General features: G+C 43.9%; 2 protein-coding genes across 4 annotated transcripts; both read right to left on the reverse strand.

Annotated features, from left to right (window-relative positions):
* Positions 1 to 34,966: 34,966 nt before the first annotated feature.
* On the reverse strand, positions 34,967 to 37,785 carry LOC115251830 (uncharacterized). Its single transcript, XM_029845497.1, has 2 exons — positions 37,484 to 37,785; positions 34,967 to 37,271 (listed from the first exon to the last, which is right to left on the reverse strand). Exon 2 carries the CDS (start codon positions 37,085 to 37,087, stop codon positions 34,967 to 34,969), a length of 2,121 nt encoding a protein of 706 aa, XP_029701357.1. The 5' UTR covers positions 37,088 to 37,271; positions 37,484 to 37,785.
* An 18,532-nt stretch (positions 37,786 to 56,317) lies between these two features.
* On the reverse strand, positions 56,318 to 208,671 carry csmd2 (CUB and Sushi multiple domains 2). 3 transcript variants are annotated; one of them, XR_003890235.1, is made up of 73 exons: positions 207,463 to 208,671; positions 196,262 to 196,478; positions 181,549 to 181,661; positions 164,901 to 165,095; positions 161,996 to 162,203; positions 141,534 to 141,646; positions 140,524 to 140,601; positions 138,408 to 138,495; positions 137,910 to 138,034; positions 135,099 to 135,220; positions 133,014 to 133,117; positions 131,299 to 131,411; positions 127,773 to 127,955; positions 126,237 to 126,427; positions 125,953 to 126,088; positions 123,611 to 123,805; positions 122,038 to 122,176; positions 121,105 to 121,292; positions 120,438 to 120,626; positions 119,921 to 120,037; positions 119,403 to 119,618; positions 119,072 to 119,260; positions 118,150 to 118,319; positions 117,874 to 118,030; positions 117,540 to 117,731; positions 115,040 to 115,166; positions 106,517 to 106,719; positions 105,773 to 105,964; positions 104,912 to 105,050; positions 104,649 to 104,836; positions 101,880 to 102,074; positions 101,148 to 101,264; positions 99,016 to 99,129; positions 96,254 to 96,349; positions 95,670 to 95,873; positions 95,441 to 95,565; positions 93,372 to 93,468; positions 92,438 to 92,542; positions 92,167 to 92,285; positions 91,080 to 91,149; positions 90,082 to 90,198; positions 89,729 to 89,938; positions 88,977 to 89,165; positions 87,193 to 87,370; positions 85,702 to 85,847; positions 85,453 to 85,533; positions 84,798 to 84,911; positions 81,164 to 81,352; positions 80,378 to 80,524; positions 78,440 to 78,628; positions 77,365 to 77,550; positions 77,059 to 77,253; positions 76,797 to 76,970; positions 76,540 to 76,713; positions 76,092 to 76,265; positions 73,717 to 73,905; positions 73,442 to 73,615; positions 72,558 to 72,740; positions 70,709 to 70,885; positions 68,709 to 68,888; positions 68,442 to 68,615; positions 68,176 to 68,349; positions 67,522 to 67,595; positions 67,070 to 67,181; positions 66,604 to 66,783; positions 65,541 to 65,606; positions 64,651 to 64,812; positions 63,999 to 64,111; positions 63,321 to 63,408; positions 61,362 to 61,494; positions 60,615 to 60,791; positions 60,369 to 60,425; positions 56,318 to 60,249 (listed from the first exon to the last, which is right to left on the reverse strand). XR_003890235.1 is itself a non-coding variant. In XM_029845027.1 (72 exons), exons 1-71 carry the CDS (start codon positions 207,623 to 207,625, stop codon positions 60,632 to 60,634), a joined length of 10,794 nt encoding a protein of 3,597 aa, XP_029700887.1. In that variant the 5' UTR covers positions 207,626 to 208,670; the 3' UTR covers positions 56,318 to 60,249; positions 60,615 to 60,631. The 3 variants fall into 3 exon arrangements, 2 of the variants coding, with proteins under 2 accessions (XP_029700887.1, XP_029700888.1); XM_029845027.1 differs by lacking the exon at positions 60,369 to 60,425 and having other exon boundaries at positions 207,463 to 208,670; XM_029845028.1 differs by lacking the exons at positions 60,369 to 60,425; positions 207,463 to 208,671 and adding an exon at positions 205,759 to 206,169.
* Positions 208,672 to 288,358: the final 79,687 nt, after the last annotated feature.

A 288,358-nucleotide genomic window follows, 5' to 3' on the forward strand; every position in this document is an offset into this window, starting at 1 on the left:
ATTAAAGCCGCATGCTCAGCCAATTAAAATAAGCAATTGCTTGAAGAAATACTGTGAAAACCTACATATGCCACTCAGAGCTCTCTAAACTGTTTCGTTTCCTGCACTCCTCCGCGTTCCCCAAATTTAATTTAGGTGCAGTAAGTGAGGTTAATGCAGGAATATCATTACCAGAGGTTCTTGCAGAGCAGCGATTTCCCAGGTGATGCTACAGTTGATCTATGGGCCACAAAGTTAAACAATGGTAAGAAAGTAATATGTGTTAGGACTGAGAATGTGTATTGACGTGAGGAAATGAAAAAAAAACGAAAAACAAACTAATAACAAAACAAACTAGTCACCCTCCGATTTTGGGGCCTCATGTAATACAGATCCCTGTATGAGCTGAGTCATACCTGAAGGAATCTTTAACTTTGACTCCCTCCCAAAGCGCCAAAACTTTAAAAGTACCAGGGGATGTCAGCATTGGTGCAATGTTTATTGAAAGAGGAATGGTGACCTTGGTAAGGTGTCGACACTTTTTCATCTATTGGTTTTTCTTCCTGTGCTGGTATTGCCTCAGGGGTAGGGGGAGATTTGACGCGTGTTCTGGGACAGTTATTTTCCCTAGACCGTCAACTAAAAAAAGCTTTAAAGGAAACAAAAATTAGTACAATAAACAAAAATGGACCAAAATATCCTCACATAAAGTCTTTGTGTTTGAAGCATTAAATTTAGATTTCATTGTAACATTCTGTGTCCCAATGTGTCTCCAACTTAGGTAGTAATGCTGCGGTTCTGCAGCATGGTACGGAATGGTTAAGTTAAGCACGGTACGCATTCCTCTGTTAGTTTATAGTTAGAAACTTCACCAAAATAACCACATTACATAGAAGAGTTTGCTCATCACACGTGGTGCAAGAAACAGTGTGATTCAATGATCAATCAGTCAATCTTTATTTATATACCATCTGTTGCAACCAAAATTATCAGTGTGCGCTTAACAGAATCCCAGGACTTGAACCCAAACAAGCAACAAGAAACCTTGAGCAGGACCAGACTCATATAGGGGGACCCTCCTGCTGATGGCCGGCTGGCCAGAGAAGAGGGCAGGACAGGTAGAAGAGAGCATAGGAATAGATCATACAAGTACATCAATTACAACGAGCTGTGTTGTACTTGTGAGCTGGGGATTTTCTAGAGGCATCACACAAAATCATTCAAACCTGTCACCTGTCTAACATTTTTCAGGATGCCTTCTTTTTAATTGGAATTAGCAGCAGGCTACCCAAGTGTTCTCGAATGCAACACTACTATCGGCACTAGATTTCAGTGGAAACTCCAGACACACAAAAGGTGTATCCTTCAAATCTATATAGTATATTGACTCTAACTGTACTGCCTTCTACTTATGACCTATCATGTCAAGTGCATTCAACTACGGAGCTGAAACAGTTCAGAATACAACACTCTAGATGTGATTTTTTTTATCACATTGCCCCAAGCTCACATACTCTGATCAGTTTGAGAGCTCTGCATATAAAAAAAAAATTAACCCAACAAGAAAAATATATCGATACAATATAGCCCTAAGCCTTCAACTGTAACAAGATGTTATAAAATCTGAAATAATCAATACCTTCATCAGTGTGTTTATACTGCGAGATAAGTTTTCGGTCGTTGGACAGCTGATCGGCTGCTCCGATTGTCCTGATGGATGCTCTGAACTTATCTCCTGACGTGGAGTTATACTGTCATCAGCAAACATCAATTATGACCGCGAGTGACTGGAGCTTCAAAATATGTGGGTCAAGGCGGGATATATATATATATGTCCTCCTTAGGGGGGCTTGAAAAATGACCGGTGAGAGGTAGAGGGAGACAAACTAAGCAAACTCAAGGAAGAATATATCCAGCAAGCTAAAGGATAACAGTGTTAGTCAGAGGAAGACATTATGAGACAGGAGTGTTGAAAGATATTTTTCTGCACTGTATTGATGGTCTCATCTCTCGGCATATCACACCTGACCCGCCTTGCTCAGACTTCTAGGGGAAATTGTTATCTCCAAGCACAGAGGTCCGCGGACTTACAGGGGCCAAGGAAAGGATTGCTGTCCGATGTGTTTGTGTGTGCTTCGTGGACGTGTTTGAAAGAGCAAAGTGCGATGCCGTGATAAAGGCATTAGCGAGTCGATAACAGTAGAGGAGCTGGAATAAGGTGAAATGCAATGTCAAGAAAGCCCAGAGATGAACCAATGGGGTTTTCTTTAGGGGGTGAGCTTTCTTTTTATCTCCAATATATCTTTCCTGCCTTCCATTTCCTGGCACCTGCCAAAGCAAATGAATGAAATGCAAAAGACACAGAACAAATAGACAAAGGATTAAATTCCCATTTAAATCTTGGCTCCTTCCATTTTTATTTGCATTGCAGAGATCCTTGGCTATCGTGGCAAACAGTAGAAGTTGTGCATGAGTTGTTGGGGGTGCCCTGGCTGCCCAAAAAACACACGTACTGCTGTGAGATTAAATCTCCGTTGCACTGGTTGGATCCCACAGAGACAAGTCATGTCACGGAGGCAGCTGTGTGTACATTTGCACACAGACTTCACACATAAATACACACAGCAGGTGCACACACAGACTGGCTGCAGGACCAGGCAAATGCATATAAACTACTTATAAACATGGAGACACACATTGCTTCCACGGCAAGCACAATTCACCAGGAAATGGGATGTATGAGCCACAACGTTCTGCTAGTTCGTCTCAGAACAAGCAAATGTGTGTTTGTGCGTAAATGCCGTAGGGCAGGATGTTCTGTGAGGGTGCTCACAATTGTGAAGATGATGGTGTTCAACACACATGTGATTTAGGTGCCCTGGAGCTCCACATCCAGATAAACACAGAGGACAGATTGCACAGCACACCAAGAAACAAAATAATAAGTGTCATTTCCTGGACAGATTGGTCACTAAATGTGCAAGTAAAAAGATTTATTCTCCTAATGACCTTTGGAGGTAAATCTTTGCTATCTAGTTTTAATTTTTTTTATTGCTTTCTAATTTCAAGAAGTGCTTCCTGTCACCCCCATCCAACAAAATTAAAAGATCAATTAAATAAGGATGATGAATAAACTTGAAAAATGTAACTTTGTTTAAAGGAGGGAATGTACCGACCACCCTAATGACCTTCGACCCCCCCCAAATCAATGTTCTCTCTAATTTTTCATGTGTCTGAGCAGACACACGAGCTCCCTGAGCACACTGAGGACCACTGTGAGCAACATCAAATGGGTACGCTGAGGCCACACACCAGTATCACGCTTGTTCAAAACCTTGGATCATAGCAAGTTACGTGGCTTATTAAAAGAATCCAATGACAGCAGCACATAAAATGAAAAAGGCAAAAATCTTGTTGTTCATGAGATTTGTACTGTTATATGTGAGAGTCCTGCTTTAACCATAGGAAGAGTCCTAGGAAGAGTTTCACCGCTTGTTCTTCTATTTGCACACACTCCGACAGCCATTCCATCTTAAAAGAACCGCATTTCTTTTTTACTTTGGCTTGATGAGTGGATGTGGCTCTGCCCGTTCATTTCGCCATGATAAGGGATTAGCATTTGCGTCTCTTAACTCCGCTGTACTGTTGTTAGCTAGCTAACCTGAACCGCGAGTAAAATTAGGGCACATACGCAAACACTGTCAATGCTGTGATTGGCTGCGTAGTGTAAGTGAACTGTATCGGATTATTGGCTGGACACCTGTCGCTCATTGAGTTACGTTGCGAAATGGTACAGAAAACAATATTACTGGTCTAATTAACTAGAGGGAACATTGCCCCAGATCAAACAATTAAAGCCTTTGGCGAGCAATAGTCAAAGAGGTGGACAAAATGAGCTTGAAGGCATGTCCTTTGTGTTGCTACAAAGCCCAAAATGTCCCACAAATGCACCAGAATGTACCTCTACTCATTTTAGCTTAAAGAAGTAGTTCAGCAACAAACTATGCCACCTTGGCTGAGGCTTAGAAAATTCCATTTGTGAGAATTCAAGGCTGACTGCAATGTTTTTTCAGTCAAAAAGACTTTTCTTTTATCAGTCCCTTTACAGTTTAACAATAGTTTTGCAATAGTTTTACAAAAAAAAAAAAAACACACCTCAAAATATATGAACAGGATGTTTTCAGTGTTATACAAGATAAGGTCAGACTGACTCACCCAAAGAACACGGTTGGCCATCAACTTCCTCTGCTCATGTTCTCCTCATCATGCCCAAACAAACTCTTCAAAAGAACCTGGCTGAGAACCTTTCATCATAGCTTTGATCCAGCGTGTTTCTACATGCTCAGTTCACATTCCTCACTTGACAGTTTTATGCTAGCTAACATGTTTTCCAAGCACCAGTAAGCTAGACTATCAATAATTGTGGTAATTAGTACATGAATTCCTAATTCAGCATTAAACATCCTGTATGTATCAACAAGGTCTCAAGGGATACCCTGAAACACAGCGCTATATGTGTAATATAATTCATTCTTTGTCTACATAATCAGGGATACAAATATTATATGAATCCATTTCTGCCTTGCTGATTAGCAGACATGTTTGAACAATGTAAGCACCTTTAGCTGTATAAAAAAAATGCTGGCATAAAAACAAGAAAAGTACTTATATTTCAGTTAAATATGTCCCAATTTGAACCTTGCAAAGCTTGAACAAGAATTTTGGTAGAATGGCAATCAGAAAACAGCACTTTAATTCCAGTTTTATTGAAATACAGCTTCGCTCTCAGCTATTTCATCACCACGGGTTACTGACTGAGAATCTAATATCTAAAAAATGAACATCCAGCACAAAACCTTTTGCCTTTGTTCCCAAAGCTCAGTCACTTGTTATCCTCTTGCTTCAGACGACTGCTAGAAACATCTTGATATACGCAGACGTACAGCGCAAGCATGGAAGGGAGACAGAAATTCTGCGAAAAGCCTGTTAACACTTAAGTCTTCTGGGCAGGGGTATGGCCCATCGCTTTGTCTTGTGGTCCCTGCAGGGAGATAACCAGGCGTAGGTCTAAACACCCCCAGACAGACCCTTATCCCTCTGGCTTAATGTCCTTGCGGCTAAAGGTAATGTAGAGAGATGGATGGCCCCAACCTGTCCCTCCTCACCGGGGTCCCTGGCTGTGAGATTGCATGTCTGATACTGTCCTCCATCTCCCCATCTGTGACAAGCAAACTCCAACCCCTCCGCCTCGCACCAGACCCCTCAGATCGATGCTGTGCACCAATAGGCCGTCCGTCAAATCTGCGGGAAAAGCTATCCTCCATCTGACGGGTCCAACATATGAAGTGGAGATACCACACGCATTTATACATACATACATGAGAGACTGATCATGCTATCTGGTTCTGAAGAATTTTGCTATTTTTTTTTTCTGAATGCGCCCTCTTTTGTCCTGGATTTACCTATTTTGTTTTTGCTGTTTCAGTACGGGTGGCCTTGACTCGTCACGTGCATGGGTGCTTCCAGAGTTCAGCAGTGACCGTTCCATTCATTCCGGCGTCATCAACCCCACACTCCATCCCTCCATCAGCCCTCTTACTTCTCTCCATTGACGGGCCCTACCATCTCTCTTCCACAGAGAATGAGTCGCCCGCAAATTATTCAACATAATGAGAGCCCTGCTGCCGCCCGGAACTCATCCCTCTGTGCTCCATGAGGTATGACAACAACTGCTCCAGACGGTGATGGTGGAACGGGAGGCAGGCCATCAGTGTGAGATGGAAAAAGAGGTAAATCTGTCTTCAACAGATCGGACAAGTGCTTTGATTTCACCACAAAAGCCTGGTGCCAGTTACCTTGACAACACACAGTTCATATTCTAGGAGGGTTTAATAGGCATATACTACTCTCACACAATGTGTGAAAGTTGTAGAGCTTGTTAAGCAAAGTTAGCAATCCAGTGAAAGAACCATCGTAGAAAAGAACCAGGCACAGATAAATGGAGGCTAATTTAGCACCTTTACAGCCTCGGCTGTCTTTTAATGGATCCTGGAATGACCAAGATGTAGCACAGTGGAGTTAAGGAGGAACGATGGGGGCATCAGTCAGGGCCCAGCTTCTGAATCTGTGCTGGCTAATGAGGTGCACGCTGGCACATCAGTGTTGAGCATGTAACTTTCAGCTTAGCATTAAGTTTCGGGTTTGCACACCTGGAATGAGTTGAAGATCAATAGTTGAAAATCTGCTGCGGGTTGCATGGGAATGTGCAAGGAACAAAAAACAATGAAAGGATTTTACATTGACTGCGGGGACATTCACACCGAAATTTATGATTACAAGTAATATTATTGCTATGATGCGCATTAATGATGCCTTGCTTAAAAAAACAAGCTGTGGTTATGGTTGTCACGTCAACAGGGGATGGCACACAGAGGCAAAACTAGTGCACTGGTGGAAACGCAGGGTCTTGCGTGAGCAATAAAAACATTATTTAGTGTAAATCTTCAACAGCATGGGAGCAATAAACATCACAAACACAATCAGCGGGTGCTTTAAAGATGCCTACGCATCTGTTCTTTTCTTTGGGAGGAAGAAAAAATGAGGAAAAATCATGAGGGAGTGCAGGGGGCATATTGTATAGCTCCCACTTTATTATAGATACAGTACTCTGTATGTAGGGTTTCTGCTGTGAGAGGCCCGTGGTGCCTATGGTGACATAAAGTTCTGCTTTCTGCAGTATTCAGTCCATATTGCAATAGCAAGGGTGTGACAACTGGACTTTATTTTTACTCATTTTTACATTTTAATGACATAAAAGGGATGCCGGTAGTATTGACTGCCTTGCTATTCTATTGAGTTATTGTTCGAGATACACTGAGATAACGTTTTTTCAATGTCGCTGTCAACTTTAAAATAGCAGAATGGTGTCTGGAAGTTATCTAATTGGTTGAGATAACATTATGAAAGTATACCAGACCTAAGTTCATTTAACAGTTTTCCTTAAAGCCGTAGCATTTTGAAATGTATAAAGATAATTAGCTAAAAGAGCATTAAGTGTTTACTAGAGCACATCAACAATATGGCGAAGCATTAAGAGCTCTCTAATCAGCATTAAGAGCTCTCTAATCAGCATTAAGAGCTCTCTAATCAAGGCTGCAATTTCTAATATATATAGTCTCCTGTAAAGTTAAGTCTGATAAAATCAGCAGGAAACAAATGCACATTCAATAAAAGACAACCAGGTACAGAACAAGTGGGTTAACATATTAGCAAAGCCATTTTGGTGCTCGTAAAACTGCACGAACCACGTAGGTTGCAGCAACGTGGCTCCGCCAGGTCATGTACTGTTGCACCGGTGTCAAGTCAGCTGAGACAGATGAGAGAAGCCATGGCCATCTGTGCACCCTCCCATTTCCTCCCCTTGGCCACGCAAGACACATCTACCATCTATTTTCTGTCCTCTCGCAGTCTTCTCCCAATCTGGCCGCCCTCCATCTGCAACACGCGCAGCAGTTGACTTCACAATCGCTCCGCTTGTTCTGCAAATCAGTCCGTGTGTTCCTTACCTGCTGACTGCGTAGGCTCTCGCTCAATCTGTGTTAAGCTAAACATCTGGACAGGCACCAGCTGGGCCGCCTAAATCTTCGGGGTGTCACTGATATAATTTGGCACTTCAGTGCTGTCTGCTGAAATCTGTTTTCCATTTAGTTGCACCAAATCAGTGCCCACATTAATCTAATCCTCTTTAATTTTGTTTTTTGCTACTTTTCTTGAAGCTAACACAGCTTTAGGGAGACCAACTGTATCTAATGTGCCTTAAGGCCGGTATGGAGAAAGCATCGAACTGTACTTTAGATAGAGCAAACACATCTGTCCAGGTTTGGGTGTGGGATTACAACAGTGGGGACGTTCATGTCCAACATCTAAGGAACAATCCCCATCTCCAACTTGAGCCATTTCAAAGAACCTTCCTTTCGTGTTAACTCGCCTGCTAATTTTTTTTTGGATACACTGACACACACCTGACTTTTCATCTCACATCAGATGAATTAAGGAGAGCGCACAGCAGTGCTTTGCACTAAACAGCGCGGGGGCATCCTCCGTTATTTGCTCGGGCGTTCTCATGTTTACGTATCAGAGCAACGTGAAGGTCGGATCTCTGTCCAAGTGAAGTTCCTTTTCTAAAGGACCCAATTATTGCCGGGGACTGTCAGCGGGCTTGTGACATGCAGAACACGTGCTGTGAAGTTGACATGAAAGAAATGCGGTGTGACATCAGCTTCGCCTGCTCGCAATTATAAGGAGACAGAGCTATGGAACATATGCTACAACACCTCTTGCTGTTTCTATGTGGATGTTTCAACCAAGATAAAGACACCAAAACATTTCCTTTGAAGTACAGATCAGCAGGCCAACGTCTAAGGGGGACTTTTGATCACATGTATTTATGTTCCAAAAGTTGTGTGTTTGCCGAGTCCCTTCTCAGAAAATAGCGTCTCATAGGAAGCAGTTGATGCTAATAGGTCATGTCAGAGTTTTTCTCTCCGCTTAATATGTTCAGATTTATATACTTCCCCTTTTAAACACTGTTTGATTCACCCACTGATGTGGTCAGTGATTACACAACAGATAACATTTAACAAGCTGACCTCCTCCCACACACGTGCGAATCGCTGATCTTCAAGGTTACAGCTCAGCCATTTGTTGCGTGTTAGATAATTGACTCTTAGATGAGGGATAACCAAGATTTATGGAGGAGGGGGATGCATATTCGTCCTTATCTGGCTGGTGATTGATAACACGATAGAGCCAAAGTGACGGCCCGTTTATCTGATTGCACGTCATGCAAAGAAGGCGATCCGAGTCCACGCGATCAGTCACATGCTTTGTCCGGAGCGGCTGTGATGAGAAACTGCGGCCGTCCTCTCACCCTCCCTGGATTTTCTTGGATTAAATAAAGCTCCTGAACGCGAGTTATAAGCAGAGTCGGTGAAGGCGCGGCCGACTAAATCACATTCCCGTCTGAACTCACGGTAGATTTACGATGTGGATGATGAATAAAGTCCTGCGGAGCTGCGGCATCCTGTGCACGGCAGCAACATTTGCTACACATTTGACCTTTTCACCTGTTTGTTTTATTTTCTGTTCATTCCAGCAGCTTACTGGCATTTTAGATGCTTAAAGGTGCATTTTTCATCGTGCCAAAAGAACAGTGCTAGCATTAGCACCGCTTGCTTTGGTGCTGCTTCATTCCTCACTGCAAATTATTAAACATCTCACTCCGAGAAGCACCATATGCAATCTGAGGAAGTAGTAAATGATGATGAAAGCACCTTAAATCCCTTGACCTTTTGGATGCAGCTTCTTAATGGTTCCGATACTCTGTGCAACATCACGACTGCTACAACCTCGGTTATCACCCTCTATCCCGAGGGTTATCCTTTTCAAACCACCACCACATGAGGTGCTGCCATGTTACAGCTTTATGCTGAAACAATAAAATAGTGTCTAGAAAGAGTGAAAAAGTCTGAAAACTTTTTTTTTTTTTTACTGCACCGTTGATCCATAATTGGACAGAATCTTCTTCACACTATATTCTCATTGTGAGCTCGCTGATCATGACTCGCCAACAAGCACCTCTCCTCACCAATTAAAATCCTTAGAATACTTTAGCAGGCACATATGCTCTACCTAGTGGGGTTGAGGTAGATTGGGTGTGATGAGAGTACACACAGCAGGGAGTACAAAGCCCAAAGACTATAGGTGGGAGTGAGAGGAGTGGAATGAAAGTGGTCGGAGTGTGTTAATTAGATCTATACAAATAGAAGCAACGTGGCTTCCTGTTCCCCAACATGTCCAAACCATTTTTCTGCTTTTGGGTTTTTGGCTCAAACCAGTTTATTCTAATGGCTCTCATCCAGTTCATCTGAGCTCGAGTGTGTCATGTGTTATGAGCGCGGCCCATAATGCACAGCAGGAAAAAAGAGGAGACGGCGTGAGTACTTTGGCTCACGGTCGACGCTGATGAAACGAAGCAGAAAGTGAGCTTAGTCTTGTTTGGTTTCCATCAGCACTAAAACAAGCAACTTAATCAGTGCCAGCACACCACCTCATCGTGTGTGTGTGTGTGTGTTGCAATGTATTGCAAATGCACAGCAATACAGAAAATTCCAGCCTCCTCCTTTGAGAGCTTAACATGACTAAAATTTCGGTGATCATTGCAAAGTAAAGGTAATTCTATTACCAATCCCCATACTGTATTGTCGTACATTGTTTATGACTCCTTTCTCGTCACGAAGGTGCTAAAATTCTCTGAAACAGTTTATTAAAAACAGTGTTGCAAACCTCTGTTTTTACACACTGAGCTGGGCTTTGTTTTTGAAGATGTTTCTTGATTTGCTGCCACTGGTTCCATGGGCATTCCTGTACAACTGCCTGTGACCAATCGGGCTTTTGCAGTTAGAGCCCATTTCATCTCTTACATAACCTCAGTTTGGTGACACGAACAGTTTTCCTAAATTATAAATGTAGCTTCAGGGTCAGAAATGATGCATGGGAGAGGGAGAAATGATTTTAATGTGTTCCGAAATTGGTGGTTTAGTTGAATTTTCCATCACAAATCATTATTCCTATTTTTGAATGGATTTTGAATTTGTTCTCAAACTTTTCTATATTCATATTGCCTGTTTATTACTGTGCTATTTAGTTAAAGAGGTTGTGTTCTGCACCAGGTATGTGGGCGAAATCTACCAACAAGATCAAGTCTAATGTTGAGGAAAAATCCATTATTCATTTAATTTCAAACTGCAAAGTTTGAAGAGAAATTAAGCAAACTGTTTGTGAATTATTCGAGTTCTTTCAGGACGGGTTTGTGCGTTTGTGTATTGTACGACTGTATGCAGCAGTTTGGATCAGAAAGTTCTAAAGTGCTGATGGTGATAAATGAGCGGTGGGCTGGCCCAATCAACACACTATTCAAAACTGTATTTGAAGATCTTGCCAGGGTTTGTCAGTTTATTTCTCTTTTAGGCTTTAATATTTTTTTTAAAAAACATAACCCGAAACTGGCCTTTATTGTGGCAGAATCACAATATAAAAAGGGGTTAAACTTCTTCTTTTTTTTTTCCTTCATGAATGATGCTCGACATCTTTTGAGTCAAATACATTTTTGCTTCGCCTAACCTCGGGTATCTTTTGTGTATTGAAAGCATTTTTAACCTTGGCCTTTTTGTATTGTTGACGCGGTTTCATAAGGGTAGGAAAGTTAGCATCTCCATTGTTTGCTCTACAGCTTACAGGAGAGAATACTTTTTGAAAGCTACATACGGGGACTAATGGAGACAGTGAAAGCACCGCCATTAACTTCACATTTAACCATGAAATGAAATCCCGACAGGAGGCGGGAGTTTATGGCTGGTCTGGAAACTGGCGCTCTGCTGCTTCCCTTTTCCTGACAACAACATTGGCCTATGCTAAAACTCACATTTTTGGAAAGAAATTCTGCTGCGAGACCCCAGTGCTGGATGCCGTCCAGGGGGAAGCTGATCAGATGCTTTTTTAACATGTTTCCTGTGGAGTGCCTATTAGTTTAACCTCAGAATTAGATGGGGAGCAGGTGAGTGCCTTGCAGTTTAAGTGTTCTCCTCAGGTCTGTTGCTGTTTCCCCTGAGGTGGAGACAAGACTTGTTTGAATTAAACTTCACCAGTTTAGGCATCTATAAGTGGGATTCTTGGGGAGAACAAGTTACTCTGACTCAAAAATCAAACCAAAAATGGTCTTGGTAACACAGCCGTTTTAAAATTCAATAGCGCTCTGGAAGCCCTAGTGGAAGATTCCTAAAAGTGTCTTTAAATTTTCAGGTGTTTTCCTGCCGCACCCCTAATTAGGGTCAGAAAAACAGACGTGCCTACGTGGAGACTGACATAATAAGAGAGCTCTGGCAAAGGGCAAATGTGGGTATGAGGTCAGTTGCAGCGGATGGTCATCATTTCATTCGGAGCACACGCGGAGCCACCTTTATCTCCTCGCAGCAACCCAAAAGTGAATCCCAAATCACCCCCCTTCCAAAATAAGCAGATCCCCTTTCATTAATGTAGTGTGAGAGATCAGTTCGTTTGGGAGCATGAAAGGTGCCAACAGCCATCACAAAATACAGGCTTGCTGCAATTCCACACTAACAGTGTTCTGATTGGAATTCTTGCTGCTCGTGGTTTAGTTCTGTTCGTTTGCCAGCATAGATTAACTAAGCAGAGCAGTTGGTGGGTGGCAATGGCTGCTTTGATTAACCTGGATCTGACAGTGATTAAAATATCAAAAAGAGAGGTCTCGGGGCCTGTGGGGGTATTTCTAGACCTTCTGGGCCATTGTTTTGGAGAGCACAGACTTGCGCGGTTTTTGCAATGCAAATGTTCTCTTTGCATTTACGAAAAGCACAGTCCTCCAGCTACCTCTCCTCCTCGTCACTCTTCATTGTACTTCCTGACTTCCACATCCTTCCTGTCAACCTCCAAGCCTGTCCTGGAGCACTTCGCCGCGCCAGGCTTCCTCTGTGCTTTTCACACCATCCTGCACGGTAAACAAAATCAAACATTTATGAGTTTCTTTCTATGCAAGGTATCAGATGGACCCCTGCCCGCGGCTGCACCAGGGGTATAATTCCCGCTCCTTATCCTGTCCGAACTCTTGGTGCTGCTCTAAAAATGATCCTGTCTCGTAAACTCTGCAGGAGTTGGGAAGTCAACAGGTCACCGTGGGAAGCACATCTCACATCTCAGACATTTCTTGGACTAAAAAGTTGAACCTCTTAATTCGCCGATGATTTCAACTTTCACTTTCAAATTCATGAGTCATCCCTCATCAACACAGTTCTGACTGCAAAGTCCGTCCAATGTTCTGCTCGTAATAAATCCAGGTCATCTTAATTAAATATGTGGCAAGTTCTGCATGAAATCACACCATACCTATGTCAGTGGTTCACTGGTAGGGGTAATAATAATGTCCAGACATGGTGGGTGAGGAGCAGTCATGATTGCTCTAACGACTGCAATACCTGGAAGCTTAATCACTTGAGCCTGTAATTATACAATGTTCACAATTAGATTTTAGAGGAGTAAATACATGTCTTCATGATTTCCTCAATGTAAAAGCCCACTACTGCATTTCCGATAGGCTTTGGATTGAAGTTTGTACGAAGATTGTACAAATTGAAGATTGAATGATTGATCGAATGATTGAATGACTGAAGATTGTACGTTTGTAAGAAGGTGGAATCAAGGGAGAAATTCTTTTTTTTTTCTTTTTTGAGGAATTCGCCACACTGGTGCTTTCAAATGTCAATTTCCACCAGGTGGGGTCTAATACAAGTGAATAAAGGGAATTTTGTGGTGATTAATCCCAACTAAATTCCTGATTAAATAGTCCGTCAGCTTTACATATTTGTGGACTTCAGTGTTGGTCACAAGCAGAAGTTACCTACCTTTTTTTTTAGGTTTTTTTTTTAATCACTTGTGGCCATATTAGTGGAAAGATTTGTGGATGATAACACCTGCCTCTGTCCACCTCTGGTCCAAACAAGCCCCAATAATTCAGAGACATCTGTTGCATTAAAGACGATCTTGAAGCTTCCCCGAGTCCGATAAGAGTTGGCAGGGAAATAGGCTTAGTTATAAATCACGATGCTTCTCTGTCTGGGAACCTTGTCTGCTCTGTCCCCGTAGATACCTCCAGACAGTTTTACTTTGTGACTTAATTAAACTGTTGTAACTCATATTGTACAATGGGATTTAATTTGTGCTGCACTTATGAACGTTCCCAGCGGATATCGGATATCCCTATCGATTCAAGTCGTCCTCATAACAAATGCTTCCCTGATCATTTTCTTAACCTGTAGGTTATAACAGATGTGCTTTCTTTTCTTACTCAGCCACACTGGGACAAGACTGTCCCGACTGGAGACATTTGCATTAGTGGAAAGGGTCCCGCCATTGGATTCATGATGCAGTGTCAGCTGAGGACGTTAAGGAGTCAAGCATCGTCCACCGTGCTACAGATCATTTGTGAAGCAGAACCTTCCATTTTTTTAATTTGTCAAATATGGCAACAGTTTCCTTTATAGTACACCTTGTCACACTCTGATATATATATACGATGCACATTATAGCCTTCGTTGAATGTCTACGTTAGTGACTCAAGGTTTGTGCTTTATATTCCAGTCTTTGGACATTTGCTTTCATTTCCTCTTTCACTAAAACGCATGGGGATTTCTGTCCTGGAAAGAAACTTCACATTTCAGCACACAAGAAAATTCCTCTGCTGCCAATGGTTAATTTTGGAACTGCAGTAAACAAAGAGCTGTTTTGATCGGGGTGGACGGTAATAATTAGCATTCCGCGTACGTTGCCGCGCGCCACCACCGTCATATATTTCAAATTCCGCGTCGGACACACTTTGTCCATTTCTTTTTGCAGATGGTGATTAAATCTTTAATTGTCAAGGGGAGGAGGGACCGCCAAGCAGGGAGTGCAGAAACTGGCAAACAGATTTTTAATTATGGCCCTCCTAAATTAAGACACCCAGATTCAGACCCATATCTCCGGCTGATCACTCCATCCTGCTCGCCACACTTCAGCGCCCCACTGCTCTGATTATATTACTCATTCGGAGAGATCATCTGTCATTTCAAATCACGGTGCAACCCGGCCGCACGCCATAACAACCCACAGATGACAGAGGGACAGGGGAGATAATTAGTGGAGGGAGCTGGAAGTTGCCAAGAAAGGCGGGGAAAAAGTGAACCGTTCAAAAAGAGCAAGTTCAGAGAAAACCTGCTCCTTTCAGCAATGATAAAAATGTAAAAGCAGAAATTGGTCAGTAGATTGTTGATCCTTCACGTGATGCTTCTTATCAGAATACAGTTTTAACCTGGTTTAAATTTTTTTCACAGAGAGCAGGGAGGATGACCCCCCCTCAAAAAAAAAAAGGACGGCAAAATGTTATTTTAAATGAGTGGACAGAGGACAGCCTGCCCGAGACCTGGGGTCATCAGTGTGGTCACGAGGCAGGCCATAATGGGCCATGAGAGGCTGTTCTGCTCTGGCGCCAGGCCGCTCGACCTGTGGATCCCACCAACCTCATCAGCAGACGAATCAGACCATTATGCCCTTGATGGAGGGGTTATGGCTGGAGGGGACCCAAAATGGTCAGAAAATGCTGATGGGAAAAGTGGGCGCACTCATGTTGCCATGTCTGTAGAAAACTAGTTTTTGTTTCAAAAAGGCTTTTACCCACATAGTTGATAGGTTCCAACGTATAGGTGCAAAGTTTCCCAGCTCATTTTGTTTGTTGCCAAAAATACGCCTGTCGGTACGAACCTCATTGCAAATGAAGTTAATAAAGCTGTCAGAAGCTTTTACATCTCAGCAGTTGCAGCTGCCCCAGACGACACGAGCGTCCCGCCGTTTTGCATTTCACCTCACGTTGAGGCTAAATCCCCGGCCCAGTGAGTTCCGACTTGAAGGCTCTGAAGGTTCTGTCCCACCTCCTTTAAAATGACATGACAGCTGCTGGGACTGTGAAAAATATTGATATGCCAAACTTCCTGATTGTTAATGTGTCACCGTCCCCGAAAACAGAATCCTAAACTAGACAAAGTAAATAATTTAAATCAATGGAATACTAAGTGAATTAGAGTGTTCAATCATGAGTAGGATGTGCACCTAAAAATTCCTGTAATTCATAATTTTTCTGTAAAATAGCAGCACCACTGGCATATTCTGCTGTTGCTGCACCTGGATTTTTGACTTTATTACTTTTTTCTTTCATTACTGTATCTTATACAGCAAAGGTAAAGGTCAAGAGCATCTGTATGCATCAGGCAAAGCAAAAAGATCAGACAGGATGAACGAAAAAATGGCAAATCATAGGATGACAGAAACATGCTCATGAAAACGCATTAATCACAGTAAATGTCAACCTAGCACCCCCCCCCCCCCCCACACCACCACCACCACACACACACACACACACACACACACATTTGGGTGTTTTTCTTCCCAAATCAGATAGATGAAGTTGTATGTTTTGGAAAATGTCTCAAATAGTAGCCAGGAGACTAAATTTGCATGTGGGATCTAAAAGATCAGGGAATCTGAAGGAATGGTTTTGCTTTGGCAACCTGTAGATGTTTATTACTTTAATATTCCATCCATAAGATGTGTTTTCAGCTCATGTACATATCCCAGGGTTAACTATGGTTAGGTTTTTATGTTCATACAAAATCAAATTAAAGCCCTTTTTAAAGCTTTCCACATCTAAGAAAGATGTGGCTTTTGAAGACCCGGCAAACATCTAGTCTCGGTGTCCCTTGAAGTCATCTCTTGTCCACTGGTCCAAGCCTTTGATGGCCAAGCATGCAGCCAGCAGACTTCGCAAACACTCATTAATCTTCCAGTGACTGTCCTGGTGGGAGTTGGGGAATTGTAGCCTGTAATGTCTCCCTCCACATGGCTCATTCCTTCTGGCAGCAGTGGTCCAGTGAAGCAAAGACGAGGACATCTCAATGGAGGGGCCGTGTGGGCAGCCGGAGCTCGCGGCAGCTGTGGGTTTGGGGTGGGGGTTAGAACATGTGTGAGCTAAGCACATCTGATGGCCTCCCTGAAGCCAAAATAGCAGATTTTTAAATTGAATTACCACAATTCCATAAACTGCCGCCTTTGATTTTACATACAAGTTAAAAAAAATCCATCATGTGTGCTGCTTAGTATTCTGTCGCAGTGATGGATTTGTACATCATCAGCGCCGACAGAGCCCAAACTGTCTGTTTTCAGATCAGCCCCTGCAAACACTGGTTCAGTGAGGGAAGTTAATGTTCAACTCTGAAGATCACAAATCAACCCACACAGACATTTTTATAATTGCTAAAGAGGATAACAACCATATTATGTGACATCCCTCAAGAACTTTGCGAGGGAACTGACATCTAAGAAAAGCATTTGGATTCACAAGACCATTTATTGTACGGCGCATACATACAGGTATATCACAACATTCATGGTCACTTGCCCTTCATTATACACCCACCGTCTTGAAAATTGAAACTTGGAAAATTCTTGTTGAGAAAGCCATTAAGGGAGCGAGGTTGCTTGTCACCCTGTATTTGATCAATGCTTGGATTTGAAAGCCTCTTTTAAAATGTCACATCTACTTAACATCCCATTATTCCCCAGATAAACTCCAGGCCTTTAAAGGTTTTCATGCCTTCTAATGTGAGGGACATTCTCTCGCCCTCTTTTCTGCTTGGGAAATGTCACCTGAAAGGTAATTTGTGCATCCAGGGCTTTGTGTCGTTCTTAATGTCCCTGCTGCGTGAAGTGTATACTTTTGCCTTAAGGTTCAGGTCTCTGAAAATTGCATTTCAAATTATGGACAATTCAGTTAAAGAATTTCCTGTGTAATAGAAAAGATCATGAACCTTTAGTTATCGTTTAAAAAGCAGTAAAAAAAAAGTCATGTAATCTTTCTGTTACCCAGCAGAACACTAGGGGGCCCACATGCATTGTGGTCCATTTTTGATGAGGCTTTTAGTTGGAAGAGGTGTTTTTAGAAATCTCCCACTCACAGAGATGACTGTCCGATGTATTATTGATTACATTTTACTGTGCCAAAATGTGCTTTTTTTAAGCCGCGTATCTACTGAGAGGCTGGAACATTTTAGCTCTGTCACGTCTCACCGTGCAAAAGTGCAAATTGGAGACAGTGCTCCCACCATCAAGGGAAGGGTTGTTTCAAACTATAAAGAAAATTTGAGGATGCATGACCCTGTTTCCCTCTCTCTGGATGTGTAGGACTGCGTTCTTTTTTTTGTGCGCGATCAGATTTTTGAGTCAGTCCTTCAGGGTTCCTGTATGCGTGTCAGGCTCCGCAATTTGAACAGCTGGTCTACCCTGTAGGGATCATTAGCAGTGAAGCTCATCCTTTGGTCACACACTAGTGTCTGTCCCCACCTCTCAGCCCAACCTTGGGGCCCACTGGGCTCCCCTAGCACACCTGGCTTTGGTCCTTCTGTTTGACTTCAAGGCTTCTCTTTGCTGGCTGCTCCCACAGAAACACAACCAGATAAATCAAAAGGAGGCAAGAGCGGGTGAATAAGCAAGGTGGAAACACAATGAGAGGAACTTAATAGGAATGTATGGAAGTGCATTAGCGACATCCCAGCCCTGGTAGCGGTCTTCGCTCCAGGTGCAAGCCTCTCCTCATGCACCTCGAGGGAAAAAAACAAGCGCTTCTTCTCAATTTCCTTCTCTGTACCAATTCCCATGTCATTTCCTTAAATCCCTCACCGTCCCCTTCCAGCCAGCCCAACAGTTTGACTGCCTGCCTGCCTGCCTGCCTTCCCTCAAGACCCCCTATGGAGCCATGCCAGAGGGAAGAGTCAGTAATATGAAAGCCTCCTCTTTTCCCTAATCTCTGTGTGGCAGAAAGGTTGAAGCTGGCTTTGCTTCAGATGCAGACCTCTGCTCGCTTGTCTCTGCCCAGGGAAGAAAATAAATACATTAAAATCTCTGTGCATGCAGGCCGTGTGCCAACGCACTCTCCACTCCGGACCCAAAATGACCCAACACTTTTGGCCTCCGTGGCTTGGCTCTGACCCTAGTTAGCTTTCTGGAAACTTACTGAGATCTGAATTTAAATTGTCTGGCATCACTACAGCTTTTGGGAGAGAGGCATTAAGCACCGGTGTGAAAGTTTGGTTTGCAGCAACCGTCCAGAAAAACTTTTCCCTTGATTATTCAAGCACCTCATCATAAAATGGGAACCTCAAATTTAGAGAGTACTTTTTGTCATTGTTGTTATATAGAGGATGCCAAACGGCCATCAACGCCCATATACAATGAAAAAAAGACAGTTACAGCTCTGCTGTTCTACTCTGAACATGAAGATAGTATAATTTTACATTTATTAATATTACAAGTGGCATTTTAGACATTTTGGATAATTAACTAGAGCTCTGGACTATTTTTCATCACATATTCTGGGTTCATTCAGGATGGTTGAGGATCCTTTCCCACGAGGACCTGGGCTGTCCCTCACTGCATCTGAAAAGAGATGGTGCAGTCTTGGAATGAAGTGTCTTTATGGATTTTTGCGCCAAATAAAGTGAGTCATTCTCCCAGAATGGCCGTGACCCCAACACAATTAACCCGATCATTTGTCACTTTCAAGGGCATCCACTGGGAGTTTGGGGAAATTGGCCAACTCGTCATCATCCTTCACTCCTGGATCGGTAATGGACGAGAAGAGAAATGATAGATGTCTCTTCCTCCCTTCCTCCCTTTATTCTACATCCGCGAATCTGTCACCTCTCAACTAATTATTTACTTTGAGAGGTTTATTCATCAAAGAAATTTGAGGATAGTCAAGTTATGCCAGGTTTTACGTTAAAACCACTGATATAAGCACTCCTTCACCCGCCTGTTAATCACTGCAGTCAGCGTTGCATTCAGGAGTACTGCAATGTGGGGCCTTCGGCGCTAAATGAAAGAACATGCTATTGATTTCCTATGAGGGCAGGGTGCTAGGCCCAGCACGCAGGCACACACAGAAGATCGGGTGTTAATGAATATCAATGTTAATTTAATGAAGAAAAGGAAAGAGACAAGAATCTTGGGAATCTGAAAAGGGGCGGGCATTCAGTACACAGCTAAATAATATTAACCAGAGATACTAATATATATATATATATATATATATATATATATATATATATATTAGTATCTATATATATATATGATTTAAGTGTATATTATTAGCCCGAAGCTTTCCTGAGAAAGGGTTATTTTTCCTACATGACAGAGCTTTTGCTCCACGGACATTCTTGTCTGGGTTTGTCCTTCTCCAGTGGAGCGATTATCAGGGTATGAGGGTGAGTCTTGACGTCTGAGCACGCGCCAGGTCAACCCAGGCTGTTCCCCACTTGCTCCAAACCAATGGTAATTCTCTTCTCCTTTACACCATCGATCTTCTGCCTCCCAGCCCAAACAACCAGGTCTTTGTGGAGCTGTTAAACTGCTCGACGCGTAAACTTTCTGCCCTTTTCTCAGTATCCTGATTCCCAAATCCCCACCTTCTGGGTTATTGTGTTCCGAGTCTGTATACACTGACTTCATGTAGTTTCCTTTAGTTTGCTTTGTTAATGTGCTTTATTTACAGGTTGAGATTGCCCCGGAAATTAGACATACACCAACATCTAACATTTAACAATTTTTTTGCAAATGCAACTGGGAATAAACCGTGATTAGACGGCATGAAATGTACTCAGCATTGGTTATGCTCCAATAAGCAATATAAATACATGCAACAAGTCTGAAATAATCTGGCTGAAATATGTGCATGTTTGGACCCTTGCTTCTGCCTTCACTGACATGCCATGTCCTTACTGTCCACTTCTATTCCTGCCTTGATCCCTTTAGCAGTTTAACCAATGCTGCTCTAAACACAGAGTCTCAGTGTTCAGCATGCTGCAGATTTGGCTGTAAAATAACCACTATAACATATAAGTAATATTTATTCCACTTCGGCCTGGGAGTCAGCCAACCAGGAGCTACCCAGCCATTCCATTTCAACTTGGCTAATTAAACCCAGACCTGCCGTCACAACAGGGCAGTCAAACCCAAACATCTCGGTGCTCAGTGGTGTCTTCCAGCTCCTGCTGGGGGACAGCCATACACCCTGAGGTCAGAGGACGCCTCATCTAACTTGTTCTGCTTTGCTCCCGGGGTCTCGGTCTTCAGTGCGGCGTCCAAGGCAGCACCAAAGAGAATGAGCAGGGAGTTGAACATACAGTAGCGCCTCATTTGCTAGCTTACAGATCAGAAGCACACCGGCTTAGTGATGAGCAGAAATGTGCCGATGTCATTGGCGTTGAAGCCCAGACTGAAGAATAAACCAGACATCTGCAGTTACGTAGCTCATATGGAAAAACATTCGGAATACTCTACCCTTGCTAGTTAAAACATGCTGGTGCAAAAATAGATAAATACAAAACCACTATGCTCAACAGGCTGAAAGCCTCTGGAGGGTAAAACCAGTAAGTAAAGATCTGATTCAAAGGAGAGAAAAAGGAGTCAGAAATGCACTTGTGAACCAAGATATTTTTCATTTGGCAGGGGGAAAAAAGGTCATCTTTTAAATGGCTTCAAATTTCAATACTGACTCAAGTCTTGGATTCTAAAAATGCATCATATCAACCTGCTCCTAAAAGAATGGATATTTGCAACTCAGTGGCTGTGCTTTGAAACATTTTGAAAGTCAGTCTTTTAAGATATTACCAAACATCTAATAACAGGCAGAGACTAATTAAGTTGATTAATCTTCTAAAATCTTGCAGGAAAGAGAAAGATCCACCCAGACAGTGCAAGAGATAAGAGTCCAGGCCTCGCCACGCTGATTATAGGATGAGGCTAGCAAGAGAATGTGTTATTTTTTAAAAGCTCTGCAGGATTGTTGGTTTCGGGAGAATGGAGCCAGAAACACCGACGCTGCTTACATTCTGTTTTCGGATGTGATGGATAAGATTTGAATCAGCGAAAGAAGATCTTTTCAAAGGACACATCTTTTGCACTTTTTGCGGCCTTTGTTGGAATTCAGGTGTAGCAACAATATTTCTTGTTTACTTGTTTGTTGTGAAGGGGCCAGCAGACACAATGAGCAAGTCATTATTCAACATTTAATCAGAGTAATAATTAGTGTTGAAAAGCTTCTCTTGAGGGCCTCATTTTGATTGACGCTCTGGAGAATGTAAGCTAGGTCGTCACGACTGCCCATATCTAATTGTTATGATATTCGTCCCCTCCCTTGAGAGTTCTCATCTCTGATTGGTTCTTGATCTCAATCAGTGGGTCTCTGGTTCTGCACTGACCTGCTGATGTCTCATGAATGAGTGTTTTTAGTTAAGAACAGTATTTATGATAAATTCCAGTTTTGGAGCATGATGTTATTGCCATGCTGTCCTGGTGTAACTAGGCTATGACAACTTCTTTTTGACAGTGTGGCTAATTGGGTTCTTTTAGCTTTTCTTGAACATCGTGTAGGGGTCAGATTAATTCTCCACAGATGAGGCTCCATTAACACGGAGGGTTCCTCAAGGACTCATCTTGGCATTGTTGTTTTTCCCCTTTTCCTGGGAATGTGAGGAATGCAGTCTTCATTTTCAGAAAACATGGTCTCTCTTCATTTCTTTGCAGATGATTTAAAGATCCATCTTAGACTAATATTCCACTGTAAGAGTTCTGTGCAACTGTTGTAAGCCTGTTTCAGTGATTTGATGCCAACCAGACTATCTAAAGCAAAATGATTAAAAAGAAAATGGTCCAGGTGTTTGGATACAATGAATATCTTAACAATGCTGACAGCATTCCAGGTTCATTGCCTGCACAAAAAATGTCTATTGTAAAGATTTTGAGTGTCATTTCTGATCATCCTTTAAAATCTGACAGATAACAAAAGTTGCTTTGGATTTATTCCCCGATAATTGGGTGCTGGATTTTATTGGCTGCCCCTTTGCATCTTTTGCTTTGCATTAATGTTTACATTGCATGCAGAGCCTGGAGGTTAGCAGGTCATTTACTGTAAGATGTACCAATAATTTAGCTGGATAGAAATAATGACCCAGCCCGGGGCTAACCTGACACTGCATGATCGACAGGGCCACTTTAGAATTTTAAATTACCTCGTGGACCCCTCTCACCGACTAAATAACTAATTTACTCTTTTCGTGCAAACCTAAAAATACCTTCGAGGTCACCCAGCTGTGACCTGGTTGAAACCTGCACAGGTCATATTCAGGGTGATGATTTCAGCTCTGGTGTTGCCGTCTCCATGCAGCTTAGGTTTCACTTTCGTCCCAGAGATCATGAGATCTGTTTTTCCACAGAAGGTCACAGTCCCTGAGGTAAGCAGCCTTAGAGTTGCTTACATGTAGTTCGGTGGAGAGAAAAGTTTGAAGGCTTGTTTGAGTAGTGATGTTTTCTCTCTCTCTCGGTGTACCCTCATATTCGTTGGTTTCTTTTCATCCTCTTTTTCCTTCATATTTAAAAAAAGTGGAGAATTTAAAAGGTATTAAAAAACCCTCTTAAATTTTTAGGAAGCAATTTAGTCAAAGAACTTTATAAACACAATATTGTTTTCAGTAAAATGTTGAATGTGAAGGCTGGATAGGACTGCTGCAGTCACAGAATTCCACTAACTTCTAAAATTCTAGGATCAACGGAAATATGTAAGCGCAGTTTCTTGCTCCAACACGCCTTCAAATCATTTTGGCTCCATCCTGATTCAGATCCACCATCAACCGGTTCCCTCATGCCTGCTTCAGTTACCCCATTATTTTACTTCCCATTTCTACCTAATTTTTTGGGGTATTTATCCAGATTCTTGTCCACTTCCCAATCCACTCAGAGCATTTCTCATCTTAGCAGGACCAGTGACGTAAAAAGAGTTAATGTTGAACCACTCAGCCAGGCGGCTGGACCATCCACCTATCAGAGTGATTAAGTGGAGGACATTCATAGCTGATCTGTTAATTCATCATAATGGTACCTTATGGGACACTGACGTTGAATTAATCACATTTTTGGGCAACTTCCTATCAGCTTTATGAAATCTCTAACTGGTGCACATTAGACATCATTCTTCTGGTGAAAAACGCTGCACTGGAGACTCGTTGCATTAACATAGTTATCCAATCCCATCGTCAGAAGTGAGAAGGAAGGGAGGCAGATCATTGGTAGGAGACAAGCTATGATAACACCTAATTAGCCAAAATGTTTAAAAGCGCTAACAGAAAACTCGGAATCCATTCATACATTCTTTGCATAAAGATGCGTTTGCATTGCAGTAAAGCAACATCTTGTTTGAAAGACTTCATTAAGGGCTCGTTGGCCGTCTTGTTTGCTGCCCCTGTTGTCTAATTTGTCATGTAACGACAGGGTTTTGGAGCCGTTCGAGGATAAATCCTCTTGGCCCAGCTCGCCACGGTGAGGCAGTGGAATCTAGGGCTTGAAAAATGGACACTCAACACTGGTTATTATGATGAATGGGGATTTTACACCGGTAACGCTGCCAGGTTTGGAAGGAAAACAACAATTCCCCTCCCAAAAGTGCTACCAGTGGCAAATTGGAATTGGATGACTGCAGGACACGCAGACATTCATTGTATTGGCGTTTCCTGTATTCTAACACTTGCTTGAAGTTCTTTGAAAAGAGATCAGTCTCCACTTTAATAAAATACTTTCTGAGAGATCGTGCGAGCTACCTACTGGCACTGGTAGCCCCCATGCTAAGACTTCCCTTATACATCTCTGGGTGAGGTAGAAGGGCAAACGCAGCTAGAGTTAGAATCCCTCAGGCTAAGCTATACACGGTAACAATCAGAGCGGGGACGCTGAACCTATTCACCCCAGACTGACGTTGACACTATGTGACTCAAATGCCTGTCTAAAGCTGGACATTTACATAAACAGGGTGATCCATTTTAAATAGTAGGAAACCAATTTTTATAAACGGGGCACACTTTGATTGTGTGGTGGTCAGAGTAGCCCAGTAAGTATTTAAACCCGAACGCACTCAAAGCATATAGTTTGTTGATTCTGACTAAAATATAAGGCTTGAACTGATTCCCCCTGCATCTTTATAAGGCAACAACAGTAATCCAATTAAATAGCACTGCTCAACTCAAAAGTGCAGGTAAACACACCAAAGTGATTTACATTCAGGCCCTATCTCTTCCCCTGATAGTGGTTTAGCCTTAAATATGCTGATATACCATGGGCCTCCATGTCATTTGTTCAGGTTTTCAGACACTGACGGCTGTAAATTGCAGGCATGTTCGACCCTTCTGCATTTTTACTGCACTGCAGGAGGATACAGCATGGGTCCCGATGATGTGTGACAGGCTGTGACAAAGCAGGACCCGAAACGCCTGGGATGAGAAGAGGCTGCAGGATGCCTTCTGCTGCACACATTGACGGAACCAGATAAATGAAAGCAGCAACCATATTACTGGGAGACAAATGCATGAAAGAAGCAGTATATAAAAAAAAGAACAAACAATCAAAAGAACTTGATGCTGCAACGAAAAATGGGTACCGGATCAATGGGGGCATCACGTACGAGAGAAGTAGACAGCGAGCTAAATAAAGAGGGAGTTGTAGAGGTGAGGGAGGTAGTAAAGAGGATAGAGCAATTTAATCATAACCATCTCGGCTGGATAACAGGAGCAAAGCACCAGATTAAAAATAGCAAGAGAAAGAGAGAGACTAATGGAACTCATTTCGGGGGGCTCTTTAACCCATTTCACAGAGAATTCAGGGTATCAATTAAAAGTGCTTTTAGCCCAGGCCTTTGCGTTAATCACCCCACTGATGGGATTATTCAGACATGCTGCCTTAAATCTAATATATGAAATAAGGTGCAACAACTTGTTGGGCCATCTGTAATGCAACAAGATGGAAAGAGCTTAAATTATAGACCAAAATAAGGGCAATAGCATGCACTCAAATGCAACCAGCCAAAGCTAATGGGAGGCCAGCAGAGCCCTGAGACTCAACCATAAAAAAGAATCAGATTTGATTGTGATTCTGCACCTGCTACATTAATTATAGTAATCTATATTACAGGAGATTTTTTTTCCATTTCTCTTAATATTTTCCATAAACTTTGTACAAACACTGTCCAAAAATGTGAAAACACTTTGACCAGAATGTTAATGTGTTGCAGATGTTTGCCGTTATACCAGCGTCATATATTTTTGGGTTTACTGCTAATGAGTGCTTTAATTTCCTAAGAAGCTTACAGATGAGCGAGAGGGTCATTTAAAACGTCCGGCAAATTAATAGGGCAAATCATAAAATCACACAGGATGACAAATACGTGGATTTCCTTTTTAACTAATTATATTTCAGCTTGCATTGAATTGCTGCCAAAAAATGACCAAAACTGCAATAAAAACCTGGTGTCCCTCCCACTCGGTGTCAGCACAGTTAACATGGCGACCACCAGAACTGGGCTGACTAGTCTTGATATTCCAGCAGGTTAAGGTTCAAATGCTATTTTTAAGATTGATTCAATTCCTTTTCAATAAAAAGAAATAAACTCAAAAAGACCAAAAAATAAAAATAAAACCGATTGACGATGCATGTCCACGACGTTTCAAATATCCTTTGACTCATCTCGTATTAAATGGTGGTCTGACCTCCCTGTGAGTGAAAGTTGGTTTCTATTTGTGCACTTACATTACCAGTCTATTTTCAGTGAGTGATGTAACACTAATTCTTTCACATATCGCAAGGATTTGCTCAATGTTCTCGACCTATATGCCTTGCTTATTTTGAGAAGACAGCAGCCCTGGAAAGAATCTCAGGTTTTCACCCGCAAGCCTGAGAATTTCCAGGTGATCGATACTTCAGCTCTATGTAGAACTAGAATCTGCTTGTGTTGAAAGAAAAATAAATAAATAAAAACTTAATATAGCTCAATGTCAGGCTCCACCGCTCAGAGTTTAACAACTTTGGGCAGTTTGTAAAGTAAACATTGAACTTGTCATTTTTAACAAATAATGGCTAAAATTCAAAACCATTCTAAGGTGCAATGTCACACCATGCACAACGTAATATGACTGTAATACATTGATATTTTCTTTTTTTTCCCCTTTCAATGGTGATTTTGAACTAATGAGCCGAAACCTTAACAATTATAACTAAAATAAAAGCAGAAATTAATCATAAAAGATAACAATACTCAGAAGTCTCTTCAACTATTGAATTCCATGGAGTTGAAACCTTGAAAGGTCATCTTAGGTCATACTGATAGTTTCTTAGCATGTTCCTTTCATCACCTTTGACCCCCCCCCCCCCTCCTGTCACTCAAACCCGCTCCAGTTTTGGGTCATATACTGTCTCACTGGTACTCAGACAGAACAACTGTGGCTGCTGTTTTCCACACTGCCCCCACACAATTCCACATTTTTGGATGAGTGCTGCATGACCCAAAGATGGCTCAACAGATGGATTATGCCCGCGCTGTGTGCACCGTGCCGCCAGCCACAGGGTGCGAGTGTTTGATGGAGCGCTCCAAAACTGTTGTAGAGCAAAGTTCCACATCGAGGCCAAGATGATGTCCTAGCGTGAAAAAAATCAAATCAAATGACACTTTTAACCTCTGCTGAATGTTTCGCTTCTTAGAAAGCTGAATATCGACTGGTTTGCTAACGGTACAGCTGGTTTGTTTGCACGTCTGGCTGCGGGGGTGTGAGTCATAAAAGTAGGGGCCTGTATGGAGCAGCTAAAGTTTAATCGCTTGTGGTGGCCGTCAAAGTCAATATGCTGGTCAATGGTCCGTGCGTACTGCAGGTTCATTTCCCCATAATTACTTTACACGTTGCCTGGCCGACGCGCAAGTCTGTCATCATTAAAACAATAAAAAAAGGGATGGGCAAGGAGGAGTGGATGAACAAATGGACAAGTAATGATTGGATCAATACTGCAGGTGCAAATAGGAGAGGTAGCTGCTCGCTGCAGGAACATTTTCCAAAGGTTCCTCATTTCTTCAAATTGGCCAGTCGAGTTGAATTTAACAGTTAAATATGGAGACAAAATGTAAAACTAAATGATTCAAATGCTGCAGATTTTAGATTTCCTGTTTAAACAGAGATTTTAATTTCGCACCGACTGCCAACACGAATCTGCCAGCAACCGAGGAACCACATGTACCAATGTGTTTTCCAAAAAAATCAGCCCATGGTCTTTGTGCAAACCCCCAAAACTCTTTCCATCAATAATCAAGATATTAGATCAAATGGACCTGCCACATCTGTCTCAATAAATCCAGCTCGTATTTTTGATCAAAAGACTTATATGTGAATAAGGTCAACAGACAGGGACGAAGATGTCCCAAAAAGCCTGGTTTCGCTCATTCCCCAAACCTGCTGGGCTGCTATTTAGTTTGTAATAATACACAGTGTCTGTGTCTGTGTGTGTGTGTGTGTGTGTGTTCTTGTATTTGACACATATTGAGTATTGAAAAACTCATTCTTGGGGCAAAGTGAGGACATTTGTGGGAAGTGAGGACATTTTGACCCGTCCTCACACTCAATCAATCAACCAACCAACCAGTCTTTATTTATTTATATAGCGTCTGTCACAATCAAAATTGTTTCTTGGCGCTTTCCAGAATCCCAGGGCCTGACCCCAAACAAGCAACAGAAGCAAGGAAAAACTCCCCTTTAACAGGAAGAAACCTTGAGCAGGACCAGGCTCATGTATGGTGACAGGGGAATTAGGGGAATTATGAACGCAAAGATACAATAAATAAAACAAAAGATGACACCCAGTCAATCAGTCATCTCCACCACCTCTTGGAGTTGGTTAACTATTACGTTTCCCGGTCGGCTGCGCTCGCTCTGCCTCATCCATCTGATTCTCAAACCCCTCCTCGTGGTCTAAACCAAAGAGAAAATGTGGAGTTGCCTTATCCAGTGGACTGAATCTGAGAGGCAGACACCAATCCTCAGGACGGCCTTTTATTCAGTAAATTAAACTAATAAATGATCTTATAACTCAGCAAGCACATCTGTTGTTAATGATATGAGATGATGGCCGAAGTAATTGTATTTAAAAGCACCAGAAGCATTTATTGTGAGAGCTTTTATGATGTGTCGGCAGGTTAACGGCCATCTGAGAGCCCGCCGAGTCTCTGTTACTTTCCATCGTTCTGTATAAATGAAAACAGCCTTTCCTTCACTGACCACTGAATAAATGTTCATGTGCAGTAAAGCTATTCTCCCCCATCATAACCAACGGGACAGGGGTAATTGAACCCTCGCACTCCGTGTTTCAATCGTCCATTTATGCATTGGATGTAGCGGCGGAAATATAATAAGAAACCATAATAGAATTTTATGAAAACACATCACAGGGAAAGACGCTGGCACATGTGTGGTAAACCCTCTGATTTGCCTCCTCAACACGTCCCTTTCCAGTAGCTCAGCACTGGCTCAATAGGAGAAAAAAAATCCTTATGAATATTTAACAAACAACTCATGTAATGCAAATCTTAGTCCCCAAGTCCATTAATCTGCAGGTACTCCGACAGATCCTGGGATTCAGGCTTGGATGGCCAGTGATATAGCTTTGAAACAAAATGTAAAAGATCCTCCTCCTGTAAAAGCTCTGGAGGTCATTTGAAATGTTGTACTGGTAAATACCAAATAAGTGAGGCCCTCAGGAGCCACTTATTCTGGTATCTTTTGTAGAACCCACTCCAAAAATATAAGGAAGGACACATACCAGGAGGAAGAGCTCAAACACCCAAATACATTGTTTACAATGAGGGCCAGACAAAATAGATTAACCAAAACATCTAAAAAAATAAATAAAGACGTTTTTTGTAGAGTTTGGGTTTTCTAGACAAATCAATCCATGTGATAAAGGCATCCAAGACTAAAAAGGAGTACCGTATACAACTCTTCATGGTGCAGATGAAGATACACACAGGAGTTTGTGGCTCATTTTAAAGCTCCATTATGATAAAAACATCCACAAATGCCGAATTTATGCTGCTGACCCCTTCCCTTCCCTTGGATGTGGATTTATAATTGCCGGGCAGGTTTGAGTGGAACACAAAGGACACACATATTTCCGATGCCAGCCCTGAGCTTTGAAATTGCCAGTGGGCCAAACGGTGGGCCCGGGTCTTTCCAAGCCTTTGACCCACCAATCTCGCCCTGTGCCAGCTTCAGCTCTCTGGGCCAAAAATGTTCGATAGCGAGCAGCCCCTCCGCCCCAGGGAGGGTTTTTGTACGAGGTTCAACTGGCTCAACGGAACAGTCTTTCAAAGGTCTGGGCAAAGGTCAGCATATGTGGCAAGCAGCCTGAGCCGACTCACTCCATCTAATGCTTGTCTTTAAAAAAAAGTGTGGCAGAGCTGAGAGATGGGTGAAAGTGTCTATATCTCAGTTATGGAGTTTCAAATGTGTTTAAAACAACAACTTTATTGCCTGAAATCACCTTTTCTGCAGTTACAATGAATTTAGCTGTTCTATTCCTTGAATACTGAATACGTTTACAGGAGTTTTAATTCATTATTAAACAAGATTCATCTGCTCCTTAGGCTCCATAGTGATCCACAGTGGCAATATACTCCAAGTGCAAATACCTTCGCTTTGAGCACACATAATATAGGTTTAGATATAAACGTTGGGATTACTACCACCTCTCCACTCAGCTGCAGGGAGAAGGTCATCTGAGAAGACCCGGGGGCAAAAACCTTCCTGAAAATGTCCGGTACAAGACTCCTTTCACACCCGTAGAAGCTCGCCGGAAAGAAGCTTTTCCCAAGAAGATCAATGTGCATGCCTTCACATCCTGCAACCAGGGCCAAAACGAAACAGTGGTAGGTTTCTGTGTCTGCCTGATGAATGCTCATTGTACTGCCCTCGCGACGCGTTCTCTCTCTCTCGGGCGAGGCTAGGCAGTCAGCTAACAGTATGGAGTTTGAAAGAACCACAACAAGGCTCAACTGTGTTGTTTCTTCCTTTTATCCATTATTTTTTGTAAAACTGAAACAATACAAAAAATAGAACAGCATAAAAAACTCACGTACACCAAACACACTCAGACGATCTATATATAACTCACGACACAGCTCCACGTGCTAATATGTTAGCTAGCATCACTCGCTAATTACCACGGACTAACAACGCAAAGAATAATTAAACTAACGCTACAGAATCTACAGTACAGCTACAACTTCTGTATAGAACAGACTTACAGACAAATGGTCTCCAAGGCTGGAACGCTTTCTAGCTCAGCAGCTGGAACTACGATGCTTCGCTACCGTTGTCCGTCATCAAAACCGCGGTGTTTTGGGTGAGTGCCGTCAAAGCGCCTGAAGGTGCAATGTCAACTCCGCCCAGTAGATGGCAAAACCACGCTCCCATTTACACAGGTGCGCTGCTCCGCTACCGCGCCCCAAACTCAACATTTATTTATTTATTTTTTACTATATTGGACATCTTTATGTTTTTAACAGACTTGACCATCAAATTTTAACCTATACAATGCTGTGGTCAGTACACTCCCCGCTTGATATAATAACATTATATCACTACAAACACAAAATATGAATTTCTACCAAATATAACACCACACTTAAATCTCTGAAAGAAGAACTACAATCTCTGTGATTGGTCTCAAGAACACTTTGGCCTTCCCTTCTTTCACAACTCGTACCTCCACCTTCCTGACCTTACTGTCTCTGCTTGGTAACGCTTTCACAACCAGTCCAACAGGCCATTCATTCCTGTGCGCCTGGCTGTCTTTCAGTAGGACCACATCTCCTTCCTTCACATTTGGCTTTACATTAGTCCATTTTCTGCTGCACTGCAGCGTTGAAAGATACTCTCCTTTCCACCGCTTCCAGAAGGTGTCAGCCAGACACTGGACTTGTTTCCATTGTTTCCTGTACAACGAAGCTGAACAAAAGTCTCCAGAGGGAGCGGAGACAGTACTCATTTTCTGGGTCAGAAGCATCGCCGGAGTAAGAACTGCAGGCATCTCTGGGTCGGTTGATATGGGCACAAGGGGTCTTGCATTGATTATTGCCATCACCTCTGCCATGAATGTAGACAGGATTTCATGCGTCAAGCGAATTGGACTTTTTTGGAGCAAGATAGCATCTAGAATGCGCCTGGCAACTCCAATCAACCTTTCCCAGGCGTCACCCATGTGAGAAGCATGCGCAGGGTTGAAGGCCCAGGAGCATCCTTTTTCTTGGAGAAACCTATTGACTGCCGAATCGTTTGTTGCCATGTCCAATTCTCGGCAAGCGCCCACAAAATTGGTTCCTCTGTCAGATCGCAGAAGTTTTGCTGGGCCTCGAATTGAGAAAAACCTTCTCAATGCATTAATAAAACTGTCTGCTGACATGGCTTCAATAAGTTCGATGTGGACTGCTCTGGTTGCCATGCATGTAAAAAGCACTGCCCAGCGCTTGCTATCTGCACTTCCTCCTCTTGTGCGTCGCGTTGACACAGCCCAAGGGCCGAAGATGTCAAGACCGACAGTAGTGAATGGAGGTTCAGGACTGAGTCTATCAGGCGGCAGGTCTGCCATTTTCTGTTCTTCTAACCTGCCTCGTAGCTTGCGACACATGACACACTTGTAAATGATTGAAGACACCAAGCGCTTGCTGCCCATCATCCAGTAGCCGGCAGCTCGTAGTGCTCCTTCGGTGATGTGTCGCCCTTGGTGAGCTACTTGTTCGTGAAAGTGCCTTACTAACAATGTTGAAACGTGGTGGTTGTGAGGCATAATCAAAGGGTGCTTCTCCTCTTTTGACAAATCAGCTGAAGATAGCCGACCTCCAATGCGAAGCAGACCATCTTCATCTATGATTGGATTGAGCCTTTCCAGTGTACTGCGTCCAGGCATTTTGTGTCCTTTTCCCAGACATTTCAATTCCTCCTTAAAGGCTTCCTGTTGGACAGACCGAATAATCACAGTCTTGGATTGTGCGAGTTCGTGCAAGCTCACCTCCTCTTTGAAGCATCTCCAACCTTTCTTCCCTGCATTTACTGATCTTCTGTAAGACGTTCCAATGTGAATGAGTCTGGCTATCGTTTTGTTGAGGCCTGTCCAACTTGAACATCTCTCAAAACGATGTGAGCCCAACTGACCATTGGAAGTTTTGGTAACAAAGGTCTTGACCTCAGGACGAATTTCTTCATCAGCTTCAGGATCAACCAGTGAGAAGGAGCTTGATTCCATTGTTTCTCTTGTTTTGTCGTGATACAGGAAGGCTGGACCAGAGAACCAAATACTTCTTTGGAGTTGGGTTGAAGGTATGGTTCTGGTTGCCACATCAGCTGGATTGAGCTCTGTGGGTACATAGTGCCACTGATCGGGGTGAGTGGACCTTCTGATTCGGATGACCCTGTTTGAAACATACATGTAAAATCTTCTTGTGGAGTTACAGATGTAACCAAGCACGATTTTGCTATCGGTGAAAAACTTCACAACATCCACTTCTACATCAATCTCGTCTCTGATCAACTCATATAGCTCCACAGCCAAAACTGCAGCACAAAGCTCTAGACGGGGAATTGTGTGGGCAGGGCGTGGGGCCAACTTTGACTTTCCCATAACAAAACCCACGTTATGTTGTCCTTCAGTGTCAGTTATTCTCAGATAGGCTACGGCGCCAATCGCCTTGGTGGAGGCGTCTGAGAAGATGCAAAGTTCTTTTCTTTGGTTGGAAGACAAAGAGGTTGAGATGTAGCACCTCGGTATCTGTAGGTCTTCGAGTGCCTTCAAAGAGTCTTTCCATAAATTCCATTCTGATTCCTTCTTTGGGGAGAGAGGAGCATCCCACTCGGTCTGATCAGATGACAACTCACGGACTAGTGCTTTTCCCTGCATTGTTATGGGAGCTACGAAGCCCAAGGGGTCGTACAAACTGTTGACCGTTGATAACACTCCCCTGCGGGTAAATGGTTTCTCTTCTTGAGACACAAGGTAAGTGAAGCAGTCTGCTTCCAAATTCCAAGAGAGCCCTAGACTCCTTTGCAGTGGGAGAGGATCCACTCCAAGTTCCAGATCCTTCAGATCCTTGGCGAGATCTTCTGGAGAAAAGGCTTCCATTACCTCTTTCTTATTTGACGCCACTTTGTGCAGTCGCAGATTGGATTCTGCCAACATTTCTTTGGTTCGGGTCAAAAGATTTACAGCTTCTTTGCAAGTAGGAACTGAGGTGAGACCGTCGTCGACATAAAACTGCCTCTCAACAAACTGTCTTGCGTCCGAACCATGTTCCTCTTCACCTGTTTCGGCGGCTCTTCTCATGCAGTAGATGGCGACAGCAGGTGAAGGGCTGTTCCCGAACACGTGGACTTTCATTCGGAACTCAACTACCTTTTTATTGACGTCGTTATCTTCATACCAGAGGTACCTTAAATAGTCTCTGTGCTCTTCTTGGACGATAAAACAATAAAACATTTGCTGGACGTCGGCTGTCAGGGCTACCGGGTTTTTCCGGAACCGCATTAGAACTCCGAGCAAAGAGTTGTTCAAGTCCGGTCCCTTCAACAGCACGTCATTAAGGGATATTCCTTCGTATTCAGCGCTTGAATCGAAAACCACCCTTATCTGGTCTGGTTTTTGGGGATGGTAAACACCAAATGTTGGCAGGTACCAGCATTCTGTACCTTTGCCGATAGGTGGGGCTGGTTCCGCTTGATCGTTTTCAATCATCTGCTGCATGAACTTGATATAATGCTCTTTCATTTTCGGTTTTTTCTCAAGCATTTTTCTGAGAGATTGGAGACGTTTCAAGGCTTGTTCCCTGTTGTTAGGCAACTGTCTTCTGGGCAAACGAAAGGGTAAAGGTGCCACCCAGCTGTTTCCTTCATCCTGTTTGACTTCTGCATCCATAATTGCAAGAAAGGTTTTGTCGTCAATTGATAACGCTGGTTTGTCATCCTCCTTGGACCTTTCAAAGATTGAGTATCCTAGGTTGTCCTTGAGCTGGCTTGGTTTAGCGCTTTCTTCTCTTACTGTAAGACTATTACACTGTGACATGCAAGCATAGCTGTCCTTTACAAACATGGTGTTTGGACAAGGTGGGAGAAACGATGAGCGACCGCTGTGTAACATGTTTGTTTTGTACACATTGATTTCTGACGACTTATGTGCCTGCCCTAAACAAACTTCCCCCACAATCACCCACCCCAAGTCAAGCCGCTGTGCGTAAGGTGCATCATGAGGCCCATTGATTTGCTCACGAATCTTATGGACTCTCACCATATCTCTTCCAATGAGCAGAAGAATTGGAGCGTCGTCGTCAACGGGTTGGATCTTGTCAGCAACTGGCTTTAAGTGGGGGTGATGTAGTGCAATCTCTGGGGAGGGAATCTCCGCTCTATCATCAGGCACCATGTCACATTCAATTAATGGTGGAAGGGGAAGGTGCAACTTCCCGTTTAGACTCTAGGATAAAATTGGTACCTCTCCTCCCAGAAGTGTCTATTTTTCCTGAACACGTTCTCAACGTGTACGGAGTGGAGTTGGTTTGGATGTTAAAGAGGTCGAAGAAGTCACTTTTGGCGAGAGACTTATTGCTCTGTTCGTCCAGCACCGCATACATCTTCACTGCTTTCTCTTTTTCTCCGGCAGGATACACTTTCACTAAAAGTATTTTGGCACATGAGCGGGAACCTTCAACATTTCCACATACTTCTGTGCACTTGGAGGTGACAGAAGGAGATGAGCCTCCAGTTTGCTCTTCGGCATCGTTGCCAGCTGCATGGTTCTGTAGTCTTGATGGAGGAGGACCTGGATGTAACGCTGAAATGTGTTTATCACTGCCACATTCAAAGCATTTGACATCTATTTTGCAGTCTCTTGCCATGTGTTGTACAGACCCGCAACATCTGAAACAAATGCGATTTTCCCTGAGATACACTTTGCGTTCTTCTAATGGTTTTTCCCTGAAGAGTTTACATTTTCTCAATGGATGGGGCTTTTTGTGTATGGGGCACTGGCGATCTGGCTCTTCTGGTTTATTTATGAAGAGATTGCCTCGTGTGTCTGGTGGTTCCGCAGGAACGTCAGTTTTGTGCACTTTCACAAAAGGTTTGCTGTAGTGTCTTTCCAGTTTGTCTGTCTTCATAGGCGGTGAACTGTTGGTAGTAGATATGGTGAAACTTGGGTCATTTTTTATCTTTGCTTGTTGCCTGACGAAGTTGGAGAAAACAAAAAAGGGAGGAAAAGCAACTCTGTGATCCTCCTTGTATTTGCTTCCAAAACCTGTCCATTTTTCTTGCAGGTTGTATGGCAGTTTCTCCACAATTTGCTTTATTCCACGTGCTGTATCTAAATACAGAAGACCCGGAAGTGCACCATCTTCTTTTGCACACTCAAGTTCGAGGAGAATGTCACCTAACTCTCTTAACCTGACAGTGTCTCTGTTGTGCAGTTTTGGAAACTGTTCAATCTTTCTTAGAAGAGCATCCTCTATGACTTCTGGCGTCCCATAACATTCCTCAAGACGTTGCCAGACCATGTTGACTCCTGCTCCGGGATTGAAGACGTGGACTGCACGAATTCGTTTAGCTTGTTCTGACGATCCAGGTCCAAGCCATTTTGTCATCAGGTCAAGCTCTTCTCTGGCTGTAAGATCTAAGTCTTTTGTTGCACTTATAAATGAGGCTTTCCATGACCAATAATTTTCAGGTTTGTCGTCGAATTTCAGGAGGCCAGAACTCACCATTTCTTTGCGGATGAGATATCTTGCAAGGTCTTGTGCGCCTTGGGGTTCGGGGACATATCCTCTTTCTGGGAAGCTTGTGCGTGATGGATATGGATGAGGCGTTGTCTCATGAGCCTCAGCTTGTGCTGTTGGTTCTCCTTTAACCTCTTTGTAAGCTGTCTGTGTGGTATTCTTTGCGTCTGGAGAGGCTGGTCTGGTGTCTGATATTACCATTCTGCTGATTTTCTTCTCCAGTAGCTCCCTGGTCTCCCGTTCTGCTGGCTGTTCAGAAAAGAGAAGCTGGGACTGTTGGTGAACATAGTCGCTGGTGCGCTTAGCTATGTCCATGGGCTCATCCCCGATCTGGCTCAGCTCCCCGCTTTCGACTTCCTCATAGGCGGTGGCTTCTGCTTCAGCTGCAGCAGCAGCCTTTTGGCACTGGAGAAGATGGAGGCTGGCATCATAGTCAGCCTTTTGCTTTAACATACTTGCTTCCATATCTGCCTTCTGTTTCATCACACTTGCTTCCTTTTCAGCATAGACAAGTTGGGCTTTGGCTGCCTTTGCCTTCGCATAAGCCTTTGCTGCTGCTGATGAAGCTGATGATCGTTGCGAGCTTCTGGTGGATTTAGATATTTGGGATCTGGCATCCATTGTTTTCGAAGGGTCTTCCTTCGTAGCCTCTTGTTCCACAACCTCCCACATAGGAGGCTCCTGGCTTGTGTTTTCTGTAGCACGTGCTGGTGGTTCTTCATTTGTTTTATCTTGAAGTAGAGGGAACTCTTTCAAGTAATACTTTCCTGATCGTAGACTCATGTTTGCTGAGCTGACCCTTTTCTTCAGCCCGCTGTGTTCTTGTCTTTTTACTGTACTGCCCTCGCGACGCGTTCTCTCTCTCTCGGGCGAGGCTAGGCAGTCAGCTAACAGTATGGAGTTTGAAAGAACCACAACAAGGCTCAACTGTGTTGTTTCTTCCTTTTATCCATTATTTTTTGTAAAACTGAAACAATACAGAAAATAGAACAGCATAAAAAACTCACGTACACCAAACACACTCAGACGATCTATATATAACTCACGACACAGCTCCACGTGCTAATATGTTAGCTAGCATCACTCGCTAATTACCACGGACTAACAACGCAAAGAATAATTAAACTAACGCTACAGAATCTACAGTACAGCTACAACTTCTGTATAGAACAGACTTACAGACAAATGGTCTCCAAGGCTGGAACGCTTTCTAGCTCAGCAGCTGGAACTACGATGCTTCGCTACCGTTGTCCGTCATCAAAACCGCGGTGTTTTGGGTGAGTGCCGTCAAAGCGCCTGAAGGTGCAATGTCAACTCCGCCCAGTAGATGGCAAAACCACGCTCCCATTTACACAGGTGCGCTGCTCCGCTACCGCGCCCCAAACTCAACATTTATTTATTTATTTTTTACTATATTGGACATCTTTATGTTTTTAACAGACTTGACCATCAAATTTTAACCTATACAATGCTGTGGTCAGTACACTCATAGTGAACATAGTGGCATTGGCCAACCCAATAGATGAGGAGATGTACCAGGATTATGGGAACAACATGTTTCTTCTGCCTCCTTTTAATGGATTGCTTGCTGCATTAGAGCAGCTGTTGGACACTCCTGCATCTGCATCAGTGAAGCTCGTCTTGAAGACATTCATAAACATGCTGTACATGCTGAACAGCGGATGAAGTCAACCAACGCAAAAGCAGAAAAAAAAGAGGATCAGGAACATACTGTCCAGCTTTCAGACCTGGACTGCTCATCAAGATCACTATGATGTTCATGTTCAGAGAAAGAGGGAGGGGATGGGGGGAAGGATGCTCAAAACAGAGGAAGAAACAGGGGTGACGGCTCCAACAGCAGACGGAGACGTCAGCTGCTTCATCTGTGGAGCACTTGGTCATTGGGCCAGAGACTGTCCTCACAACGACGACAATGAATCTTCTTACAGAGGACACCAACCTCAGAGGGGAAAAGGACACCATGACCAATGCCCAAGGAGTGCAGCTTCAAACAGGAGGCACCAGTCGGCAGTGAATGGGGGGCAGTCGGCAGGGGTGGAGACCCAGCCTGCAATTTCTACTGTGGGAAGTGGCACGCACAGACACACACCAGGCCAAAACAGCAACAGACTCACCACCCATTACACCATGCACTGCAATTTCTACCTCATCTCAGCCCACATATTCTATGTATTTACTGTACATAGGTCTTACACATAGGTCTTACACATAGGTCTTACACATAAGACCTCACATAAGAAAATGCCTACATTACAGATGGATGTAGATGGGAAGCCATGATAATCACCTCTGCGAGCAACCTTGGACATCACATCTCCGCAGAGGGAAAAACCATCTCAAAAACCATTCAGTGTATTGAACCAACCACTTCGATGTGCTCTTCTGTAGAGTATTTATTCCAACTTGCTCACAGATTGAGGGACCTTTTCGTAACAACACACAGTGCCCAGGATCCATTTCTTTCAGTTCTTTACAGTGGAACCCTGAGGCTGAAGCAGCTCTTTCACAGATGAAGTCTTTGCTACAATCCTCTCCCACTCTTACCTGATCCTACAAAACCAAGCTGTCGATGAGCTTCAAGGTTGTATGACTTTCGTTCTTCTCCAGTCTCACAGAGATAAACTGTGCTCACCCTCCTACTTCTCTGCTTAACTCGAACCAGTAGCAGCGGTTTCTTCCGCGATGCCTGAGCGCTGTTGCTGCCCCTGAAAAAGCCCTGACTGCATCAAGGGACATTGTCGGCTATGCACTTCTAACCCTTTTGGTGCCCCGCGCTGTGACCCTCATTCTTCAAGAGCAGAAAACTGTTCATTTTTGCAACTGCAGCAGGAGTCATGCAGTATCACACATGTCTTGACGTGCCAAATGTCACCGCACTGCAGTGTTCCTAACCCTGCCTCTGCCTGATGATGGCGTTGTGTCTGCTTTGCAGCACTTGACCAGGTCTGCACACCTAGACCAGAGCACAGAGACACACCTCTTTACAACCCTGATATGAGGCTCTGCCTCCCGTGACTCTGACTCCGAGTTGGGCTTTCTGTCATTTCTGATTACGCTATTTTAAATTCTGAACCTCTCCCGTTTCATTACTCAGCACACACAGCAGATATGCTGTAAATTAGCAGCTAAAGAAACAGCTAACATCTACACTGTTATCCACTACGCCTTTGGAGTCGTACATGACTTTGGTGCTTTATGGTGATGTCATAATTATTAAAATCTCATGGCAAACCTGTTTTGACTCACAATGTCATTGCTGCTCTTCCTGGCACTATTCTTCTTTCAGCCTCCATTGTGGATCTGAAATGTTCTGCTCACTTGATCACCTCATCCTGATTCCAGGGGAAATGCTTCTGCTGATGCCATGGCTAAAAACAGTGCTACACGCCCTGCTCAACCTTTATGTCTCACGTACAGTCACATCCATGACACCTCTCCCACCTCTTCTCACTGACACGCAGTGTTTTACCACTCTGAAAAATGATTATCACATTTGTCTAGTGTCACTTGCCATCATTCTACATCTACATGGATCGGCCCAAATGAAAAACCCTGGCTTGTCCATCATTTTTCCCCTCACTTTGCCATATTAACACATGTGTCACAAGGAGGGATGCTGAAAGAAATAAATGAGAATTGGTTTATTACAGGGTTCACTTCTGTCGCTCAAAAATGTTGTGAAGCATGTCTCATTTGCATTTCTAACAACCCAGGTAAAACCTGCAAAGTGGGAGCATTAGCCACTCATCCACCCCTGGACAGGCTGTTTGAACACATCATGATGGATTTCATTGAGTTAACTCCTTCTGAAGGAAAAAAAAAACTGTCTAGTGATAGTAGACTTGTGGTCCAAGTGGGTAGAAGCTGATGTATATGAAAATGAGGAAAGAATACGAAATAACCTTAGTCCTTAAGAAATTCTCTTTGCAGCTCCCCCTAACATGGAATGTCAGGCTCCAAGGCACCTCCTCCCATACTCAATTTTGTGTGAAGACTGAATTCTATCTTACTGTTCTGATCTCTCCTCATTTATCTGTTATAAGGGCCCAGGTGAAGGCTGCATTACCCAACCCTGCCAGTAGGCCACTACATGATCTGAAGCCAGGTGATGTCTTGGTGAAGGTCTTCATGAGACGGCACTGGCAGTCCAGACGCTGGCAACGTCCCTTCTGTGTCCTGCTAACCACCCACACAGTAGTAAAGGTCGCTGTGCGAGCTACTTGAATTCACTCATCGCAGTGCAAGAAGGTTGCATCAACTTCTTAGCCGCTGGACCCAGCACCTAAATCAACCAGCGTCGACATCAACCACCAGAAACATGTTTTCTACATGCCGATTACCACATGTCACGCTGGCAGAAAGACATTGCACATAGTATCAATGCTGTCATTCTTATTGTTTTTGATGCAAGATTCCACAGTTGCCTCAGCAACAGAAGGATCACATGAAATCAACCACCAGGACCACAATCACAATCTTTGGTACAGAGCTGTTCATACACTCCCCAAACTGTGTAGAAATGATAGTGTGTGTGTACTATTTTTCCCAATTCAGCTTCAGTGAGGTTAAATTTGTGTTTGCAACTTTCATTCAAGAGTGCACTGATAAAGCCATCGCTGTACGTTATTTTCCTTGGATAGGACCAATGTTTCTTTTATGCATAACTCCACAAACGACTTCCCTGCCACAAACACCTCCATGACCAAAGTAGTCATGGCTCATCGCTACTCTGACCTTTTGCCTTTAGCTCCCTTGTGCATCCAGCAGAACCACACAGACGCTAGTGTCTTTCTCGGCCACTCCCAAAATTGTAATGCAGCACTACAGGCTTCTCATCCATTTAGCATCACACATGCTAATTACATCCAGATGAAAAGCGCTTTTGTCATTCCATTTGTGAAGTTGCACACTCCCTTTATGATTCAGATAACTGCCAATGTAGTAAATGGTCTTCATTATTGGAATGTGGCAGTCTTCATCCCCAGTCTTGGTGGTGATAGTTGTCCCACTATGGTTTGGGTTTGAGGAATGCAAAGTTACTTATATCTGCCAAAATGTTGGTCTGGTACTTGTTATTTAGCCTACTCGTTGCCCGCCATTAGCACCTAGGCCAACCCCTTTAATGGTCCTTGTTTTCCTGCTTGCTATAAAAGAGCCGCTCGTATTTCACAGTGGCAAGGCATTTTTGGCATTCTTGTCCCCATGACTGGAAGTGGAGAACATTTGTTGCAATGTTCTGACAACTGCCTCTGAATGGTACCATTGTTTAGACAGTGAGAAATGCCTTAAGGTGACATGCGAAACAGGGATAAACGCTCCAAGATCGCTGCACACGCACTCAGACTACAGGACATTCTGTTTGACCAGTGTCCAATAAAATACGAATATTCATGTTTCTCTTATTCGAATCATCTTTCTTTTTACTCGCACCGGGCAAAGTGGAAAAATTCCACAACAACCACCTCTCATGGTGCATGTCACAAAGCCAGCAGACAGAGGATTGAGGCCCAAACACAGCAGGAACATTTGTGGAATGTTTATTTGAAATTTGGTAAGTTACCAAACCAAAGTGAGATGCTGCTTGAAATGAAGAAGAGACCAAAGGATGGAAACAATCCATTTAGCTACTCCACCAGTCAGAATACATCTAGATTAAAAAATTACTGGGATTATAGTGAATTTAAATTGATCTAAGAGCCAGAATCTCATCAAACGCAGTGGCTGAAGCTGAAGGTGAGAAACCTCCTGGAAGACCAATGACCTTCAAAGTAAAACAGGAAACCCAAACCTTCAGAGCATACATAAAGAAACAAAATGTAATCAGCAAATTAAAAACCCAACAAATCTCAACTAAAATACAGGGAATACACCTAACTTCAAAATGGCAAGAACCAGAAGAAAGCAATCATGAAATACTAAAAAATCCTGTCAAAAACTAAAAATATATCTGCAATACTACTGAGGAGAATGACAAAATACATCAATGGATCCAAATAAGACATTACTGTGAATGTCTGACACCCTTATGTGGTACAGTCATATTGTGTTTACCCCTGCATATCGAAATGACATTTCAGACAACGCGTTGCAGTTTCCTGCCTCCGTCGTACCTCTCAGGCCTCTGTTGTGATGGCAGAGATTAAACGACACCTCTCTCAGATTTCATTATGACTGCCCCATATTCTCACTTCTGGAATCGGGATTAGAGCCAAAGAGAGGAAAAAAGTGAACATTTGCAATGAGCTCCAACTGTTCTTAAAGCAAGCACAAAAAAGATTAATCTATTTGAAGTATTTGAAGTCATTAGCATGATGATTTAATTATTTATGAAAGCCTGGGCATAACTTAGAGTGAGAAAGGCTTTCAAGATATTGAAATGAAATGCAAATGTTTTTTTTTTTCCCTTCCTCTGCCTCTATGCAAGGGCACATCTGAAAATAGATTATGAGTCAGCTCCTTCCCTCTCCGTAACGGAAAGAGAATTCAAGCTTTGTGTACATCCTCTGTCCTGTATTTGTCTCTTCAAATTCACGTTCTCCACCCTCTTGTCCGCATGTCTGTCAGCATTTTCTTTCTAAAATTATTATTACTATTTCATCTGGCCGCAGTGTACATGTAGCTACTGATGCCGTACAGCCAGGACGAATCAAACACGACAAACAAAGCTGACCTCAGCGTATCGCGTCAACGCCGGACGCACCGCGTACGTTCAAATGCAACAGGAAGGGACGTCGTCTTGATTCCAGCTGCCTCCGTCAGCCTCTCATCACAGGGACAGATACCCCACTCATGCACATCCGCAACAGCGTTTTATTGCCCGGGTGATGCTGAAGTTGTCACTCAGGCCGTGAAAACACGCTGAAGTCTTGTTTTCCTGCCTTTTCACCGTGGGATACGAGGTGCAATCCCCCGTGTGCTTCTCCCTCGGCTCAGACATTTGGAAAGACATGAGAGGAACACAGCAGATCGCACCGCCTGCAGGGCAGAAGACAGAGACTCCGGTAGTCTGCAAATCACCTGGGCGCAACCTTTGACCCTGCGTTACCATGACCTAACCACCATTAAGACAAACCGGATCATTTAATATATTTTACTTCTGCCTTCATTTGATTGGCCAGTGGGTTTTGTCTCTACTAAGGCTGATCTCAAGGTCGCTGCAAATGTTCTGTGTAAATTCCCTCTCACTAAGCCTCACACGGGAGCTGGCTCTGTACCCGTGGACATCAAAACGGCGTTGTTTGCAGTTGTCAGCTGCCGCTAGCCTAAACACATGATGAGGACTGCCAGATGAAAAGAAAATAAATAAATAAATAAAACAACACCTTCTACTTTCCAGTGGAGCACATGCAGCCAAGTGTAAGTGGAAAGTGGAATCCATAAAGTGGAAAACAACTGTGGAGCACATGCTGAGAGCTTGTTAGCAATCTAGCCTTGAGTGTGTTCAAGAGTTTAAAATATTAAACATCTGTAATGTTTGCACAGATATAAGGAATCCAGCTGTCTGACCACTGTCAGTTTAAGACAACGGCGGTTAGTTCCTGAACCGAGGCGCAGATAGACGGCATCAACACGCGACAAAGCAAATATTTTTCCTGCACGGTCCATAAAGACTGAGTCAGCTCCAAAGACATCCTCAAATTAAGCATGAGGATACAAAAGGAACACTTGATTATAAGAGGGAACAAAAGGTCAGGCCATTCATCACCCGTGTGCCCGGTCATTACAGCAGCACCAGTGGAAACTGTGACAAATGAACCCTTCGGCTTTAATAAACTTGGCATTCTGGAAGTCTGAACACACACTCAGGCACGACTCGGAGTCAACAAGACGCATACATTCCGTGTCGAGACGGAACACTCACAGCCTCTTAGCCAAGACTCATTAAGAAGGAACTACAGTATATAGAGGACGGGTTATGGTCTGAATGAGAAAGGAAGGGGACTGGGGTGAAGAAGGACACGGGTCCTTGGTGTTTAGGAAACTTTGAGGTGCAGATGGACATTTCTTTTATTCTGCTCATCGGGAAACTGCCGTTAATGCAGGGACAGAGGTCCTCCGGGGACATGGCATTGTCCCTTTTGTGCCATTCTTCTCAGAGGCTGAGCCCTGAACACGAGAGCAAGCCCTCCAGTGGCAGCAATTACCACAGCACTCAGCTAAAATGATAAAGGAGCAAATGTCACCATGCCACAGCCTGCAAGCACCCTCTTTGCACCTCTACACACACACATAATTCACCCCCCACATCAAAACAGCAAGGAGACAGCCCAACGGAAACGGTGGAGGCTGCGGTGAAAACTTAAGAACAGACGGGAGAGGCTGGAGCAAAGGACCTGCCAGAAAGCAGGCGACCGTGTCGGAGGCAGCGGGGTCGTATGCCGGACGCTAATTACACTGACAAATGATGTTGGCAGCTCGTCCATCTAGCGGCGATATACAGCCTCCGTGACCCAAACTATCACCATTTGTGAAGGACAAACAGGCGGTATGTAGAGGGAAGGGAGGAAAGCTCTCTCCCTCACTCCAAAGCAAAAGTGATTTGATGCTTGTTGACATTAGCCGCCTGTATTGTCACCGTTTCATGGCAGCCACGTAGCTAATTGAATCTGCACCGCCACCCTGTACTGAATCCTCTTTACGGCTGGCAGGGCCACATTCATTATGTCTTCTGTGTAACGAAACACTTCAAGGTTGACACATGACTCAGAAAAGCAACAACAGTGACAGGAAACACATTATCCCAGCTTCATTGACGCTGTGGCTCCTAGCATAATATATATTTATATATCACCAGTAGTAGTACGTGTATATTAGCTGTGTGTGCTGGATGAGGAGGGAGAGGGTTAAAGGATGGAGGAAAAGTTGCTAACCCTATAAAAGATGAGACAGGAGAAAAGTTGAGGTTTTACCCCTGTGCGTGTTCAAATCAGAAGTGATAGAATATGATGTAAAAAATATTTGCGAGAGCGCACGTGGGCGGTAGCCCAAGAGCTGGGTGACCCGTGATTGATTCTCCCCCTGTTTCCCACGTTCGCATCATCAAAGGGAGACACGGTGATCTTGAATACAATTACGAAGGCTGAGCCCGGGCGGCGCCGTAATCAAACAGGCCCAGGGAGAAGAAATGAGGACGTCAACTCCGGCTGCTGCATCTGCACTTTCATCTATCGCCCTTTTTCCGTCCTGTCAGTTTTCCGACAACGTGAGGGATGTGTTTGCAAAACGGGCTGGATGACAGGCCTAACTTATCAAGCCTGAGTCACCAGCAACTTCTTTCCATGCATTATGGTGCAGCATGGAGGCAAATGTTGCGTCTCGGGCTCCGGTTTGTTAACTTTAAGTGTGTCTTTATGTAACTGCGTGTAATGTTGGAATAACTATTGCGAGAAATGAGCACGCGCGTTGCTTCTGACACAATGACAACAGTTGGACTTCTGGGCTGTTTTGAACTTTGAGAAAGAAGTGGAGACGGTGAGGCAACAGCCCTTTTAAGCAACCAAGAGTAGAAATAAAAGGAAAACCGTCTCAGATAAACATCTTAGTGCACCCGTGGTAGAAGCACAAAGCAACCACAAAGACGTATCCAATCAGTCAAAGAGAAAATGAACAAAAAAAACCCCCAAATAGCCAAAAACAGTCAAAAGGAAATTAGCTCAAATTGCTCCAAGAGAGTTAATGTCAATCAGTCAGAGTGTAGCTCGTTACCAGTTCGGGAGACGGAGCTAATCCCGCGAACCGTTTCTCCTCTGGGAGGAAACATTCTATAAAGTTGACATTACTGTGGATCCATTGAGCCGCCAGCGAGGTGAAAGGAACACATCAAACCAGGTGACTGATGCGGAGATGAGGTCCTTATCTTTGCTGCTTGAAGATGAGCATTTTTAACATTTGAAATCAATGAATGTTCATCCGCAACTGCTGCTGATCTCCGGAGTTGAAAGCAGAAGTTCCAGCTGTCATAAGAGGAAGTCATATTTAGTCCTTATTTAGTGACAAATACTCTTTTCATGTACAACAAAATGGTCCCTGACTTCGACGCTATTTTATTAGTTGCATCTCTTTGAGGGGGAGTTTGCGATTCACCGTCACTTTCGAGCTCCTCTCTTCCTCCGCCATCTTCTTCTCATCTTTGCTTCTCTACAGCCAACAGACAAGTTCAGCCAGGGAAGGCCTGTTGCCAGGCAACAGCCCAGAGTATATGATTAAAACTTTGATTTCCAATCTATCACCTGAGAGACTGATGTGGCTCATCTCCTCTGATGCTCCTCGGAGCAGCTGTGGTGGACCCGAGCACAGCGGCTTCACACATGCTAAATTAATATTTACCGTGAAATGAGACATTTGGTTCACACGAAGGCGGCCGCCTCGTCTTCAAATAGCTCTTGCAACGCCTCCAGAATCCTCCAGAATTGCACCTACCTCAGTTTATTTTTTTTTGCCCTCTTGCATGTTTTCCACATATTGTGCCAATTTGCTGTGGCACCGGATAAAACCAGCATCGTCGGAGCGCGGCTGGGATAAAAGGATCTGAGATGAAGGAATTCATCTCCGATTTGTTAAAAGACAATGGCTACACTTGCTGAGGTCTTACAAGCAAGTTTCATCATTTTCGAGTGCTGACATGCACTTATGTACTGAGTGATCATGTAAAACAGGAAGAACCTGTGTGTGTGTGTGTGTGTGTGTGTGTGTGTGTGTGTGTGTGTGTGCGTTTCTTCTCATGTCTCCAGACGATGAGCAGTCTTGAAGCATCTCCTCATAGTTTGCTCCTCAGCAGAATAGCAATGCCTAGGTGTCATGTGAGTTATGTGCGTGTTCTTACACTTGCTGCAGTACCAAAATCCACATTCTGCAAAGTGAGGTCATCTTTCGGACGCAAGGACATCTTGCTTGCATTCACAACTTCAGAGGAGTGTTTGAGGGTTCAGGCATGGTGTTAAGGTTGAGGTGAGGGTAAAGGTTTGGGTGAAAGGGTTAGTTGAGATGGTTAAGGTTAGGGTAAGGAGCTAGGTTACGCATTATGTCTATGAAAGTCTTTGCAGAGATAGAAGTATAAGGGTGTGTGTGTGTGGTGAGCATGCTAGCAATCCAAGGTGCTTCTAACTGCTCCCCTCTGGCATCCGTGGGTCACACCAATAGGCAGAAGATCTAATCTACAAGCCAGAGATGATAAGGTGGTGCCACTTTGCAAAAGGGGGGGGGTTGAGACCCGATTGAGACGAGATGTCGAGCAAAGAGGGAGGAAAGGGAGATAAAAGCGAGGATGGGGGCAAAAGTGACAGATGCTTGGCTCCAGGAGAGGAAGTCAAATTTAGAGGTCTGGGATTGGAGAAAGGATGGAGGTGGAGGGGGCCCAGCGACGCATTCACCTAAGGAGACAGGATAAAAAAGGAATGTGGAGGAGAGGAGATGTGCAATGTGTCTGCTAAAAACAAGGATCTGTCAGGGTGGCGGCTGAACCACAGGGAATAGAATATTTCATGGATTCGTGAGGAAGGAGGTTTGCACAAATCTATCTATTCACCCAGCATCTTGTAAAATATCAAATTTAAAGACTCATTTGAGGCTATTTGCCCACCCAGCTTTAGCTCTGTAGCTAGCATGGCAGAAGTGATCAGAACTTTCTCATCAAGTATTGCGTTTTTGCAATGCAAAAAACTTGTAAACTCCAAAATCGGACCCCCTCCAGCCCTCCAAGAGGAGCGTGAGCAGTTTTTGTGGGGATTCAAGCACAAATACTGAAACTAAATTTAGCCCCACAGACGAGGACAGAGGAAAAATTCCCACATGTTCACAGGAGACACGGTTACATGAACAACATGTGTAAAACATGCTTCTGTATTCTTTGATCTGTTTATTCTTGTTAGCATAATTTGCTGCTTCATTCATGATTTCTGTACCGATTTGTACAGAAAAAAACAAGGCTCTGTTTCCGTATTCGGAACATTTTCTATTTAGGCAGCAATGTGTGAGGTCGTGAAGCCACATGTGTAGTACCACCCATGGCCACTTGGGTGGAATCAATATTCAAAATGAACATGAACTATTTTCTTCAAAACTGTGTCTCCTTTGAAACTCTCCTCTGTGCTTCGATGACAACTGGCTCCTCTAGAAATGGACAGGCTGTGCCTGTGACTGCCTTTGGGGTGCAGGCTTCAACTTAGAAACAGAGGAACCTCAGGGTGGGTTGAAGCCAACCTGCCAGCGAGCAAGTTAGTTTTGCAGTGTATGTTGCCGGGGTAACTGACTCAGAGTTACAATGATCTGACTTTGTGAAATCAAAAACAGTTTCCCTTTTAAAAAATAAAAAAAAATAAAAAACCTGTTTCCCTTGTTCCAGGCTTACTCGGGGTTTTCTTTAAACTTGCTTTCTAAAAGGGGCCCCAGGCTAGCATGGGGATAACAAATACAAAACATGAAGCTAAAACAATAAACGCAGGAACAGTTCGGTCAAATATTCGCCGAGAGCTGAAGCAGGTGAGAGTGCGGAATTTACGCCAGGTGACTTCAGGCCACAGTAGAAAAGTAGGAAAACGTGTAATCGAATTTGACAATCAGATGATGAGAAAGTCCGGGGGCAGTGCAATAGACGAGCAGGGAATGACACTATGTGTTGGAGGATTAGGGCACGTAGCTGTCGGGAAGGACGGTGACATAACCACACTGAGCGAAACCCAGAGCCGATTCAAATCCGAAAACTCAACAAGTAAAAAGCTGTCTGAGTGATTATCCAAGCTAGACTCGTGAGACGGGCTGCTGAGGTCAAAGAGGGCCGAGGGTTGTTTACACCCTATAAGGCAAATGTCTCAGCTGGATGGAAACTGGACTAAAGGGATTATGCTAACCATTTGAACCACAATTAACCTCTGCATTCTTATGATGATTTTTTTTCTCTTCTCAGCCCTCAGAAATAGTTTAAGAGCTCATATGTAGTGCAGATGACAAAAGTGTCAGAAATGTCACATTTTTGTCAAAATGTTCTTTTCCCTCCATGCAGATGATCAAAGGATTCATTAAACCCTCCAAGCGAGTATTTGGTTTTATCGTTGTTAACTAATAAAACAGCCACACGGACATTGGTCACTGAATGCATCGCAGGTAATAAACACATAAAACGTCCCACAAACTTGGAGTCGGTGTATCACAGTAAAACATCAGTAAATCTTTGCAAGATTAGCCACGGCGCTAATGTTCAGGCATTGAGATGTGATTTAAATCTGCATGAAAATGTCATCCTTGTTCGGATGGACCCACTGGCCATTATCTTTAACTTAAAAAACAAGGTTGTGTCACAAATCTGCCTTCTTCCCTAAAGGTTCCTCGGATGCTCTTCAGGAGTTCTAAAATATCCTCATCTGAGGACCGATGGCCTTCAGGAGGACAATAACACACCACTGGGAATAATTTACTAGGGCAATTGTACTGTAATGTTTACAAGTCTAATTACTTTTCTCAGTTCTTTGGGTCTACTTGTTGAATTTTAATATATTTTTAAAAATTGATTCTCTAATGAGAAACAGACCACCAGAGACACACAAGGGTACATACAGTACGCTTGCCTTTGCGAGTGCTCTTTCATGGCAGGCAAAAAGTAATAGTACTACAAGACATCTTTTTCTTACTTTTCTTTTTGTGTCAAGTTGCTACTAGAAAGATAAATGCAAATGATGAGGAACTCTTGTCTAGTGTCTGATCAGGTCTCCCACTACTATGCTAGCAGCCACTGCGAGCCAGAATCCCATTTTCTGTAGCTCCCGAAGGTCTCTGTAAAGGCTGCAAAATGTGCCAGCATTTTGTTCTAAAAGAAAGAATAAACGTTTCAAATTTGCAAAAGGTTATCTGCACATCTACACGGAGGTTTTCTTACTCGGTACAGGCTCGGCTGGTTCTGCCAATGTGTCATGTAATCAGCGTAGAAAGTCCCATCCCTGAGTGGCCCCTGGACTGGACTCCATCCATCATCCACATTTAATCATCACTGCCAGAACTGAAAAGCGAGAGGGGCATTTAATCACAGTTTAAAGGCAGCGGGGAAATCACACGCTGAGCCCAACGCAAACACGGTCATCTGTCGCTCTTTCCAAGCAACGGCGCAACAGAAGATCGGCTGTTCGGGTCGAAGGCCAGAGAAAAGCAGAAAGCCCAAAGGGACCTAAACGTCACACGGTTTGGCCAATGAGGACTGTATTAAAAGCAATCTATCCAAAGAAAACTAGCAAAAGAGACAGCAGGTCTCTTGTACAGTAGTGGAAGGTAAAAGCTTTATTGTCACATTTTTGTCCAAAACTGGTGCTTTTCTTTCTCTTTTTTATTGTTCCCCTGCTGCCCTTCTATCCTTACAATAACTTCAAATAAGCTTTAGCTACAGGGATTTCTGCCAAAACACCTTGGTTCAGCTGAATTTAATTAGAGACATCTTAAATATCCCCTAATCTCCATAAATAAGTGAATGTTTTATGGATTCCTTGTGCATAATTTATCCCCCCAACTCTGATGAGGAGGGTTGGAGGGCGGAGCAGGAGAGGAATTCTCATTAACCATTAGAAATGGGCTCTTCTGGTAAGTCGTTGACCCTACACAAAGCTGATTACTTACCCTGGTGGCCACTTCGCTTTCTTCCTGCGGCGTTTCCAGCGAAGATCTCGTGAGCTGAACAAGTGCAGAAATGATCAGGTCATGCGAAACAGTGGAAGGTTGTTTTAGGTGTCACGTGCTGTCGATTTCTTTTAACCTTTATTCTAACAGGGAGGGTCCACCTAGAACAGGCTTTTTTCAACAACACCCTGCAATGGAACACAGTTCAAATCGGACGTACATTCCACACGCTGCTGAAATACAGCAGCAGAAGGAGGCGAATTTGCACCTTCCCCCTTTTTATGACATATACTTTTTTAAATACAGACACTTGATTCGAAGTGCAACCATGTAAATTTTAAATTCTAATGGAGGGACGGCTCTAAGCAGACACCAGTGCCGTAGATAATGCCTTCATCCTCATAGTTATTGTGTCTTTCACTGACAGTTTTTCGATTTGGCACCGTAGAATTGATGTTTCTGGATTTTTTTCTCTCATGATTTGACAGTTATGTAAGGCTTTAATGAAGACCCATACAACAGGTCCCATTTGGAGAATGATCCAGCTTAAATTTGAGGTAGTGGACAAAAAATGTGGGCTTCTGCTCAGGTTCCCCTTCCTTCCGGTGTTTGGCCAACTGCACTATAACTCCTAATAATTGATGATTGATAGTCCATGCATGCATGAGCCTCACTAAACTAGGCTTCAACGTGCATGAGAAAACCATTTTGTCAACACAATCACGCTAGATGGAACAGACATGCTATCGCCAGGGAATGTTCATATTTGAACCACAGCTGCGTCTAAGAAATTGCTATCTTTGTCCGACAACAGCGGTCATATTTGACATCATCGGATTCCCACCTGTGCATGCAGGTTTGCACGACTCTGAAATTGCACGCATTTTCCTTACTGACAGCATCTGCCAGTACTATAGGATGTATTGTATATATAGATCTATAGGATGAGTGTAGAGCTGGCATTGGCTCCAGATGCATGTCACAGATAATCAGAGCTGCATTAGCAAACTCAAAAGGGAGTCCACTGAAAACACATAAAATATCCCAAAAATGCTTTTAAAATCATCCACTTGAGATCATTCCTATTAATGCCAGGCAGCGGTGTTGCTATGGCAACATGCCTTTGGAGCCCATCTTGTTTGCAGAGCTGTTTTTCAATCCAGCAGTGAACTGTGGCGTCAAGGTTTGAAGTGGCGCCTCCCTGTTGAGAGCTTATTACCTGACGGAATGAACAAGCTCTCGCTGTGCCAGAAAAATGTCTCGGGGAGCAAAGGTTGCTGGGTAGAGTCAGGATACAACAGCTATCAACCTCTTCAAAAATCATTTTTTGTAATGGGCAATCCCCGGTTAGGAAGTTATTGCATGTTGTGCAATACTGCAGAAAGCAAGTGGTAGAAAATTGAAAAGCTTTAGATGTGTGTTGCTCATCGGATTATGATAAAGTCCAGTGTGCTACCTCTTTAGCGAGAACAAGCTAAAGCGTCATCAGAGTGGGCATTTGTGCAGCTCGGAAGGTGTTAGCTTACAGTTCAGAGTGAATCTGTGCATTCATCTGAGGTTTCCATCCTAAAAACATGCCTGCCTTCCTCCCACAGGCTGCTTCCTACAAAACAGGGGACAATCAAACCTTCTGATCATTGGAGACACCACCAGATTGACATTGTATACTGTTCTCATACACAGCTGCAACCACCACATTCCTTAAAGAATTAGCTTCAAACTCAGAACTAACTGTTCCCGTCACAGTTTATATGGAATAAATGAGTACCTCAAGCATTGGAAAACAACTCACTCAACTGCCTCATCAGTTGGACTCATTTATTCCTCATTAACTATCCTAATAATTACACAAACGGGTAATGTGCCAATTTGCAGTCACACATGAGGGGGGACCACATGTTTCTAGAAGCAAGTTGGCAAAAGAATGTGTAAAAACAAATTAAATTTACAGTTGTTTTTTTTTGCATCTGTGCATTTACATCCAATAAACCTCAGTTATTATTCTTATTCTTTTTTATAACAATAAAAGGAATAATAATGTCCAACTGTACAACAGATCCATGACAGCTCCCTTTTATTTATTATTCCGTTGTTATGTAGCACCGCTGATGGTAATTGGAGATTCTCTGCCCGTTGTTGTTGCGCGGCTCTGAATTTTCGCTCCTTTATTATTCGGTATACAGTAATGAGAAGTTCCTTCCTCTTCATTCTGTGACTCAAGGAGAATATCAGTCCTTTTTTGCCTTCTTTTTTTATGAAGTCACAGTGGTATTTCAAATAAAGGCCAGCTCGGGTCGTAAGTGCCATTATTTGCCAGCAGATGTTTGAGGCTTCAGCTGGCTAATAATGCAGAGCAGCGAGATAACAATGCATTTGGATCCAAATGGAGAAGTTGATTGAGATAATTGAATTTTGGAAGATTATCAAATTAAAATTCACTGGACCGCACGTTTGTAATCTTATCAGCTCGTGGCAACTATTGGAATCACAGCATCAACGGCCTGGTCTGGAAAAACACTTGAAATAATTACTCGTCATTAAGGCAAGCCTTCCTGGGGTAAAGTGGGAGAGGAAGATAGCTTCCTGTTGACAAATTCATCCAATAGTGGGAATATACTTCCTGTCTTCTGTCAATACCTTCATTATGAGGACAATATCTTTAGTGGCAGGTGGCCATGGTGTAAGCTTAGGCCTCGGTCTTTATATGGGGGGGGGTATTTATTGTTAATGCGAACTTAAAATCCTCTGCTTGACACAGGAGCAAAAACAATGCGGGCCAAGCAGGAAATTAAATGGCTTGGATGCCCTCTGAGACCTCGCCATCAGAAAACACAGGAAATGTAATAAGAATGGATATGGCCACAAATACAGACAGCAATATTTTCGTATTGTTTCTCCAATCCATCGTTGTGCTTGCTCAACAAACCTGTCTCAAAATCTGAGTAAATATTTGACAGTAAAGTAAGATAGGAACTTGCCAAATTCCAACTGATGTCTGAAATGAAATACGAGTTGTTGCTTGCACAATATGTACACAATATATGCTTTGTGCATAAATAGCCTTTTTATTGGCTCCACTGCAGGACTGTTGAAGGAGCGTGGACTGAATGACCAAAAACCAAAGTGTTAAGTTTGAATCCCACACCCTCCTTGGCAACACCTTTAACCAGCAAGCCATAGCAGACCGTACTTCCAAGCCCCCCCCCCCCCCCCCCCCCATTCTATATCATAGGCTTAAACATTTGGTTTGCTGGTCAATGTAAACATTTGCTAGTCAATGATTAGCCTAAATAGTGATGTCCTACATTAACCCAGGCCAAAAGAATGATGAAAACATGATTAGTAGGATGACCTTCAACTAGATCCTCCTGCACGAGATAAGTAGTTCCCCGACCTTATCGACTGGAGACACCTCATCCCACCACAAGTGTCTGCTCTCTGACTGGCAACTCTAACTTCTGTTGAAAAAGAAAACCTTGATACAATTCAGCTCTTTGAGGTGGTTGTATCGGCAGGATATAATCCATCTCTATCCATCCCTTCATTAGCTTTTGTGCCAGTACCACGTTGTATTTTGATGACACCTGGGTAATTAGGGAGAGTTGTCAACTCAGGCAAGGCGGCAGAGTGTACGGCTGTCAGTGTACTCAGCGTTCCGGTAAAACCGACAAAGCTAATTGCCATCTTGTGTCTCAAATCGGCAAAAGAACTCAGGAGATCTTTGATAGACATTTGTAAGCTCAAATTTCAGAATTGGTCTTAATGAGATTGAAAGGCCTGAGGGAGATGTTTGGCTGCCCTTGCGAGGGACAGGCAGTCACTTAAATTTAGTCATGGAGAACCTGTACGATCACATGACATGTGATTTGTGCAAATATGCAAATGTCATCTAGCCTATCTAGAGAATTCAGTGTTTAGCAGCGACCATTTTCTGCTTCACGAGGAGGAACTCCCAGTTTGTTCCTCCATCATTTCTTTGAGAGTGAAAGAAAAATATTTTTTTCTCATATCACCAGCAGATAAAGAAGTGGGGCAGTGGTTTAAGTTAATAGTGCTGAGAATTTACCAGAGATAAACATTTTGTTTTTTCAAGTCACTCTCCAAGACCCTGGGGCCCTTGACAAGGTTTGATTAATCGTCGCAGGAAACCTGGTCAAGAACAGGAGTGACTAATGATCCGTGTATGCCTCTTGATTTAATCAATCAAAAAAATCGCTCTATCCTTGGGTGAAATACATCCAGAAACTAAAACAGGCATGATTACTCGCACAGAACCGCAGGAGTGGCTGCACAAACACTGTATTTTTGGTGTAGCAGTTTGATAGATGGCAGGAAAAACACAGCAGCAGCACCAGAAAACAACCTGTAAATGTGGGAAAATGAATTCAAATATTGCACAAAAGAATGATGACTACCATTTGGGGTAGTTGCAAATCCTCTAAGCCTCCGTTTCTGCACGTAGAGCGGGGATCTCCTCAGCACACTATTAGCACTTCCTTTTGCCATTAACAACTTTGACGCAGTGAAAATGAGAAATAAATGCAATTTTTCAGGCACGCATTAAGTGCGACTGTCAGTCTAAAACATGTTCGGTGATGAAGCGCGCCCTAGCCTGTGCAGTTTTATGAGCACGATGATGAGATCAGTACTGATTTGTTACAACAGCGAGATTTGGGACTTTTAAAATCCCATTTTCTGCCTCCTGCTGTGTCTCTAACATTCACATCTTAAACAGTTCATCTGGCTTTCAAATATAAAAAAAAGATGTATCTTTTGTAGTCATGATGATTCATAGAGCATCCCCAGCTCAAACAATGGTGATTTACCAACGTGCCAAAACATCAAGCCTACCACTCTTAAAGGAAACCTCCATCTTTTACGACCACCCAACCTCATCTGCCTCATGAGTAAAAGATGACCTGAAAAAAAATCCAGAATATTTTCATATAATTGTACAACATAATTCCAGAAAATGAACATTCTGATGCAATTCAGTTGTGTTCTGGGCTTCATTCGATAGCTTCGTCGACCTGCAGTATTGGTTCACCGAATCGGAACCAAGTCTCCTTCCGACCTCGGACAAAACTGCTTATGTCATTCTCCCAGAATGCATTGAGGAGAGAAAACCCACCTGAATGGCTCTATAGTTAACGATTGCATTTAAACAATTGGGACCTTTTTAAAAAAAAAAAGTTTAAACGCTTTATATATTAGTGTGACAGATGAATAGATGTGTTTTTAATCCCTAAAACCAAAAAATATTCAAATCCAACTGGCTCTTGTTTTTGTGCCAATATGGGTTAGCATGTCCCACAAGAGGTCAAGTGACTCTCAAACTGAAGCAGAACTCTTCAAGCCACAAATAAACAGCAAAGAAAACAATAAGTAGGTTTTATATTTTATTCCAAAACCTTCAAAATAAGTTTCAAGTTCAAGAAAGTAGAATAAGCTTAGACACAATGCAAAGCATCATATACAGACGGATAAAATACATTTTAGATATTGCAGACAAGCCATGGTGGGTCTTACATATGTACATTATGTATGTAAATTTGTATGTACAATCTTTTTTACATATACAAAAGGCTGTTTCTATTTTTCTTTGTATATATTTATATATTTATGTATAGAGATTTTTCATATACTCCCAACTAGCATTTGTACTACAATAATGAAAAAGAAAAACATTTACATATATGTCAATCCATTTTTCTTTTTATAATACAAATGTATTTTCATAAAAATATATCTCTGTACAAAAAGGGTTTTTTTGTTGTTTTTTTTTAAATTTATGAACACTTTTATCATAGACTCTTTCCCACCACAGTTACACAACAAGCTGCTCAAGTCCAGTTTTTTTTTTTTTTTTTTTTTTTCCTAACGCGGGACCCTTTGGGCGCACAGCAAGACACTGGATCTTGTTTTGTTGAGGCGTTCAAGGGTCACACTGATGCTGATCAGGCGCTATGATATGAGTTTGAGTCCCATTTAGCGGCGGAGAGTTCTACAGGGCTCCTGTGAAAAATATATATAAAACAAACAAACAAACAAACAAAAAACCAACAGGGACATTTCACTTGTAGCCGTGACACTCAGAATAAAAAGTCTGCGGTCATAAAAGCAGCTCTCTCTTCATATTTTGCTGTAGTGGTCTCTTGATAAGTTGGACATTCTGTTTTGTTTCCGAGGGATGAAACACTGTGGCGGCACAATTTCATTATTGCACACAAACGGAGGAGCGTTTTTAAGTTTACAGCCATTAAAACACAGAAGGTTTAAATTCAGATGCACCCAGTGAATTGAAATACATTCTTTTTTTTCCTTTCTTTTTTATATAACTGTTATAACTGCGATGCTCAGTTTCAGGATCGCTCTTGAAACCTCGGCCAGAAATGTTGAAATGAAGGCAGTTTTTAATGGAATAAGTGAAATGTGAGGAGGAGGATGGAGCGCAGATGGATTGCCTGGCTGTTTTATTAAAGCCTGTGCTTAAAAATGAGAGCTCTTGTCACAGAAAAGAATCCCGACGCTTCCGTTCGAGTCTGCGCGTGTCAGAAGTCAAAGATCGCGACTGTGGGTGTGCTTCACTACGGAAGTGATGGTGACCAGGAGGACGACTGTGCCTGGCTGATAACAAAAATGAAGCAAGGATGAGCAGAGTTTCTGTCTTTAAGTGAGCTAAAAGTAGCAGGAAGTGCTGGGCTGCTCGCAGGAAAGACTCGTTTCAAACTGATATGACACATTGACATCCAGAACTCGGAGATCTTTCTTAGGACTGAACTTTCTGGGAAAAGTTTCTGGGTTTCAAGATGTACAGGAAAAAAAAGTGAGAAACTTGAAAAACTAAGTTCAACTATTCACCTTGGTAATATTTCTAAAATTTGACTGAATTTTGGGACTCTTTGGTTACAAAACAGGGTACCGTCTCATCCCAACAGCTGTACTGCTGATGTTGGTTTATATTAGAGACAAATCATACTCTATATGTACAAGTGCATGTTTTAAAGTAAAATGCAATTCACTAGTGATGGCAATCTGCGGCTTGGAACAGCTTATTTGTAGGGAAAAGGGGGCGTTCTCAAAGTACTGCTGTAAAAACAGAACAAAGACAAGTAAGGGAGCGGACGTGTCGCCTGTTGAAGGCTAAAAACAACATGGAGCCAAACACTGGACAACCTCTGACCCGCAGAAGAGCTCAAAGAGTGACACTGTCATGCCTCCTCTTGACCCCACAAAACACCATATCAAGTCATAAAAGGACCTGATGGATCCTTCGGGGTGGTTCTAGTTTTCAAGAAGCAGATCCAGACGGACCTGAATCTGCAGCAAATGTATGGTTGTGGGTCGTTAATCTAACATGAAAGTTTAATTTTCTATTTGACATGATTAAACCAGCTTCGCCCAAACTTAGTAAAGAAGAAAATGAATCACTGCATCTGCTTCAGATTGTACCAAGGCACTATAATGAATGTAAAGTGCATATAGAGAACTGGCGGAAGTTAAAATAAGATGGAAATGGACCCTTAAAGATATTTTTGAATTCCCAATCCTCCTTAATGGAAACAATCAGGCAACGACTGTCCTGAGGGAGCTGAGTGTCTTATCTTGCTAACCGATCACTTTGGCTTATCTTCACTCTTTACCAGTCTAGCGAGTTGCACAGTGGACGTTAATCGCTCTCACGGGGAGAAAGAACACGGAGAGGAGAACTTCAAAGTGACCTTAACAGAAACTCACTGGAAAGCGCGCGGAGCTGTCGACCGCCGAGCTATCTGCGATTTCAGAGGGAAAATAAATGAAATGCACGCGGCCACACAAACCAATGAGAACTGAGTACCGGTGTCCTGGAGATAATGTGAGAGCGACGGCTTCCCTCTCCCTGCGAGATCTCCTGGGTAATTCAATCCTTTCCTTTCCCATCAATTCAAGACCTGCGCAGACAAGGAGCAATATTCCATCTGTAGGGTTAAGCTAAGTGTGAGCTTTAAAAGTAATAACACTGTAAAACAATTACCAACCTCAAGTAAATCTGACTGAAGGAACAATACAGTGATTGGTTTCAAAAGGCCTCGACCTATGAGAGGAACGTTGTACTGTAGGTAGATTTTAAAGGGTTTAACAGCATGTACAGAAGTTGGCAATAAAAGCCATTTCCAAATACAGTTAATGTATCCATGCCAGCAAAGCTGGAAATTGGAGACCAAATTAAAGAATTATACACTTTAGGGAGGCTTTTCTGGAGATAACGGTTCTGCGCGTGTGCGGTCCGTATACCTCGTCGTTCTCGTTCTCTGCTGGAATTTCCCTTCGATGCTTCCTCCAAATATCATATATTCGGCCCTCAACTGTCATCGAAGACGCTGATCCCTTTCGAATGGGTAGCGTTAACCGATCGCACCTGAACGCAGTCAGTGACGACGAAATGAGAAGCCGACTGTTCAAGCCGCAGATTGTGGAAAAGGATGAAATGAAATAAATGCAGTGAATTATTTAGCAAAATCGTCTATCGTGTGGTTGGTGGAGTCTTTGGGAAATTGGGCCATAGATATTTTGGGTGGACTGCAGATGCAGCTGGCACACAGTCACGCTCGCTCTCTGACTCTATATTTACACAAAAGTTCTCCCTCGGTAAGTGCTTCTTTTTTTCTTTTTCTTCAGCAGCAAAAGCTACCTTTTAACCCCTGCTATGGACACAGCTGACTCAGCAAGTGTGATTTCATCCCTGCTTCATGAAAAAAAAAAAAGGACGCAGAAGAATCTGGATCTACGACACGGCCTTCAAAACAAAGTGAATACTCCAGGCCTACAGCCAGAGCTGTGGGGCCTCAAGTGGAACCCATCCACAGCTTCTGCACCAGACAGTTTAGGGAGAAGGAAGAAAACACAGCTCCAGATGCCTCACAGAAAAGAAGAGAAGAATGCCGGGCGTGGGGGGTACCAGGAAGGTGGAACAAAATGGTTCAGGACTGTCTGTGACTCACGCTGGTCAGTTCACATCCGCATGCGTCTGTGTTGGCTACAGCGAAATCTCCTCTGGGCTGAGGCAGAGGGTGGCGAGAAGGGTCTCCCCAGCTCCTGTGAGAAACCACGTAAAGCTACAAAATGCGTTCCCGGTGGTGGCGTCCGTCGCGACCGTCCCCACGCGGCTCATTTCTGAACTCCTGCGGGCATGGGCGGTTTTGACGGGAGGTGGTTCTTAAATGTGTCTGACTGATGAAATTCTTCGTCTCGCCCTCCACTGGAGCCACTCTCTATTGGCCGGCAGGGGAGGATTGTGGAGAGCCGCTCCTCTCCTCGCTGGATCCAGGATGAACAGATGGATGGAGGGACTGAAAGGGGGACAACAGGAGGAAACAGAAAAGCAGGCGAACCGATGATTAAAGCCGAATAACAGCAAAGGAAAATAAGCAACAATCAAATTGCGGCAGATAAAAGGTAAGAAATTCACCAGCAGAGAGATGAGAAAAAGCAGTCGGATAATCTTCTCATCAACATCAACACCTTTCTTTAAATGAAGTATAAACAAACCAAATGGAATCTATTCATATAAATGATAAAGATCAACGCGAACAGCAGAATAATATTTTATCACAAACACATAATTGGTCAAGGAGGATGCGAGGGGTTTTTTTTCTTTCAAAAATGGATGCTTGGAATTTAAAATCTTAAATTGTGACTTTTTCGAAAGGTTTACCTCTGGACGAAATGACGCTATACAGCCGTGCACACTGTGCTGACTGTGAACTCTGTCTCGCTGGCCATGATGTCAGTCGGCTGGATGTTGCGGTCGTACATGGGGTTCTCGAACGTAGCGCGCCCATTAGTGTTCTCGTGGCCCACGTAACCATTGAAGGGGACTTTGGGTCTTCTTCTGGAAAAACATTAAATCACTACAGTCAGGCCGGCACACTAGAATACACAATGTTTTCTATTGTTGGGGTGGAGATGAGGAGAATTACTGAATATGGAAATGAAAAATTCAACCCTTAAACAAAAAAGCAAGGACCTACACCTGACACGAGGATATTCAGATCTCTCGAACCATTAGAAGCATCATTAGCAGCCAAACAGGGGTTTTCTAGCTTAAAGCTTTAAATCCAATCCAATCAGTCAGTCAATATTTCACGGGAGCATCGTTATTAACTGGGAGAAGTCAAGGTACAAACTGGAGTCGTTCGCTGTAGCCGACTGTGGGTGAGTGCAAATGAGTTTTCTGTGCAGGAAGACAAGTGTTACCTTTTATATTACAGATGATGATCTCATTTTGAGGTCATCGTGTCACACCTCAGCTGACTTAGGACATTCATATCGACTTAATGTAATGCAAATTTATCTTTCAAGAGCAATCACTGCAGATTCTCATCAGAAACCCGGAAATTTGCTTTGCAATGGGAGGAGAAAGCGACTGGCACTGTGGGGGGAGCAGGGTGTTGATCTTCACCTGTGTTTATAGAGGTACAGAGCAAAGCCTGCGATGATCATGGCTATAAAAGGCACTAGGATAGCTGCAGCCACCGAACTGCTGTTGGATGCAAAGTTGTAGCCTTGGTTGTCTCTGAAAGGATCCAAACTCTCTGTGGGTAAAAGACAAAAGTGGTCCCGCATAAGCAACACAAACAACAAGAGAGCTAAAATCAACTGTTCACAAACTACTCATTCATTGACTGAGATAAACAGATGAAAGGATCTCTTCTGAGGCTGAAGGGGACAGCATGATCTCAGTTTCATGCTCCACATCCAAATACTTTTTTCTGTGTAAAAAAAGTAGTTTAACATGGAGCTCAATGCACAGTTAGATTGTCTATTCGGGTTTCAGGTCTCAAACATCCACCATCCATTTTGTAAGAAGCCTCATGTAGTCTAAGGCTGAAACCCAATTCTCCTTTTCACCCCTCCCACTTTGTCAACCCCTGGTCCCTCAAAACGGAGGAAATGAATGAAAACTTTTCCCTATGAAAGGGGACGACCGCCACGCCATCAAATGTTGTCTCTAGAACCGCTCAGTCTAAGTCCCAGTCAACATAGCGTTGTCAACAGAGATAGTTGCCGTGGTTCTGGTTATAGTTTAAGGCTGGAAAAACATGTGTTGTCACTGCAAAAATCAATATTGGTGCTTTATTCATTCTGCTTTTTTTCTTCTTTTTGTGTCTGTGCTTTGCTATATCGTGGAGAATTGATCAACTCCTCCATTTTATTTAAACTCTTTGTGCAAAGCGGTAAGATAAGAATTACAGACAGGAATTGGGATTGGCCATAAATCTCTGCGAAGCAAAGAAGATAACAGATATTTTGATGTTCTAGCCTAGGGGGCGTCAAAGTTCATTATCCCAAAAATGCGTCTTAATTAGTGCCATCAGAGTCTGACACAATTGAGTTGTATTGGATCGTCTCCGGAGTTCATGAGGGGGTGTGTCAGGGAATGCAAAGATGGAAGTCCACCTGTTTGCACACAAACTGCCCCAAAAAACCCTTCCAACAATGGATGGATGGATGGCAAGCAAAAGGGAATTTAATTAGAAGCTTGCCGATCACGCCCCTACTATGCAATGATGGTGTGTGCCGACGCCCCCGTGCTGCTGTCCCTCCATCTCCGAGTTGAGCAAGAGTTGGGAGAGGAGATTTGGAACGTGCCCCCACCTGCTACCCATTTTGTTCTCATTTCATAAAGAGCTGTCCTTTCATCGTGCTTCATCTGTGTCCTTCACACACCATTCAGCCATTATAACTTATTTTAGAGCAGCTGCAAACCTTCGCAATTCATTTTTATCACATATTTAGAGGGTATCAATAATTTGCCAACCAGGTCTGGCATTGTGATCTCTGGAACTCAGAATAGATGGGGACTTTCATCAGGGTCTTTTTTGCTGGACATTGATCCTGATTGGGGCTCTTTGAGAGCACAACCTGGTGCAATGGTTAATTGATTACCAGGGTTAGCCTTAAGGCACCATCGATGAAAAAAAGAACAAAAAGTTGAGCGGGAAAGAAAAGAATCCCTGCTGCAACCGCTTCAGTATCGCAGGAAGCTGATATTAGGTCTTGTCTTTGTAGGTCACAGCCGCCCAATAGGGCGACTGCATCACCACCTGACTTGCCACCATCCAGGACAATCTAGGATTCCTGTCTTCTACTGTTGGGTGGATGAATGTTTCTTGCTTACTGTGTTCATGAACTGCCTCCATCTCTTCATTAACCGGTCAAGGTTGCATCCAGCGACTTAAATAAAAATGTCCTGGATTATTATGACTGTGCAGAGACGCCAAAAAGGCAGCCCACACTTCAATGATACATGGAGCCTTTGTCTGATAGAGATTTCAAATATATATAAAAATAACACTTCTTTCTCAGGGGGCCCGCTTGCTCACAGTCTTTTAACTGACTAAGTGGCCAGCGCACTCACCAAGTCTCTGGAGACCGAATTGGCCAAAGCCTTTCCCTCTGACAAATCCCTGGTACACAAAGGAGTTGGATGAAGAGATGTAGGACACCTAGGGAGAAAGAAATGGAAGAGAGACACTTTATGTGTCATATCTGGGGTTTACAAAAGAGCGTATCATCAAAGTGTCAGCAGCCGGTGCAGGGAGAAAATGAAATATCATGTCATAGGAGCTGAGAGGCGCTCTTATGGCTGACATTTAATATGATGCTTTTCCGCTCAGCAGCACAAACACAATGCCACTCACACCGGTGCCACATGAGGAATATTTCACCTTCCGCGACGAGCGGCTACACAACCACTCGCGAGGCCAAACATGCTCGCGGAACCATGCACGAGATATACTGTGTTGTTTTTTTTTTTTTCATTATGTGGAAAGTGCATGTGCATAAGAGGTGCCCGGGGTTGGGGAATATGAGTAGGGAGGAGGATTGGGGGGGTAGGGGGGTATGGCTGTCAAGCACTGATTAACCGGCAATGATTTAACTGACATTTTAATTAAAGAGAAAACTCTTGGTGGGCCTTCCATCTCCCCAGAGTGACAAGGTTAGCGTGTGCTGGTGCATATTTCACAAGTCAAGAGTTGAGCGTCCGCAGCGTGATGCGGGGTTTCTCCAGCCCGACCCGGGTCCTTGCACTTACATGTCCATCCAGGGCCCAGTTGTCTATTTTGAACTTGTTGACAAACATCTCCACAGGGCCTCTGATCTGGTGGACCTGCAGCAGCAGCTGGGCCTCCTCCCTCTTGTATGTGCCTGAGGACAAGCAAAAGTTCTCTCGATATTTTGGAATAGCACTCAGAACAAATTTGCACAGTAATGGCATCTGTGGTTCAAGGGTACGAGCAAACCTTGTGATTTAATTCTAATACCTTCTACCCTGTGATGTCAAATATGTAAAAATAATCTAACCTCTAAGTAAATACAATGAGGAGCTTCAGACTGTTCCTTTATTGGTTTTATCGTGGATAATATACTGCATCTGGCACTGTTGGGCCCCGCAAATTGGTTAACATATCAGCATTTTTCAACTGAAACAGCCTACAAAGAAGAAAGCTCACAACTTTATGTAAAATATGTAACAAAATGGGTGTAAAATTGAGTATCTGCTAAATTGCACTGGACAAACCTCTTCAGGGTATTTCAAGCACGATTTTATTATTCCACAGCAATGCAACGTAAATTCTGACACAACGATAACAATCAATAGGCACCGTGGACAGTGTGGTCATTTATAGCAGTAGTATATTTACTACACTGTAAAGAGGGGGGCTGTCTATATTCAGTGTACCAACCGGCCAGTTTGAGCTCCACTCCGCTGTGGTCGATGAGGGTGCCGTTAACACGGTTGCTGAAGGGCTCAAAGGCAGTGATGTTGAGCATAGCTGGCTGTTTCTTCCCCAGATACTCATAGGACCCCCTCCAGAGAGAGTTCTTCTCGAACACGCCGGCTGGGACTGAAAAAGGAAAGCGAGACGAAAGAGGCAATTGAAGGCACGCCTTTGTTGACGACAAAGAGCTCCCGCCAGGTGGATTCACTGGGCCGAGCAGAGGCGACAATCAGGGAAATCAGATAACAGGGTTTTGGGCGAGCTGTTGAGAATTAAAGATGAGGGGATTTATTCTGTGATAAATGTGTTCATTTGGATTCAAAGCAGAGGACACCTGGCTGGTATAAACGATCAGAGCCCCTTTTTTAGTCGGGCACAGCCCCAGTTTTTGTTGGGGTGTTTAAGCCCAGGTTTGTTGGTTCAACAGCATCACAAGTCCTCCACCACGGTTGTGCTTTATCAATTAATTAATCATTTTAGGGTGTGTCTGAGGTTTAGCACACAGTAAGCAGATCACCAGATAATGATCCCCCCCTCCCACGATTAAAGAGCAGGCGCATCGAGTCCTTGGAGTCAGTGGAAATCCACTGTACTGGAGCTACATTAGCCCGGTAAAAGTTAAGGTGACTTCTCACAAAGGGGTCAACGGTATAATGTCCTATCAAGGAATCATGATGCCACTGTGGCCAACTGGCATCGCAGTCTTGTGTGTTAAATCTCCTAATGTTGGCAGAGAAAACTAAAAACCAAACTAAATCTTTAATCTCACTTGATGCGAGGAGGACGAAAGGGCCTTTTAATCTCTCTGAATTCATAAAATACTTTGAGACAATAGGATAAAAGTGTCTTCTCACCTGGTAATTTGGAGGGTGGCTCCTGCACCGTCCCCACTGGACTTTTACCACTCGGCCGATTATCAGCTGGAGGTGAAAAAATAGAGGCTGTGTCAGAGTTATTATATCTAACCTGATCTCATCCTTCAAGAAGTGCAAATAAGAGCCAGGATTCTCTGGTAATGCGCAGCTGGAAGGTAACTGCCGTGGGCGGATGTCATTACCAGCTCTTCCTGCTCAGCACCATGACTAATAACCCCCGTGGTGGCCAGGTTAAAGGCTGCGTGTGACAGGACTTGACTCACGCTTCCAAAGAACAGCCTCTGTCAGACAATCTTTCTCTGTTTCAGGGGAAACACTTTAATAATGGTTTACTGCACGTGCGGGGCGTTCAGGAGCTTTACGCCCTGCTGCAAACAAACAGCCATACTGAAGGTGCTTTATTAGCTCAAACTTGAATACACAAACGGCACAGGCACACACACATACACACACACTTATTAGCTGCCAGTGTTGAGCTGGCCTTCCATCACTGCACCCACCGGGGTTGTTAGAATTCTGTTTGTGCTAAGGCTAGTTGTCTTTCTGCTCCTGATAGAGCAGCCTTAACAACCTTCAATACATCAGTGACGGCTTAGCATGGAATACATCACTTGGAATGCCCCTTTCTCTGAAGTCTTTGTATTTAACTCATTAGAATTCATCTGTCCTGGATAATTATGGGCCAATGACCATTATTTCCCTACATGTATATTAGACCAGCACTTGAGGGAGGTGTCTTAATTGCACACCACTTGTCTGCGAGGCCCCGTTTATAAGAGGTTCTTCTGCTCACATAATCGATGGAATTCAGCGGTCTAAGCAAGGTTTTCACACCTTGTTATGGTTGTAAAGTCTTTCTGCGCATGATGGCGAAACCACCCTGCCCGGGCATGTGTGCTTAAATAATAATTATCACCATTACTTTAATCCCTCATTTACACACTTGAGTCATCAAATCCACATGAGTCATGCTGGACTAATTGTAAAGGCAGGAACCAATTTGACATGTTCCCATTTGGGTGGAATGCAACCAGGGTGGTACCTGCACACAGAGGGGGCTTCCCCGTCCAGCTTCCATCAGACCGGCAGGTCCTGTGCTCTGATCCTCCAGCCAAATAGAAGCCAGGCTGACACGTATAGATGAGCGTGTAGCCAAGGGAAGGCAGTTCAATGGCTCGCACATCAGACTGGGCTGGTAGCTCTGGCTGGCTGCAGTGGTGGGCTGGAGGAAGAAAGCAAGAGGGAGGGGGAGGGGGGCAGATTAAAGAGAGCACGGTAAAAAGCCAGAGAGGGGAGTTGCTGATATGTAGAGGGATCAGAAAAAGTGCCGGATAAGAAGGAGGAAAATCACAGTGGAGGAGCAAAAGTTTTAATAAAAAAAAATAAAAAAACATAGGTGGGTGTAAGGGATCAAACAGGACTGTATGTCAACGCTGATGCCAAACCTTTTGCCGAAGGGTATGTTTGAAAAACACGCTGCCGCGATACAAAAGTGACTGTTGACTTACCAATGCACTCGGGCTGGAAACCACTCCAGGTGAGATTTGGCATACATGTGCGTGAAATGGAACCCTGCAGTAAGTAGCCCTTTCTGCAGCTGAAGAACACGGTGCTGCTGACCTGTTGCAGGACATGCGTAAATAGGTGAGGACATATGTGCTTGGAAATAAACGTAGTTTACATATTATGAATAAATCAAATAAATATTAATTTTAGGTTGGCTATCGTGGTGTAACAAAAAAAGGAATGGTAAATGCAATCAAAAGATGCTTTAATGCAACAGGTTGGGAACTTATGTGCATTTTTTAGATATTTAAAAGAAGCAAGAAATGAAAGCCACATTGCATTGTGCACACATGAATAGCGTACTTTAAGGCTCAAATCCAATTTGGCACAAAGCTCAAGGCATTGTGTGCAATTTTGAGCGGAATTCATTTAATATGTTGCCACGCGTTCATACCTGGTAGCCTTGAGTGTTGTTTTGATTTCCGAAGAGAGGAGTGCCAGGGTCTCCACAGGAGGTGTGAGTTGGATCTGCAAGAATGGAAAGCTGTTCTCTAAAAGTGACGTGTTGAAGTTGTAGCCTAATTATACAGATTCTTTGTGGAGCACTACTAATACACAAAGGTCTGGTATAATATAGTGACTCTAGGCACGCAGGGCTGGGAGCAATCACTTTAGCATGGAGCTCTGGTTTACATTTAATGTTTAATGTGACCGATGTAACATGAGCTAAAATAAGCATTCTGTCTCTAAAAATTTTTTTACTGACATTATCACATTCAGGATCCGTTATTATCCAGCTGACATTTTGAGCCTGTGTAAAATACAGCCCATCCCTCATCTTTACAACTAGATCCATAAAAGAGGATCTCACAATTCACGCGTTACATCCATATTGTTTTATGACTTTTTGCGAGAGGGCGTTGTGTCTGTTTGTGGGCTGGGTCATATACTTCTGACAAATGTTGCCGAGGTCGACTGGTTATCGGTTATCATGAAATCTGCACAAGGTGATTTTGAAGTCTGACTAGCACTTAATTACATTTCAACAGTTGGCATCATTGTCTACAGACATGATATAACCAAAGTGGAGGAAACCAAAATCTTATACCTATACAAGATGGTTGTGTGCCACTCCAGGTGCCATCATATTGGCAATACCTCCTGGTGGAGCCCACAAGGATGTAAGGAGGGTAGCAGAAGAAGGAGACAGAGGAAAGGTAGGTGAATCCCCTGTCTTCTCTTCTTCCCTGGGCTGGTATTCCAGGATCTCCGCAAAATACGGCTGCGTAGATGAAGAAAAAAAGGGGAAAACGAGGTGACCTACCTGCTGTTTATACATAATTTAAATGGGCATTCCAGCATGACGCAACTCACGGAAGCACTGGGGTTTCTCTCCGCTCCAGTTACCGCTGCCCTGGCATGTCAACACGGTGGGCAGGGAGAGCTGGTAACCTTGGTTGCAGGAGTAGCTAATGCTTGAGCCCCAGGTGAACTCTGTGCCCACAACCTGTCCGTTGGGGATGTTAGGTGGTGGGCCGCACACGATCGCTGTGAGCAGAAAAAAGAGATGTCTTTTTTTCCACCCCCACTTCTTTAATCTGTAGTGAATATCTCGGTGCACATCGTCCTACGGTGCTTTACCTTTACAGAGAGGCTTGGTGCCGTTCCAGGTGCGGTCCTTGGTGCAGATGAGGGTGGAGGCGCGGTCGGCGTCCATCATGAATCCAGGAGAACAATGAAAGGTGGCGGTGTGGTTGTAGGTGAAGTCGTTTCCTACCCTCAGCCCGTTGGCTGGCACTCCAGGGTCGCCACAGTTGATTACTGCACAAACAAAAGAGAATGAATCACGTTGCCGCCACGGCAAACAGGCTTTCCAGTTATCACATCTACCGCCAAACGCCCACAGAATTTGTTCTTGAAACTTTGTTTTTTTGCCTTAAGTGCTGAAAACGAACCGCGGATTTTAAAATAGGGCCCAATTTGTTTTACATTTGTTCCTAGTCAATAAAAGGAGGGAATCAATATCACATACTTAGGACAAGATTAAAGTAAGTGAAGAAAGTAAAGCAGCACCGCAGATGGAGTCTCAGACTTAATGAACTGTTATATTGCATGTGCTTAAACTTGGCTGTTCACCTCACAAACAAAACCCAACAAACTAAGAAGCGACTTCATTAATAGACCATTCCAGTGATGAGCACGATCGCTCAAAAACAACCAAGTTTGGATTATGTGTTCATCCTAAAGGGATGCATGAAAGAAGGACTTTCTATGGAGCATCTGTTCTTGCGTGGCAACTCTCGAAACTTTGGAATTTTCAGGGTCCGGGCAGGGGACAATCGAACGATTCATCTTGTAAAGTACTCGGCTCAAGCTTCATTTTCCTCCATGATTGTGCCTTTACAACTGGAGGAGAGTGTGTGATCAACTATCAGCAGCATGAAATCTGGACTTCAGCAGCAAATATCTGAGGAAGAAAAGTCAGGGAAGAAGAGCAACTCAGGCTGCCTTGGGATGCAAAGCCATTACTGAATGCCTACCAACCTTCGAGCGGAATTCCCAGTGGGGTGAGGAAAGGGAGCCTCTGTGCCCCCCATGACAGAGCAGGCCACAACAATTCCTGACCAGAGTCACTACTTCTGTCTACAAAGAAGGTTCTTAAAAGGCCGGCTGTACAGACAAATAAATGCTTCTTTTGCATAGCTTTATGCTCAGTCTCACCACTAAATACGTGGATGATTTGACACAGTTCATAACACCACATCAAATCCCTATATGGGAGTAACTCTAAGTTTCAGTAAACTTAAGCAAAAGACTAACGACCTAGTGCTTTCAAGAAAATCCATTTTCAATGTTCCATTTTTCTCAGTACCACAAAGCTCCTTCAAGTGTTCCTTTCCTTGTGTTCCATCAAACTGCACCCACATCCCACCCCCCTGTCCTGTGGATCACTGAGGTCTAAGAGCCAGAATGGTACTGCTGAGAGTTTATCCTCTCCATTCAGAATGGACCGGTTCTTTTGGTGACCTCTATTTGCCAGGGTCTCTTTACTATTGCAGCACATGAATGTCTATTTTAGTCATGATGGACCGTACTTCTTATCATCCTGTTTGGCTATCATGTCATATATTCCCACATTAATATTCAGACAATTACACTTTTGTGTTTGCCATTTTCTCTCTATAGGCCATCACAATAATTAGCTATTTTCTGTGAAAGTCAGACATGCCCTTTCTGATTTATGCTGGGTATTGTGTAAATTCATCAAGGGGTCTCTCAATTGCAGACGCTGACATTTTTGCCCACCTCATCCAGAGTCTTAGTCACCTCCCACATAATTGTTGAGGGTTTTTTTTTTTTCTACCAATGAAATGATTTTGTGATTACCCACTTGAGCGGTCTGCCAAATGCCAATTCAACACCTGGAATGAACTCCAGACCTTTATCTGCTCCATTTCTCCAGGTAACGAGGGGACCTGGCCGGAAAACAGGCTCATTCCAAATACTTTTCAGCCCCTGACAACGGGGGTAAAATAGCCTGCTGGTTATACTGGTTACAGCATGGTGGGTCCATCTCTGGAGCAGGAAACCTGTCATTGATACCCATCTCCGACCAGATTCATGTCAGAAATGTTAATTACCGGAGCACTCTGGCACATTGCCAGTCCAGGTCCCGTTGACTGTACAGTGTCGCGTCAGCAAGCCAGTAGAATAGTAGCCCTCTCTGCAAGTGTAGGTAATGGTTCTGGAAAATGTCAACCCATCATGGATCAGGATCTGGGCATTTCGTGGAGTTCCGGGGTTTCCACAAGAGATCACTAGAAAAAGGGAGAAAAATTACTCACTTATGTGGACTTTAAATTACTTACGGTTCTGCAAATGAAGGGTTTTTTTGCATTAAAAGTCTTTCCCCCCACTCCCTGCCAATGGTTCATACACCAGCCAACTACCACCCATCGTCACCATCCTCTGTGGCCCACTTCGTAAATACCTCTGATTGACAGATTCTTTTATGGTTAAAAAAAAAAAAAGAAGCCCCACAGTGTCCGTTCCGCCAACAGCAGCAGTTCTGTTTTTTACAGTCTCCAGCTCACCCCAGGCCTTCAGAGTCCTGTGGGCTTCATCTCCCCCCATAACAACCAGATGTGGCCTGGCCCCTTGAAGTCCATGCCAAGAGAGAGCAGGTGGGCAACCTCAGCTAGTGGGCAAAGCTGCACACGAGCGAAGGAACGAGATGAAATGAGACAAGTGAGGGAGGGAGGGGGCCGCACGGTGAGGCTGCTGTGTGGACGTTGTTAAGAATACGAGCAGTAACAACCTGAGCGGCACTGCTGAGCTCCTGAAAATAGCTAAATCTAAACTGGGAAGAGATGAGAGGACTACTGTACTTTTTCGTACAGGAGGACAAAAATCGGATAGCAAGAAAAAAAACCCAAATAAATATTGTTGACTCGACTGCAAGAGCAAGATTATGGATACATTTTGTCCATACTTCTGTTGGACAAAAAAAAACATACCCCCTCACAGGCAGATCACATATAAAACCCATTTTAGTTATAGAATTGATAAGCAAAGTCCTGATTTAACATTGAGTTGAATGCTGATTGCTCTGCCTTCCTAATAATAAAGATATTTATTAGGTACAGGTGTGACCCTTCCAAGGAGCCTCTTTCTTCATGTCACAACAAATGCCGTGTTGCATGAAGAGCTCTTTGAAGACCAAGGGGGGCCGCTCAAGTATGAGGGCATCTGTGAATCCAGCAGGTGTGCCTACAAGTAATAAATATTTCTGCTATTAACATCGAGCACAGATGATATAATCCAATTCAAGCCACCACATTATAACACATTTGAGAATAACATAATAATAATTTTTTAAAAAAATCAGTCTTTCACTGCTTTGGTGAGAATAAAATCCACGAACGGGATGCATCTGTAGCAGGACTAATTAAAACAAAAACTTTACGACCCACATTATTTCATGTTACAGCATTATATAAAGACCGTGTTCATCCAATCAAAAAGGTCCATCAACCATTTACTGGCCAGCTTCAGGTTGCAGCGCTGATTTAATTTGATGAGCACGCGTGATAATGTCCACTGACCAACTCCAGCCTCTCGTAAGGAATCCCAGGCCAGATGGGATATAGAATCTTCAGTGGAGTCTGGGTCTGCTCCAGGGGTTCCAGCTGGTGGAAATAGTTGTGGAAGGCACGTGATTCTTTAAGGTCTTTCGAGGAAAGAGAGCAGCTGCTCTGCTTCCAGTTCTTCTTCGGGACCTCTCACACCTTCAGGCTACTGCAGCTCTCACAGCCCACAGGTGAGGGCTGGACCTAGATTGATTCCTCGAAATCTTCTTTCTACCTCTCCTGCTACCCTCGACACATGAACGTCGTCACTACCGTAAATCCAAGTTCACATTTGTGGAGTCCCACAGCATCTCTGAAATTCACCGTGTTCACTTAACTGCAATATTGACACATTTCTCACCATGACATTCGGGTTGCGTGCCGAGCCAGGTCCCATTAGCCAGGCAGCTTCTCTCTGGTGAGCCCTTCAATGTGTAGCCCGGCTCACAGCTAAAATAGACGATGCTGCCAACTGAAAACTCCTCTCCAAGGCGGATGCCATGCACAGGAATGCCCGGATCTCCGCACAGCCCAGCGGAATCACCTGTGCAAGACATAGAACACATGATCATTGATGCTAACATTAGCATCAGACAGCAATCCCTGTAGGTACAGTTGATTGTGATGAACTGTAACAATAAACTGTCAGCGTCCTATTTTGTATGTTTCATCCTCTCTGTTTCTGTAACCCTTTGCATCAGTTTCTGTGAGCGCAATTGTATTTCTGTTTATTGATATTTGCTCTACACAGCACCCACCCTACAGGGGTGGTACAGGTGGGGAGGGGGTTCCCTGTGCGTCTCGGCATTGCCAAATGAATATCTACTGTGGGAGAGAACCTACGGGAGTTGGCACAATCGAGTGCTCCATCAGCCGGCTGAGGTGTGGGCGTCCTTGTTCCTGTTCTGCTTACTTTGGACACATTTAGCTCTTCAGCTGCATTTTTGGTCCATTTATTTTTCTCATTACCTGCACTGCCACCCAAACAATTTACTTATTTTCGTGACATTACGAGGGCATCTCTGTGCATCTGGATGCTGATGCTACATCTAATGGATGAAATAATACAACAAAGAGGACAGAAGTTGGTCCCACACCAGCCCGGCACTTCAAATATTAATGTATTCGCACAGCAAATGTGTTGTGCTCATCTTCATGATTTAAAAAAAATGAGCTCAGAGGCAACAGGGTTGTTTTCAGATTATCCCTCTCAGCCCACATACAGTCGATCTGGGTTCTCCGTACCAGAACAGTGCGGCGGTGAGCCGCTCCACTGGCCATCCAGCTGGCACATTCGTGTTGTGTTGCCAATGATGGCGCGCTGGCTGATGCAGCTGTAGCGGATGACCGATCCGACCGTCCGACGGTCGCCTGAGATCTGGGCGTAGGGGGGCACGCTGGGCCGGTCGCAGAGCACCACTGTCCAGGCCCATGACAAAATAAAATGGGAGTTATCGAAAATTGTGATGCAGGTGTTTGAATTGCGAAATGAAAAGACAGCGCTTAGAACCGAGACTTACACAGGCACTTGGGCAGGGAGCGATCCCAGGTACCGTCCCCCTGACAGGAGATGGAGCTGGTGCCCAGCAGGTAGTAGCCAGGGTTGCAGCGATATGACACAGTCGTCTGGAAGCTGTAGCGGTGAGGCCCGCTGGACAGGACCTGCCTGACGCTGTTCTCGATGTGCCCTGGCTCCGTGCAGTTCACAACTGAAGAAGAGGAGGCAGAGTGAAGACAATGTGTGAGCATTACAGGACTCTATCAGCGGATTTCATCCTCTTCCCTACTGCCACATGGTCCCGACACATTTCACAGGTTCACAGATTAAATGTGACCATTTTATACAAGGGAGGTTTTGTTTTCTAGGGATTTGACTCTGTCTCCCCCTTCATCTTCTGCTTCACCAATCCAACATCCATCCATCTATCCAGCAGCTCCCAAATGAAGCGGGAGGCAGGCTCTGGAAATAAACATTTGCTTCATTAGAGCCCGTCTCCGGCCGGCCGCCATGGTGCCGGGATGGTGATGGATAGCGAGCTTACAGGAGAAGAGGCACCGTGTCAGTTTAGCACCAGATGGAGGGAGTTAGGGAAGAGGGGAATGAGAGATGATGGAGGGACGGCAAAGGGAGCAGCGTCTGAATTTAGCAGGCAGAGGACCTGAATGTGTGGAATTTATTAAAATTCCAGGCAGAATATGAGGCCACAAGCACAAATTAGAATCTTACGTTCCTCTACAAAGTCAGGCAATGGGAAGGAACAGTTGTTGGGTAGCTTATGACATGAACCACAATAGAAATGGCTCCCGTGGTGCCAAAACTCTAATGGTGCCAAAAAACAATGTGCTGATTTTCGACAGCCAGGTTAGGAGGCATTTGCCATCGACAAAATGAACCCATTGTATGCTAATGAGCCTAAAAACCTTGCTCATTTTCCATACTTTACACACTGTCAAGCACAGCTAAAGCTACCCCCCCCACACACACACACACGCACACACCTGTTCTAATGTATTCTAATGGAGTGCTGACCTGTGGTGCCGTTGTTTACAACTTAATACGTGTCAAGCAGAAGAGCTGCAACAACACAAGACCTCCAGAGCTTCAATTTTTGGGAAACAAAACAAATAAATACGCCTCAAAATCATCACCAACCTACAGAAGCGGCAATGCTGTCAACATGTTTTTAATATGGAAATCTTGACCTTCATCTATACTCTCTCCCGCCCCATCATCGCTCTCCCGCTCTCCTACTTATCTGCCGAAGGAAAGCTGATTCCAACTAATCCTAGCAAAGGCTAAGGTGAGAGAATGGGAGGGGATCTCACAGCAGCAGTCTCGTACGTTCCGGTTTTGAGGGTGGAAGAACATGACACGCAGCAGAGCACACCTTGCAAAACACATCCAGAGTGTTGTAATTAATACGATAAATCTGATTGACAAAAAGACCTCTAAGCTTCTTACATTTCAAAAGCAACGGTGAGGATAATATGCAGCCCAAAACTGACACCGACAACAATCCACACGTGGTGTGCAAAGTCCACCCCTCCAAAAACAAAGCCAATGCTGATATGATGTCACTGCTAGTGTGAAAACGATTGAAGGCATGCCACAGTCATACGTGTTTTTCCTAACAACTCAAGACGCGTTCCTATGAGCCTTTCCAACCTCCTCATCCCTCCACGGGCGTCTGGAAAAGCGAAAACCTTTCCCTCCTCATTTAAAACAAACTCGCGAGTCAATCCATCACCGGCTCTGTCACAGCGTTGTCACATTCGGGGCTCGACCTTGTAAATGCCCTTTTTGTGCCTGTCACAGAGCCCTCAGTTAGTGGGACTTAGGAGACAGATGCGGGTGCCAAGATACATTGCATGTCACTGAAGAAGTGGCAAATTAAAAGTCCGCAGATCACTCATCGAAACAAAAGCAGGGCGCTTCTTATTCTGAGCAAAATAAAACAGGTCTCCAAGGGCCGCCATCTTTCATACAATCTCAAAGACCCAGTAATTGTTTTTGGCCGTCTCTGCACTTTTATTTACCAAGTGTATGTTCCTGACACTCAAGCGAGCCCGAGGGCAGAAGAGGCGGAAAGGCTAAGTGAAAATATCTTTAAAAGTAAATATCCCCCAGAACCTCCGTGGGCCTTGTGATTGAGAAAGTTAATGAAATAATCGACGCTGTTTCTTCAGCCACTTAATTTTCTTTCCTCCCGGTGCTTTTTCTGGTTTCATAGGAAGACAACATTAAACAGGGGAACTACATTAAATGGAATTCCTGGAAATAGAAATGTTTCAAGCCCAAAAATGAGCTCACATTTAATCAACAGCCTGTGTCTAAGAAAGAAAGAAAGAAAAAAGGAAAGAAAAAAAAAGCTAAAACTTTATTGCCAGCACTCACTTCGACACTTTGGGAGGGCGTTGCTCCACTGTCCGTTAGCCTGGCAGATGGACTTCGCGGCCTCATGCAGAACATACCCGGTATTGCAGACAAAACGTACAATGTCGTTTAAGTTGAACTGGGTTCCTTGGGTCATTCCAAAGATGGGGTTTCCTGGATGACCACATGTAATTGCTGGGAAAGCCAAAAAAGGACTTATTATCAATATTGATAACAGTCTATTAATTGAATATACAAGACTAATGGAGAACCAATCTGTAAAAGTGTTGACTGAGATGGATTCTTAGCGTTAGCTATGTTGGTCAATATATGTGCAAAAGTATCCAGTAAGAATAATCACAGTCATTTTGAAGTATTCAGCTAGCCCGTGTTGCTAATCAAAGGTGCTAATTTGAAGCCATGTGGTTTGCCCCACTGGCACCACAAAATATTTACAGCAGGAACTTACGGACGCAGATGGGAGTTAGTCCTGACCAGCGGTGATCCTGTTCACATATTCGCACCGACACCCCAATGAGGCGGAACCCAGGGTTACACTGATACACGACGCTGCCTCGATAGTTGTAATTCTCTCCGATGATCTGTCCATTCACAATGGGCTCCGGAGTTCCGCAGTGGCCGGCTGTGAATGACAGAGGGAATTAGTTGAAGGTCCAATGGAGGGGCTTGATGGCATTTTGGAAGAATATTCCAGATTTCAGACACCTAGACATTGGACTTGAGTCCCACTCCAAAGGCCGTTGGACAAACACTCTCGTACCCGAGAGCCCACCAAAGTATACCCTGTGTTGCAGGAGAAAATGGCAGTGGCTCCATAGACAGTCAGCGTTCCGATCTTGTTGCCATTTGGTGGAGTCCCAAGGTTCCTGCAGGAGATGACTTTAAAGGAGAAAAAAACTCTTTACTGTCTAGAAATCACTTCATATGTTTTATGGCGATTAGACTTGGGTGGTAAAGCTCTACATACTCTCACAGACTGGTCTGGGATCTGGATAGTTCCAGGTTCCATTGACCTGGCAACGAATGATCCTTTGTCCCTTGTAGTAGTATCCTGGGTCACATACAAGCATCATGATAGCATCGTATTGGTTTTGCGTTCCATATATTAGCCTCCATCTCCCGTGTTCCACAGCCGAGTGGCCAATGTCAGGACAAGTCACCGCTGGAAAGGTCAGAGGTCAAACAAAGTCAGAGAAAACCTCTCACGGAGTTTCACTAGTGAAAACTACCAGAGTCACCTGGAAGGGTGCAGCTGGAGGAAAAGAATACTCACGGAGACATCTGGGCGGGGCCTCAGTATGGCTCCACTTCCCAGATTCCTGACATATCACTGAGCTGGGGACGGACCCAGCGAGGCGAAAACCAGGATTGCACTGGTACGCGGCTCTCGCCCCTAAAGAGAAGTCCTGACCGACAATACTGCCATTGACTGGAGGTACAGGCATTCCACAGGACATAACTGGGAACAAAAAAAGACCCAGCCCCACATAGTTAGCGACAACTATTTCAATAACCATCTTTGTATACACACAGCCTAGCACTCATGGGGATTCTTGGACAAATAAACTCCCAGAGGCAAGATAGATGTGCAGTAAACAGTTGCACAGGGTGCCATCTGTGCAACGGTAAATAATCAAGTCTGGAGAGAGCGCACGCAGTTCAAGTGGAGATTACACCTGCCTCAGATATGACCAGATGCTGGGATGGCCACCCCCGCTGCTCTTTGTTTACATCTCTGCAGAGAATGTCAATACAGCTCATTTCAAATCAAACTCGGAGACGCGGAGTCTGGAGATTTGATGAGGAGAAAACTGCAGGGTTGTCGAGAGTGCCTTTAAAGGTGTGAAACGTGCCTGTCTTATTAGACGATAATTACTCCCATTGTTGATTCCCACTGCCTAAAACTCTGGCAAATCACCCAGATGAATGACATATCAAACTATACGGCTCAGAACAACCAGTTAATAATGTTCATCATTATCAAACTGAAGTAAGCCCGGTGGAGTAAGCTTTCTTGAAGCTTTCCTCCGGCTGCTGACGGCACACTGTCAGCATAAGCAAATGAGTCTTTTTAAGATCACCCGAAATTGGGATGACAGGAAAAAATAGATTTGCCACAAAAATGTCTTGAATTTAAGCATCAAACCTTTTTTTGTACAGTCCTGAGTTCAGTTTCATCACTCATGGGAAGTGAAACTGCTTGCGAAATAACATCACGGCGCATGTAGAAAACAGTTCAAATTGTAAGCTAATTGATATTTTCTTACGCAGCGATTTGCAGGAGACAGTCATCTCAATTGAACCCAGACATCTCGCTAAGCTAACCGCTGCTCGGGTTGGACCCTTACCCTGGCAGAGTGGCACTGGAGCATTCCACTGGTGGATCCCCTGTGCAGTCCGGGTGCATGTGGCGCTGCTCTGGCCGATGAGTCGGTAGCCCTGGTCGCAGCTGAAACGCAGCGTGCTGCCCAGCTTAGTGCCTGTCAGACTGTGCACTGAGCCGTTTACGGGGTAGTTTGGAGGGCTGCAATAGGCCGCTATAAAAACAGAGAAAGAAACATGAGGGTAAGGAGCAGAAAAACCCAAATTGTGACAAAGCCAAACATCAATTCCTGCCATTGTTTGGGAAGCGGAGGATTGAGAACATGCACCAGTGTTTATTATCCAACTGGTTCCCACCAACAGGTTCTTAGAATAAACCCTTAACTGCTTCTCTGGGTCTTAATAACATGACCTTATTATAACCCCGCTATGTGCACAAATGTGATTCAACATAATGCTGCAAAAAAATAAAAAATAAAAATAAAAAATGCAGTGACTGTGGGGAAGAGATTAGGATGGAAGTGGACCACGGACACACACACACAGGTATATTATCCATTGCACTTAATCACTGTGACCACTTTACAGACCTATAAAAATGCAAATTCAGACTCAAGCCGCTAACAGGCGGTGGTGCCCGCGCCCTTTCTTTTAAGTCGGCAGGGGAATTTAGCGCGGCGCAATCGGACAGACCTCCCGCACGGTGTGAAAAACTTAAAAGGCATGTCAACGCTGCGGTATGTATTCAGGATTTATGGGATGCCGCCACCTCGCAGAAATCACTCCGGCGAGGAGGAGCGGGTGAGACTTCTGTTGCGAGCCGTCGGGCCGCTTCGTCACGCACACGAGATTTAAAACAAATAAATAAATAAGTGAGAATCTTGTGGAATTGATTGAATGAGGTCCTCTTCAATGGCACACAATGGGTGTAATTCAGGCTTTGGTTATCTTGTGAAGTGCAGCGCCGTCCTTTGTTTGTCCTTCCAGACTCACGTCGTCAAGGATGCGCCTCTTCAGTTGAGCCGCTACGTTGCACGGCGGCCCCCAACACCCGCGGCTTCCCGCCATTCATCCTGACCGGCGGCTTCACAACGGCTGTTTATAACTATTTCCTAGCTTGTTTTTCTCTCCCCACGCTCTCTCTCTCTTCTTTCTGCCCACTGCGACGCTCGTCTCACTGCAGTCGGCCCTGCGGGTCGGAGGACCCGGCTCTCCGACGAACAGGTGAGTGGATTGGAAGAGATAATAGGAGGGTAGAGCGAGATGGAGATAGTGGTGCAGACAAAGCGAGTAACACGTGAGCGAAGGTGCGTCTTAACGAGCTGAGAAATGGATGAGTATGGCTCGAGAGAAGGAGCAGAAAATGGAGGTCGATGCAAGTACGCAAAGAAATGCAGCCCAACGCAGACAGATGTCTTTTTTCTGAAATTTAGCTAGAGATAGAGAAAGTTAAAAAAAAAATGTATAGATTAGCAGGAATAACTGAACAGTGAGAGCCAGAGATATTAGTCGATTCATCGATCTGCGTGAGGGGTGTTGATCCAGAACGTCGGCAGCATTTTTCGATATTTACAGTCGCAGTTCACATCGAGCGGCGCAGACCGTATCCCAACAGATCCCTTTGCGGAATCGGACACAACCAAGAGCGATGAGTAACGTGTGAAGAGTTTTAGTAATTCCCAACCCTGAACTGTACATAAAGGAGGCCTGCAAACTGCCCCCATAAGGTTGTCATGGAGATGGGTCATTTTTCCTGCTATGTTAGCTGCAGCCTGAGCTCAAATCTTGGCCTTGTTGACACAATAAGCCGAAAGGCACCCTTGTTGAGATTGACTGCACAAAAATGTCCAGGGGTAACAAAGCCAAACATCAATTCCTGCCAGGAAATCCATTTTAAATAAACCACTAAAATGATATTTACAAGCCTGTGAGCAAAGAGAGGTGCATGCTGGGTCTTTTCTTACCGGAATAACGGATGCGGAAGCCTTTGTGGCTCATGGTGTGATCGAATGACCAGTGCAGGTAGACTTTGTTACTGGAGCTGGTGATGCTTAGCGGGCTGGAATAGTTCCCGCTGAGGGTGATGAGCAGAGGGCTTTGTCTGGACGGGCCTGAGTTTAGAAAGAGATAAAAAAATATGAATATGAAAACCGTTGACTAACTCATTACCGCGACCACTGGGTCTCCAAATAAAAATGGCCCTTTATCCTTGAATTTAAGCAAAATTCTGATTTTCTAACAGAACAAACATGTTGTGAACCCTCCTTTGAGAACGAATGGCCTTTGAGACAACAAAATCCAGCAAACCCATAAAAAGCTTGTCATAATTAGCGTGGTAGCGCCAGGGTTAGCAAATGTCTGTTCCTCTTTACTTAAATTAAAAAAATAAAAAATCGGAACAATAGGTTGTATGGACGCAATTTTTCCCAAAGCTGCATGCTTCTGTTGCCAAGTGCATCTCTAATCACATAAAATTGTAGATGACAGATGGAGGGGTTCTTTCACTGTTAAAATGAAGCCTTTGTGTGATTTGCAGTAATTGTGGTTTGTGAAACCCAGTCATGTGTTTGTGTGTGTGTGTGTGTGTGTGTGTGTTTGGCACAGACTTTGGTGCAAGGAGCACCAGGATGCTTTTTAAATACAAATTGAGCATAAATCATTAATTCAATTTTAGATACAACAACGCCATGGCTATTTCACTAGCATAGCTAGCTCCTAGCTAAGCATAGCATATGTGCACAGCGACTCACCGTCGAAGATTTCCAGCTCGTCAAACTGACGGCTGGTCTGGAAGTGTTCAATCGTGAAGGTGATGTTGTAGCCGGGTTCCACTTTGACCACCCATGAGCAGGACTCAAAATGGGGGAAACCGTTGCCTGGTGACTGGCTCATGATGACACCAGTGGAGGCTGTCAGCAGCTCATTCATGGGACAAGTCACTGGTGAGCAGAACAAGAGAAAGAATTTAAAAATGAGAACGAAATCTTTTATTTCTAAACAAATGGCCTGCTTGGAAGCTGTTTCTTTCGTAACCGCGTGCGACATTTAACGGTTCTGCCTTTTTAATAAATTTGCCCAGCCTCAAAGCTCAAATTGGATTGGCTGGAGATCCATACGCTTGTTGGAGGGCAACTCAATGTGACTAAAAGCCCAAGATAAACTGATTGTCATTCTGGTCCTGGTGCTGTTGCAGGTAACAAAGCTATCCAATCCAATCCAGGGAAACCAGCTTTTAAAATAACCGATTTAATGTGAGCATCTTCCTTCCTCTGCTCGACGCCGACACAAGCACCTTCAGCAAAATATGCGTTTATATCATCAAAAGTTGCAAATTGACCTTTCATCATGAAAGGTAAACATCCACAACGTCATGGGCTTAAAAAGCTATTTCTTTCAGATTTGTCAACCAAAAGTGGCAGAAAATGTATCTGGAGGAGGGAATGTTCCAGCTGTGCGCTGCTGCCCGAATAAGCTGAGCATATTGTGCCTCCGGCTGAGGCAACACTTGCCGGTCCGGGGCTGCAGCGCCGAAATTATGAACACTTTGAACCACGTCCAAACACTGTAAATCCCCCATCAGCACGCGCACACGTTCAGCCTTTGGGTCAGCAGTTGTCCCCGGACGCGTTTCACCTCCTGTCTGCGTATAAACGAGGGGAGAGACGAAGCCGCATTAGCTTCAGCATCATTGGTGAATTGGTTGTAGAAGAAGTGCTGTATTTTGACACTGCGGTTTGTACAGGAAGCTCCCGTCTGGCACGCTCTACTGCTGTTGGGGAACATGTACCAACGGTGAGAAGAACGGCGGGGGATTAGCTCTGGTTGCTGTGGCGCAGCTGTCTCCCACCGCTAAAGCAGCTAGTGTAAACTAGAGCTTCGGCTACCAGGGTTACCAGAATCGATACAGGACAATGGAGGAGTTATTGATTCATTTGAGCTTGGTAAACGGGAACAGTTTGAGTTAAGCCTTGAAACACAACATATGGAAAATAAATGATAATCCTGTCCAACCCAGGTTCATTAAAGACTCAGCTCTATGAATACAGGACCCGGCCTTTCAAAAAGAGCCATTATTTTCTCAAGGCTAATCTGGAGTTGATGAGAGCAGAATGGAATAGGGTCTTATCTATAGGCCGCTACTTATTAAAGTAATCTACTTTGAAATGAAGCACCACTCTGTTCGGCTGCAAACAAAAGGGTATTAGGGGCCAAATCTGGCAGCTGGAAGAAAAAAAAAACAAAAACAAACAAACAGCAGCTTCGACGGACACGCTGAGATGAGTGCTGATAGGACTCAAATGAAATTTCAGTTTAATGAGAGTAGGAACGAAATAAACCGTGAGCCGGCGCGGCGGCTTCTGCCCGAGCATCGACCATAAACCGTGCGCAGCAGCGTCCTATTAAAACAACGCGCCAGGAGACGGAAAGGCGCGCACAGATGGACATGCATCTGCATCCATCGGCGTACATTTGTGCATTCCTGCGTTCACGCAGAGAGGCGCTTGCCCATGAGTCCCGCATGTGTCTCGTTTGGAGCGCTGCCGAGCCGCCTTTAAAGGCGTTAGCATTGAATTAGCGGAAGAGGAAAACGATGGAGAGGGATGCTTAAGGACACGAGGATTAACGCTGATCTGGACCCGACAACTTAGAGAAGAGCTGACAATAAAGATGTCACGAAAATAGGGCAGCTGTAATCTGTCCCGAAGATTGGGGGGGGTGGGGAGTCATGGAGGACGGGGATATGATGAAAAGTTAGAACAGAGAAAGCTAGTAATCAAAAAACACTTGGAAATCAAATCTCCAGAGAGAATCAGGGTGGGAAATATTTCAGTTCAACGTCAACTCCAGAAGTGGCGCTACATCGCTCTGGTGACACGTTCATCACGGTCCACACTGACAGGGCCATCTACTGGATTAAACACAAAGATGAAAATTAAAATAAACCCGCCTTTGTGTCGTTGGTTCTTATTTATCTGCCTGCAAGTCGAGTGGGACAGGAAGACGCAGTCAAACACAGATCGAAATAAACTCAGAAAATTGCATGTGTGTGTGTGTGTGTGAGGGAGGGGGTTACATAAGGGCCGAATCTTGACACAAGTGAGTTGGAGGAGGTAGGGGGCAGGCACTGAAGCCCGGGAGAACGCAAAGAGTATGAAAGGAGATATCGGTGCCGAGGGAATGGAGACACTGCGGAACTGACAGTGGGCTCCGAGCGCGGCGCTCCGGAGCGCTCACACAATGGCAGCTGCTGCAAGCTAGTGCACCGCAGGACCTCGTGTGTTTCCACCGGGTACGTGAGCACGCCACGGACTTTATATATATTGTCTGTGTGTGCGTGTGTGTGTGTGTGTGCGTGTGTGTTCGATGTGCTGGGAGGGTTGCGCCCGTCAGAGCTGGAAGCGGTGATGTGATAGGTGCAGCTGCAGCCGGCATGTTCCCTGCATCTCAATGAGCTCCGCACTTTGTCTCTTAACTGCCCTCCAACTTCGTCCCCCACCCCCTCCCCCTCCTCCACACTCTCTAAATACTGTCGCGCTTTCACTCACTACCGAGGATGTCCTTCACTTCCCAGCCGCAGGCATGGATTCTGAAAGGTTTAGGAAGTAAAATGTAAGATAATGAAGTGGATTTAACAACTGTCAACGCACTTTTTAGCTGTATCCAACTGTCTCGGCTCGCGGGAACTTGAGACCATTCGATTTTGTTCAAACAAAATCGCTCGTCTAATTTCCTTTAATAACTCGAGCTAGGATCACTTCCAAGTCTTCCTTTTTCCTCATTTTACACCCTTTATTAATTGCATTAATCAAATCCCGCCTCTCCTTCCCTCCTGCAGTACAGGACCCACACAGTGACGGTAACATCTCAACCAGACTAGGATGAAGGAGAATCGAGCTATTTGAGAATGAAGTGAAGATTTGTGCTTTCATTCTTTTATTTTGGTGCAGGAGGACCCCTCCGTGCACCCGGTCTTTGGCTCGGAGGAAATGCGCGGCGCACAACGTTGTGATGATGCTGTGAGCTGTGAACACTGTGCTCATTGATTCCTCTGGGAGGAGGATACGCCTGCATATAAAGAGCACTACAGCACCCTCCTGGGAGCCAGGCATCGGGAGAAGGAAGGAGATACCAAGTTGATGCAAGACTGTGGGCAAAAGGTGCACCCACAGGAGCCACTAACACTTTTAAACTTCAAATTGTGTGTGAGAGTCTGATGAGGGCGAGGTGACGGTTCTGGGTACATGTAACCCTGCTGAAAATAACCTCCCAGGGGAAGGTGAACTCTGAGCTTTGTAGAAAGTTTGGAGCCTTTTTACAAACAATGTGACACATTAAGAACATTTTTGATGGCGTGCATGTAGCAAATTAAGTGTTCTGACGCACCGTCACACGAAGGCGGGGGCCCTTCAAATTCCAAGTGCGTTCCCAGTCGGCATGTGAGGATGCTGTTTCCACTCACATGGTAGCCCGGTAGGCATCTGTAACGCACGATATCACCTGAGGAGAGGGACGGGAAGCAGAAGTGGTCAATGACAACGCCACCGAGGGGCGTCTCCGCCCACCAGATGAATGACTCTTCGCCAAGTTACGAGACAATTTGCAAGAAGAACTTTGAATAAAGCCCCGCAGGGGATCCGGGAGCTTTTGTGTCTGACTATTAACAAGTTAACAAGTTATGCAAATAAACAGATAAGGAGAAAGAAGCTCTGTTTTTTCCTGCAGGGGAATAAAAACACCTGCCTTAATTCCCTCTGGCTTTTCTGATTATTTTGTCATAATCATTCATTAGAAGCCACATAAAGAACCCCTACAGCTGTGCCAGAGTGGGCGGGGAGTCTGCCTGCAGCACGTGCTTAACATGTAGTTGATACTGTTGCTAACGTTTGGCTAATACAGACTGGCTTTAAAGCTATGAATATTTTCAGATGTCACGGGGGCGCCGGGGTGTGACACAGAAAGGTCAGCAGCGCCCACGCGGCAGACTGGGTGCAACCTGACGTGCATGGATGAGTCAGTAAGTGACAGGGAAACAACATACCAATTTTAAATTCCTTGCTCGCCATGAGGATCTCCGCATTGGGAATGATGGGGGGCGGCTGGCAGAACTGGAGCCTGTAGGCTGTGTTGAGGGCAGAGGAAGAGTCAAAGAGGAGACCGCAAAAAAAAAATTGTGCCAAATGAGACAGATGAGAGTGAAAGTCTGCTTTTCAAATAATGGCTCGCTGAAAACATTGAAAAGGTCCATTCACTCAATGTTGTTTTGACCCAGAAGTCACTCCGTACATACCTTGATAGTCGATTCGAAACAGCCCGCCTTTCTCTGTGTTACTACGGAAACGTATCAGCACCTGATTGGATGTGCTGCTGGGTGGCTCATTGGGCTCTCCGTCTGTGAAGATTCCCAGTTTCCTGGCTGTTTCCTGTGGGCCGTCCCTAAAGCAGAAGGAAGGTCAAAGTTCAAGGTGATGACGATGATTTCAGGGACCCTGGGAACTGTCGGTCTCAAATTAATATGAACTGCAAGGCTCTGCGACGTGTCACTGAGAGAACTAAACAAAGCTGCATGTCAGATTACTGTCAGGCAGCTTCCTACAGCCCGTCACTTCCGAACGGGGAAAGCAATTATTCTTGGCCGCTCTGAGTGATTCGCGTTGAAATAAAATTGCCGATAACTGTGGAAGGACAGGTTCCCGTTTCGATCTGCCGTCCAAGGGGAGCGAATCTGGATGTCGTGGCCCAGCCTTGGCAGTCCCCAGGCGTTGCCATGGTTGATTAAGCCAACTCCCAGATTTCCTGCCACAACCATTCTGCTTAAAAACCATCTGTCTTTGGCTGTCAGACTGTGCACGGGAGATTACAAACAGCTCAGAAAACGGCTGACTGGGGACCGCAGCCTGACAGCGCTCTGGCCAAGCCACCATTGCGGGACCCATTTTCTTGGCCCAGCGGTTCAGTGGATAGATACACAGCAGTCGGCGCTGAAGACAGGGAGGCAAGATAGCCTCCATCTTGGCTCTTGGTGAGAAAGGTTGAAAAAGCATGCAATGCACCTTTGATGAGAGCTCTTTTTTTGTCTTACAATCACATGAACTTGTAAAATTAGAACCCTGGTGTCAACTTGCTGCCAACACAGCTGGAGCTCTGAGCTCTCATCTCACCGACAACTGGGACCTTTGGAGTTTGCCTCATCAAGAAGGGACCTGCTAACTTTGGCGGAAGCAAAATCCTTGAGCTTTGGTCTTTCATATGGTGGAGCTTCATCACTTGATTCTTGACACATCTATTTTTGCCAGCAGGTACCTACATATATATTTTTTTCTCTCTCTGTTTGGGAAACATGACAGACATTGAGAAGCTAGATTTATCAACCATTTCAATAAAGGAGTGAAATCAGCAAAAGTCATGTCAACCTAAACTACCAGAGTATCACCCAGAGGGGTCAGAACAGAAACCCAGTTCTCCATACCGCAAGGGGTTCCATGTCCCCCTCCCTACTAACAGCGTCCATGTCCTGGTATCAACTACCGTGTTGCCTAATAGAGCCAACTGCCCCCTTTGGTTTGTGTTGGTAGCATCAGAGGGATTCATATTAGCAAAATACAGATATCATTACCTGCCTCGTCAAAATAGCTCCAACAAAAAAATCCCAGAAAGAATGAGAAGCAAAATTAATTATTTACTGGACACGATCAAATATTCGTGATTAGGGTGGACACGGTACCAAATATCATGTTTCTGCTTTAGTAGAGTTCAGCCAGAAGAAATCGCTGGAGCTCACCAGACAGTGATGAAGTCATGCGGCCCGTGCACCTGAAGCAGGGTGAAGTTTACGCTGATGCCAAAGCCGGGTGCGACGGTGATCAGCCAGGAGCAGTCAGCAGAGTTTGGGTACTCCTCTGGGTAACGAGGTGAGAAGATGGTCCCATTGTCCAGCGTGATATTACCTCCACATGGTGCTAAAGTGGAGTGAAAAGCAGACTGGGTACTAGAGTGTATCAGCGGGCCAGGAATAGGAGACGACAGATCCCATAATTCAGCTGCAATTGGTGCAAAAAGGGGATTTTTTCATCCACTAGTCTTGTGTTTCCCTTCTCGGTGTCTCTCCCCCTCTCTGCTGTGCTCTTCGTCTAGTGCCCAGGCGCTTGTCTGAGCTAAAGATTAGCCAGTAAAGCCTGTTAGCAAGTGGGGGCTTGGATGGAGTGTTTTTCTAAGATAAGGCCTCAACCCTATCCCACTGGGGGTGAGAAGAGAGAATACAGAGATGAGGGGCTGCTGTGGACCGGGCTGCTCAAATATGTGTATATGTACAGTACATTATGAGGACTGAATATGTACTTTTATGAACTATGTTTGGTTTAAACAAACGATGAAAGCTGCCTGGTAACCTTGTGCAGATGTGATGCCCTGGGGTCCATCGGACCAACACAGGAGCCCCTACTTACAAACATACAAAGAAGCCCGCAGACAGGCTCAAATGTACAAAGTTAAATAAATGAAACTCAAAAACACACAACTTGCAGTATATTTCAGATGTTCCTCAGGAACTCAGTAAGTTTTAACCCACTTAACGATTAGAAGCTTAACAGTCCCGCTGGCAACTTACTCGCTGTGGTAGAGCAAGGAGAATGGGAAAAGAGTGGTAATCACAGTCGCGCAGGCACCACGAGCAACAGACGCAGCATTCAGCTTAATGGCACACCCTTGGATGTGCACGAGTGTATAAATAGATCACTCCCAAAGTAGAAATCTAACATATTTACTATGAGGAGGATTTTTTTTCTGCTTTACTTTGTCAGAAACTGCAAATGGAAGACTGGGAAAGTGGTTGTGCTTGTGTTGTCCAACTTTTGCAGAAGGGGGACCCTTTGACATATTCTTCAGGCAATTTAGACGACTTTGGACAATACTGGACGGTGATCTTAGAGGCCTTGCCGGAGACATCTACGAAGGACTGTTTCGAATTTAGCAAATAGGATTTCACAGCTAATCTGCATTTTCGCTGGATATTTACAAGTGACTGAATACACCAAATGTTGTTGCGTAACAGCACAGTGGCTATTTCTGAAATGTGTTGGCAGGATTCTCAGACTCTCCACGTCCTTGTCCAGGCCCAGGACTCTGTTAAAAATGGGTAGAGCTTGAGTAAAACAGCTGAATGCATCCCCTCGGCTCCGTCTCTGCCTTCGCACTCCAATGGTCCTTCCCTCTTTTGCATTTACGTTCCAATTTAGCGTCCCCGTGTCGTGGCCATCACCTCTGGAATCTTACCTAGCTCATTGAATAATCACCAACCAGAGCGTGAGAATGTGGGTCAAGGACAGGACGACACGAAGAACGCCCATTACAGTTCTTTTCAATTACTCCCCATGCGTCTGCCTTTTATTCGTCTCCGTAGCTCTTTAGCGGCCTATTGATTTTCGTCCACAAATGCTTTGCATCATTAGTCAGGGATGATAATTCAGTTTAATTGCGTTAATCATAATGGACGATCATTAACTTCGCAACCTTGATTTGCATTAATGATGTAACTGCTCTAAACTGGAAGCTCCGCTCACGGCTCACCTTCACAGTGAGGGAAGGGGTGATCCCAGTTGCGGGTGGTGCCGTGCTCACAGGTGAGGATGGAATGTCCACTCAGCTGATATCCCGGGAGACACTCGAAGGAAATGGACTGGCCCACGTTGAAGCCGGCGCCCACCACCACCCCGTAGCGGAACGGCTCGGGATCGGGGCACTCCTGGAGTTCATAAGCTGTGACAAACGTGATGATGTAGTGGGGCAGAATAAAGCACCAGGAGAGAAATAAAACGCCTAAAGAGAACAATTTCTATGGATCACAGCTTCTCGCGCCTCATGCAAAGGATGCCAAATGGAGATATTTTCAAATATAATGCTTGATTTATATGCTAATGTTCACGTGACTATTTAAATACGTCGCGTTGGTTATCGGTTTGTTGTCTGGTGATGCACAAAACACTAGTGTTCTGGGTGCGGGGGGTGGGGGGGGGGGGGGGGGGGTATGCAGGGCTGCACCGAGGGGCCTGATGTGCATTGTGAAGGCACATTAATAGATTAGTGTTTATTCACTCCTGTCAAAGTCAGATCTCGTCTCATATGAAAATGCACGGCTTTACATGTTGCTATGGCAACACTAATGAGACACCAGCGATTTTGGAAGCAAATAGTTTTTTCTTCCTTTCGATGCCCAGGGTGCTATTTTCAGATCTAGCAATTTTCTGCACTATTCCTGCCTCAAACTGTCTTTTGTTTTTGACTCGCAACTGTTCCTGTGTGCGGACGGGCTGGTTTCTTACCCTGGTACTCGAACCTGAAGCCCGGTTTGTTCTGTGAATGATCACTGTGGAAATATATCGTTGTCTCATGCGATGTGGTGAGGAGGGACGACGGGACATCTTGGCCGCTGAATCGGCCAATCATCGCACTGGTTTCCAAGGGCCCGTTACGGATCTCGAGGAAATCATGGTTAGCCTCGGTGGAGAAGTTAAGGAATTGTAGGTGGGCCCCTGAAAAAAGGAGAAGGACTTGAACTTCATTTAACGAGCACAAATGTTGCCGCGCTGCGTTCCAAGTCCCATCAGTTGCATAATTAAAGGTTCTTGAGTGCGAACAATCTGTCAGGCGCCCGGGGCCTCTTCACCATGCTCACCGTAACCAACTGGCAGGTAGATTCTCCAGGTGCAATCGCTGTTGCTGGGGTAGTTGCCAGGGAATCCAGGACTGAGTATCATGCCCTCCATCTCCTCCCGGATTCCTCCGCACTGAGCTGGGAGAGGCGAAACAACGGAGGTATCGCAGCAGTCAAAAATGCTTCAAAATCAATTTGTATTGCGTAAAAAGTTATGGAACAACAGCGACGAGTCCACAATTCAATCCTAAGCCTTTAAAGATGAGGTCGGATATAGTAAGATGATCTATATTCTATTTGGGTGACTGATTAGAGCCAAACCAGGAGGTTTTAATTGCACTTTGATAAGCTTTGATCATCACTTTTAAAAGTCTCTTCAGCTTAAAGAAAAAAACAGTTCCATCATTTCTAACTAAATAGCATTTTCAATTAAATCAGATGTGCAAATTTACCCAGAATGCACACTGAGAATATTTCATCAACATTGCAAAGAGGAATGTGATAGAACGTGATGCGTTTCTCTGCTGCTGCTTCATCCTTTCATCTGCAGCTACGGATGGATAAATGTTGTAAAATGAAATGAAGATAAGACTGAAGTAAAAGGAGAAGCTGGAAGGTATCGGATGTCAAGAGGGGAAAATAATTGCGACAACGGGGAACTGTGGCAGTTGTGGCATTTCTTCAGAGGGGATAAGGGGTGGGGGGGGGGAGTTAAATGTTAGCCGCAGCACAATTTGCTCAAGATAATCAGGAAGCTGCTGATGCAAGTGATCACCGTCGCCATAATTTAGGCAATCATGGTCTGGGACACAGAAAGAGCAGCGACAAGTACGGTCCTGATGAAGGGGGACCAGAGGAGTAGCATAAAAAAATGACTTTCATTATGCTAAATTGTGTGTGGAAGCTGCACCGTGTGTAAAACCCTCATTTACTCAGATGGAATTCAGTTTTCATGCGGAAGTTACTGTTTAATATCAGGATCTGCCACCGCTGCGAGATAGAGGAAGGTTTATTTTTACCGATGCACAGAGGAGGTGGGTAGTTCCATCGTCTGACAGTTCCAGGCATACAGGTTATGTGTGAGGTCCCCTGCCACAGTGTGCACACACATATGCAGTGAAGGAGGGACAGAAAAAAGAGGCAACAATGTTAGAAGAATGCGATATTTATTCTGCCCATTTTCGCTCACATCACAGCTCAGATCATCTGAACCTGAGGCATTTTTCCACTTGGCTTCATGAGCTGACTTAATGACCAAATCCATCTCCACTGACAGGAAAATATACGGGAGGAGCATGCACAGAATACTAAGTTTGATAGTATTTTAATTAATGCATTGATCCTATAAAAACGCGTCTCATTTTTTCCATAACATAAAAACAAAAGAAATACATTAGAAAAACAATAGATCCAAGTAGAGTCCATGCCAAATAATAGCATTGGTCCAATTATCTACACACAGGAAATAATATGTGAAATGATAAAAATATTTGGTGGAAGAGTAAAAAAAATCCCATTTAGAGCAATAGATCACAGCGTCTTGGAAGGGTTTAGCTTACAAAGACTGAGAATTTCCATAAAACAAGAGTAACCTTAACTGGCAGATCAATGATATTCAAGCGCTGAGGCTACTTTTTAGAATATGAAAACATTTACATAATTTTTCACGATGTTTCAATTGGAAATTTAACCTAACCCAGAAAACCAATATTCTGGTCATTTACATGATTGCAAGTTAGCAGCAGAACATAGCGCTCCCAGAAACACGGCACGTTGTGTGATTACTCTGAGCTACGGTGGTTTTTGGGACTAAAGTAAAGGCTAACGGGGACATTTTCTCCTCGTGAAGGGACTGAACTTTCAAGTGCTCGTATTTTCAATGACTGGAGCAAATGTCACCACCTGAACACCCTGGCAACCGAGGACGACCGGCATAATGAAGTTTTCTGGGAAGTCTCATACTGACTTGGTGGAGTAAGTGAAGAGTGAAGTTTGAGGCCCAAGGAAACTTTTTTTGGAGCAAATTGAGTGGAAAATCGCCGAAAAAGTTTGGGTGCTTTTGTGGTAAACCGTGGCGGGATTGCATCTAAAGGTAGCAAACATTACCTGCAGAGTATATCCCGGCTCACACTGGAAAGATATCACATTATTCATCTGGAGGCGCTCGCCGACCTTGATGCCATTCATTGGAACCACAGGCTCGGGACAGCTGGTCAGAGACACCGCTGATAGCATCGAAAGCAAAAACATATTAGCCAGAACAGGAAAAATAAAGACAGGAATTCTAAGAGGAAATGCTGCAAACACATCTAACCCTTCGGCGATTAGACGGCAGCACGCGCGAGGTGCCATTACCCTAAATGGCTGAATGACTTACTTTTATATTCCAGCCTGAATCCAGCTGCAGACACGCTAATATCAGAGAAGAAGTGGAGGTACAACTGGTTGGAGGTGCTGTTGAGGAGCGCTGGGACGGTGGTGCCTCGGGGAGAAGATTAATAGTGGGAGTTTAGGAATGCTTTCCTGCGCAGGCCGACAATAACTGACAATATAAGCTACTGTCAGGCGGCTATAAAAGCTTCCCGTCACCAACGCTCCCAGACAGAATAAGACAGAAACAGCGTTAGCAGAACAGAACAATCGTCTTGTTTTTCTCCTTCACTGTTTAAGACATGCTGCGGAGGAGAAGAAAGTCAAAAGTCTTCTTTTCTTTATTGCAATAAAACAAATTCAGTACCTATTTATTCATTTATTCAGACTCGGTAGAAAACACAGCAGTTCAAGGCCAATTTCCGTAGCGAGACAATGGCTGACTGGAGTGGAAGATTTGGTAATATTTGATAATATTATTTTTTTCCCTCCCTGTCCAAAGCGTTTTAACCAACAGAAGGTCACACCTCTCTAAACGAATAAAATGGAATAAAAATCAGCTTCAAGTCAAATTTAGCTCTCTATCTAGGCTTTAAAGAAAATCAAACAATCTGAAATGCATGTTATTCCAAATGTGTCCAAAATATGATTAAATGTGACCTAAGTACAAGTAAGTAAGCACGTCCTAAAAAGATTGAGAATAGAACTTTTTCTTGTTCTTAACAAAACTATTAATTTAAAACAACTCAATCCATACTGAATCACCACATTTCCAAAGATACCTATAGCAACTAACCCAATGATTCCCCACTGGGCCACTGCACCCTGAACGTCAGTTCGAATCTGCCGATTAAATGAGCCCGAGGGTGAAATGGCGACTAGATTGCAATTTATTAAACTCAAGTCAACAAACTTTCACTCAAAGGCCATCTGTGTGATACCTGAGAAGCTCCCGAGCATGGTGTCAGTGTTGTCTCCTCCGTCGAAAACCTCCAGAGAGTCCCAGTTTTGCTCCGTGACAAAGCTGATCACTTGGATCTGAGATGAAGACAAAAGAAGTTAGAATAACAAATTAAGTTCTTGTAATAAAAGGGTAATTACATGCGTGAAAACTGAAATCTTCAATGAAAAACTGATGAAGCAGGGCACAAAGCAATGTTCTTCTATTTGTTATTTAGGAGCTAATTCTAAGATATGAGTATCTAACAAGCCATAGAATCAAAAAAAATTAGCATTACTTATTGTTAACCCAATAACAAATAACAGTCCTGGTTCTGATGTTAGCATAAGCAAAGGCTTGAGCATCTGTGTAAAACATTAGCTTCATTAAAGTGTATTGTTAGCTTGGTAACATAGGCAGATGACGCCTCACATCAGTGATTTCAGAACATATAATTATTGAAACTTTCTAAAATTAATGAGCCCACTTAATGATCGACTGATGACTGATTTTTCACGTTTGATAACACAATTAGTTTCGCTACATGCTACCGCAGAAATCACAGAAATTTCTTGTCTGAATAATCCATTAAAAGCCACTCTCTTCAAGTCTCGATGTTGCTGGTAATTTAAATGCTGAACATTGCAGTGGAAGCTAACAATGCAGCGGACGAGAATAATCGAAACAGTACATGCTGTCTGAGTAGATTTCCAGTCTTCTACCTGCTTCAAGAAAGACAGAGCATCAAATATACTCCTTTAAACATTGCAAGTGACATTTACATTCCTTCTGAGGTGCCACATTAGCTAAAGCATTTGGGAATTAAGAGAACATCTAACTGTGCCAGGACTTAGGGTGCTGCTATTTGCTAATTAATATCAATGATACTGAAATACATCTATGTCCTTATTTTTTTTCCAGCATTGCACAAGTTCCCCATTATTCTTTCACTCTGCCCACCAGTTTTTTTCTTCCTTCAGACCTCGGCCAACTCCTCCAGCTCTGATGGGTATAGATCGGATATAAGCCAATTAAAGGGGCGGTAGGGAGTCTGGAGCATCCCCGGGACCACGCAGACTACAGATTGATCTTTCGCGGCAAATGTGCCAGCGAGTCACCTCACGCCTTTAAGTTCTTTCTGGATCGTGACACACCAATCTAATCTGTCTCTGCTGGAATAAGGGGAGCGAAAGGAATAAAATCAGACAGACAGCTGGGGAGAAAGAAGGTGACAGTGTGAAAAAGATGGATTGAAGTGGGAATAGTAGATGTGGCAAATTTAGCATCGCATTTTGCGCGTGGGGCGGGGGGGACACAAGCAGTGACCCATTTAAGAGGACGTGATTGGGTAACGGGGCTCCTAAGAAAGCCAACTCTCATTCATCAGTACCAGACTGAATCCTGTCCACTTTCAGTGTCACGCTAGCTGCCTTTTAGAGGTCTGTGTCCTGCGCTCAGCCTTTTCCCTTTTGGTCGATTTTGTTTCAGGCGCTGTGACGTTAACATGTACAGCAGCATGTTAAGTGAGCCCGTGTTCCTTCATGTGCATGTGACCCGCAAGGACGGTCGACTGAGGAAGTGGAGCTAATAGCTGAGGGATGGCACCGAGGTCATTAGTCTGCAGAAGCTGAAGCACCACGTCTTAAAACTTTACGTCTAGCGAATCAGCGGGGAGCTAACACAAGTCCCCGGTGGAGCTCCATCACGCAGGAAATCAAACAACGAGAATATGCAAAGTAAACTAATTCCAGAGAAAGAAAGTAAATTAGTTGAAGCCACTCTGAACATTCTCTGCATTCTGCATTTTATGTAGTATAACTTTCTGGTTTGGCAATAGTGAACTTTCCTGTCCTATTTTTACTGTAGATGCTAGCATCGTTAATAGCCACTAGCTACTGAATTTCACCAACACGACAAACATATTTATTAATTTTATAGATTTGAACACAATAAAAAAGCCTGCAAAAGTCCTGCTAAAAGCAGCCCTGCTGCATAATTAGTCCGCCAAACGCCGCCGTATCTGTCCCTGGTATCCTTCTCTGAATTTGCCGAGCGTGCTGATGTGCACACCTGGATTCCCGATCCCTCGGGCACGGTGATCTTCCACACGCAGTTGAGGCTGTTGAGGTAAGGCTCAGGGAAGCCTGGCGACAGGATGGTGCCGGTTCGATGGGTCAGATTCCCTCCGCAGGGGACTGCAAAGCAACGCAAAGATGTCACCATATCTGATCACTGGCTAAACCCCTCCCACGGTGTCAGTAAATTAACAAAAGTAAATGTGTTGTACGTGGCGCCCTACCGATGCAGCTGGGTATGGAGCTGTTCCATTGGGCCAAAGCGTTGGGGACTGTCAGACATTCAATGGCGCTCGATCCCTCCAGAACGTAGCCCGGGCTGCATTCAAAGCAGATCACGTCACCGACGGCGAAGTTGTTTCCCATGCGGCGGCCGTTTCGGGGCTCAGGAACCGAGCTGCACTGGGTGGCGCTGGTCTGTGGGACCGCTTCAGGGAAAAAGTACAAGCGGGATTTTATTCACCCATCTGTGATTTTTGAGGAAACATCATACTGATTTGTTGGAAAGCGTTTCTATAGTTCCAAACATATTTTCTGTGCGCACCATTTGATCAATTAAGCAATTTGCTACAAGCCAACATTCAGGGTCTGAATGGCTCTTCGCTTTGTTTTTCTCTTTGCCTCTTTCAGGCTGATAATCACACAAACGAAAACATCTATCCAATAAACTCGTCTCAGCTGTGGTTCTTGACAGCAAATATGATTTCTGCGCTTTGGATCGATGCGACCCCCCCCCCCCCCCCCCCCCATCTGTCTCCATGAGCATGCAGTGAGACAGCTGCAACAGGGACCCAAACTGTGCACTCACCCTGATAGGCCAGGTGGAACCCTTTTGAGCTGGTCTGGCCTTTGGAGGTGAATCGGATCAGGATCTGGTTGGAAGTCGCTAAGGGCAGCGACTCACCTGCGGTGGAGAAAAGACAACAATTATTTGCAGTCGTTTTGGCACCGTTTGCAGGTCACATTTTTCCGAGTGGACCGTGCTTTTCCTCTTTGAAAATGGCTCTCTTTCTCCGAGCTGGAGGACGGAACGTTCGTGGAAATGCACAACAATTTCCTTCCAATGACTGATGCTGAATGTCAATGCTGATGCCATTTTGTTGCTGGTACATTGCTTGGACAAATGACCCATCGGTGATTTTTGCCGGGCTTTGTTGATTGGAATCCCAAGATTTCCCCATATTTTTACTCTTTACATTGAAAAAAAAGACATTTTACGAAGGCTGCTCTGCAACATTCTTTGCATAAACGTACCACAGGGATCCAACCCCGCCGTGTTGACATACACCGGCTACATTCATCAACACGCACAAACATAAAATGATGACTATTTTCTTTTATAACGCAGAAGGAATCAAAGCCCTGGTGGCCCCTGCTGGGGTGGAACGATGCTTGTTGACTGACTGGGAACATGACACAGTGTGAGAATCTGTGCCTCTCCGTCTTGCTCCCAGTGTGCTGCTGACTGGCTCTCTGCAGTGGATCTCATTACTCTGCGTCTGCTTGCTGTCACACTGCGGTGGGAGGCAGACGTGTCAAAGCCCAGAGGCGGCATCTGCATGTCTGGCCGTGCGTGGACTCTACATGTGAGGGAGGCTCCTCTCTCGATGGTGTGCAGAAATATCTCCGTCCCTCAGAAAGCTCCTTCTCAGCGTCGTGCGAGTTCCGTAAGGCACGCTGTGGAGTTTATTAGATGCGGCCCCTTGGCGCGTGCTACCATGGCGACAGTGTTTCATATTTTGCTGCGCAGGGCAGGTATTCATCAGCCGGATCAAGCGTGTCAGCGTGTAACTTATCACACTTCTGGCATCTTTCCAGCTCTGACCAGTTTTGCCCTCAGAGCGACCCTCTACGGTCTACGCCGCCGTGGGAAAGAGACAATAGTTGGGATCAATCTGGCCGGAAGATGAAGCAATGTTTACTTTAAACCAAAATGAAAGTTGTGTTCACGTTGCAGTGATAAACAACGAGGGCAAAGTTTCTCTACTGTGTCTATGCGAAGAAAAGAAGAGTGTCCTATTTTGACAAATCTCACCTGTCACCATTCACGACCCTTTGTTGAGAACTCCAATACAGTCTATTGAGGGCGCTAACTCCTGCGTTAGCGCCTTGCTTTTTCAGTACATCTGTTCAACCACATGCGCAGTGTGTTTGGTGTATTTATTGGTGCTGTGTTATTTGTACGGTTGATCCGGATACTTTATTATGCTAAATTGTTAGCAGACATATTGAGTGTAAGACTGGAGTCTCTGTCATGGGCTGGGACGAAAGCTGCGCTGACTGGAGCTACGGGGAAGACCAGGGATTACACACCCGGGTTAATCCGTGCCCTCCGTCAGGGTCAAACTCTCCTCCGGTTGGGAGGATCGTCTCTTGTCAGCTCTCGTGGGGGGGCTCACGCTTTTCTACTGGTTGCCAGGCCACTCATCTGGGGAGGGTGTGAATCCCTGACTTGTTGGGCTCTGGCCCCACCGTGGATCTCTGGTCTCTAGCCGGGGTTGCTGCTGCCCCTGATTTCTGCCCCTCTGTCTCAGGCTTGGGGGCATGAAAAGGTTTTGTGCTCAGGCTGTTTGTGCTTCTCTTTCCCTGTTGCCGAGGTAACGGTGGCAGGGCTTTAGACAGCGATATGCAAACTAACACTCATCACACATAGGCAAAATAAAACACTTCATGCTAGTTTTTCATGCTGTCTATAAGAATAAAGCCCCCCTTTCTCTTCTCATGGTGATTGAGCTCCGCTCCGCTGTGCCTGGTTAGAGAGCGCCGCGAACCTGCCACCAGGACTCCACAGTTTATTCTGCGCCCTGTTTATCGAGCTGTAAAACTGGATTTTCTAAGGCCGCCCTGAACACAAACCAAAGTAATCATTTTGCTTTTGTCAAGCCAGAGAGCCGGAGCAGGCAGAGACGGAGAACTGCTCTACACCCCCACACCTTTCTCTAGACCCCTCTCTAAAGGTTGGATCTGCCTTTTTTTTCCTGTCACTTCCGTGCCATTTATCACCCTTTTTTTGTGCCGCTATATCGGCAACATTTCCACTCTGTTTGGGTTCTTTGGCGCCATATTTGCAGGAAAGGTTTAGTGGGCACTTTTAAACGCCATTCATTACTTTCTGAGACAGAAAAAAACAGAAGTAAATGTGTTTTGGGGCAGCAGCATTTAAAGTTTTGTTTGTTTTGGAATTCTATGGTCTCAGAAGAGGAAGAAGCAAGTCGAGGGGCTTGTTTGGCCACCACGTGGTGGTGCTTTTCATTTTCATATTTTATGTTCTTGTGTTTCTTGAGGCTGCTGATATATCAGGGAAATTGTTGCTGTCAATGCTGAATCGTTTTACAGTTCACTAGAGCCCACCTACAGGCACAGCAACTCTGCCTGTGTAAACAATTTGTCTCTGGATTTAACCAGATTCTTATATAAAGGATCCGGCGAAGGCAACAATAATGATTATTGTATTCCTGCCCCCTTCTCTCATGTCAAAGTATAATTGCCAGTGGCCCGAATCGCATTTGGTAATGGCGACAATATTAACAGCTGTTGATGACACAGAAATGGGTTTTCGTGTCTGCCTACCTGTGTGGGCACCAGAGAGGGAGCTGAGAACCCGGGAATGCTGAGTCGCCCCATCGTAAACTTCCACGATGTCGTTGAGAGCGGTCTGGAAGTAGGCGAACTGGCTGAAGACCACTGCGGGAGGCAGACACACATGATGACTCCAGGTGTCACGCACCACCAATGTCAGAAAGAAGCCCTGCCAACCTTTAATACTGTTAAAGTTAAATCTGAATGAGAATCTTGACAAAGCAGCGCCCCATGACAAGACGGCGAATAGTTCTTTGACTTTGAAACGTGAAGTCTAAATGCTCTGATACGTACTGGAAACCAGTCTGAAACGGCTAAGGGAGTGCTCGTAGACTGGACTGGTCCACTAAAACCACATCACCTTCCAGTCTAACTTACCAATAGGAGCCGTTACGGTGATAAATTATGATCCTGGACCTCCTGTTCAAACCTTTTTTTAAGCGTTGTTTAACTTACACTGATAAGATGCAACTGACTTCCTTTATCCTCTGAGATAAAAGAAATGAGCTCCTTCGGTGACACCCATGCTGTCCTTTGCATTTATGAGAAAAACCTGATCATTAGGAGTCTTCCATCGGCTTAATGACAATCGGCACGAATGGAGGCGACGGCAATTTCTACTCAGGATGGGAAAGAAAAAAGAAAAAAAGGAGCGTTGCCTTGGGTCCTGCTGTCATTTTCCAGAGAAAATGCAAATGCAGATTTTAATTATTTCAATTTCCTCTTTGGCTTTGACGCCACTGAAATACGCTGCCGACGGGGTGAAAAGAACCGGTGCCCGGATCGCATCTGAGGCGACGCCGCAGCTTCAAATGGGCATCGTGACCTCCACATTGAAAAGAGGGCGGCGAAGTAGCCCAAAGCCAAACACCCATTGTTGAGTTTAATTTAACGATGATGGGCCCCTGGTCCTCCCTTTGAGAGGCTCCGCACCGATAGCTCATCAAAGAAGCAGAGTAAAAGGGATGAGAGTGGCGAATGACGACAGGGCGGATCTGCTCGGTCCATTCTGAGCGGTGCTGCGCCCCTGCATTGTTTTGCTTTCTGAATAATTTCCCCCTCCTGCAGCATCACAGATACGCGCTGAGAGCCAGTTGTGACCTTTAAGTTGGAAATGCCAGAACGTAGTGGAAATTCAGCAACTCTGGATCTTCCAGACACCAATTATTTTTGCGAGTGTGTGACAGACACATTGCGGCGCCCGATGCGCGGGACAGAACCAAAAGTTCTCCACAGCAACATGAACATGGGTCCATGCTAATGAGCAGGATGAACAAAACCTACAGTCTGATCACGATTTTCTTTTTTTCTTTCTGTGTGCAGGAGAATGAAAAAGAGATCGAAAACTTCAGCATTTAAAGGGCTTTCAGCACCGCGTGAGCAGGGGGGAGGTCACCACCACAAACCACCTGTGGTGCTCCGGGAGCAAACATAAAATGCTGGTTTTGTTATAAATATTCTAAAAATGTTCTGATTTGTAGGGAGTAAGAGAAAAATCACTCCAATTTACAAATATCTTCAACCCCTGCGCAGCATTTTTAACAGACTCAGGCTCCCGGACCACCTGTGGGTGGAGACACCCCCAAAACTAGCATCTCCATGCAAATACGTAACATCGGTAAACTTAACTTCCACTCCTGCTGCATGGTTTTGTGTTGCTTGTTAGCACTTATGGATACTTGCATTGACAGGATTGCCACCCAAGACTCACATTACACCCACCCATGCATGTGGAGATGAGTAAAATCACATTTTAGGATGAACAACCTTTAATTTACATCTGAGAGCGCATGTGTGGGTGTTTCCACCGACTTGCGCATCTGTCACTATGAATATTCAGGTGTGAACACTTCTTTTTTTATGGTCCGCAATAGGAGAATGTGTGCACTATAGCGAGAGCCTTGAGCATAATTTCGGCCTACAAAAGGGATTTTGGTGCGACTTAATTATTCAGGACACATGATTATGTTTTGCAGCAGCAGGATCCCTCTCTCTCTCTCTCACACACACACACACACACACACACACTCACACACACACACAATCCAAAGAAAAAAATCATGTATATTTGCTTTGCTATTTTCTGGTGAAATTGCTTAAAAATGGAGGCTGGTATTTCTCACCGTAGTCCTTCGGCACCACCACAGAGTACAGGCACGTTTGTGCCCTGCTATAGTTGCCAGGGTAACCAGGAGACAAGACAACCCCCTCCAATCCGTTGTACTGTCCGCCGCACGGAGCTGGAGACACATAGGGATGAAACGTAAAGAGACAGGACAGGCGGCGTAGAAGACCCAACGCCAGTAGCGCGAGATTTCATTCCTCGTCCACCTCCTGCTTTCCCCATCCTCTCTTCCATTACACCGAGATTACTTTTCTTGTCTGATTGGACTTTCTGCGGAAGATGTCCCTGGTGTTTGCCAGGGTGAAATTGCTGTGGTTTTCAAGCGTCCCTCTGTCTTAGCCAGGGTGACGTGAAGCCTGCTTCCTCTAGTCCCTGCTCAGAACAGCGGCGAGTCCACCTCAGCCGGAAACTTGTGTCGTGTGCGCGTCTTTCATCTGGCACATGAAAACAGACCCTGCTCGGCGAAGCCAGTGATGTTTTATCTCTTTTTAGGCGGAGAGGTGTGGCGTGTCGTGTCAATGTCAGAGCACAGCTGGGAATGTGCAGTTTTTTCTGGCGCCGTGCTCACATGAAGAAGATGGGAGCTCTCCTCAGACCCCCCTGATTAAATTACACCTATAGCAGCTCCACATGGGGGGGACAATACTCTATATGCATGTTTACATGATAAAGCTATAAACACTTGTGCGTTCCGTGTTGCTATGCGCCGTCTCCAGATGTCATTGTTTACCAATGCAGATGGGCTTGGGCTTGTTCCAGCTGGGCTTGCCGTCTCCTCCCATGATGCAAGTCAGGGTCGGGTCTCCCTCCAGCGTGTAGCCGCTGTCGCAGCGGTAAGTGATGGTGGAACCCAGCTTGAGCTCGACGCCCACCCGCGTCCCATTGCGCACCGCACCGGGCTCAAAGCAGGACTCCCTGGGGTTCTCTGTGGAAGGAGGCAGCGCAGTGGAAAATCAGGGACAGCGAAAGGAGCGTGACACGTGCAGTAAAGGGATGTTTTGCACCGAACTCCGGCAGGCGGTTTTGGGTTTGGGCGTTCATGGATTCTTTGGCTGTTATCCCCCCCTTAGGTTAAACAAACCCCTCTAACTGTCACTCTTCCCTCCAGGCCTCCGCGCTCCCGTTTCTTCTGAAGCTGCTGGAAGTTTGCAAGGCCGTGGAAGGAGACAGGCGGCTGATTGAAAGCGGCACCGCTCTGGCCCAGGGTCTGCTGACTGCACACAAGGCATCACTGTGCAGTCAACTCGAGAAGACAATGCACATACGCAAGCTTTCGCTTGCAAAGCACGCACGCGCACGCGCGGGCCCTCGGCACACTGTGCGCCCAGGCTATCAATCACGGCTTGAGAGGCCACGCGAAAGATGTCTCACTCAATCTACCATCACGTTGTTCTTAGGTGGAAAACGTGTGTGTGACAAGAGGCCTGTCAGTTTGACACTCGTCACAACCTCGCAGCTAAAATAAACATAAAACAAATTAGGTGTTATTTTGAAGACAGCCCCCTTTTTTTCCATCTGGGTTTTGACAAAATGTGCACATCTTTCTTTGTTATCTTCCAGATTATGATTTAAGGGAGAACGTGTCCCGATAAACACTGCAAATATGCAAGTGTCAGTGAAAAGCTTTTCAGATGAAAGAGGAACAGAATTGTTCAACAGATTGCCTCTGATGACAAGTCATTTTTAAACTGTAAGTGGCTCCCTAAAATACAGAGTTTCATTAATGAGCCGGTTTAATTAAAAAGACAGACTGACTTTTCTTATGGAGTCTCCCCTCACTCTCGTTATCTGATCTGTGTTTCCTCACAGCCTGACAAAGCATCTGAGCGAGGGAGGAGCCGCCTGATTAATAATATCACAGATAAGAGATGGTTGATACTGGATCAGATTTTCCCATCTCATAAGTTTAGACTTTGTAATATGCGGCAAAACTGTAAATTTAATTTGTTTCACGCCGATCTACTCATGTTTGTCTCAATGGAAATGTCGTTTTCTGTACCATGTCTCTTGTGTGCTATAGCTGGCCTTTCTAGAGTGCAGGGAGGGGACTCGTCCGTCTGTCCCTTGCAGCTCCTGTTTTAGACCGGACCCTGTGACCTTCGCCTTCATTAAAATGGGCTACTGGAAAAAAAGGGGGGGATTCTCTGTGCACTTAAGATAGCTGATTGAACCAGCCTGGTCGGGGACATTTATAGGGCTGAAAGAATGAGCACAATTGGGATCAGATAATTTGGAAAGAGCTCAAAGACTTTTAAGTGATGCGATTTGAAGTGAAAAGTAGTCCAGGAGTTGGTAAAGGAATTGGATTAGTCACACATGAGCACTGTCTTCTGTGTGTTCAAGTGAGGAGACCCTCATAAGACGCGGCCAAAGACATAGTAAACAGGTTGACGGCTCTTCGGGCAGATTCTCTAATGCAATTTTCAGTGGCGGGCTGACCAAATACTGGCTGGGCCAACTTGTCAACTTGCTGTTTCTTCACCAAATAGACTGAAACCTGCAGCCAAATGTGCTTTGGTGCCATGTTGTCTGTCTGAAACTGAGGGAGTAATTTATGATTTATTTGGTTATGGTTCATTAGTGTGGAGAATTGGAAGCGGAGAGAATGAGATCTCTCCTTTTTTTCTTTTTTTGGAACCACACGCTGGGGCCATCTGCTCCTCCAGATTGCCCTTAGAATGTCACACGCTGCAGTAAATGTAGCATGGAGTGGGTCGAGGGGAAGGGGTTCCAACGCCGCCTCAACAGATCGGTGAAAGACAGTCAAACAGGACACTTGATCAGAGGGCTGGTTCGAATTAGCAGGTAGCCAAAGACGAAACCCGAGATCTATCTGGTAGTTTAAACATTTGTTGCTCAGCATCTGTTCGTTTAGTGGCCATAAAGGATTTCACACAGGCACCCAAACTAAACATCTCGCTTTCAAAAGGGCCTGTGATCAAACTGGGATGCCCATGAGTAAATAAATCTGGGGCCATGAGACAAAAGCTACGGTCAGCTCAGCTCAGACATGACACGCACACAAAAAAAGATGTTTGATCTAATTTACGAGAAGCCTTTTGTGCACCCGCTAAGCGCTGATCAAAAGCCGCTTAAGCACACACTGTCATCTTTTCATTTTCATAATTCTTTGTGTTAGTCACCTACCCCAGGAGGTGCAAATCAATAAGGGCTCCCAAGAAAACTGTGGCATTGACGGGAGCATTGCCTTCAGGGTGCTTGCTGCTCAGCTGCCTGCTCATTCTTTCAAGCACTGACACAATCTAGCTAGTGAGAGAATTTTTTTCTTCATTTTTTTAAAAAAAGTAGCAGCGTGCAAGATCAATAAAACATGGAGGGTAAATCCATTCTCTCCTAATAAGACTGTTAAATCATGAATTGTTTAGCTGATAAATGCTAAAATTTCCCTGTTTCTGTTGCAAGCATTAAAAATGGGCCTGCCTAACTGGGCCCGCTTGTACACGTTTTTAAGGCATTCCCCGAGTTTAGCTGCACCTACCTGTGTACTGCAGCACAAATCCATTGCTGCTGAGGGACGCGTCACTACGGAAAGCCAAGAAAAGCATGTTGGAGCTGCTTTCGATGTGATCTGGAACATCTGTGCCGTAGAAACTGCCCAGCAGGGGGCTGAGGGAGTCTGGCCCGTCGTAGATATGCAGGAAGTCATAGCTGGGCTCCAAACTAAACCTGGTTACAGAAGGGTCGAGACTCACACGGGGACTTCATGTGGCCAAACACATGTTTCAGCGTTGAGACACCTACTGGTTGAAGCTGAGAGCGATGACATAGTCCGGCGTGACGTTAACTGTCCAGTCGCACTCTCGGCCGTGCGGGTAAGGTTCAGGATAGTCTGGGGACAGGATCAGCCCGCTGGGGCCTGTAAGGTTCCCACCACAGGGAGCTACAGGGAGAAATATTCCATCATTGTCTATTTTCAAGTCCGTCGTCTGCTGTGTAGCAGTTCTTTCCCCCATCTGTGAAGTATAAGTGTCAACCCTGGAGAACAACGACGCGTAACAAACACAGCTAATGACCACTGACAGCCTTTACCCCGGCTTAGCCGGCACAAGTTGTCTCTCTTACTCACCCATACTCACCCTTTAGAGAAAAAAATGGCTCACGCTAATTAAGTTGAGCACTAATTAAAGAAGGCGGTCAAATTATAAGGTCTTAATTGCAGCTGTTAATTCACTGTTTTGCAGTGCACCGAGCGTGATCAGATATTAAAAGAGTAGAGCTCCGACTGAGAGGTTAGTGGCGCTGTGGAGAAAGGATAATCAGATTTCTATTGGTTGCAGCGACTGTGGGAGCCGAACACATCCATCAGCCTGCCACTTAGGTTTCACTTAAGGGGTCTGTTGAGTAATCACATTAAGAGTGTGCATTGTCTACCTTGATTGCAAAAGTCTGAAAAGTCTGGGAATGATGGAGAACAGCATTAGGCAACAAAATATCCTTGACGTTATAACGTTCTTTTAAGGCTTTGCTAATTTTATCACTTTCAAATTCTATAACGCTTTCACGGTGATATATGTTTCCATAAAACGGCATGCTGGGTAATATTAATCAGGACCAAGTCATGTGCACGTGCATGACACGAGGATGCATAGAAGCGGCAGGTACCTGTGCACGTGGGCGGGTCTGGCTGCCAGAAATACCGGCCGCTGATCTCAGTGCAGACGATTCTTTTGGCCCCCTGCAGGATGTAGCCTGGATCACACTGGAAGACCACCTGGTCCCCCGGCTCCCTGCTGTCCCCGCCGCGGGTCCCGTTAGTCGGCATGCCCGGGTCGTTACAGGAGGTCGCAGTGGAGACTGCAGGAATACGTTCAGTGGGTGAGAAGAATGAAGCTCGGACGCAGGACAATCCACGGGTGTGTGTGTGTGTGTGTGTTGGGGAACATTTCAGCATCGTGACATTTACTGCAGCGTCCTGCTGATGATAACAACACGGAACAGATCTGATTTACATTGACATTTCACCATAACTGCATTTCCACCGAACACATCAGACCAATGTGGTGCGGGCTGCAGCAATATGCTTTTTTCTCTGAGGGTCAAAGGTCAGACGGTGCCGCGTCTTGCGCCATCTAAACTCAGCTATACCTGCAACAGTAGTTTTGTAACTGGATGAAAGGGTGTGAAAATATAGCCCAGAATCATTCCGATAGCCTCCCGTGATGTCTAAATGATGTCTAAAACGGGTTCTGCTAATCTGAACGCACCATTACTTTAATTACTTTAATGAAACATTTCGGAAGGACCATTCAGTTTTATGTCTGCAGCCAAAAAACTCTCTCTCTCTCTCTCTGTGTATGTGTGTGTGTACACACTCCTTTCCTGTGACCCATCAACCTGCCTGCTCACCAGAGAACTGCAGAGCGAAGCCCTGCTTGCTGGTGAAGAAGTCCGTGGTGAACTGCAAGGTGATGGTGTTGAAGGTGCTGTGCGCGTCCTGGGGCAGCGCCGAGCCGCTCAGCTCCCTCAGGAGGACCCCTCCTTCGTTAGGACCGTCCCATATCCGAAGCACATCATGGACCTCCTCCGTGTGGAAAACCAGGAAATGCAGACTGTTGAAAAGAGCAAAAGAATGTCAAACACCTATATAGGGGTAATAAAGCATTAGATATTACAAAGCGGGGCAGAAAGGGACGTTTGATGGTAGAAGTTGGTTTCCAACACCCAAAACCCAAAAAAAAAGAAATTCTGATTAAAGGAGGAACTCAAATTATTGAGAAGACAAACGGTGGTTGAGGGCAACTGTAAAGGGGAGAAACAATAAGATCTGAATGTGAATCACAGACAGTTTATCCGTCACTTTCATTGGATGTTGTGCGATGTCAGCCAGGCAGATCCATCTGCCAAGGCATTATTAGCTTCAGTCTAGACCTCAGAGTGGGCCTGTCAAAATATCCACCCTTCACAACGCCACAAACAGCTGTCAGGCAGCTGGAGGTCGGCTAGATATGAAATACAGCGAATCAGTGTGTGTTTGTGTGTGTGTATTGGTCATAAGGAATATCTTGAAGACTTTAGCATGTGCAAGTGGCTGCTTTTTACCAGATTCTGAAGTCTAAAGGAATAGAAATGATTAATTTGGAAGAAAATGAGAGCGGTGAAGGAGGTAAAAGCTTTCTACATATGAACAGGATGTCAAACAACCCCCATGACAGCCTGCTGTGTCTTTTCTTGTTGCTTATTCTGGCGGCATCCCAATGAAATTGAACACACCGGGAACACAAAAGCGCTGCGGTTCCTTCTGCTCCGGTTCTGTTCGCCACATATTTGTTGGCAGATTCTTCCTCTGTAACGCTCTAACTCCATCCACAGCCATGATCTCTTGAATTATGGGTGATCGGTGGATCTACCCTTCAGTCGACCATGCTGGACAGATCAGATGAAGACACAAGGTGAATGGCAGAAAGCCAGCAGGTTTTAAATGGTGTGTGTGTGTGTGTGTGTGTGTGTGTGTGTGTGTGTGTGTGTGTGTGCGTGTTCTTAACTTTGTTTTCTTTTTAATTAAATCTAATTCCAACACTACCTCTGGAACCTCCAGATCCACCCAACTTTGATTTTATGGATAAAAGACTTTTTAATGGACCAACACCAGCAGGTGTTCTCAAATGGTTTTAATTCCATTAAACTGGTTTACACAGGGCTCCCCATAGGGTTGTACCCCCTTCCACCATTCTGTTCTCTCCCTACACCAATAAAAGACTCATCCCCTCCCTAAATTACGCTGATGCCATGGCCCTGGTGGCCTACATGTTCTCACCAGCACCAAAGTTAAGTTCCAGTTAAAAACTCAGTAATTCCAACTGCAAAAACAGTCCTTTCAGATTATTTGGTCCTTGTGTATTTTGTGTGTTATATAAACATGTATATACATATTTACAATAATGCAATAAACAATAAAGTATCTATGCTGTTCCCGTGTTCTTTTCTTTATCGTATTGGTGAGGTTAGGTAAACACAAAGTCAAAACAAACACTGGCTCTGATAAAGATCACTGCTCTGTTCAGTACTGATTGGAAACAAAAAGAGAAAAGTAAGCCGACCTAAAGCTCACACATTCCGTGCCAGTGCTTTCTCAACTGGAAAACCCACAAATCACATGATGGCCTCTCTGGCATCTGGGCTCCCTTAATAGTTGGAGAAATTATGTTGGCATGTGGGAGGAGATGGAAATGCTTCTGGCACCGTTGGTCCCTTCCCTGGATGTGCACTCCTGCTCTGGCTAAAGCTAATTTGCTAACCCCAACTGAATGACCTTCATTATTATCAGCTCAACGATGAGAACAGAAAATGCACTGTCGCAAATTGGAACATCTCGGCTTCAACCTTTCGGTTGAGCATCCTTCCACTCACCCTCTGCTGGGTAAATCCAACAGGGCCCGTTATGTTAAAACACTTACAGGATTTCCGGCTTTTGAACCGAGCAGTCTGTTGAGCTCTTTTTCTCCACGAGCTGAAGCTCATCTCATTATACATTGCCCGAGTAGCACTGGTGCCAAAATGTCTTTTAAACTTGTTGAATGGTGCCTCTTGTCTAGTCACACAGACAAAGTGGCTCTTGCCGGTTATGTATATGTACTTGTATGCCTTACGCATGCATTGCCCCAAGCTGCAGATGATGCAGAGGAGAAACAGGGACCGGATGATATGTTGGGTTGAGCGTAAAGGTTCCCACCATTTCTGCATAATTGGTGTCAGACTCAGATTCCTATATTGTCTGATGTGTGTGCCGCAGCCGGAGGCTCCTCAGCAATGTGTTGTGCGTGTGGATGTAATGTACACAACTTACTTGACAAGACCAGTGGGGGGAAAAGAGCCTTCATGACACAAACCAGTGCAGGCAGGAGCACCGGTACAACCTCATGCTGATGTACTCTGATAGATGTATTTGAAGTACACGTCACCCTTACATGCGGGCATTAGCATCCGTGTGTGGAAAACAGATGCAGGTACAGTGATGCATGCAAATATGCCGCGTATACTACAGTTTGAGTGGGGAAACAGAATAAAGCGGCGGAGAGCTCACCAATGAATTCAACAAAGGTGAAGATTATGCTACACAAGATGGTACGCCTCCAAAATGAAATGGTTGGGTTCCATACCCTTACCAGCATAGACTTCCCTGTGCAAATTAAGCTTCAAAGACTATTTCCTGATGTGCACATATTGCATAAATATTTGAGGAGCTCACTTGTGTAAACACTTATGTGAATGTATAGCTACAGCATGTGCGGGGCGGCCCTGAACGTGCAACTGAGAATAAAAGATGCCTCCAAGGATTCGCATGAACACTGTCTGTGTCGGGCATCTGCCGTGTGCTGGATGGGTGCCGGTGAGCTGGCAGGCCTCACGTCGCCATGCAGCCCTCAGAACAGTCAGACATCAAACAGCATCGCGCTGGGTCGTCTGATTTATGTGTGAAGGGAGATTGAACGGTGGGTGAACACAAGAGTTTTGGTGAGAGAAGAGGAAATGGAGGGTACCTGGGGATCATTTTTCTTATATTTCCTATAGAATAGATTTTCTTTTCTGGGAATCAAGGCACTGTTCAAATAGAATCTAAAGTCAGCCTTAACAACCTGGATAAATTCAACTGGAGCCTCTGAAAATGTGTTTAGCATTTGATTTTTGTCAATACATCTAATAATTTAGCTGCCATTATTATTATTAAATGTAAAGTATGGAAGCAACGGAGCTACATTCATCTCTCTGATGTTCGATCTTATATGTTCTCTACTATGTGATACGTTCCTCAGTTTCACCTGCTTTTGCTTGTTGGCTCATTTTTGAACCCGATGTCATTTGAAACCGGGGCCACTATCCTGATTCCCAAATGAGCCAACGTCAAATGTGAATTGATTATGGATGGGCCACGATGAAAAGCTGCATTTAACTACTCCGTCATCCACTAAAACAGACGGATGGTGAGGGGAATATGGAATAAGTGCTACAAAACACACATCATTGATGGTAGAAATGTAAGAACAAGGAGAAAATGTTGCAGTCTGTCATAGTTCACTTTAGTGATAACATTGTGTTCTGAACTGCTGTCTTACTAAAGTCTCTAAAGTCTCCCACATGCCAGACTTTCTGTCAGGGCTCTGCCTTAAGGCCCTTTTTGGATAAGACTTCTCACCGTAACAAATGAAAAGTTTCCCTATATGATATACATGTGTGGCTGGTCTGGATGCAAATCATTTAATGCACAGCAAATATCAAGTCAGCTTTTTAATAAAACAAGAGGCTCCGAGTTGTGCAATATTGTAGTCCAATACAAATGAGGATCTCGGGAGAAATAAGGGGAAGAAAAATGTCTTCACAGCGTTTAAGGTTTGTTGTTGCTTTAAAGAATGTAAGAACAGAACAGAGCATACCTGCGCATCTAGACACCCCTAAAGCTGCTTCTGGAATCGTACATGTGCAATGTTTCAGTCGAGCATCTATGGCATTGGATGAGCGCCGGTGCTGCCTTTGGCACTCTGGACCACAGAGTCCAATGTCAACATCTGGGCATCAGGCACCACCCTTGGTGTGCATCTTTACTGTGGTGATGGGAGTTACATGTGAATTGTCAAGACTGGTTCCACGGCACCAGCGAGGTCAGGTAGAGCTGTGACGCTGCCCCAGGACTGTAAGCACACACTGGTAGCCCTTGATTATGCCGATGACACCACATTATTCTTTAAGACGCCCAACCAACTCCAGGAAGCTCTGTCCAGACAGTGAAGCCAGTAAGTCAGGCCTTTAGACCAAATGGTCCAAGAGTGAAATCTTGATTCTGGTAGATGTTCCTGGTCCAGTTGGAGAGGACGAGCAAACATCATCAAAGGGGACTAAATAACAAAGGATATTTTTCTGTCCGTCTCAAACTACTGCAAGCTGCCAGTCAGTGAGCTGCACTGTAGTTTGTAGTGTGATTTATGTGGAGGACAGAAACAAGTCATCAAATCAACAAATCCAAAGTGACAGAGGTGCATCGGTGCAGGGGGTTGGGCTTGACAACAGGACTGGTTGGACGATGAAGTGATGGATCTTGGGTAGCTATCCCTCCACTGGGGCCATGCACTGCAGTGTGTAGTTACGCAGAACCCTGCATTATTAATCCAGGTACAAGTCCAACATGCTTGCCTGCTGCTGCAGATCTGATTTGCCTGCAGTCTGAAAAGAAGACCACAGAGGAGTAAAGAGGACATCTGTATCTCTGGGATTAGCGAAATGTGGAATCATTGAGAGTTGAGTTTTGAAGTTTATGGCTAAGGGCTCTCTTTACACTTGTCCCCTTTCTTAATGAGATAAAATAGCTCAGCCAACAGTCAGAGGAATCACCCCGAGGAGATGCAGTGGAAAAGATTCCTGTTTTTCTCTCTTTGTTTTTTTTTTCCTCTAGCCTTCCCTCATCTCTGGCTCTCCTTCAGGTTTCACCTTTTTCTCTAAAGGGATTTTTGTTTTTTTCTGACCTGGTTTGTGAATCTGAGGACAACAATGCAGATTGTATTACTATTGACATGGGTCATTTGAGAAAGGGGGTTGAACCAATAGAGCATTTATGAACATTTAGCTCAACTTGCAACAATTCATCTTGAAACGTTATTTATTCTCTATTTCTTTAATGTATTTTATTGTCACTAATATGTTCAAAAGAAAATTAAATTAAATGTTTCTTTGTATTAATGAGAGGGATACAGAGAACCAGATTGTCTCAGCTGAATACAAAATAGCCCTGCTGCATTGGCAAGTCCGGTGGGTCTTCAGAATGTGTCTATGTGTGCATGAAGATTATAAATAAATAATTATGAGCTTGTGAGTCTGTGTCTGTGTGAGTGTGTGAGACGGGGGATACTGGGGAGGCAGCGAGGAAACCAGAAAAAGGGGAGCTGCATCCGACAAAACGTACACCTAACGTGCGATTCCTCACAGCTAATTGAGATTACACAAAGAGCAGCATCTCGCCGAGCACGATGCTCCCCGTCACGTGTGGACGTGGCCTCGGTGTGACCGTGCCCGTGGGACGATCCTTCCAGGCTAATCCAAACCAGGTTTTAAAAAGACGCTGAGTGCACATGCCAGCGAGGCGACATATGGGGTGGTTATTAATACAGCTGTGCCACAGGAAGCTTTTGTTAGTGTATTGCACGGGATAAGAAGAAGGGTGTAATAAAATGTAAGCAGTATTATCAGAGATATGAGCTGGTATGTGGTTGGAGAAGGTTTGACTTTGGGAAATGAATCTGCATATTTAGTAGAGGTTAAGAAACAGTGACATGAGCTGCTACTAGGAAAGTTAGTATGTGAGGATTCGCTTAAGCTAAGGCGTAATAGAATAAAACTAAATAAACAGAAGACAACCACACATCTGGTACAGACACTAGCAGCCTCAATGCTGGGTTCTTGCTGTAGAGGCCAACTTTAGAGCAGCAGTGTAATAAAAGAAATACATGTGTTTCTCAATACAAGTGAGTAACTTCAAAACCCAGGCAGGCGCTATAAACTCCAATGAATGAATTTGAAAGAGTATTAATTAAGCTCATGGCTCACCTGTTACATTAAAGGGTTTATTTGCCTGATATTCTGTTTTAGTACTATGCCAAAAAACAGCTTCATTGCTCTGTGGGCTTTTTTAACATCCCTTTTTATAAAATAGTACCCACTGGATGCAAAAGGGGGAAATGGCTCATTACCTTCCCTATTGGCACTTGTCTCTTTTCATTTTCTTGACCTCTTTAGCCCTTTCAGGGTCACAGGGAGGCTGCTGGTGCCTATCCCAGCTGCATATGGGTAAAGATGGGATACAACTCTGGATGGGATGCCAGCTCATCCCCGGGGCCCATGCCAGGGTACAGTATCTTGCTCAAGGGTACCTGTGTGCAGTGCTCTGAACATGTCCTGTCACCTAAGCCTTACTACCAGAAGACCTTCTGTCTTTTGTCTGCACCGGGGATGAAACCTGGAACCCTCTGGTTAGTTAGTGCTTTTTATTAGCACTATTCTTTTTAATAATGCCTCTGTGTTTGCATCCAACTCTCCGTCCGATGTATATTCTTGTTCAGTCAATATCTCTTCCCAAATCCAGATTGTTGACTTTTAAGGTGCGTTCCTTCACATGACAGGGCTCCCAGTCCACCTCCTCACAAACACAGTAGAGTTTGATTGCTGAGCTACCGTCAGCCGCATCATTCCACACAGCAGGATTCCCTGAGCTAATGCATTGCAAATTTCAGCTTAATAATGAATTACACGGGAGGGATCAAAGGCAAGGATGCGGAACATGGCTTACAGAGGAATGCTAGGCACCGTGAAGTGGTTCAGGCACTAATGAACCCAAACTAGCAATCGCACAGGGCCAACGAGCGCCAGATGTGTGAGCTCGGGGATGACATGAACAGGAAAACAGATCAATAAAAAACAGTGCTTGGATCAGAGGGTATAATTTGCCATGTCATGGTGCAGAGATTGAATTACATGAATATTGTGGCGTAGGGGATGATTTGTTGGGCTCAACGAAGGCAAAGTGTTTCTGATAAAAGTGCGTGGAAGGACTGACAATTTAAAATACTGTTAAATTCCATGTTCGCCTTTCAGTTGAATTCAAGGAACTGTGCAAGGAAGCAGCTTAAAAACAGGGTTTGTAGCTGGAATTCTGTGGTGATGTTCCATTCATGTTGAATCACCACAACAAAAGGCTCTGCTGTTTATTATACACATGCAGATGAGCATGTGATCTTCTAGGAATCATTAATCCAATTTAAAAGAAGAGACAGATTTAAGCCCCCCCCCTCCCATTTGAGCCATGCATTGTGTTATGTGCCTCCTCCACATGTACATCACACCACATATTCTCCAATGTTGCTTGTTTGTGTACAGCATACAAGCTTAAAGGATTAATATATTTATGCTACTAGCGTGCTTCAGTGCGTGTGGACCGTTAATACTGATGCTTTCAACGCCACTGTCTCCTGGCTTGGGGCTTAATGGCATCCATTTAAGAGTTCCTAAGACATAAAAACTTGCCACAGGCATTTTTCTGTTCACTACGATATGTCTGGCAACGTATTAAAAAATGCAGTGTGATCGTTATGATTCCATAAACCCCATCAGGAGATTGTGGGCTGGTTGGAGGTAAAGAACGTCATGTACTATGCTTTAATTGACAATGCTAATGTCCAGCTAAATGCTTTGTTTCAATTAGCTGCACATCATGCAATATTAAGCAATACCAGCTAATTAAAGGAGAATATACAGAAGGACTTTTTCCCCCTGAAAGGCCAAGAGCATAAGCACGTGTGTTTAGGCTGCAAATGGGCTCTACCAGCATGTGTGTGTAGGAAAATGCAAAAACACATGCAGAGACAGCGAGTGGTGGATGCTACGCCATCCAGGCAATTATCTGGCAGGATCCTTAAAGAAAAAACAATAATAACCCAATGGTAGCAGTCTAAAAAATAAAAAAGATCCCGTGCACTGTGAGATATGGCATTAGTGAACTATAATATAAGCTAAATAAAATTTAAAAAAAGATACTCACAGTAGCCAGAATTAGAAGCGCTTGCAGGATTTTCTCTTCAACAATTAAATAAAAGTAAAGAAATGCACCTATATGCAAACGTTATAGCTTAAATATACTTGACTTTGATGCAAGTTTCAAGTTCAGCGGCCCCGGGGGGAGGGGGTTTCCTGAAGGACAAACTCAACAACCAGCCAATGGGAACTCACAAAAGATTGATTGCCAACTGTGAAAGCGGTGAACTCCGCTGCAATAAAGTGAAATAAAAAACCTCTCTGTGTGCTAAATTGAAAGTATGTCAAAAAGCGTTGGAGTCAAGTCCAGAGAAAAAAAATCATTTAAAAAAAAGGGGGGGGGGTGATTGCTGTTCAGACCTGATGGTGCTTCCAGGGGGCGCCTCGATGGTCCATACGCAGTGCAGGTTGTGCTCATATGGGGCTGGGTATCCTGGAGATAGGATTCGACCCGAAGGCTCATTCTTGATGGTTCCCCCACACTCAGCTGAAAAGAGTTGGAAAAACAGGTCAGCCTTATGAAAATAAGATCAATGAGGACATATTGCACGGTTCACAAACTCTGTGCACACACTCAGATTCCTCCCATTGGCGTAAGTTGTGGACACAGCACTTGTGCAGATGAGGATGTACTTCATATTACTGGACGACAGCAGACAGATCATCTAACATAATATACGTTGAGCAACAACTACCAATGGCCTCGTCTTTTTACCTTTGAGAGCTTGGTCCAAACGTGCCTACGGCTTTGGTGTAAGTGCTGGTCAGACGACAATACACCTCATGTGTTTCATCACACTTCAAGGCTACAGAAAGCACCCAAAGTACGCTCAGTGTTTCATAAAATTGCCAAAGACGGAAATGCCCTTCAACGGTACCACAAAGCCAAATCAGAGGCCAAATCATCTTGTCAAGAATGGAGTTTCCTTTCAAGCCGGAGTAATGAATTGCCTTCGGAAAGAAGCTGCAAGCGAAAAGCAATTTTCCGTCCCCATTCAATTACCACCTTCTGCCCTTATCCTGGAAAAAAATATCTAAAACATTAAAAAAATATATATATTTGCCAAACACCTGAGACTCCAGTTTTCCCTCAAATCTGAAACCATCTCAGCTAAAGAGAGGAAAGCAAGTGTTCTTTCATTCTTTCCCCCTGAGAGGAAAATAGATCATTCCGAAAGGAGGGAAATGGAGGATTCACATTAATGATGATGATGGCGCCGATGGAGGAGTGCAAAATCCATCTGTGGAAAGCAGACAAGGGAATCAAAAGAGCGGAGATGGTTGGCAAACAAAGGCCGCCTGAGAAGGGAGGACTTAACCAAAAAACTATGGAAGCAAATTAGCATAATTCCGTGTACAGAAGGATGAGCGCTAGTTTCTGCAGACTGAAAAGTCAACAGACGCCTGTATAAAACTTTTGAAATTTGTCTTTTTGGGTGTCTGTAAAACCCCCACGCGATGTGAACGACACACGGATTTGGTCCACCGTAGCACAATTTGGAGATGATTTGATTTTAGTGGAAATCTTTACATCTTCCCGTTCTTCTTTTGCCGATGCCACGACCACGGAGTGTAAATTCGAGGTTTCAGCCCTCGAAGTTCCGAAAACAGATCCTTTTGTGATAAAGAAGCGGTGCAGTTGTCATTGTCTGGTGTTTAGTGGTCCCAAAAACAGTTGGAAGAAGCAGCTGTCATCTTTGCTTTGTACCAAAAAAGAGAGGAGAAATCTGAAAATCAGATCTATAGATTTGAACTTTTTCTTGTCGTATCCATAAACTGTTGTCTCCATTTTCTTCTTTGCCTCCAATCCAGTTAATTTAGCATCCGAACCTCAGGTTACCCAGGAAACATTACATTTCCCTCCAGTTTTCCACTCACTTTCACGCTGTTTGGTTCCCTGCCTGCCATGCCCATCTCATCTATGTTCAGCATGCAAAATCACTGCAGGATAATAATATCACTATTACAAACAGTCTGCTCCCCAAACTCGCACCCGAGCTATCATCTGTGGTGAAAGGGGGCGCAGGGACGACAAACATGTTCAGAGATACACAGTCTCCAGAATGCTCTTTGCACCTAGAGATGAAATTACCTGCCAGTTTGGTTTGAAATAGGAAGCAGGCAATGCTTTATAATCACCTGGGCCAATTTCAAAGAACCAACATGACGCCCATTTTCCTAACTGAGCTTCTGGCTGCTTCCTGTGAGGCAAAAACGTCAAAATGAAGACGATCTCAAAATGAACGCTGAGGTTGCTGTCGTGACTCCATGCAGGCTGTCTTAGGCATGTCTTAGACTGTTCACATATCTAGAAATAACCAATTTAATAATTCAGCGGCAACATTGTCGATTTTACTTAGAAGGGAGTCCAAACCTGAAATTGTTACTGGGAACACGTTTGTTGCAAGTGTGTGCAAGAGAACAGTGAAAAACGTAAGCTTCAAGTACAGAAAAAGACAGAAAACAAGAAACCCTGTGGCAAAATGGTGTCTGTAACCAAAATTGAGTCTCACTTCAACAACACAGACCTTGAAAGCGACTTGCAGAATTCAGAGCTACTGATAGCGTGTGACGCTAAAGAGATCGGTGCGGCTTTCGAGCACATATCACCAGTCTACCAGCAGACAGCATTATTTAACTTCAGCAAGTCTGCTAAACTTGATAAAGTAAGTTCGATTAACCCTTCGGCAGTATGGGAGATTTCATTTGCCTCATGCTAACGATTTTGCAACCCTGTCTTTCTATCCTATATGGTGTAAATGTTGCCATTTTGCCCCTTTGCATCAATAGAAAATCTGCCTAACTTTACAAAGTCAGCCTCTATGGCAACCGATGTTCCCACACCACTCGTTTCACTCACCAACGCAAAGAGGGAGTGGGCTGTCCCACGACCTCCTCTCCCCCCTCAGGCAGGTGAGCACTTCGGGGCCCTTCAGCATGTATCCAGGGTCACAGCTGTACAACACTGTGCTCCCTGCAAAATGACCCCTGTCCTCCCTCTTGTAGCCAAACTGGGGAACTCCTGGATCCTCACACTTCACCAGCTCAAAACCTTAAAAACAGACAAAGAAATTAAAACCAAAAATCGGAGGGGGGGTTGATGAGAAAACCCATAAGTTGGCAAGACAAAGGCAGGAAACTTTAGCCTGTTATGTAAAGAAATGTAGGCGCCAGTATTTGTGTGTGTTACTCACTAATGAAGTGCAGTTCAAAGCCTTTACTGGTGTTATCCGCATTGCTGATGAACTCGAGCCACATGGAGTTGGAGGTGGAGTTCAGGGTGGTGTCTAGCAGCTCGCTGCCTGTAAACACCCCCAGCAGACGAGCCTTATTACTGCTGCCATCAAAGACCTGGATAGGACAGAGGGGGGGGTGGGAGGAATTGAGATTAGACCGCCGAATGACATGTTAACAAGGCACACGCACGGGGAGAAAACGCCTCCGCCACCCCCTCCACCCCGCCGCCTCACCCTGAGCATGTCGTCCTCTTCGAGCCTGAAGTCGCGCGCTCGTAGCTGGATGCCTTTGCCAGGCTGCGTCTGGATGGAGTAGATGCACTCGTGGTTGTTGCCGTAGTAACCGGGGTAGTTGGGCGAGAGCAGCACCCCTTGCATGCCTGTCACGGACGAGCCGCATTCGGCTAGAGAAAAAGAGAGGGAGCAGGGGGGAGAGAGGGGGAGAAAGCCGGGAGAAAGAGGGTAGGAGAGGGGAGAAAGTGGTGATGTTGAGGAGGTTCACGGGACCCGTCAGTCATCTGGGGCTATTTATTGAAACCATCATCAGGCGGGGGGGGGGCGACATGGGCGGCCGACACACCTGAGTGATGAGCTTGTCCTCATTGTAATGGCAACGCAATTTGAATACAATTAACAGTTATTTCAGCTCCATTTGGAAAATTGCCCTTTTTTTTTTTTTTTACAGAATCACTTCAGGGAAAGAAAAAGGAAGAAATGAAAGAGCAGAAATCAAATGAGAAAGGCAGCCAAAATTTCCAGTCATGACTGCGGAAAGTTCATGGTCCCACTTTTTATTGAAATGTTAGACGGCGAGGGGAAATAACAGAAGGCTCCCATAAATAAACCGTTGTAATTATGGATAAATATGCAACAACAAAAATAGTTGTTAACAGAGCTTTGTAAGGAAACGACTTAAATGCTCACGGCAAGCATTTACATACAAATCGGCTGTTACTGGTGTGAGAAATGAAAACAAATGTGACCAAATTGTATTAATCATGCTGCAGTATCTGGTTTTTGCACTAAACGCCGCCACTATAACGCTCATAAAAGATGCATTCAAGCGGCCCGTGCTGATTTCTTTCAGCCAGCAACGGCGAAGGGGAGGAGGGCAGGGTGATTCGGATGCAAAGAAATAAAGCAGGGGACCACCTACCAACGCACCTTGGCAGAGGGGAGCTCCACACCCGCCTCCTGCCACCTAAGCAAATCAACCTCGCCGGACCCTCCAGTCGGTAACCCGGGAAACAGGAGAAGATGAGGGCATCACCCACACCGTACTGGAGGCCTTTTCTGGTGCTGTAAGGTGGGATGCCGGGGTCCTCACATGGCTCTAAATCATATTCTGTCAAATAAAAAAAAAAGAAAACCAGGTGAGCCCAAGAAATATTGAGTATTACTTGTTTAAGATAAATAGGCTTTAAGCCATGAATGTTTTCCTCAATGAATGATTGCTTTATTCATTTTTGAGGGGCTAAACTCGGTACCCGAGAAAGTGATGTTGAAACCCTCGTAGGAAACGGAGAAGTCAGACAGAAAGCGGATCTGAGCTGTGTAGTTCCCAAACAGGCCTGCGCTGAGAGGAGGGGGCAGTGTGGAGCCCGTCAGCCTCCAGAGCGGCTGAGAGAAACTTCCATTCTCTGTTACCAGTAGATGATCGTGAGGGCTCTCCAGGTGGAAGGTGTGGAACGTGAACAAAACACCTGCAGAAGAACCAGAAAACATTCCATCAACACTTTTACATTTCTCAGTGGATTCAAGGGGCTTTTGCATACAAATGTAAAAACGTCAGTCAATGAGAGTCTGATAAAGGCGTTGCAAAGTGGAGTCATTGCTCTTCAAAAGGTGGTCTTATTCCTCCTTCAAAGTATCAGAGCTCTGGTTTCCAAGAGGCAGCCTACTCGGCTTAATCCAAAAGGCCACTTGGGGGGGGGGGGTAGAGGCGGTAGGTGGGTGTAACGCGGCTAGGGGAATTGAAATTGACTGCTGGTGTGTTGCTGCTAACCTTTGCCGTGAGAGGTCTCGATTACCCAGGTGCAGTTCAGGTTGTGGGGGTAAAAGTCTGGGAATCCAGGTGACAGGATGGTGCCCGAGCTACCCTGGATGTAACCTCCACACAGCGCTGCCGGGCGAGAGGCATCGGGAGACATCGAGGAAAAAACAGAGGGGAAAGGGACCAAAGATAAATAACGCTGCCTCAGAATGTGGTAAAAGGCGTCCGCTCATAAATACACATGCATCGATAGATGAGGGGAAATGGAAGCAGTAACATCTAAAGGCACTGAGGCCCATAAAACATTTATCTGGCAAAAAAAGGAGAAAGAAATCTGACAAACCCTTCAGAGTCCTCATCTTATATGAATTTTAGAATATGATGCAACATGAAGCAAAGTGCACAGAGCATTTTCTCATACGCCGTCGCGTGCAACAAACAACAATGACTTCAGCTTGAATCCCATTTCTGAAAAGGAGAAAATCTGGCAGGAGACTTTTCATTTTTAGGTCAATCCCAGGGAACGTACCATCACAGCTAGGCAGGGGACGACTCCACTGGAAATTCGGTTCACATTCCAATGGCTCTTTGTCACTGAGCGTGTAACCCGCCTCGCAGCTAAATGTCACCAAAGCGCCCACGTAAAAGTCATTGCCATGCCGCTGGCCATTGACGGGAATCCCAGGATCCACGCAGTGATCTGACTGTAACTGCAGAGCTGGGGGGGGGGGGGGTCAAAGTCATTTAGACATCCAACCATCTGCAAGTTAATTAACATTAGATCCTTTTCTCAATAGGTCAAGCACAGGTTAAAAAACTGTAAAAAGGCAGTTTGCTTTGCGAAAAAAACAATCAATCCTGATAAATTATTTAGTTCAATGTTCATTTTCAACAAATGAGAAGTGTCAGCTCCTCCTGCCTGCAAGACTTTCTGCCTAAGGAGGAGTTCTGAATTATTGAAACTTTGCAGAGTAAAAAGTGTAAAAGGTCGCTAGACGGCCGCACCTGCTTAAAAAATTTGGGTTAGGCTCTCCTAAAGGTTCTATTCACAGCTTGAGTCTGAACACGTGGGCTTCATGGTAACCTGAGAGCCTGCAGAGGCTGGAGGAGACAGGAGGAGCTGGAAGGATCGCATTTCTCGCGGTCCCGATTTGACATTTAACCGTGGGGTTTCATAGGGGGTTAAAAGGTCTTACTTTCATAACGGATTCGAAAGCCGACGTCGGAGTGGCTCTTGTCCGTCGAGAAGAGGAGGTACAGGAAGTTGGAGGTGCTGATGAGGAACTGGGGAACTTGGGTGCCCTGGTAGCTCCCAATTAGGGGTGAAGATGGAAATCGTCCATCGTGCACCTCAAGGACGTCATAGTTCACTTCCGTGCGGAACCTGTGAGCAGCGAATAGAAAAGGAATTTCAGCTTTAATGGGAAAATGACATCACTCCTAATGTTCCAGAAATATCAGCAGCATTATGATGAAAAAAGAAACCTAAAGCAACATTTTGGAGGGAAACTGATGTGTTTTAGAGACTCTTGACACATTAGATGATGCATCAATGCAGCATATACAGTATGCACGCATATGTGTGTGTGTGTGAGAGAGAAAGAGAGACGATCCACTTCATCCTCAAAGCCATGAATAAATTGGCTCACAACTGTCCTCTCGCTGATGACATTTCGCTATATTTTATTGATGTTACATAAAAATTAAAGAGCAACAAACATTTGTGTTGTATTCATTTTGCATGCCGCTCCGCAGTGGCGGAGACGAGGAAGGGACGCCGTCTCGAGGAAGAGCTTCAGTGGGACGTGGCACTGGAGCTCCGCGATCTCTCCCGCAAACAATGGAACAAATTACTTTCCCCTCATTTCTCCAGTTCCCTGTGCAGCCTTCACCCTCATTTCATTATTCAAGGTCTTATTTCAATCGTAAAGGACGAAAGTATCACATAAACACAGCAAAAGTGCACAAAGGATTTGTAAAATAAGGCAAAATAATGAAGCTCCCCATTACAACTTAGGCAATTTATGGGATCTTTAAAGTCCAATATTATTCCTGAAAGGCAAATGGAAGCTTCCTTTGAGTAGTAAAAGGACATTAAACAGCGATACTTTGCTATCGGTGTTGCTCACTTGTCAAAGATGATCTTGATGGGGTATCCCGGCGGAGCCTCAATAATCCATTCACAGTTAAGGGCCTCCTTATAGAGCTCGGGCCAGCCAGGGGAGAGGATGATCCCACTGGGAGCCTTTAGATGTCCTCCACATGGGGCTTAGAGAGCGAAACAGAGAGGGGTCATGGGGGGGGGGACACAGAGAGACTGAATTATGCATGTCTTCTCCAGCTGATGTATGACAACGTCCATTGATGATCCCATGCATCAGCCAGGGCTCATCCCATTTCTTTAACTGCATGGGGTCTATTTAATGTAAATTGGAGACAGCCCGCTTCAAGGTTAACCACTTCCGCTCAGGACGCACCTGTTACTGCGCGTGCCTGAGCGCAAGGGCGCGTTACATTAGCATGTGCACGCTGCCCCCACCGTCTCTCACCGAACCCCTCCCGGAGAGGGTGCCGCTGTCATCTCCATCAAGAAAAGAGGAATTGGGACAACTTTGATAGCTAACACAAAAGACGCTTAAGCACATCAAGCCTTCATCCTCGTGAGTCCTCGCCATACGTCTCTATAAGTGCCTAACCTTACCAGAGCACAAAGGCGAGGCGGCGGGCTTAGTTATGAAGTGAGCTTCCCACTCACTTTGATGTGGAATGATTTAATCAGCACACTCAGCATACTGAAGGACATCTGTAAAACGCATTAGGCTACAAATGCAGAGGTATGATAGATGGTCCCCGGGGAATATAAAGCTGCGGTGGCGCACAGGGAGGAAGTGACATGTTTTAATAATGGATCCTCAGAGCGCTACTGATTAGGCTCCGCAGCAGTCTGAGCCAGCCTGCTTTTGCACAACGATTAGTGACATCCGAGGACTTAAGTTGGATCTAGTAACTCTTTTTCAATCACCCTGTGAGCACAGCTTCCGATCTGGCCCTATTGTGTAGATCACTGGCCTTTTAAGGGTTACTGGAGCCAATTTTAAAGTTCCCACATTACTATTTACAGCGAGTTTAAGCAGAATAAAAACTGACAGAGTGGAACTGAATGCTCTTTTGAGCAACTCTGAGAGAAAGACAGATGAAAAACCTCACTGAAATTCAAATCACAGTGGCTTCAGCTTCTTTGAAGACTTGCAGATAAAAATGAAGGAACTGAATAGAATCTAGAAGCCCACCGCTGTGTGTTCCTGCGGAGGTTTCAGAGATGTCTGGCAATCGGATGTGCATCGCCCCTAATTGAAACCGAATTTATTCACAACAGAGAAGTAGAAGAAACGATTAGGGTTTCTGGGTTTTCTTTTTAATCGACTGCGATCGCTTCCATCGCGTTCAATGCCGTCGCCTCATGTCTGTATGGGTGATTTGAAGAAGTTGCAAATGAGCTAAAAACAAGTCTATGTGGAAAATGCTATCAGAAGTAGAGATCTCATCTTCTTCTTATTAACTCAAATCCCTGAAGTATTTGCCCTGCTACTGTTGCAGCTGCTAATCAGAAAGAGGATACAAAATATGGACTAAAGCTCCGCCATTAAATAGGATAATTGACAGTGCCGTTGACAGAGGAAAACTTTTTTTAGGAGAGCTCACCTTCACAACGCGGGACCGCGTTATCCCAAACCACGTTGCCATCCTTGAGGATGCAAGAGATGGTCTGTGAGCCGTGGGTCTTCACGAAGCCCTCCTCGCACAGGAAAGAGATGGAGCTGCCCAGCTGAAGGTTCTCGCCAAAGCGCTTCCCGTTCACAGGGACCCCGGGATCTGGGCACTCGTTGTGACGAAACGCTTTTGGAGAAAGCAGATCAGAAAGGAACATTAGCAGGAGGAAAAAAATCTATGTGACCCTTCTCCAACAGTACATGGGGATTCCAGAAGGAATATCCAAAGCTATCAATTTATTGTAGCAGAAACTGGAAACACTGCAAAGACTAAACACCGATTATCAGCCCTAGGTGGCAACATCCTGAAACAAAATTCTAGCAACCACTGGAAGAAACCCCATAAAATGTAATCTTAACCCTGGAAATGGTATGTAAAAACAAAACAAACAAAAAAACACATCAGGTTTATTCTTATTCCTCTCACTCAGGCCAGCATCTCCTGTACATGCAGGTAGGGGACATGTGTAGGCTTTGATAAATCCCTCTTCTCTTTCCTTCAGACCAAAACAGAGCGCCAGCCACACCTCATCCATCACCATCATTTTATTTATTAAGGTGCCAAAAAAAATACAATACAGTTTGGCATGTCCTTAATTAACATGAATGATGGCAGTCATCTGCTCTGTCTCACCCTCCTGCCCCCATCGCCGAAGAAGCAGTCCCGCAGTTAGATGGCACTGTTCTCGGGGAAATGGACGCCATCTTCAATTAAGAGTGCTTGACATTCATTGGCCACGTCGCCTCAGTTATTTATTTATTTATTTATTTGTCTAAAGTGCTATTTGATGGACGAGTCCGTGTGCCATCCACGCCGCGGCGTCACAGTTGCACCTGGGTCGGGGTTGTTGCCGTGTTTGCAAAAGAGCTAAAGTCAAGGCCCCAAAGCACTCGAGGTGAAAAACATCTCTATGCTAATTTTTCAATGGCAGAAACACAAAGCAAAGCCAACACAGGCCAAAAAAGTAAATTAGCTTGTCGACGAATAGGCTTATATAGGCCAGTCGTTGAGCATTCCTACCTGTTAATAGAAACTTGATTCTGTCTCGCTTTGGTTTCAGCTTTTTTATGACTGGTGGGTCAGTTAGGAATGATCCCTTCTCAAGGGCTCAGTCCACCCAGGGCCTATCAGCTTGAGCAATCCACGATGCTCTAAGGGAGTGACCTTTACCCATCCTCGATTCTGTCTATCTATTGGCTAACTGTGCTTTCTTGGGAGTCCTTAGGGGCAAACAGCTCCCGACAGCATCGCTCCAAGATCATTAGAGCACTGGGATCGCTCCTTTGTGACTAAGGTGACAATTCATTAGCAATGATTTCATCTCTAACATCCTGTGTAGCCTCAGATCCAAAATGCTCAGACCAAAGATTGTCACTTGAAGAATGATGCAAATTTAAACCCAAGAAATTACCAATGCAATAAAAGCACAAATTACAAGGAGTCAATTCCCATCCTGACACCGAGAAAACCAAGGGAACACAGAAAACATTCAAATGTTATGAAATCAAATCTATTTGCTATTATTGCTGCAGGTATGAAAAGCACCTGAGAACCTAAAATGGAGGAGCAGCTACTGTCCAAATCAAAACTGGCAACAACACGTAACATTCTTATGTTTTAGCACTTTAAAATTGTGAGAAATTAAAGTATAATATGAGGAAATGTGAAATTGTCATTCCAAAATAGAGACGTATATATTTTAGCCAGTCACTGCAGTGAGCGCCGTGAGTTACTGCGACAAACCTCCCAGCAGCATCTTATCTAAAAAAAATAATTCAAAAACAAAACAAAAAACTCGTTCTGAAGCTTCGCAGAGACGGGTGTCGTCTCTGTCTGGAGGTATTTATTCTGGGATGCGCAACAATACAAAGATCAGGCTCATTACACAATAGCACATATGCAACGAATGCAAAAGCCCCGCTTCCAAACACAAACAGGACAGAATATCCATGAAATGGGTTTACCGGCGTGCAAGCGGCGTGCACTGCGTCGGTATTAAAACCCATCTGGAATTTACTTAGAAGTCAGCAGCTGCCCAGAATAGAACAGCGCGAGCACGGCCGCAACGTGTGCGTCTCGCAAAACGCTGCTCCTCTCTCTGGGTTTCATTTAGGTGTCAAGTATCTGCTCGGAGAACAAAGGTACATTTTTGCTGCTAATGTTCTGCTGAAGGGCGGAGAAGGCGATGGACACATGTAAACTTTAAAGACTTCACAAGGTTCTTTTACCACCCACACCCCACGCCCTCCCTGAGGCCGGCGTGCGCTGCTCACTTGTGAAGGTGATGTTGAAGCCTCGGTCCGTGTAGGTGTGGTCGGTCAGGAACTCCAGTCTGGCCACGTGGCCGCTGGTTGTTATCGAAGGAGGCAGGACGTCTCCAGAAAAGGTGCCGAGGATCGGGGATTCAGCCTGACGAGACACAAAAGACCAAACGTGTCACAAAGGGGAGCGAGGACTCAGGAAACGAGGCGCGGGTGTAATGAGGCCGGTGAAGGTTGTTTAGACAGTGCAGGCGGTCGTGGTGATGGAGGATAACAGCCTTCTGCTGCTACAATACCTTTCCTCCATCCTTGATAGAGAGGAAATCAAATTGTTTCTCCATGCTGAGGTCGTTGAAAGCCAGATTGATGCGGCTCTCGGGGTTGGAGATGATCAGCCACACACAGTGCATGTTGTTGCCGTACTCCTGGGGGTAGTTGGGAGACAGCAGCACCCCGGATGGAGTGGTGAAGTTGAAGAAGCACGAAACTGCAGAAGCCAAGAAGAAAAGAAAAAGAAAATGGGTTTAGGAGAGAATTTTGCTTGGGTTACGTGCTTTAACTTATTATCTGTACATTTCTCCTTCAAAGCTACGTCGTGTTTCACCTCAGCGGACGGAAATCGTGCAAGTTGAACCCAAAAAAGTGTTTGAATGACTTTACTTTCTTTCATTTCTTTGTTGTTGCTGTTTTTTTATTAACCTAGAAGAGAAATGCAATTTAACAAAATGAAAAGGGAGGAAGTCTCAGATGTTTTGGGGGGAAATGTATCTAGAATAATAATGTTTTCCTAATCGATATCCTGCAGAAATGGATGTGTTGGCAAAAGGGCAACGTTGCAGCGCGCTCCTGTTACAGGCCAGACTTTTAGCCCTTCCTTGCAGAGTCCACAAAAAAGAGGTACGAATGCTATGGCACGGAGAGCCCCCCCCCCTCTCACTTTGATAATTGGCGTCACTTCCCGACTCTACCTTCTATTGAAGGGCTGAGAGAACGTTTTGGAGAGGACAAAGCAATTCAATTTTAACTACCTTTCCCTTAATTGCAACCGCAGCATCACCCACAAGTAGACCGGAGTCGAAAATTAATGAAGATGCTGGGGGCTCCTGCAGGGGCTCCAACCATTAATCTTCTGCTATGGCCTCATCTTAATCTCCTCTTTGAACTTCCTTTTGCATCCACGTGTTGCATAATAGCAGCTCTTGTTGTTAAATGTTGGCAGCAGTTAGAAGGCGCTGATGAATAACGCAGAATGTGCTGACTTAACCTTCATCACTCGGTGGCCCAAAGCTGCCGTTTTCGGGGGGACTATTCTGTTTAAATCAATGGGGGTGGGTGTGTGTGTGTGTGTGTGTGTGTGGGGGGGGGGGGGGGGGGGGGGGGGTGATGAACAGCTTAACATTAATTCAAAAATGCATAATTTTATTAAAAGTTTCTTGCGTTCAGCAACAGTGAGGAACCTAATGGATTCTGTCCACATGAAATAGGAATTTCATTAGGTTTTCTTTTGGTTTTGAATAAATAATGTGTTTACTCGACCCAACTGAATGGGAATAAGCTGCGGTTCTGGTCCCCAGTTGTCTATCAATAATAAGAGCAGACATTTGTTGCCTGGTCAGCCTTTTTCTGGCTTTTTTTACCAGCCTCCCACGCTCCGTCTTTCCTGGCATTAATTAAATAATAAGTGTGCCCATTGTTTTAAAATACACGGCTTCTCCGAGGCAAACTGTGGGGATAATCGCACCATTTATTATGCGGCACTCCCTACCCTCGCATCCATATTTATGCGTCGGCACGCGTGAACCCACGATGCACCAAGGATCCGAGAGACTTACAGACGCAGCTGGGTTTCTTGGCTGACCACTGGTTGTTCTTCTGACAGGTGATGTTCTTCTTCCCCACCAGCTCGAAGGCGGGCAGGCACTCGAAGTACAGCCTGTCGCCGTGGCGAAAGCCCGTCCCCTCCCGTTTGCCATAGGATGGGATCCCAGGGTCGCCGCAACTGCCCTGTTCAATTTCTGTCAAAAAAACCCCAAAAGATATTGGACATGTAAAATGGATCAGCAAACCAAGTACAAACTGTTGCCAGAAAGTCCAGAAAGGATGGGTACTCCTGGACAACGCAAGGACAGACATCCACACTCACACTCGCAACAAGGTCATAAGGTCAATGTAGAGCGGAGGAACCTAGAGGGCCAAGAGAAACATGCAAACACACCAAGAAGACAATGAAAATGGAGCTGGCAACCCCGGCCGTTCCTCATGTGGGGCAAAAATCTATTCTGACAACCTGCCGGAGTAAAAACAGCAAACGACTTCCAGTTAATTAAAAGCGGCAAAGAAATTTGTAATCCAGGTCAGCTCACTGGCCACCTCCACTGAATGATTCAAAGCGCGAGCATCTGTTGAATTTCCTGGCCTCCGTTTCACAAAGCTTATTTGATACACCTGTTAGACACAAACGCAGAAAGAGCCAGAGAGGGTCAGCGCTGATGTGGGAGAGCAAAAAACAAACAAGAAAACACCTATTGTTGCTTTAAAGGAATCAAGGACGTCACCTGGAGCCTTTTCAAAGGAGGCTTTGCTGGCATTCAAACACTTGATCAACGCTACACACTGTCTCTCTCGGAATCAGAAGCTATTTATTAGCTGTTGCTGAGCGAAAACTGGTAAGGGGTTTAAATTGACAAGTCTGCCATGAATGAAATGCCGCAATCCATTTCTTTTATCGGCGAAGGCTAGAAGTGGACAGCAGAAGACCGTAGATAGGTCTTTAGTATGGGTGGTTTCTATACGGGCCAACATACATTATCATGGTGTTGGTGACACGTCCATCACATGTTCTTTATCTAGCTGTAATTTCATTTAAGACGTTCCAGGCTCTCACACCCCTGCAGGATTCAGGATCACGAGTGGGCTGCTTTAAAACGCAAGATGAATAAAGCGATCATCTTTTGATACGATTACAATCCGGCAGCCCTCCACCTGCCCTCAGGGCGCAATGAGAAAAAGGCACATGGATCAGAACCGTAGTTCCCATTACAGCCTCCTTATTGCATGAAACGTGACATACATACAGGGGCGGCCAGCTGAGGCGTTGGGTTCGCTTCGAACCACCTATAGAAAATATAGATTTCAGAAAGATGGTTGTGTTGCGTTCGCTGACAGCTGGAAGGAAGACGAAGGGGAAACAGAAGGAAATCATGCCCCACTTGGGGCCGACGAGACAGGTTTCCTCACTCCGTGATATTAAAGTCAACATGGATTTAAATTTTTTCCCCGTGTTGAACTTTAATTCGTAGCATTATTTCTGCTTCCGTTAAGTAGCCTTTAAGGCCTCTTTATCCTCTCTAATGTCTCAGACCCGCTTAAATGTGTCTTCCTCTCTTCCTCTCCCCTCCTGCAATGTGTTCCTCCACTTACTGCGTGACAAATGCTTGCACTTTCTTGGGAAGCTGATGCGAGCACTTTCAGGTGCACGCGCATGCGCCTCCTTGAGACTTTTGCAAGCTTTTATCTTGTGTGCACTTTATTCCCGCTTTTCGGAGGATGTAGACTACAGAGATGGGAGGACGCCGAGGCAGGCATCCGGACGGCGGGACGCAGACTAAGCTCATCCATCCAGGAAATGATGGTGGGACCTAATACAATTTTAAACCGCAGCAGGGGTGAGGCAGGGTATAAATCCATACCCAGCCCTAATGATGATCATCATTTAGATCACATATTTAGTGCTCACTGCTGTGTGGATGTATGGCTGTCCTGAGGCAGCCTCATTCACAGGACAAGTCATTGATCTTACGTGAGGGTCACCTTTTGAAAAGGTGGGGGTGCTAAAAGCAAATTTTTGAGACAGGCCTGACAGTGTTAGAGGGGAAATATACAAATGAATGGGTAAGAGCCTCCAGACAGTCGCGCGCGGCATAAATCTCGACAAACTGTATGCAAATTGTGCACACGCCCAACTGTTTGTCACTGAAAGACTCACTGAAGGCCAGAAAAGCCCTGCAGTCCTTCCTAAAGTGAGCCTCCTTGTGGTTCCGAGTGATCAGTTTGTGCATTTTTCTGCCAGGCAATTGTGTGCCTACATATGAACGATGTTTCAGCCACGTGAATGAGGAAGAAGTTAAATGCAGCATGTAAACATGTTACCTAACTGCTCGCACTGTCCACATGAACAGGGTGAATAAATCCATCTATTTCAGATGCTAATAAGTGAAACAGTGTTGAGATCTGAATGGCTGAGGTCACTGCTGATTGTGTGCGAGTCACGCTCATACACAGGGGGCAACACAGGAGTGCGGCAGCGCCGCACATTTGACAGACGCGCTTAAAAACACAAGTAATTGCGAATGCAAATTAGGATTCAGGCTCTTCAGTCACAGAGGTGAAGCGGTTCAAAGCATTTCACCCCCTTCATTCAGTAGAACTTATTTTAATCAAACTTTAGTTTGGCCTGTTGCTCCATCTACTCGATGGCGGTGGCAATGCTGCGTGATTCTGAGAAGCTGGGGGCAGACTTAGCTGTACGGCCGCTGCTTCCCCATATTTGCACAAAAGGGCAGTTTCCCAATCGCATGCTGCCTCCTCTTTTTACTTCTCTTGCCTTCAAACATACACAAATTAATTTTCCCATTTATATCCCCTAATGTTCACGCACAAGTGCATCCAGGCAGGCCAAATTTAGGGCTATCTGCTTCACCGACAGCCCGCTGGCTGTATATTTTCTGCCAAATTAGTGGATTAATTCTGCTGTCTCATTAGGACTCAAGGCCTTGAAACCAGAAACAATAAAGCACATAACACAGTTGTTGCTCAGTTCTGAAAGTGTTATCTGTGGGACTTTTGGAAGGAAACACTGACATTATTATGTGTGTTTGGTTTGACTGGGCCAGAATACAAATGTAACCGCAGGTGGTCCCAGCTCATGCGGGCTGTTTGAGGTAACTTGCAGAGGTGGAGAGACAGAGAGAGAGAGACACACAGAGAGAGAGAGAGAGAGAGAGAAAGAGAGAGAGAGATTAGACTATTGACTAAATCCAGATGCATTTTGAGTAAATGCAGATAATTGAATTGAGTTGTGCTGAAAAGATTCAAACTGATTAAAAGCGCAAGAGGAAAAATGTCCTTTGACTCTGAGCGTCTTAGCTTAGTTCTTAGCTTATCGTTGAGCTTCGTTTCACACGGCAGAGAGGCAGCATCCACCTAATCCTGGAGTCAAAATAGCAGCAAGGTAAGATGATTGCAGGCCAAGTCAAACGGCTTTTGTCTGGGGCCACGGTACCAGTTTAAGCAGCGAGTCACCGTACAAACAAGGGCGGAAATCGTAAACAACCCGTGCCGTGCTGGAAGTAATCTTACCTTCATAGGATACCCTGAAGCCCAGGGAGCCGCTGGTGTCATCAGTTTTGAAATTGAGCCACATCTGGTGACTGGTGCTAACCACGAGATCCGGTGTGGTCGTCCCCGACAGGCTGCGGAGGGATAAACACATGACACTCTTCTCACAATACAGTGAAATCACTCTCGTGCACACAGTCGTGTGAATCCTGCATCCGCATTAACGTTTTAGCACTTTAGCACTAGAACGCAACAGAAACAAGGCTGATCTCTAGCATCCAAGCAAACGCAGTAAGTGCAGGTAATTCTACCCTGAGTAGCCTTTCAGTTTTCCAACACTTCTATTCCAAACAGTTGTGGCATGAGACAGAGGGAGATGAAGGCAAAATCAGTCAGTGCCAAAGGAGAAATTTAATCCTATACGAACAGTAATTCCATCTACCACTAATTAGCAAGTGTGTAGCAGACTGAGTGATTAAGAGTTCTAATTTTAATGATGGCACATGGAAGATGGTAAAGATGGTCAGCGCAGCGCTGTAGTCGGAGATTCTTAATCAATTTCGTGTTTTATGTTTTTTTTTTTGCCCGCTCCCACTGTTTATATTGTTAGCTGTTTTTCTTCACAGTTGTGGGAGGAATGATGTAATTTGTAGATTTTGTTCAGTTTCTTTTCACCTGACCAACACCAAATTCTCTTTGTGGCTATTTTAGGAATATTTACAACCATGACTCATCTGACTGGGACAGTGATTTAATGTTTTATATCCTATGATGGTATCACAATTAAAATAAGTCTTTATTTCAGGAGATTATTACTGCAGCTGATTTCCTCACGCAGCCTAATAATGTCGCTTGTTTTGCACGAGATATGCAGTAAAGCATGTTCACATCCTCCAAATGAAGAAAAAGAGTGGATGGGGGGGTTTCACATACTCACGATTAGCCATAATATTCATGCATTCGTGTGTCTGACCTCAAAAGTGGCAGGGAATAAAGGACTGCCTGCTCCCTCTGCACACTTCCCTGCACCGCTTATTCACAAAACTGGAATCCCAGCTTCGACTCGGCTGTTATCTGCAGCATTTTCTCCGGTGCTAAATTGTTTTAGCTCATTTGAGTGCGTCCGATATTAATAGAACTGCTGCCTTTTATATAATAAAGATAAGGGCAGCAGAGGGAGCGTAATTAAATAGACCGGTCCATTTTCAGTGTTTGTGCGAAAATATTGAAGTGAGGGAGGATTTTCTGCCTGTCTGACCTTCCCGTCACTATTCCCTCTCCTCCCGTTCATCAATCAGGTGAAGCTTCCCATCAAGACCGACCTGTAACTTTTCACCGAGGCGTTACAATTAACAATGGCCTGTGAGGTGTAATGGAGTGCAGAACTCTATCAGGTGGCGCCGCGTGTCTGGCTGGGATTGTTACAAGCTGCTTTTGAAACATTTAAAACGTGGATGATTGACAACGCGGCATCAATTTTTCATGCACTGCTGCATCAGGCGCTGATGAAATGGAAGCAAGAGAGAACAGGAAAAACAAGAAAAGGGCCAGAAGATGCAGAGGTGGGGAGGGGGGTGACACTGACAAGAAGTGGAGGAAAGGGGAGGCGAAACTTGGAAAATAATTAGGAGGAACAAAAATATGGGGTGGGAGTAAAGCGTGCCGCAGATGGCGGGGATTAAAAACCCATAGAAAAGATTACAGGCGCAAAGATCAAGGTTGAAGGAGTCACTCACACATGGAAGATGGTCTTCTGGTCTCCCACCACCTCTCCGTCTCCGACTGTCAGGGTGTCGTAGCCGCGCTCCAGGTCAAAATCCTCAAATGTCAGTTTGATTACCTAGACAGCAGATGGAGCATCACCACGGTAACTATCAGCGACGGGTGCTGGAATGTGTCTGACATGAGGTGCCGAGGAGAGCCCTCTTTCCATCTGTGGCCTTCCACTGTTGCGCAACCCCGCAAAAAAAATGTTCTTTTAAAAAAATTATACATATAAAAATACCAATATGTCTGGGAGGAAATGAGCCGCAAAAAAATTATAGAAAGCGGCTAAAGATCAATACACACTTTTGCTTAAGTTGCCAAATGAGAATACTTTTTGTTAAATAAATAAATATGGTTTCCTGCTTTGAATTGGTTGCACCTGATTTCTGCCAAAAAGACAAGGTTTTCAGAGCAGTGAGCCGGCCAGATCTAATGAAAAAGCTTATATAAATGCAAATTCTGTACTATGTTAAACTCACAGCCTAATGAAAATTGCCAAGGTGGTGGAAGAGATGGATGGCGCATGTAAAAATAGGTCAAATCACTCAATAAATATAGCAGCTCTGTACTTCCAGCTGCTCTCCCAACCAGCACGGGAGGTACCCATGAGGACTGACAAAAAACAAATAAAAGCATGCCTTTATAATAAGCTATCTATACAGTACTCTTATGTGCACAGGAAGTTCCCAGAGATGCCAGGAGAATGCTCTGGTAGGTGGTTATTTGCTCCCAGATGAAGCCATATTCACTACCACAGCAACAAAGACACTTTATTGAGCTTTGGGACTTCTTGTCTTTTTAAATTTCTATCATATGACCGAAGAACCAGGAGGTAACACTGACCTTAGTATCTTAAAGACATAACATTACATTCTTCCCATCCAGCCCAAAGTACATGACAGACAGGCCACCTCTTATTTTTTAAGGCCGCTATTGCACATAGATCTTGGTTTCTTTCATCTCTATTCACCACTCCTGATTGTCACGATAAAAGCTGGTTGCACCATTCAGCTCGTCAATGTCACTCCTGTTCAAAGATGTGATGGTGATGCCTGTAATAGTTCAGGCAAAGCTGCCCTTCAAGGCCCATAATGGCCCAGCCAGTAGCATCTGCTGGAAGGCGCCCAAGTCAACACAAAATAGAAGGTAGTGCATTCAGAGTAGAAGACTGACGGCAATTACAAGAGGAAGTGCTGAAAGTGTCCTCTTAATGCATTTGACAGTCAGTGGAGGAGCATAAATGCCTCCTTCTTGTCTGGGAAAAGCAAATTCAACGCATCAAGACAGTTGGAGGCGTAACTGGACAGATGAAGAAGACAGCAGAGTAAGTGTTTAGTAAAATTGGAACCCTTTTTTTCACTGAAAACCCAACAAGAACAACGATGTTGTGGATTCCAGATACTTTGAACTGCACACTAGATCCAGCTAATGTGTGTGTGTGCTTGAGATTCTAAGGTGGTGTTTAATGCAACGGATCAGCGCTGCTTCTGACCGGCCCTGCTCACCTCACGTAGCTTCTGCTTTACCCAGCACGGCAGCAAAAGAGAACAGATTTGTAAGAGTGTTTTGTGAGGGTTGGGGGGGGATTTGGCAGAAGAGCAGCTGGGTGGCCTTGAACACAACTACAAAGTCAATGATCTGAACGGAGTGGCCATGACACCTTCCTGATACCCAATGAGCTTCCTCTCGAAACCACTCAATTACTCCTCTATCAGTTCCGACTTTTCTGTCTTTTGTCCCTCGCCGAAGGTGCTTCAGACAGCGCTGTATGTCGTCTGCTGGCTCAGGACCAGCGTCCTTTCTCCTCACTTCTACTTTCCTTATCTCTTATGTTCCTCCGTTGGAAAACTTCTGTCACATCAACCGCAAAAGTGTCCTCTAGCAATTATCGAAGATTTTCAAAAAATGGAGCCTCTATCTTAAATCTATCCATTACAGGTGTAGACTTTCTGCTGGCAGTGCTCAAAACACTGGGGACATGAGAACAGATCCAAAGCTTCATGAAGTAGATTCTTTTGGGTGTCATACAAAAAATAATGTTTATTGGGTTTTACCTTTGATGCGTCCGTGGCTGTGATGATCCAAGTGCAGTTAGCGTTGTTGTCGTACTGGACGGGGTAGTTTGGAGACGTGATGACACCATTTGGACCTCTCAGCTGTCCTCCGCACATTGGTGCTGCAACAAAGACACAATAATCAAGGAGATTGTAACAAAGCACCCAAAGGATGAAGTGTGGACACACCTCTGTCGTGGAGAAGAAGACGAATAAAGAACCCGCACCCCTATTTGGCTGCTAGTTCTGATCATTTAGCCATCCGCCAACCACCTGAGCCCCTGCTCATCAGCTTTTTTTTTATTATCCATACTCGCAATCGTGTCTTGGCCTCGTGTAGAACAAGTGGTTTATTGTCTTTTTATGCACCCATGTAGGGTTTTACAGCCGTCATCTAAAACCTCACCAAGCACCATCGTCATCATTCCAAAACACATTAGAAAGCTGTCAAAAGCCAATACACCGATTCAAAAGTGAATCTTATTAACTCCAGGGTCCCATAAGCACTCGTCATGCTAAAAGAACTTCTTTCGAGAACTTGGTTGTCATAATTGTGGTAAAATGTTGTCACATTAAAATCCCAAGAGCCACAGAAACAAAAACCGACCACTGGAAGACTTGACTTGCCAATTTATTGTGGCAGCATGAAAAATAGACTCATAAATTATTTACTCGACCCCATAAATCACAGGGGTTCGAAAATAAACTAGGGTGCTTTGGTGCTATAGATACTGAGATCTTAATTTTTGGAACAATTAAAACGAGACACAATATCAGACCTAATCTGGACCAACTTGAGTGGCTTTAGTGCAAAAAATAAATAAAGTCTTGTTGAATCTAGTAGTTCACAAACCAATCTTGAGAGGACAGGGCGACTTTGTGTGAGGACCTGAGGGTGTGTGCATGTCAGTATTGTTAAAACAGCCCTTCAAATTAAAGCTGAATGCCTAATGAGGACTTTAGGAGACTCGCGTGTGTACCGGCGCAAAACTGTGGGGGATAAACTCAGAATATTTAAAAGATTGAGGACAAGGAAACCAGGTTTATTTTAATGAGTTCCATCTGAGCGGGGTCCATTGGGTGCCCAAGCCATGTTCAGCGACTCTGCACTCCACTCCTCTCCTTCCCAAAATTTGCCCCCATTAAAATGTATAAAAGAACTTTGGCAAAGTTAAAGCAAGAATAAAGTAATTAATTTGAGCCGTCCCGACAGCGAGGGTCACCTTTAGAAAACAGTGCTGCGGCAAGGAGGTGTTTTCATCCCTGACAAATTTTTTAAAATATTGGGAATTATCGCGCTTGATAAGCTCCGCTCTTTCTCTTCATTTATAGACATCAAACTGCAACAGCCCAGCGAGGAGGGGGAGGAAAACCTCCGACGAAGAAGAATTCCAGCCCCGCTGAGTGATTGGAAAGAGCACCAGCACATTTTTAGAGCAGGAATCTTGCACTAATGATCGCACGGTTCAATTAAACTGCTAATTCAGGATACAGATCTTCAATTACTTCTGGGAGGGTTTCATCAACACTGCAGTAGCGTGAATGCAGGCACGGCACCGAAAGGTTAAAAGGAGATGATGGAATACAATTCCTACATGGCAGCACTGCAAGATGTCAGACTTGAATGATTCTTGACATGAAAAGCGACCATACTCGCAGCACCTTGGCATTCACTCAACAGAATGCTTCAATCACTCTGATTCTGTTTTTTCTTTTGCTGTATACAGAAATTAAGCTGTTTCATTTCCCTCATGACTATAATCATGTCAGCCAAATGCAGGGTGGAATATCTCCCATCCTCCAACCTCCATCCCATTAATCCTTCTGACTCCCACCTATAATTTCATTTTGATTTAATTGGATCAGTCAGTGAAGAACGAGGGGCTGATGGAGTCGCTGTTTTGGTTTTCAGAGGGAGTAGAGGACCAACTATTTGAAATGCCAAAATTAAAGGATCCAGAGACGTGAAAAGCTTTAAATTGCTCTACCTTTGTGATGCAGTCTGAGGGGAAATACATGCTTCAACGATTGGGCCCAACATGCGTTCAACTAGCAACTTTTAGGTGAGGCATCACTTTGGGAAGATGGCAGAAGATGATCTCTAACGGCCCTCTTTCCAAGGGCTGACAAAGCATCATACTGGCACCTCCTCTGTTAACAACGCTAGGCTCGGAGAGCTTTGGCTAAAAAAAATATGTTTAATTAGGAGGGAGAAGGTACAGCAAGGAGGAGTAGGGATGCTAAATTGTATAAGGAAATTTTCTTCCCAATATCTTCAGTCGATTTTATAGAAATTATAATTACCGTTTTTCTTTTTTCTGTTTGAAAAAAAACTCTACAGGAACACTACCACCCAGTAGAGTAAAATATTAATATGTTGCACTCCAATGATCACATAAATCAGATAGTTTTATTCATCAATTAAAGCAATTATATCACCAAAGGTCCTGAATAAAATTTTCTTAATAATTTAAGTCACTGAAGCATTAAAATTGAAACGGAGGAACATCAGGTCCAGCACACAGGGAGCCTCAATCTTCCAGCTGTCATAAAATGGTCAGATTTGAGTGATTGCCAGCACCATGCTGGCATAGTTAAACAGCAGGAAGGAAAAGAATGTGAGCCAAATGTCAATGTCAGGCCAGTCACAGGAAAATGGCAGATAATGACTTGGTAAAATGTGGACGGGACGAAGATTGACTGGGCATTTAGACAGTCCAGCTGAAAGCCAACACCGGCGCCACCACACTTTAGCATGCAAATATCACCTGCATAAGACACGTGGAGAAACAATCGCGTGTCAGTCATTACCTCTGCAGATGGGCCGATCATCGCTCCAGCCTACGTAGCTGTCCGTCACTCGGAGACAGCTGATGCTCTTGGAGCCCTGCAGCTCGTAGCCTTCATCGCAGGAGAAATGCACCGTGGCTCCCCGCCTGGAGATCCAAAGGCAAAGAAGGAAAAATGTGTGGAAAGCAAAAGTTTCTTGAAAAAAACCCCAAAGATCTCTCAAGCAGCGGCAGTGCAGATATTGTTGAGCCTATTAAGCCTCACAGAGCACATAAAACAATGTGACATAATCTATAGATTCCTCTGAATGAAACAGCGGAAGTGTATTTGACATGCATTCAGGTCCTCACTATGCGGCATATGCAAGAACACCCACATCGAACAAAAGAGGATTTAGTCACTTTTAGAATACATAATTATTTTTTAAATGTGACACACGACCACGAAACTATTTCTCAGTAGAATGAATGGAATTGACAAGTCGGATTCCATAATAAATAGGTTAATAATTGTGTTTACCTGAAATCTGAGCCTTTTCTTTTTCCTCGGTCTGGTATCCCGGGATCTGGACACATGTTGTGGCCCTGCACAACCCCCATCTGGGACACTGGTTAGAAGGGAAAGAAGAATAGTAAAACAGTACAGACCGCGTCTGCAACAGTTTACATTGGTGTGATAATCCAAAAATGTTATGTCTCATCTCTAAATCTCCAAAAAGGGGAAGAAGCTCATACACATTGGCACTTAACAGGAAAAGGGTGAGTGCCCACTCCAGGTCCAAGAGGAGTTACTGCAACGTGTGGATGGGTTCAAGTGAGGGAAGAATGGATCGGGAGATTGATAGACGGATGGGAGCAGAGTTGAGGAGAGAACTGAGCCAAAAATCAAGGCTCTCATTTCACCAGTCAATCATGGCGACCATTGAATAATGACCCAAAGGAGAAGATGGCAAATTCAAGGGTGTTCGAGTGTTCTTCATTGGGTGGCTGGACTCAGCCTTAGCGATACGCTGTGGAACTCAAACATCCAAAAGGAGCTCTAAGTAGAGCTGCTGGCCCCTCCGTGTTGAGAGGAGCCATGGGTGATACGCCTGCTATTTTGAAAAATTACTCGTACACTATCTGGGCTGGGAACCCCTTGGGAATCCTCGGGAACAGGCCGCCACCCGAATAGTCACATTCAAGCATTTCTATTTTACAATGCGGAAAAACACGCACCAACTATTTTCATGACATTGCTTCCTTTGGAGACAAGGTTGCGCAAAGATGGTGGAATTATTAAAGTACACCGACGATATAAGAGAAAGAAATGTAAAAGTGCGTTTCCTCGGGAGATGAGGGATTAAAACAGAATATAAATTGGACAGCAGAGGTTGTTGACTTGGGGTTATCTTATTTTTCAGTTCATTTAAATCCATAGTTAAGATATTGCTGTGCTTATTCAAGTAAAAAAATGGGATCCTAAGCAGTTTGAGTCGACAGATGCTGAGGAAGAACAAGGGTAAGAAAGGCTAGAAAGGTCAGTGCGAAGACATCATCAGATATGTGAGTACACGGTTTGTGGCCTCCCCATGAAGACTCTTCACAGTTGTTTGTCTGCTTGTGAAAACCTTTAAACCGATGTTGTTTAAAGTGAAATAGAGGTTAGCTGAGGACTGCTGGTGTTTGTCTGATGCTGAGTGTGTATTTCATGCTGCCGACAGGATGTTAGCACAAGAAACAAAACTGTATTAACTAAACGTATTAACTTTGGTTGTAAATAGAGTGTTATTACCCTCAGGGGTCTACTTCTATAATTGAATGGGCTCCATTTTCCACCCGGCCTTAGAACATGCAAACTCCACAAAGATTTGAACTTGAACTCTTCTTGCTGTGAGGTGCTGTGCTCACCCCTGAACCACCATGCTGCCGCCTACAGAAGTATTTCCGCACATAAATCATTTGAAGTGGCTCAGCGACAGCGTATGTGTTAGGCTGTAAAAGTTGTAAAGAAAAAATGGCCCGAACTAAAATGAACCTTAAATCCACAGGGAGCAGACCTCCCCTTTCTTTGTGCTCAAACCTTGACGGAACCTGTAACAGTGCTGCCGACTCAAAAAAAAAAAAAAATAGCGGGAGACATTTTTTTTGACAAGACCAAGTTAACGGCTGTCAACGCTCTGCAACAAAAGCCAGTTTGCAAGCGGTATAGCAACATTGCGATATGTGTCCCAAGGATTTCAGAAATGTCGGCCTCCGGTTTCAGGCATTTCTGACATCAGCGGCCCCTGATGTCCAAGCTATCGGGTTGTATGGAAGGTTAAGGACACAGAATCGTTCAGAATTAACAACACGAGCAGCTTGAAGAGTTTTTGTTGTGTAAGTAACATTTGTTAAATGTTTAAGATGCTAAAGTCATATTCAATGCAACTAATTGTGCACAGCAGGAGGGAGAATCCGCTTCCTTATATAACTCAGACTGCAGGTATTTGCATTTCTGTCACAGCTCATTTGGGCACTTGTCCGCACATCTTCAAGTAAAAGTACTATTCCAGGGAAATATTGATTTTTGAGCTTCCCTTTATGAACTCACAGCATATTGCACTTTTCTAAGTACTTGTTTGCAGGACTGTGGAGAATTTGAGGTTGACACTTACACACGGATATCTTGTGCTGGTTGTCTTTGCTTGGCAGCATCTTCACACCACGAGACTTGAGTTCAGTCATCTTTTTCACTGTGGAGGAACGCAGGAAGAGAGTTGTGTAAGACAGGTCAAATGGCAGTAACAGCACCCACAAATAACAACACCCACAAATATTCCAGCCACTCCGACTGGATGTGGCTGGAATATTTGTGGGAGATATAGCCGTTGCCATATTGGATATTCTGAGAATCCGTCACCCGCCTATCCAAGGCGGCAGTTTTGGTAAACTGTTTGAATAACAGCTAGCTAGCATCCCGCTAATAGAAATGTCTTGTCCTTGACAGTACGAAAAATTAATTTGTTTAAGATGCAGAAAGAACCTGGAACTGTCATCACTGTTACATTGAGGCACAGAATCTCTGACTGAACTCAATAAAAAAATAAAAAAAACTATTAATACCATTTCCACACCCCAACGCGCTTCCTTTACTGACAAAAGGACGCCACTTAGCTTTGCTCTGTTTCACCGGCACTAATATTAAAAGCTTGTTAAACTGTTTCTTTTTCTTCTTTTTAAAAAAAGTCAGTTTCTGCAAGAAGGAATTGCAAACAAAGAAAGATGTACCTCCCAGATAATAAGATGTCAGATGCAGGTGTTGATGGAGAGAGTTTTTTTGTGGCTCCATTAAAAACTGAGGAAACTGAAGAAAATAAAACCAATGGAGCCAAATGTTTGTTGGATTAAATATTCTGATGTGAGTTGGAGGAAACAGGGCCTCTGTGTAGCCTTCTATTTCTCTCTGATTTGAAAAACACAGTATTTATGCCAGCCTCACCATCACTACAATGCCAACACATTCTCACTCTCGACCCATCAAATAACGAAGCCTGGCCAACTGGCACACTATGGGCTCCACGTGCTGACACATTAGGCTCCCCTTTGCAGTGTAAATTCTCTTCTGTGCTTGCATTGATCGTTAATGATTTTCATTTTAAAACACCAAAAGCTCTGTTGGTGTTACCTTGATACTGGGCGCTGAAACCTCTCAACTTGTGGTTGCCATCAGATGTAAAGTGCAGTCGCAGCCAATTCTTGCTGCTAATGATGGGTGACGGGAGGTTGGGGCCAGTGAACCTGCAGAGAAAGAGCAGAGATGGCTTTAGGTTATTATCATTTTAGCATCTATAATATTAGTAAACTCTATTCTCTGACTTAATAATTCCAGGTTTTGTATGCTGTACATCTGTTTTATCGACACCATAAGCTTAGAGTACAAAGTGTTTAAGTGACTTTCCTAATTTATGCTCAAACAATTTACCGCTATCGCTGTTTTAATGTTTAAATAGAAAAGAAAGTAATTCATTCAACAGCTTTAATTCATTCCATCAATGGCAAAAGGAACTATCCTCACATGTGGTCTATTTTCTGCTAAAAAGCCATTATGAAATCAATCAGATTTCCAATATGCCAAAGCCCAGTGGCAAAAATATATTAGCGGCGCTGGCAGAACCTGACTGCCTTCAATTTGATTCTCTAGTTTGTTACTGGTAATTATCTTAATGTTTCAGATAAATGTGGTCATTACTTTTGAAATCTATTAAGGAGCCTTGTACTTCACTAAACCCTGCCCTGTAAAAGGTGAACAGGAAAATAGTAGAAATTGCATTTTGTGGTGAAAGGACAAAACGTTTCTTCCTTTAAAGACGAGCATTTGAAAAAAATAAGTTAATGTTAGTCTCTGTTTTACATTCACTGTAAACCAAGGTTGTCCAGAACCTTTCTTTTCCCCACTTTATGCCAGGGAATCCAGCTCTCTCCTGCCCCTAAACCTCTGAGACACAGCAGGAGTCTCTCTCTCTCTCTCTCTCTCTGTCCATTTAATGCATGCTTGCATGCTGCTAATGTAAACAGTAGCAGCCTGAGGGGAACAATAGAAACACAGGAGTAAGATGTACACATGCATCATCTACCCAAGAGCTTTCAAAATTTGTCTATATTTAGGTAACCTATAACCTGCAAAGTCAGGCTAGCCAATAGTAATCCAAACAACATCAATCCAAATATGTTGGTCACAGAAAATTCTGTAGTTCTTTTTCTATCTTATAGATTTGTATGGTTAAGCAGTTGTTTCTCTGACAAAATGTGCCATGCAAAGATGCTAAATTTGCTCCGGCCCACAACTTCAACTTCCTTTAACGTGATAATGTATGTAGGTACGTTCTGGTCATAAATGATGTTTGGTCAGGGCTCAGTGTGTTTAAGAGAACTGGAGCTGACAACAATGCAGTTTCCCTAGAATTAGCAAAAAGTATCAAGGTTTTTCTTTTTTTCTTTATACATAATTTACTTATTTCTCCATCCTATTCTGTTGAAAGGTCATCCTTCTGCTGCAGCAGCATCAAACACAGCCTTTAAAATAATGTCAGCCATTAATTTATGGACATAAGTTCATCTGAAGGGTCATAGGAAGACATAGAATGATTGGAGAAATGAATGAGCTGTTGAGCTTCAAGGACAAACAGCATATGAACAATTACACATTAAGAAGTTGTCAAAATGCTAATTATTTGACATTTCAAATATATAAGACAGCTACAAAGCTTTGCAGATTGGAACTTTTTTAATCAGTGATGTCAATGACCTTGGTTAACCAAGTTGTTTGAAAGCTGAAACAACTACATTTCAACTCACACGAGGTTACAGATGAGTCAATGACCCCTTTTGGGGTCAAGGAGCAGCTTTTTTGTCACCTGGCTATGAGGCAGAATGCATAGCAAAGATAATTATTAATGTGGAAGGACATCTCTTGACTTGAATTTAATTTGAACATCTGTTTCCACATAATTTGTTAAGCTTAAACTTTTACATACAACTCAAAAACCACGTCAATCAAGCCTCGGATATACTGTACACTTACTGTCCCTCTCCACATTGCAGCAGTTTTCCTATTACCGTACATACAAAATAAAAGCACAGAACTGTGGAGTTGATGGCTTTGCCACTAAAGTTTAGGAACCAACCACCATGAGGATTGAGCTTAAGTTAAGGTCACCTCTGCCTTTTCCCATTTCAGCATCTGACCCTTTTATTGCACTGAAAACACAGACGCTTTAAAGTCGAAAAGACCATGGGGAGCCCAAGAAAAAAGTTTGGAGCTGGCTGAACATATTGCATTTTAGAAAGAATTGGCTTGAGAGAGCAACGCAAAATCAGTTTCCATGTCCAGGCCCCAAAGCCCCCCAGTCCGGGGTGAACATTTGATGATTGTCCAAGAAATGTGGTCCTGGCAAGCCGAGCTGATAGTGCAAAGTGGTCTTGATCTTGACAAAAGGGGCCTAAGCTGCAACCTGCAGACTGACAGAAAAGCAGCAGAACTGTGGTTCCTTGTTTTTCCATCACATGACAATGGTTGTGAAGGATATGCTGTCCATTTAGCTGGAACATCCTGTAACGATGGATGTGTCGTTTGTTAGCTCAGTGATGCCTTCTCGGGATTTTCAAACGGAGGTCATCATCATCAGGCAATTGAGAGAACATGAAATTATTATTTCTCTGCTTTATATTCCATCCAGTCACCTGTTTCCTATTCAAGGTGAAAGATGTCATATTACTCGAAGGGTAATCAGGGGTTTAGAAGTCAAAGGTGAGCGAGTCCGCATTAAGATCAACACTTTAAATCCGTAGTCGGCGTGCTCTTCATTGGAATATATGCGGTCGTCTGTGGCTGTTTGTGTGTGTGGCGGGCAGGCCCATTCTGGACTGGAAACGTCCCTGTTAATTGCAGCTCCTTATCTGGATCAATCACACCCCTGATTGGTATGCAGGTCTTGTTCTTTACAGCAGAGTGAGGGACACAGGGACTTTAAAGCCAGAAATTTTGGCATCATAATGAAACCAGGTCTATTAATGCAGAGAGAAGCCTATTCTGATCTCCTTACAGGCACGTAGCCCCACTAGCTAACATAGCTCTCTATACACATGCAAATCCATCCCCCCTTTCTCTCCCACTCCAAGTCTGATGCACACACGAACACACGCCGCATCCTTCAGAGGGAAAACTAATCAGCGTAGAGGACCCATAAGTCCCGATTGGCAGTATTAAAGTGCTGCTGGTGGAGCTGTAGCTGTGACCTTCAGGGGTCACCAAGAGCAGACCCCCTCCCACCCCCCGGAGGTTTAAAAGCATGACCGGAGCTCCCCTGTTGGAAACAACATAGACCTCTCTAATCATTTCTATGAAAGGCAACCTTTTTTAATCTTTCAGTTAAGGTAAAAGTATTAAGGCAGGCCTTCAAGGTAGCCCAGAACACCCAGTGGTCCGTAAACCGGGGCATCAAACACAGCACCGCAGCAGTTTGAGACTCCCAGTAAAACCAGAGCCATCAGAGACAACATGCTTACTTATCTGTCCGACTCTCCATTCCAGCAACGCCAAAATGTCTGTTCCTCTGCCTCAGCCCTTGTGCATTATTCATGGGAGGACCTCTGGCCCCACCCGAAAGCCTTGATAAATCTTCTGAGAGATTCCTTTCTCCCTTTTCCCACAGTGCATTTTTTTGCCCTCAGAAAATGTACAGAAGGGACAGTGATTGAAGGAAATTTCTTTTTTTAGACAAATATCCTAGCGGCCTTGATCTCTGCACCCATTCTTTTTTTAATATCTGTATTCCTGAAATCCCATCTCTGGAATGTTTCCTGAATGATTGCTTGCACTTCAATAGAGAAAAGTAAAAAATTGTATTTGGACTAATACACTAATCATGCTACCTTATCATTAATGCTATCTTGGACACACCTTATTCCCCATCTTTATCTCAGTTATGATTATCTTCAACACCAACCTTAATTGTGTTTTTAACAAAATACATCTGCAAAGATTAACAGCAATCAAACAGTTGGGTAATGACCTGGTATTCCAATCAAACAGTTGCTTACATTCCCAATTAGCAGTGATTAACAAGACCAGGCTGAGAAGACTAACTGATGTGTCATTATTGGCAGATTATTCACCAAAGTTTGTTTAAATTCACAGTAGTTGGTGTCTATAAGCTGGCCTTTGACTGTTTGCTTTTAACTTCCTTTAAAAAAGAAATAAATAAATGAAATAAAATGACCAGAAGCTTAGAGCAAGGAAGAAACAGGAGTAGAAAAGAACAAAATCATAAACTGGAGCAGCTCAATTTATGGAAATGAAGAATTTAGTGCCGCTTGTTCCGTAATTGATCCTTCCGTCAGTCTGATTTATTACACTTGCTTAAAAAGTCAAGGTGGACGTCGGCAAAGTCAGAAAGAACAAAGCAGTTGGAAATGAACTGCTGTCGAAAGAACTTAGCAACAATGTTGATGAGGAGCAAAAAACTCCAATAGCTTACATTATGAAGGGGTTTTCCTTAAACAAAATGAGCAAGAACCCAACAAAGGAGTCAGAAAAGTGGCTTCAATTTTCAGCTGTTTAATTGTTGCTAAAGCTGTGCTGACGTCCAATGTTAACTGTTTCTAAGGTGGTCGCCATGACAGTCGAGCTAATCAAAGAGATCTGTCACATTTCCATCAAAGAAATGCCAATTAAATGTGAAGGTTGAGGAAGTTTCTGGACATCTGAAAGAGGCTTGACAGAAATGTGAAGGGGAGAGGTCTGGAAACTTCAACAGCAGGAGAGTAATTCAAGAAATAATGTTCCTTTCTTTTCTTTCATTGGCTGCATTAATCATTCAACCCTCTGTCTGTTTTTGTACTGACTTTGCTCTGTACTCACTACTAAGAAAACACTCATTTGACTAGCCTGTACTAGATTGAAGTACAAGGATGTGTGCGTGTGTGTGTGTGTGTGTGTGTGTGTGTGCGCGCGTACAGGCTATTAGAATACCAGAGCACAGACGGGTGAAACAAGAATGATGATATTGAAACTGACAGTCAAATCCCCTAAACAGAGACAACACACTGTAGCCCTTGATGCCAGAATACCCCGGAAAAAAAGTACAGTTTTGGGAGAAGGCAGAAAAAACTCTCCAAGGCTGAAGTGAGGGGACATTAGGAGGAATCAAGGCTCCAGGCTTCTCCTGATCCAGTACTTCAGGTACCTGGAGTCTGGTCAATGGGCCCTGAGCCAGATCTACTTCCTCAGGAGACTCAGGTCCTTTAATCGGATGCTCCGAATGTTCCAGCAGTCCATTGTGGAGAGTGGCATTCCCTTCGCTGTGGCCTGCGGGGGCTCAGCCATCAAGACGAAGGACGCCAACCGGACAGAAGCTTGGTTTGTGGTTGGCTCTCAGTTGGTCTCCATGGAGGAGGTGGTGGAGCGGAGGCTGCTGACCAAACTGCAGGCCACCATGGAGAACACATCCCAATCTCTCCATAAGAAAGTGGACAGTCAGTCTGTCTGTCTGACAGTCTGAAGTTAAACAAGAGCCGTTCCTCCAAATATATCTGCTCTGATCTCCGGGGAACGTCGTGTCCTCGCACGTCTTTTCTATACTGACGGATGCGTGAATTTAATGTTTGATTTTGCAGTGACAAATTGTAAATGATAAATTGATTCCAACATAACACTTTATTGTCCTCAAGCTGTGGCTTCTGCAAAATGGCAAATATATGTATTCATAAATTCTTAATATGACCAAGGTTAGCGTGGTCATTAAATGCATGCGTGATTTAACAGGAACCCATTAGTAACAGCAACTTACTGGCTTTTATAATACTAAATGGCATATAAATCCATATTTCTACGCAGGGAATGTTTTTATATATATATATATAAAATAAAAGCACTTGCATCGTTCGAAGTTTTCCTTTAAAACATACCCCAAAGCCACAGTATAATAAAAGCTAGTAGAGTGCATGCAGGTCAACGAAAAGTACGTAAAGGCCCGTTAAATCGACATTTATTTATTCAGACCACACAAATCTAAGGGTTGGTTTTTAGTTTGAAACTTTGAAACTTGGAGAGCTAATTCGGAGACAAAAGTGCTTGGATGCAGATGGAATTAGTGAGGGATTTCTTGGAGTTATCAAACCATTAGTCCCAGGTACATCAGAGTTTTCAATTACTGCGTGAATGATGAGTGTAGTCTTACAGCTTTGCTGGATTTTTTTCTGTTCCTGTTCTTTATCATAACGGAAATAGCTAAAAACCACCCATTCTGTTGTCCTTCCTGTATTTGTTGCTCGTTATTTTATCCTTGGGTTGCTTTTGCACCTATATTGTTCTCAATCTAGAATGCATTTATATTGTCTGGTTTTGTTTTCGTTCACTTATCTGGTTATTTGTTTTCTTGTACCTGTGCAGTACCCTAGCGGCTGTAAAACGTGGATTGGATTTTAAATTCTGGGTAGCAAGTAAACCCAGAAACCTTCCTCAGGCCACCCTGGAAGGCAACTCTGGTGCCTCCAAGATGGATGGAGGTGTGATCCCTCCAGCATGTCCAGGCTGACGTGTCACCTCAGAAGGGAGACGTTCAGGAGCTGTCTTGGACAGACTGACTCAGAAACTGACTGATTTAACTGATTCCTTATATGATAACATTTAAATGTTCGCAATTTTGTACTTAATCCTCATCATCATCAACATCTGTGTTTTATCACATTAGTAATGACAAGGACAATCCTGTGCTGACTTTCCCTGAAGTTAAATTATAAAGTGGATGAAAATGAAGGCTTCCTGGTGGGAGGAGTTCAAAAGGAAACTGGCAAGACAAAGCTTTTATCTTCTGCACGCACAAAGAATCATTCCGGCAAAAAAAAAGAATCAAAACCTTTAATTTTCAGGGCTTCATTCATGATGTCCCTCCTGCTGCCCACCCGTGATATTTTGTTCCAAGACGCTCCTTGAATGTGTTTCTTTTAATTAGTTTAAAGGTCGCTGACAAAGCCATCCCATTGTTCATCCATTCAAAGTTTCTTGCTAATGCAGAAACTAAAAAGTAAGGGGCGCAACAAAACAGAGGAAGGCAGCCTTTATTCTGCCGCCGTGCTTCCAGTGCTTTGTCTGGCTTTCATAGCCCTTTTTTCAGAGATTAGCGATTATTCCCTCGCTTTTGCAGTCACTGTCCTTGCTTGTGGAGACAATATGCAATGCAAATGGATGCCACGTTCTACATCATCCGCGTTCCTCTTTCTCAAGCACAAAACAAAGCCGAGCACGAGGACAAACGACGATGTGGCAGCGAACAGCTTGAGAAACACGTGTGCAAGAGCTGGAAGGCGATTTAGCATAGCTATGCATATGCGAGCCTGATTAGGCAGGTAGAAAACACACCATCCCCAATCCTTAAAAAAAAGACAGATATCTGAGTAAACATCTGAGAACCCCTATTATAAACAAATGCTGTAAAGTGAATAAATGATTTCCTTATATTACTGGCACAACACAAGAACCACCAACTGGCGTAAGAGCACAAACCCGCTTTCATGTCACCTTAAATGCACTTGGATCTCTGTTCAAAGTCATCTTTGATCCCCTGTCCGTGTGCTATGCCAAACTTCAAACGGACCAGGTAGAATGAAATCTTTAAGTTCTCTTCTATTACACGGCACTGATATTCTTCCAGGCTGAGAGAGCTTGATCTCGTCTTCCATCAGCCTTTATTAGTCTGCCAGTCCCAAACCATTCAGAGCAAACAGCGCAGACCCATAACTCTTTCTTTTTATTCAGCTTTAAAAGGTCTGGGTTCACTTTGTGCGTCCGCACAGTGTTTCAGGACAAGAAAAAAAACCAGCCAGCGCACGTCACCGACGACTAAGATCTTATCCACGTTTTTCTGAAAACTAATGGAATGGAAGGTAATGGAATAATGAAAGTAATTCAGATTTCATGTAAAGATCTCCTCTTTTAGCTTTGCTAGCAAGCGCTATACATTCACGACTGAGAATATTTAAAGCATAGTAGCACAACATTACAGCACAGAGTAGTGTTTGATTATCTCCTAAAGTCTTCTCAGATGCCACAATCTGGCATAAAAGCAGCGAACAAAAAACATTAATAGCCGAGGACGATTAATTAACAGCACAGGTGCATTGCTGAGATTTTGGAAGAGATTCAATCAGAACAGATTAACTTTCTACCAGGAGCAAATTCATCTCTAGTGGAAAATAAGAGTGAGCGTTCTTGACAACTCATCTGGTCTTTTGAGGCATCCTCCATCCAAAAATAGGCATCTTGTGAGGGTTGAACTCAGAGGTTAGCTCTGGAGCTCCTGGTTCAACCTCTGCTTCCTGGTAATGAACCTTCAGAGAAACAAGAGAGGCTCCTGCTGCCACAGAGGCAAAGTTACTTGACAATACATTTACTTTGTATTGGAATATAATGTGTGTAAACACACAACCCCTATTTTATTCCCTGGATGTGCGGATTAATGAAGGCTTAATAGCTTAGGACATTAGGCTGGCTGGGCACTGACAAGACTGCAAATCCCTGGTGGGGTTCCTCTATAATAACATACCAGGTCAATATATGGACTTAAAGCACAAAGTGACCCCAGGATGTCATCAATATACAAGTGCTGTTCTGTCCCAAAAGATGTGTCAACTCAGCGGAGAGCGCTGCCCATCGAACTTGAATCACACCAGCGATGATGCCGTAAAAAGGTGCCAACAACAATAACCTGGGTGTGCTTTTAATGAAAAAAAGGCACCACTGCCCCCCTGCAGTGCAATTACAGCCAGGTCAGCACATGTAAGCGAGTCCAGCAACAGGCTGAAACAGGAGGAGGCATAAAACACACCACGGAGGTTCTTCTGTTAAATGACTGGTATTAATCACCTGTCTCTGTCTCCGTGGTGATTATGAGCGCATTAATCAGCACGCCTGCCAGTTGGAGGCAAGCGAGCCAGCCAGAACGAAATGAGTGGAGAGGAAAAGAAAAACACAAAGGAAAAAAGCCAAAACACACGCTCCGCAGGGGAATAAGGTTGGAATTTTCTTTGGTTTTCCCTCTCTGCAGCATCAAAACAAAATCACAAATTCACAGCAAAGGCGAGTAATAATGAGAGCAGCTTCGCAAATATAGCATTCACAGATGATACTAATAAAAAATAGCATGCAGGCCCAAATTAAATCAGAGGCAGGGACACATGCGGAGCAGATCCTTCATTCACCACAGCAGCAAAGAGTGAACTCACCAACCAGGTCTTTTAATGAGTACCAACAATATTTAGCAAGCAGAACACACAAAAGGAACATTTACAAGCATTACGTGTTGCCCGTTCTTCCTCTATTCAGCTTTTATTCCCATGATTTGGACTCATTCCCATTTAGCAGCAAGCTTTTATGCTGTCACAGCCCTCCACTGCTAAACAGGCTAAATTTATTTCCCCGACTTAAAACAGCCCCTCTGAAAAACCAAGAAACTGATATTTAGAAGAAAGGAAAAACTCAAAGCGGTAAGGAACCGTAATGACAGCAGACACACAGGTTAATTGGTAGAGCAGCAACCCAATGGCAGCGCTTTCTTTAATTTATGTCCCATTAATATCAGAGCCCCAAGCAGGAAGCACTTAAAAAAAGGAACAGATTGGAGGGACGGCCATGTGGACAGAGCGCTTCTGACAGGAAAGAAATCAGTTTATTTAGGAATTCAGTGAAGGAACAGGATGACATTCACTAATTAATACAGCTTCTATAAGAGTATATCTAAATAAAGACACGGCGATTTCGCAGTGTGTGCATGTTTTACATCGATCTTCTCTTCTAAAAAGATACTGGAGGGACTCGATGTGACCACAGGATGTTTAAGATCGAAGGGATTCGCACAGCAGAGATGTCACGAGGCGAGCCCCTTATTGTACATTCCACATCTTCATGATATTCCTGAACATGAACGACAGAAAAGTGATGCCATGTTTGCCTTTTGAGCTTTTTCCCCCCCAAGAAACACACAGCCTGCAAGAGAATTTATTGTCATGTGACTGGCACAACAAAACAAGGTCAACGAACAGTTGATGCTGTTCCTTTCTAATGTTTTATTAAAGATAGATAGATAGATAGATAGATAGATAGATAGATAGATAGATAGATAGATAGATAGATAGATAGATAGATAGATAGATAGATAGATAGATAGATAGATAGATAGATAGATAGATAGATAGATAGATAGATAGATAGATAGATAGATAGATAGATAGATAGATAGATAGATAGATAGATAGATAGATAGATAGATAGATAGATAGATAGATAGACAGACACTCAGCTTTTCCATGGTGAATTGAATATGATTACTGTCACCATGACAGAGGTATTCTGTCAGCCGTCAATCAGCATTAGGCTTTCCCTCACACACACACACACACGCACACACACACACACACAGCCTGCAGTGATACAGTATAATGCTGCATGATGCCATGCTGAGTAAGAGGTACGAGCCCTGAGATTTAGCCTCGCCTGATGTCGATATTCCTCCTCAATCAAGGTCAAAACCATTGCAGGATCGTCAAGGAAACCGTGACGTTCACCGGAAGTTTACGCCTGCCCGTCATGCTGAACTCCGCCTTCTCCTTCCTAGCAGATGTGAGTTATGGGTACCTGGATTATTTTAGCTGTCAACAACATGCTCTTGTCTCTATTATTGAGTCCAATAATATTCCTGGCAGAACTCTGGGGTGCTTTTTTGAGCCAACTTAAAATGCACCTTTAAATGCAGTACACCAGTAATGCACCGGGGGCGCTGTTGCTTAGATTTCCACTGGGGGGCGTAGGGGTCAAACTGGACGATACATCAACAAAAAGTGCATACTGCCTGTGGTTTTATAGTCTTCTTATACAACATTGTGAGCGAGAAACAAGTCTAATGTGGAAACAGTGATAGTATACAATGTGACAACACCAGTGTGCCCTTGAACTGAATAATCAAAAGACATTTTTTTTACCAGTCTTGAGTCTCAAGACTTGTCTGAACACCAACTTCTGCTATATTTTAAATGATATGACATCTCAGATGTAATGCCCAGTGGATAGCAATAACTTCAAGTGACAGAAGCGATTTAAATAGCACGATTTAAGCGCATGGACCAGAGATAAAAATAAATCCAGAGATGCACAATGGAAATGGCAGAAGACAGAAACGTTACAGTCTTGAATAAATGTCTTTATAGCACCCATTAGTGAAAGGGAGGGGCACAAATGATGTCTTCAATATGAATTACATGTCAATTTCTGGCGGGCTGTAATAGGCCAAAAAGATTAAAGGAGCTGAAGGAACAGCATTATATAGGAGGCTTGCAAGTTTTTCCTCCTTCAGTCAATAACAACAAACAATCCCAGTGGACACAATTAGCTATAGCTAATAAATGGTGCACTGTAACATCCTAACTAAAAATATATCAGTGTAGGTGTACTTGAGTGAGTGAGTGTGTGTGTGTGTGTGTGTGTGTGTGTGTGTTCAGGTTTCCTCTGTCCTGGGAACTGCCACACACTTCCCTGAGCTGCAGTGTTTGCTTAATAATTAGCCTCAAAATCACTACTCCTGTGAACACCTGCCTGCTTGGGGGAGCCTGAGGGAAGTGTGTGTGTGTGTGGGGGGGGGGATTTATGAGAGATGATTACACAGTTTTTGAAGTTTTGGTCATGAATTTGTTCTTCCCAGGCAGTGCTTCATTCAAAACATCAAAATTTCCCCACAGTATGGGATGTTCATTAGCCGCGGGTCACCCCTTCTAAAGTTAAAACTGTTCCATTTTGAAATTAAACTTGTTTTTGGTATATTTTATCATTATTAAATGTAGAAATTGCTTTTTAATTGTGTATTAAATAGATGCTGGACAGCAACACTTGCATCAGTAATAATAACAATGCTAACTCTGCTGAATCATGCGTTGGTGGGAGCTGAGAATAACTATGTTCCAGTGTTTGCAGGGGTGAACATTAATGCCTGGGGCTTGAAAACACTGTTCAGTCAAGTCAAATGTCTCATGAAGTTAACAGACCAGGGAGCTGAAATAGAATGTTGTGTTTAATGGAACATTATCCAAAATAAACTGTGCCATTTATAGGCTGAATGACATGTGCATGTTGCCAGCTACTGAATAAAATGGAGTAGATGCATCTACCAGGATAGAGCATAAAGTCAAAGTTTTTATTAGAAGACAACTGGTGGTGTATACTGGGATGGTGCCATTCATAAACTTACCGTCTCGTCATCACCAAGTATGGCAAACTGGTGGCGGTACAAAACCATTTTTGATGCTTATATGACAGCAAATTTCTACTTTAACTCCTCAAAATACAACTATTCCTTGCCCTAACTAACTAAACTCCACACTCAGCATATAAGCACATGCTGAGTGTGGCATAAGAGTGCATGTTCCATGCACATAGTTTCCAGCCTCTGGTCTCCATGCAGAACGGTAACAAAAATCTCTTTATTAAATGATAACACAAGTCTTTCCATCCATAATGATCTAAGCACCCCCATGGGATGATTAATCTTTCATCATTACTAATCCATTTTAAATTAGAACCAGACAACACCCATTGCTCCGCTCTGCAGGGTAATGCCTGTTTCCTATGTATTCTCCACCTCACTTACACACTTAAAATTGCTAAACATTAATAAGTGATGAAGCCTGCTTCAAATATGCTTGTTGTATGCAACAGTTAAAAGGTCAACGTGGGATTAGATCAGGCTCGGATAAGAAATGAAACCAAATTTCCAACAGTTTGAAGAACCCAGCTCTGACCTTGTCTGATCTGGATATCTTGTACCCATGATTTAAACTGTATTTAACTTGCATTTTGCGACTGCTCATTTATCAGCACCTGTCTCTGTGTGGATGACTCTTTATCCTCTGGAGCTCAGGACAATTTGTTCTGGATGCTTCCATGTCCTGCTCTAACCTCGCCCATACTGGCGCCAGTGTTTGCTGTCCTGTGTCGCTGCTCCTCCGCTATTCCCTCCTCTCTCCTTGTACCTTTGATGTCAGGACCAGTGCTAAAGCCTGTGATAATCTGCTATGGGGCTTCCTGAGCCCTTACCAAGCCAAGGTCTGGAACAAACAGTATGGCAACCAGGCCAAAGGGAGAAACTGAGAAGGGTTGCGTGAAAATATGGATCTCCGTTTTTTTGGTCAGTGCAAAAACAGATGAAAGAACAGAAAAGTCAAATTAAATTGTTTATTTTTTGTAAAAAAAAAAAAAGGATGCTGTATGAGTATCAAACCCTATTAGCTTTGATGTAGCCAAGTCCCATTAGTTGTCATAAAGAAGAACAGTAGCAATTAAAACCTTTTTATGCTTTTTTTTCTATGGTAAATAACACACCGACCATGGAATTTCCATTCAAAACTTCTGAATGAAGATTTTCCTTAAATTTTAACTTTCATTCGTATAAGTTCTTCATCATACGCACCCTACCCCGTATGTATAAGCTGTTATCATTATTGTAAACAAAACCAGACGCTGAGGACGTGGAGCATCTCACGCCAGACCAGCAATATGCTATCAACCCTAACACAAGAAAACTACCAACACTAATCAGCAGAACACTCAAATTTCCAGAGCGTAATGCAAAACTCAGGTCAATTAACATTTAGGAGCTCTTTCTTTTTAAAATATGTATAACAGGAATACAATAAAATAGCCGGCTGTTTCATGAAGTGCAACTCTGGCTTTCTGTTGTGTGACCAAAGGATATCGCTTACGCCAGCATGGCAATTAGCTACGGACACAGCACCTGCCATAATCCCCTGTTATCACCCAGTCGGAGAGGGTAGTGAAGCTAATAACAAGTTGATATTAGCAACGCTGATCTGCTGCGATACAGCCAAGCAGGGCAGGCTGATAATACTGTCTGGACAAGTCCAACAACAGCTTAATCCCTTATTTTAATTATTTAATACAATATGAAGAGATTTGTTCTACTCTGTCCCCTAAGCTAACCCCGGCGAGCTTTTGGTAGTGATCTCTACACAGGCCGCCCAATTACATAAACAGTGGGAGAAGCAGTCAGTCTAATAACTGAAATAGATATGAGGTAAGGTATCAGTTGATGAAAAATAACTACATAGCCCATTAAATCTGTATGTGACTTAAAAGTCAGTTGCGATAAAACTAGTCACCGCTAACGTATTATTTCAATTTGTCAAGATAAAACTGCTCTTTATTTGGGCTGCTGTCTGTTCTTTTCTCTCATTTTGTCGGTGGGGAAATGGCATTAAGTAAGATTTCAGTGCAATGGGATCAATATCCCGCTGACACCTCTGCGGCGCTCGCGAAAAATCTCTACCAAGCAAAAACCCACTTACACACAAGTGCTACTGGATCACGTAACCACTATATCAGTTTAGCTTCAAAATAATCCTTGAAGAAGAATGGCTCAGTCTATTGGAGAAACTCTCAAAAGTGTATTAAAAAGGCAATAAAAAAATGTGTCAGCTTTTCTGTGATGCAAAACTTTTTGATAAAACCACGGTAAAAGGTTGACAATGGACGGATGGAGTTGAACGGAGAAGCTAATCAGCAAATAGTTCATAGACTGTAAGTGTTCAGAGTCAAAAACCCCGAAGGTTATGTTAACATCATTATCTTATTGTGAAAGATTCATATGTAAAAAAAAAGCCCTCAGAATAAGGGGACGTCTGCCTTGATGACAACGGCGAAGCTCCAGGATGTCCGTCTTTATTTTTATTAGTGCAGCTGAGCACAGGTTTTATGGAGACATGCTTCCATGCAGCCTGAATTTGCTGGTCAAGGAGGGTTCACAAAGTCCATAAAGCCTCCTCTGTAAACACATTCAGGATGGCCTGTTGTCATATAAAATAAAGGTGGCCTCACCCTGATTAATGGGGTTAGGGCGCTGGTCTGAGGCGTATTTCAGTGCTACTCTTGGTATGCACAAACACAGCAGTACCTGGTAGTAGATGTTCTCTCTCTCTCTCTCTCTCTCTCTCTCTCTATCTCACACACACACACACACACACATAGACACAGACACAGACACACACACACACAGAAGAAGATGAATTAGATTACAAACTAGCGAGCCCTTCCTCGCTCTATGTCCTTGCTCGTGTTCTAGTTTCTCTTGAATGCTCTGGCTCGCTTTGTTCTGAAGGCAGTCGAGTGATACTTCAACACTTCCTTTCAATATTAAAGAAACAAAAAGTCTCAGTTTAAATATGTCTAGCACCACATCTCCTTGTTCCACAGAGGTTTGAATGTGACTGACAAAATTAAAGGAACGCTATTACTCTGTTACAAAACAAAACAAACAAACATAAAAAAACACAAAAAGAGAGTGAAGCTGTCTTTAAGGTCAGACATCAGCTTTGCACGCAGCTCTACTGCTCTGCTAATGCACATACGAAGCATAGCCTGTAGCATTCCTGTGTATGCCCTGGTGTATTTGTGCCGCTCAGAGCGCTCGCTTGATTGACACTTGAGGAAATTTCCTTCCTAAAGCTTACAAGCACCTGACAGTGTTTGTAATGTAAAAGCTTTTGCAGACATGTCAGTCAATTCACTCCCTTAATAGCAGAAACTTCACAATGCAGGTATGTGTGTGTGCATGGGTGTGTTTGAGTGGTGTCGGTGGATATAAAGTATGAATGAATCACAGCTGTTGCATTCTCCAAAGCTGCTATGTGCTTTCATTTTTTTAATGGTCTCGTCAAATCGAAACCAACCAGTTTGCGGTGGGTTCTTGTTTTGTTTTGGGTTTTTTTTTACACAGTGTCTCACGCTCAGGTCGGATCGTACAGGATCGGTACAACAGGCTGCACGTGCATCGTCATTGCCTCCCCATCATCTTGTGATAATACATTAGATTTGACAGTCCTGGCATTTACACATTTGAGAGGACATGCTCCTAAGCCGGTTTTTCATGCAGAGCCGCACAAACGCTGCAAAATTAGATGCATCTTTAACAGGCTGAGTGCGCTTTTGCTGTTTTTACAGTCTAATTGGCACAGCAATGTCCTTTACATCAGACCTCCAAGTGTTTTGCCCAATTGATTTCATGCGGTTCCCGGTTCCCTCGTTCCTTTTGCTCCATCTCGGCTAATTACAGTGATTGATTATTTGACTGGTGTGCAATCACTCGCCGTCCTCTGGGACATATTGCGTTGCCTCAAACACATTCTTAAACAACCAGAGGTGGTGGTGGTGGTGGTGGGGGTGGGGGTGTCAAGGTTCAAGGTGCACTGATTCAGCGGGAAATATCTGCCGCTGGCCAAGCATGGAACACAAAGACAATCGCTAAACCGCCGTGATCCATCTCTGAGCACACCGTGACAGAGAGCTGTGAGGGAAGGTTGGCAGCCCTTGACCCAGGATGGGAATGGACAGACTAAAGCTGTGGATGAAGGATTGATGGAAGATGCAGGAGAACATTTTCAATATACAGTATCAATAGCGTTTGGAAAAATATGACAAATTAAAAGAAGAAACACTAATTAAACATGCAGGATTGATTTTGTTCTTGACTGTATGGTCATGCAAATAACCAAATACATTATTTCATCTTCCATCTATCCTTTTATATCGTCACCCATGTGTGGTTGCTAGAGGCCCCTGGCTCCATTGGTGGAACACAGCCTGGACGGGTCCACGTTTCCACAAGGGCCCACGTGACAGACGAACAACCTTAGACTCAGCATAAGGAGATCATACAACGGCAGCATGCATCCTAGGAGGCAACACAATTAGACGTGCTTTTCCGGCCATATTGCTATTACGAAAACACTTGCCTCAGCTGGATTATTTAGGTTGGTCTGAACGCGACCCAGCTAACTGCATCTGCTGTTCATTAACGTAGCACAGGTGATCACTGACAGTTAATGATTTGTAATTAGCCTAATGTTTCCATGTTTCGCTTGTTATGCTGTGGATACACACACACACACACACACACGGAAAACTAGGGAGGTTGACAGGATATGTTGTGTATCTTGGGTTCATTTTCACCAACCTTGCTCTTTGCACTCCAAACCCCCCCTTCCTTCCAGCACTCGGCCTGATCGATGTGACAAAGCAGGTAACAAATTGTGGACCTGGGCGGTGCCGCAGCGCCAGGTGTTGCAGATAATGTTCCCGCAGAGCATTTCATGACGGGTGGCGCAAAGTTCATCATAACCGAAATTTTGATCGATGGCGCGGAGCGGATTGAGTTCTCAACTAAGTGCAGCTGTTAATAAATCCCGACTCACACAAACAGAGACACGAAGAGTGGCAAAGGCAGCTATGGATTTCCTGAACTCACACTGTCACAACTACAGTTTTAGATGACGCCAAAGATAAACGCATAACATTTTGACCAGAATGGTGAGACCAAGCCTGTTGTGAGGAGTAGCCATCTGTATACACAGCTGACACACGATTCACGAGATCGGAACATGGTAAACTTCATGCATATGAAAAAAGAATCCATCCTTACAAATATACATCGATGCCCATATACATTATTTACATTATAAAGGCTCACTGGCCTTGGAGACAGACCAAACTTCCAGAGAAAGGGAGACAGAAAAGGAGAGAGAGCAGACTTGAGAACAATTGGAAGAGACAGGGAGAGGGAGAAAAAACAGCACATCCAAGACGTGACCAGACTCGTAATCTCGAGGTGAACTACCAGGAACGCTCCGGCACAAAAACACTTCCTTTAACCCACAGCTTGGCATGGGTGAAACAGGCTACAGCACAAGAAATGCATAAAAAGCAGAATTTAACAACAATGCCAAGAATATAAGCTTAGTCAGCCATGACACAGCATCCATTTAAATACATCTCTGTGACGGGCCACAGCAGTGATGCCAAAACTCTGCCTTAAATTGCTGAACATAATTGTTTTAGAGCCCAGACATACAACAAACTGTCTTCATGAAGGCCGAGCACCAGCAGGCGTTCCCATTCTGCCAGGTTAACGTAAAGGTTTAAGACATTTTCTTTTCGTGATTGTTTCGTTCCAGGAAGTACTTCAAGCAAAGTGATAGGTTATGGGATCCACACAAGTGCAATATACTGAGTTTTGTGAGAGCAATCATTCGTCTCTGTGCACACCAGTGGCCCCATCATCTGAGCCAACAGGTGAACCTGAGCTGCAGGAGAGTCAGACTTCAATCTCATGTGTCCTGACATGAAAAGACTTTCCAAATATCTTTGAAAAGATGAAAGAAAGCGTGGAGGCATTTATCTCGACAAAACTGAAACATACTGATATTGCTGATACTCCCATCGGAAGCCAGAGAAGAAAGCTCCTGGACTTAAAAGTGTGCAAGATCATTCGCCGACTCTCAGGTGAACCAACCCAACAGCGGATCGATTACATCCAGAGATCTGAACTCTCATCTTCTCTTTTTTTTTATCTTGCCGCCTCGCTGTTGTGCACACCCATACCATCCCCGTACACTTCCTCCAAGGTTAGCGACGCGCCGACTCCTATTATCACTGCAGGGATAATCTGGATGTTCGCTAAATGTCACACGCTCAAGTCCACAAGGACTCATGTTGAAAGTGAGGAGCTAACTCTTGGGCTCGAGATCCACTGCACTCTCAAACTCACAAATAATTAAAGAAAAAACGAATCACAAAAGTTTTATGTTGGAAATTGTGATATATTGTAATGGAAATTTCAAATTATTCTATCTTCCTTTATGCTAGGCTTCTAGTCTCTCAACTCCAGATTTACTTACTTCTAAGTATTATTGCTATTTACAGCATCTAGGCTGGTGCTCGGGATGTTTTTAGCATCTCACGGGACTAAGGCTAGCAGATGAAAGTGCTGCGCGGCGCTTTGCAAAACAGACAACTGCCAAAGACAATTAAGAGCGCAATAGCTGTGAGTTTCACTTGGTAACAAGGAGCTAAATAAGCATCATCAAACATCGGGTACTGCTTGCATCCCCTCAAAGGGAATGCGAACTAGATTGAGAATCAATAGCAATGCAAATATTGTAAGTGGGGTATCAAACAAAATGAAGCGTACAAACATAGTTTTATGGTTACCAAATAAAACAAGGGTCAATTTCACTCAATCAATGTTTGTGGACATGAGAGATTTTGTGGGGATTAACAGTTTTTATTCTAGTACTTCCCTTCCTGCCACAGAGACCCATCCATGAACAACAAACTTGACCCAAGATCATTTTACCGGTGCAAGATCAATCAGACAGTCCTGATTTTTGACCCTGACCATAAGCCTCTTCTTCTGTCGGACTCCTCAACATGTTTGTCAGGAATTGATCGATAGCACTTTCCCAGCCCTCTGTTTTACACACGAAATGAAAGGGCGAGCTGGTCACCAGCCAATGCTAATGCACAGCTGTGGCCAGATACATATATTCCTGGCTCACACCTAGGGACAGCTAGCTCCAGAGTCCCTGTGACCCCAACCAGGAATTTGTGGCCGTAAACAGGAAATAACAAATAAAGTAGTATTTGTGCCACAGGTAAACCACTATCGGTGCCAACATCACAAGACAGTGTGTTGCAAATAACAGTTTTAGACTTCATAAAATGTTTATATAAAGCCCCCATTTAAAGGAGAGAGAAGACAAAGTCTCAACTGGCAAACCAGAAATTAGAAAAACAATTGTATCATTAGGCTTCATGTTCTGAAAGTGATCAGTTGATCAGTTCTTCTCAGTTGTTGCACTAAACTATTTTCCCGACAATCCCACTCATGTATTCTCTCTGAGCCTGGTTTCACTATCAGCTGTCTATACTCCTGCTGTGTCTGTGTTCCATGAATTACTCTAACTTGCAGAATAATCTTGTTGTCCCTGCTGGCAAACTTCCTGTGGATTCAAGACCTATTTGTTTTTATTGCTGTCAGAAATGTCTCCACTCTATCATTATTCTGAAACTAAACCTTTTTATAATTAAACGAAAAAAGGAAGTTTTGGGTGCATATCTGGGCCATCCACCTATTTCCAACACATGCACACCATTAATGCTAATATTAGAAATATATGTACAATCGGGAAGCACAAATAAGTACATGTGTTGCTACAAATACAACAAAATATGAATACTCATGTGCACATGTCTGGGTGGGCTGAACTGTGAGTTTAATTGGATGCAGGAGAGGGAGTGTGTGTGAGGGTGACTGAAACAGCGCCATAGTCTGGCTGCTGGTAATGGAGCTCGCTAATTACTTCCTGCACTGACAGAGTTGTCAGGGAAAGGAGGAGCGGCTACAGATGGTGAGAGACCCACACTGACACCAGAATATCCCACCTCTTCATCATTAGGGCTGAGCATGTGTGTTTGTGCGTTAACTGTGTAATTGAGAGAATGGGTGAGGGTGTTAGCAAAAATAACTGTTCAAATTAAATCTGATAAACCCTGACAATAAAAAGCAATCAAGAGCTCCTCAAAGAACATTTTCAAACACGTGAGTTTTGAAAAAGATATCAAAAGAAGTCGATGACTGAATCGATGATCGATTTTCGTATTGGAGCATCACATTCCTTCCTGTCAGCAGGTAAAAAAGTGGATGAAACTCTTCCTTTCATTAGCGTTCATTAGCTTGCTGCAGGCTGACCACTCACCACTGGGAAGATCCCTCAGTGCCGCTGACCTCCAGTAGATCATAGTCGTCCTCCAGCTGAAAGTCGGAGAACACCAGGGCGATGGTGTCTCCTGGCTCGGCCAGCACGGTCCAGGTGCAGTCAGCATTGTTGTTGTACTCAGCTGGATAATTAGGGGTGGTGATCACCCCACTCTGGCCCCGCAGTGTCCCGCCACACCCGTCGTCGGCTGTAGGTAGTAAAAAGAAAAACGTTTAGAGAGGGATTTAGCGTGGGGGGGGGATAATCACAGACTTGAGGGATGGAGGTAATTGAAAATCCAAAAGCAGTGGCAACAAGGTAGTAGCAGATTAAACGCAGCCAGAGGTTGCAGCTTAGCACCAGTTAAAGGGCATAAGCGCTCATTAAGATTCTGCTTGACGTTCCCTTTTTTTCCCTCTGTATTAAGATGTTTCATCAAGGAGTACTGATACCAACTGGTGTACCGATAGGAGTACTGAACGAGTACTAGCAACAAACATTATTAATAATAAAGCACAGCCGCTGCAAAAACCATTGGTATCTTCCGCAATTGCACAAAATGTCATAAAAAAGGTCTAATTAGGCAGATTGCAGCACAGTGGTGCAGTCATTAGCACTATTGCCTCACAGCACGGAGGTTCTTGGTACTGTGTTGGCAGGGTCTTTCCATGTAACCTTTCGTTTTTCTGTTCTTCGGTCTGCGTGGGGTTTTTTTCCTCCTCCCCATGTCCGGTTTGCTCCCAGCATGCATGCTAGGTTCACTTGTTAATATAATTAACCTGGAGGCGTTAATTTGGGCATGGAGGGTCCGAAGAATTGCAATGAAAAGACTTTTCCTGTTCGAAGAATGGCTGAATCCAATGAAACGAATGCACAATTCAAATTGGAAGATAAAAATAACGATACTCATGCTTCTGCCATGAGCCACACTTCATATTTTTCAGGTTTTTTACGCGATCATTAGCAAGTGAGGGACACGGTACTGAATTTTATGTGATCTATATGTGTGCAAATCTACACTTTAAACCAGTGTGTGCATGAAAACTGAGGGAACACATCAAAACATGGCACATTATTGCTCCGTGCCTGGGTGGTGCGGTGTTCATTAGTAGGCATCCCCCAAGGTGTGCTTTTGTCTTTCAAAGCAGAGCGGGAGATCCGTACCAAGCCTTGTCAATCATCCCTGTTACCTGTCACCACGGTAACCCCCACCCCACCCAAGGGAGGCTGCAGGAGTGCGCGTACAAACGAAAACTCCTGAGGTGTGAATGGATGTGAACTTGAATGGAAGGAAAAACCACAACAGAGCGGCGTGAAAGCAACGATGACAGGTGACGAGCAAGGATGGGGCAAAAGAAAAGGAGCAGAGGGAGGGCGGACAACGAGGAAACAGAAGGGTGACAGGTGATCGTTGCAGAGGGAGTGAAAGAAAAGAGAAAGCATGAGCAAATGCATTGATATTCCACACAGGAGAGTTTCTTCACACTTGAAGGGAAGCCTCTGACTCTAAACTTTCCTGTCCTCCTCTCTCCTTCTGGCTTTATTTTGTGCCACGTGCGGATGAGGATGACAGTGGAAAGCAAAACGTGATATTTCACAAACTCAATGAAACCCAGCGTGAAAATGGCGAGCGCTTTAGCGGAGTTGGCGCTAATGGTCAAATCAGGTTGAAATATTTTAAACAAATTGATTACCAGAAAATTAGAAGTCGATAGCTGGAAAGGATTGGCTTTGTCCAGAGCCTGAAGACTTAAACTATGAATGCGGAGGCTCTACAATTAGCCATGGTTACTGAGTACATTATAAAGGAGCACTCGGGTGCTAACACTGACTTTTACTGTATGTCGAAATGAGAGACCTCAATTAATAATGGGAAACTGCCAGTTTCTAAATGGTGCTGGTGGATAATTTGTGCTGAAAAGATGGCATAATCATTTCCTTAATACTTGAGCAATTGCAGGAAGAGGGTATGTGTGGTCAGAATTAAGTAGTTTTTTATTGTAGGCAGAAAAATGGGAGGGAATGTTTAGTTTTCTTTTGGGGGCGGGTGCTTCCAATTACATGGAGCATCTAAATTATTCATTATTTGTTTTTGTTATGTACTGCAGGTATGATATATGATATATGTTCTCTTCCTTCCCACCACACTTTTTCTCTATAGCAGACTCAATGGGTCTCGCCATAAAAGCTGGGTTCTGCTCAAGGTTTCATCCTGTTCAAGGCAGTTTTTCTTTGACGTTTCTCTCTGGGTTCATTCTCTACAGAGATGTTTGTATTTTTTGGGGGGGGGGGCTGTCATTGGATGGATGGGGACTGTTTTGGCGTGTGGTGATCAGCCATGTGTGCTCCTGTGTGTGTGCTTCCTGATTCCCGGCTCGGTTGCAGATGGCACAGTGTCTGAGCATTGGACTCGGCGGGAACACTCGCACAAACAGTTGGCCGCGCGGGCATGGTAAATGGACACGCTTGAACCTGTAAACTCACATTCCAGTGACGTGCATAGCCTCAGCAAATGGCAACATCTTCAATCTAGGCTGCGCAAAACCCTGGAAAATGATTACAATGTGTTTATCTGTGATGTGACAACACACGCTGATTGGCGTCATGCTGCAGGGGTGTTGGTAGCTCACGAAGGATCGACACTTGGCACAGGCACTTGACAGAGAGCCTGAACTCATGAGGTCCTGTAACTGTAAGGAAGATATCATGATAACCTCAGAGAACCTCGTGGATCACAGCATGCGTAATCAGGGGGGAAACAATCGATTTGCTGATGTGCTAACGATGCGATTTCACAGCAGATGCAATCAATGCAACAGCGTATTGACTGGGTTTGCTGCTTTTGATGGAATCTTGCAAAAAAGGCAGAAATTTAAGATTTATACTGAAGAACCTTGTTGATTACCTCTACAGTATGGAAGGGGGAAGTCCCACGCAGCGGTACCAGCAGAAGTCGCAAGACAAGAGAGGGTCGTGTGACCTTCCAGCACGTAGCCCTGGTTACAGCTGTAGCGGATTTTGTCCCCGATGTTAAACGTGGACCCCTGCTGGTGGCCGTTGTGCAGCTTTCCTGGATTTCCGCATGTGTAGCTGGGAAGAGCTGAGGAAATATGGCAGAAAACATACTGTTAGGGTTTGATCAAAGGCAAATCCAGCAAAGCACTACAATAAGCATTAGCTGTAGTCGGCATAGTTTGTTTCAGTCACAAAGACAAATGCAGCATATCAACCAGCTCACAGGCCCATTCCCCATCCACCTGGGAAGCGAGTTGGCCAGAACGTGTGCTGGACTTTGGATGGAACTCAGTCTCACAGCGGGGGCTGGATGGAATTCTGAGGAGAACAGAATGGCCCCTATAGCTGCACAGTTTTACTGGCACCTACATGCAACATATCGAGTAAAATTATCCAGCTTCATGAAGACAATCAAGTAAAGAGTATGTCCAAATTTTCATAAACCCAAAGGAACATGTAGGAAGCCAATATAGGACCAGGAGTAATAAGAGCGTTATATGTCTGTCTTTTATCGCACAGTGGTCGTTTTCATATCTATTGCCTCTTTTATGTGCACAAACCCCCTTATTAATAACTTCAAAGCACATCTTACAATACATTTTTTATAGTCAATCATTCCTAAGCTAGAAATTGTTTACTGCAAACTCTGTGTGGGATAGATCGATGATGCTTTTCAATGAGTATATTCTACAAAGCTGGATCCGAGGTATTACCTGACCTAAATAAGTACAGTGCAAAATATTTCACTTTAGTCCACTCGGTGAGCACCAAATGTAACTGAATTATAAATGTGGTACGTAGGAATGGAGACACAAAGACCCAAGGAGAGAATCACGACTAGCTTTTCTTGCAATACAACTGATTGTGGAAACAAAATGCTGTGCACAGCCATGTGGTGTCTGTGTGTATGCATTCTGTAATTAATATGGTTGTAAATTCTTCGCATTGTAAAGGCATAGAGTCGAGAATTAAATTGTTAAAACACTGTCAAACACACGCACACTCATACTACTACTTCTTTGTAAGCATGATCGACATAAAGGATTACACTGTAGAGCACACCTAAATGCTTAACCCTAACCTTAACCTAATTCCAAGCCTAACATTGTTATAAACCAGAGGTCTTGAACCTCAGACAGACCTTAGAAGTTGTAAATGAGAACAAAGACACATTAGTATTTCTCTCTGACCATTCTCACTGACATAATCCATCCCCATGATCCCCCTATCCCCAATTCTGAACATCGGAACAAAATGCTAAGTATTAAATGCTTGTCTTAACCATCAAATAGCCCTTCTAAGGCCTGGCCAAAATAGCCTTACTGTGTACTCAGGTCCCCACTATTAAATAGTTTAAGAACAATTTTATGAGAAACAAGACAAAGATAGAGACAAATGTGGTTTTTAAGTAGTTATGCTATTTTCCACACTCTTTTTCCATTCATTCCAAGATCCAGGGGGTAAGTATAAAAAGGTTATAAAAGGAATGAAGAAAAAAAGGCAACCACCAAGGGAGCAGGAAAATAATGAGGAACACGAGCTCAAATACTTGCAGGGCAACATAACATTAATCTGCATTAATTCTCTCCCCTGCTCAGACCTGCATTTATCAGAATAATTTCAAATTATACTTGAAGCTTTTTTTCCCCCCCACTTTCGGAGCAAACTGGAGAAGCTCTTAATGTTTTCTGGTTGACAACAAAGAGGCATGCTTCTTCCAGGGGGTCTGGTATCTGTCATCACGTGGACTATTATATTACAACCCCTCCATCTCCGCAAATTCAAACCCACAGGAGGAGCCCTGGTGTGTTCAACATGGCAGGTCCATAAGTCACCAGGATGGGGGGACTATGACATGACCCGTCCCTGGGGCCCAGATGCTTTAAGCACTTCCACTGCTGAACCGGCAATGGATGCCTCTCGTCCATCACCACACACCTTTCCAGAGGAAGCACGTGAATACGCTCAAATGTGCACAAGCACATACACACCGAGAACAAGGAGCTCCTGCCATCCATCACACCTCCCACTCTTACATCATCTGCTTGCCCTCCTCCTTTTCTTCCCTTTTAGCTTCATATTCACTCATTGCTCATGACGAGGACAAAGGACAGATGGGAAGGAGATGGTGTCTCCTGCGAGATGACCGTTGACCCTTTTGTGAAGAACGCTCCTCTTTGGAGACGTCATCATCCTTGAATCGTCAGCAAAAAAAAAGTGAGAATAAAAAAATTCCACAAAATATTCTGTCAAATCTTAAGCATGCCATGTTGGTAGCTGGATCCTGTAGTCCCTGCTGCACTGGAGGGATTTTGCAGTTTCTCTAACTAAAGATTCCTAAAACCCTTTTTCTACATTCGGATTGGATGGATTTGGGTATTTCTTAGTGCCTCTGACCATAGGTCCTAGAACTCTTTTAACTCCTCCCGCAATGCAGGATTCCTGCCTTTGGAATCTTGAGTGGCAAACCCTTTCCACGCTTACTTTATTATGCTAGAGGCTTTTTCTCTTGTGTATGGCTGTTTAGTAATCATGCCTAATCTTCAAAATTTGACCAAGTAAACGTCTTCGCTCTGGCAAAATAATTACCCAATGTTAGCTAAACGCAAATGTTTTTTTCTCCCGTAAAGTGTGTTTTGTGAGAAAGAATGCTGTCTCAATTTCACTCGTTAAAGAGGTGATTGATGGTTAAAATTGTCAAATGCCGACTGTTCCGGTTCTTCAAAGACGGTAAAAAGTGCTGTTTATTATGTCACTTGTAAACAGACTCCTTCACACTTTATTACAATGAAAATGCTTAAACAATATAAGTCAGAAACACATTAGGGGATTTTTTTCAGATGGTTTCAGTTTATTATAATGCCTATATTTCAAATGCATTGAGCGTCATTTGAGCATCAACAGACATCATTTGATTTCAGGATTTGTGTGACATTTATTATACAGTTGTCAACTGACAGCCCTTTATCTTATGTAGCCTAATTTTCAATAAAGAAATTATAAATTAATATCACTTGATGTCATTTTTGTCTGTATATTATTTATCACTGTAAGTTTAATAAATTCAGACAATATTTTACCTGCAGGTCATGTTGTCTAATGCCAATTTTTTGGCTGAAATGCCAAGTGGAAATGCATGTGCCAACGTCACTCCTGAACCACCCCATGACTAATCAGTGTGAAAGCAAATGAAAAAACAGTTTTGAGGGAGGGTAGTTAGTAGAACTGGTTTAGACAAGGCCCATTCTTATAACTATGTTCTTATAACTAACTTATCCAAAAGAGGCTTGTGGCAAAGTGGAAAAGTAAAATTACTGTCATTGCCAAAAGGAATAAGGAATTCCTTAAAAAAATGAATTTAAATAATATATTATTTTCACATAAAAGCGGCTCCTAACATGGATATGCTAGCTTGAGCAACAACCAACTAGCTTTGTGAAGTTTAATGGCTACTTTTTTGCTTTGTTAATAAAAACATACACCCAAATAAAACAAAGCATTGCTTCCATATAATCCATTCCACATGCATATTATTGGTGTCTCGGGACATCTAGGGACTTCACAGAATCTTTTACCAATGATAAAAAAAATAGTGATGTGAAACATTAATGTATATTCTGCTCACATCCAAACATACAGTACTGATACATAGGCATACTCTGAGAATAAAAAAAAACAAACACGAAAGGATCATGTGGACGATGGAGTCCTTGAAACTTGCTGAAAGGGAAATGTTTAAGCTAGAGAAAGGTCAAGAAAAGGAAGTGAAGACAATGAAAGATGGCATTTGGGAATTCAATCCTGTCTCGATACACTTGATTCAAGCACAATGTGTCGGCTATGTCAAGTGTCTGTAGAATGTGTGGGTGGCAGTTTAAGGTCAGGGAAGGTGGTTGGGGGTGACATTGCATGGCAGACCGCAAGAAACAAATAGTTGGCGGGGAGCTGGGAGAAATGTTGCTGTATTCAGTGGGACTGATCTCCATTCTGAAGCACCTGGAAATGACTTTCCACAGAAACAAAAGCGAGTGGTGCAGAATTGAGAACTGCCGCCCAGGTAAGAAGAGAATGAAGGTTTACCTTAGGTAAAGAAGAGCAATTTATGCACCCACCTTTGATTTCATCTCAGTACATCGTACTTTACACTTCTCCCCAGTTATCCACCAACCTTTAAGTGTGCCTTTCCCCTTTCTCTCCATCTTCCTGCCAGGCATTTGGAAGTGACACGGCGTGATCGATCACAACACATAGGTGCATTAGCTCAATAAGCACTTTCTGCTTTGTCAAGCAGCCCTCTAATCAATACCCCATGTTCCTTACATATGGGTTGGCCGACAGATAGCAACACCCATCTGTTCTCTTTAGAGACCTTGTGGAATGTGGAATGAACTTGGTTTACCACCAAAGTAATGCATAGCATCATATATGTGGGTCCAATGTGGGAGGCACTGTTTGTGTGGCTGCACCAGATACACAGTTAGCCAGTTATGGCTTAGCCTCCAGACCTCAGTTTGCATTTGCTTCAACTTTGCTTGTGATTCTCTTCCTCCTTCCTTTTCCAGGTAGAGACACCATGTGATTGACATTTTCTTCAAGTACAGTGAGCTAAAGAGGCCACAGCAATGCGGCCGTTATTTAGCAGAAAATGTGAGATAACATAAGTTGATCCCCTTTTCAACTAGTTTGACACGTATTCAAACCATAACCAATGTGACAACTGCATTATCTCATTGTAAATTTACAGTCCACATTCCTGCACAAGTTTACAAAAACCTGCCATGATGTATTAGAGTTTACTTATAATGGTAAAGGAGCCTTATTGATGCAAGATTTCAAGCACCCATAAAGAGTCCAGATGCCTTTAACTCAAGTCTACCACAACTTAGCATAGTCAGATTTGATCATTGGTCAAAGGTTCCGAAAACACGAGAAACAAATCGGTTCTGAAACTGTAGGAGGCCTGGCCCAGTCCAGCTGCCGTAAATTTAAACCAGCCCTGAAGTATCCCAGAGCAAGCACATCAGCAAGGTGCTGCATGCATGCTGGATAAATATTACTCTTGGATATAAACTTGGATAAGATCAGTTCAACTTTCAGCTTGAGTGACAGCTCAAATGTATATACACACAGACACAATCAGTCCTGGAACCACACACTGAGATGCATACAAATACAGCAGAGGATAGTTTCTGTGTATCCTTATTTAAACATGCGGTAGATGCAGGGGAAAAAAGACCAGGTTGTCATGTGGGAGGCACTGAGGTGTGAAAGAGAGCTCATACAGAATTGATGGCTGCTGACAATGTCTGCAAAACAGAATAATGTCCCATTCAGCACCAATTCACTATATATGAGACTTAAACGATGAAGTAGCAGGCGGCACGCGAGACCTCAAGGAAAGCCAAAAGACAGGTGAGAGATGGGCCGAGAAGAGATCAAAACTTTCGACCCTTTTTCAAAAGCCCGAAACAATCAAAATCCCTTTTTTTTCAGGGTGCTCTCTTTCCCCCCGTTGAGAACAAAAATCATAGAGTTGGTCTCAGACAGGTTAACAAGAGCAAGGATCTTGAATAAGTGCTATTTAACGAATCAGCATGCAGCTTTTAGCATTCTGCAAAATCTGCGAAAAGTTCCATGATGTTTTAAAAACTCAACACAGGACACTATATACTGTACAAGAAAGCCATGTATTGCCATCAGTTGTGTTCAGACAACCTTCATTATGGTCTCTCATTTTTTAATTAACCACTCAAAACTACCCAAATTTCCCACCTACAAGAACTGGAACAATAGAACTAAAATTTGGCTTGGAAAAAGTCAGTGGGCTGAAAAACACTGCAGAAGCACAGGCTGGATAGCCAAATCAACGATTGCATAATGTTGTTCGTCTAAACAAAGGCAGACATGCCCATTTACTGGAGAGTGAGCTTACATGCCCAGATAGCCTGAGCAGTTCCCTGGGAAAGGACGTCTACAAATTGACTAGATTTTGTCTCCAGCTCAAGCAGTTGACCAATTTAGAGTTGTGTTGGCATGCTTGTGACATCTTGGGATGTTAGCAAATGCAGTTTTGCCTTATATAAACGAAAGACTCATTGCATGAGACGCGACGCAAAATGAAGTGTGACACCAAACACAAGGCATTTTAAGTGTGTGTGACACATATTGTTCAGTGTCAACGGTCTTCAAGTGCAAACATTAAGACATAGCAGTCATTGTCATGTTCTCTGAATTTTGCCTGTCTTTCCTTCTCTCTACTCCTCAACTATGCCTCTCTCCTCCACTCTCCAGGTTGCCTTGGAAACTGTAAAGGCCCACCAGAGAGAGGATTGTGGAAGGGGAAGTGTCGATGCGTAAATGTTTAGGTTTGAGGGGGAATCCGAAAGAAAGTGCACCTCATTCCTTTCAACGCAATAAACCTGGGAACTTTCCAAAATGTACAACTCTCCTTACCACACGTTCGATCCAGTTCATCCCCTGACCCAGAGGTTTAGAATCTCTCTCTCTCTCTTTCATCATCAACAATGCTACGCAGAGGTGGAATCAAACATTTAAACCCTCAGAGGAGGGAAAAAAGAGCAACTTCAACATCTACCTGCACTGCAGAGGCATAATTTATAAAGTTGCCTTTGATGGGTGACAACTCTGTTTCATCTTATTGTATAAAACAAATAAACAAAAGCAGTTAATGCTGTAGAACCAATAACTGCAGGGATTGACCTAAAAATCCTCTCAGAATTTTACTGTCGGCTGAACTATCAGACATCTTGCACTAAAACCACATGAAACCACAGGTGACTGTGTCGAAAACAATGCAAAAGTGCAAGTTCCAGTGCCATAAGCTCATGAGTCACACTGCTAATGAGTGTCTAATTTTAATAAAGCGTAACAAACAAATATGTGCAATGGTTGCCCTTAGGCCCAAGCACCTCCTGTGACCCTAATTATGAATAAACGGTGGCAAACAGAAAACAGATGGATTATACAGAGAGGTGCCCTGGCCACATTTTTTGCCGTCACATCCGAGCCTCAACTCCTTTGAGGTTGTAGTAGTACACTTGAAAATAATTTGTGAAACTTTGTACCTAGGTCAGAGCTGGTTGGAACTTGCAGACATTGGATGAAGCTTCACAAAAAATATCAAAATATTTCAGAAGAGCGGACATTTGATTTTTTCTTTCAGTGTTTTCCTATCCTACCATCTAATGGTTCAGCTTACTGCCATTCACACTGCCTGTATGGTACGCCTACTCATTGAAACAAAAAGTCCTCGAAGCTTCATCGCCTACTCGTTGACAACTATATATGCGCCATAGAGCCTTAAAGATGCAACTAGCACAAGTAAACAATATATTTCTATGCACCCACTCTCGGCTTTCTGCAAATATGTAGTTGTTTACAACACAGAGGTATTACATTCTTGAGACACCAGCCTTCATGGATTGGACTTGCCCATCAGAGGAGGTCAAATCCATACCTCGAGGGTTGAATTCAAGCCGGGATTTACATCCTACCAGGCAGGAAATGCTTTCACCAAGGTAAATGAAACCCCAGGTGAAAGTATTTACCTGTAGGACAGAAAGTCTGGCTTGGATACGGCCCTTGATGCCCACCCCTGCTCTAGGGGTTCAGTTCCCAGGAGGGGTGTCACTTCCAAACATCTTCTGCCAACTCAGACCTTCTGATCATTCAGGCAGTGTGCAAGTTAGATCTATCAAACATTGATTAAATGTGAGAAAATGCACACACCTTCCCACCCGGCCGGCTGGAGCAGCACTCCGTGCTCAAAGCTGCAGCTAAATCAAGTGGTATTTGGAGGCGATCCAAGATCCAAGTCCATAAATAAACCATGTGATCAGTTCATTATCACTCGTGACACATTTTTCTGGAGCTTCACATATGTACCGTATAGCTTGTAAATAAAAAGGTAGAGAACTCTCTTGTCTCTAACAAAGACAAACTGTAAAATCAACACTTTCCCCTGTTCAAGTTTGCCTCATCACACCGAATTACAATCCCGAATTAAGGCCTCTAAAGGGGTACGACAGTAGTCATGGCAAATGATGAGAGAAAGACAAACACCAAACAAACAGGTGTGCGCTCGGTTTACGCCTCAGTGATGGCGCATTTGGAATACGAGCCTGAGGGCAATCACATCGCGTGTGCGCAGAGGTGGCGCAGACAAGGAGACGAGGATGTCGGCACCGAACAACTTGTCAAGGTATTTGAGTGTGGTTTATTCCTCTGTGACATCTCCCTGTTGTCTCTGTTCCTTCCGCTAAATCAACCCTGAACAACTGAAACAGTGGAAATGCCACCAGCTTGACTGAGTATTGATCGGATAAAGGTAAAGCACTTGAGTGTACAGTGTACTTGAGCAGATGCTCAGGCGGCTTATGTATCTAGTCCTGCAATTTTGAAAAGTCTGCGCTTTGTAATTTTTGTAATTCATGACTTGGTTAATCAGTGTTCCCATATTCAGTCTGCAAACATGACTTTTAACACACGCTGTGTGTACTCAAAGCCTCAACACTCGGCTTTAATTAGAACCTTTCACATTTAGGGAACTGACAAATGAATCACTTGTAAGGTCTGAAAGGGATGAATGGAGCAAACTGCCAATTGGCAATGATCAATACTCATCGGCTGACATATTGCTACATAGTAGGGTGGAAGGGAAAAAAAAGACTGCATTCAGTAGCCAAGAAGGAGCTGCTTGGTTGATAACGATTAAAGCAGTCGTGAAAGAATGAAATCCTTACTGCTCATACCCAGCCCGGGTATTTCATCACGCATACCAACATGTGCTCAACCCGGACTCTGTGAAATATTATGTTCCTGAGAGCGCAGTGATAAATGGAAGCGTGGTGAAGTCATTCAGGTGAATGTAGCCGTGCTGTGATTCTGTTGAAAACCAATAGAGAAGAACCAATTAGGGAAAACTGCATAGAACACCTGAGCGGAAAAGTAACCTAACTATGAACTGTTGCTGAATGTTCCGTGGATCGATAAAGCTTCACACCAGTTTACCAATAACAGAAGGAAATAAATAAGCCTGCAAATGTCACGCTGTCACAAACTGCACATGTGGAATCTATTTCAGTTTTTGGAGCTATTATTGAGAAGAATTCACTATTAATCCACCTCAGACCACAGGATAGTCTCCTAGGATAAATGTGCACTGTAATCAGGCATTTTTCATCCTTGTCAGAACGGAAGAAAATCGGAACAGAAACAGCCTGATTATCTTCATGTGTGTGCCTTTGCTTAATAAAGGACTCGTTCCTTCAAATATCCCATCTTGTGAGGAAAATGCATTTCTACATATTGTAAAAAACTGCATATCTAAAACTCTCAATTATATATTTTGAATCTTCAACTTCGACAAATGTAAATCCAAGTTCTGCATCACCTAGTGACTATCTCACTCATTTTCTATCTGTTCAAAACCCAACTTAAATCGACATACAACAGGAAACTCAACTGAACGCGCTCCGCACACAAACCCATAATGGGAAACACGTTCGCGCTTCATCCCAGTTTAGAAACAATGACATCCTAATCCAGGGACAATACGGGCACTAATCTACCCAAACCAGGGATTGTGCAGAGAAACAAATGGGGGAAGCGGAGAAGAAAGAGAGTTAGAACCTTGACAAGAAAACGAGGCTAATCCTGATGAGAAGCCGAGACTGGGAACGAATCTTTTAGAAAGTTGAAACACAGATACATCAGGACCAATTGGAAGAGAGATAGAAGCAAGAAAGGCAAAGACTAATGGTCATTACTCTGCTTAGTCTATTTCTAGGTTGATCAGGTTAGAAATTCTGGCAAGGGTAATGTGTAGTAATACTTTATTTTACTCTATATATGTGTGTTCACTTAGTGGTAATTGACAGACGGGGTCCTGTGCTCCTTCTAGAAAATAGTGTAGGACATCATCGATGCCCTCCACTGTTATCGGTCCAATATACAAGCGCCCTAGAGAACTTTGTTTGCTGGGACAGTTCCTGCAGACTCGAGCACTGTAAAACTTCTTCCCTCCTGCAGCCCTTTTGTTTTATCTCATAACCTTTTTCTGCAGTAACATGCTTTATTTCTTCTCCACTGAGGCCTTCAGGTACCTTCCCAATAATCTCAGGTGGGATCTGTAATGTCTTATATTTACCCCAAAACTACAATGTTATTGTTATTGTCAATCTTCAAAAGCATTCAGGGATCACACCAAAATAAAAAAAAAAAACACCAAAATTTGAGGTCGGAACACTGCATAAAAATGGATCTACTTTAACCTTCCTCCTGCAGAAAACAGGTGCAGTTTTAAAAGGTGACCTGTCAAAGTTATTTACAAGGAGCTGCCCAATGTGGGCTATGTCAGGCTGGAATTAATTACGTTGAAGTTGGCGTCGCTGAGGGCTGAGCCGATGACATTTACATGAGGCTGACCGAGGAGCTTAATTACAACTTTTCATAAAGTGGCAAGATCAGCGTGCTAGACTAATGCCACATGAATGTGCATGTATAATAACACCGGCAACCTTTTATAGAAGTCAAGCAGAGCAGGTAACAGAGATGGAGCCTGACATTTTATACAGCCAACACCAATAATGCGGTGCTAGGGGAGACGCCACTGCGAGACGAGTTATCTTGGTTTCTGCTGCATTTTTGGGGTGGATGAGCTCATTGGATTAAAAATACATGACCGTGGTGAGGCACAAGTGGTTCTACATGAGTAACAGCACAGCAAATGTACCGTGTGCTGCTACGTGTGCTCACCTGACCCGCTTTTTGCAGCAATAAATCTCAAACTGGGATGAGGAAAATAGAAAAGATCCTCAGACATCATCCTTTACCTCTTATCTGCAAGTCACCTTTTTCTCTTAAAAAAACTCTCCTTGGTTTTTCCTCTTCGCTGCTTTCTTTTAGTACCTTTCAATCACTCCTGTGTCTGGCTTGCCACTTTTTTGCAGTGCCTCTTTGTTTTTCTTGATAGGTTCCTTGCTCTTGCTCTGTTAGGATGCAGAGCAGGTTGAATCTGTCAGTACGCAACCTGTCAGTGTGGCAATGGCAGGGTGTACTGAGGGCCTTTAGCCCATGCCAGAATAAAGACAGATAGGTAAGAAACACCTTAATATTCACGTCTCCTTGGAAAAAAAGGAGTTTCATTAACCCAAATGTGAAGAAGTAATCGTCAAAGTGCTCTCCAAATTTTACCCCGAATCAATAATCTACCTTTTATAACATGTAAGTGCCTAAATAACCAAAAAGGAGGAATGCAAATGTAGAGAATACACACACACACACACACACACACACATGAAAAGTGCATTTGCTATGGTACTGGGTCCCATATTAGTGTAGTATTGCACTAAAATGCTCACTCACTGTTTGTGCAATTATAGTTTCAGGCAGCACATAAGGTCTTCTTAGGCTTAATTAGCTGATTTCTACATCATGCATACATTTGCATGTGGATTTGGAAAGGACATTCCGCATTTACATTTTGGGCTATTCTAACATGACAAACACTGGAGGTGATCACAGATTCATAACTAAAGTTGACCCCCCATATGCTTCACTGCGTGCGCTATGTTGGTGTGTTCAGCCATGAGTGCACTTGTGAATAGTTCCATCTGTGTGTGTTTTGTGCAGGCGTGTCTGTGTCTCTATCGCCTTTGTTTTGTATCTGTTATCTCAGAGAAGACAAAGAAAAAGGATAAGAGTGCAAACCCAATTAAAATGAGCTCCTCGCCACCTTGTACAAACCAGAAACCAGAGTGAAAGAGAGACAGGAACTAGCAGCAGGTCTTCCCACATGTATCACAGTAAATGTGAAAAGACCAACTCGAAAACTGCCCACATGTATAAAACAAACTGAAATGTGGAGAACCATATTGCACATTTCCTCTGGAACAAAGACTGTACTCTGCCTCCTAATGAGTGCACATGAATTGAGAACACTGTTGTAAAGAATATACTAACTATAAAATAAAGGCAGAGAAGAGTCAAAACCATCTTCATTACGCTGATGAAAAAGTGCCACACACCTGTCAGCCTTTAATTAAGTCAGAAACATTTAATGGCCAGACCGCTGGAGCCAGACATGGGGAACAGCTGCCAGAGTACAAGCATGCACGATGTGCCAGACATTTTGCAAGAAAGTTTCAGTAGAAGTAGTCGCCAAGCATCTTGTTGCATTATGTTCAAGAAGAATCAGAATACTTAGGGAAAACTTCATTTACCTATAAACAACAACCATCACCAGGAACAACCACTGCTAAAGTTGCCCTACAGTATGTTGGACACAGTTGGGGGGTTAAAGAGATGTCACAGCGGGATGAGGATTACGTAACTCTGCTGTAGGTTTCACAAGGTAACATAGTAAAAGTGTGCTAACAAAACTACAGAGCGAGAAGCCTGAGATGGCTCTGATGCTTCTCCTGACTGCTGCCTTCAAAGTTCCCCTGATCTGTTTTTGCCACATCGGTGGGGAAACTTGGGCTGTTTGGAGTAATGTTGACCCTAAAGCCCAGTGGAACTATTTTCCTGACAGGCAGGTAACGGTCTTCAATTGCTGTCTGAAAGTGGAGCCTTATACAACTTGCTAATGTGCTCAAATACTGAATGGATACCAAGTTTGTTTCGCCAAGTTTGTTTTGGGCCACCGTAATATTTCCTACAGTCTCCTGGAATAAAAGCAATCGATCCTGAAATTATTTTGACTTCTTAAAGTTTTGAGAATCAACAAACATAATCCCTCTTTTGATCATCGGGCACCATCAAAGCAGCCATGGCTATGGTGCCTAGCCTTCTTGTATTGTGCATATTAAAACTGAATTATTGCATTTGAGTAGGTTCAGTAGATTGGCCAGTGGAACATCATGTATGAGGGTCATACACTTGTTAGGCTTCAACAAGCATATCCGAGTAAATTGCGCAAGAGTTTGTGTTTGTTTGTCCCCTCCTCCTCATGCACATTGCTTTTCATGCTTGAGGTTAAGCAACACTGAGTGTTTGCAGACACAGAAAAAAACCAAAAGAAGCGGCCTGGCATTGCTAATATAACAGTGGTGTGTGTGCCTCAGTCGACATGGACACAAGATGGCCTTAAAATTACAATCAATAAAGAAATTAAAACTTTGTGAATTTAATCACAGCCACAGCAAGCGGCCATGGGTATCCAATGGGTTATACCTCCCTTAACTCCATCATTTTTCAATTCTCCACACAAACATGTCCATAATTTAGCCTTGAGTTTAAAAAAGTAGTCCCTATGGACAGAAAGGTAGAACATTAGAAGTGAAAAATTTGATCCAGATCTCTTTTTGCTTCTAATTACACCTCCGTTCACCCAGCTCCTCAACTTGGGGCAACCAACCTAATCTTTCAATTAGGGACAAGCCTCGTCACGCCTTACTGCTTTCTCGTCACCTTCGTCTTCTCGCCTCCCACCTTCCTTTCTCTCATGATAATAAGGACATCGAGAGTGGGATGGGGGGGGGGGGTGCCTGGAAGGTCAAGGAGGTGGGGATTAGACAGAGACACTATTGTGGATCAGCTCTGATGGATGCTGGTGAAAGCTGTCACTCCTTCTGCTTCTTTACTAAGAAAACTGTACAGTATCACTCTTGAATTTGCAGATGCAACTACTAACTATACGTGCAGGACATAACATGAACATGGGTAGGACTCCAGTATTAAGTCAAATATTGGCTTTCCCTCCCCTTTCTTATAGCAGCGGTATGCAGTGACTTAATGCTGAAGAAGCAGCCTGCATGAGTGATGCAGCATGGCTAGGTTTTTTTTCCCTTCCTTCAGCTGACCCAGTTGGGAAGTGCATTGAATATGCAACTAAGACACAGACGGAGAAGAAACTTGGCGACACATGACTGAATAATCATCACGGTACTTTAATATGCAAGAGGGAAGAGGCGAGTGAGCAATAACGCTAGGGAAGAGGCTGCCTGGATGTTGCAACCAAAGGAGGGGTACCACCAAAGAGGAGGATGTAGCAAGAGAAGAGAAACAATGGTTTTGTTAACAGAAGGAGATAAAAGTTCTCATCAATTCCCAAATGCTCTATCTGCACTTCACAAATTATCTTATTTCCTTTACCTCCTTTTTAGCTTTCCTCTCCATAGCTAAAGATTAAACATGAATAAAGAGCTTGCTAAGAGATAGAGGAGAATAAGATGATAAAAGAAATCAGGGTGGTTGCCATGGCAATGGAGGCGGAGGTGGGGGGGTGGATCCCAGCGTAGTGCCGGCCATTACGCAGCCTGTTGGGGAGATGGACTGCGTAGCACTTAAGCTTATTGCAGTGTGGGCTGAAGCAGCACAGATATCTAATATAGAGGATATGGGTTCACACCAATTTGATGGTTGCTAAGCAAAATCTTAATTCAGTAAAAGGAGCCTGGAAAATAGCAAGGCTTCACTATGTTGCCTAAAGCTGATTAAGCCAAGAAAAAAAATGATGCACAATGGTTTTCTGCCTCATGTCCCAAAACAAATCCTCCTCAAAGCCAATCGGGGTCATGGGGTGTTGGAGTCCATCCCAGCTTCACCGTTTGAGAGGCTGGAGTACACCCACTGCACCCACCTTGGAGCAATTTAGAATCTCCAGCGGACCAATCGCATGCTTTTGGACTGTTGTAAGTACCCAGAGGACCAGCAGTAACGCTGCTTGTGAGAGAAAGGCCGGAGGGAAACGCATGTGACCATCCAATCAGTCTCTGAGATTGGGATTTATGAATGAATAACCTTTGATTTGATCATTCCCTGGGTGTTTCTAGTCTGTATTTTATCACACTGTCCAAAAGTGGTGCAAATAATCAAACTTGAAGGATGACAGCTGTGGTTTTCCACATTTTCCAAACCCCATAGCTGTGCACTGACCTGCGACCTCTCACCCCACTGAGCAACCCAGCTTTAGTTTTAATGGATCAGTGTAATTCATGTATTTGCATGCATGTTGCGCATCTATTCTCTTCTCTATCCATCCCCACTTTTCCTCCTCTGTCCAGCCGTCCATCAGCAGGTGGTCCCCATATGAGCCTGGTCCTAGGAGGGTCAGGCCCGGGTTTTTGTAAAGCTCCTCAAAGCACTGTTGATTGTAACAGATGTTATATAACTAAAGATGATTTCAATTGAACCAACTTTAAAAGGAGTTTGAAAAGGAGTTTTAAGCTTTGGACAATATTCTTGTGCATCAAGGTTTCTTTTGGTAGTTTAACAATTGAAGTTATTTCTTCCAACAGTGGGTACAACCAGACCTTTTTTTAAAAAATCTCTGTCCTAGATGTTTCAAACATTCCAAGTATCACAAGAAAAGGAAAAGGTGGCACATTTATTTAAAGAACTGTGATATTTTCTTTGGCCAGCGTGCAGTGCATTTTCATTTTTGTGTTTCCTGGCTGTCCTTGTGTTGTCGCCAATTACAAGCCATGTGTTAATTTTAATCAGAAACAGGACAAAAGAGGTCCAGCAACTGAGTGGGGGTTCATTATCTTAAGCCTTTTGTGTCGGGGAGGCCTGGTAGGATGTTGGCGGCACAGATAATTTAAAGAATGTCATAAGAGAATTGCCACAGAGACACAAAGGAAGAGCAAAGTAAATAACAAAAAGTGATATTTAAATAGAGAAAGGTCAGCTTAGATGTGCAGTACGTATCCAGAGCGCTGAAGGACTGCTGGTGGGCTTAAGTTTACTTACACATAGTTCCAGGCTGGTGGATATAGCCCAGACAGAAGCAGCAGCTCAATACGAAAAGTACTTAAACAAATGAATAGTGTGAAAATAACACCATTCTTTGTCGACAGCGAGAGGAGTCTGACAGTTGTTTCCTCCAGTGAGGACCAAAGGCTCGGCGCCCCCGATTGCCACCCAGTGGAGTGAACAAACAGCCCCTCTGATCTTTTGTCTTTTTTTTTTATCTCGTCACACATTTGTGTTCTTTGGCCTCTCAAGTTGCTTGACTCTGCTTCACTGAACCGCGACCAAAATATCTAAGAAACAAAAGACGAAACTCTGCAGATAATTGGTCCAATTAACCATTTTGCTCCAAGCGCACCTCTCATCTTGTGTGGGTTTTGAAATGTGCCGTCGTTAATATCATCCCAACACGGGTCATGAAGCATTTCGTGTCACTAAGATAAAGGTCCCAGTTGTGGCCTAAAAAAGGAGACGTTTACCCAACTGGATGGATTAGCTTTAAATGACACCGTCTAATAGAATTACTTCAGTGCACCCCGCACATTTTCTTCTGAAATATCGTCCATATTCCTTTTTTTATTCGCACGTTCTCTCATTTTTTGCCAAGACATCTGCTGTGTAGGCGTGGTGATAATGGAAGTGGCTAATGGAGCCTATCATATTCAGAAATACTAACATAAATAACTGGCATAAGATGAATCGCCTGGAAACTAAACGAGGAAACCTTTAATGTGATTTAAACTTTCAGGAATCCGACTTTTGCATTTCCAAATGCAATAATTCACATCCGCGGGGAAATAAAAGGTTAAAAAGGTTTCTTTTACCTTCATAGTTGACTTTAAAGCCCTGCCCGCTGACCGCGTAGTCGGACAGCAGCCACAGCGTGAGCCTGGAGCCTGTGCTCACGATGGGTGAAGGCAGCTGGAACCCTGTTAACCTGAGAACAAATGGACAGAGAGACAATAGCAGTCAGGCACGAAAAACAAGATCTAATCAACAGTGCGGCCGGTGGTGAGGTATGAACCGCCGAGGCAGCTGTGCCTCCGGGCATCCAGGGGTAGCTTTTTGCCTAAAGAGCTTTTGATTTGTCCAGAATGGATTAAAAGTTTTAAAAACCCATTTGGACACCAGAACGGGCAACTCTGACATCTCCTTGAGAGTCAGCAGCCAACATTCAAAGTGGCAAAAAAAATAAAAAAAATCGTATAAAATTGACATTTTGAGTCGAAAATCAGTTTAAATTGCTTTTAAGTGTAGAAGGGAGAGATGTGTCTGGTATAAAACCATTAGTGCTCATCTCACTGTCAGGTTAATAATGTCTTTAATAATGTCTTTAAAATGTCTTTAATGTCTTAAATTAAAGTCTTCTCATATTGACTCCCTTACAAACTATTTAGAACGGCAGGAATAATCGCTGACATGATGTAATTTAATGAGGAGAGAAAAATATATTCAGGGAAGTTGAGTTTTGATTCAGCCTAATTTTGTCTCTGATGGACAAAGGCTAAAGCTGAATCTGACAGATGGAAGTCTAAAACTCGGGATTCTTTTTTCCCCAAAAACTCTGACCATCGCCCAAGAGAAACTCTGTTTTTCCCTTTTCAAACCTAAATTACGCAGGCTTGGCAGCCCGACTTCATAAACCGTTCTGTAGGTGTGATCTTTGATGCTGTGTCCAAGTGGTTCAGGTGTGCGTGACACATGCAGACCATGTGGACCAAAGGCAAAATGGCCTTAATGAGCAGAAACACAACTACTGGGCCTAAAAGGGCACAGTGAGGATGCACAAAAATAGCCTACACGAGTTCATGTTATAGATTTGGATTCAGGTCAAATGCAATGGTGCGAAGCATTTGTCAAAATAAGACAAGACAAGAGAAAAAAAGTATGTCTCTAAAGTTTAACTTTCAACACAAACTTCCAAAATGATGTTTCCATGCTTAAAAAAATTACATAAATATCTTTATGATTCAAAAAATGGAGCATAATGAATGCCAAGTTTCAGTTTGGCTACATTTTTATTTTGCTGTAAAACACTCAAACGTGAGCTTAACTCCAGAGATGACCATTTATCTAGTTTATTATTTTTATCCATTTATTAACCGGTTAGTTGTAAAAGGAAACAATCAACAAACTACAAAAATAAAGCACTCGGAGAGCACAGACCTCCTCTAAGCAGCTTATTTCCCCACATAATTTTGGCATACAGCCATAGTATGATGGCAGTAGTGATACAAAGTTACATCCCAGTAGGCTGCGTTATGACCTTCGGGACCAGCAGCACAAAAGGGACCGCTTTGACCTCGGAACCTCCAGGATCAGATGATCAGCTGACCTGAGGCATCAGACAGGAGCGTAGGGATGGAACGGCTCATAAAGGTGGGTCAAGGTGAAACCATTTTAAAACATAAATGGGTTAGGGTTAGGTCTAAATTGCACAGAGAGAGCCAGAAGAGGGAGACCAGAATGGGAGTAATGTCCTACGTCCTCCAGTCTGCTAGATTAGCATTAGCCTCAGTGCAGTGCAGCCAATATCGAAGTTTTGAAAACCATTAGTGTCGCTAGTTAATCAGGTATAGCCGTAATTTGGTTTAGTGTCCTCTGAGATTCATCATTCCATTTAACCTAATCACAGTCAAATTATCCCTGTTTTTCACCAGGTACCAGCACGTACAAGTTTCTATGTTTGGAGATGTTTAATAAAGTGCCGTAATTAGTCTTGTAGCAAATGCAATCTCAGAGGGCTAGTAAGCAATGTACTAAAATGATGTTGGAAACAAGTAATATCGTTTTTGAGTAATGAGCCTTGTCTTATTAGGACCAGCTTCCAGCAGCAGCTTTACTGCGTTCAGGCATTAAATCAGTTTAACATGTTAGCCACCCACATACTGGCAGTACTCGGACGCATGCGCTAATTAAGAAATAAAGAAAGAAAAGGTCTAGTGCTCAATTCCTGTCAGTCACCTGATTGATTCGTCTGTGCATTGACACATAAATTACAAACTTCATTTACAATTCTCAGTATAGAGACTTCGTCCCCGCACTTTTGGCTCCTTATTGGCTGATTCCCAAGAGTCTCTTTGAGTTTCATTCCATGAGAACACGTGTAGTTTCTCACTCCTGCTGTAACCCACCCTTTACATTCTATTACCTCCCTCTTTTTATCTCTTGGTGGTAAGATTGGCCTCAATTTTCCAGTTAATCCCTAAGTACCACATTCAAAGTGTGTGTGCGTGTGTGTGTGTGTGTGAGGAGGGGGGGATGCTTGAAAGATGAATTGGACCTAAAAGGGAAGAGGACTTAAATATATGCCTGATTTCACTCCTTTCAGTGAGATTGTCATGGTGGCATTGACAGGACACGTGTTGATGTAAAGAGCCCCTCCGCTGGCCGCAATTTGAGTTGGAAAGCCGCCATCTTGTTTCAGCATTCCTTGTGAAGGCAGGCGGTGGTGGTGGTGGGGGTGGAGATCATGGCTGAGAGCATCAAGGGCTTCAACCCGTGATCATTCCGGCAGGAACGAGGAAAACAAAGACAAAATGGATGCAGAACCTGCTCCACATTTGAGTGGAGATCCCGGCTCGGTCGATCCAGGACATGCATTGTGGAAAAAGCCAACCGGGTGAAGTGCCTGCTTTGTTTGGGGGGGGGGAGGACCTGTGATATAATTGCAACAGCACAAGAAAAGAATGGATTTGCCTCACAGGTGTCTCAAGTGAGTGTTAAATTGACAGAGGGAGGATGAAAAGGAGAGAAAAAGAGACGTTCTACAGGATAAAAAGCACAATTATGGGAAATCATTGGCTGTTATCTATGTATGAAGCTGGGTAATCTCAGAAATGAGGGCCTCTGAGGAGATTAGGTAGATGTCAATGTGCGGGGCTGCAGCCGCTGAGCAGTATACGTCGTACGCGCGTCGCGGGCACATACGTCTACGCGTGGAGAGAGGGAGGGAGCGGAGGTCTATTAAGAGTGCTTTCCACTTGACTGGCCTCAGCATCTGCTCAACGGAGAACCGCTGCTTCCAATTATCTCCTTGCAGTACTCGCGGGAGGATGGGGGGGAGAATGCACGAAAGATGGCCACACAGAGGGAGAAAGTATCCAATAGGTATTCTAATGAGATGGTAGCGTTGGAGAGCAGGTCAGGGGAGAGATGGGAATGTGTGTGGAGGGGTGAGGAACACCGTCAACACGTGGGGAATTTAAAAATGAGTCACGGCGAGAGAGTCCTTCGTTAGGCTCTGCAGCTATTTAGAGATCCAGACGCTCACATCAGCGTTGCCGGCGTGCACGGTGATCCGTCGGAACGTTTTCATGTCATCTGCCTTCAAACGCATACGTGTTTGGAGCTGTAAACAAACAGACTAAAGCAGGTCATCTGGCCTTTCATCTCATGCGCTCCGTCAATGGGGTGGAAGGTTGAGCAGAGCTGATGCAGCTGATTCCTCCTCCTTCATCACCCCCAACACCACGGGGGGGGGGACACGGCATTTGGATGGCTGGAGAGGGCAGATGTGGTGATGGCTCGTCAGAAAAAAAGAAAGAGAAATGAAGAGTAGGGTGAAGAAAGGGTTGAGCTTCCGCTTGTGGGGGAGTCAGAACTGGACCTTTTACAGCCGTGAGCTGTCGGCAGCCAAGTCTGAAGGCCGGGGCCGACGTCGCGTCCTGCTGACAAACAAGGTGCTTTTGGCTTCAGGTACGTCATTAAACCCCCTTTTTATCTAGCCGATTTATCCTCACTTTAATTGGTTCAGCTTAAACTTAAAGGAATTAGGTCCTTCTCCAGAGCAGAACCGTATGAAGACCCCCACTCTGGATGAGCAGCCGCTTGTAGCCCTCTTGCTGACACAATGCTGCTTTGTATCATTAGACAAGATTCCTCAAAAGACTTCTTTTCTTGTTTTTCTTGGACATTTAATCCCAAAGTGGTGCTGGGTGGATTCAGCGTCTCCGCATGACTCATCGCTGGTTCTACTGAAGAAAAAAAAGTGTGGCCACGGAGCCGAGCGGAGGTTTAAATGTCACTCTGTTCCCACATGGTGACTCAACTCCGGCAACTAATGTGGGGACCTAACAAGCAATTACACTGGATTTTCATGAGGAAACTCATCTCTCCTCTCAACGAAACTATAACCCACCGTGTCAATTTGCCCTTGGGCATGATCCGGTTCCTGACAAGGCATATATGCTTAGCCCTCAGATCCCTCAATTTCAATTTAAAGTCCTGTTATTTAAGCTCAAACCAGCCAAACTGTGGATAGTATGCTGCTCTGCTCCTTCCTTCTCTGGGATTTAGCTCTTTTTTTTCTTGTTTTCGCCCACGGCTCTGAACGAAAAATCGTGCAACTCCACAACAAAAGGTGAACATGGCTACAGGCGGCGTCAATTTGTAAATCTCAGGCGCAGCTCCCCGCAGATCCCACAGGACATTGGTATTTCAAACGAGGCCTTTTGAAGAGGTCGTGCTCGTTCACTCTGTCGCTCTCGCGCATGGTGCCGCCCTTTAATGTCGTCCCTGTGTGTGACATCACGCAGTATTTGCGCAGGGACTGCCTGCGCGTGCACGTGGGTGCGTGTGTGTCAGATGTCTCTGACACCAAATGCTGATGCGAGATAATCAACCGCAGTCAGCTCCTACAGAGACGAGCCGCAGTGAAGTCATTAACAAACCAGGGTCTCAGGAGAAGGTGAGGGAAAGGAGAGCGGCTGATACCGGGGATGAAAGCAGAGCAGACGAGGAGCTTCGGAATCGGCGGAGGGAATGTAATGGGAGCGATATGATGAGATTTGAAGAGGGTTGTGATGCTTAAAATAATCGACTGAGTCGCAGATCCTCGGAACGAGCGTAAAGCAATGCCATGATTAAATCAGGAGAAATGCTTCCCGGTCTCACCGTGGTGACAAAAAGTCCGACTCCTCGGCTGTGTTCATGTTGTGCCAATAAAAGGGCAGAGATGGAAACCGAAATTAATTTAGACACCAACGCAAGTCAGTAGCTGAATTACAGGAGGTGCAAATAAGCAAAAAGACATCCTGGAATATTGGGAGCCAGTGGATTTTTAGCTGCTCTATGGGCTTTACATCTTATTCTTTAGTCAAATTAGCATGTTCAGAGAGTTCAGGCTAATGCAAAAATTGCACTAACACTCATGACCCGATGTGCACCCAATTACGACTGAAGCTAGGTGGTTAGCTATGTTCTGTTAAAGTTAAAGTAAACCTTTAAAATCAGGGCTCTCTGCTGGGTGTCCAATCAAAACTAAACAACACTCAGGTTTAGTATATGCCATTAAAAGTGCTGCACTCGTGAGGCTCAAATTAAAATTCATAACTAAACAAGATCAACACTCGACAGACGGCGCTTCGGTGATGAAGGAATAAGAAAAAAAACTCCACCCTTTGTTCATTTGTTCCCCCTCTGCAGAGTCAAAAGTCAATTACACTTGCTACGAGCAAATCAAGGCTGACAAATGAAACAAGGTGGCGTTTGCGGGGCCACTGTGTTTTCGCCTTGTGCTGCACACAAATCGCTTTGCAATAATGCTCACGCAGAAAACAATTAGGGGATAAAATAAAACTTATTCAATGTCACGCCTCCCTCGCCCTTAGGATAGCGACAATGCTAAGTGGTAGACATGAGAAATGCCCCCCCCCCATATGCATGCGCGTGTGCACGGAGCAATTATGAAAACTCAAGGATGTAAATCATCAATGGGACCAAAAGGAAAGATGCAGGAGAGGCAATTTAAACCAAACAGGAATGAAAGGGGAAGAATTCCTAGATCGATGGCCACAGCCACTCCACATCCGTCCCGCTTCTTCCACATTTAGCCACTGTCCCCTGCACCATAATGCACCACATAGATACCTTTTTTATGATCCGTGGGTGGGTTTTACAGAGAAATTACACAGAAGCTCTATTTGCACATGCATAGTAGTGTCCCAGAACTTTCAATTAGCGTTTCCCCATATGTTTTCCATTAAAGCAGCGGTGCGTATTGGTTGCACTGCACTGCACAAGTGGCACCACAAAATAGATCCATCACCATCATGACTCTAACCCTGACGTCACCATCTCAACCTGACTGAAGCAGGCGGCATGGCAGCAAGGCTAAAAGGAGTTTTTGTCATCCAAATAATAGATAAAAAGAGGATTCTGGTTAGTCCATTGTCCTTCCATGCAGAGAAAATGTCTCACTGTATAAATCAGAGACACTGGCACAGCTGCTGGGATCGCGGTCTAACTTTCACGTCCAATCAAGGATAAGAGTAATGCTACAGCAGAAAACAGATGAGATTTACTGTTGCGTTAAAGAGATACGGTTTTCTTAGCATCCTGTGCAAAAGCACCAGGGAGGAAACCTCTCCAGCTGGTTTTTCAGGCTCTCCAGGACTTATTTCCAAACATAGCTTTTTCTCATTGGGAACATTCATTGCATCTTGATACTGTTTAGCTGTTTAGCAGCTTTCCCACATAATTGCACCTGCCCAGTGAGAGCTGCGTACTGTGTTTTATGCCAGGACTCTGATACAGAGTGTTGTTGTTTTCTGTAAAGTAGAAGAGCAAACTTCCCAACACAGCGAGGAATTTCATCACACAGTTTGAAAATATGAAGAAACACTGCGCAGAACAACCGACGGTCGTGATATGTGCTGCACAAATGTGACCGAACCCCTTAACGTGTGACAGCTGCCGACTCTTCTGGGCTCATTTGATCTACCTGTTAGACACGGCCACACGGACCAGCACGGAATTTGAGAAAACTTGGGAAATTCACCCGGAAAACAAACTAAATAATCGACTGTACCACCACCGATTGTGAGCGTTTGGAGCAGTTGTGTCTTGGATCTCCACACACACACACACACACACACACAGCACCTCATATTTGTTCTAAATTGTAAAGATGTGGGAGTACCTGCTAAAAAAGATGCGAGCTGATTTGAATTTCGACCTTTTCAGAACAGAACCGGGCACAATCATCAGCAACACGATTCATCTAACACTCATACGCGAGTCTCCGGATGAAGGCTAGGATGCTAAAGCATGCCCGACGAGGAACATTCGAAGGGAAACTCTGCGGAATTGTATCAAAAATATTGCAGAAAGCTGTGGGCACCTCTATTTTTTTTCCCTCTGCATTCTCTTCGGAGCTAGTTTGGGTAGATGATGTGATTTAGCCGGCAGGGTTGACAGGGATGCGCTGCCCGGTGGAGCGCCGCGGCGGAGTCGTTCGGGGAAGGAGACAGTGTGAGAAAATGAAGGAGGCGTGTCGGCTTTTGGGCAGCAGACAGATTCACCACGATTCCCGACGCGTCTCTACGTCAATTCAGCCGTCTTTAAATCTCAACCTTAATCTTGTCTTGGTCGCCTTTTTCCTGCTTCCCAGAGACATTCATCAGATCGGTCTCGCTCCGCAGGCTCTCTTTGTTGGGTTTTATATGATCCTAAGAGATTGATTTACACCCCTTATGATAAAATCAATAACAGCACATTTGCAGCACAGCGGGCGACGACCATTCTTCCCTTTTCACAACACGTCTGTAAACACAAGCACAAGTGGTCACGTGCAACAAGTGTCTAATTACATGCCAGGCAAATCCTTTTGACACAGTGTGTATTGTGTGTGGTGTGTGTGTGTGTGTGTGTGTGTGTGCAAGTTTTATCCATTATCAACTTTCACAAGGTGTTTGGATAACTAATTAGATGGCCTTGCACCCCGTCTTCCAGGGACGAGCAGGAGAAAACAAAGGAAAAGAAAGAAATGAAGATGGAAAAACACGACCGGTGGGATGCCGAGGGATTTAGCTGAGAGGTGCACGGGAATGTCTGTGTTTCACGGTATTCTAGAGACACGGGAAATGGATTGGGTTAGGGTCTACATTGGGAAGAATCCGTAAACCCTACCCTGGGTTTAGAGTCTTGTTTTCAAACCAAATCAAGGCTAAATCTGTCTGCTGTTGCTGTTCCTGTAACTGTCCTGGGTTTTGACCAAACACGCAGCTTAAAGATGAGAAATAAGTAGGTCAGATTTCACATTATGTTCACGGTCAGGATGGAGAATCGGCTCCTATATTCCTTTGCTGCTAGCTAAACACATTAATCAGCAGCAGGTTGACAGCAGTGGGCTTCTTTGCGTTGTTCGGATCACCGCGAAACTTCAGTGTTTTATTTCTTTACAAGACTCCCTTGTTCGGAGCATCATTTGTAAACTGTAGTTAGTTCATTCATGAACAATCCAGCCGGGGTGAAAAGAACATGTGTGGTAGAAAAATGGCAGCAATCACTCTTTTGAAAGAGGAAGAGGGAAGATTCATCTCGCCTATTTCGCCAAACACATAATGGACAACCAGAAATTCCCTTTTTAATGGACAGGAGCTCAAAGCCATGTGTTGGTAGTGTTTTATACACTTTTATATGAGTTGGATCACACACAGCTGCCAGAATAATCTGTTCAATACAGATTAAATGGACTCTATGAGAATAAGAATTCTTCATTTGGCCGTGCGTGCAGCTGTATCTAAAGGTGGCCTGTGTGGGATTTAGTGACATCTAGCGGTGGAATACAGACTCAAACATGAGTGAAAACAGAGCAACTGCTATTACAGGTGGCATTAGAATTTAGTAAACTACAGTTAAAATGCACTGTATTTTTATTTTTTTATGTGTGATTTTACTAAGCACAACTAGATTGACCAGTGCCAACATATCTGTGAAATTTGTTGAGGCTGATGATATTCCTGTAGTAGAGGGGACTCAAACCCTTTAATTACTTATTTTACTCATGCGAACATCAAAACAAAAGGGACGCCTTTTTTTATAATGTCGAATTCATTTTCTAAACAGTCAATGTTTCTAATTTTCTTCACAACCGTGAAAGAAAAGGCTACGAACCTTTGAGAAATTCTCATTTTCCTGTCATATTAAATTAAGGTGAATCAGAGCAGCTACTTTTTACAGCTTATCTGGCCAATATTGCCGGTAACAAAGCGACTTCATGCAGAAAATGGAGGAGAAAAGAAAATCGGCGGCGAGCCCGGTTTTCACTGTCAAATCCGGACCTGCCGTGCATGTTAAGGCTGCAGCGCGCCGGAGCCTCAGGTGTTGCAGTTTGGAAAAAAATGCAACTGCGCAAACTGTCATGCAAAGGGACAAAAATGAATCTGATGCAACAAGAAAGGTAGAAAATAAGCAACCCAAAATGCCTTTGTTGGGTGATAATCATAAAATGATTGGTTTTAGGTGCAGCCCAAGCTTTAAATATGCACTGCAAAGCTATTGCTTGTGCACGTTATAGTGCTATAACCTATTAAGTAATTACCCAGTGTTAAAGAAGCTGCTAGTTTTAAACCCTAACATAGTTTGATGTTGCAACACAACTTTTCCCGAGCACAGAGCGTCCCTGCGGAGGACTGTGCCACAACTGAGGTCAGTTCCTGCCAAGCCCTCGTCCCCAGAGTCAAAACTAAAGGTCTGGAATTTTATGTGACGGCAACAAAGTGTAATCACGGAGCCTGTTAAGACCACTGATGGGACTGGAGACGGAGAACGTCAATAACAATCACGAGATGACTGATATACAGGACGCGGGGCATAAATTCACAGCCATCTAGTTGATTATTTCTCTAATCTGGGGTTACAGTGTCTAATAATTCTGCCTTCCAGGTGAGCCGCCCTCATAAATCTGCACATCATTTCACTTTTTCCCAGTGGGAGATGATGAAAAACAAACGATTACTCTTCCCCCTGTTCCTACCGGACTGTCATTAAAGCTGGCGTTGATAAGTGGCGGCCTCTCCATTAACAGCCCAGACTCAAAGGACACATAAATCGTACGCTTGTGTGTCACAGTGTGTGTGGGGGTGTCGGTGCTTGTGTATAACATTTGGAGAAACTTTGTTCTTTGCGTGTCTGCTTCCTTAAAGAGGCAAATCCTATCATATTTTTTGTCAGAGGATGAATCAGGATGCTCATTTCAACTTCAAGAACTTTAATTTTACGGGGCTTTGACGCTGCAGGAACCTCCGCGAACAGCTGTTTACAGGAGCTTTTACGGGGTCTAATTGAGTCCTTGCTCCAGGGTGGGTATTCAGATTGGCCTGGGTGATGTGTTAGGTTTACGATCTGATGAGAAAACCCAGCAAAAGAGTAGCATTAGCCTAGCAGCCACAAACACACAAACCAGAAACCACCTGTCTTGTTTTGTATGTTGACATGTAATATGGCCAAAGCTCGACACACTTCAGGGAAATCTTATTCTCTCAGAGTATTAAGAGCTCCATTCATGTATACTTCTCTCCTTGTTGATGTCTCTGTTATTATGTCTTGCTTTTGCCCTCTCGACCGGATGACGTCCCAGCCTAAACTGTAAAACACCGATAACACAAAATTCCAAACTTTTGACTACAGCAAGGGTCCTACCTCCTCGTAGAGATGCAACCCGATCCTGTAAAGGTCCAGTCTTTAAAAGGACCTCCCATGGTGAACACATGCCTATAGGTATTCAGGATCCAGTTGGCTAACATTTAGCTCTCTCAGCGTGCTAAATGACTGTACTAGCATGTCAGTAATGGTAAACTAAGGTCAGTGTTGGGTAGTAACACCAGCCAGTCGTACATGGCCTTGATCAACCATTCAAACAGCCGGATGACGAAAATCATCTATGAATGACTCATCCTATAGAAAATATACTACTACAGTATATGGAGCTGGTTTTCATTGAAACGGACATGACATGGAGAGAAAAGTCAAAATACATATCTAATTAAGCTTCTCCAAAATATATTATGGTATTTAGGTCGTTATTATAATATGTATCCAAAGATGTTATTATATTAGGTATCTGAATTAGCATAGCCGTTACACTTTTAATTTAATCTAAAATTGTTTTAAGATTTAACAGATTTAAAATGTAGCTGTAATATTTAATATTAGGTTTTACCCATTTAATACATTTGCTTGTTGACAAATATGGTAAATGTAGCACAAAGTGATTTATTCAAGTAATTATTTCAACCTGCATGTGACAAAATGTTGCTGTTATTTTCAGCCTTAGCTGCTTCACACATGCCACCCATTTAGTCAGGAATTTTAGAAACAAGCACACACATACACACACACACACACTCTTCCTCCTCCTCATGCAAATGTGTTTTTCTTGGCTGGCCGTTGCACAAACACGTTAAAGCAGCAGCACGTGTAGCTTGTGTCAAATGCAGCAGGAGTGCATATCAACGAGGAGCTCCTCACACACGTGTGCGCACATGATCTGAAGTCAATAAAACACGTATTTCTGGGAAATTGATGGCTGAGTCATAGAGGGATGAAGAGTTGTCGCCATGGCAAACATGCGAGGTGTCCTTGTACGTCAACCGCTCAGCCCCAGAACGTGCGATCTCTGCAAGGTTGACTCGACCGGGCTTGTCCGCACAAACATGATGACACGCTGGGGCGGTCCAGATCCTGGGAGACCCAGTTTGACTCATCACCCTTTTGCCCGCGGTGTCATGATAAGTAGGGGTGGACGCCTGAGGTCAGAAACGCTCGTGACCAGAGAGTCGCCGGTGCAAATCCCCTCACAGGCAGGACATCTGGGAAGTTGGAAGCCACCACCTCCCAGCCTCATCTCTGCCATGCACCCTTAAGCAACAACATGGTATCGATTTCTTTTTATAGCAGAAAACGCAATTACGGGCATATTATTTCCGTCTCATGCTGAAATATCATTCAAGCACTTGTGCTCACAAGTGTTTTCCTAAAAGCCGAGCTATTTCAGAGCGCCGGGCTGACCGGTTTTGCTGCCCACTGCCATTTGCTCAGCGCTACAAATGTGTCCGAGTGTGTGTTCGGGAGTGAGCCGATCTAATCTGTGCTGTAACTTTGTTGACACTGAATCAGCTCACTGGCCCAAATCTTTCTCTACCAGCACAGAGTAAATACAGACGCGTCAAGGGCCCGACTGTGGCGCTAATGTCACCCCCATCACCGCGCGTGCACTCGTGCTCCTTATTTAGGTCTTATTGGGCCCACAGGCTGAAAATCTGTCCATTAGGTTCCTCCTCCTCTTCTTATTTCCTCTGTTCTATCTCGTCGCCGAAAATGCATGAAGAAATATGACGGCACAAATGATTTTCACACCGCTGGGTCGGATCAAGTTCTCCTCTCAGCAGTTGCAGCAGAAATAGCCAAAAAGATGTCGCTGTCACGGAGGCTGACTTGCACCATTCTGTAGTGCCCGATGAACGCGACCAGACATTTTTTTTCCTGTGTGAGTTGATCAACAACATGAACGCAGAGAAAAATACCTACAAATTAACCTGCATTTGACTAACGTGCGTTCGCGCGCGCGCACACACACACACGCACACACACATCCTCACATTTCTATCCTTGTGGGCCAACCCCTAATCCTGAACCTTTAATGGACATAATAGACCACCCATATCCTAAGTTTAGCCCTAACCATCCTAACTAACATCCTACATTATCACTAACCTCAACTCAGCACTAACCTGGACCTTTAAACCATGACTTAACCTTCAAACAGTCCTTTGAATGTGTGGGGCCCATGAACACGGCCTTACCTTTTCGCTCAAATTTGTAAGGAGAATGACGATTTTGGGACTCATCATGTAGTAACACGCACACACACAAGCGTGCTCACACCATTTATTCAAACATTTACACCCTGAATGCAATTTAAAGTCCAATCAGGCTAATGGAGATGTTTTGCCAGCCTGCAAACATTTAGAAACCTTCGATTCAGTTCTATTTTATCACTGTATCACACCTAACCAATAAATATTGACATTTTCTCACATCAGAGCAATTAGTTACTGATACTGTTACTGGTAATAATGTGAGAATAAAATGAAATTTATTAAAAAAAAAAAAAGATTCCAGTGCTGCAGTTATGGCAAAAATACCAAAGTTCTCCTAGTGAAATGAATAATAGGAAAAGGGTTAGTCGTAATGGGCAAAACATTTTTGAAAGCCAGAAGTGCAGTTTAATTTAACACATGAAGGTACAGTGTGGAACAGTGATGCTTAATTTATATTACTAATGTGTCCATTTAACTGCAGAAAATAAAGCGCGCCCCACATCAATAAGAGCTTGTTTGAGCACGTGTTAGTGCAAATGTTTTTTCTTTAACAACTGAACCCATTAACAGATGAAGTGCAGCATTGACATGCTAACTCACGTATGAAGTTCCTGTGGAGTTATATGCATCACGCACAGCAGGGCATAAACACAAAGGTGGAGGCAAAACAAGAACAACATGTATACAGAGCTATAGCTGCAGAGCAGCCTGCTCCTGATAACAGTTTTCTCAGCTTTGCTGTGGGCAATGAATAAATTAATGTATAAATAAACAAATCTGAGGGAGAAGTCACTGCTTTGATGAAGAAATGAAGGTTTTTTTTTAACCAGACGTGAGTCGAGGCATGCATTTTTTTTATCACTGTTTAAGATTAAAGGAACTGTTCCATGATCTACAACCTGTGACGTGGTGGTTGGACATGAAACGGGCAAATATGTGCAGGAGCTCCGAGGAGGCGACAGGAGACATCAGTTAAAAACCAAATACAAATTTCAGCGAGACAGATGGAAGGAAAATTACTTATGATGGAAGTTTAGGGAAAAGAAGAAAAAGAGAGGGTGGAATTACCAAATACGTAGCTTTGTGCTCATTTCTGATTTTGTGGTGTAAGGCGTGGGCGAGCGGCGCCACTATTCCGGTTTCGCATTTGCAGAAAATATTGGAAGTCTCCTTCTAAGAAAAGACCTCTTTGGAAAAGACTTAGCAGAGAAACAACACAAGTACAGTCTGTTCTCTCGTATGCTCAGGTACTTTTCCTCTCTTCCTTAACCCCCGTGTGTCTGTAGTCTCACATATTCATTTTCTACCCCACTCTCTATTCAAGGAGCGCAGAACGTGAAAGTGTTGCACGGTCCCTCCATTTCAGATTAATATACGAAGGAGCCTAGAGGTCCTAACAGGAGAGAATGCGTGAAAGGAGCCACGCAATCCTGATCTATAATGGATTTTCTTCTTTCTTTTATTTGCCTTCTGTGGGGAAAAAATGGCAGAGGCACTTCTGGCACACAAGGGGGGCAGAGAAAAGTGGTTGGATGTGTAGAGTGGGCTGGACAAGGCTAACAGGGTCTCCAAACACTGCCAAAAAAACCCTCGTGCTTTATATTTAATCTTTCTGTCTCTTGAGACAAGTGTAAAAGGGGGTTGCCAGACACTAGGCTGCAAGTAAGAATCACAAACATCATGCCAGCACAGGGTGCCTGTATATGGCAACTCTTTGGTTTTATTTTAAAGTTGCAATTACGTGTGTTAAGGATTTCCCAAATTAGGAAATAACCGAGGGAGACTGGGAAAACAGTGACATCACAGAAAGATGACACGTGTGACAACAGATAACCAGGTCAAGTCACGATTCACCACTGAAATCAGGGGAATAAACTTTGTGGCATTGTCTAATCAACGATAAATCCAACACACGTGTGGAGTAGAAACTTACCGTGTTCTCAGGTTTCCCGGGCTGGGTGTCCCATCGTAGACGGACAAGATGTCAAAGTCCTCCTCCAGTGCAAAGCCTTGGAACACCAGCTGTATCCGGTTATGCTCTGCCGCCACGATCACCCATGTGCAGTTGGCATAGTTAGGATAACCGTAGGGGTAGCCGGGGCTCTGTATGGTCCCATTGGGACTGTGTAGCGTGTAGCTGCAGTTCTGAGCTGCAAATGGAAGAAGATGGGGACGAGGTTAGGATGGTGGAGATTGTAGCCAGCTGTTTTCACAAAGAGCGGAAATGTAACCAGACGCATGCACACAAAGAATTATTATTAAAGCAAAGGTGGATGAATCAGCCGTCCACTCTGAGCTTTATATTCACCATTACCACCACCATCAACACTTTTGTTCATTCATTTGGTCTTTCATCGCATCAGTAATGGATCCAAACATGCACACCTGACACAGCCTTACAGAGATAATGCCAGATCAGGAGAAGAGCAGGGAACCACAACAATCTCTCCATATTTTTTATTTGCAATTCTAATTGTACAGTTTATCCTCTGAAATCCTGTTGCACAGCAAGCTGATGTTTGCTGTGCCAGCCTTGGATCCTGAACCTCCAGGACTAATCTTTGAATCTTTGATCAGAGCACAGTTGAGACTTTTAATATTGAGGAGGAAGCAATTACTTGCTAATGTGGTGATTCAAGATGGCGTGCACACTTTTGTGTGGCTCACAAATATCCTAAGTTGATGCCACACTCATGGTAAAGGTGCTGCTGCTTATTAAAAAAATAAGCAGCAGCATGAGTAGAGGCTGAGGTACAAACCACACAGATTTCATGAATATGAATCACTAAGGGACTCAGACAGAAACATATAACATTTGTACAAATGACCCAAAAGCTCAAAAAAACCTGAAGGATAGTGCTTTCTCATTAAAATGTAACGAGGAAAGTGGAATTAGACGACATCTGTTATCTCCCCTTTGCACATATTTGCAAAAAAAACAATGCTTCCATTGCAGCACGCATCATTTTAAGGTTTTTTATTATTCATATGCGCGCAGCATGTGTAAACAGTCACAATAAATCAGTATTCTGGACGTGAGTGCGTTAAAGCAAAAGAGTCGTCTCCTGTAAAAATGATTTGTCGGTTCTCTTATCGAAAGCAACCATTTGGCTTTTGGTATGTGTCTGTCTCATTCTGTACTTCCTAACTGGAAATAATTCAGATTAGATAAATGAATGCATGAGAACGGACAAACGAGGAAAAAATAACTGTAATAATCGAATGCAACCAGAAACCAGAGCGAGAGAAACGCCAACATATCGCAGACGGTAATAATTCCAAGGTAACTGGATGAACAAACGCTGCCTTTGTTTTTACAGCATGGTGTTGAAGGATTCTGGGACTACTCGCTACATCATGAATTCTGAGATGCTGCCAGGAAGAAGAAGAAAAAACCCCACAAAACAAGCTGACAGACACACAAACAAACAAAGCCAATATTAGCTTCTTCTTTCCCGGGGACGGGAGTGTCGGAGGTAAAGATCCATGTTGCCTGAATGACATCAGTAATAACAGCAGTGGGAAGTTGAGGAGCATCTCCAGCCACCGTGTATCTATCATTCCGCTGCTCTGACTCCCCAGGGCCTGTCTCGCTGGAAAACAGACAGGGGCCTTTCGCATGCACCGCTAGCAATGCTTCATATACACTTGACCTCTTTTACAAGATACTGTAGATCCGCTCGAACCTGGGCTGCTTGAACACATGCAGGAGCGGACTCAAGACCAGCGTTTCAAAGGGAAAAACTCTAGGAGGAGCTAGAGGGTGTGAGTAAAACTCAAACTCTGAATGAGCAGATACTAAATGCTGTCTTTAGTTTGTGCATATGCTGAAGCCAGCGCGCAGCAGCTGTAATTACCCTGTGGTTTTTCAGTAAAGCTTTTAAATTGGTCCGGCATACGAGCATCTGTCCTTTCACTTACCATCAGGTCAATACTAATATTCGACAAAATCCACCTTTCCCACCTGATTTTCACAGAAATATACCCTGTCAATACCAGGCCTGATCAATCCCCCTGATCTCATCCATTACAGAGCCTTAATCAAATGCCAATCAATGGTTCTTACTGCCGTCTGAAGGCAGAGCCTGATGGGGTCAGACTGGATGTGGAAGCTCATGCAATCAGGGCTGAATGATAAACTAATAGCAGGGACGTTAACACAAAAAGAGTGATGGTAATGGAAGGTGATGGAAGTCCTGGATGTCTGAAAAAATACACTATTCTCTGACACTCATTCTCCATTGAGCTAGCACTTTTAGGCATTATTGCGGTTTACTTGCGAACAGACTTTTTCGCGGAAAACGTTCATTTCTAATAAGAGGATGCAAATATTCAAGCTCATTCAGAGGTAAAGTGTAACCCTACTTTTGCCGCTCTTTGAAAACTAAGTATGTAGATCTTTCACTGAGGGGTCTGGTTGAATAATTTAAACCCCGCTCAGGGTACATTATGAGATTAGCTGCTGTGGGAGGATGACCTGCCATTAGGCTGCTCGGTGTAAATCTACAGGGAGGAGCCCATCCTGCAGTTGATCCCACTAACACTCCATCAAGACCCCATAAACACAGTGTCGGCGGGGCTGTTTTAGTGTGACAAGACCACCCACATATAGAAGGGCACATTTTCTCAGGTTATTTAAGTTCACATATATCTCATGAATACAGTTCATGTAAAGTTATGCTGGCTCATCAGGAACATTGGGGTTATTTTTCCCTCACTGGCTGGTTTTGGCTTGAACGTTAGTGCCTGTCCCACTGAGCCACTGGCAACGTCTGCTTGGCACCACGGTGGCTGTCCGCACACCTCCGATTAGGTCCTCGGGGACAGGTACGACCTTGTTAGGGCAGCACTCCAGGTTCTGTAGCTGCTAATGTTAGCCCCTTCGCCAGGGCAGTTGTTTAAGAGCGGGCATATGGATCGGCGCCGTGACACTTTGATGAATCGACGGTCGCCGCGCTACACTCGGGGCAGGTACAAAAACACCCCAGAATGGAGAAAGGAGGTGGGGAGAGGGAGAGAGCAAGGGCAAGGGAGCGTGTTGTGCAGACAGAGATAAAGTAGACTGACCAGCTGACTGGCTGTTTGGACATACTGTATGAGAAAATAGAATGGGTTGTGATGCGAGGCCTAACAAAAGCAAAGGTGAAATGAGGGACGAAATTGGGGGGAAAGAGATGACAAAAATAGCAGAGCGGAGCTAACGGGTAGCAAAGAACAGCAGGTCAGCAAGACGAAATGTCAGCGTAAATGAGATGGAAAAAACAATCAAAGAGTTGTTGTTTATTTTCAAAACTTATTTTTTACATCTCTCATGGTCCCAGGGTAACATTCAGAGGAGAACAGGACCCAATCTGCACTGTTTGGGGTCTTTTTGGAGGCCGAGTGTGTAGCTATGTGCTGAGGTGAGTGAGCGAATGTGATATCCCGAGGGAGCGGTATCACATGTCTGCATGTCATCCCCTGCTTGGATCCAGTTACACAGAGTGCAGAGAGAGTACAGGCAGGCAGGTTTTATCTTGATTAACATAATATAATAAGGACAGAAAGAGCTAACCTTCATTTTAATGGGTACAGGTACACACTCTCCTCTTGCACAAATTAATATACTTTCTCACACTGAACTATCTATAACCTACCTAAAAATGTCTCTTTGGACTTAAAAAGAGCGGGGTGCTATTGCTTATGGTGCAGCCACCCAGCAGAGGGGACAAAGGGTACAAATTCATGCAGCGCTGTCTCCAGCTATATTTACATTACCAACATTGTCAGCATCATCTACCTACTCTAACTCAGCCTTTGTTTAGCCTCTAGAGGAATGACGAAGTCTTCACATAAGGTCTATTAGAGACTGTCCCGGTAGAGCAAACATAAAATAACTCTTAACCAAGCAAATGTCCCTCAAGGTTTACTGGCTAGCAAAGATATCTGTTATCAAATATAACCCTGTCCCATAAGGAAACTTCAAACAGCACAATGGCTGGTGTGTGTCAGTTTGTGTTTATGCCAGGAACAACCTCCCTGTTGATTAGATAAAGCCTTCCGCCCCATAGATCCTCTCAGCATCGCTATTTGTCTCTTGACGTGTCAGCGCATATGCGCGCCTTGACCGCATCATATCCAAATTAACCTCTGGATGGCCGCCATTAAAATGGAAATGGGCAAACTCAGCTATCCCACTCGCCTCCATACATTAGCCTAATGTCCAGGCCAGGATGCCACTGTCTGCCATTACAGACAAGCCAAATGCAGTGGAAAGCACTTGTAAAAAGCTTGCTCTTACGGATGGGCCTCACTTCCCCTTTCACGCCCACACAGCATCTGCACCCATAACGTGGCAGAAAAATGGCATTTGCTTTTCCATAACGGGCTCCTGGTGAGCGCAGAAAAGCAATGAATTGCACAAACACACATACAGGAAGGAACCACGTAAACAGCATTTACTCCAGGTGTGAGAGTTAAATCTCAGGGTTACAACAATGGCTCGTGCCTATGGCGGCGTCTTGTTCACAGGCATCAGATCCACACAGATAAGCGATTGTCACGTGATGTGATGTAGCCGGAGGGAGCCACACGCACAGCGATAACATTAAACAACACCTACGCGCAAAAAAAACCAGAGCACGAGATGGAAGCCTTGAAACAAAACGGACGTGTTCAGATGCGTGGACGAGGTGTGCATGCAGAAGCGCGTGCTGGCGTGAGCGCATGTTGGCTGTAGGGCCGGCGATAGGGGCACAATGGAGCATGTGTTCTCTGAGACAGGGAGTGGAAGAAAAGAGGAGGCAGGCGGTTCCTTCCAGCTGGGTCATATTTAACCAGCCGCATTAACACGCTGCCCATCGGAGTGTTTTCCATGCTAATCGCTAACCTAGCAGAAATCATCGAACGTCCTTACTTCAAGGCGACGTTCCAGTTTTTCTGTATAAATTTGAATACGCGGACGGCGAGTTCATGTTGCCATGAACAACACTCACCCACGCACCCAGGCTTCTACCTAATCAATAGAAAACAGCCCATTCAGAGTCAGAGCCGTGTTACGGTTGATGTTCCGTCTTTGAAGAAAGACCCCTTGTCTTTGTGGGGGAGTTTATTCAGTGCTGATACAAATGGGCCTCCCACATGAAAACCCTCTAAAGATCTATGCAGGCAGAAATGTCTACGGGTATTTTTTTGCACTGTTCCTTCATTTGCATTCCTGGTAGAGTTCTTGCATTTCATCAACACATTTTTTTCCTGAACTCATCTCTCCTTCCCTCTGCGTCTGCAGTTCCAGCTGGCGGGGCTCTCCTTGCTCTCAGGTCAGGTCGGAGTAGTGGGAGAAGATGTAATTGTAAATATGGGAAAGTGACTAATGTCCAATTATAACCTAGTTCAAATAAGTCACAGGTTGATCAGCCTTGACGAGCTAAGGTTGTAAATAATGGAGGATATATCTTCAGTGCCCCAAATCAATTGTTTCTGGAGTCTTTCTGAACAGCATCTGGGTTCGATTGTTTTGGTCTGAGCCAATATTTCCACGTTCCAAAAAAGCCAAGATGAAAAATGAAATCAGAATGATTCTTAACAAACTTAGAGCTGCAAATATTTCTGCATAATACCTGCAATTATCGGCTAATGTTCGTTGTGAGAACAACTAGCTGTCTATTATTGCAATTTTGTTCTTTTATCTACTTATAAAGCACTTTCTACTTTATTTTTTGTGAGACTTTATTTCCCACTATTGTGAATTCACTAAGTATCGAGGCCAGAATAACGAAGAACAATGCACTCTATGTAAAATTGGGAGTACTGGTGTCACTCTTTTGGGACCAATCGTGGGGTTTTAAACGACCGTAATCTTCCTAAACTACTGTTTGGGGATTTTAAACCTTCGCAAATACACGCACACCTCAACTAATTAAAATCTTCTCCTCCATCACAATTATGTGTGACAGCCACGTGCAAAAACCGTGGAAGTCAATTATCATCTAATTTCCATTCATGTGTGATATGGTACCGTGGTAAAAATGTGTAGTCAACACATGAGCAACGTGACTCAGCAAGCATAATCTCCCCCCCGCCTGTGTGAGAAAATGTAACTAAGATACGCTTCCTGCTATGTAACCTTGGCTGTATTGTAATAAACGAAGACAATGCTGGGGGAGAGAGAGACTCTCCGGGACAGCACGACAGCAGACGTGTCTGTAACCGAGCGGGACTCCCCTTGGCCAAGGTAGAAAAGGAACTTTGACGTCTGGTCTCAAGTTGTGGTGAACTTCGGTCGCGCGCCTGTCTGAGTACACTTCTGAGGTTTTCGACGTCAATTGACAGAAAGCCCTTCTTTCTTCACTCCTGACAGATCGATATTATCAACAGGCGGTGGCCAAATGCAATCACAGATTTGTTTCACATTTAAAACAGAGGAGCAGTGTTGATCTATGCGTGCCGTGTTTGATCTCTGAGGATTGCATATTAAACCCAAGAGGGGCGTTAATCTAAAGGTCAGGGCGCTGACAGTTTCGGTTCCTCCCATGGCTGATGGATCGAGTGCTGCAATATCAGCACTCGATCCATCAGCCTCACTTCAACGTGATTGTAGGACATTTTCAAATTTCAGCCGGAGCCCTCCACTGCCTACCAGAGAGACCGGTGGCGGTTAAGTGGTCTTCATTCATCAAACAGTTAAATATCATTGATTTGCTCCCTTTTGTCATTATGAGTAATTGAATATATGAGTGAAAACAATGAGGTGAAAACGCAATTATCAGTGCACAAATGCTGCAAAACACAATCGCAGTGAGTTCTGCGGGGATAAAGAAAGGTCTATACATGGCATAGAATTCAAAGTAAAAAGGAAAGCTAACAAAAAGGAGCAGACACCAAGCCTGGATCTAATCTTCAATCTGCCACATCCCTGATATATGATAAGGATTGTAGATCAGGGAAGTGAATAAACCCCTACCTGGGATTTGTGTCTATATGAGACAGGTATGGTGTGAACATCTGTCTGCTACTTTGTGGGGATTAGTTGCTGGAATAAAGTCCCCAGGCTGAAAATAAAAGGTTATACTATAGCGTTCGCATACATGGCGCAGAGGACTTATGTAACCTCCCGATTTTACTTTTCCTTTTTTCACTTGGAGCTTAGATCCACTGGAAATAGACTGAGGGCGTCTTTTCTTTTCTATGTGTCCTGGCCCCGGCACAGAAGCACAATGGTTGTAGATTTTCACCTCTGAGGTTACGTGAAAAGAAGAATCGGCCTCATCTTGGGAATAGCATTGTCGAGCAGGGTGCTTTGTCACAACTGCTCTGCCCAGTGCTGCTAATGGAGATGAGCCGCCAGAATGCTAACAATGCCTGCGTTTTTATGAGAGAATGTCACAAAGGCAAAATATTCACAGCATTCAGGCGCCGGCCGGGGCGATTCTAACTATGATCCAGGTATTTAGACCAGAAAATACATCTATATACCAATTCAATAAGCATTTGTGGACACAATACATGTTATTTTGTGTTTGTCTTATTTTTCTCAGGTTGTCTATTTCAACTACCGACTGAGGAGCCAGATATATTTTTAATGAAGGCAATTTCACTGTGGCCATAACATTAAACTCAAGCACCCTCTTAAAGAGGTTTAACACATTAAATAACAGGAGAGGCGGCTGAGTTGTCTTTAAAGAAATGAATAGGATTTTCTTCATTATCGCTGCATTGAGTGCCATTTGTTCAAGATATTCTGCAAGATAGCAGCTGGCTATGTGTGTGTGTGTGTGTGTGTGTGTGTGAGAGAGAGAGAGAGAGAGAGGGAGAGAGGGAGAGAGGGAGAGGGCCCTGATCAGTGTGACCAAGCACAGTGACGGATCTTTGGCCATCTGGAGACAGATGACAGTGTGAATAACCAGGGAGGAGGGTGAAGGACCCGAGGAGGAGAAGGTGGAGGGAAGAGAGAGAGAAAGAGAGAGAGAAAGAGAAAAGAAAGTATGAGGAGGACACAGAGGGAGAGGTGGGTCTGACACATCAGCAGGTGGATGAGGAATGAGTTGTGTTCGTGAGGATGAAAGCCTCGCCTGAAATATGTGCTCAAAGGCATAACAGCATACTTAAATATTCATGAATAAACAAAAAAAGGGTGAATTCCAGGCGTCCATGTAGACGCCGAGGCTGCTGATGGTATGAGCAAAGAAAAATGTCGCACAAAGAACGTGAGCAGATGAGAAAAATGGAGTTGCCTGGCCATAGTGAGGAGTAATATGTTTGGAGGCGGGGAGACGAGGCTTTAATCCCGAGAACACGACCTCCTGTCAAACATGGACGCCTGCGTATTATGATGCCAGGCTGATTTTGCTGCCAGCGATGGTGCGCCACGGAAAGTAAGGAAGGCGGATTAAAATGGAAAACTTTGGAAAAACTCTGAGAACTTTGGCACTAGTCGGGTTCTCAGGAAAGCTTATGTGGACAGTGACAGTGTTCCACCCAAAGTAAGGAGAGAATGTGTGAATCGGGTTAAATTCACGGTATAGGTTGGCCTCTCCACTGAACTGGGAGAATTATAACTAATATATTATTGATTCTTTGCAAGGCAGAATGCATCTCTGCTTTCCTCGGTGAGAAATAAAAAGAGAAAACATGGTGGCTCACTTTTACTTTACATTCAGGGTGTTCCTCTGTTTTGAGTAAATAGATAATGTCATCAGCCTCTCTGCTCCTGTTCCGTCCTTTATTGCTCGACGGTGATAGCAGAGAGCAGATGGGAGGACGCAACAGAGCACGCACGTAGCAGCGGATGCATGAGCGGGAGGAAGAGCCTGGAATGGAGTGAAATAAAAGAGGGATAAGGACCCCAATACAACCTTCCAAGTACGGGACTCACAGAAGAGTCATGGGGTGGCAGGAAGCTAACAGGAAGCTAACTCTAGCCTAACATTAGCCTCCAGTGCAATAATATGCCCAGCATGAGGATCTGGATGAGGAACTGCACTCTTCTCTGTCCAGCGTGCTGAAATGTCACTGTTCTGAAAGTGGTGGGATTCCATATAGGTTGGTGAAAACCTGGGCTGGTAAATTACTCACAATTTAATCCAGGTTGAGTCATTATCTCTGCACTGACAGCGTCAAGAAGGCTAATGGATTCTACCGTCGTTCGCTGAGCGCCAAAAGCTGCGTAACGGGTGCGTTGATTAAAATTGCAATTAGAGATCCGCCGGCTTTCAATTTGCCTGGTGGTCTTAATGAAAGTTTAGGATAGTTGCAAAAATAAAAGATAAAAAAAAATCAGCCCATTATTCTGCCGATGAAACGCACAGAGCGGCACGCGTTTGCGCACGAACGCGCATCTTTTATCTTTCTCCGGTTGTTAAGGAGTGACTGTGCAAACACAGGCAAATGTCGCGGAGTAAAAAAAGATCAAAGGAAAGGGGGCATCGAGCCCTCCGGTCCGCATCACATTACCGCAAGTTGCATCACGAGCACAACAGCGCGGCTTCATCGGCGGAGGCTGATCTGAGCGGAAAATGGAGACGCTGTCCAGAGACCCACGAAGACGCTCTTTCTTCTGCACCTTTAACTAAAGACAAGATGATTGGCGACGATCCCTGGCGGGAATAGGGGGGGGAGTTGAGTTCCATCAGGGACGGCGCTATGGAAACATTTTTGAAACTTATTTAAAGCACTATTCACACATCTGAGGCGCTAGAAATACTGTCTGAAAAACGAGGTGCCACGAATAAAAAGCGTGCGGGGAACCAAATGTGTCCCGGAACTTTGCGTCCCGTCTGGCTTCAGCGCTCCTCCGCAGCGGAGAACGAGGCTCTGGTGCCGCTCCATGGGAAGATTGGGCAATTGCTGGTGGCTGCGGCGCCCAAGACCACCGCGTGTGATAGTCACACATTTTTATTGTGTGTTAAAAAAGAAACGTTGTCACGGCGCTGCGCTCGACGCTCTAAACGCCAATAAAAACGCCCCCCAGGATGAAAATAAAACAAGATCCCTCCTGTGGATGCATCAGTTACTGCTCCACAAGGAAGTCCAGAGGGTTTCCAATGGTGTGTTTGCAATGTCACAACAACCAGCTGCCACGCAATGATACACGATGAAGCGTGGGAGTGATTTAGTGGGATAGGGGCGAGAGGAGAGGATTGGCGGACCTCTCCGTGGTACAGTGCACATGGCTTGCTGGGCTGCGGTCATGGTGAAAAGGTGTTCACAGTTCCTCCGCCTCTCCCGGGATGATGATGAGCTGTCCAAACCAGAAAGGTACGAGTGGGCACGCATGACTCATTGTCAATTTCATATGGTCGCGGCAGAATCTCGCTTTGGCTAAAAATAGTGTCTCTATCCGAAGGTAAGGCAGCACGGGGCGCCACAAAGTCGCCATGGCGAATCCTCGGGGACGAGTGATGCCGCAAGTTTTAGGATGGGTGGAGGATAGAAGCCCACCACGAAGAAAACAGACAGCTGCTGTATGGGAACATGGAGGAGAATTATAATCTGTTGAATGTGAAGCTCAAGTTGAAACGGTCTCTTTTGCAATTAAGCTCAGCACCAATCCAGCACATAGACCCCCCCCCCCCCCCCCCCCCCCCCCCACCCACCTCCTACTCTTCCTCTCTCACTTGCTCCCGACACGACCACGCACACAAACGTTTAAACTTACTTGTTGATAGGAGAATCCTGTAAACACACACACACACACACACATTTTTTGTTGCTGTGACCATAACCGTCTGAATGGTTCAACAAACTCCCAGGTCCAACAGCGTCCCCCCCCCCTTTTTTTTCCACCAGGGCAAAATTGGTTTGCGTCACCGAGAAAAAAACCTTTTACTCATCAGCATCCCCGCGCCCCACTTCTCCGATCCTAAAAGCTGCCAAACGCCAACGCGCATCGGCAAAGATGGAGAGGAAAACGCCCGGTACCAATTCTCCTCGGTATAAGGTCTCGGCTCATTAGGACCCCGCTCGTCCCCCTCTCCTCTATTAATAACTTTGGCGGCGCTGGAAGAGTGACACGGCACCGAGGCTGGTGCGCCTTCAGCATCAGATCGTGTTGCTGGCGGTGATTTGCGCGTGGAATCGAGCAGGGTGGGTGGTGGAACATCGGATAATCCTGCCGAATTCTGCACACCTCCAGTCACACGGAAGACGGGGACTTACCCTTTGCTGAGGTGGCCAGTAGCCCCACGTATAAAAGCAGCACCCGGCTCCAGTGATGTGCCTGCACTCCCGCCTTCATTAGAGCAAAAATCCTCACTCCGTCCCCCTTCTTGCATGCGCATTCCGGTCCCGTTGCTCCGTCCTGGTTCCAAGCGGTGGTCATGGCAGGGTTTGATTTTCTGGTCTGGCAGGCACTGACAGTTTTCAGATGGTCAGAAAGGGGAGATTCACTCGGTTTCGGTGCTGAGAGAAATCCCAATGCATGGAGGAGGCTCGGATCTCGCAGCTGGACTGAACCATGTCATGCGGGCACCGAGGGGTTCAGAGTCTCTCCCCGAGAAGATATAGATTTCACACCTAGAGGGAACGGGGCTTGGAGGGGGAAAGGAGAAAAGGCAGAGCAGAGTGGAGGCGTGCTTCAACAGTTCACCGATATACCTGAAGTGTGGGGAACAAATCACGAAAATCCCTCTCCCCGCTCAACGGACGCAACTCAGACGCGCGTCCCGGAGAAGCCGCTCTCCAGTTTATCCCGCGGTGCTGATTTGTGCGCCCTCAGATCGGATCCTTGTTTCAAAATTGGATTTGTGCTGCGCCAGTAATCCACGTTTTAACTCGTCATTAGATCAGGACACGACGGAACGAGCCGGATGGTGCGATGGAGAGCCACGAGATGCTGTAAAGATTCCAGGGAACCAATCTCCACGGTTCAGAAGTTCTCCATCCAACGTCGGGGAGATGTCAGTCTTATCTTGTACAGACAGGAGGGAAAAAGGTGGAAAGAAGGTATTTCCAGCGTTTGGCTGCAGCGTCGACTGAGGTCTGCGCCCCGCAAAGATTCAGACTGCAGACCTGCTCCCTCTCCTCGCCTCTCTCTCTCCCCCCCCTCTCTCTCCCTTCCTCTTATTGTGGTACACGTACCAACGCATACACATACATTTTGTATCATTCCCAACATACCCGATATGCAATCATAATATGAATAATGATTATGTTTGTTTTTAAATGTATACAAATAGATATCGTCTCCATTGGTTACCACCAATCCCTGGTCACAGTTTAACCTGTTCACTCTCTGCTCAGCACACGTGAAATTGACGCTCCACAGGTCAGGACTCACCGCCAATAAATTTAAATGTCATTCCCAGTTTTCCATCGGATTACGAGCTGTATAATTAGTTTTCTGCAGTGTCCACACGTGGAGCTGCCATGATCATGAAACGTGCGTTGGCCTTGAGCCTCTGCATGATGGAGAACATAAACAGCCCACAGGAATGCGACATTGAATCATACCTTAGTGGTTTTTTATTTCTCTTGCCTTTCTGCAGAGCTGCCATCAGGAGTTTTTTTTTTTTTTTTTTTTAACACTTCTTGTAACGTCCAGTTGGTCTCTAAAGGTTCTGACTGTGCTCTAACTTAGTTGAGCTTTAATAAATCCCTTAAATCCATTGAAGAAAAGCCTCACATTATTACAGGAAAGGGTGGCATGGCAGTCTCAGTATCTACCAAATTTGCAGGAAAATTGCTTTTATAGAAGTCCAAGAGATTTTAAGTTCACGTGGACATTGAAAAACAAGCATAACGCCATAAAAATGATCACATGAGCATATTAGAGGTATAATAAAGCCCTCCAACGATCTTAGCTTTCATATACAATAATAGTTATCCGCTATTGTTTGGAGAAAAAGCGATGGAACAGCTGATGAGAGCTAAAAGTCACCTTGTGTATTTTTCTTAAAGGAATGGATCGCGACGACAGCCCGTCGAGGTCAGGAAGCAGCATTTTCCTTTTAAAAAGCTGACTCTAAATCAGCACACTGCTGAGAAGTCCCTGTATATAAAAATCAGAAAGGGAAATAATGCCACCACGAGACTCAGATGGCATCTTTGCCAAAAGGCATCATGAGTGCTCCTGTTTCTCCGTGCTCCGGTCCGACCGGCACGTTGACGCAGCAAGAGAGGGGTGGCTCGCATTTCCGACACTGTTGCATAGATCAGGTATGGTGCTCTGTGTTTGCGGACCAGGCTGTCCAATGCTAATACTCACCATCTGCTCACCGTTCAGGCCACAGCCTCCATGTCAGTCCATCATCAGAAGTATTCCGGGCCTCGCCGGACCATCTGTTCCACTTCGTGGCTCAACAGTTGACAGGCAGATGACTAAAGAGTAGCCTCATGAAAAAGTCATGCTTTTGAAGTGGGAACATGTATTCATGTGCCTGGGACTGAGTCACAGACTCGGCGCGACCTTTGCATGCAAAGTGTTGCAATGACTTGTGCCAATGCTGCTGTCTGCAATAGCAAATGCCTGTTAGCTTTTTGTTGTTTTTTTTAATATAGATATAAATTAGCTATAAAAAATGAACAAGCGCCGATGAAACCTAAAGCAAGGCAACTTTCTGGTACCAAAATGTCGGCCCGGGACGCAGGTCCTGGAAAGGATGCTGCTGCCAGAGAGTTGCTGCATACGAGTCAGCCAGCCACTTAACCTTGTGTATAAAAAGGTGCACTAGCCTGGCTGCACTCACAAACATCCGCCTCTCGCTCTATGTCCATTTAGAGCTAAAAAGCAGCAGAGACACAAGTGTGGGGTCTGTGCATGCCTCATGCACGCACACACACACACACACACACACACACACACACACACACGCATTTGACTCAAGCTCAGGCCTATGTGGGGTTTGTGTGGGCTCAGTCCAAAATCATGCACATTGGGTCAACTGGAGACGGCCGCTGTGAGTGGTTGACTGGTGTTTGTCCTGTTAGCTGTATTCCATTTACCTACTGAGAGCCTCAGCAGCCCAGGTGACCCCAATTAGGAAGACGGGTTTGTTGAAGGGTTGCCTCGTGAAAGGGATTCCACAACGTCCTGCAGGGAGGCTGGCCTGCCACGGTGTCCCACGGAGCTTCCATCTTCTGGGAATAATGCAAAGCCGGTGGGAGATTCCCCTCTCATTCCACCCACATGATATCCCTACTGACACTTTTGGCAAGGGGCACCATTGACCATGTGCATCATCAGCCAGGCACCACCTCTGACCTACTGGCCAAGTTCCTCTTCCATCCCTTTTTTCTTTGTTTTAAATGGAGTCATTACCAGCGGCGCCTAGAAGACCTTATATAAAAGGGAAATGAGGACTTAATCACTCACAGATCCAGGAACATGGATTGTCCTATCAGCAGGAGGTGGAAGGTCCTCTGAGGGCTCCTCCTTTAGCTCAACCAACCTCAGCAGCACCGAGGAACAAAACACCGTCAGACAACTTGAAAGCAAAAAACCTCTTTGAATCACCTGGAAGTGAAATATTTTATCAAAGAAATCTGCATAAAGACTTCACCTCCACATGTCCCCTTTACGACTCTACGGCAGCTCAGTTTTGGAATTCTATCAACTCCTTCGAAAAGGAATCCTTGATCCTGGATTGTGTCAGTACACATGAAACCAAATCATTGATCCATGCCACTCACCCGCCCACGTGCAAGCCGATGTGAGCATGAAAATGTTGCCTCTCCCTGCGCGGGCGTCGGTATTAAACCATGACTGCGCAACAACTGCTCATTCAGATGACTCAGAATGTTTTCCTGATGAGGGGATTATTGTCCTATCCATGTGAGCTGTCAGAGCCCAACAGGACAGAAGAGAAACATACGAATTAGGACAACAAGAACTCGTGTTTGCTGTCGGAGCGGCGGGAAGCTGAGGTCAAAGCTGACAGCAGAGCTATGTTCATTAAGGCTCTTGTTTAATGGAATTACACTTAAATTGATGCAAAAAGACGTGCAAAATGGGTTAAGGGCCGGTCCTTCCCTGCACACGGAGCGTGTTGCTGCGGCAGGTACAGATGGCGTGGGCGTGCGCTGATGCCAGGTCCGTGCATGGCTTTGCCAAGGCAGGCATGAGGAAAGCAGATGCTCCAAGAGGGGGTCACCAGACCTTGTAGCCCCCATCAGATAGTTAACGCTAACTAGGTAAGTTTAGACCTTGGCATCGATTTACTCCCCTCGATTGTGTCGGCATCTTTGTAGGTTAGATGTTCAGGTGCTGGTCTTGTGTTTCAGAGAGAACCGCATGAAGAATTCATCATCACCGATACCACGTTCAACAACGCTGGTGAACGACGACGTGGCGTCTTTTCACCCAGCCTGCGACGGGGATACTCTGGACGCTTCGCTGAAATTTAAGCAGGCTGAATTTAGTTTCATTGTATTGATTCCGTTTTAAACAGATGCAAATTAGGCTGCAGCTCAGCAGATTGCCATCTAAACCCCCACATCAGTGGTCCCACTGATGAGCACATTAATTAAATCCCAAGTTATTGAACACTGCAGGTGACGATCTTGGTCATCATTTAAAATAATATATTCTCAAAACAAATAGACTGGTAGACAAGCAATATGCAGTGCAAGAAGCCGGTGTGAATATGACTGATGCAACTATTCTACTATCATTTGTTGCAATTTAGATACATATTGGGCGACTTCATACATTGCTTCAGGTCAATATTATGATTTACACAAATAGGTTGTGTAGTTTTACTCGTAGACACAATATTCCATTTGTCATCATTATCTCCTAAACCATAATGGCGATTTCAATTTGTAAACCTTTTTTTCCAATAGCTCACTCATCATATACATTTTGAAGAGCACCCAGGAGGTTTAGAAGCAAGAGCCTGCAAGGAACATAATGTAGCGGCAGCCCCCGTCTACATATACTGCTCTTTTCGCACCCATTCCTCCTACACAGCTTTATTTTTCTAGAATCCATTCTTACTTAAACTGAACAATAAAAACCAGGAGAGACTAATGTTGTTATGCCTTTTTAATACACTTTTAATCCATGGTATGTTTACCAAATCCTGTTTTGGACTATTTCAAACATATCATTGACCAGGCTAACGTGCAACATAAAGAGAGATGTGTGTCAAGAAAAGCCAATAAGATCATGTGTTTTGGGAAATATTGTGTCAATTTTGATCTTTTATTGTGGTCAAGCACTAATGCAAAATAAATAAAAGTCAACAGAATACTTAAAAAGTGGAGAAATTGCATCAGGAGTGCTAAAAACGAGTGCACAATCTAACGTAGATTATCGTCAAATATTTCTATAACGGTGAAACTTTTCAAAGCAAATGAATAGCAAAGACAGGAAATTGGGGAGCTCCTGAGGTGTTTGCGAGCACATTCATTGTACATTCAGACCAGGGAATAGTGGCTGCTTATGGAAAAAACACATTCGGATGCGAAAGAAAACCAAAACAAAGGCGCTCAAAGAATGCCAAAGGACGAAAACTGTTTTCCTTTCCTGCTGTTATATAGCTGTTTCTGGCTCGATCCAGCAGGGAGTGCGGCGAGTCAAACAATGCGCTGTATTTTCAACACAACTTCTCCCGTTATTCTCACCCTGCCGTCTCCATCTGTGACCTATTTAAATCCGTTTTTCACTCTGCTTTTTTCCGGGAGGGCGGCGACATGGAGGCTCACCGCGCTCCCGGCGTTACCTTTCTGGCCGCGCCAATTGGGATCCGGCAGAATCGTGGCTGGAGATGCACTCTGGATTCCCCCCAGGGTGAGAGCAGCAATGTGAGGAGGATTGAAACGCAAGGAGGAACGCTGAAATTTTAGAGGGCTAGAGACAGATTGCAAAATGCATGATGGGGAAGGAGAGGCGCATTATGAAAGTTTTATTTTTGGCTGCGAAGCAGCTGATGCAGAGATGAGAGTTTATAGAAAGACATATTTTATAAAGTGACAGTCTCTCACACTCTGATCACTGGCACCTACCTGATCTTTTTATGGCCCTGACCACAACCTAAATATTCTTCTATAAATGTTTTACATAAAGAGAGACAGAGACTTTAAAAGGACATGAGATAAGAGAAAAATAAAGCTTTCTTATCAAGGTCAGGAATGTGAATTGGAACGTGTGATTAGAATGTTAACAGGGAATCGTTTAGTCCTCCAAGAAAAGGTGCCCAATTCCTAAATCCACAGTTTTATTCTTTCCCGCTCATGTTTAGCTCTCATAAACATTGTTCTCCATTGACTTAAGCATCCTCCGTCTCAGTGATCGAATCCAAGATATCAGATATTACCTCCGCGAGAAAGCAATTAAGTTTATTGTGTTTGCCGAGTTGGCATAAGTAAGCAGGCAGTTGGGCGCCAAAACACCCCCTCTACCCAAAAAAATTTAAATAAATAAATTAAATAAGCAGGAAAAAAGCAACAAATTGACAATTCAAATCTTTCTAATTTTGGCAGGTGATGAAAAAGGTGCGAGCGGCCAAAAACTTTGGATAAGCAGCCGGCGCCGATGGTCCGTTGCCAACGTGGCGCCATCAGAAAAGAAGCGCCTGAATGTGGGAGAGAGGCCGAGAGGCAGGCCAAAGTTTTGGCTGCTCCCTCTCTGCTGCTACCTCGGAGCTGTTGCTAGGCGACACGCCTGCGTTGTTACTGTCCGCCACATGGCCTTAGTTTTGCTGCGTGTCGGTTTATGATCACAGATTAAAATCTCGTTAGTTATGAAAGTTATGAAAGACTTTGCTCTTTTCGACCCACTCCACAATCCGACGTCTGTCCCGTGTTGAACAACTTTGTTGTGCAATTTTAAGTTGTTTGTTTGAATTCTCAAGGTGACCTTGCGCCCATGGTCGCTCTGTAGATCAGGCTAATGCGGATTCATTTACATGAAAGGGTTTCAACCATATTGATAGTGCTGTAATGTGGCAACAATACAAGGAGGAGTGTGTCGGGAATACTGAAAAGTACGAGTGTATTGTCATACCGTGGGTGTTTGCGGTGGGGGGGCACATGCGTGGATTACATCTCGGTAAAAGGTCCAATCAACCTCCAGCCTCCACGTCAACCTTGTGGCCCTTGAGGAAATCTATGCAGCTTCACCTACCAAATGCGAGAGGAAGCTGAAGCAGGGCGACATTTTTTTTTCTGAATTAGCTGCAAATCCGACTTTACCTGTGCTCGGTTTTCCAATCAACATGCATCCCTGTCACCTCCACCCACACTTCAGTGGCATACGCGTGTGCGGGCCTGCCGTTTCAAGACATTTTATTCTTCCCTCAAAATGCAAATGAGAAAGGATTCTTAATATTGCTGTGCCGCTTTGTATCTTGACAAATTACCCTTTCCGCTGTAATTGCCAACTGAATATCTGCGCTAATTAGCTAATTTGCTCATCTCTAAGGTGAGATCATTGCTTTATTTTTCCAAAATAATTTACATACCTTCAGAATATACAATAAAGCTTGATAAATGGCAGTGATGGAGATGTATCCTTGCTATAATTGCATGCTAATATAGGACCGTTCAGGCAGCCCGGTAGCACTGCTTTGATTAAGGTTAACGAAATTGGTCAACTCAGCATATTTGTCTATTTATGGACACAAATGTGTTGACACCTAAAATTCTCCTTGGAACGTTCTTGGGGTTTCCGTTTGGAGAATGTTTAACGCCGTGACCGAGATTACCATCATGCAGCAATTCCTGGGGAATAAAAAGAAAGAGATTTAACAGAGCGACAGGAACAGTCATTTCTCTGAGAGCATAAGGAGGTGTTTTCTTGCCTTCTTTTATGGAATCACTCCAAAGTAATTTGTCCAAATTGTCGAGGCGAGATATCGTCTCATTTGAGCTTTATTGTATTACTGAAATATTACACGCTGACAGTTTGCTGAACCCCTTTCATTACTTATTCATGCGTTTAGCCAAGATGTTGCTGCAAAACCTGCCTCTTAATCTGTGGGAGAAGATCGACATTTACTTGGCTTTCAGTGTAGCTCATCTCTGACTCTTCCTCTCTCTAAATAGGGGTACACACGTCAGGATTTTCTAAATCTTAAGAGATTTTTTATCTGTTAGAGACCCACACGAAGATAAAAAGAAAACTCAGGCTGTGAAGAGTTGGTTCTGTGTGTGGCGTACTCCGATAATCCCAACGCAACACACCACACACATATTCAGTTCCAACGCTGATCTAGAGTCTCCACCAAGCCAGAAAACTTGCATGATCTCGCACGTTCTAACAGGAACAAAGAGAAAGAAACATGGCAACAGCCGGAAAACAACACGGCAAATGGAAGGGGGCATACAAGCAGAGGGTACGGTGGTCGTCGTGGGACTATTTTTAACCGAAAAGAAAAAAGAATGACTGGAGAAAACTCTGAAGACAGCCTGAACATGCTGATTATAAATTGCGCCTGCTTCCTTCTTCAGTCCGCTCCCTTCTTGGTTGGCTATTCATGCAAAATGTCGGATTTCCCCACATTTTGGCTTTAGCTTCCCCAGATTTTTGGCCACAAATATTGAATATTGTCAGCGCCGATTATCGCAACAAATTCACTCTTAGCACGCCTCAGACCACCGGATGGTCTCACAGGATAGTTTTTTGAAGACAGGAGGTAATTGGGCGTTTGCCATCCTTGGTCGGAAAGGGATAAAAGTCGGGACAAAAACCCGATCATCTTGACCCTGTATTTCCTGCTTCAGTTTTCCTTCCTTCCCATTGCATTCATGCATGTGTCTAGCAGCTTGGAGCCAGCTCACATCGACCTAGGGCTCCTCTGGGATGCGGATTTTACACTTCCCAACAGGTACACTAAGGCTCCTGGACGAGCTAATCGGCACCTGCCACCTGAAATATGGGGCCAGTTCTAAACTGCGTCTCTTCCGGCTGTAATTTGTGTGGGAGCCTCTGCGTGCAGACCGCAGCTGCAGTTCTGTTGCCCGTTTATTTTCATGAAAATATGACTTATGAAAGTCCCACCCGGCGATAAATCTTCTGCCGTGGAGATTAAACAATCTTTCTGAACGTGACGCAAAGTGTGAGTCGCGTTAGGCTGCTTCGTTGACGGTGGAAAAGAGTGTGTGAAGGATGTAAATGCTGTGTATATACTGCGCACATGTGCGTGTATTTGTGTGTGAAGGCCTCCGTTATATAATTGAATGGGAGGGTAAAAAGAAAAAGGTTTTATTTGTGTGGGTGTCTCTGCTGATGGATGCATCTCATAAGACAAGCACAATCAGGGATCATTCCTCATCTTTCCTCCCACTCCTTACCCCTCCCCTCCATTGTCTTTTATTCCCCTAACTCCTCCTCCACTCCTCGTCTTTGCCGGTACTCATAGCGAGGGGCGTCACAGGGAATTTCACGGTGCCCAGAAAAGCCGGTCAGTTCTGAGGCTAATACGGTTCTCAGGAAGGCAGTACAAACCAGCCGGAGCACATGGCTTCGCTCTGCAACCACATAAACATAAATTCTCCCTTTTAAAACTGCATTATACATAAAGGGGATCAATGGAGGGCTTCCTGGAGGGCAGGTTAGTGATTTTTAAAGTTTAAGAGTTGGTGCTGACTTTTATTGATCGCCTTGGATAAACTTTGGTCTTGTTATTTGAAACAAATTTCATGCGTCTTACAAATGACCCCGAATTGATTTTCTGATGTAAAATGGCCCAAAATGGACATCGTCATCAGGGAGCGGATTGTTGGAAGCAGCAAGCTCATCAATTGTCGCCTCTTTGGCAGGAAATCTTCAACGTTCACTGTTCTTTCTGTCAGGCAGTGGAAGGTGCAGGAGGTCCTGGAGACCTTTCATCTTCTCTGGATTTGTGGTACTTTCATGTCACAAATCAGGCTTCCTGTCGAGCGTGATGAGGAGGTGGAAAATACTAGCACACTACTCTTCTGACAATCCCTTGATGACGCGTGTGGGAAATCTTTCACATTTTTGTATGTTTTAATGAGTCCTTGTCTTTTTTATTGCTGGACGATTGAACATCTACACCAAAGCATGCATCCTAAAATGAGATAAACATTTGAAATATGATAAGACTTTTGGGAAAATTAGCATTGAATGAGATGTGCATTCCTCAAGCATCGACACTTCAACAAGAACATACACTTTAAATCTACATTAAGGTTCATGTTTAAAAGCTAGTTAAAGCACCACAGTCAAAGATTCGGCAAGAAGGAAAGATGACTCACTGTGCAACAAGAACCTCAAACTTCATTTGTGTGACCTGGAGACAGCTGCTGTTTCTAAAGGCAACCATAAGGGACAACCATGGCAACACAGCTCATATCTTAATAACTAGTTTGTCTAGTAACAAGACACCGTTCTCTGAAAATGGAAACGATAAAACATGCTCCTGTTGTATTTTGCCTCCGATGGTTGTAGAAGATTAAAAAAAACAGTAACAGCCAGCCAGCTGTGGTTTCAGACCTCCGACGGTTTCTGCAGTGGATGCATCCATCCCATGTCTGCAGCCATACTCAAATGCATTTTTGCCCATTTGTGCAAACCAAAACCAGCATTCAGTAGAAAAATCCCCATTCGGGTGTGTAAACAGCGACACTGCCTGCGCAAACACGCAGTTATGTACTTATGTAAAAGTGAAGGGGGTCTGCTCTGTCAATCATGTGTGAAATATGCTACACAGAATCCCGTTTAACATCTGTGCTAATTTACGCTTGGCTCCAAAATACACTGTGGCAGGAACAAGTTGTCATATTTAGGACCTCTAAATTATGCAGAAAATTAGTAGCTATGATGATAAAAACGTGTTTGCTGAAAAAACCTAAGCACCCTATACATTATCACCATATATTGCCATTAGCTGAGGTTTGTGTTTGTCTGTAATAAGGCTTCTTTTAAATCATGCGGGGATCGCTGAGCAATGTGGTCAATAGAGTCCTATAAATGTATTAAAAATTTCTGAGCGTGTCATTTATGAATGTCTCTGCTGGAATTAATTTAGTACACACAGTATTGCTTATATTCCATCAACCCGCATCTGTTTTGCGTTGTTTCATACATCTAAAGGTTAGCAGGGAGTCTGCTTTCATTCCTTTGGCATCTCGGGGTCGATATCCTCTCGCTGATCAGACCTTTTTCAACTGCCGCAAACTGAAATGATTCTGAACCCTGCACTCATTGCAAAGAAAAATGGCATCCACGCTTCAAAAAGTGCGGCCACATAAACTGGTCTGAGAAAACCAGAACGTTTTTGCTGAAACCCCACACGAAAGCATGAAAAGTAAAATCTTTGTTTATGTGTGCGTGTGTGTGTGTCTGTGATTACTGAGCGCACATCAATGAATCGGCTTATTTCTCTCCGTGCACAACATGTGTCTGAACGTGCTGTCGTGGTGGCGGCAGCCTTCAAAGCCCGTGTTTACTTATTGTTCTCTAATTTATGACTATCTTGGAAAAAAAGGTGCCCTCGCCTCGATCATTTATATTCATTATTTGTAATTAGGCCCACTGTGACTTCGAGTCTGTTGCGCGGCTGATAACGGCGTGTGCGCGAACATGTCTGCGTGCATCTGCTCGTGATGCATCATGCATCTGAGCGGCGGGCGCGGGAACTTCCAGGAGCTCCGGCGCTGGCCTGGTTCACCTTATGTGGCATACAGCAGCTGCCAGAGGGGGGGCTCCTTTCTCAGTTAGCTTCAAACAGATCGTCTAATAGCTGCTCAAAGGACACAACTGCGTCACTCTGGCTCCTTCCTCCTGCCTTGTTGTGGCAGAATGAGCAAAGAAACGAGTGAGTTGGAGAAAACCATTATTAATATTTGACAAAGCTTTTTAAACTTACAAGGCATTTGCCTGGTTGAGGTAAAGCAGAGGGAGATGAGTAACCGAGGAGGAAAAAGTAGGGGGGAAGACTTTCTCCTTGCTTTCATTTGAAGAGGCAGCTGGAGTTCTGAAACAGGATATAAATAAGGTCTGTGTAAAGTCACGCGGTCCATTGATGCCGTCACTTACGCCGAGAACGGCTGTCAGTGTCTTGACATTCCGAAATGAGAAAAACGTGCTGAGGCGCGCCTCGCAGAAGAGGATCCTCCGTGTCACGCGGAACGCCTTCACCCCAAAAAACGCTAAAACAAAAGGCAGAGAAAGTTAGATGGAGATAAGAATAGGCAGCGCCGGAGATGAAGAGCAGATAATTCCATGGATTCTCTTTATCTGATGCTCCGATTTAGTTGCTTTTAACCAGAGAGCTCTGTAGTCTGGCAGCTTTAAACACTTGTGATTTTCGGTTTGAATCCTCAACCCTCCTAAACTCATCGACCTATATGCAAACCTACCAACATTTCTAAAGCTATTAGGGAATATTTACCTTCGAAAGGTCAAAAGCTGCAAATACATCAGCTTTTGTGACGTTTTCAATGAAAGCAAAGTTCCGTGACTCTAAATAAACTTTAAAAAGAAGGAAAAGTGCTTCTCTTTGCATGAAAACAGCTCCGCTTAGAGATGAAGGAGGCATAAGTAGGTCAGAAGAAGATATGTTCTGTGGAAGGTTAGCTTGGTTGCATCATATTATTCTGAGCGAGGGGATGATTCGGGAGAAAAAGGAACCTTAGAATCTATTGTATATTCTATCGGCTCTTCCACGTTGCGTCAGCGGCACAGAAGAAAAAAAATCTGATCTGTAACGAAATGGTTTAAGCCTGCTTCAATCTGGCTTAAATTGATGAATTTCAAATGCTGCGTGGATGGGGCATCGAGGTAAATGCTGACAACTGAAGCCTCACAACACACGCTGAGAGCGACCATGTCACAACCTGATCTCTGTCAGACACAAGCGAGGGTGAGAGGTGACTTCAGCGGCATTTTATGGATCAGAGGAAAAGAAAATGAAAAAAGGGAGTGTTGTGAATTTTCTCCTGGTGGTAGCCGAGATTGGAGAGAACAGTCAGGTATCAATCGGACGCTGCAGCATGCCCGAGGGAGGTTTCGCGGTCCCGATGGTGAAGAACTCCGAGGTGTCTACATCGACACCTCCTTCTTATACAGTCAAGTAAACACATTCTTTACTGATGACTTCACGCTATACAATACAATATGGCCAACCCAATGGTATAGCGTTCAGTTATTACCAAAAAAGGGAATACTGAAGATGCTTCATGCTACACATCCTCATATGGAGAACAACCAGGGGCCCACAGGCTCCAGTGTCATCTTTTAGCAGCTTCTCCTACATAAAGGAAGAAGACACAGGACACACATGTGGAGCATGTCCTAATATGGTGCTTAGGCTGGGTGCTAAACACCTTACGGCCTTACAGACGTAAAGCCTGCATAGAATCGGTCAGATACTACAGGAGATTATACTTTTTTTTGCCCTCTTCAAGAGACACGCTGTGGACTTTCTCGTCACCTCTTCATGCTGCCTTTGTTCTGAGGACCAGATGCAGCAGGACCTCTCTTCGCTTCACCCTCCGCTAGCGCTCTGTTTTAGCATTATCCACAACACCAGGTGCGGTTTTGTGGGACTTTAGATTGTTTATTGCAACCAAAGATGGATGCCACGGGCCATAAGCCTTCAATTTGAGGGTGGAGAAAGCTCAAACTTAACCTGAGAGAAAAATGTACTGTCGCATTTGCCTGTGGGTCAAGGGTCAGACGCAAGAGCATCAGCAAGACAGCATAAAATAAAATTAAAATAAACACTGTTCAACAGTTTTGCTCTCATATCTATGTATTCTTTCTACAATGTGCTGCATGTGCAGCTGTAAATATTCATGACGTGGCCACTCTCGCCCTCTAAAACATGTATGTCTCGTCTAGCGAGTCGCTCCCTCATTCATGTGTGCACGCAGCACCGGAGCTGCAGCGCAAAGTTGGGCAGTTAATCAACAAACTTGCATCTGCTCCCAGTTTCCTTCCTGTTGCCCTCCAGTGTCTTTAATATTTAGACTGATTGACATCAAATGCGCACATGAATGTCAATGAGAAGCTCGAGGGCTCTGACTCACTCATACTTAACGTCTTTCTGCACAATGTGGTTTCTTTGCCAGTCCGTTTAAAGGTAGAACATGGTGAGCAAAGTCCGGCGGCTGTCAATCACGGGTCTCATCTACCATAGAGGACGCGCAGTCGGGCCTGCATCTTTATCTATTAACGCTCCCAAAGTTGCTTCATCCAGGAAGTTGCTTTTGCCAAGATCAATAAAGTCGGGACCTTATCCATCCCAAACAAAAGACGTCCAGACCAGAAGGGCAAAGACGAACGAGGCCCGAACTGAGAAATGACGGCTGGGACAGCTGGCACTGGGTTCGGGCCTGGGCAAAATCTCTCCTTGAATGATATTCAGAGAAAACATTTATTTATTTTGTTTTGGTTTCTGATTGAAAATCAATTCCCCTTATGCCAAACTATTTACGCGCTATCTGCCCACGGAGCCCTTGTGTTTATTGATTGGGTCTCTTAAGAGCGGGGAAACAGTTTAATCTCTCAAATAATCCAGCCCCTACTAGAAAACACTGCTACATCATTCAAGATGCCACGTGGACGGCTGCTGAATGGTGGGATATGCGGCCCAGTCACTGGGACTGTGCCTTTCGCATCCTAAAGCATCCAATTTCAGGAGGGGGGGTTGTACAGCAGCTTCAACTAAAGATATTCTACACTCAAATGGAAAATAACAGTCTGTTCAGACACCTCCAGGGACAGAAGACACTCTTCTATTATCCGAGTGTGTGAGTGTGTGTGTGTGGTGGGGAATACAGGGCATAAATCCGGCAGTGAGGAGTCACCGTCGTAAAACATTAAGTCGTTCAGTTTAGGAAACTGGTCCCTTCAACGAGACATGATTTGGATTGACAGAAAACATGAAATTACACTCCTCCTGCAGGCCTCTCCTGGTGAAAATATTTGTCTGTAGTGCAGAGCGTTGCAGTGCTGTAAAGGGCCCATCTGGGCATCTGAGCCCACTATACACATTGGATAATGTGACCGCGTCTTTACTCTCTGGTGCAGTTATCAAAATAAAAAAAACTGTCGCAAAGATTTCTGGGCATATACTAGCACGCCACCAAAGGCGTCCCGACGGTGAGTTTATTTATGTAAAGAGGAAATGTGCAGCCTGTGGTGAAGGTCGTTACACTGTGGCGGTGGTTCAGGTTGCTCGAGTGCTCTCGTGTCATGATGTTACGCATAAATGGTACATAAATGGTACGATAAACTTTATCGAAGCGTTGCTGCTGGGGTTCACAGGGTCACTGTAGAAATGCTCCTATGATTTTTCCCTTGGTGTAAAATTTTATAGGTCTAGTGTGAGATTTTCAAGACGCATACTCAGACTGTGTCCATCTTCCAAATAAACAGACACGGCAATTATCTATCCAGCACAAGAAGATAGAGTTATGACAGTTCTATTAAATACGGTATGACGTGTCTGACTTGTCTTCTGGGTATTCCAATTAATGGATTGTTTGGGGGGAAAGGCCAAAACATTATTTTCCTGTTGAAGTGCGAATGTCTATTAGTGAATGCTTTGATAGGATCTGGTTTAGAATGGAGTTAAGTTTTGGTTACGGTAAGTACATTTAATCAGATGGTACAAAAGTGACTTGGAATGAGCTCGTTATTTGGTTCTATTTCCCATTAAAATCATACGTCCACACTAATATTGCAGCGGCATCATATAAATGAGCAGCGGGATCCCTTAACCAGTTATTTTTCAAGGCAGATACTCGACTTCATCACTTTTATGTGGTGTTATTGATCTATTCTGGCCTGAATTTAATGATCAAAAAGGAGGTCCGAGTGATGGATGGGACAGACTCTTGCTATACCACAGAAGACACACATTCAGACACAGAAATCACCACCTTCACTTCTGTGTTTACAAATGTATCAAATATTGTTGCTATTTGATGCAACGGCTCTTCCATGCGACACGTTTTAAACGTGACCAAGGGTTAGGGTTGGATGTATTCTACAGGTAGGGTAACCGTTGGGGTTAGGACATCAAGACTTCCTGATCAAGCATCAAAAGTCTATTGTGTGGTAGCTGTAACATCAATAGTTACAAAATATTGGCACAATCCCTGTGAATGGACTTCATCACAAACCCTCACGAACCAATGCTACTCTCTCACCGAGCTTCATTGTCAACACGATTCTGTCTCTATATTTTCGGGTAGATGTGGTCAAATTAGGTTGAGAATGATCGAGTATGTCTCCAACATGAACACGACAAACTCCTAAAGCCAGATATTGTCAACTCAAAGAAAAAAAAACAAACTTAAAAGCAAAACAGTATCGACTTATGAGCACAAGAATGTTAATTGTAGGCTACTGGTTTATGCTAGGAGCTTATACTGCCTGTCTTAGTACTTTTATATAACTTTCTATTTCCGTGGTGTTATAAAAGGCACTTGCTTATCAGTAACTGTTTATGCTTATCTCTCTTTAAGTGTCAGTCCAACTCTAAGCGTGGTTTTAACAAAGGCTTTCACCGTGAAACGTCCTATTTATGTAAAAGGGAAAAAACATGGCTGAACCACATAAATTCCCCCTCTCTCCCCCTCTTAGAAGCCTAATAAAAGTTTGCAACAGAGTTAATTTTTTATCTATTGTTTGTATTTTGGGGGAACTGAATCCACAGTAAGACTCATTAAATAAGGCAGAAGAAAAGGACATCCCAGCAGCTGCGTCTTCTGGTTCATTAGGGAGCATCTGTATGCCGTGCGCACACACGTCAGGTCCTAAATGCAAAATGGAAACTGTGTGTGTTTTCCTAATGAATTGAGCAATGTGTCGTAATAACAAAATCTCTTTGTGCTGCGGTGATAGTCAAATGACGATTATTCAACAGCGCAGTCATTTTCGCCAGCGGACCTTCTCATACATAATGCATCTAAATCATTGCATTTTTTCCTCCATGCTGGGCTACAATGCATATTTCATTAAGTCAGTGAAATATTAAGCACTCTTATGATTTGATATTCTCTTCCAGAGGGGATTGTGGTTTATATAGTTTCAGCGCATCACTTGCATCCACACGGGGACCAAACTTACGGATGTAACTTCTTTTTTTTTTTGGTGTTTGTTTGTTGGGAAGTCGCTTGATTGGCTGAAGCTGGAGTGAGGGTCGCATGACTTGGACAGTCGGCTATAGAGCTTGTGAAGTTTCAGACACTTTGTCAAAAGATAGCCTCTGATCAGAATCAAAAGGTTCAGCAGACATGTCGACGGTCTTTCATTTTGCCTTCAACAGTTTTTTTTGTCATTCTTACACAGACTCCCCGCCGGCGGATGAGCGGTTGACGTGCACGTAAGCAGCTTTGGGCCATGCTGTACGTCACCTATACTTAAAGAAAAAACAACAAATCCAATATCTTGGATATAACAAGAAGTTTTTGTTTTTTTACCATCTCCATCCAACTAGCCAACAGAAATATTCCATCACTGCTGCTTGTGTGGTTTAAACCCATCAAACTTTAACAATGCAGCAATGACCTTGCAGTGAAAATGACAGCAACGAAGGCATGTGGACATGTTGGCGCGCACTCCTTGGGGAAATTTGAAGTCTTACAAGCTCTTGTGACGGTAACTATAAGGCTCACACACGTTTGCTCTTTAATCAGAAGCATTCTGAAATATTACAGTAGCACAACACATGCTTCTAAAACATCATGCCTGAAGGTTTCGTCAAATTTGGGGGCAGGCCGGTCGGTGGCGTTACCTGAGATGCAGCTGACACTGATCTATTGTGGGAATCCGCTCTTTTGCACAGATTTATTCTCATATGCATCATTAGCACCTTTCATGAGGAGAAGGACTCTCGGGACCCTCTGATAACTTCAGAGGGTTTTTTTAAAAGTTTTTTTTTTATGGAATAAAGTAAACAGGGCTCTGAGGTACAAGTGTTTAAATGGCAGAACAAATTTGTGGCACTTGAGTAAGCACCCGACAAATTGTTGCCATCTTGGCAATATCCTTTTCATTATAGCGACACCCTTATTTGAATACCAACAAGGCGGCTGTTGTTTCCACGACTGCCAGCACGGCAGGTGTTGGGAGTGATAACGCCGGCCCACCTGCAGCCGATTTGGGCAACAGAAAGGAAATATGTGACTCCAAAGACAAAACTTCAAAGTAAGATAGAAAGCAAAGGTACGCGGATAAAGATGTTTGCAAAGTTTACCTTCCTACCTTGTCAACACTTTTGTAGAGGAACTGCTGCTGGCCAGGGCTGGAGAAAATCTAATCGGCTTGAAAAGTTTTTCTGATACCGGACCCAGGCCCCTGCAGGCAAGATAGGGATGTTCCATTAGGATGAAATTAAAGAACTCATTAACTTGCATGAATAAAACCAGGTACTGATGCTTACATTCATCTCCAGGTTTGTTAACATAATTTTGTACACATATGGGTGTACAGAAGGGCGTCGTTATATAAAGTTTCAATATATTTGTGTTCCAGATCTTTTCCTGATGGCTGTGGCCTCTCTCAGCAGTTTCATGGGCACTACCACGTAGCATAAAATGCTCCAGGAGTGATTTGAAGACCTCAACAGTGAATCTGAGGTGTTGATTCGGCTTCCAAATCCCCCATGCATCTGGACCTGGTCCATTTGGACCTGGAGTGAGACACCACAACCCTTCAGGGCTCTAGTGGAGTTCATGTCCCTGCTGGTCAGGGTTGCTTTAGCAACAAGAGAAGGGGCAATATTAGCCAAAAGGTTCTAACACAATGTGTGATTTGTGCGTCTACACGTTTTGCACAGACAAACCCCTTTGAACTAAGAAGCAAGCCAGACAAACCCTTTTCGAACATTTATCTCCTTCAAAATACATTTCATACTGCCTGAATATTTTCTTTTTGTGGTTAGCAGATTTAAGATTTACAACCCTGCTCTGCTAAAGATGACTTACTGGAAGACAAAGGGGCAGAGTTAAAAAAAAAAACAAGAAGAATGTGAACTAAATATTAAAGGGTGGGGGGGGGGGGAGTCTTTGTAGTGTAGTCACCATGACTAGGTTCCCCAAAAAATTCAGCACTTTGGGAATAAACCAAAAACATTGGCATTCCCAATAGTGCCTCCTCACCAGAAAAATTACTTTTTTTTCCCCCCAGAATCAAAGATGCAAAAACACCCAAACAGCAACTTGATGGGGAAAGTGCCTCTGTTGCCAGTTCCCTCTTCTTGTCTGGTGGGCTGTATGTGGCCAGATGTGTGGTTTCTGCACCGCTGTTTGTTTGCACAACCTCGAGGACTCATAAGGAAAGTGAGCCACGAGAGAGCCTTTATTCATTAGCCATCAGTGAGCTGCTTCACAAACAAGAGACGGGGGAGGAGGGGCATGGCGACGATGGGATGCGGGTGGGGGTTGGGATGCAAACTTGAGACCATATAAAAAGCATTCAATTAAAACATGAACTGCCGGGTTCATTAAGCATGAGCAAGCCAAGGAAAATGACCATCCATCAAAAGAGAGTGCCATGGTGGTGCTGAAAAGCCTCCTGCAGACATGCACGTATACAGATACAGCACTCAGATACAATGCAGTGTGTTCAGTGGAAAGACTATATAGTTTTCTATATCTATGATGCCTTTCAAAATAACATAAAAGTAAATGTACAAGAGCAAGCCTTGAAAACACAAAAAAAAAAATTAAAAGTATGTTTTTATGTCTCCAATCCTGTATACAGGACTCAGGCCTTGAGAGTTCTCTCTATTGACTGAGAAAGGAAAGTGGAAAAGGGCCAAGTGTTGTTCATGTTAGGGGTGCAATGCTGGTTGGAAATCAGTACATCTCCCTTCCAAGAAAAGGTAATGAGAAATTATTCATATTTTCATGACTGGAATCATGTATATATGTTCTCTGATGTTAGTGAACACTGACAAGTGACTGCAGAGAGAACACTCGAATGATAATGTTAATTCTACTACACTGAAAGCAATCAAAGCAGTTGTTTTGACACGCACTGGCACTAAGATGGTGCTCGGACTAAAGCCACTTACACAGATATTTTGATGGAAAGGCGGCCCTTTCTTGTGTTCTCCTTACTTTTAAAACAGCATTATATGAAGGTACCAAAGGAGCAACAGCAGCAACCCAGGATAGACAAACCCAAGACGCCACGCTGAGCTGCACTTCAGTGTTGAAACTTAGCGGCGTCAAGTTTGGTGGACAGGAAATTGCAGCTCAATAGGGCCCATCAATAAGCGCCACCTCTGGCTGTTTGTTTTACGAAACAGCCTCACAAAAATAACAGAGCTGGTCACGGTTCGGCATGATAAAGCAGACCCATTATCATGCTTTCTCATGCTTCCCAATCATCACATTCTGATGTTTTGTCAAGCACCATTTGCATTGTATCTCATCAAGGTACCCTTTGGTGCCGCCAGCAGATGTTCTAAGCCGTTTTTGATGTGCTACTACAGCTTTGGTGTCCACCGGGGGCCAGTTTTTTCCTCCCAACTTGTCAAATAATGACAGTTTGTGAGGCTTGCGTGTGTGTGTCGCTGAGTGAACCCCTGAAGAATTAATTTTATCATGAGACTGATCAGTTTATGACATGTTTCAGAGAAATTACTTCTGCATTTAATATTATATCCCCTTGAATTGTGTGTGCGATGTTTGATGGTGTATTTAACAATTTTGTATATGAAAAGTTCTGTATTTTCAATTATATGGATGAGTACAATATCAGTTACTGTAATTGTATTTCACTTGGGCAAATTTTCAGTTGTGGATGAAATTTTAGTAGGTGTTTTCGTAACTGAGGAGCATTTGCCATTATTCGAACCGGACATGTAATCCTCTGTGGCGAGAGCATGCTGTGAAATTGAAAACTCTGAAAGCAAAATGTAAAAGGTTCTTGCATTGATGCGATATTATTATTCCGGACTGAAAATAGATTATAGCTGCTGTAGTTATGACATGCCTGCCTGCCGTACTGGTTTCATGAAATGTGAGGTGTAAGTTGAATTACAAACAGCAAATGGCTGCAAAGCTAATTAGTTGGCAGAGCTAATGATAAAAAGACTGTAATTTAGAGAGCAGGCAGGAGCGGTACCGATGCTGTCCAAGTGTCACATCTTTGTATCTAAAATACGCTAAATGCATCGGCCGCTTTGCGGTTTCGCAGAGGGGCTGTTACACATTGTAAGCACACTGTCTGTACTTAAGCTCTCAATATGTAGCACTGCGCAACCCACAACCATCAGGAATAAGTATAAATTGTGGAAAAAATGTTGAAAAATGAAGCACTCTGCCCATGTTCCATTTATAAAGAAACACAGAAAAAGGTACATATCGATAATGGAGTAAAGAAGTTTAAAACCCTCGTGAAGTCGCTGCACTGTGATATTTGTTCTAGTCACGCAGGCTATTGCTATTAGACAAGGAATTAATAATTCAAAACTTGGGTGATGACCATAATTTCAAACATTTACTCAGATGATTGACTTCAAGATTTCCTTTTGATCAAACAAGGGGGGTATTGGGTGCTGATTATGCATTAAGGTGGGCAGAAAGTGCCTGTAGAGCAGTGCATCATATTGCATTTGCGGCACATTTGCTGACGAGTTTATGTATGTTATTAGTGTGTTTGTGGTCTATTGTTAGCTTATAATTGCTATTTTATAGGAGAGTAAACAAGATCATTGAGCTAGGAGTTAACACCCAAAGTCATCCTGAAGATAATTACCAATAGGTCAATGACCCCCCCTTCCTCCCTCCGCCACCAAAAACGGGCATCAATAATCAATTTTTCATGCTACATGCAGACACACATTAACACATGCATGCTTGCACATTTGTACATTCTGTCCCTGCTGGTGAACAAGTAGCTCATCTGTACACTCCTCCAGACAGCCTCAATGGAACAAGAGGCCCAAATTACATTTTAATGGCCTCCGTCCTCCTATTAGCATCTTCAAGAGAGCAGGAACAAAATGAAGCTTTCGCCATCTTTTGCCTCTGTATTATTCTGCCTACTGTGGCCAGCTGAGGTTTTCTAGACACACCTGTTCATGAGCTGGCTTTGCAAATTACAACAAAACTATGAAGAACAACAGCTCAAACAGAGCAAAGGGCATAACAAAGGAGTCATGGTGGCTGCTGTCTAACCTACCACGGGATTTACAGCGTGAAATGCAAGCTGCAACATTTTATTTATGTATTTTCCTGTATTCTTGTAAGAATGCACAATGTTATCACATCCAAATGAGGTCTTTTTTCCAGAAAGATATAGACAACAGGCTTAGTTCTCTGAAAATGTTCACAAATCTTTTTAAATCTGTTTGGGAACAATTCTTAATTAATCCAGCCACCTCAACAGCGTGGCATGATTATTGCACAGGCGTGCCTTTGGCTGCCTACGAAATAAGGTGACTCTACCAGGTGCAGTTTTATCACATAGTGCGTGCCATCCGCGTGCTTGTGAACTTAATATTTATTTATCTACCATCAGCTGTCTCCAAAGGCATTTCTGAGAACTGTGAAGCCCAACCAGCCACAGACCATGTGTAACCACATCGGCCCAGGACCTCCTCATACAGCACCTTCACCTCCAGGATGGTTTGAGACCAGCTGCCTGGACAGCTGCTGCAACAATAGGTTTGACTGACCAAAAAACATCTCCACAAACTACCAGAAACCAGCTCAGGGAAGCTCGTCTGGATCCTCATAATCCTCATCGGGGTCAAATGCAGTTCCTCGTCAGAATGGACTTGATTGAGAAATGCTCTCTTTCTGTGGCGTTTGCTTTGAACAGTTGTCTTCACAGATTAATCCAGGTTTTGGACAGGTAAATATGGTAGACAGCACCGTGAGGGTGAGCAGTTTACTGATGTCAACGTTGTGGATCGAGTGGCCCATGGTGGCGGTGGGGTTACGGTATGGGCCACGAACACAGGTGCATTTTATTCATGCAACTTTGATGCACAGTGATACCGTGACAAGAGATCCTGAGGCCCATTGTTGAACCATTCATCCATGACCATCACCTGAGGGTGCAGCATGATGATGCATGACCACATGTACACAGCTTCTGGAAGCTGAAAATATCCTAGTTCTTGCATGTCCAGCAGACTCTCCAGAGATGTCACCCATAGTGCAATTGAAATTTTGTGGACAAAGTGGAGTCATGTGACCCACAGGGTAGAGGCTTTAAATACATCCCAAATGCTGAATGTTTGCCATATCTATCCCTGTGTATGTCCCACTCGCAAAATTAGAGTATTAAAGTGACCACAGCTTCTTAAACTGAGCAAATGCTGTCACCACCTCACCTTTATACCCTGTTGACTCCCATGTTAATTTGAGCAGGAGAAAAACTGAAACAATCTACACTTGCTACACTTTCACCAAATCTCTGAAAGATTCATTCATTGCTTTGACATGACAGAAGGTCTGTTGGGGACCGAATTTTTATGCCTTCTGATCCACAACAATGATGCAGAGAGCTAACCAATTCAGACAACTAAGACCAAATCCCAATTCACTTGATACCATCAGGCATTTAGGGACAACTTAACTTTTACTTTAATAAAGTATTTTAGCGGGGGGCGGGGGGGGGGGGGGGGGGGGGGGGGGTGACAGTTTTACAAACAGGATCTGTGGTGACAGTGAGACAAGAGAAACCAGACTGGTAAAAAAAAATAACTCCAGCAGCGGCAGCAGAAGTGCAATGAACAGGGGAGGAAACTGTTGCTGTATGCTGAGCAACAGAACCAACATTTGAAGCATGTTCTCCAGGAGAAAACAGACCTGATGAGTAAGGAGGTCAGTGTCATAGAGTCTCTCAAACACCAACTCTTTGGTATCGAGTGACATCGCGATGATGTCAAAGGCACCGGTCAGAAATGGAGAGGCAACTTCATGATGTTCAAGAAAAACTGAAGAAGAGAGATGTAGAGATTATTTCTCCAACCTCCTAAAGAGGAGATGAGCACTTCGAAGTGTCACTTCAAAGAGCTGCAGAGCTCTGAAAAGAGTTTACAAGAGCAGGTCAGACATCTCAAAGACCTCCTGGAGGAAAAGGACTAGGTGACCAGCTGGACCAACAAGAAAACAAATGAGAACCACACCGCACCTTGGTGCTAACCAACGCTGAAGCTACTCTGAAAGAGTGCACAGAAGTTTTCTAGTCTGGAAGAAGAGCTCCACATAAAACTGGAACAAGAACAGAGGCCCCACAAAAAGATCTCACTGAATGAGGAGGGTTTCCGGATGGAGCTGCAAACTCTACAACCGCTGGGAGGTGGAAGAACAAAAGTGGATTCAGAGAGAATATGAGCTGAAGGACATACTTCAGGAACACAAAATGAGTTCAGCAGCCTGAGAATTCAATAGTCACGTGCAGAAATCATCCAATATCAAGTGAGTTGCCCGAGATGTTCCTGAAAGGGATGCCGATGTCTTTCACAATGTCAGATGTTTGAAGGGAACTCTAAAATACTGTCTTTTCTTCTCTCTTTCATCATCACAGAGCAGCAAAGAAAGTAAAAATGCAATTTTGGGAAATTGAGCCAGAATTTTCTTTCTGGATTCTCCTCACTCCTAATCATATAATCTATTATCAAATGTCAGATCATTAAAAAGAGGGCAGATTTATGAGTGAATGTTAAGATGTAGGAGGAGTCCTGCTGTTGAAGAAGCAGTGGGTTCTCACTCAGAGAAATCAGATATGCATTCAGTAATGAATACGCGTAGCCTCACAGACAGAGAAAAGGCCGTTTCCTTAAGAAGAAGATGATCAGCATAGAACTTGGATTGAGGCTGAGGATTGGGAAGTCTCCCTTTTTTCACCATTTGACTGCAAAGACAAGTGGCCACCCTCAGCAGCCTGAATAGTTTTTTTTGGGTGTGAAGTGCCCTTCATGACATTTTAGGCTCTCAGCCTTCCTCTCAGGGGCGTGCATGTCTTGTGGGATGGGTTGATGGGATGTAGTGATGTGTTCGGTTGAAAATGAGAACACGCTGAAAGTGGCTGCTGTGGACAGATCCCAAAATAGGTGATAATGCTGCTTGTCAAATCACTTTAAACGGCTGGGGAATAAAAGTCTGAAAACTGCCATCCCATCTTGAGTGTGAGGCCATAAGTACACGATCAGAGTCAGGGTTATGTTTAGGGCTCAGGGGTTATTAGGACCCTGTACTACATGTGGTACACATATTAGGTCCAGGCAGCACAACTTTGGGACAAGGACAGCATTGCTGAGCTGGAATCACTCCAATGCACAGTCACATAGATCCCGATCCTTTTATCCAGCCGGGGAAGTCAGCCCGGAATGGCGTCATGTATGCCTCAGTTGGCCCTGTACGAAAACTGAAGAACGCAAGAGGAGCTGGGATGGAACAAGCAGGTGAAGCACCTAAAATGCACTTCATCCTGGCTGATGTGTCAGGGTCACTGGTCGATAAACGGCTGTGCACACTGACAATAGACCGGCTGCTCAATGCATGAAAGGACTGAGCACCTTGGTCAGAGATACATTGAAGATTTAGACTAGTTTCCAGGATTCCAGCAACAACGCCTTCAGAGCTTCTGCTGTTTGTCCCCTTGAGTACCCTCGTTCTCCTCTTTATCTGCCAAAGTGAACTTAAATCCCAATTTCAAATCTGGCACCAAGGTTATACATCTTGGAAAAAAAGCCAGATCTTTACATCTTTTGATTATCATGTTGTTATGCTTCAAATATTGATATCTGTGTAAAAATAATGCAGCTCGTTGTGGGATAAACATTTTTAAATGCCAGCATCAGCTTGCAAAGATGGCTGAACTGCCTCTTTTTTGTCCGGGACAGAGGATCAGGGGACAGGAAACATTAAATATGTCCTGACCGCCGACTGATGTCGGGCTTGTCACATACGACGGAGGAGCAGCTGTGGCTGGTGGGAATCAATAGATGATAAATAGACTGAAAATTATTTGAAAAGTAAGAAGCTTTCAGGACTGCTGCCATATATGTGTTACTGTTGCGTCATGAGACCAAGTCTTGCCTCACAAGGAGTCAGCAAATCGAAACGTGTTCATGGCACATTAAACAGCATCATAATCGGGTTAGGAAATCCTCATCAGTGGTGATAGCACTGTGAGAGGTTCTTTAATAAATGGCTAAAGTTTGCAAAATGTCGAGTTATTCCCACCTCCGCCAAGATTAAACATCCGTCGGCAGAATGATGTTGGCTCAACTGTTCGAGCTTTCTCGGAGAAAAACAAAATAGTTCTTGCAGCCGCAATTCCAGATCCAGTGGGAGATTTTTTTTCCTCCTCATCATACCTGACGGAAAATTCATAAAAGGCATCATGTTTCAAATTCTATGAGCAGTTGCTTTGCAGAAAATATTTTCATTTACAAAGGAGTGCACCTTGAAGGGTTTTACTCTCCCTTCAGCTATGAAACAAGCTACCAAACAGCCCTTCACGCCTGACTGCTTTTCATACTCAGTGAGCTGTTTTCTGCAGAGGGGAAATCTGAGATGAGCCACCATGGTTTGTGGGTAAATTGCATTTCTAAAACAACACAACCACCTGCTTGGTTCCTTTTTCCCTGAATAAGTTTTTCTTTTTCTTAAATCACCTTTTTGCGTAACGTCAAATTGGCATCACAAACCTTTGCTGCAACGTATCATCACTGCATGTGAATATTCTCTTTTCTTATTCTTAAAACAATCCTAGATAGTATTGGGAAAGATCTTAATGGATGTTTCAGCCTTGTAGAAGGAGAAGTTCTGAAATAAGACAATAAATGAGGGTGGTTAAAACATGGCTGTTGATGATCAATGATCCACAATATGTGTTGGCTTTAGTTGGACCCAGTCAAGCAGTCACATTGATCACCTGATCCTTTAACATATGCTTGTGATTGAGCTTAAATAATTGTTTATGGTTACCTGGATATCTCTTTCAGGCCTCAGGTTTGAAAATCTTTGCTAAATCATTCTTTTTCTTTTCTTTACTTTACTGGACCTATTACTGACAGACAGACGTCAGGGTTCTCTTAAGGCAACAGAATGACGTATTGAATTGATAAGCTCAATATTTTCACATGCTCTGTCACCAGCCATCAGAGCAGAGGCCCTTTCTGAAGATACAATTGGCAGATAGGCTTGGCATTCCATTGAAGGGTTTCCTCAGAAAAAGCATCACACTGAATGTTTAAGAGGTTTATTTCCCATATTTTAAATGTGCTACGTGATGTCCCAGGACAAGATGAAAGATTTATCAAGGTTCTCATTCAATGTTAAAGGTTGCCCCAAAAGAGACAAATTTAGAGCCCTCTAAGTGGGACTGTGACACCAGAAAAACCTGCATGGTAACATTCAGACAATGGCGTCATCGGCAGCACATGTAACCTTCAATTTGTGACACCTGTCTTTCTGTTGTGGCACAAACATCTGCACAATTCATACATCTGATGCAGCTTTTTCCACTGCAATAAAACTACATTTCTATGCAGAAACAAAGCAAAAAGCCAACCAAAACAATGATTAGAATGTGCCAATAAAGGTTGTTGGACAGACCACGTGGCAATAACATTGTCATTGAAACATTGTCCTTTGTGTTACTGGTATTGTTCATTACTGGTGCTGGAAGAAGGAATTTTCAGAGCTGACTACCAGCCCGCTTTTACCTCTTCATATTGCTGTGTGAAGCTTCTGCATGCATCTACCTTGGGGCATGATCCGTAAAGCCAAATTCCAATCGTTGCCATTTGAAATGGATCTCTTAACAGTTGTACAATAGAAAAAGACAGAGGCATACTACTGAGGAGGGAAGCGATTATCGTAGAATAAGTCTGATGTAATTCAAATCAGCTTTGCCAAGATGTGACATCTTCTGATATGACAACGGTTCAGGACAATCACTTTTGTTCTAATCTCTCTTGCAGATCCACATTTCAGAATATTTATAGTTAAAAAGCAGACAAACTGTGGAAAAAAGGTTGTCTAATCAGTGTTGACTGGATCTGACATGGCTTCTCCACAGCTGTCAGGTCAACTCTTCGCTTCAAGTCAGCAGAGGAGATTTTTATATCCATTTAATGTTTAATGTTTGAATCAGCAAAAGTTGACGGCACAAGCCAATGGAGCAGATGGAAAATGTGCATTTAAAGTGCTACAGATAGAAGTTGTTACAACGGGGACAACACAATGTCACACGTCCCTATTCAACAGGGGGACATTTATAGTATTGGTCTTTTAGTGGTACGTGGGTGAAGCACTGACGCACTGCTGAGTTCAACGGTGAGGTTCTCATGGATCCCCAGGCTTTCCCAGGCCAGTCGAGAGACATAGTCTCTCCAACGTGTCCTGGGTCTTCCCGGAGGTCTCCTACCGGAGGGACATGCCCTGAACACCTCACCAGGGAGGCGTCCAGGGGGCATCCTAACTAGATGCCCAAGCCACCTCATCTGGCTCCTCTCAACGCGGAGGAGCAGCGGCTCTACTCCGAGCTCCTCCCGGATGGCAGAGCTTCTCACCCTATCTCTAAGGGAGAGCCCAGCCACCCTACAGAGGAAGCTCATTTCGGCCGCTCCGGATGAGCTGGAAGAGGTAGCTGGGGAGAGGGAAGTCTGGGCTTCTCTTCTTAGGCTGCTGCCCCTGCGACCCGACCCCGGATAAGCGGTAGAGGATGGATGGATGGATGGATGGATGGATGGATGGATGGATGGATGGATGGATGGATGGATGGATGGATGGATGGATGGATGGATGGATGGATGGATGGATGGATGGATGGATGGATGGATGGTTCTCATGGATCCTATTCTGTGTTGGATCCGGCCGACCGTCCCTGCCAACCCTTCGTGGTCATGGTCATGGCCTTGTATCAAATAAAGCCATTACAGGTGGTCAATAGTGAGTGTTCTGTAGTTGGTTCCAGAGGGAGTTGAGTACTAAAGAGTGGTCGGCTCATTAGTGCTGGTCTCAACAAGGATATGACCTTGACTAGGTCGAGTGATTTGGATTTCCCATCATGAATGTGCATCTGTTTGGGGCCAGTTAACAGTGGCTTAACACCTTTTCATGTCAGCTTTTCAACCAGAGATGGATTTTACGACTAAAGAGGACATTCAGATTACAGGTGACACCACTTTGCATGACAAATCTCTGATGCGGTGCTGTAACTATACTGTACGTCAGTTACAGGGTGAAAACCCAAGTTACTAAAGGGGTAAAATATGTCGGGCTAGACAATTGTTGGAGTCGCTTTTCTAACAGCTGCCACCCTTCAGGACAAATAAAATGGTAGAGGTGATGCGGTCAAAACGGCCTGATTGACAGATTCAAGTGTTTCTGAGAGAGACTGACAAGCTTTACCTCCAAGCACAAGTTCTGTTATGTGCCACATAATCCCCTTGGCACTGTGCACTTTTCATGACTGCAGTAGGAGATGCTTTAGAGGAGCCCCGCTGATTAGCCGCCATGGCTTGGAATGACCGTGGGGGATAAGGGAGGGGACAAAGGTCGACAAACACATGCTATATTCCGCTAGTCCCTCGAAAGATGCCGTCTGCTTAGACTGGTGTAACAGGTGGTAGCATCGCAGCCTGAAACTACTTATCACCGAAAGAGATCATCAGTGTCAGCTACCAAAGCACGTTTTATTAGCAAACTGCGACTGCCACCATCACCAGACAGTGTTTCACCATCCAGCTGATGGAACGGTGGCATAAATAACAACCACTATGGACTGTTCCAGCATATGCTAGCAAATAAACCTTTAGCAAGGATTTGCACTTAAATGACTCAAAACCAACTGCAATAGGCCAAATAGGCAGCTTCTCCGGGGGAAGGAACTGTAAATATATAAATAAATGTGATGTTTGCTGCATTCTTCCTGATTCGGTCAATGCAGCACAATTTTTCCAGTCAATACAGCAATAAAATTCTTTTATTACTGGAATATGAGTGGGATCCTGCTCCCATTCTCCTGTAAATCATTCAGTCATCCATTCCAGTGATTCGCCCTGTGTAGTCAGAGGACAGTGACCTCCGAGCGCCGCCACCCAGCCACGTTCCTATTCTCCCCTTAATCGATAAAGGCATCGCTCTGTGTTTGTCTAACCCGGCTGGCTTTCGATTGCGGCGCAGGTGACACGCACTGTTAATAAATAAATAAGTAATTGGGGGTGGAGCACTCATCACGGCGGCAATGATGAGACAATTATCTCATGGCAAACAACAGGCTGGCTTCACCTGCCACAATCGAAGGAATCAATAGGGCTCAGAGGGGAGATGGGAAAGCAAGAGGAGGTGTGAAGAAGGGAAGTGATGGGTGGATGACAGGAAGATGAAAGGAGGAATAACCAGGAGCGGTAACCAAACGGTTGGAAATAAGGCAGGTTGAAAACTTTAATGCATGGCTGCTAACACAAATCAGAGATAACGTTTTTTGTTTTGTTTGTTTGTCTTTTTCTATGGCGGCAGATTTCAAATCCATAGAAAAGCAGTACATAAAAGGGCTATAGGTTACCAAACTAATTTTATTAGGAGAACTGACATGGTTGAATCAGCTGAAACACAAAACCAACTCCTCCCAAATGTAGCAACTCCAGGTCAGTATCTTTGTTTTGTTTTCGCCTCAATTTCAAATTTCCCTTTGCAATATTTTTTTCATTTTTAGTTTAATATTGCCTTGGTGGCCTTGCATACACTCCCTGTAGCGTTTCAGGTATTTCATATGCTGTACGGACAAAATTGTTTCCAAAATAAGCCAGATATCCTGACCTATTGTTGCTCAGCGGTTACACTGTAGACGTCCAGACACAGCAGACGGACATTTAATCCAGTTTTGATGAAGGTGGAAGTGTAGCTGCTTCTTTGTTATAAATGGCTTTAGTGTGAGCAGTGGCGCCATGAGGGGATTTGGTGTCCTATAATGAAATGATTTCTCACTGGACATTCCCCCAAACTGTGCAGCCTAATGCCTCAACAATCAAACTTCATCCATCTGAGCTTTGAAACTTTCAGACATCCTGTACGTCCTGTCAAAAATATAATGAAAAGACTCTGCAGTCCTATTCCTCCTCTGTCTTACATGCTGCGTTTTTGTAAACGATGCAGTGCCGCCGCGCTATAAAACGCAGCCGCGCCGTCTTCTCTTCCCCGGATCTCCGGGCCAAGGTTACTTTTGATTCAGGTGTAGTAAAAAGGCTTTCCACACATTGCTGGTTTCATTTACGGATGTCATTAGGGCTGAACAGCGGCAGTTAAATTTACATGAAGTAAGAAGCATCAGACCAACAGAAAATATTAATAAGAAGTGCCACGCAAAAGGTTTGTCATGTGTTTACAGTTTCAATTTATCCCCCATTTAAATGTAGATTAAACAGGGACAATCGTCCATTTGTTTGAAACTTATATTAAATTACAAAAAGAAAAAGGCAGGCAGCTGCTACATGACACAGCGGAACTTGGAGCTTCTGAGTCACCAATGTGCTTTTCTTGTTAATTTAGTATTGGCAGAAGCTTCTGAGGACACAGGAAGGGCTCTCGCTCTCAAAGTCAGCCTGATGAGCTGTGAGGACTTGTCATTGTAATGAACAAGCCTCATTATGAACCAAATCACCCCGTTCTCACAGGAATTCAGCATGAAGAGCACTCTTTTCGTTAAGTCGTTCATCACAGGGCCTAATAACCGCCGCGCCACGCGGGTTCACGCAGGACGCCTCGGCTGGCAACCTGCTGATCGAATGATTGTTCCTCAAGCATCACGGACCAATCACGGATGCTCTACCACCATCCCAGCCTCCATGTTCCTGGTTTGAAAGTCAAAGCATGGCTGTAATCTGGAATTTTAGGTTATTATCCAAGTTACTGGAAATCTTTGGAAAAATTCAATATCGCATAGGATATTGAACTTTAATATGAGGTATGTGCAAAAAGATCATGAACAAAGTACTTCAAAGCGAAGAAAATCTGCTGTGTAGGAGTCTTAGCCTTCCCAGTTTAATTTATTCTCCGCATAACAATGTCGTGGCTTCAAGTTCTTTTGTCTTGTTTGCTTAGCAAGCAAAGTGAGGCACTGATGAGAAAAATCTCTCAAATGCACAAATTCACCAACACTAATGGTGTCCAGTAGAACATTTAGGCTAGCTTCTGTGTTTCCGCTCAAAAGTCCTTGCATGTCAGATCTGGCTCATCAGGTAACTTTGGACGTTCTCAACAGAGAGGCACCACCAATGTTCCGGGTCACGAGATGATGTGATCTTTAACGGTGCCTGCTCCGAGGCGTGGTTGTTAGGAGTGGAAACACACCAGAGTGTTTATTGGACTGGCTCATCGAGCATCTTCACACCTGCTTTGCCATCTGTGCTCACTTCACGACCGCTCGGCTTACCGACAAAAGGGCTATTTCGCGGGAACCTTGATGAACGCCACTCTCTCCTGTCCTTTGAAAGAAAAGGACGTCATTATCTATTTTATTCCGGTTCCCCCCCTCTTTGACCGTCAAGTCAAGGTTTTCAGTTTTGGGAAATGTTTATCGTGGAGATTTCAGGAAATTAATTTGGCCACGCCATTTCTGACAATATTGTGACGGAATCTGGCAAACCTTGCACAAGCAATCACTGCAGTGCCATTAGTAATAAACAGTGAAGCTCAGCTCATCTGTGGACCAAAGTCCCTCAGCTGTAGCAAGCGCTGCTCTTAGCTGTCAGCCATCGAGTGTACTGATGAGCCGCTTTTGAGTAAACATAGGTTTTTTACACAAAGCCTTGTTTTTTGCTGCCATATTCGTGTTTGTGTCACAATATGACAGCATTATTATTTTTAGCGAAACCAGGCAGCAACTACAGGAGCATTAAAATTCCCCAAAACGCGGCGCTCATACTTCAGAGCATGTTTTAATCCCAAAGACACAGACACACATCAACAGATACATTTGAGGATTACATAAACAGAGACCCGGAGGAGTGAATAAAGTGAGAAAATAATAATATGAGGGTAGGGGTGGGGGTGGGGGTCTGATGTGAGGAGGATATCAAAAGTCTGAACTCTGCACAAAGTGAAAAGAAGACAAACTCACTGACAATGCGAGCGTCTCAAGGAGAGTCCCCGCTAATGCCTCTCAGCGTAGCACTGCGTCCTCCATGCATGCCTTGAAAAACATCCAGGGCTGTGGTTGGGGCAATTAGTGCACTGCTCACATGTACAGTATAATAGCAAAGCGCGAGTTCTCCGACCGCCCTCAGGGGCACTATGCACCTCTTAAATGGAACACTCGACGTTGTCACAATGTTTCCACAAAGCTCGGTGGGACGTGGCTCTGCGGCCATCTCTTTTCACCACCAGCAAACCGAAACGAGCCTGATCAGACTAATGCACGCTGGTGGCTCTGTATTCACTGGGCGTCTGCACATGTTCACGTGTGTACGCATAACTTGTTCACTCCAACCCCGCAAGCTAGTAAGGTTGGGAATTATTGGGAAAACGAATCTTCTCGATCGATACTATGTCGAAGGGGTTCCATCTGCTGTTTGTTTGCCGCGTGGTGAAGGGCGCCAGCTCAGCAGGTATGCAGCTCTAATTGCTGCCGGTCATTGGTTAAATGCCCCCCCACCCTTTCCTTCTCATGCCATCATTATAACGATGAGACTGAAAGGCAGAGATGATAGGATGGTGGAGAAGACGAAGCAGTGAGAAGGTTAAACCAGAGTGGGGGGAGGTTAATCACAGAGCCGTGAGCACTTGGGGACAATAGCTCAGGCGATGGAGCTCAGGGGTTAACGTTGGAGACCTTTTTTTATTGTTATTATACATGGTAGCCTCATTAATGGTCAGATAAAATGGAGTTGCCTTTGCAGCACATTTAAACAGCTTAATTCTATTCTATATTTTACTCTGCCTTGTCATCGTGAAAAGTAAATGTTTTCATACTTAAGATTCCACATTTGTAACTTTATTTGTCATATAAAGAACAATTCAAGGAGCAGGTAATGGAATCAACTCATCCCTCTCGCTTTAGAAAGATAAACCAAGCAAGGTAAAACACTTTTACATGCAATTCAATAAAATACAACTACAACAACAATCAAGACTGTAGAATACATTTATGTATAGAAATGTATATAAACGTGAATGTAGATATGATCTGTGACCATTATAAGGATATTTAAAACACTGGAAGACGTCTTAATACAAGAAAATAGGAAGGGATTTAATAAGATTAAAATATGTGGTTCATGTATAAAATGCATTTCGTTAAATGACTCGGACAATTTAAACGTTACACACACCTAACCCTGGTGCATAATCTTAGCAAACAAGGGATTAGTTGAGACGAATGCCGTCTGAATGCGCCCTGACTGAAAGCAATGCCTCTGTCACAATACCTCACGTTCACAATGGCCACTTGAATCATGGACCCTTTGTTGGTCTATTGATGCATTGCCATTTCTTAGACAGGTCAAGACACATGACATTCTCCTCCTTCAGAGCACCAAAGTGGTTTTCTTGACTTGTTTTACCTCTTTGAATACCAAGCAGATGTTTATTTTTGTGCTTTTCAAACCCACCCCCACCTACGTCCACAGGTACCACCGATCGCATAGTTGTACACGGACCCACTCAGTTTTAGTTCAGCATTTTCTATATAATACTCCTCTTTCTCTACTCCCCTCTGTCTTACCTACCCCTTCTCAAGCCCTTCTCCCTGTTGTGTGTTTTGGGGGTTCCTGTCCTGGCTTCCTGTAGAGTGCCTAGAGTAGATTTTGATTGTGATAGATGCTATATAAATAAAGCTGAATTGAATTGATATGTAAGAACTGAAATGAAAAAAAAATGCTGTCATCTCTCTTCTGCTTTAACTAATTCAATCCCTGCTTCCATAAAGACCCCTGGGCTCACTTACTGACACAGCTCTTTAGGTGCCAGGACCTCGACTAAAATGATCAAACACTTTTCACACCAGGAGCACTTAAACAACCCCCACCCCCAACTGGGCTAAAGTGAAGGTGTCCTTTAACTAATCACAGCCACGGTGAAGGTACGTGACACGTGGGGGGCAGTAATTACAGGGGTGGTAGACACTGAACTCCACTCCTGTGGGGCAGGGAAACATAGTGGGAAGTGGGCAGGAGACAAGGCCTTTGACTGATTTCAACCTTGGCTAAACGATCTTCATTTGAGCCCGAATGCTTTGCTGCTCCTGTGGTGACAGACGCTGCATCATTTCAGGACTTGAGAGTCAAAGGTGGGGGCGAGAACACTCTTACCCTTTCCTCTTGGATAAGAGATGAAACATCTGAGAATGTTCACCCACAGGCAAGTTGGTACTGCACTTAAGGATGATGAGGAAGGTACATTAATGAACTGGCAGGTGTGTGTATTGCATCAAAACTGCAAATTTGCAGCTCTACCATTATCATGTAGAACTGCATTTGTGTACATGGTGTAACTTCACCTATAAAGGTTTGATGAAGGAGTAGAATAGCCCCATAGACTAATGACATCAAACTGAAAACAGCCCACATCTTTCGCCTGAATAATGCATTGGTCAAAGCATGAAGTCTAAAATCATATTTGACAATGAGAACACCGGCTTCCAGGGATCATTTCACCTGAGGTTGGTTTGACAGGTGTGAAGGGGAACCAGGAGGAGAGTGCTTTAAATTGCCAGGTCGAGTTCCCCGAGACGACAAAACCTCTCCTTGACCCCCCCACCTTCCCCTCCCTCCCCTTGCCTTGCAGTTCAGTAGATTAGCTCAAGCACAACGGCGGCCAATGCTATCGCCACCCCGCAGCCTCCTCAGCCACGCTGGCCACACAAGATATCGCTAATACACACGCTCGCACAAGCATGTGCGTAGTCGGGGAAACGCACGAACTCTCCTGACCGCCTGCCCCTCTCGTAGGCTCAACACATAATATTGCCGGCACTTTATCCTGTCACAGAGCCCGGAGGTTCATTAGTAACACTGAGGCCCCTTCAATAGGAGCAGCCCTCACACACACGCACACACACACAGCTTGATGATTCCACACAAGTACATACATCCCCATGCCCACACGCGCCTTTGAGTTGGCGCGTGCGTGGCGATAAAAGGGTATGTGGATTCCCTGACTGCTGATGACCAAAATCCAAGTGACAGTCGCCGCACTGCTATGAATTAACCAACAAGACCACCCCCCCCCCCCACACACACACACACACACACTCACACACACACAACAATCTCTCGACTAATTACATCAAGGTCAATTGCCGCAAGCAAATTCCTTTGAAGTTGGGCGACTCAACATCAAAGATCAATGTTTTTTTTCCCCTCTTCACCTCCAGATTTCAAAGCGGCAAGAAGCCATCATGTCACAAAAAAAGGGAAGAGGTGGGGAAATGAGGGAAGACACTCCTGGTTACATGTTTCCAGGGCAAGAACACCAAGGGAGGAACATGAGAGGGAAGGAGGAACATTCGCCATATTTCTTTCATAAGATATTGCGTGGGACAAGTACATTGTGCATGATGTGCATGATAACTGTCACAATCTGCAGGGGGGTGTCTGATTGTAGTTCTACAGAGAGGGGCTTCGCGTGAGATGGTTGAGTTGGTCCTGGCAAAAATAAAAAAGAACAAAATGGAACGCAGACAAAACGTCAGAGTGACATTTATCATGGCATGAATAATTAAATCACCCTGCTGTGATCAAATGCACCAATGTCCTACGATTACAAGTTACTTGCCATCTCTTGGCGTGCTTTCTGTTCGGCGTGCTTGACTTTGAAAAGAGGACTACACACTGAAACATGCAACTTGTAATCACATTTGTTAATACTTGTTAATCATTTACCATTTACCAGTACTGTCTTAAATGTCATAATATTGACTGAATATGATCAGGGATTTTAAGAGATTGAAGCCGTCCATCTATTTCTGGACTTTTCTCGTGTCATTTGGACGATGGTGTCTCAAATTATTCACCAGAGTAGCCGTGCTGTGACTGTTCAGCTGGCTCAAAAACAGACGTTTCCATCGTACGTCTAATCAGTATTTTACAACACCATTCCCCAAATGTATCCAGCATCAGTTTTCAATGAGACTGAAAAATTAGACGTGTCATGTGGCAACCAATCCTAATCCCCAAATTCCAATGTGCACTATTAAAATCTTCTGCATGTGCGAGTAAACGCGGGTCTCTCTGTAATCCGTGTGTCGGACACGTTTGATTTGAAAAGGGATCATCTGCCAGATTTGAGACAAAGAAAGAGCTGAATTGCAAATTATTGCCAAGATGCAACCGAGTCCCCATCAGCTGCAGAGAGAATCGGTCTGAAAACATCTGTCTGCATCACATCAGCACACACATCACTTTGAATAAAGACTTGCAAAACAAAGTCAAGGGTAATTGCAGTGTAATTATACTGTGTAATTACAGCATAGTCAAGAGTTAGTAAACACTGATCGCTCTCTGATGTACTTTTGGCTCCTATAGAAGGCTTTTCTGGCTGCGTTTCATCTAATCTGAGATCAAAACAGTATTTAAACTCTACAGATCTGCCAATTTCATGATAAAATAGTTTCATTACAGCATTAGTCCTTCTCTAAAGAGCTGTGTGCAGACTTCAATGGATGATATATCCATATTGAATTCGACGATAATCCAATCCGGAACCTCTGAATATATTCTTGGACTATGTTATGTTGGTCAGCGGTAGATCAGGTCAGGTTCTTGTGGTGTATGATGAAAGTTCCCTCACACTTCGCTGCATTTGCATTGCTAATGTGGGGAAGAGGTTTAGGAGCAATGCCAGAAGGAATAACATGTCAATCTAGCCACCAGTGAATTAATGTCCGAGTTAGATGACCCCCTCCCGTCCTTTCTATTTAACGCACATAAACACACTATCCTGAATATCAATGAAGCTCTTTCAGCATCTCCAGTTGTTCAGCTGTGTGTGTGTTCTTGTATTTGGTACATATAGAGTACAAAATGTGTGATGGGCCCATTGCGACCGCTGCGCCCCCCCACCAAAAAATTGTCATTTCACAAAAGGGGGGCACAATCCTATGCAGACTAGGGCACTTGATTCACCAAAAGAGATCATTTCCTTTTGTGGCTTCTCCAACTTAACTTGTCTTGTATCATTTTGACCAAAGGTGATCTGGATTTATTTCCTATCCATTTAAAGCAAACAAATATGCCTGGTCATGAAGGCTCTAGGCCTATTTGAGCTTCACAACAAATGGAATCCCGGGGTTTTTTCTTATTTCTTGCTCTTAGTGTGCTGTAGACTTTCCCATCAACTTGATAGCGACTGGCTGCGAATGTTGGAGTCCTTAATGTTGCCCCTCTTCACTCATTTGGATGTAAATTCTAGTAGTTGCACAGCAAACCAGATGACAGTCCGCAAAAATTACAAACAGCATTTAGTTGAGATGGTTAGGTTTCAAGTAAGGACCAGGGGAATGCATTACTATGCATATGAAGTCATCACAGAGATGGAAGTACAAGGGTGAAAGTGTGTCTAACGAGGGGATGGTTATTATTGTAAGTGCAGGATGAAGGTGTTTTTGGAAAGCAACTGTTAAATAGACCTCGCCAGGCAATCAGGAGAGGTTGAAGGAAGATGCGATCAAGGGCAGTAGGGGTTGTGAGGGTGCCCCGCTCTTGCCCTTGAGTAGGAAGCTCAATCCACCCTCACAACATGGCCCCTCTGCTGTTGCCATCCTATCTGCAGGTGAACTCTGACACAGTCCCAGAAAGCCCAGATTGCCTCCTCTCTTTCCTGCCAGCCACTTAGTTTTTCAGCATCCATCACCTCGACGACCGTCCCCCACCCCCAGCAGTGGCAGGAAGCATCTTCCCAAAACGCAGCCTTTCCATCCAGATAACGATCTTGAAACCTCATCCATGCTGGGGAAGGCTCAGTTCTAACATTTGTGCCTTTACAGAGATCAAGACTGCTCCCAGTAGACCAAGTTCTGTGATATTTAAGCAAATCAACATCACACATAAATGTCTCTACTGCTCATACGGTGACTTCTGTCTGCAGTTTATTGTCACAACATGGGGGAAAAAAAGAGGGACATGCTTTTGCTTGGCTGTAAATCGCATCAGTTTTTCAGGTCCACGGGTTTCCTTCTGCAGTTGCCATGAGCACCACGCCGGCCGTGACAAAAACAGCAGTGAAACATATGAAAAATTCAAGCATGACACACAGCAAATGTCTTCTTCTGCCTTATCGCCGGTGTAAACACGTGCATTTAAATGTCCGCTGCCATATGTGTTGACCTTCTCCCTCCCCACATCGAGTGTAAGTACAAGTGATCGCCAGATACAATGGCCGGGCTGGCAGGGGGAGTCAGGAAGGTCACCAGACAGCATGCATTATTTAACGGAGAGGCGGACAGCAGGTCAGGACCTGCTGGAGGGAGACCCGGCATGGCGGGAGCCTCTCCACCGCGCTTCGCAGTCGCACCACTTTAGCCAGTATAGCATTCATGCAAATACGTTGAGAAGCAAATATTTTAAACAGCTGAACTAAAATGAAGGGTCAGTTTTCAGAGTTTAGAATAGAGGTCATGGTTCAGAGAATACATTTTTTTAAATGAAAAGATGTGGCTTGTAATTTCAGTATTGGCCCTAATATGAAAAAAGACATTATAATATTGGCTGTTTTGGCTTTTCAAGGGTTAGTTCACTCTAAAAGGAAATTACACCTCTGTTGGCGGAGAGTCCACAATCAAATCATCCACTTTGGAATCTCAGGTGAAGAAAGTTGCATTTTTTTTATCTTTAAATAAGTCCTTTTTTGCCTTCTTTCCTCTGAAGTATGGCCTAAGAAATGGGCATTTGTGAGACAGATTTCAACCACTCAGGGCTCCACAAACCACCCACATTTACTTGCAAAACACATTTATAAATTTAAATATGTAAACATAATGAGAGAAAAATCCCTCATCTGGTTCAACAGCTGCCAATAAACAGCAAAAAATAAAGAAAAATTGATGTAGTGACAAATTGAAAACCTGAAAAACCAAGTTGTATTTTCAGCATATGTTATATATGCTACCAAAAAAAAATGTGGATTTTATCAATAAATTGCTGACTGACCATTTCACCTTCTTGCTATTCTCACTAAACTTAATTTTATTGAAAATGAAGCCAGAAATAACAAATCCAGTCTGCATAGCAGTGGCACGATCATGTCATTTAGTTTGTGTAGCATTCATTTGCACGTAATGGGTGAGATTATTGCATATTCTGTGCGTAATGTATGGAGATAATATGGCATCTGTCATTAAATATATGTGGCGGCTCAGTGTACCGTAGTTGGATTTTTCCTGAGAGAGACTCACTGCTCAGAAGATCTTGTCACGTTTTTACCCCATCAGACCCTTTGTTTTTTTACTGCTGGGCAAGAAAATAAAATTTAAATAAACAGTTTTAACTCTTCAACAAAAAAAAAGAGGAAAAACACAGTTTTGCTAAATCCTGTTTTTATTAGTATTTTAATCATGGTAATTTAAATGGTGTCCAAAATAGAGTTTTTCTACACAGCAGTCCATCAGGTATGACCTTAACATCTGGAATTGGGTTTATGCACAAAAATGTGCATAAACCCAATTCACATGGTAGGAAACACCAGAAGGTCAACCAAGTGGAGCCCTTACATGCTGACCTGGTCTGTGGGACTGGTGATGTGGTCCTGGAGACAAACTGGGTCTTCTACATGTTGTTGCCACTGTTGTGTCTTGAGATGGAGATCCTGGATGTCTTTGGCCTGAAGATGTTGGCACTAAGTCTCCAAGCTGTTGACCACAGCCATGCTAAAAGCATGCCTGCTCATTCTCAGGGTCACCACTTTTGGACAGGACACCATCACAAACTGGTCCCTCTTTTTGTCCCACCACTGCACTTTATCCATTCTGCCAACACCAACAAGGGACTGGAAACACCGATTGTACACACACAAAGGACAACAGTTCCCTTTTTTTGGTTTGTAATTTTTCTGAATTCTTGGCATTGTAATCACACAGAGAAGTAAGTGAAACTTTTTGTTCGTGGAACAAAAATTGCATTATAAAACAAAGATAAATGTTAACTTTACAGAGTCCAGCATCACAACCTCCATTTAGTTACCTCAATGTGCTGTGTTGAGTACTTAAATGTTGATTACACTAATGTTCTGATCCTTTGGTTCTTGATAAAGGCCTGGTAGTTAAACACAAAATTAATGGGCACCATCCGGTTTCTTCCACCCGCCTTGAATGCAACCGCTTCCTTATCCATCTTTCAAAGGAACCCGCTGGCTGCTTCTGCTCTGTGTGCAGCCTGCATTTTGCAGCACATCATGACCCATTTTGCAAATTTCATACAGAAATCGATGGAAGAAACCCTCAAAAGACTTGTTGCCTGTCGCGGCGATGGTAATGCTATTACAGTCATTTTGCTCATCGCTGCTTGTTACGGGGGGATGGGGGACGATGCCATTACCGTGAGATGTTATCACCCCGTCCTGAGGTGGGACATGTCTCCTCAAGGCTGCCCACCCTAATCAGGAGAAATGCCCTGGGAATGCCGGTTTGATTTGACATCCCCCATAAAAGAAATGATAGCAACAGTGGAGGCAGGGAGCCGCAATTATCCCCTCACCCAGGCAAACTGATTAATTAGATCCATAAGTCATCACGATGAATACAAGCGTGGAGACTCAACAGCATTTGCACTTGTTGGAATTACCAAATGTGCATTAAATGGAATAAATGAGGTCTGCCGTCACATGAAGCAGAGCATGTATCAAAGAGGGAAATGAGCAATATTCTGAAATTGGTGTCCTGAGGTTTCAGGCACAGCTATTACCCAAATGGTAACGGAAGCAGGATCTCTGTGCCTATAATTGATAGATTACTGTGTTGCAGCGCAGGAAGAAGATGAGACCGCAGAGCAGAGCAGGCATATTTATGTTTGTTATGTGTTGCAAAGGAAGGAGGGGAAAGAAATGAAGTCTAAAAAGAACCAAAACATGAGTTTGGGAGGCGAAAAGTGGTTGAGTGTGTACGAAGAAATGGGGTTCTGGGAAGGGTGGGAAGGCCTTGCGAGTTGGTTGTTTTAATTGGGCCCCTGGCTCCGGGACACTGCGACAACATCAAAGGTCAGATATACATCAAACGCTGCTGGGAAACATTGACCTATGTGGGGAAGTAATGCTGCCGGGCAGAGAAAAGACGAGGCAGGACGAGAGAGAAAGGCCACCGGCAGCAAATATAGTTTAGATGAGCAAGGACGAACTCTTAAAACCAAAAATAACAGACATCGCTCTGCAAAATCAAAGACTTTTGGCTTCGTTTTCCCAGCGGCATTGCAGTAAGACGGAGCGACGGAAGAAAGGAGGTCAGGGGTTACATTAGTGTTAGCCTGCAGAGTTGAGCGCATAGCACATATCAGTGGAATTAATAAATAAAGGACAAACTTGAATTTTTCTGTTTTTTTCCCCACCCCACTGACTTACGCAGCACGCTTGGCAGCCGCCCAAAAGTGCCATCTAATTTCAGTTCCCCGCTTCTTTCTTTATTTATTCGCAGTAGGTGGCAGTGATGCGCTCCGACCACATGACCTCACTTTGTTTGGGAAACTCCCAGGAGGAGGCATAGCATAGTTACCATAAATGGTTGCCATTAAAAGGAAAACTAGAAAGTTTTCCGATCAAATATCTAAAATACAAAAAAAAAAAAAAAACGTAGGCGACGCGAGCACAAAACGTTACAGCCATATCTTTTACAACACTCAACTACTGAGCCAGACATAGACTTTATTTATCCCCACGGGGCAGTTTGTGTGTGTGCCCACACACACACACACACACACACACACACACAGAGTAGATATCTAAGTTATTTCAAGGACAGGATTTTGGACTCGAGACAGTCGGAGGGACGGGGTTGCAATAAATTACCATTGAAGAATTATACATCTAAATGTGGAGATAAATAATAGCAATAAATAGAGAAGGGAGCATATTGTTAGAAATCCTATAAAAGACTCATTTAAAAATGAGTCTTTGTTCAGAATCTGCACGACAGAAGTACTGAAGGACTTGCAGGGATATTAGGACGCTTCAGCTTCATTCCAGTAATTCAGATCATTGAACCCTGTTGACGCCGTACTAAGGCCCTGGGCTGGGACATGGGTCCATTCACCAGTCCTTGATGGATTCTTCTTCCAAGAGCGTCTAACCACAACAGTGGAGCAACGCTGAAAATGGATTAGGTAGTTCGAGACAGGTTTATAAGCAGGATCTGATTGGCTTTGAGCACCAAACATTCCAAGAAAAGAAAAAAAGAATCTAAACCTGTCGACAGTTTCTCACAGATTAACCGACAGTTGTATTATTATTTCCCTTTGCTTCCCACCTAAAAATTAAGGAGGATCACAGTTAGTGATTGTTCAGGTGACATCAAAAGTCCTTCAATGTACTCCTTTAACCTTTTATTACATTTGAACTCTTTATGCCAGGATTGGGCCACATAAAGGGATGAAATTGACTGTGGGGGCTATTGGTGATTAGAAGTAAGTTCAAGCAATGTGAGAAAGTCGCTGATAGACTTTTGTGATGGATTAATACAAACAACACTGGAGAGGAGGGAGATGGAAACAAAGGCGCTCATTAAGAAATGGGCCCCTGAAATTCCTCTCATGTCAAGCACATGAAATGGGCGTTGAAAGACAGGTTTAGATCAGGAATAACCTAAACCGACACTCTGACAGCCTTTATGTGGGCTTCATCCATGCTTCACTGCTCCCACTGACACACACACACACACACCAGACTCCACAAATACAAACACATACAACCACCGCAATACACACTGTTTTTTGAAAGGGTCAAATTCACAGCGTAGATCTTGTAATGTCATGTACAGAACTGGCATTTATAACATTGAATTATGTAAAAGAAAGTTTTTTTCTTCTTTTTCTTCTTTTCGGCTTTCCTCCCTCCACCTGTCACTGGATAATTGCTCGCTGGATAATTGCACACGCCGCTTTCTCGGCTGTTTCCAGTGGGACCAAATCTTCGCGTGGGGACAAGATAATAAATGAAAAGAACCAAGTTCCGTGGAACACAGGTGCCCCGAGGCTGTTGGGACAGCACGAAGGCCAAGTTACAACTGTCTGCCAAGTTGCTCTTGTCATTTCCGGAGAATGATGAGGAAAATTAGCACCAAGCCAATGAATTAACACTGATGCTAACATGTTGTGGCATATTTAGGATTAAATTCTGCATGTACATATCTATAAAGTAAGACAGGAAATTGCATTCAAAAGACTGATTAAAAAAGACAAAGTGGAGAAAAAGCAACATTAGCATACCAATTCTCAAAAACAACCTAATAAGTGATAAAGATTATTTATAAGGAAGCCCCCTCCACCGGGTTTGTAATTCATTTGACATCTGGAAACACCGGGTCCTTTAATTTCCAGTGTTTTAAACTTTAGAGGGTTTATCGTGCATCACCCAGTCAGTAAAAAACAATTTACATTTGATTTTAAAGATGATATTCCCCATAAATGCAGAATTCATACCTTCTCCAGAATGAATATTTGAACCCATAGACCTCTACACTCTGAAGATAATATAAATGGTTTGCTGACACATGCCTCCAGCAAATCTGGCAGGGAAGACAGCCAGATGTTGGCTTTTGGGTGAACTTTATACTACAGGGACCATGTTAGCAGACAAGTTGCCCATCACTCAAAAATGTCTTTCCTTACTTATTTAAAGAGATTTTTTTTCAGTGCTTTGAACTCTGGATGTTTTTTTTTTTTTGTAATTCAGCCTTTGTGGTGTGTCTGGTCGTCCTTTCGCTCCCTCTTCCCCTCCAATTCAAATTCTTTTTACGAATTTATTATGGCGCCCCCTAGTGGCCATTACAATGTAGCTTCAGTTTAGGCAACTTCTTGGTGGCAGGATCATGTCCTGTCCTGGTAACTTGGAAAACAACGGAAATTAAACAAAAAAGAGGGAGGAAGTTTAGAATTCAAAAAACACAATTTATTCTTCCTCAACGCTCATCTTGAATAATCGCGTCCGCTTCAAAGTTGCCAGGCGGGATTACACCAACAGAAATGCTCATGTTGCATAAGCAAAGGCTCAGATGCAGCTGAGCAGTAAAGCAGGGCTGGAGGTAAAGTTTGATCCTTAAGTATCAAATGAGGTAAACGTACGTCTGGCCACGGTAAATCGCAAATACATGGAAGGTTTAAAACAGCCCAGCCAGAAATTAAACGATGCCAAAAAGAATTTTCGCATCCGAGTTCGGGACTATAACAGTAATTTGGGGTAATCAAAAATGACTATCTGCTTTTCTGCAACTTTTTTTCCCCTGTAAATGGTTTTTATATTACATAACATATGTGATGACTCGTGAGTGTTAAGCTGAGCCATCGGAGACGACTTGAACTCCGCGGCGAGAGAAGCTGAGCCGTCTTATCACATTTGGACAGCCTTACCTGTCATCTTTGCCAGCCTGGAACGCCTCTCTCCTCTCTCGCCCTTTGCGCCGCTTTCCTCGCTCGTCCCGTTGTTTCTCGCACGGTTTCACAGTCCTGATCTTCTTTCCTGTTCGGTCCATCACTCTTCATTGTTCCACGAGTCTGTGGAAGGTCAATTGATCCGGGCTGGGACTGTGGGAAATGCTTCGCTTGATTGTTGGTGACACATGCGCTCACAGCGTGCGTGCGTGCGGGGACAATGGGGCCGTCACTTTATCAAGGGCAGAAGATAAACAACTCTGGATCGGGCCAACGACAAGGTGGGGATGTTAAATGTGCTGCTTTAAATGTCTTCACACATGGCATGTTAACTGGTGCTGAATAAGGGCATCTGTCCTTCTCTGAAAGATCCTGGTGTGCGTGTGCACGTGCGCGCGTGTGTACCTGACCTTTGAAGGCTTGCTGTGTTTGCAGTCCTTTTATTTCTTACACAATCGACCAATGAATCAAAAAGTGAATGACAATTTATCACAGGAGCAGAAGCTCACGGTTGATCAAAGTTACAGCAACAGTGAAAAATAGAAGGACGCAGGGAAAAGGCGCAACAGCACACATGAATAAATGCAACAAACGCAATAAAAACAAACCGAGCATTGAATTCATTGTTTTTTTTTAAAAGATATACACTTTAGTATTGACTTTAGTATTTTTTTTAAATACTAAAAGTCTCATGAGGTGGAACATGTGCAGCTTCTTTGAGAACTGTCCCGGCATGAACGATGAATCGGGCCGATTACGCTGACCTCATTTTCTGGGAAGAAAAAAAGCAGCCACTTCTGCTGCCAAGATGCTGCAGACTTCACTTCATGAAGGCGTCACCAACGTGTTGTCACACGGCAGTGATACATGTTGCACTTTACACACCCGATTGTGCTGAATCAGACACGTGGAGCAGGGACAAACTCAATAAATGTGGCCCCAGACGTGCATGTTCGCTACCAGGGTGGGTGGAGCCCGATCCATTTAAGCATTGAAGGTGCGCCTCACACACTCACACACACCACCACACACATATCTATAGGTAGGTAGAAGTTTCCAGAAACGTTTACTTCGATTCAAAAGTTTCTACACAGTGGATTTTAAGTTTAAACCTGTTTGAAATCCTTTTTTTTACATTTTCATTTGCTGAAAAAGCATATAATAATTACTGTTTTGTCAAAGATAATGAACCCTAACAGTCTAAATGATACATTTATGTTATATTTATATTTAAAAAAAAAAAAAAAAATCTATTTATCTGCGCCATCTACCTGTTTTGGTCACTCATTTAAACTGAACATTGATGCAACTAATAAATGGCAAATTCAGGATTTAAAAAGCAAGAAAACAGCAGCAATACATTGTTTGATCGATTATCACTTTCCTGAACTCCAGCTGTTGAATCTCATTAATTTTGATAGATTTATTGACGATTTTCTCCCCATTTATTTTCTTAATTACCTCACCCCACAGATTCTAACCAAACTGCTTGTTCAACATTCTCCACATCTCTAAACTTTCAGTCCAGGATTTTCATATATGGTATATATGTATACACATTTCACAAATAATAGAAGTGCTCCTTAAAACGGAGGTAATGGCAGTGAAGTACAGAAGTCTAACTGTGTGTTAATGCCCTTATATTTACTACATATAGTTGGGATGGTTAGGTTGTGGCTATGGAAGTCCTCACAAAAATAGAAGTGTGTGTGTGTGTGTTTCACTCTCTTTTGCTGCTGTTAAAGTTTCTGAATTCAAGGTGAACCATAGGAGGTGGCAGAGGATACAGATGGATGTTTTCTTGGCCTTTGCCACGCCTGCCTGCATGCCTGCAGGTTGGGCGCGTTGCCCCCCCCCCCCCCTCAGTGCTACGCACAAATGAAAAAGAACAGGTGAGATGACGGGATCACCTGAACAGATCAACCCCCCCCCCCCCACACACACACACACACAGACACACAGCTGAAACATGCATATTTTCTGTCGCAGAATTTCAGAGGCCTTGTATGTAACTTTTTCCCATGTTTTTAAAGGTGGAGCCAGGAGGAAACATTCTTAAAAGGTATGCAAAAGAAGCCATTTGTTCCAAGAGCGTACACACAAATGCGGGTTTTCGATGGCTTGTCAGGATTTAAAGTGACTAGAAGCTTTGTGAGGCAGGATGTTGGCGCAGAGGTGCTTTGAGCAAAACGCCGGTATCTGAAGCTGACACGAAGAAGGTAAAATGCTAATGCGGAAAGCTGGTGGAGTTGACATTGGGCTTTTAACTAAACCAAAATATCCGACAACCACGGACGTCTGGATTACCAAAGTTATTAAACTGCATCCTCAGGGCACGAGAGTTTACACTGATACCGTGGCAGTCCCGCTGACGCTTGTTGACACACTTCAGTCAAACTGGTAGATTGGAACCTTGCAGTGACACCAGAGGGCACGGGTTTGCTGAATTTAACAATCTGTTCCAGCCCATTATATGAAATCTGGGGTTATTTAAGCGTGTCCAAAACCTTGTCGAGCTTGCATGTGATTAAAATTTAGGATTGACCCTGACGTGCCCTCCGGCTCCCTCTTCGCCTCCGAGCTGGTGCTTCAGAAATAACACATTCTGGGTACTGGTGCTGGCAAACCTCGATGTACTCAGGTGTTCTTGGTCGTCGCGGCTTCACCGCAGAATTCAGTCACGGTGAATCAGATTAGCTTCCCTGATTCCCGTTTGAATACCGTCAGCCTAGCAGCCAAAGCGCTGGGAATGAGGACTGGAATGAAAACTTCCCACTGATATCAGGTGCTGACTAATGCCAAGAGTGCATGCGTATATATTTTTAAATGCTGATTAAGTTGCTGAAACTGCTTTGCATAAATGCTGCACATGCACTCCAGCTTTGCCCGGCCAATTTTCACAGCGTGTTTTTAATGCATTTCGGAAAATGCGCGTTTTTTTTTTTTTTTTTTTTTACGGAACGATATATTAAATGTCGGCCAAAAATAGAGTAGGAACAAGACTCGGGAGCCGTGTGTGCTCTCAGTATCAGCTTATGATTTACACAAGCTTTTCTAATGCATCAGTGCCCTTCGCCTCAGCACAGCTTAACGCCGTGCGCCGGCCCAATCCGCTCCATTCTAGCGTGCAAATCGGTGGTCTAGGTGCACAGGCGGACGGAGACACGCAAACACAGACAAACAGACACACACAGGCACACTCTCAAAGTCACATCACAGCTGATGAAAATCTGGCCTGGAATTCGATATGCAACGGAGAGGAGTGTCATTGCAAGTGGTAAACGTGCCAGTCAACCCACACGGCTGCCATGACAGCCAGCGAGACTGAATGTAACCCTGTCAGCGGACGTTGCAGACACCTTGTGGTCCATGCACATCTCCTATGAAAACTTTTATATTTAATTGTTCATATAGTCAGACGTGTGTCTGTGTGTCAGGACCACAGATGCTGGACACATATGTGATGAAGCACACGGTTGTGTAAGAGGGACACACACACACACACACACACACACACACACAGAGTACAGTAATGACAAAGCCTGAACAACAATATGTCACTTGCGTATAAGATCTTTAAAATTCCGTGCACGGCTGCCGGCTGAGGTTAGCGAGCGGATCACATCTATTACCTTGCTAATTCTGCAGCCTGGCCTTTCGCATAATAAGATGCATTTCTTTTTTTCAGGCCGGGGGAGGGGGGTGGGAGAAGAGAGGATTGGGATAAAGGCATGAGAGAGGGAGCAGGGGCGAGATAAGCCTTAAAAAAGAGACAGGAAGTAATCAAATGTGCTGGAAATGACTTAATGAGTGAAGCTTACCATTGTACGAGTGGTCTCAGATGGTAATTGGGTTAATGAAAGTGTTTTTCACAGCTTTGACTCAGGCATGATTACAAATGTAACGCTTCCACTCTTGCGTGCGCCGCTGAATTAATACACGAGCTGGCTGAAAACATGACAAATATGATTAAGCAATAGTGCAGATAATGACACGGCCGATGTTGCCTGACTAAACATGTTTCAGTAAGGTCAGATAGTCGGGTAGTGGGACCGGACACTAGTTTCTCCTTCCAGTGATGCCTCCACCCCTTTTACTTTTAAGGTTAGACTAAAAACCCTCATATTTAACAAAGCTTATAGTCAGCAATTATATAGCTAAAGTCAATATTAGTGGGATTAATGTTCAAAAAAATGGATCAGGCAACCATTAGGCATCAGTTTGGCTGCTATAAGCGTATGTGCTGCTGGGGTACAGAAACATGATCTGCTCATCTATTCACTCATTTATCTGCATGTACCACTGACTCCACTAGATTTGAGATCAACAAACCGTAACTCCTGTACTCTCATGTATGATATGCATGTTTGATTCTCTCCTTCCCGTTCGTCCTCTTTTACTCCTCCGCCACCCCCCCTGGACATCAGCAGTATGTTCTCTCCATGTGAGCCTGGTCCCGCTCAGGGTTTATTCCAGTACAAAGTAATTGCTTCACCGCCGCTGTTGAATCTGGTTCCATGTGCAATTCAAATACAAAGTTCTTCCAGAAGTTGCCATGTGATGCAGTGCATTGCAAGTTGAAGGTTACTGTTCATTAAAACGTGATTCAGGAGCAGTTACGGTATTTTTGTAACAGGGAAGGTACTGCCGAGTCAGAAAGATGAGCGAGACTTTTAAAGATGGCTGAAATGGAAAAAACAAGAAAACCAGAAGAAATAGTTAAGGAGAAAAGTAATTATGGTTTTATTACGGGATGGGATGGTTTCAATAGCCAGCTTGTTGTGTCTCAACTGCACTTTTCTTTAGATCGGCTCATTCTTGGTCAACAACATCCAACTCACTTCCCGAAAAGAAAATGAAGCACTTTTTAAAAAAAAATTTCCACTCCTCTTTCCTTCAGTCCGATTTCCTTCAGTCTGGTTGAAAATATCTCCAGATCTTTGACATTAATCACTTTTAAACACATTTTCAGTGAGCCAAGGTACAAAAAAGTATTATTTTTGAGGTATGTATATTTGCTGTATGTTGCAGCACAAATAGATGAAGACATGTCAGCACTCTAAAGATTTGAAAGCAGCCAATTGGAAGGCTTAGCAATCCGCAAGGTCTGAAATGGGTTTTGGTAGCAGTTGTGGAGGACAATATGGGCTGAGAGAGCGTAGAAAACAGGACTAAGAAGAGCGGACAAAAGAGACGCGTCAAATATGTGAACCAAGGCAAACAGGCTACTGCTTAATCCCATCAAGACCTTGCAAATGAGGGACTAAAAAGGAAAAAGGCAAGAAAAAAAAAATCACACAAGACGTCACCTCGGAATGCCCGATTTAAATATATCCACATTTTGCCAAAGCCCAATTAAGCTTTGGTGTGTCCTGAAATCATTTACACAGTTGAATCGGATTGACTGTGGCGTCCTTGACTTTATCAACGGCGATGCTGACTGATTACAAGCCGTCATTGGCTCCCATTGATTTAATTGATCCGATGCTCACCCTGGCTTACATCGTCTGACCTCTGAAGAGTTCGGCCTGAGCTTCCTGTCAGATCCCATAACCACCCCTGTGTAAGAATGGATGCCGGTCTTCCACAAGCGTAAACGGCGACAGCAACTGGGGTTTCAGTGGTGACCCATTCTTATGTTTCCATCTTTCTGTTTACAAGGGAAGAGACAAATAACGGGGAGATAACTGGGGAAAGAAGAGACAACAGCAGACAAGACATGACCAGGGAACAGAAGAGTGAGCATCCAAACTGGGAGAGTTTACGAGAACAAATCAATTGCGATTTCCTTTTTTGTCTTTTTAAAGCCTGCTAAGTTCCTACAGCGAGGAACAAGCGAGGGACATCTGGGAGGCAGATCCAATGATGCAGTCAGCCTGAAAATGACCAGCACGACAGGCCCGACTGAGACGGCCAAACAAAACAGCAGGGAGTCACTGCGGGGGCAAGCGTATACTGACATTTAGAGTAGAATGAAAAGAGGATATGGCCCTGCTTTGAGGTGACGGAGGAATCTCTTACTCTATGTGTTCCAAGCATCTCGGCGCTTCTTCTGTCCAAACTCGAACAGAGCCGGGGGACGGCAACTTAAACCCAATTCTGTTACGGACACATACAGCGCAGCTTAGCTCACATTCATTATTCATTTTGCTTGTTGACAGGAAGCGATACAAACGTGACGGGCCTGCGTAGAATATATCCGGGCTACATCCACCTGCAGGCAGAACCAACATGTCTCTTTATTCATGTGACAACCTCTGACATTTTCACAGATCAGAAAAATGTTCAGATGATAGGCTACGTTTTAGTGGGTTTCATATTAGCCCCCCAAAAACACTCATTAATCTCTTTCTCGTTTCTGACTTGTTGAATAATCCAAAGTGTGCCGAGGATGAATATCTCGTTATTAAAGATTCTGCAGCTGTAAATTAACCACGTTTTTCAGTGCTTTGCTGTGGCAAATAAGAACCAAGGACCACGGCTTACCTAACAGTTCTATGTGACCCCCCTCAGTGAAAACATTAATAGGAAGTAACAGCTCAGGAAATTTGGGGAAATGGAAGTAAAAAGGGCAAGTCCACAAGGGCAGCCAACCAATGTATCATTACTTTAACAAAGCAAAAAGCCTTGTAAAGGTTGCTGTCTGCCACATGCCCCAGCAATCCTTTTGCTCCTTAATCTCCCCTGCTGGGGTAGTAAATTCCCATTTAATTAGAATGCATATAACGCTAATAAGGTTAATATACCAAGACTTGTTTTCCTGTGACCAAGGCATATGGGAGGGAAATTAAGTGATCCCGAGAAATTGAACCGCGGCTCTCAAATGTCACACAGGAGCAGGAGTCGGAGTCTGTGTGTGCGCCCGCGTGCATGTTTTAGCCACTGTCAACAATCTCGGTGCTCTCTGTGAATATTAAAGGGAGAGATTAGGAGAATGAATGCTTAATTGCAAGATAGCAGCGTTGAGGGTGACATGAAAAGCAATGGGGAGAAATTTGATTAGTCTTGATTAAAGGCAATAAAACCAACAGCGGCCTATCAACAACGAAATGTCACCCCTGGGAAGAGTAGACTCATTTTCATGCCTGGGATTGTGTGATCAGGGAGTGATATCTGCCACACCTTCCAATACTGGTGATCCCTCCCGCCCCCCTCTAAAATAAAGACTCATTACTCACCTGTGTGAAGTGTGAGGGGATATGAAATTAGGCCGTTCCAGCGCAGATGGAAACACTGGGAAGTGGCTGTGAAGAGCACTGATGGCAGGTGGGAAAATTTTAAGTGTAGCTGAAAGACCCATTAGCCAGTGTTGGATGAGGGGACGCTTTGGTTGCAAGGGTACCGGAGTGGCAGCACCCGAAACAAGTGGCGGCGAAAGGGTATAGTTACAGCTCACGTAAGGCTCGTAGAATCGCAATCAAGAGCAAATTGCCAGGGCAGAGTGTGCTACAAGGTCAGCCTCACCTTCACTTAGGTATCAATAACGGAAATATGACATTTGCAGTCAGCGATTACACCAAAAAGGCGACACTTCCTGAGCCAAATGTTGTGGCAATTTAACGCTAATGTCGCGATTGTGCCAAATTGTCCTGCCTCGCTAACCTTCTTGTGCGCTTGACACTTTTCTGAGATTGATGTATGTTTTTCGAGGTAATATCTTTTAATCGCCGGCTGGATATATAATCCTGCCGAACCTTTATTTTTTAATTTGATGTCCTTGTCGTGATTGATGGACATCGTCAAAATTAAAGGCTCCGATGTGAGGTCAGGAAGAGTGATTCGCTGTCGCGGCTTCTTTTATGGTGAGCGGAGAGCCTGCGAGTCATTTCTCTTTGGGGAGGGAAAGAACGTCGGCAGGAAGGGATGGCAGGGATGAGTAAAGCAGAGGAGAGCATGTCATGAGGTTATTAAGTTTTAATCAATAAGGTATATGGCCAGAAGATGATTGGAAAACAAACCTAATCTGGGAGGCCATACATCTCTCCTTCATCTCCCTGGTGTCTGTGAGCGGCTCCTTTTGCCACCTTTTTCCCCATTCAATACACAGCAAATGTCAGGTTTGAGCACATAGCTACCCTTTAAACAAGCAGAGGCCACATGAGGATTTTTAAACTCTGAGGCACATCCTGAAGATGCTGGACCTTCTGTCAGACATCCAGGACCAGAGATTTAGCACCACTGTTTCCAATTTGGACATTGAATGGATTGCACGTTCTTCTGTTTGTACCTCAACCCCGCAGCCTTACAGGGACTCAGTTTAACGTCTAAAACGATGGTGATGGATGATAGTCCAGGATTCATGTAGAGGAAAGCCAGGTGAAAGGGCTCACCAGAAGGCAGATCCTGGAAACACTGGTGGGACTGTATGTTTACCCTAGTCCAGAGGGGAAATCTGCACATATGGTATCTAAGAAAGGAGCAATAATGGACGGGTCGCACTCCTAAGATGAAGCAGCTGTTGCTCTACGCAAGTAGCCAAAATGGTTAATGAAGTGGAAGCACACATGCACATTTTAATTTACACTATACAGGACTCACATTTACAGCACTAATAATAGATTTTTATCTACTTTTCCGTCATTCCCAACAAGAAGTGCATTTATATAGTTTAGCACAGGCACACTTCATCCTGCTGCCTTAAACTATACGTAAATTAGTTCATTATAATCAAAATGATTATTACTGCTTTGAATACAGCGGTTTTGCTCCTATGACCATATTATCTGTGACAACAGCTGATTGCACAGCGTGACCATCCCCCCATTGTTAAAAGCTAAAAAAAGCTTCACACACACACACACGCACGCGCTCTTTAGCAACTTTAAATGTATGTAGCCAGTCATCTGGCGGGAAAAGGAACAGGTGGAGGCAGAATTTGCCTGAGGACAACTCAGAGGGGAACTTCCAGCACCTTTACCTTGGCTGTGTCATCTCTTGTTATATCAGGATTTTGTGTACAGATGTGTGTGTATAACAGGCCCCTTTTTCATGCGCCTCAATTACCCCTCCCCGACATTGCAAAACAGGCCACGAGAGGGAGGACGCGACAGATCACGACTAAATATTTCAACAGAGCAGATGGCCAGGATTTTGTTTTATGGCCACCGCAAATTGGAACAACACTCTGACAAAGGATTCTGGAAGCTCCAGTAAAGTTAACGCCAACATCTGGGGGTGTTTATGACAACTGCACTGTAGCGGTTAGCAGCGTGTCACTAATGTGCGGGGGCGGGGGTTGGATTATTCCACAAAGCATTTAGACAGTATTATAATTTTGTTGCTGTTAATTGGCTACGTGTGTTTGGACATTTTGAAATTGGACCTGTATTCCCATCGTCATGGCAGACTTCCTGTAAGAGAGCAACAAAGGAAAAAAGGAAAGTGGCACTTTTCTCCTCTTCTGGGTAAAAGGAGATTGAAGTGGTGACAAAAAGGGTAAGCATAAGTGAACTCGACAACATTCAAGCAGTATGTAGATGTGTTTACATTCAGAATAATAATTAAACCCACCTCTCACCCAAAGGAGGCTCTGATACGCCCCAGCCACGCGTGCTCCAGGTCAGAAACATGACTAGGTTGAACTTGTGGCGACAAGGTATCCCACAATGCATTTCACCTCAACTAGTGACAGCACTGAGTATTAAGATACACCTATAGGGTTAATCTCCCAATCAAATAAGACCCTAAAAGAGAAGATAATTATAATTATCATTATGGTGATAATTATCATATCTGTTATAACCTCTCAGTGTTAATACAAATATGTCACAACTCACGCTCATGACGAAACGGTCGTTGTTCTTTAATTTCTATGAGTCTCTCCACATCAGACGGGTTAAAATGCCCACTGGGACCACAGCGGGCGGTCAGGCTGTCAAGACCGAACCTCCACATGCAAGTCATTCAAACTTTATCGTGCTTGTTTTGGCGCACAGAAGCAAAGATTTTCCTCCCGATGTGGATGATGGTACAAACACTTCTGGCTGTCTCCTCAGACTCTGAGGGGGTAAAGTGTGGGACACTCTGCTGTATTCAATTGTGGATTGGGATGGCAATGAATTATTTAACAATGTCCTTCTGTTCCCCTTTCGGAGGTGCCGATACCCACACAAGATACGATATTACACAGCGGTTCTTCTCAATCTTACATCTCATTTGTTGCACAACCTAGAAGCGCACCCTACATGAAAATGTAAAATATCCTGCACATTTTTAAATCCACATCAACTCAAGAAAGTGAAGGTCAACAGAGACAAATGCCCGTCTTATCTACCTGTAACAAACGATGCATTTTGAGCCGCAAGGGCAATTTTTGTTTTGTTCCCCCTCAAACACACACGCACGCAGATTAACAAGTGACACCTGAAGTGAGGGAGCTTTCTGTGTTTGGAAGCTGCCCAATTCATTAGTGTGATTGTCTGTGCAGTTCCTCTGACCGCAGATCATGAAGAGCATAATTGGCCCCACACTTGCAGAAGGGGAGTATTTTCGCCTGTTCGCATGTCCGCCCGACTCACAATCAGTGTTTTGCTGGAGAGCAGGATTGAGCTGGAGGTAAAGTTGTTTCATGTTCCCTTTGTTTAAAGAAAAGGATGGATGTTAAATATGGTTATTGCAGAGTAAGAAATGAGCCAGATTGCTGCATTTTACTCTGCAGCGCTAAAAACGTTCATACCAAAGTGTCAACATCTGAACGTGGACAAAATATATTACTGCATATTTTCAATGATTTTCCATCTCAGTCGTGGTTTAATACCACATCTGTCAAAAATCTGTGATTTTTTTCCCCCACAGAGGAAAATACGGAAATGAGATTAAGGTCACTTTTTTGCTGGAGAAAGTTTTCTCCATATAAAGGAATCAGTGAATAAGGCTTTAAGTTTTTTACCCTCTCATGCTTTCTTTCAAAAGTGACATCATTTTCTTCCATTTGGAGCGCTGCATGGAAATGGAAGAGGGTGAAAGAAGGATAACTGCATGCAGAGACAGTTTGAAATATATAACGAGTCAAAAAGTCTACAGAAAGACAGATGGACGGTGTTACTATTCCTGCTCCTTGATTTGTTTATTTCATAATGATCTGCATCATTGGGGCCACTTGATTGGCTTCATACAACAGGCATGTGACCAATTAAGCTAAGAAACTGTCCTGGGAAGCTTTTGTCACCACTCGTGCCCCCTTCATGATGTTTTCTTTCAAAAAGTCAGTGCAAGTTGGGCGAACTTTGGCTGTTTACGGATGCATCTTGTAACTGTAAAATACTTTTCCCCCCATGGATGGAGTGACAAATCATCATCAATTATAAGTTTTCATCCATAAGAAATGTAGTTTTAACACCTAAGACAGTATACAAATGAGGATGGAAGGGTATAAAATATGCATAATATTGGCCATATTTATTATTCAGAATAATTCTCATTTTTCTATAACAACAAAAAACACCCATAATAGTTATTCTAATAGCAATATTTATAACAATAATAATTACAATATTAAAATGGAAAAAATCCTCAAGACTGGACAAATCCAACGTTGCTCAAAAGGCGATACCTCCAAGAAAACCAACCTCCAGAGAATTAGGAGCATGCATTCATCTAGCCCAACCAACTGATATTTATTCCAAACCCAAGGCAAATTAATGGATATATTCATCTAAATGCAGGTAATGTCTGACTGTGCGGCAGAGGCGGGCTATGCATTCCGCATTTTTACCACATACCTGCAAATTCAGCCAGCTCTCACCAGAAACCCGCTCCCATCCCAGCACATGACAGGAAGGTTGCACGCGGCACGCTGGAAGCCAGGTATTATTGTGACCTTGGCCGAAAGAAATTATGGGAAGCACTGTATGTTCAAGTCCTTGGTGACACACACATATATGTGTACAGACTGGCTCATGCATGCACATGGACTTGCATAGACGCTCCATTTGACTGAGCACCGGTCACCTGTAGAGAACCAACCTCTTTCAAGCGCTCGACGACATCATAAAACATAAACTGGTGTGCGGCTCACAGGCAAGGCTTTGAGGACGAGAAGAACGGGTTATATAGGTCACAGATCAACTTCACTGACCAACGGAACCCAAAAAAACCCATTTGTAGCCTCTTCGCAGCACATACAACAGTGTTTGTTCATTGGCACGCCGGAGATTGACGAGAGAGATGAAAATATATTTACGGTTATTTCAGAGGCCGCAGGACGCTTTGTGAGCATCAACCGAAACGCTTGTACAGCACTTTTAGCGGAACTATGTGCAGAGATGTTGAGTGGAGTGGACATGTGGTCATGCATGGCAGAGGGCCAATCTTGACAGACCTCGCCACTGGGGAATAAATCGTTTAATGGGTGCAGAAAGTCATACTCAGGCATGTTCATGCTGGAGTGTTAAGGAGAACGGGTGTCTAAGAGGCCCAAACGGGCACGTGTATTCTATAGGCTGTACAGTATACTGTAAAGAAACTTGAAATATTCCATGAATTCTTAAATAAAACACAGACGGGTGTGGGAACAGGTATTGATTTTGGGGGTTTAAGACACTCTGCTCCTCTTGGATATTTGCTTTTGCACAGGATGCAGGACAAGGTATTAGAAAACAACGCATCAACGATGGCATCATTTTGTTTTGTATTTATGATCATGTAAATCCTCACCATGAAAAGTGGATCTAATAAACTGGGGGGAAGGGCACAGAGTTTGATGCACGGCCGTGGCTTTAAATACAAGGTTATAGACAGTGAAGAACCGGTGTCTGAATATCTTCGGACATCAGCAGACGGAGCCTTGGCCAAAAATATTGTTTTTCTGTCATTTTTTATCTTTAGAATTCCATCGTAGCACCGTTACATAATGTTAGCCTCCATATCGCTTATTTGCTTTCACTTTGCTCAATAATTGCTCTAATACCTATTTCCCTTCTTTTCTCCATCAGCTGTTAACCAACCAGGATACAGAAAGACACCAACAGACATTAGAAGGAGGATGTTTTAATGGTCTCTATGTCTTCATACATCAGCCATGAACTCTTCATGCAACAGGGGGATCCCTATGAACAGCCTAATGCAAGGCTAAGAGAGCTCATGGATTAAGTGGTTGTAAATACTCAAATCATGAACAGAAAGGCACTCTGCAAAATTATCTGTGGTCCAATAGGAGCCATGAATCTAAAGTTACATAAAATTGGTGGATGGAGTCATTTAGGAAGAGTTACTAAATGCGCTATTACAACAGAAACGATCACTACAGCTCCATAAAGCATTGCATTTATGACCTTCCATATTCATAATGCATGCATCTAAACAACCCATAAAGAAGCAGGAGGAACACAAGTGTCATTACCACACCTGCGAATGTCGACTGTGGTCTTTCTTCCCTTTCTGTCTGTAAATGAATGGCTTCAAAAGGAAAGATCAGAATTTCAGTGCACTTGTGAGGAAATGTCCCAGCTCAAGGTTGGCGTTTGCGTAAGTGCGCGACAGCCAGTGAAGTAGAGGGTAAACAATACCCTGCGATCCAAAGAACAAGTCAATGAACTCGAAAGGCCTTGATTATCTCCATTCGCCTCAGACCATATGACCCCAAGATAAAAAAATAAAAAAAACTTCTATGGTCCTGATAGCAAGTAATTTTTTTTCCAAAGATTTGCTGAGCCTTTCCTGGTCCCACTTGTGTGCAACCCTGTATTATTTATGCAGTGCAACAAATGATGGTATACCCTCTCACTCACAATTTAAAAGCAGTAAACAGAAATACAGCAGGCCCATGTAAAAAGAGAGAGACAAACAAACCATAAAGTGCAAGGAAATGGGGAGCCGAAAATAGGTGTGCACCGACGGTATATCTATAGAGAATGCTGAGACCTATGGGGATGAGAAATCTCCTCACATCAGTGCACACAGTAAGTTTAAAGCAAAATGCATTCAGACGGAGGGTGGATCATTGAGAACTTAGCTGCAGCTGGTGCTGCAACTGCAAACAGCAGCACTGCAGGTAGCACAGATGGCAGCATTTGGTTCTGTCTGGTCATGCGCGGCTTGTAAAGTTCAAATGCACCAGCAGCCTTGTGAATGTTGTGGCACCTTGGGGGAATTTGGGCCGATTGTCGATGCATTTTGTTGGGGAGCAGAATAAAGGACTTGATAAAATACTTTAATGTGTGGTAAAACCCCGAGGTGTCTGTTTTCCACTTGATTTTGTTTTTTCCCCCGCCCTGGCAGAAATTAGCAGCTGAACATCACCTTGATGGGCAGCTTGAGCAAATAGACCTCATTAGCACTATCACCTCTAGGTAAACATTTCTGATAACCTGTTTTGCATAAACGCTCTGTTTTAATTAGCATGACTGACTGTGATTATACGGTAGCGTGGAAAATCTTTTGCTTTTCCTCCCCAAAGGCTAACTGATTCAAGTCAAACTTCTCTAAATATTTGCTGATCTTCTTTTCATGAGTATATAAGTAAAAAGCTTGTTTTGCTTTGACCCCATGAAGTTTGAAACAGGCACATTAAAACGCTCACGAGAAGAAGCCTGTTCTACGAGAACAATGAGGAATAAAACAATGTTAGCCTGGCTGTGTTTTTCCATTGATCGCCCACTCAGCATTACCTTCCCCTTTATTTTCGTGAAGAATGATATTTTCTCCACTCCAGAATGTGATGACTGAAAGGTCGCATGGCTAAAATCTGATTGGGATTTAATTACAAACTTAGAGAAAGGCCAACTCAGCTCAACATGTCACTAATTGCTTTAAAGGCGAATTGTGCAGGTTAAAACAGTGACTCATGGAAAATCTGCATGGACGATGCACGGAAACGAAACAGCAGAGCGAAATTATTCTTTATTTTAGCCTATCTTGAATACGGTCTTGGTAACTGCATGTCGTTTAACCACATCATTCTTCTAATGCAAAGCGTATATCTTTTTATAAATCACGGAGCGATTATCAAACCCGTTAGCATACATCCACACGAGGAGTCGAACCATCAGCAAAATGACAGAAGGAAATCCCCAGACATTTGAATGCACCCCACCCCCCATCTTATTTCTTCATTATAAACACCTGGATCAGAAAGCAGACAGAAATCAATTTGTCACAAGTAGCAAATCACTCGCACCTTCATCTGGCTTGTGATTGGAAAGTGAAGCGGCTGCTGTCTGCTAGCAGATGATAAGATATTGATCAACGTCACATCTCTGTCACTTAAACAGTTGGACCTGTGATGCAGCTTTGAATTGATAACAGGAAAGGATTATTATGACAGGAGAAAAGAGCTGATGCACAATAAATCTTTGCGTGTGCTGTCGCCTAGAGAAAAACACTTTATAATTAGAGGGATGGGGGGGTCCAAGTGAGCAGTATGGCGCTTTTATCCCCATTTGTGTTGGGGTACCAAATAAGCGTACCGTTCCACTTTTTCTTAGATGTGTGATCAATTACTGAGTGGTCCAGTAACTGTTTGACAGTGAATCGCTATTTCGGAGCAACTACTACTCTCAACTGTACTCAATAAACCTTAGTTTCTATTTTAATAAATGATTTAAGTGTTGCAAGACCCACTGTACCCATACGAACTGTACCATCATGCCAAGTACAAATGAGGCTTAACACCAACATGGAAAGAGCTTTAGCTGGCTGGAACACTTTTTACTTTAAATTACCATCCATGACAGCAGTAGAGGCATGAACACTGGGAGTGTTTCCTCTTTTTTCTTGTGCCCTTCCTCTGTTTGGCTTGTTAAAGGCAGAACCATGAAAGCACCCTGCCAGCCTGTTGGGCAAGGGATAATGAAGTAATCCATAGTCATTACTCAACAATCACCTTTGGTGAACACAGGCTGCCATGCAACACTTGTCAGTGTTGTTTGTGCGTGAAGGAAGGCAGTCAACAAAGGATTACTAGCATAGACCTAATGCCCATGGGGTGTCCGCAGGGTGTACTACCAAAAAAGGGGGTCGAGTGTGGCTGGGGGTAAACGAGGCTATTGTGGCATATTTACTTGTTGATAAAAGGAGTAGGTATTGATCCCCCTCCAGTAGCCAGGAGACTTTATTTGCAATCATGACCTGTTGGTCATGGAAGCAGGCCGGGAGAAGGGAGGGAAGTTCAAAGGGACAATGGGAAGAGGAGGCATTGGCAGAACGGCAAGGAGGCTTTATGTCCGATATTATCAGTCAGCCTTGCCACTCGTCCAAAGATTAAACCTGTAAATAAGTGTGGCGGTTCATGTTCAGTTCTAAATGATGGTGATTTAAGGCTATTTGTCCCTGCATTTTGATGGCACTACTTACAAGATACAAGTGGGGTGATACATGCACACCTAGTATAGCGTGACCAGATTCAAAAGACAATTTCCAGGTATTAGTACTTTATATTTTATGTTCCTCCATCGCCTAAACTAAATGTAATTACCCTGGCAAGGACACGGTGTCTTTCAGCTACAAGGGGCGAAATGGGATGCAGCGGGAGCAGATGGAGGCAGACAAACGACTAGTAGAGAGAGAGAGAGAGAGAAGGACTTGCCCAAAGTCTTCAGCAACACATGCGCATACACTGACTGTCATGACCTTAGCCGCATGGCTATTAATTAGCTTACGATGTACTATGTAGTCATATCAAGGGGGCAGGCCTAGAGTTTGTATTATTCAGTCCAGCAAGAAGGTCAATCCTTGGTGTAAGATCAGAGGAGGACCAGTGTTCGTGATCCCCTGCAACATTTTGTCATCCTGCATGTTTTGGTATTAGCCTTGTATTATTAGCTCCTTCCACACCGTCCCCATAATTCTCGCTTCCCTGACGTCTCAATCTCTGCTCGCTCCCACAAATGTAAAACATGTCACTGTGGTCACAAGTGATATACACTGCCATTACGAATAAAATAACCATCACCAGCATGTCCAATACTGCATTATCTCTCTCACTGCCTCGTTAGCTCCAGACACGCAAGGTCAAGCCCCGGGTTGGGTTTGTTCTGTTACAGGATTATCGCCTGGTAGGTGGGTTTCTTGTTTTGTTTTTTCTATGGGTTCCAAAGTCAAGAGGGACAAAAATTATTCAATGGGTAGTTTTACCAACACCTTATTACGATCTACAGTTGTCGTAGCGGCTAGCGTGGAGACATGCTGACATAGTCCATGCTATAAGTTAACTAACATCTTGTATACATGAGGATGGAGTGAACCACTGACACTCGCTGGAGAACTATTACAGGAAGATGGAGAAAAAACTTGAATGAGTAAAATAATGTTAGTTAAAGTAAAAAAAAACTATAAAAAGTGAATCATTTGTTTTATATATATATCTTCATTTTAATCATAAAGACAATTTTCTGGAACTCAATTCCCAGACTGAAAAAAAGCCATCTGATAAAGTAGCATCCCTTTGGGGTGAAATACTGCAAAGGGGAGAAATCAAAGAACAGCAAAAATACTCTTTAAGAAGAAAAGAAAAATATCAAAGCGTCCTGAAACTGTAGAAAACGAGTGTTCGCTGCATCAATAGAGGCGTGCAACTCATCCGCGTTCGGTATGCTTACAAATGCATGGTGTGAGACTGAAGGAGTCAGAACGGACACGGGGTTCCGTTGGATTCGAGTTTCAAATAAAACAAAAAAAACCCAAAAACATCTGAGTCATGCGTTCAAGGCCGGGCCTGATAGTGATGCGCGCGAGACAACAGCAGTTGGGCTGCTTTTGGACAGAGACATTAATCCCGGTGATGGCATTATCATACCCGCATCAGCCCACCGCACTGTAGGCAGGCCCTGAGCAGGGGACACGGCGCTCGCTCTGACAGCTCGGGTCTTTATTCTGCTGAGAGAGGGACAGCTCATTACTGGGGATATTTTGAATCTTTTGATGGGTAAATAGGAGAGCTGCTTTCATGACGGCAGCATTGACAGCCACAGCTCCCACTTAATCTGGATATGCATGCAGGAGGAAAAGGATAATGTCATCAGCATACTGGCATCCCTTTCAGAAAAAGGAGGCCTCATGGTTTGTATATCAGCGCGCAGCTGTTTACGGGGGCACTCTGGAGTGGAGAAAAGCATTATCGTTAGCCCCTCATCGTGAGTGGGCGGCTCGCGTTCCAGGTAAAGAAGGCTAATAATGTCTCAACCTCAGCCTTGTTACTCTTTTACCTCCTACTTCAAAGCCTGAAATGAGAAATCACCAGGTGTAAAAGTCAATGGATTCCACCGGTCTCGGCCGCTGCATCGTCAGCCAGCCACTCAACCTCGCACCCCTCGCAGATGTTCCCAGTGGAATTCATTGATTAGCAATCCATCAGGTTTACTTTTATTTGCCATTTTAATCTGCCGAGAGATTCTTGAGTGGAGGTGGTCCAGTGTCTGGTTTTCCACCTGCAGGAAGAAACACTGACTGCATCCTAAGTACAACCTGCTGGAGCTCTGGGGGAATCTCTCTCCAAATATTAGCCCACACCAAAAATTAGCTTCTGTCCTAATGACTAAGTGCAACCCACTAATGAGGGGAACTCCAAAGCACGCCAGTCGAACCTTAGCCAATGAATTGATCTGCGACCATAAATGCAGCATGTGAGGAGTCACAGCTGCCTGTTTAGAAAATCATTCCTCAGAGGCTTGTTTAGGTTAATTTTTAACTTTATGGACACCACTGTCCAGGGGCTGGACAGTCCCAAGGACAGTGCTGTGAGAGATATGCCTACCAGTTCTTCAGATGCATATACAAGTCACATAATGGAAGATATATTTACCTTAACTCTGTACCCTGGATACGTTTTGCACGTTTTTTTTTTTTTTTTCCACAGCTGAAGTTAAGTCACTCCACGTCTCGCATTTTCTTTTGGACTGAATCAGACTTTTGTCAGAGATTAATAAAATGAAAGTGTCTTGTAATTAAATAATTGACTGTTCTCAAAGAATCATGTGTCCTTTTCACAAATGTAATTCAGCTTTTAAAAAAAACAGCAAAAGAATTCCACAGCGATTCGCTGCAAAAAATAAACCTTTGAGTAGGCACATCAGTACAAACTAAGCTAAATGTATTTGCAAGGCAAATGTCTTCTCCAGAGACGAAGCTAAATGCACAGCGCCAAAACTTTGCGCTTTGTTATTATGGAGGAAAAAACAGGAGCCACAAAACTGCCGGAGGACTTAGAAGTGTTGCCTAAAATCTTGGACAATGGCACTGGTGTGACGATAAAAGCTTGTGTTGGTGTCAAATCAGCTTGAAGGCATGCTGTGCGTCGAATTTTCGCCATGCTGTCACCTTTATTTTACATTTTAGTCAGACTTGTTTGTCCAAACTCTGCATGTTGCTTCCACTCTTAAATGGATTTAATTTGAAAGTTGCTGATAAAAACAGGATTGTATCCCTTTTAAAGCAGTAGGTGAGGCACTGATGAAGGCTGCCATCAGTTCCAACTGTTTCCAGGAAATCCCCCCCTGTTGTGCACAGCAGAAGACAAACAATAAAATGACTCATCCCTCAGGTTAAGTTGAAAAATCAGTCTACACTAGGAAAAGTATCAGCAACAAATGGGCCTAAACCGACGTCTAGGCCATTATAAGCATACACACCGAGGAGAATAGCATCAGGGAGAATGCAACAGGGGATCAGCTCCAGTTTACTGCCCATAACATCGGTAAAATGTGCTTCCTACACACTTAAATAGCATTACGCAGTTGTGATACAGATTGTTTTGGTCCTTGGAAAGGAAATAATATACACGATATCTCTTGATTTTGCTGGCCATAGCAATGTCAAGGCATGAGCGGCGAGAGGATATCCGTGGATAATAAATAAAACATGGCGCTTTATGTAATGATTTGAATTGTGTTGACACAGAAAAGATGTGTCGTAAAGCTCTTTACATTCATGTTGATGCGTCTAAAATTAAAAAGCTGCACACCACGATGCAAACTTTCAGGTTTCCAGCGTCGATAGTGTTGTGGCATGGAACTATTCTGACCTTTAATACAAACACTTATTGAAAGTTTTGGTTACTTATCACATAAAGCGAGTCTATCGAGTTTTCACTGAAAGCCATATTCCTGTTCCAATGTTTTCTTCCTCCATAGTGTGTAATTTCAGCTGGTTTAGCCGACCCCAAATCTGATTGTGTCTGATTGCGTGGTGGGGGCAGGGGTAATTATTTGGCGCATCAAGGAGCAAGGCGGAGGGGTATGACCAAAACACCGGCTTCATTGCCAGCGACAGCCAGTCACACCTCTCCTGGGGCTTTGTCAGCAGCCAAAAGGGTTTAATGGAACCGTATTCTGGGAGTTGTCAGCGTCGGATATGTTCTCCCAGAGGATGGCGGTGGGGGCCAGAGGCAGCAGACCTTTGGATCAAGCATTTGAAAGGAGATGTCAGGGCATCAGACCTGCCAGGCCTCTCACCGTCTCTGGCCTTCGCACATCGCTCAAGCCCGGTTGGCTGAGAGATTTCCTACTGTCCTTCTTCATTTAGTCAGATTAAACAGCTGTTGAGACCAGCATAATTCACTGTATAAAATTTGCATTATTTTCTTTCTTGCATTCGATATGGTTGAAATAACTTAAGACTAATCTGTCAGGTACATGTTCACCTTAGAGAAAGAAGTAAGTTTACAATTTTCGGTGGTGATGTGACGCTACCGCCCACTGCTGGATTTTTGTGCGTTTCCACAGGTTTGTTACCTAATTAGAGCTCTGCAACGGGAGTCCACCTTTGTTGACCGTCTGCTGGGATGTCTGTAGCAACAGATGATACCCGTAGGCAGTAAACAGGAAGAAGGTTCGTTTGTTTGTGGGAATGAGCACAGTGGGGATTTTTAGCACTCGCCCACACCCAATGTTATGCTACATCGCTAACAACATTGGACCTGTTAACTCTGGACGCCAGTGTTAGACTTGATCTGGCTAAAGAAGTCCTGCCTATATGTATTCTATATGTAACATCAACCGCTGGTTTAGACAATAGCCTCCCCCAAACGTTCCTCAGACAACTGGTCCAGACCTCTGCTGCCCCCCTACCACACCACCAGCATCCTTCAGCAGCTCCACTGGCCCCTGATCCAATTCAGAATACAGTCCAGAACCTTGCTCACATCCTCACACTTCCCTCAAAGTCCCCCCTCCCCAACACTGCCATCTTGGCACCAGAGCGTCGGAATGTTCTGGAACTCTGTCCCACCTGACCTCTGGTACACCCCAATGGCTCAGCACTAATTCCAAACTCAGTTCGAACCTTTCCAAAAGGGCCTACTCACGCAGATTATTTTACCATCGCTTTTAAATGTTTCAGTGTTTGTTTCTTGTTTTCAGTTTGTAATTCTGTTATTGATTTCCCCCTCCCGCTACACAGTCTCCTTGAGTCATGACAGACATATTCAATTGCAAACCGAATGCTTGAATTCATCAATGCTGTGCTTGTGCAACGTGCAGTGCGTTGGTTCTCTGCACCACCGATCCCCAGGTGCCCTTGGCATCCCGCCATCGCACAGGTCCATTCAGCCCATCATTAGCCTTCGCAACAGTGGATTTGAAACTATCTGCAGCAAGGACGTTGGTGGAAAAGCTCCATGCCCAGCCTTAATTTTACAACATAAGCGCAGTTGTGTAGGGAAACGGGAGAACTGGAAGAAGACCAACAGATTTCCACCATCCTGCCCAAAACCAGACCCACATTCATTAGAAGAGAGCTAGTAATTTGTGTGGTCAACTGTGTAAATGTCCCGTTTTCTGGTTTCTGATTTCTTTATCTAGTAAAGACTTTGATAAGTCCAAACAATTTTACTGAATACAATATTTAAAGACTCAACTGGCCTTTGACAGCCTTGTCAAGTTGAATCTCTAGAACATTGTGAGGACACGCGACAAAACACAGAACATTAAGTCTTAGAAACTGAATCTGAATGCAGTCTCCGGGGTCACTCGCAGAGCTTTCCGTTTTGCTATACTGTTAAAGTTCAGCCTCCATTAAGTGGCTGGAGATACTGAGCCACTGCTCCACGTTAAATCCCCTTCTAACCAGTACACATCGGTCCGTCCCGGCTGTAAATCAGAGGAGCAACTCGTGCTCGGGTTTGACGCGGCGGCACCAAACTGCCCTCAAAGTCAGAGACGTTAGCCAAGCTAATGTCATAATTCCGTTCACTTCATCAGAGCTGAAGAGCTCGCGCCATGATGGCTCAGCCCGCTTGCGCCGGGGAGGGGACTCTCATCCATCCTGCCTCATCAAGTCTATTTATCACAACGATCTCTTTAAAGTCAGCTCTCCCCATCCCGCCGCCCTACTTAAAGCCCGGTCACGTTAGCACCCATAGAGCGTCTCCTTCACTCACATCAGCGCATCACTGTGCTTATTCTCTCATTACAGAGCAGCGAGCATCAACTCTGGCTTCCCTGGGATTAATACAACTGGAAATTTTGTCAACATGTATGAACATCTCCAATGGGGAAACTTCACCATCATTTATGTAACCATCGCTTATCAGCCGGCCCTACTTTTCCTGCTTTTAGGGATTTTTTTTTTCCTTTTGACTTTCCACCCTAGTTGTCAAAAATGGAATTTCAAAGCACACCTATGCCTAATTTAGGATGCTTTAATGGTTCCCCGTCGTTCCGCTGGCAAATGGACTAAATGTGAGTCCGTTCTGGGTTGGACTTTGAGTCATTTTCATTTCATTTGCAGCCTCTAAATTTCTCTGTTCTCACCCGAAAATACTTTTGTTTTTTCCCCTTTAATTCTAGCTGATATTTTCACAGTCCTGTTTCACCCAATCCAGGTAATTGCTCTCCCAAAGGATTGCAGTCCTTGGAAGAACTAAATATAGCCTCTTCTTTCCATGTGATGGGGGGGAAAAAAAGGTCTCCAAGACCCCCAAAGCCTGAAAACAATGCCCCTTATTAATGCTGCAGTAGCATTCTGGTCGAGATGCCTTTCAGAATAAAAGTAGTTTTTTTAGAGATACCAAAACCAAAACAACCTAGTTTTCTGTCATGAGACTCAAGATGTTTTGCATTCCTGTTGTGATATTTCCAACGCCGAGGCGCTAACCCTTTAAAGGTCGCCAAGCATCAAGGTGAAAGGTAACGTTACACAAAGAAGGGGAATATTTTATAAGCATGGCAATCTCATGCTCGGTGGCTGTAACCTCTGGCCAGGCTGCACACAGGTTATTATATTATGTCCTTGTGAAATACCTCTGCCTGCTATTATAAATGTATGATGTGATGTTGAAGATATTTTAATGACCGCCGTGGTGCAACATCAAATAAGATCAATCATATGACCAATGTCATTTTCCTACAGTGGTTCTTTGAGGTTTGATTCTTACAGAACTGGCAACTTCAGGAGGTGAATTTATGACCCGACTAATGCGACTATTCACATGCAGGCTGTGTTCTGACGATGTAAATTCAGATAATCCTGAATGTGCCATCAATCTTCTGCTTCTCAGAGACACCAAATCTTTCAAATCCAGGATTGATCAGTACAATAAAATATTATTTATTTTTTGCATGAGATGAAACAGGTTATTAAACAAAACCATATAGATTTACATCATAATTCATTTCTATCTATAAATGCTTAATTGATTGCCAGGGTGACTTGAGGGTTGTAACTATTTTATAACGTTCATAAAATTTCAAAGACTCAAAAACAACATTGATTGAGTGTACAGGAAAAAAAGCAATTCAATAAATGCAGCAGTTTGGGGTTTATTTCCTACGTGTTGCCGTCTCCTCTGTCCCTGTATAAATATGGGAATGCTGCAGTTGCACCGGGGTCATCCATCCCAGCGCCCGCTCATCCTAATCATCCTCTCGGAGGCCACGGAGCGAGCTATCCCAAGGTGGAGAACTCAACACGTGCGCCGACCTCCACCTCCACATTACTGCTGAATATTCAGTGCCAAAGTCAGCGTGACGCAGACTCCCTAACTGACTGTTGGTGTCCCTCCTCTTCTGTCCAAAACATTCCTACAGATATCACATCCAGTTTTAAATGAGAGTCCTTTTTATGTCCACAACGATGACTGTGCGTCTGCAACACTTTTGTTTCCATCCATGAAACCCTTTATAAGCAGCCCTTGTGGCATCAGGATCAAGTATTTTAGCTTTATGTCCCTGTTTTAGCCTCTGCTCATTGCTGCTTTCATTGCTTCCCACTGTGGCTATCACCACTTTTATTTATCCCCTCTTGTTTTACAAGATCTTTGGGTCTCATTTTAAGTCCTTGCAATTACGTCCAAGACTTTCATTCCCAGGTTTGTGGCTCTGTTGCTAAAGAATAAAATAGTGCTTCTGGAAATCTTATGGTTTATAAAACTGATGTGTTGACAGAAGGCTCTCAAAGGGCTTGCTATGTGGCTGCTATGTGTCCTTCAACAGCAAACAACTGTTTTATCTTTCATACGTTCAGTTTCTCCCCATTTTCTGCTAGCATCTGTTAGCTACATAAACACACAGCACAACAAGTTAGCGTCTGAGTGATGGCTACAGAAAACTGACAGGAATTTTAACCAGAATTTACCGATTCATCACAAAGTTACCCTTGCATGCTTTGCACACATGAGTGTCACCTGGTTATTTCCAAATGCAATATAACAACACGTATTGTGGGTTCCAATGAAAAACAGGTTATCAGCTCCCTGGGGTCTGTGATATGAATTTGTATCATTCCTGTGCACAATATTATCATACCACAAACTAAATTGCACTTCATTTCTCGGCTATTTTTTTCCCCTGGATCTCTCCAAATGCAGATACAGATCAAATGCAGCATTAATGGAATTAGTACGTGCACAAGCTCCTTAAGTACATTTTAATATTGTCTCTTCTATGAAACATTTCCATATTTAGTTGCAGCCTTTTTTGTAAACGTTGACAGAATTATGAAATCTGTTGACAAAGTGGATTTTGTCACGAAGGCACTTATATAGTGAACAGTGAAAAAGTAAATTCCATCAGACAATACAACTTTGGCAGTTTCTGTTTCCTGTTTCCATCCATAAATAATAATAAAATAAAATAAAAATGCACCAAATCCAGAGGAACTTCTCAAACAGTGACAATCAAAGTTGAAACAACATAGAAAATGGGAGGTTTAATATCCTCCAAGTTCCAAATGAGGTACTTTTTTCTTTTTCATTTTTGATGTACATGTATTTTCAACTTAACTGCTCATATCAAGTTTTAAGTTATTGTATGAGTGGATGTCTTCATATCAGTTTGATTCATTTTCAGACCCACTTTTGAGTCAGAATGTTCCAGACTTTTGTACTCAAATATCAAAAGGAATGCCTTTACATGAAGCATTCTTGGGGCATCACCTTCCTCTGTATTGACTTCATGCTGCTAGAGCAGCTCACTACATTAAATTTGCACAACAGAGACAATCAACACAGCACTTTAATGTGGTCTTTTATCAGAGGCCTCAAATTGGCTTTTGTTTGTACTGGGAGGGGTCAGATAGTGGGCATAGATAACGTGCAAAAACATTAACATCAATGCACCTTTGGTGCAACATTGTTTCGTCCATCTGCAGAGTTATTGGACTGCCGAGGGTGGCTCGTTATAAATGTTGCACCCCAACAGAAGCGGATCAACCCTTCCCCTTCCGCTCTCTGTTATCTAACTGATCTAATTACAGGACATTTCCTCCACTCAAACCACTTGGCAGCTTATATGCGTTTGGAAGAGTCCTGCATTCCTGCTGAGCGAAGCATCATGGATCATAAATGCCCGTCAGGCCCCCGTCCAAGCCTTTTCTCCCTCTATCTGTTCCTGTCTTTCTATTTTTTTACGTCATGTGCATGCCTCGGGGAAGTTCATGGATCATAAATGTGGAACAGTTTAATGCAACTTATAGGAGAAATATAGCAGACGTGCACCGGGACGCTGCCTCGGAGCCGTTTACAGCCGTCTGGCCAGAACTTCAGGTGAAATTTAACCACAATTGTACCATCAAGTTGACTGGAGATGCAGCCGCCACCAGCTGCTCCACAAAGAGAAGGACGGCAAATTTTTCAAGCAGAAATGGCTGTTGTATAACGGCTACCAGTGGAAAAAAAAAAAAATCACCAAACATTCATTCAAAAGACCTGAGTGTGGAGGTAGAGCACTCATGAGGGCTTTAAAAGCAAATATCCTGCAGGGGCAGGCAGGACTGCTCTGAACTGAAGGGGATGCAAAACAGCCTGCAAGTGTTTGCTCGCTCACTAATAACAGGCTTGTGTCCGAGCGGAACAGCACCGGCTGTGCAGGAGCAAGAAAAGACAGGTAGAATGGAAAAAATTGTGTTACAAATATAAAATAGAATGTTTTTCAGATTCAGACCAGAGCAAGTAAATATTAGAAATATCTTTTAAAAGGCTCTTCAACAGGAAAAAAAAACAGGGGGAAAAAATAAATTACAAAATACAATCAATTCAATGAGCCAGGAAGGTTTTATTGATCCCGCTCCGGAGTTTGAGGCTAGTACCGATTCAGGCCCGATCTCAGATCCTCATTTTTGATTATGATTTTGATTAAGAACAAGAAGCCAAGTCTTGAAGTAGCAGGACCATAAAGTGGGGCCATAATGGAGCTCTGTGCAGCACCATTTAAAGATTAATAAATAAATAATAGGGAACCTCATTTTGGCCAAATTGTCATGTTACAATGTTGGAAATTCATTTCATGCTTCGGGTCTGACTTAAACACAGAAACCCTGCTGAGCGACAATAAGCCTTTAAAGGGTTACACATTAATCCTCCATGAATTAAGAGACTGTTTTGAGTCCAGCATGCCACTAATTACTGACAAGAAAGTAGCAATTGCCTTTTTTTCTGTTAGACTCAAAGAGATTGATTTTCCGGGAAATATCGTCATCTGGAAATTTAAAGCTCTCGTTTACTCCCCGTTAAGTGTCCAAGATCAACATTTATCTTTTTTTCCCCTATATAATAATATTGGCTTTCTGAATGTCAAAGCAAAATGCCATCCGGTCAATGGAGGTGCCTGCGGCCGATGCTGCTTCTTGGATAACCATCGAGTCAAACGTGTGCGAGATGTTTCCATTTGATTTCTCTCAATGATTTTCTGATTTGCTGGAAAATAGAGAAGGTGGGAGAATGTCAGGCTTCCCCCGATATCTGGCCTTGCGGTGGCGTTTGTGGAGCAGCAGCGTCTCCTCAGAGAGCTGAGAGAGATGCTGGGATAGCGGCAAGAATAGGGAGTACCCAGCTGAGCCATGATGGGAATTATCGCCATAATATTACACAGTATGGGAGGGAACCCTGAAGTGGTAGATGGGGACGGAGGGGTTTGACATTTAGAAAGAAAAATATGTGGAGGGACCCATTGCTCCTCATTGCAGGGGTGGGGGGGCTTGGAGACATTGGCTGCTTTAATGATCCGTATTCATCTTAACCCTTCTCACCCGCCATGTCATGCACATGCATACAAAACATGCTGGTTCCCACCCGGACGCATGTTTTCCCACTACGGACCTGACACTCGTGATCTTTAATCTTTTTTGGCACATAAATTATGAAGCCTAACGAGGCGCGAATGATGATTTGGAAGTGCTCTCTAACTCCGCTCAGCATGTTAGCAGGTTTCATCAAGCGCCCTCTCTGACGCACTTCGTCTTCACGAGTGGGAGCCAAGTGTTGCTCCACCAGCTCTGGAAGCTGGAGGAGAGGTGGAGCACTGGAGCACTTGATATCCAAGTCAGGGTTCCTCTTTTTCCACTTGATTAGGTTTTCATCACGCAGCACGAGGTGCAGACAACCAGGCAACAGGAAGTGGAGGCAAGACAGCGCAAAGAGATGCGGCGAGGGAGGAGAAGCGACAGCTGACAAGCAAGAATGGAGAGACCCGTGAGACGGTGGAGACGAGGCCGTCCCTCATACATTCCCGCCTGCTGCCGAGGTTGTGAAAAATGCACGGCTCCATGCAACAGTGCATCAGCGTTCCACCAGCCAGACACTCAATGCTAACGTAGAGGGATGAGAGCAGTGATCAGGGGTTTCAAACTGAGGGGTGCAACCCCGAGGAGGGGCGGGTGTTATGACACTGGGGACATGGGGCTATTGTGAACACTGTCAAGTTGCATCCAGCAGATGGTGCTAATTTTACAACCGCCCACCTTAAAAACTCTAAAGAGGGCGATTTATAAATGCAAAGAATACCCAAGCAAATTTTTACTGCTAGCAAGAAGCAGGACACGTTTGTGACATCATGAAATTTTGGTGCCATGACTGAAGATTTCAAATTTCACTTTTACTGCTTTGAACTCCGACTGTCAGCAGGATGTCTGAAGACCATAATTAGCTTCTTTTAATCAGCATTAAAGTGTCTGCATGTGATCATTGTGAATTAAACGGTTTAGGACACATCCATCATCCCGCAAACAGGAACCTTCCTTTTTACCAATCATATGTTGACTTGTGCCTGTTTTACTTTTTTCTCCCTCCCAATGTGACATTCCCTCTCTAATAATATAGTTTAATAATTTGAACGATCAATAAAACAAGTCAAAATCTATTGTTTGGTAACAGCTGTGTTGAGGCCATTTTTCTTTCTCTTTTGTCGAGTAGATCAAAAGTTTATGACTCGTCCTGGATGATTAGTCGTTTTTTTGCAAGAAGGCAGCTGTATTTTTACATTTCTCATGGGGCTCTTCTACTTTATTTAAATCTCAATGTTCTTCAGACCCACGTCTCTCCTGAAATAAAACAACGAGAGACCACAGACAGCTTCAGTTGTGTTTGTGTTTTTCTTTGGCAGCAAGTTTTTGTGAAAAGTTAATGAGCTAAAAATACAAACATCTGCTATTTGCATTTTTCCACACATTGACTGTCACTGACTTGATCCAGCCGACAGTAAATGTACCAGAACTCACAAAATATATCTGCGAAATACTGTGCAAATTCCTGACCAACAGTTCAAGGTGTTGCCGTGGTGCCTGTGCCTCAGTAGAAGGCGGGCCTATTTGGTGCAGTGGAACAATCAACATGTAAAGATGTGGATGGATGAGTAAAGAAAATGACAACTTCTTCCATCTCCTTAGTAACAGCAGTCCCAGACAGGCCATCCAGGCTGTTCAGGAACAGCCGGGCAAACAAGACAAGCAGACTGAACAGCCAAACAAATGGGGCGCTAAAACCTGGCAGCCTTGCATCATTCCGATAAAGAGAGAGGAAGTGTGAATTCCTCCAGAAGTGGTCGGAGTTGGCTAAGATCAGCCGTGCGTGAAGCAGAACCTCTCCGTTCCTGGCAAAAAGAAAAATTTCAGCTTTTTTATCGGATACAGAAATTACCCGAGGAGTTCTCAACAGGCGCTGAAATCCCGATCCAGAATCGTCACACAAACTTTGACACTTAGACAGGAAGTGCAGAAGTGCACAACAGGAACTTTGGTTTGAGTGGATAGATAACATTTTAATGGGAGTTGGAATTTCTAAAACCTGTAATTGGAACACTTAAAAGATGTTACTGAGCCAAATTATAATTCAGGGAGAGTGTTCCTAAAATTAATGCATTCAGAGGCTGATAATTTTTTTTTTTTTTTTAAATTGAAATTTGTTGTTGTTTCCCCTTGAAAAACACATTTTCGTGTCTAAGTGTGCAAGAAAATTGTCATTAAGGACCGTCGTGGGCCTGGGTGTGTGCTGAAGTGTGGAATACAGTACATCTTAAGAATGGGGGCTGCGCATTCCTGAGGACCTTTGCACAGGGCAAAATGATCTGAACAAAATTCCAGGAACAGGATGTCACTGAAGCTGATTTGGAATTGTGACTTCCGAGTACACATACTAAGCCTTCCGGCTAATTAGCACTGTAATTCTGAGGTTGTAGGATCCAATTTGGTAATGGCAAACTGTTACCATGCAGGGAGGTATATACTAAGCTCATATAGGAGGATCAGTGCAGTAGCAAAGTGTGGAACGTTAGAGACAAAAGTCGCCCAGGTGATAGGTGTGTCAGTGGGTAGATTTGATTTAATGAAACACAAATAAATGTAAGGGGAGGAGACTCAAAGAGGAAGAAAGAGGCAGGAACAATTCAAAAGAAGCGCAGGACCGAGCAGCTGACGGTTGAATTCGGATTGGGAAATCATAACAAAGCGAGACGCGACGTAATTATATTTGCCCCAAATCGATCGGAGCCAAAAACAACTGCGAGAGCGGCCGCCGAGAAATCTGTTCTCAGCACTCGGCGGAGCGTGGAGGCAACATACGGCAGAAATTGAAATCATCAATGACCGTCAGCGAGGCAAGATGGCGGCGCGGCAATTGGCGGCCCGACGGTGATCTGGGATTTATCCACACATCTGTGTGACACCCGTCTAAAATAAAAATACTGGAAGCGTTCCCAAATCCCGCAGACGCCAGCAATTTGAGCCGAGCCCAAACAGTCCATTATCTCACAGCAAGTCTCCGAACAAACAATCTGCTTTTTTTTTTGAAGAACTCAAGTGTTGAGGAGAAAACAAATGACTAAAATTTACATTACAGACTGCAGAGAAATGACCATTTATAGGCACCACTGCAGCTACACCCACCTTCCTGCCGTACACAGACGCCGTCCCAGTTAGAGAAGTTGTGTACTCCTGTATGCAATACTGGACTATGTTTAAATCTGTCTCAGAAAATCCCTGTTAGGTTAAAAGGCTCAGGTTTTTGTGTCAAACATGTATCAAACATGAAGTGCAGTCTCTCCCCCTAAGCTCCGGCAAGAAGCCACAGCGAGCTGCCAGAGCTAACCTCAATGTTTTATTCATGGGCTCGGCAGCTTGTAAATGTGTCTTTTAAACCTAAGGACCATAAACCCCGCACCTCGCCGAGCGGAAGCACACAAAATGGAAAAAGGTAGATATGGGCTATAGGTAGCTTTTGCACTTTTGTGCGGGCCAGCATAAAACAAAACTCTTTTAGGGGAAACTGTGGAAAAGACAAAGGGAGATGACAACTTCCAGAGGTGCATGTGGGTAGAAAACATTTCTTTAGCCACCGCACAGTGCAGAGACTAGAAACGAAATTTACATGAGTACAGCATTGGGATAGTCTTTCTTCATTAGCATTAAAAATACTCTTTAGCATGTAGCGCCAATGGCCAAAAGTGTTCAAAAGCACCTGGAGGGAGCTTAATTACAAGGTTGGGCTCTCCAGTACATCACTTCTGAGACCGTCTTGTTTTGAGTATAGATCCCAGCATCATTGAGATGCAGAAACAGATCTATTTCATCGAATACCCCGATTTGACACTTTCAGCATTCGCGTCAACACTCACGTCATTACCGCACGGGTTGTTGTTTATTTTAACAGCTCTTCCGTCTAGTTGCCTGGCCTTGGTACGATATCTGAATTCTGAGCCATCGCCCTCTCCTTCCTCCAGTCCTCCCCATCAACTTTGTGATTTATTTTATTAAGCCACCCAATAAAAATCATTACGGAGTCATGGAGGCCTTATTAGAAGCACATTAGTCCATGTTAGCATTCGCAGAAGACGAAGGCACAAGAAAAACAAAGCTCGGCAACTTGTGAGGACAGAAAGTACAGAGGGAAGTCGCTCAACTTGGAAGATGATTGTTAGAGGAGATGAAACACTGCTTGCACAAGTGTGGACCCCTCTAAGGAAGCCAAACAACAGTGTGCGTCGTCATCATTAGCCCTCATTAGCCCCGTCTCCTGGGGAGGGGCTTGTTGAACACATTACTGAAGAGTCGCACAAGATGGAAAGCATATGAGGAAAACACTGAAAAGGAAAGGATAGAGTGGGGAACCTCTTTTTCTGTGTCACACCTGAGCTTTCTAGTTATTTATTTTTGACAAAAATGTTGATCCTTCCGGCTCCGATATTTCCTGGGCACGAGAGGGCTTTCTAAAATTGTGCAACTAAATATTTTGAACTGCTAGTTATATGATTGACTTTGGCTAATTACCCAGGCTGCTCCTGCGTGACCTCTGCAAAGATGATGCATTTTCTGACTTTTTCTTCACGCCTCCCAATATAGCCCCTTCATTTTTAAACTCTGGATAACTTCAACCCCTTTGAAAAATGGAACCTGAGAAATCTTTCCTGTGTGCGTCTTTACTGCCAGAAAATCTGGAACAAAAGAGATGCAGGAGGGTCCTCTGCACATTTGTCTAAATGCTCGATGCATAGCATCGATAGCGCGGCCATACAGGCCAGATACCTCGCCTGTGTTGCCTCGAGGTCAGGAAAGTTGATGTATTTATATTTATGTACAGGTGGGTTGGAATTTAATAAAGGTAATTGCTGACATAATGACTGGTTAAAGCATAGTCATTGGCTTTTTACCCATGAGTTAGCTGTTAGCGAGCATGTGCTATGTAATGACAAACAATGTTATTCTTGATTTAGATGAATCAACAAATAGGAACAAATAAAATTCCATTGTTCAACTTTTAAAGTGGAAGAGGTAATTAACATTTTCATTCATAAATGAAGGTCCAGAGTGTTGCTATCGATGACCATTTAGTGCTCAGCATGTAGAGTTTTGAAATTTGAAGCAGTGTAAACTGGGTGATTTTAGCAGCTCTGTGGTCAGACACCTCAGAATAGAATTCAGAGTCAGTGCCCGACCTGAAACATCTTGGCTGTGCTATCATCTTGCTTTAAAATGTATTTTCATCCTGACCTCCTCTCACCTCGATCCATATTTGCAGTCCTGATGACCACCTAATATGATTTAGTTCAACTGCCACGTTGGCTAAAGCTTAAGAGAATCGAATATTCATAATGGCTGTTTGGCCGAAAAAGGCTAGGGAGGGGGGAAGGCTCCAAACACGAGAACATTGCCAAGTGATGATCTTACCAGCAAGGTTTCCTCTCCAAGCCAAATATGAAACTGATACCAAATATTGTAATCTATAGACTCAGATAAGCATTCATTGTACAGCGAGGTGTTTGGCTAACATCTGTTGAACATAAATCCAGCCTGCCCGCTCCAACCTCTCGGCATGAGCAACGATTCTTGGATTCAGATTCAGAGTTGTGTCTTAACGGAAGCAAAGAGTCCTTTGGCATCATCCCACAAAACTTCGTACATCCATCAAGGGAGCTTAATTCAACATTCACAAGGCTCTGAGTAACAGGCAGTCGTTTTTCCTGTTCATCCAACATGAAGAGTTCCTTTGGAGCCCCTTCTAACCCCTAAAGACATCAAATAATGAAGCCCGGTGAGACCTAAACATGTAAAACAAGTCATGCAAAGAGCTCCCCCTGTGGTGTCACCTACATCAGGAACCACCTGATGGATCAAGGTGTGTGTTTTACGTCACTTACACCTTCATCCACCGAGCTTTGGCTGAAATACAAACTTGATTGGGTCAAACTCTCTTTTTTTTTTAGCGATATCCAAAAAGGCCTAGCTACTGTTGTTAAAGCAAGGTCACAAGACCATGGAAACAAAAGGTCCATTTAAGCAGAAGGACGTCCTGTCCAGTGCCGCCTCCTTGTGTTGGCAGTAGCTCTTCTATCAAAAGGAGGTGAGTTGATTTAAATGGTTGTAAATGGTGCCAGCCCTTGGACACACTCAGACACTTTCCTCAACGTCTTCTAAAGTGAGGTGTCCGAGTGACACGTCTGGTCACATTATCGCCAGTGTGTCCAAGTCTGCAACCCGGTCCCACCCACCACCCCAAAAAGAGCTAGATCCTGTTTAATGAGATCCCTCCTTCCATCCAGTGAATCACCGCTGCTTTCTCTGAGCAGCTAATGAAATTGGCCACCATTTAGAGGGCAGTTTATGTGATCAGCCACCTCTGAGGTCCACTTCCCCAGGTGAAAACGCATCAAGAAAGGACTTGCCTTTCATTTACCATCTCCTCTCCCCGTCATTCTTTCAATCTTCGCTGATATAAAGCTTTTTTTCCCCCTGGATTTGGCCCCAGCACCAGGCTGATGTTATCCCAGGGTGGATTTTTGACATTCCAAGTTGCCTCCTCAGGTAAAACAAGCCAAGACAGAGTCGTGGCAAATGAAGAAAAGAGGAGACTGTAGAGAGAAGAGAAACTGCAAATGAGTTGGTGATGGCGAAGAAACATGGTCAGAAATGGACCAGGTCACAAGAGGGATCCTAGCATGTAGAGTAGAGTGTGTAAATGTAGAAAATCCTAAAAACCCACAAACAGGAAGTGCTAGATGAGTCATTAGGAAGCAGGATGGATTAAAATAGAACTAGTGGTTAAAGTGTCGCTTAAGACAAGCGCAGCCACATTGTATACACTAATTATTCCACTGCTAATGATGCTAATGCTAGAGCAATCCCACTGTGTTTAATTTAGGACATCAGAACACAAATAGGTAGGCATTGCACTGATGATGTGGATAAGCCAGCGGAACAAAAGAGAGGGCCTGTGGGCATCAACACATGCATAAATACCATACAAAATTTCAATTTCATGGTATAGTAAACAGGGCACTAATGGTAGCCCAGTTCGGTCCATTAATGTTTCACCTTAACTTTTACCTATCTCCACATATGGCTCCAGCATGAAACTTTCATGAAGTGCTGGAGTTCTTCCAATGCTCTTTGCTCTCGCACTTTCAGAGGTAAACATGTTAACATCACTGGGAGAAGAAAAACACAGTTTTTCCCTTTTAGATCTTTTTATTTTACCTCTTTCCAGATTATTTAAAAGCTAGCATTTTTGCTTTTTTAAGCTAAAGGCGCTTTTTGTAATGACTGACCTTCACAATCCTGGTTGGAGAAGCTTTTCCTGTAATTACAGAGGGAAATACCCACTAAGCAGCAACGGTCAAACACACATGCACGATACGTGCAACAGTTTGACAAGCCCAAATAAATCTGTTTGCAGGAGATGTCGGCCTGGAGAAATCGTTCCGCTCAACCCATCGGGATATCCTTTGTTCACTGTATCTTCCACAGAAAAGACTGATAAGATTCGAATTCCATCAGCACTCCCTCTTCGCCAGAGGCAATGTAACTGTGGTGAATTTTATCTCGTTAGCAAGCTAGCTGCATCCACCACCGGTACCATCTGAAGCTATCAAACTGACATACTGTACGGTACTGTGGCTATCGCAGCCTGAATAAATGCAAAGCAAGCGTCTTCCAAATCACACTGTATCGTGTTATTGAAAATGCTAATGCTAATGGCTGTGAGCTGTTGATTGACTTGAGGAAGCTCAAGTAAAACAAAAACGAAGTGCGGCGAAAATGTGGAAAGAAAATCGGACAGACAGGTGCAACACATGTGTCAGTCCAAACGAAAAACACAATCCAACCCACAAAATTGAGAAAGAAGTGGTAAAACAAAGGAAGAGATACTGATTTGAAACTCTAGACAGATAAAATCTCAACCTTTCAGTGGGCAGATGGTTAGATAGGGCCTATGCTAGGCTAATCTGCAAAGCATAAACTCGAGGTGGAGTAGAGGTGGAGTAAGAAGCTGTGTGATGCCACAAATATATCAGCTAACGTGTGGGACATCAGTTTCATCATAGCAGGAAAAGCGCGTTGAGTCTCTTACAGCAGATATGGATGATTATGATAATTTGTTGAGCACCTGTCAGCGAGAAGTAGTAGTGACATTTGATTAAAGACTGGCCTGGATTTGAGCTCAATTATTTAGATGAGCATCGTGATGGAGGGAAAGTGGGGGGGAGTTCAGCTACACCCACTGTGCATGTGTGAGTGTGTGCGGT

Source organism: Takifugu rubripes, chromosome 12 (assembly GCF_901000725.2).
Source record: "Takifugu rubripes chromosome 12, fTakRub1.2, whole genome shotgun sequence".
Classification (NCBI taxonomy): domain Eukaryota; kingdom Metazoa; phylum Chordata; class Actinopteri; order Tetraodontiformes; family Tetraodontidae; genus Takifugu; species Takifugu rubripes.

Bases quoted from the DNA above. Each gene is read 5' to 3' on its own strand.
- LOC115251830 (XM_029845497.1), bottom strand. From the start codon at position 37,087: ATGAGTCTACGATCAGGAAAGTATTACTTGAAAGAGTTCCCTCTACTT.
- csmd2 (XM_029845027.1), bottom strand. From the start codon at position 207,625: ATGACCACCGCTTGGAACCAGGACGGAGCAACGGGACCGGAATGCGCA. The intron at 89,939-90,081 runs GTGAGCATGGTG...TCCTTTTTTCAG, and splicing joins CTACCTGCCAGTTGGTTACG to GGGCCCACCTACAATTCCTT. The intron at 89,166-89,728 runs GTAAGAAACCAG...CGTTTGTCACAG, and splicing joins CTTCAGGTTCGAGTACCAGG to CTTATGAACTCCAGGAGTGC.